Here is a 288,358-nt window from a genome sequence, read left to right as displayed (position 1 = left end):
GCCTTCTGAAAATCAAGAAAGACCACATCCACCGGCTCTCCTCTATCCACCGCCCTAGACACATCCTCATAGAACTCCAGTAAATTTGTCAGACATGACTTCCCCTCAATGAAACCGTGCTGCGTCTGCTCTATCAAGCAATTCCCCTCAAGATGCCTCGCTATTTCCTCCTTGATGACGGATTCTAACATTTTACCTATAACAGACGTTAAACTAACCGGCCTATAATTCCCCACATTTTGCCTGGCACCCTTCTTAAACAATGGCGTAACATTAGCCGCTTTCCAATCTTCCGGCACTTCCCCGGAATCCAGCAACGTCTGGAAAATAACCACCAAGGCATCCACTATCACCTCCGCCATTTCTTTCAGAACCCTCAGATGCATTCCATCCGGTCCTGGGGACTTGTCCACAATCAGCCCCCTCCAGTCTGTCGAGCACCACCTCTCTAGTAACAGTAATGTCATCGAGACCCTCCAGTCCTACTACCTTTCCATCTCTAACATCCGGCAAATTATTCACGTCCTCCTCCGTGAAGACCGAAACAAAAAAGTTATTCAAGACCTCAGCCATATCCCCATCCCCTACCACTAAGTCCCCCTTCTCATCCTCTAAGGGTCCAACGTTCACCCTAGCCAGCCTCTTCCTTTTTATATACTTATAAAAACTCTTGCTATCCTTTTCTATATTAAGCGCTAGCCCAGCTTCATAGTTTCTCCTACCCTTCTTTATCAACTTCTTTGTCAATCTTTGTTGACATTTAAACCTCTCCCAATCCTCTTCTCGCCCACTACTCTTAGCTACTCTAAACGCCTCCGCTTTTAATTTAACACTTTCCTTCACCTCCTTCGTTATCCACGGCTTATTACCTCTCCTCCTACGGTCCTTTTTGACCATCGGAATAAATTTCCGCTGAGCACCAAGAAAGATCTCCTTAAAAATCCTCCACTGCTCCTCAGCAGACCTACCTTCCAACGCACTCCCCCAGTCCACATTCGCCAATTCCTCTCTCATCCTACCGTACTCCCCTCTATTCAAACAAAGGACGCGTGTCCGGGAACCCACTTTCTCCTCCTCCATCTGCACCAGAAACTCCACCATACAATGATCACTCTCCCCAAGAGGATCCTAGAGGTCTATAAAATAATGGCAGGCGCAGATCAGCTAAATAGTCAATATCTTTTCCCAGAGGTAGGGGAGTCTAAAACTAGATGGCATAGATTTAAGGTGAGGGGGCAATATTTTCACACAAAGGGTGGTGAGTGTCTGGAACAAGCTGCCAGAGGTAGTAGTAGAGGCGGGCACAACATTGTCTTTTAAAAAGCATTTAGATAGTTACATGGGTAAGATGGGTATAGAGGGATATGGGCCAAATGCGGGCAATTGGGATTAGTTTATGGCTTTTAAAAAAAAGGGCGACATGGACAAGTTGGGCTGAAGGGCCTATTTCCATGTTGTAAACCTCTGTGGCTCTGTGACTCCATCTACAAAGTTTTTGCCCATTCACCTAGCCTGCTTATATCCCTCTGTAAACTCAGAGGGAGTGATTTTACCATTGCATGGGCCTGTTTCAAGGTGTGACACGGTGATAAAGTGGGGCTTAATGTGATTGGAGCGGGTTTTCACAACTGCACCATTTTATGAGCGCCAGGTTTCCACCGCAGCCTCTTGCCGGAAATGGATGCGAGGCAGGTTGATGTATTTAAATTTATTTTAATACAGTTTAACATCTGCTTGGTGAGCCCGGTGCACAATCATCCAGGCTCACCCTCCTTTACGACCTCGCCGGGAAAGGTTCTCGCTGGTGAGGAATAGACATGTTCCCCATGAATGGGGGGCATTTGACTTGGCCTCGCTGGTGGAACCGGCAGCCGTTGAAGTCTCTCGGGGAGGCTGAGGGCAAAAGGGGGCAGTGCCAGACTAGCAGTGCCACACTAGCACCTGAGCAATGCCCTCTGGGCAGTGCCAGGGGGCTAATAGGGGAGGGGCCAGTGGAATGGAGCTAATGGGGGGCTGGGCTAATGGGAGGAGGGGGCCTGCTGCCACTCTGCAGCAATCAGTGGGGGGAGGGCAGCGGGGTCTTGATCAGTGGGGGGAGGGTGAAGGGTCTGCAATTGGTGGGGGAGGGCGGTCCACGATCAATCTGGGCAGCAGCGGGTTTGGCGGGGGCTGTATCTCGGGCCATAGACCCCCGCGATTGAGTGGGGGGAGTGCTGCTTGAGGCTGCCTGCAATAGCAGGGGCCTGACAGCTCTCTCTTTGTCTGTCAGACCCCTGATGCTGCTAATGCGCATGTGCAGCATCAGAGGCCTACACATGTGAACTACTTCCCTCTACTGGCTCTCAGGCGTGCTAAGCCCTGCCCACAGGCTTCTGCAGAGAGCAATGGGCTTGCTGATATTTTTACAAGAGAGTGCGTATGAGAACATGCCCAATAGATGGCCTCCTGAATAAACATGCCCTCCTGAATTCAACTGATCCCTGCACTCCCCAGCCACAGACAACTCAACAATCATATTATGCATTTCTAAATGCTCTGTTGTTACATCCTTAATAATTAACTCTTTCATTTTCCCACTGACAGGAGTTAAGCCCTGTAAGTTACTTGTTTTCAGTCTCCCTCCTTTGAGAAAAGGTGTTACATTAACAGTTTTCTAATCCTCTGTAACTCTCTGAGTTTTAAGTCTGCCCAACACCTTGAAAAAAATGATAAAATCGCCCTCTTAGTGTCATCCTCAGCATTTCCCTTCCCGCCTGTTTATGTGTCACTCACAAACTTGGCAAAAGTCCCAAGTCATTAATATATATTGTAAATAATTCTGGCCCCAGCACTGATCCCTGTGGCACTCCACGAGCTACAGGCTGCCACCCTGAAAATGCTCCTCTTATTCCAACTATCTTCTCTCAGCTATCCAATCCTCTCTCTATGCTAATACACTACTCTCAACGCCATGATTTGTTATCTTATTAAGTAGATTTTTGTGCATTAACTTGTCTATCCTGCTCATTCTCACCTCAAAAAGTTCCAGTAAACTTGTCTGCCCTGATTTTCCCCTTCATGTTGACTCTGCTTGATTATCGTTGTGTATTTGGGGAATTCCCGTGTGTGACATGGCCCCTTTAAGAGGATGGTCATGTGATCAATTTGTGATGTCACTGGGGCTTCCACAGCCTGTTGGCCGTAGGGGATTGGGGTCTGTACAGTGTACGCCTAAATAAACCTGTCTGCTGTTTTTATTAAAACTGCTGTGCACCTCCTGAATTCAAGTGATCCCTGCACTCCCCAGCCACAGACAACTCAACAATTATATTACGCATTTCTAAATGCTCTGTTGTTACTTCCTTAATAATTAGCTCTTTCATTTTCCCACTGACAGGAGTTAAGCCCTGTAAGTCTCTTGTTTTCTGTCTCCCTCCTTTGAGAAAAGGTGTTACATTAACAGTTTTCTAATCCTCTGGGACTTTTCCAGAATAAAAGGATTCTTGGAAGATGCACCCATTGGCCGTGATTCTCCCAATAGTGCAGAATCCCGCAGTGGCTGATTCGCACGAGGGTTTGTACCCTACTTGCGTTCCCAGTGCCGGATTTCCAGCAGCATCTGCTCTGCACCAGAAATCAGCAAGGAGATGTACAGACCATTAAAATTGTCATTTCAGTATAATTTAAATCTCCAGCAGTGGGCTGTAGTCTCTGGGTCCGCTAGCGTCTCCCACCCTGCCAGAGTATTTCACTCCAGTAGGGTTCAGTATAGCTCCCCACTTGCGGGGAGCTAGTGACCCAACCCTGCTGGAGTGAAGCAGGGACAATCGGGACTCCCAAAGGCTCAGGCAAGGGGTGCCCCTGGGCGTTGGCACTCTGGCAGTACCAGCCTGTGCCCATGGCACTGCCAAAGGGGCAAATAGCCAATGCCCAGGGGGGCACTTTGGCATTGGCCATCGGGCATGGGACAGTGCCAAGGGGGTGGGGCTTACAGGATGGGGTCTGATTGGGGTGGGGCCTAGGGGATGATTGGGGGTGGGGGGTGGGGGGGGGGGGCATGAGAGTTCTCGCTGCCACTCTGCAGTTGGGAACGGGTGGGGGAAGGAGGAAGGCTGGTGATTCATGGCGGGCTGGGGGTCAGCGATGGGAGAGGGCGGTCAGCCGGCTGGGGTTGTCGACACTGTGGGTGGGGACTGCGGAGGAGGGGTTACTGTCAGAGGGGACTGGAGACTGTGGCGGGCCGGGAAGGGGAAGGGGAGGGCCAGCGATGAGGGGGTCGCCAGCAATCGAGCAGGCCAGCAATTAGGAGGCCGACAGTGCGGGGCCACTGTGCATGCGCCAATCTCGGCACTGACAGATTGGCACATTCGCGTTGGCCCACTCAGCGCACTGATCTAAGCCCCTTCTGCAAGAAGAGGCCCTACACCCTGAGATTTACTGATGTTCACTCTGGTGCCTCTGCAGTGCACAGAGTGGGTCAGCTCCAGGGGATTTATCAGCCTTTAGCCCTATTAGTTTCCCTCGCACTTTTTCTCCACATAGTTATCGCATTTATCTCCTCCCCCCTTCTGCCCCTTGATTATTTAATATTTTGGAATGTTATTAGTGTCATCTGCCATGTAAACTGACACCAATAATATGTGTCTAGCGCTATATTTAATTCACAACAGCATGTACATTAATACCAGAATGAAGTTGGCACACAGGATGCCAGCTGGATGAGTCAGTGCAGTGAGATCTGGTGGGATCTGATATATGATTTCCATCCCAAAGCCCAGTTCCAGGCCAATACTCATCAGCCACGTGAAAAAAATTGCCACTCCATTCTTGCACTTGGGCAAAACTGACCAAAAGACCCCTGAGGGGGTGGGGAGAATTAAAGGAAAATGGGAATTGTTGCTCCTGTGAAGATGTAGGGAAATCATAGAATCCCTACAGGGCAGAAAGAGGCCATTCGACCCATCGAGTCTGTACTGACTCTCTGACAGAGCATCTTACCCCACATAGTGGCACAGCCTTAGAAGGAGAGCGCTGATCTCTTCACCGGCACAAACTTGATGAATTCTGTGGCTCTTCAGAGGTTCCTTAGATTGTCACACATGTCATAAAGTGTTTGCTGAGTCCAGGTCTACAGTAACACAGGTTCTCAACTCAGTAAAATGAATGTGGTTACTGTAAATCCGGCCCTCTTGATAAAATGTCCACGTGCCTGTTCCACTAATCTCTCAAGGGTGAGCTGTGGGGAGGATGCAGTGATGCTTCAGCGTGATTTAGACAGGCTTATTTATTGGCAGATACAGCAAAACATGGATAAACGTGAGGTTATTCACTTTGGTAGCAATAATAGGAAGACAGATTGTTACTTGAATGGTAAATTGAGAGAGGTGGATACTCGACGAGACCTTGGCATCCTCATGCATCAATCACTGAAAGTAAGCGCGCAGATACAGCAGGGAGTAAAGAAGGTAAATGGTATGTTGGCCTTCATAGCAAGAGGATTTGACTGTAGGGATAGGGATGCTTTGCTACAAATGTACAGGGCATTGGTGAGGGCATGTCTGGAGTATTGTGTGCAGTTTTGGTGTCCTTATCTGAGGAAGGATGGGAATACTATTAGAGGGAATACTGCGAAGGTTTACCAGGCTGATTCCTGGGATGGCAGGTCTGTCATATGAGGAGATTAGGATTATATTCACTGGAGTTTAGAGTGAGAGGGAATGTCGTGGAAATTTGTAAAATTCTAACAGGGTTAGACAGGATAGACTCAGAAAGAATGTTCCCAATGGTGGGGGAGTCCAGAACCAGGGGTCATAGTTTAAAGGGTAAATCTTTTAGAACTGAGGTGAGGAGAATTGTCTTCACCTAGAGGTTGGTGAATGTGTGGAATTCACTACAACCAAATGTAGTTGAGGCCAAAATGTTATCTGATTTCAAGAAAAAAATAGATATAGCTCTGGGGGCTAAAGGGATATGGGGGGATGGGAATCAGGATATTGAATTTGATGATCAGCCATGATCATAATGAATGGCAGAGCAGGATCGAAGGGCCAAATGGCCTACTCCTGCTTCTAGTTTCTATGTATCTATATAACAAAGAAAACTGCAATCCCTGCATTGTGGCATCGTTAATGAAGCTGAAAATAACCCCGCTTTTCTCCTCGACATTTCTATTCTGTGATGCTGAATTAGTGAACCTGCAAAAGCAGGCTGTCACAAATGTGTCAGTACACAGAAGGAACCTAAAGAATATCAGCAGCGGTTCACAAATATATCAAACACTTAGAGCGGGACTTTCCTGTCCTGCCCACCACGGGAAGAGTAGTGGGTCAGACACGGACCATGGAAAGGTCCATTGACCTCGGGCAGGATTTTCCAGTCTTGGAGGTGAGCGCAGCTGGAAAATCCCACCCTTAGACCCAGATTTTCAATCCCGGGCTCGGTGACCAGAGACAGGAGAATTCCTGGCTCCATGGACCTGGCCTTTGAAAATGGCCAGGCACTGCTCTGTGAGGGTGGTGGCGAGCTGGATTAGAAGTTGATCTCACCACCCCCAGAACGAGTTTGGGGTCTCCCCACTGCAGAAGTAGTCTGGGCAGAAACCTGCCTCCGTGCTCAGAACTCTGTTAAATTAACTTTAAAGAAGATTGAAACAAAACACAGCCATCCATTTCTCACCACCTCCACACACTGCCCATGGCCTATCCATGCCAACCCATGATGCCTCATGCATGCACCAATCACCCATGGGCCCTCATACACCCTTTGCCTTCTTGGCTCTTTATAGTCCCTTTGCCAACTCATGCCAATCCATGGACCTCACCCACCACCCTTTGTCCTTATCCCTCTATGGCAACTCAGCTAGTATCATTTGACAGTTCTTTGACAGCTCTGACCATTCCAATGAGTTTAAGGACTTTGTCTGCACAGTCATGCTTACTTTCAACCGTCACAAAGGGTGCCTTACCTCACCTAAACAGTGCCTTCCCTCTCCCATAAATGTCCCAGAACCTATCTAAAGGGGTACCTTACCTCTCAAAGGGGTACCCTGATTATCCAAACAAATGCATAATTTCATACAAGCTCTTACCTGCTCCAATCTGCAGACTTCCAGTTTCTCATCCCCAGCCGAGCAAAACCCCACTCCTGTGCTGGTGATTTAAATTCCCAGCTGCCTCTTTAAAGCTCGGCACCATCCCAATCCAATCCCCACAAACATCGGCAGTGCCATGTTTGGGGGGGTGGCACTTAGGGTTTCTGGGCTCACCTGCCATGACAGAGTGGCTCTGCATCATGGTGAAAACCTGGACCTTCAGCAGGATTTTGTGTTGAGATTCAGGTCCAGGTGAGAGGCGGGCGGACATTTGGCATTGTTGATCTTTCTGCCAGCTCCCCGCACCATCCTAACACTAGGTTGGATTCAGATTGGTTGCCCACTGCCAAGCAGCAGGTAGCCAGTTAGTTGGAGTTCACTCAGTGCTGCAAGGATCTTTCCTCATCACTTTCATCCTGGAAGGGCTAGCTCACATCTAGCAGGTCTTCTTGGGGATGGTCAACATCTGATGGGGGTGCCTTCTGTATCTGCCACCTCTAGCCTTACTTCAGGAAGAACTGAGGGATTCATAGCTTCAATCTCTGCCCTGGGTCTAGTGGATGGTGTCCCTGTGAAAGGAAGGAACTTACTGCTGAGCGAATGAACTCCCTTAGCTTCTGAAGAACGAAGTCCTGTTGTTTCCAAACTGAAGGTTGAAGTTTGTTGCCACAAAGACAGTGAGTCATTCAAATGATGGGCACCACAAGGGCGACACAGTGGTTGGCACTGCTGCCTCACAGTGCCAGGGATCTGGGTTCGATTCCCGGCTTGGGTCACTGTCTGTGTGGAGTTTACACTTTCTCCCCGTGTCTGGGTGAGTTTCCTCCCGGTGCTCCGGTTTCTCCCCATAATCCAAAGATGCGCAGGTTAGGTTGACTTGCTATATTCTCTTGCCCATTAATGCCATTAGGTTAGCAGAATAAATATGTGGAATTAGGGGGATAGGGTTGGGTGGGATTGCTGTCAGTGCAGTTCAATGGAATGAATGGCCTCCGTAGGGATTCTATGATCTGTTTTTTCTAGGATTCTTAGAAGTATTCCAACATTGCCAGTCATTAGGGATTATAGAGAACACAAAGAGAATCGATTATTTGTTGTTCTTTGTAGGTAAGAGGAGCAGTAATCTTACCTTTAATTGGAAGGTCTATGCTGCCTGGACATTGTAATTTGATGTCTGATGGATGAAGGGTCATTCGTTGAAGTCAGTCCAGATTATCTGCTAATATAATAATATAATAACAGCTGCTCCAGTATCAATTTTAAAAATAATACTGAACCATTGAACTTGCACTGGAACTTCTTAATTTTGTCTTTTGCTTGACTTTTTATTTCTTGGATGGAATGTGTTTCATAAATACTTTCTTGTCTTCTGCTCCGATTAAAACTGTTGGATTTGCAGGAATGTATGAAGTATCTAGCTTTGTCAAACAGGAAGCTTCCCATGCCCTCTGCTGGGCAGTCTTGGCAGGTTTTTGCATCACAATGCAATCATCTCAAAATGGCTCTTGGCCTAGTTTGGCAGGCTTCCTTATGGGTGAGGCCACTACCAGTGGGGCTATTCAGTCACTAGAGTCACATGAAGCCTGGAGGTCATACCAAATTATTGCCCAGTTAAATTCTTTAAGCTTTGCCTAACTCGCAAACTGGAACATTCAAGTCGAAGTCAGGTCATCTTTGGTTTGCAGGAAGTCAGGGAGTTTTTCATCCTGGACTCCCATGACTGTGCGATCATGGATTGACTCGTCCTTCAGCCCCCTTTTCCAATGAGAACTATCTCGGTGATGTAGGTGGGTCTGAAATAATTCAATCAATTCCCGAGGTCATTGTAAGTGCTGGTTATACTGTAAACGTTCAATTACTAATCATTACTTCAGGCTAAAACTAGTGTTAAAGACCTCAAAAATGGACTCAAAGCCTATGGTGGATTCCTGTACATCTTGCCTCAGGAGAATGTTGTCTTGTATTGGACCTACAGCGTGAAGAAGGGATTGTCTTGAAGCTATTGCTTTTTTTTGTGAAGGCTTGATACTGTTCGATACTGGAGAAAATGACTTTCTATATCTCCCACTGCTGGCCTCTCTGTCAAAGTCAGTGAAATGGGCAGGGTCGGGGCAGGAACTCCTCATCAGGTACTGTCCTATTACCTCTCTCTAGTGTGCTTCCTCCTTGTGTCAATTTATTACAAACTGCTATCAAGATTTTTCTTCACTCTGTGGTTACTTTGATAACACTGCTGTGTTTTTTACATCAATGTCTCCAGTGCTGCCACTGTGTTCCGAGATGGTCATTCTGTCTTGGACTCTCGGCATGGTACTTGCCAGTAACCAAACTGCAGACATACTCTGGTATCAGCTTAACACTTGTTTCTCAGTACAATGGATGGATAGGATAGAGGTGGAGAGACTCTTCCCGCTCAAAAAAGACAGTAGGACTAGGGGGCACAGCCTCAAGATAAAGGGGGGGCGGTTTAGAACGGAGTTGAGGAGGAACTTCTTCACTCAAAGGGTGGTGAATATCTGGAATTCTCTGCCCGTTGAAGTGGTGGAGGCTGCCTCGCTAAATATTTTTAAGAAGCGGGTTGATGGGTTTTTGATAAGAGAGGGGATTAAGGGTTATGGGGAGAGGGCGGGAAAGTGGAACTGAGCCACGACAGATCAGCCATGATCTTATTGAATGGCGGGGCAGGCTCGAAGGGCCAGATGGCCTACTCCTGCTCCTATTTCTTATGTTCTTATGTTCTTATTTTCTTAACTTCTAAACAGGTTAAAGAGTAAGCATGATTCCAAACTCTCTCGTGAGTCCAACACATAACTGACTGATGTCAGTGGTGGAGCATTATCTATGACATATCCATCTCTTAATCCATTATACTACATTCTCTAATAGGATGCTATCAGTCCATAAAAATCCCTAGAATCCCCACAGCACAAAAGGAAGTCCTCTGGCCCGTTGAGTCTACATTGAGCACAGTCACACCCAGGCCATTTTTTTCATAACCCCACATATTTATTCTGCTAATCCGCTGACACTAGGGTCAATTTAGCACAGCCAGTCAATCTAACCCGCATATCTTTCTACTATAGGAGGAAACTGGGGCACCCAGAGGAAACCCACACAGACACTGGGAGAACATGCAAACTCCACACAGACAGTGACCCTAGGCCAGAATTGAACCTGGGTCCCTGGCGCAGTGAGGTGGCAGAGCTAATCATTGTGCCGCCGTACCACTCCAAAAATATGGAACGCTTCACAAATTTACATGTCATCCATGTGCAGGGGCCATGCTAATCTTCCCTGTATCATTCCAATTTTAGTATAAAAAGGTTTGACCTACCACAGTTGAGCAATGTTGTGTATAAACATCAGTGGTGGTGTGACGCCAGAGCTTAGCTGATTGAATCAAACAGAAGGCACCTTTGGGTGCTTATAACAGATAGATTACAGTCTATACTCAACCAGGTCATGTTTGCAAAATCCAAAATCAAATATCTACTGACAAATGTGATTCAGCCATTGGGCAGCACTCACTGAACAATCCTGAGTGCACTAATTGCTACAATAACAATCAATTTAAAATAAGTTGAGTTTGTAATGTGGCTTATTTACACTGCTAGAAGCAACATATAGTCATACACAGAGACCGTTTTCTGCAAACAGAAAGAACATCACAGAACTGTTACAGCACATAAGGAGGCCAATTGGCCCATCATGTCTGCACTCGCTGTCCAAACGAGTATCATGACTTAGTGCCACTCTCCTACCTTTTCCCTGTACTCCTGCACATTGTTTCTATTCAGATAATCATCTAATGCCCTCTTGATTGCTTCAATTGAACCTGCCTCCACCAGACTTCCAAACAGCATTCCAATACCGAGCCACTCGTTTTTTCTCACATCATGCCACTTTTGCAAATCATTTCAAATCTGTGTCCTCTTATTATTGATTCTTTTACCAGCAGGAACAGTTTCTCCCTAATTACTCTGTCCAACCTCCTCATCTCTATCAAATCTCTTCTTAGTCTTCTTCTCTCCAAGGAGAACTGTCCCAACCTCTCCAATCTATCCTCAAAAGTGAAATTTCTCATCCCTGGAACTATTCTTATAATCATCTTCTACGCTCTCTGCAATGCATTTATATCCTTCTGATTGTGTGACACCCAGAACTATTCCAACTGAGGTCTAAGTAGTGTCTCGTACAAGTTCAGCGTAAACTCCTTGCTCATATACTCTATGCTCCATTAAGCCCAGAATACTATTTGCTTTATTAACTGCTCTCTCCACCTGTCTAGCCACCTTCAATGATCCATGCACATACACACCCAGGACTCCCTGCTTCTGCATCCCTTTAAGAATTGTTGTTTTATATTGTTTTATATTGTCTCTCTGTATTCTTCACACCAAAATGCATCATCTCACACATCATCTGTCACATACTTGCCCCACGACCAACTTGACCACATCCTTTTGAATTGCTACACTGTCCTCTTCAAAGTTTACAACACTTCTAAGGTTTGTGTAATCTGCAAGCTTTGAACTTGTCCCCTACATGCCAAGATCCAAATCATTAATATATATCAGGAAAAGCAAGAGTCGCAATGTGTTCTAACCTTGCACATTTTTCTAATTATCTGGGTATTTGGAGGGCCTGTAGATAGATCCCTGTTGCATTCTCTATGGCAATGCCTCAGCCAATCAGAGTGAATTTGCCTAGCAACTGGCAGTTTTTTTTCTTCTGTAATATAAGTTGTTATGATTATTTGAAATTTGGCATTCTTGTTTTTTTGATGAGTGTGAGGCAAAAGGTTTCATGGGACAGTGAATTCATCATGGCAACACCTTGACCAATCACAGCCAACATGTCAACCAATCAGCACCCTTTTTCTCATGCAATATAAATTGTTCTTCCCTTTGAAATTTAGCATCCTTGTGTCCATCCTGATGCGTGCAAGATGAAAAACTTTGATAACATCTCTTTTTTCAGCAATATATATAAATTAGTGATGCCGTGCATCATTTGGTGTGATATGCATAATATAGCTCTGAATTGTCAGACTGAAGTTAGAGAGAGCAAAAGGGCTACTTTTATAGCTGGTAAATATGAGGAGGAAATTAAACACAACCAGGGAGAGAAACGTCAAAACTATAAATCATTTGTGATAAAACTGAAGCAACGACTGAAGAAACAAAGCAATTTGCTGTTCAGTATTCTGTGACTGAATAGTAAGCTATCCCCTCTCTGCTGTGGGCTTCTATAAAGCTGAATATATTTACACGTACTACCATTTTATTAATCCAGATTAACACTCAATGGCCTAAATGATACACTGCAGCTAAATTTTACCTGACAAGTCAATGACTATTCCTTCCTCTTCCAGCCCTGACAGTTGTTTCTTACTACCAGAGTATGTTAAAGTAGTTCTACAATCAAGTAACACTACATTCTGCACTCTCTCGTTTCCTTCTCTATGAATGGTACGCTCTGTCTGTATAGTGCGCAAGAAACAATACTTCTCACTGTATGTTAATACATGTGACAATAATAAATCAAATCAAATCCTCACATTCCCCCAATCCCACCACCCCAACCTCGATCAAAACTCCCTGTCATTGCTTTGGGCATCTCACCTTCTGAGCTGAAAGCAGGAGGACATGGAAAGGGTAAATAGTCTAAACCTCAGGGAGCCAAAGTGTGGGTGGGCAGACTGAAAGCACCTTAACAAATGTGGCTCACTTTGATGAAGTTACGCAGAGGATAGATTCTGCAGAAGGGAAGAGATATGATTTGTACCCATTGAGTGAACTGGATTGACAGACATTCAGTGAGGTGAGGACTGAATCATACAAATGAGATATATGTGGCTCTGTATATGACCTGTTCTAACGCTTTGTTATATTTGAAGTTAAAAAGTAGACATACCAGTTATGGACTTAGTGCTGCATTATGTACCTATTTATGTTTGTTCTGCTGCAGTTGGACTGTCGCAATGTAATGTGAATTTAACAGTACATTATTTTGCCAGATTAATAATCATGGTCTGGGCTTAATGGGCCACGTAAAACTGAGATACAGGGAGGGCCATCTGTTAATCATCACAGAGTCCCCAAAAGAAAGACACTCAGGAGACTGCCAGCAAGGAAAGTGAGGGGTAGCAGCAGCGTGGATACCACTCGCCCAGTCCTCCTTCATCCTGGAGGGGAATCATTGGCTGCACTGTGACTTCTCTATTGAGCCCAATAATGCACCCTTTCTTCAGTAATACTCAAATTCTGTACTGCCAAACGACTATTTATATTACAATATCCCAAACATTCAGTGATATATGGAGCACATTGTGATATAGGGAGCATTTTATTTACAATGCTGACCTCAATAGAATGAATACAAATTTTACAAGCTGGCAGAGAAATACTGGCTAGTTTGATAATTTACATTAAGGAGAAAATTACACGCATGTCTAAATATGTTTAAATCTCATTATACAAAGAATAAAGAAAAGTACAATACAGGAACAGGCCCTTCAGCCCTCCAAGCCTGTGCCAATCATGATGTCCTAACTAATCTAGAAGAAACCTTTAGCCCTTACTCTTTCTTTATCCCTCTATTTCCGCCCTGTTCAGGTACCTATCCAGATGCCTCTTAAATTTTGCTAAATGGTGCCTGCTTCCACCATGTCCTGGCACCTACCTGTCGTTCCAGGCACCCATGACTTTCTATGTGAAAATCTTTCCCCCACACATCTCCCTTAAAATTTCCCCCTCTCATCTTGAACCTATGCTCCTTTTAATTGACATGTCCATTCTGGGAAAAAGTCTCTGACTATCCACCCTGTCTATGCCTCTCATAATTTTGTAGGCTTCTACCAGGTCTCCCCTCAGCCTCCATCTTTCCAGTGAAAACAATCATAGTTCATTCAACCTCTCCTCATAGCCAACATTCTCAAGAACAGGCAACATCTGGCGAACCTTCTTTGCACTGTTTCCAAATCTTGCACATCCTTCTGGTAGTTTGGTGACCAGAACTACACACAGTACTTCAAATACAGCCTAACCAAGGTTTTATATAGCTGCAACATGATTTCCCAACACTTCTACTCAGTGTCCTGGCTGATGAAGGCAAGCATGCCATATGCCTTCTTAATCACCTTGGTCACCTGTTTTGCCACTGTTAGGGAACTGTGGAACTGCATGCCCAGATCTCTCTGTATGTTAATGTTCCTAAGGATTCTGCCATACACAGTGTAATTCACACCTAAATTTTATCCTCCAAAATGCATCACCTCAAATTTGTCCAAATTAAACTCCATCTGCTGTTTCTGTGCTCAAGTCTGCAATCTATCAGTACCCTGTTGTATCCTCTGACAATCCCCAGCATTATCGGCAATTCTACCATACTTCGCGTCATCTGCAAACTTACTAATCAGAGCACCCACATTTTCCTTCTTTTAAACAAACAACAGAGGTCCCTCTATTCATCCCTCTAGAATACCACTAGCTACAGATCTCCATTCTGAAAAACACCCTTCCACCGCTACTCTCTGTCTTCAATAACCAAACCAGTTCTGTATCCATCAAACCAGCCCACTCTGAATCCCATGTGATTTTAGTTTTTGTACCAGTCTGCCATGTGGAACCTTGTCAAATGCCTTACTAAAGTCCTTATTAAGTACATCCACAGCCTTCCCTCATCAGTTATCTTTGTCACCTCTTCAAAAAACTCAACCAAGTTGGTGAGACAAGACCTTCCCCGTACAAACAATGCTGCCTAGTCACTAACTAGTCCATTTTCCAAATGTGCATATATCATGTGCCTCAGTATCTTCTCCAAAAGCCTCCCCACCACTGACATCAGGCTCATCGGCCTATAATTTCTGGATTATCTCTGCTTCCTTTCTGTCTACCTTAATGCAATTTAGGATACCCAATACTTCCTCCTTCGATACATTGATGTTCTCTAGAGCATTCACACAGCTATCCCTGACCTCAAATCTGTCATGTCCTTCTCCTTGGTGAATACTGGTATAACATACTCATTGAGGATCTTATCCGCTTCATATGACTCCACAAATAACTTCCTCCACTGTCTTTGAGTGGGCCTACTCTTTCTCTTGCTAACCTCTTGCTCGTATTATATGCAAAAAAAGCCCTGGGATTCTCCTTGACCCTGTTTGCTAAAGATATTTCATGGCCTCTTTTAGCCCTAATTCCACATTGAAGTTTCTTCCTACTTTCACTGTACTCCTCAAGGACTTTTAAATGCCTAGACCAATCATATGCTTCCTTTTTCCTTTGACTAAGCTTACAATTTCCCTTATCAGCCATGGTTCCTGAATCCCGCCATCTCTATCCTTCATTTTTGCGAGGACATGCCATGTCCTGCACTTCAATCAACTAGCCTTTAAATGCCTCCCACATGCTAGACGTGGATTTGCCCCCAAATAGCCACTCCCACATTCCCCAGTTCCTGCCTAATTTGATGTAATTTGCCCTCACCCAAATAAGTACTGTCACCCAAGGGCTACTCTTGTCCTTATCCATGACTATCCAAAATCTTGTAGAATTATGGTCGCTAAGCCTAACATGCTTCCCCACTGAAACATGGATCACCTGGTATGGCTCATTCCCCAATACCAAGTCTAGTATGGTTACCTCACTGGTTGGGTTGTCAACATACTGTATCAAAAAACCCTCTTGGACACAAGTAATAAATTTCTCCCCATCCGAGCCTCTGGCTGTGGCTGTGAGGATGTCCCAGTCAATATGGGGGAATATATTATTGCTATGTTATTAATAGCAAAGTATATGAATGCCTCATAATGGCTAATTCTCAGCAAGTAACATCATATATAGAGAAGAATTTATTTAAATGCATAGACTTCCACCTTTTCCTCACCTCCTGACCTTGCTAAGCTTATCCACCATCTACAAAGCACAATTCAGGAATTTGATGGAATATTCCCCACTTGTCTGAATGGGTGTAGCTCCAACAACACTCAAGAGATTTGACACCCTCCGGACAAAGCAACATCCATCATTGGCAACCCTGCCACATTCACTCCCTCCTCCACCAAAGCACAGTGACATTTATATGTATAAATTCCAAGGCATCTTATATATATATTAGGAAGAAGAGGGTAGCTAGAGAAAGAGTCGGTCCACTCAAGGACAAAGGACAGAAACTGCGTAGAACCAAAGGAAGTGGGTGAGATCCTTAATGAATACTTTGCACTGGTATTCACAAAGGAGAGGGACATGTTGATTGATGGTGTTTTGGAGGGGTATGTAAACCCTCTGGAGTAAGTCGTCATTATGAGGGAGGAAGGGTTAAGTGTATTAAAAAGAATTAAGGTAGACAAATCCCCAGGGTCAGATGGCATCTATCCCAGATTATTGAGGGAGACAAGACAGGAAATTGCTGGACCTTTAACAGAAAACCTTGTTTTCTCGTTGACCACAGGTGAGATTCCAGAGGAATGGGGGATAGCCAATATTGTCCCATTATTTCAGAAGGGTAGCAAGGATAATTTGGTCAATATAGGCCAGTGAGCTTGACGTCAGCGATAATGAAATTGTTGGAGAAGATTCTTAGGAATCAGATCAAAACACATCTGGAACTGAATGGTCTTATTAGCGATAGACAGCATGGTTTTGTACGAGAGAGCTCATTGTCTCACTAATTTGCTTGAGTTTTTTGAGGAGTGAAAAAAACGATTGACGAGGGAAGGAATGTGGATGTTGTCTACATAGACTTTAGTAAGGCATTTGACTTGATCCCTCATGGCAGATTGGCGCAAAAGGTTAAATCACACAGGATCAAGGGTGGACTAGCTGGACAATTCAGAACTGGCTTGGCCATAGAACTGAGATGCCTTCTCCATAGAAGTGGAGTCCCAAGGCATGGTACATTGGGGAGACCATGCAGACGCTACGACAACGGATGAGTGAACACCGCTTGACAATCACCAGGCAAGAGTGTTCTCTTCCTGTTGGGAAACAGTTCAGTAGTCACAGGTATTCGGCCTCTGATCTTTGGGTAAGCGTTCTCCAAGGCGACTTTGACGACACACAACAATGCAAAATTGCTGAGCAGAGACTGATAGCCAAGTTCCACACACACGAGGACGGCCTTAACTGGGATTTTAGGTATATGTCACACTATCTGTAACCCTCCATGACTTCAGAAACCTGGCGAATGGGCCAGGAACTGGCAAATGGAATTTAATGTTGGCAAGTGTGAAGTCGTCCACTTTGGTAGGAATAATGGTAGGAAGGACTATTACTTACGTGGCGAAAAACTGCAGCAGGCGACGGTGCAGAGGGACCTCGGGGTCCTTGTGCATGAGTCGCAAAAACCCAGCTTGCAGGTGCAGCAGGTGGTCAGGGAGGCTAATGGGATGCTGGCCTTCATCGCGAGGGGGATTGAATATAAAAGTAGGGAGGTCTTGCTGCAGCTGTACAGGGCATTGGTGAGGCCGCAGCTGGAGTACTGTGTGCAGTTTTGGGCGCCGTACTTACACAAGGATATGTTGGCCTTGGAGGGAGTGCAGAGGAGGTTTACTAGGCTGATACCGGAGTTGAGGGGGTTGAGCTATGAGGAGAGGCTGAATAAACTAGGCTTGTACTCGTTAGAGTTTAGAAGAATGAGGGGAGATCTCATTGAGACGTATAAGATGACGAATGGGATGGACAGGATAGAGGTGGAGAGACTCTTCCTGCTCAGAAAGGACAGTAGGACTAGAGGGCACAGCCTCAGCATAAGAACATAAGAAATAGGAGCAGGAGTAGGCCATCCAGCCCTTCGAGCCTGCCCCGCCATTCAATAAGATCATGGCTGATCTGTCGTGGCTCAGTTCCACATTCCCGCCCTCTCCCCATAACCCTTAATCCCCTTGCCTATCAAAAACCTATCAACCCGCGTCTTAAAAATGTTTGGCGAGGCAGCCTCCACCACTTCAACAGGCAGAGAATTCCAGAGATTCACCACCCTTTGAATGAAGAAGTTCCTCCTCAACTCCGTTCTAAACCGCCCCCCCTTTATCTTGAGGCTGTGCCCCCTAGTCCTACTGTCCTTTCTGAGCGGGAAGAGCCTCTCCACCTCTATCCTATCCATCCCATTCAACATCTTTTATGTCTCAATGAGATCTCCCCTCATTCTGCCTGCTGCAGTTTTTTGCCACGTAAGTAATAGGCCTTCCTACCAAAGTGGACAACCTCACATTTGCCAACATTAAAAATAAAGGGGGGGCGGTTTAGAACGGAGTTGAGGAGGAACTTCTTCACTCAAAGGGTGGTGAATCGCTGGAATTCTGTGCCCGTTGAAGTGGTGGAGGCTGCCTCGCTAAATATATTTAAGACGCGGGTTGATAGGTTTTTGATAGGCAAGGGGATTAAGGGTTATGGGGAGAGGGCGGGAATGTGGAACTGAGCCACGACAGATCAGCTATGATCTTATTGAATGGCGGGGCAGGCTCGAAGGGCTGGATGGCCTACTCCTGCTCCTATTTCTTATGTTCTTATTCCACACATTGATTCAGTCTACAAAAATGGTCACCACACTCATTTTAAACTACCAATTGGATTGAGATTTTTTAATGTAACTTAGTTTGTGAAGATAATAAAGAAATCTGAAGTAATTACCCTCGAAAGTGCGGCCTGTGTTTAGTTAATAATGTCAGAGGTCAAAATAGGAAAACATTAAAAAATGGGTGGCCCCTTTCTTAGTTTCCTGTTGGAGACAAGAGATGTCTATAATTGTCTTCACAAGGGGTTTGAAATAGTCATATGAATTCCCAGAACAAAGGGAAGGCTTAGAATGGAAAGTCATTATTTGAACTCTATCTGGGGCATCTCAGGGATGCCACAGTGTTGCAGGGACAGATAGATGGCGTGGGAGGTTTTTTTTTGGATTGTTTTTTTCTGTGTTATTTCTCACAGAACCAGGTAGTTGGAGACTAGTTTTGAGAAGTAGGAAGAATGTCTGTCAGGAACTGTAGAAAAGGATTATCAGAAACTAAGGATGTTTTCTGATTTTGGAGTCAATGAGCAAGAAAGCAGTGGGGCCCGTGCTTGAGCTCAGGTATCTGCCAATCATGAATCGCTTAAGGAGAGTTCGGGCTGGAAGCTGGCAGAAGAACTCCAAGAAATTTCAAACCTTAAGAAATAGATGGAACATTGAGGAAAATCAAAGAGAATCCTGAGAGCTGTAACACACCTTGATAAGATCCCAAGATGAGTGAAGGAACCCTCAGGATCCTGTAAGTCAGAAGGGAAGTCTTCAGTGGAAAGAACAGTAGAATGGGGAGTGTTCTTTGGAGATTTTGGATTCAAAATATCTGTGGAATATATTGTGTTAAGTTGTAGTATTTGTTTTGTTTAACTCTTGCACAGTAAACGTTTTTGCCAAAAATGGGAAATTTTGTGGTGTGTTTCTATTTCAGATAATAATTGGGAGTTGAATGTATTTTTTAAAGTTACTGGACTCTCTCCAATTCATAACAACCTTAAAAAACAGTTTATTTAGAAAAAAAATCTATGTAGTTACAGCTGAGGGTGATAAAATTAATTTGTTCAATCTGTCATACTGAACAGTATGTCAACTGGATGGCACGGTGGCACAGTGGTTAGCACTGCTGCCTCACAGTGCCAGGAACCCGGGTTTGTTTCGAGGTTTGGATCACTGTCGGTGTGGAGTTTGCACGTTCTCCTCATGTCTGCGTGGGTTTCTTCTGGGTGTTATGGTTTCCTTGCACAGTACAAAGATGTGCAGGTTAGGTGGATTGGCCATGCTAAATTGCCCCTTTGTGTCAGGGGGACTAGCTAGGGTAAATGCATGGAGCTGTGGGATAGGGCTTGGGTGGGATTGTGGTCACTGCAGACTTGATGGGCTGAATGGCCTCCTTCTGCACTGTGATATTCTTTTATTCTATGAGCAATGCATATAACTAGGCCTATTTCAATAGACTTTGATCTGTACATAATTAAGATAAGTAATTTAATCAAACACTTTCAAATTTACATGGTGCATTCATTCGTAATGATTGAATATTATTATTATTGTTAAATTTTTAATGAATGCACGCTCTTAATCTGAAACCATTATATAATCTTGAATGTCCCTTTATATTTCACAAACCATTTAAATAGTCATTCTTAATGGGGTTCACTCCACAGGAGACACAGTAATTGTAATTGTGGAGACAATAGTGAACTTCATTTATGACACTGGCATGAAGAAAATCTATACAAGATTGTATTGTGAATATCTCAGGGCATTCACAGCCTGTTTGAGCAAGCAGGGTCCTCGATCAGTTAAAGGCAAATTACTGTGGATGCTGGAATCTGAAACAAAAACAGAAAGTGCTGAGAAATCCCAGCAGGTCTGGCAGCATCTGTGGAGAGAGAATAGAGTAAAAAGTCTGACAACACCAGGTTTTAGTCCAACCTATTTATTTGATAATATACTCACAAGCTTTCGGAGTTAGTCCCTTCGTCAGGTGAATGGAGAGTTCTGGCCTCAGACAGAGCATATAAAGCACAGACAGTTTAGAGATTAGAGAATAGAGCCAACGTTTTGTGTCTGGATGAGCCTTCATCGGAGCTGACGACCAGTTTGTGCTCAGTAACACAGCCGCATAAACCACTGCCTCAAGCTTACGTTTTCCATCACTCACTTTGGTACCACCAGAGAAAGAACCAAACACCATCTCCTGGATGAAATGGACCTGCTTTGCAGTGGAGTTATTTTTCACTTACATTACAACACTGACACTGAGACCAGACTTGTCACAAATAACAGCTCTGTTGTGTGGAAGTTTATTTATTAGTGTCACATCAACACTGTAATGAAGTTACTGTAAAAATCCTCTCGTCGCCACACTCCGGTGCCTGTTCGGGTACACTGAGGGAGAATTTAGCTTGGCCAACGCACCTAACCAGCATGTCTTTGGACTGTGGGAAGAAATCGGAGGACTTGAAGGCACCCGTGCAGATACGGGGAGAACATGCACACTCTGCACAGGCAGTGACCCAAGCTGGAAATTGAACCCAGGTCCCTGGCACTATGAGGCAGCAGTGCTAACCACTCTGCCACCATGCCACCCCACCACCTTGTTCAGTAAAAATCTGTCAGATGAATCCTTTGATGCTTTAGCGTTCTTCTATACACCTCCAAATTTCCATGCTTTGGGAATGGTAGGTAGAAGTGGTTACAAACACTGATACTGCCTCAGCCTTAAGGCTGTTAGTCCTAAAATCATGCGAATGAACACTGAAGGCGGAATTATTTATGAACCAATGGAATGCTGCATTGAGGCAACCTTAGTCTGTTCTGGATGGATAGGTTCAGATGGGCCAAATGGCCTTTGCTGTTTGCAATTATATTGTTCCTTTTTGAAGGCAAGGGGTACCCCCCTGGTTAGACACTGAACACATATAATAGGCTATTATATAAATAATTGCCTTTTCCACCTCTTTGCAAAATTTAGTATTTTCAAACATAACAATCTCGGCCATCACAGTTGCAGCCAAGCACTAACTCCCCATTGTACATGGCAAACCTGTGCATTGATTAGAGCTAGCATTTTAATATTCAAACTCTGATTTACACCTACTTCCACTGCATTCCTGTGCCACCTCAGAAAATGCGTCACTGCCACTGCTTAATGCCAAGGAGAAATCGCTGCTCAAGACAAGTTAAAAGCAAGAGGCATCTGTTCACATGATGGTCTGACAAATGTGAAAATGAAAAAATAACAGAATCCCTACAGTGCAGAAGGAGGCCATTCAGCCCACTGAGTCTGCACTGACCACAATCCCACCCAACACCATAACTCCATGCATTTACCCTAGCTGGTCCCCCTGACACTAAGGGGCAATGTAGTATGTTCAATCCAACTAACCCACACATCTTCAGAGTGTGGGAGGAAACTGGAGCACGCAAAGGAAACCCACGCAGATATGTGGGAGGATGTGCAAACTCCACACAGACAGTGACCCAAACTAGGAGTTGAACCCGGGTCCCTGGCGCTGTGAAGCATCAGTGCTAACCACTGTGTTGCCCTTAATGGCATGCGTCATTGTCAATTGGACTTTCACAAAAGCCCTATTCTGCCAGATTTTTTAGTTTTGGAAAGGATTTGATATTTAGTGCAACCACTGTTTAACAAAACCTGCAGAAGCAGAGTATGCTTCCAAGAAAATGTGTTTCCAGTTCAAAAGTTACATTGAGTTGCAATGATAGCCAAGTAACTAATCCACACTAAAAGTATATTCCATTAGCTACCTCATTTTACAGTATTTTAATGACAGATCAAGTACCACAAAAAACCCTCAGTTTTAGTTTTATACAATTGTCAAATGACAGATTAGACAGTTGCAAAGAATATGGATTTAGCCTCCTCTGTAGGAGGGAGGAGGTGGTACTGTGGTATTAGTAATCCAGAGATCCACAGTAATGTTGTGGGGTCCTGGTTTTGAGTCCTTCCAGGCACATGGTGGAATTTAAAAACTCAGTAAAACATCTGGAATTAAAAATTGGGCAGCACAGGGGCACAATGATTAGCACTGCTTTCTCACAACACCAGGGACCCAGATTCAATTCCAGCCCTGGGTGACTGTGTGGAGTTTGCATGTTCTCCCTGTGTCTGTTTGGGTTTCCTCCAGGTGCTCCCACACTCAAAAGATCTGCAGGTTAAGTGGATTAACCATGGTAAATTGCCCCTTAGTGTCAGGGGTATTAGCAGGGTAAATATGTGGGGTTATGGGGACAGGGCCTGGGTGGATTGCTGTCTGTGCAGGCTTGATGGTCTCCTTCTGCACTGTGGGGGTTCTATGTTTCAACCTGACAATATTTGAGGAGTTAAATCTAAATCACTAAGTTACCATCACACTTAACCACATTCCAAAACCTAATTTTCACTGCTGTCTTCCCAAGCTACACTTCGAGGGAACTGAAAGCCTCCTCCGATGCACTGTCAACTGGAAAACTGTCAGCAAATTGCAGAGAGCCATTTGCTTCAGACACAGATCCTCTACCAATATCTGGAGATTGATGTCCAAAATGTGCAGGCTTCAAGGGATGCATGGATATCACTCCCCACCAGTGCCTCTACTTCCTCAGCAGGCTAAGGAAATTGGCCATGTCCTCTATGACTCACCAATTTTTACAAGGCGGCACGGTAGCACAGTGTTTAGCACTGTTGCCTCACAGCATCAATGACTTGGGTTTGATTCCCCGCTTGGGTCTTCGACTCGGCGGACTCTGCATGTTCTCCACGTGTCTGTGTGGGTTTCCTCCCACAGTCTGAAAGACGTGCTGGTTAGGTGCATTGGCCATGCTAAATTCTCCCTCAGTGTACCCGAACAGGCGCCGGCACGTGGCGACGAGGGGATTTTCACAGTAACTTCATTGCAGTGATAATGTAAGCCTACTTGTGACATTAATAAATAAACATTCACTTTAAGAAAGCATTCTTTCCGGGTGTATCACAGCTTGGTACTAATTTCTTATGTGGAGAGGTTTCCTTCAATCATAACAAGACCGTTCCTTTGAATTTCCCATATTTGGTAAAAAGATCACGGGCAAGATTCTTCAATCTCGTTCATTCCCGCCCTGCTGTCAACGTGTTCGGAGAATTTGGTGCTCTGCCATAACTCCATTCACTGCAGCAGCACCAGAGAACCCAGCCGCAAATAAAGTCAGAGGTTTCTGGTGTACGTATTGAGGTATCTGTTCAATTGAAGGCTTGACCTGTTCATGGAAGGCCAGGCTTAGGTAACAATCATATTGATCAAGGTTTTCCCTTGGTCATAGGGTGGCTCCAAGCGAGATAGCAAAACTTGGAACTTCAGGTTCTTCTGTCTGATGGTGATTTTACTTACCAGGACCTAAATTGTATCTTCATGTGCTGATGTAAGGAAAATTTTTTGGTGTGTCTATTTTTTACCAGCAAACTTTGATTGTTGTGAAGGGAGTTAACCACATTCTGTTTTTGAACCTGGTTTTTGACTTTTGTTAAAAGCGTCTGGGAAATAACTCTCTTAACCTCGTATTCCTGCATGAACCTTATATTCTTGCATTATTATCATATCCTTCGTTCCTTATTCCCTCACATGCCAACAAACCTTTCGTGGGCTTTGGAGCAGCAAATCAACATCATTGGAAACCTGCTGTAGCACAGCATCCTCCACAGGTCCTGGTTGAACTGAGTTGATGGCCTCACTATCATTCTTAAAGCAAAATCCAGGCCATTACACTGTTAACTCTTCCCTTCAATTCAGGCTTCTCACTGACAGGGAAAGTTATGAAGTTAGGACAGGTGCTTATCCCCTTCAAAAAATAATCACAGGTCAGGACCATCTCCATATCTTGATCCCACACTCAGTGTGGCATCACGGCACCCTCGCAAAACTGGGATTAATGGGTAACAGGAGGCAAACTCTCTGCTGGTTGGAGTCATACCTGGTACATAGGAAAATGGTTATGGTTGTGGGGGGTCAGCCATGTTAACTCCAGAACATCTCTGCAGGAGTCCCTCAGGATACTGTCCGAGACCCAACAATCTTCAGCTGCTTCATCAATGATCTTGCCTCCATCATAAGGTCAGAAGTGGGGATGTTTGCTGATGATTGCAAAATGTTCAGCACCATTCACGACTCCTCAGATACTGAAGCAGTCCATGTTCAAATGCGACAAGATCTGGACAATATCCAGGCTTGGGCTGATAAGTGGCAAATAACATCCGCACCACACAAATGCCAGATAATAAGAAACACTCTAACCACCACCCCTTGATACTCAATGGTGTAACCATCGCTGAATTCCCTACTGTTAACATCCTTGGAGTCACCATTGACCGGAAACTCAACTGGACTCACCAAATAAACACAGTTGTTACAACAGCAGGCCAGAGGCTAGGAACACTGCAGTGTGTAACTCACTTCCTGACTCTGCAGAGCCTATCCACTATCTACATGGCACAAGTCAGGAGTCTGATGGAATACTCCCCACTTGTCTGGATGGGTGCAGCTCCAACAACACTCACGAAGCTTGGCACCATCCAAGACAAAGCAGCCCACTTGATTGGCACCACATCTACAAACATTCAATCCCTCCTCCACCGATGCTCAGCAGCAGCATTGTGTCCTATCTACAAGATGCACTGCAGCAATTCACCAAAGATCCTTAGGCAGCACCTTCCAAATCCACAATCACTTCCATCTAGAAGGACAAGGGGCAGCAGATACATGAGAACATCACCGCCTGCAAGTTCCCCTCCAAGCCACTCACCATCCTGACTTGGAAATGTGTCACCATTCCTTCCCAGTCGCTGAGTCAAAATCCTAGAATTCTCTCCCTAACGGCATTGTGGGTCAACCCATAGCGCATGGACTACAGCATTTCAAGTAAGCAGTTCACACCACCTTCTCAAGGGCAACTGGAGATGGCCAATAAATGCTGGCCAGCCAGCGATGCCCATGTCCCACGAATGAATAAAAAATAACTTCCTGGCAGCACCATCGCTGGCAAGATCTTAGAGAAGACAAACTCCTAATTGGCTGCCTTAATGTCCGGCTTCCAATTAAAGATGGTGGGCAGGTTCCTGGAGTGGGAAGGTGGTTGTTACCAGTTTCACCCCATCGCCAGGAAGGTTGGCTGCTGAGCCAACGCTTTTATGGCCTAACTTCCTCCTGGTCCTGCTTTCAAAGCTGCCTAGGTGAGGCTGGTAGAATTGTTCAATATCACAGTTTTTCTCCCCACGTGTCACATATAAACCAAACATCTATGTCTATCTCTTTAACAAAGGCAATGCACGGAGAGATTTAAGCTCTTAAATAACCAAAGAAAATGACAATTATTTGCTGAAAACTTTTCTTTTAATGATGTAAGGGGGAAACAGATTTGTTAATTTTCACAAGACACTTAAACTTTCCTTGTGTTCAAATTGAAGACCGACGTGAGAATTTATTCCAGAGGACTCCTTAAGATGTTAATAGAGAAGGGTGTAAGTATGATAAAGTCAGGTTAATAGACTAGGGGAAAGCTAATTTTGAGAGGTTGCGAATGGTCATTAGATAAACAAAATGAGCAAAAAAACAATGCGGGAGACATTTAAAATAGTGATTACAGCGCTCAGGAAAAATATATTTTGTTAAAAGGAAACAACACGAATGAGACTCCATAAATCAATAGAGAAATAAGGGAACAATTGTGGGGGATGGAAGAAGCACACATCAAATACATTGACAGCAGAAGAGTACATGACAAGCGAGAAAACAAGAAGATTAGGAGAGTGGTCAGAAAAAAACACTTGGAAGATTAAGAGGAATTATGAAATTAAATTATCATGGAACTCAGAACAAAATTGTAACATAATTTACAGGCACATCAATAAAAAGGAAGGCTGGAAGGAGAGTACAGCTATTAAGGAATAGATAAGAGAATGCCATAATAACGATAGTAGAAACACTAAAAAAATCACTTCAATATTTACCTGGGACGTGACACTGAATGATATGAGTCATGAGATAAGTCGATTTAAGATTAAAAAATAGGATGAATTAAATAAACTAATCAAACTTGGAGAGGATAAAACCTTTGGGATCGCATCTATGTATTTTGAAAGAACCAAGGAAGAAACAGCAGAGACATTACTACACATGTTAAATAATTTGTTAGAAAATGGTGTAGTGCCAGAGGAATGATGGATAGCTACACTTAAGGAAGGGGAAGAGAATATGTCCAGGGAATTTAAACTAGTTAGCTTAACATCAATAGTAGGAAAGATAATGAAGAGAAATAGAAATAAAAAATATAATAATGAAATCATGGATTTAAAAAAGATAAATTTCACCACCCCTATGGAATTTTTTGAGGAGCTGACAGAGAGAGTAGACAATGACACTGCAATATAGTTAATTTATCTGGACTTTCAAAAGTCCTTTGATAAGGTCCCAATAATAGACTAACAAATAAGGTCAGAAAATGCTGAGACAGTAGTTGAGTAGCAGAAGGGATGGTTAACTGGCTTCAAGACAGTGAGTAGGAGCAAAGGATTGTTTTTGAGGGTAGCAGAAGATGGGCAGTGGCCGGGTCCCTGCCGTTCCCAATTTACATTAAGTCTTTGGACCATAAGATCAAAATCAAACTTTCTAGATTTGCAGGTGACACCAAATTAAAGGGGGGGGGGGGGCATGGTGGTTATGGCCAGTATTGATGTGGACTGCAACAAATTACGGGAGGATGTTAATAAACTTGCAGAATGAGCAAATAATTGGCAAATTAAATTCAACATAAATAAATGCGAAGTGTTCAATTTTGGTGGGAAGAATAGGGATGTTACTTATTATTTGGAAGGTGGGGGAGAGGAACAAAGGGACATTGGGTACAAATGCATCAATCATTAGAAGTTGCACCATGGCTTTGCAAGATCATAAAAAAGCAAAGCAAATACTCAGGGATTTCTCTCTCTCTCTCTCAATAATGACTGGGGAATGGATCAGAATATTCAGAATCACCCAGGACACACGGAGAGCATGGGAAGTGTCAAGGCATTGTGATGGATTTCTCAGCACAGCCAAATTTCTCCATCGGACAGATCAAAAAAGATTTAAAGAGAGTGGAAATGTGTGCAGAGGAGGTCTACAGGGATGGTACCAGAAATGTTTAGATGTACAGATCAGGAGAAGATGAACATGTTGAGTTTATTTTGTCATGTAAAAACCAGACTCAGGGATCTTCTGGCCAAGGTCTTTGATTATTATCAAAGGTGTTGATAAAGTAAATAGAAACAATGGGTGGAATTTTTCCATCTGGGGCTAAATCCAGTGGCGGGGGTGGGGATGGGTGTGTTTCGTACTGAGGAGTCCAAATGGAAAACACACCACACCTTTCGTCCCCAGCATAATTAATTATACATCTGGGGGGTTTCATGCCATCTTCTATGGTGGCCAGGCTTGACGGTACACATCCCATTGTCATATCCAGGTGCCATGTTTAAAAGACACCCAATATCACTGACCTACTATTGAAGAAAGAAGATTGACCTCCTGAAGAAAACAAATGGGTCTGCAGGAACAGTCTGAGGGACCTCCTTGAAGACCCTGAAACTGGAAGATCTACCTGCTAGATCCTCTTTGAGGAAGTGACAAGATAAATTGACCAGGGCAGGGCAGTGGATGTTGTATACACAAAGGGAAATCAGAAACACAAAGGGACTTGGGAATCATTGTTCAAGATTCTCTTAAGGTTAACGTGTAGGTTCACTTGGCAGTTAGGAAGGCAAATGCAATGTTAGCATTCATGTCAAGAGAGCTAGAATACAAGAGCAGGGGTATACTTCTGAGGCTCTATGATGCTTTTTCAGACCCCATTTGGAATACTGTGAGCAGTTTTGGGCCCCAGTCTAAGGAAGGATATGCTAGCCTTGGAAAGAGTCCAGAAGAGGTTCACAAGAATGATCCCTGGAATGAAGAACTTGTCATATGAGGAACAGTTGAGGACTCTGGGTTTGTAGTCATTGGAATTTAGAAGAATGAAGGGAGATCTTATTGAAACTTACAGGATATTGTGGGGCTTGGATAGAGTGGACGTGAAGAGAATGTTTCCACTAGTAGGAAAAATTAGAACCAGAGGGCACAACCTCAGACTAAAGAGACGATCCTTTAAAACAGAGATGAGGAGGAACTTCTGCAGCCAGAGTGTAGTGAATCTATGGAACTCTTCGCCACAGAAGGCTGTGGAGGCCAAGTCATTGAGTGTCTTTAAGACAGAGATAGATAGGTTCTTGATTAATAAGGGGATCAGGGGGTTATGGGGAAAAGGCAGGAGAATGAGGATGAGAAAAATATCAGCCGAGATTGAATGGTGGAGCAGACTCGATGTGTCGAATAGCCTAATTCTGCTTCTGTGTCTTATGGTCTTATGGTATACATGGACTTTAGTAAAGCCTTCGATAAGGTTCCTCATGACAGGCTGGTACAGATGGCGAAGTCATATAGGATCCAAAGTGAACTGGTAAGATGGATATAAAACTGGCTTGGGCATAGAAAACAGAGAGTAGCACTGGAAGAGTACTTTTCTAACTGGAGGTCTGTGTCAGGTGGTGTTCCACAAGGATCAGTGCTGGGGCTTCTGTTGTTTGTAATATACATAAATGATTTGGAGGAAAAGAAGCATATGGCATGCTGGCCTGCATCGGTTGGGCCATTGAGTATAGGAATTGGAAAATCACGTTGTAGCTGTATAAGACTTTGATTAGGCTGCTTTTGGAGGATTGTGTACAATTCTGGTCTCCACACTACCAGAAGGATGTTGATGCATTGGGAATAGTGCAGAAAAGATTTACCAGGATGTTGCCTGGTTTAGAGAACATGGGCTACAAAGAAACTTGGATTGTTTTCACTGGAGCGTCGGAGGATGAGGGGGGAGCTGATAGAGTTTACAAGATTATGACAGGCTTGGATAGAGTGGATAGTCAGAGTCTTTTTCCCAGGGTGAAAGGTTTCAAAGACATTTGGATAGATACGTGAATAGGCAGGGAATAGAGAGATATGGACCACATAGAGGCAAGAACATATTAGATTGGAAGCGCATCTGTGTCAGCACAGACTTGGTGGGCCACAGGGCCTGTTCCTGTATTGTACTGTTATTTGTTCTTTGCTCCAAAGGTAGCTGTATGCATTCTTCAATTAAGTCCCAACTTATGCCTACACCGTGGGTCTAAAATTGTTCTGGACCATCAGGTTTTTCTGCTGGCGCCACAATAGAATCGGGTATGGGGTGAAGTTTCTGGTTGGGCCTTTATTAGCATTCCTTTAGTGGAATGCAACATGATTTCACGCCAGCCACCAGTGGGATTCCCAATCTGCCATGGTGGGCAGCATGGGAAGATCCCACTGTAAACTCACACTGGCGTGAAAGCTACTTTTGAGCCTTTCATCAAACATCCCCCCATCACCCACCATTGATCGCACTGGCAGAGGCACGGAAGAATTCCACCTAGTGTTTCCACTTGTGTGGAAGAGCGTATCCAGAGGCTGTCGATAAAAGATAAACACAGGGAAATCCAATCAAGAATTCAGAACAAACCTCTTTACCCAAAGAGCAGTGAGAATGTGGAAGTTACTGTTGATGCATTTAAGGGGAGAGCAGGCATGTGTATGAGGGAGATGTAAATAAAGGATTACACTGGTGGATTTAGATGAGGAAAGGCAGGAGAGGGCTTGAAGTGAACCACAGGCATGGACTGGCTCAGACAAATAGCCTGTTTCTGTGTCATCTATCCTCCTTAATCCTAGGTAGGATTTCACTGTTGAAAAAGCAAATGCGCCAAGGATAGTACGCAGTATGAAATAAAATTAACAGAGCATTCAGTGCATGGAAGTAGGTCAGATGCTGATCAGAGGCATCTTGCAGTATTTGGGTTAAATTAATTGAAAAAGAAAATTAAAATTAAATTCCTGATAGCTAAAAATAGTGGGCAGAATTTTCCCAGCCCATTAAGAGAGGTTTGAGGGTGCAATGACCTTAGAAACTGATGTCAGGTTGGGATCCCAAAGTGATCCCATCTTCTTCTGACTTTCCCCAAAAGGTAAATAGGGAAACCCCCTTGGATCTATTGGGTAAGTAATTAACCCGTTGTTGAGATGGTTAAGATTGTTACGCGGTGCTTTATCACTGGATCTTGGATTCCCAACCTATGGAACAAGTTTCCTGAGCTGTCAGCAACTTGCCAACAAGTTAAATGTTCAGCCAGAAAGAGCTCTTTCAGTGAAACTAACAAAGTGGAAAGGCTTTGTTCAGTTAAATCTTCAGCCGTGGCAAGGAGAGAGACTGCTCTTCACAGCACTTCCCATCTCAGAGAGTGCTTTCTCTGCTTGACAGCTGTAGGCCAACTTCTAGGAAGGCATTTCACCCGCAGCATGTCACTCACTTTCAGTTACAAGGCTACGGGCTGGTAAATGGGATTAGGTGGAAGGTCAGGTGTTGTCAGACTCAGTGGGCAAAGGTCCTGTGCTGCACTGTATGATTCTATACTTCTCTGGTGCCAGCCTTCACCATGAATTGGGGGCAGCTATTGCAGCTCTACCTTCCATCTCTACTGAGGGTCAAGTCGATCACCATCAACAGCAGCAGAGCAACAGCAGCAGCTGTAGCACCAGTTCTCCTCTGCTGCATGCCCATCCATAGGGCAGAGGGGATGGACACCAAAATCCAGCTAGCCTACAGGCAGATGGTCAGCTCCCTTGATATGTATGAGCACCAGTGCCCAGTAGGCTCCATTTTCATGACAGGTCGCTGCTGAAGAAGACCACGCTTCCAGCCGACCTGGTGGGCACACATTACCAGTTGCTGTCAATACCTGTCACTGGAGGACCACCCCTGCCCCCATCCATCCTCTCCCAACCCACTTCTCTGCCTCACCTGGAGGATTGTGCTCTCTCCTCCTTCAAGGAGAGATTGCAGAGGTGTGAGTGTTCGTCATGACAGAGGAGGGAAGGACATCATTTGTAGAGGATAACTGCGAGGTATGTGATGGAAATAGGCTGAGAGAGAAGTGAGTGTTGGCTGTTCAGGTGGAATGTGAGGTTTTGATTTGATTTGATTTGACTTATTATTGTCACATGCATTAATATACGGTGAAAAGTATTGTTTCTTGCGTGCTACACAGACAAAGCATACCGTACATAAAGAAGGAAATCTCATTGAGACGTATAAGATGTTGAATGGGATGGATAGGATAGAGGTGGAAAGACTCTTCCCGCTTAGAAAGGACAGTAGGACTAGGGGGCACAGCCTCAAGATAAAGGGGGGGCAGTTTAGATCGGAGTTGAGGAGGAACTTCTTCACTCAAAGGGTGGTGAATCTCTGGAATTCTCTGCCCGTTGAAGTGGTGGAGGCTGCCTCGCTAAATATTTTTAAGACGCGGGTTGATGGGTTTTTGATAGGCAAGGGGATTAAGGGTTATGGGGAGAGGGCGGGAATGTGGAACTGAGCCACGACAGATCAGCCATGATCTTATTGAATGGCGGGGCAGGCTCAAAGGGCTAGATGGCCTACTCCTGCTCCTATTTCTTATGTTCTTATGTTCTTATGCAGAATGTAATGTTACAGTCATAGCCAGGATGCAGAGGAAGATCAACTTAATATAAGTTAGGTCCATTCAAAAATCTGATGGCAGGAGGGAAGAAGCTGTTCTTGAGTCGGTTGGTGCATGACCTCAGACTTTTGTATCTTTCTCTTGACGGAAGAAGGTCCAGGATGTTTGGGGTCCTTAATTATGTGGCTGCTTTTCCAAGGAGGACATGTAGATGGAGTCAATGGATGGGAGGCCTGTTTGAGTGATGGATTGGGCTTCATTCACAACCCTTTGTAGTTTCTTGCAGTCTAGGGCAGAGCAGGAGATTCCCCATTGATGTAGACCCCAGATCCTCAGAGAACTGTCTCCAGGTCAGAGGAACACCCCCAGCCACTGATTTCCTTGGCCATTTCCACCCACACCTACATGTTTGGAGAGGCTGTTCTCTTTGCCCTGTGCTTAGGGAAGATCATTTTACTGCAGTCCCTTACATCCATCAGCGGGATTTGCAGGCAAAGTTGAGAGATGCAGGAGCAGCAATCCCAGTTCTCCTGTGGCCGCTGAAGTTTGGTGAAAACAGGCCTCCCGTGACCAGCAGCTAATCTGTGCTACCGGTATTGAAATTTCCATCCATGCCACGTCAGGGTGGATTGGGCTGGGTCACTGTCTTCCTCTTCTGGGAGTTCCTGGGTCTTCAGCCTCCCAACATGGGAGTCGGATTTATTATGAGTGCTCAGTGGAAATAGACACCATTATGGCACTCAAGGCCAGACAGGTTACCTGAGCTTCTAAAGCTCCTTTTAAAATTTATATTTGATGTTCAGAGCTTCTGGGTTCAGGGGACCTGATCCAGACCAGGCACAGTTTCTCAGGGGCGGATGTTGGGTGGCAGGTGGCATCAAGATGTACCCACAGAACTGCAAGTGGCACTTAGCACTGAGCTATGAAGTTGCCCTATCTCTGAGCCCATTAGCCTTGTCGGATTAGTCTCGAAGGGCAGGCATGATTAAGTGTAGGGACTGTCAAATTTCAGGGGCCACTATTTAAGCTCTTGCGTGAAAAATTCCACTTGGTCAGGGTATCTATAGAACACTATTCATCAAGACATCAAAGCCTTCAGGAGAGATAGAAACTTCTGATAAGTTGATATTGTTTAAAATAATTTTAGGTTACGCACGCAATTCAATTTACAGTGGAATGTAGCTTTGGATTCAGTCAAGGTGTTCAAATGTAGACTTGTTTATAAATGCGACTAGCATTTATTGCCCATTGCTAATTGCCCTTGAGAAGTTGGAGGTGAGCTGCCTTTTTGAAACGCCAATGTCCCTGTGGTGTATATACACCCACAATGCTGTTAGGGAGGGATCCATAGCCGGTGAACCGAGTGGCCATTGCAGAGTCAATGGGTCTGGAGTCACACATCGGGTGGTCAGGTAAGGAAGGATTTCCTTCCCTAAAGAACATTGGTGAACCAGGTAGGTTTTTACTGAGACGAGCTTTTAATTCCAGATTCATTCATTGAACTCAAAGTCTACCAGCTGCTGTGGTGGGATTTGAACCCATGTGGCCAGAACATTAGCCGAGGCCTCTAGATTACTAGTCCAGTCGCATTGCCATTACTATACCTGTTAGAAATAAGCTCGTTTCATTCTGAAATAAGTAAAATGTCACAGATTAAATATGTACAGTGATTGTAATGTAAACTTATTCAAAAAGACATGACCAAAGTAAAATTAACGGTTTAGATTTAACAGAAATTCTAGAAAAGCTAAACGGGCTCAACATGGTCACATCAGTATGGATAGATGGTATTTATTGCTAAGTGCTCAGCTTAAAGAGGACCATGTTGAGGCACTGGCAACTATTATAACAGAGTCATTTGTCACAGAAGGTCCATATATTCAGAAACACAATGGGAATATAAACCAATTAAATACACTACCATTCTCTGTAAGATAATGGAATTGGTATTCAGGAATTCCCTTATAATAATAGCCTAGGTAAACAAAAACCAACATAGGCTCAGAGGATTGCTTCAACCTTCTTGACCTTTCTGAGGAAATAACATCCTCAGGGCACTGTGGAAAGCTTTACTACACATGCCTACTCATTTTCCAAAAGACATGTCGCTGAGTCCCACAGGAAAGGCCACCAGTCAACCTCAATGCTGTGGAGATGCAAGGCAAACCTTGGAAACAGACAAGAAATTGGTTAAGGAGATGGAGAACAGTAATGGAAGAGTTATGTCAGGTCAGAGAAAAGACTATGATGGCCCAGGGCAATGAAGCTAGTCAAGGATCAGAGATGCGTCAAGATGAGCAACAAGGCTGACTCCAAAGTTAACCGTTTAAGTTATGAAGAAAAACTGGATAAATTCTAGTTTTGGAACTTGGAAAGAAGGCATCTGAGAGATGACCCAATGGAGGCATACAGTGTAAGATAGCTAAGTGTATGGAGTATATATCCACAAAATTACTTTTAAATAAATAAGTAAGATAGCACAAGAGGCCACAGTTTCAAACTATAATAATTTAGAGGAAGTGTCAAAAAAGGTCTTCCTCACAATACTTGGAACAGACTCACTCATGGAGAATTCTTGAAATAATTCAAGGAATATGAGAGTGCAGGGTGTTTCTGGATGGATGAACTAGGAGTTGAATGCCCCTCCTCATTTGTCAATATCTTGTGACCCTGTATATTAGAAGTCAATTCAGAAAGGTGATTCAAGTACCATCAAGATTCCAGTGACAACATTGTAATGCGGTATTTTGTTTCAGGCCAGGAGGGGGCAGTGTTATGGTAGTACAAGTAAGTTTATGATTTTTTAAAAACATGTTTGACTGCCAATCTTCAATTATTTTGAACAATATCAATCTTATCAGAAGTTTCTATCTCTCCTGAAGGCTTTGATGTCTTGATGAATAGCGTTCTATAGATATCTTGACCAAGTGGAATTTTTCACACATGAGCTTAAATGGTGGCCCCTGAAATTCGGCAGTCCCTGCACTTAAAAATCAAATCCACCCCAGCCCAGGAGTCATTGACGCTTAATCCAAAATCACTTCTTCAGCTGAATCCCAATATAATCATTGAATTTTACAGCAGCAAGGCAGGCTGTTCGACCCATCATTTTGTTCTGGCTCTTTGAAAGAGTTACCCAATTGGTCCACCTTTCCCCAAAGTCTTGCAAATGTTTCCTTTTCAAGGATATATCCTGCTCCCTTTTGATAGTTACTATTGAATCTATTTCCACCGCCCTTTAAGATGGTGTAGATCACAAGATAGTGAAGAACACAAGAAACAGGAGCAGGAGGAGATCATATGGCCCCTTGAGCCTGTTCCACCTTTTAATATGATCGTGGCTGGTCAACTTTGCTTTCCTGCTTGCTGCCCTCATCCTTTAATTCTCTGAGTGACCAAAGATTTGTCTGTCCCAGAGTTAAATGTATTCAGTGTTGGAACACCCACAGTTCTTGGAGATGGAGGATTCCAAAGGTTTAAAATGCTTTGAGTGAAGTAACTAAAGTTTTTTTAAGTATATTTATCAGTGTCACAAGTAGGCTTACATTAACACTGCAATGAAGTTACCATGAAAATCCCCTAGCGTCTGTCTGGGTACACTGAGGGAGAATTTAGCATGGCTAAAGCACATCTTTCAGACTGTGGGAGGAAACCAGAGCACCCGGAAGAAACTAACACAGACACAGGGCACACATGCAGATTCCACACTGATAGTGACCCAACTCAGAGATTGAACCCAGGTCCCTAGCACTGTGAGGCAGCAGTGCTAACCACTGTGCCACTCTGTGGCAGCATTGCTAACCACTGTGCCACTCTGCGGCAGCATTGCTAACCACTGTGCCACTCTGCGGCAGCATTGCTAACCATTGTGCCACTGTGCAGCAGCATTGCTAACCACTGCGCCACTGTGCTGCCTCTATATCTGAGTGCTAAATGATCATCCCCTTATCCTGAGACTGCTCCCCCATGTTTTAGATTCTCCAACCAATGCAAACAATCCCTCAGCTTCCAACCCATCAAACCCTTCAGAATCTTGTATATTTCAACAAGATTACCTTTAATTCTTCTAAACCCCAGAGAATAGAGGCCCCACTTATTCAGCGCCTCACTATAGTACAACATCTTCTATCCTGGGGATCAACTTAGTGAACTTTCGCTGTACTGTCTCCAATAAAGGAATATCTGTCATGTCTGCGTGGGTTTCTTTGGTTTTGTCCCACAGTCCAAAGATGTGAACATTAGTGGATTGGCCATGGTAAATACATGGTTATGGGGATAGGGTTGAGGCGAAGGCTAGGGTGGGTGGTCTTTTGGACACTTCTTTAGTCCTGTACTCAATCCCATTACAATAAAAGCCAAACTGCCATACACTTTCCTCATTGCTTGCTGTACCTGCATGATAAATTTCTCCATTCCTTGTGCAATCTCACCTCAGTCTCCTTGCACATCAACACTTTACAAGTTTCACAACTTTTAAAAAATATTCTGCTTTTCTATTCTTACGACCAAAGTGAGTAACTTCACACTTCCCGGCATTATCCTCCATCTACCATCTTGTTGCCCACTCACTTAACCAGCCTATCTCTCTTTGAAACCTCTCGGTGCCATCCCCAGAGCTTTTCCATCTAGTTAAACATCCTCAGCAAATTTAGATACATTACTCTCTTTCTCTTCATCTAAATAATTAATATAGACTCTAAATAACTGAGGCCTAGCATAGATCCTTGCTGCACTCCATTAGTCACTGTCTGCCAACTTGAAAATACTTCATTTGTGCCCTCTCTCTACTCCCTGTCTGTTAAACAATTCTCTATCCATGATCAAAGCAACTCGTTACCAACTGACCTGCCAGTGGAAAGCACTTCTCCATATTTCCTGAATGATAAACTCTCATAAAACTGAACATCTTTCTTTTATCTCCTTTTAGCCTTCACTGCATAAAGGAGAACCATCTCCTCCACAGGGGTGATGGCGCACTGGTATTCTCACTAGATTAGTAATCCAACATCCTAGTGTAATGCTCTGGCTTCAAATTCTACCACATCAGATGGTGAAATTTGAATTCAATACAAATCTAGGATTAAAAGTTTAATGTTGTAAGAACCAATCTGGTTCACTAATATCCTTTTGGCAAGGAAATCTGCCATCCTTTCCTAGTCAGGCCTACACGTGGTTGACTCTTAACTGCTCTCTGAATTGGCCCAGCGATCCATTCAGTTCAAGGACAATTAGGGATGGGCAATAACTACTGGCTGATGCCCACATGAAGTAGGAAAAAAAGGCAAGTTCCTTAATATTCTGCTAAACTTCTCTGCAAGGTGTAAAACAAAGTACGCATTTTCTATCCACTTATTTTAGGATCAAACATTCACTCCTGTGGTAGTACAGAATTTGAGTATTGCTGAAAACAGACATAGTGTTGAAATTTTTCACCTTGCACTCATCAGAACAGATGCAAGAATGCCAAATTTCGAAGGGAATAAGAATTTATACTGTGTAAGAAGAGGGTGTTGATTCGTCCACTCTGATCAGCCAAGGCATTTCCAAGAAGAACTATTGCTCACCCAGGCTGTTTAATTTTAAAACCGCACAAAGCTGTATTATATTCCTTTTGCCAGCAGAGGACAGATTCCTATGTATGAATATATGAGAACCCCCCGACAGGTCCATGAGGAACCATTGATTGATCTCCCTGCAGGGCACATTGAGCTCTTGGTAACAGGCAACAACCTGCCCAACTGCAACACATTACCTGAGCCTTTTATAAGGTAGGCCCAGGACTGGGCCTGCTGAATGGTAGTACCAGGCCGTGTGTGTGCACCATGGTAGGGGTTTTACTTTACATTCTGTATTAAACTATGTTTCTCTCCAGTTGAGCTTCCTGAGTCATTACAGAATATATGTGGTGCCTAACAATAATTGGTGAGCCACATTAATTCTTAATTGTAATTCTTAATTGAAATTCTTAGTACACTTGGTATTTTTCAGCAAGTGATGTTGAATTACTGAATCACATCGAACATTAGACTGGTTTTGTCAGTACAGGCTGGTTGAGTAGAGTTAGCACTTGGCTTACTACGAACAGTTAAAGGGACGTGCTGCTTGATATGATCTCCCAGTCATTGGGACGTATGGCCCATATGTCTAGCATTGCGGTGTCACTGAAATTCATATATCACATTACTCATTCATGTGCTGATCAGTTTGATTTGATGGCAGTGTCCTGTTGGCGGAAAATACCACTTGTGTTACTGCAGCTCTGTAGCAACATGAAATGGTTAGCTTCATTTGTTGCTCAAATGCTTGAGATACTTTATCGATCCAGGGTAATCTGAGGTAAACAGGGCACTTTTCGGATTCAGATGTGATAGCCTTAGGCCCGTTTGTGTGTTTGTACAAAGTGAGCAATGATCTGATCAGGGGATAGCCATTATACCACTGGATGGCCAGTATCAAGTATCGAGTTTACTCCATGAACAAAAGGCTCAGACCCTATTTATGAGATTGCCAATAAAGCCAATCTTACAGCACATGAAGCTGTAGAAATCCCAACACGTATGTTGATCAATCTGGTAGGATTGTGGCAGATAGTAGTAGGGATGGCACAGTGGTTAGCACTGCTGCAGCACAGCTCCAGGGACCCAGGTTCAATTCCCAGCTCGGACCATTGTCTGTGTGGAGTTTGCACGTTCTCCCCGTGTCTGCGTGAGCTTCCCCGGGTGCTCCGGTTTCCTCCCACTGTCCGAAGATATGTGGGTTTGGTTGATTGGCCATACCAAAATTGCCCCTTAGTGTCCCAGGATGCGTAGGTGAGAGGGATTAGCAGGGAAATATGTAGGGCTATGAGGGTAGGGCCTGGGTGGGATTGTTGTCAGTGCAGACCTGATGGAATTCTATGGAGTCTATGATTCTAACTCATTAGCTGGTTTCTCAACTGGCACACCTAGTAAAGGGAGCTGATTAGACTTCTCAATTTCAAAGTGAATTTGAGCATGGTTTGGAGTACATTACATCCAGCTGCGGATCCAATTATAGCAAATGCATCATCTACATTATCAGAAATATGCAATGACTAGGAGGTTGGGGTCATTCCATTCAAAATATGTTTCTCATGAAAACCAATAAAGATGTGAGCAAGAGCTGGGCCTAGAGGGCATCTCGTGGTAACACCATCTACTTGGGCAGATATGGTGTCATTAAAACTGAATCCAACTACGTGAGTTGCTAAGCTCATAAGTTCAATGAATATAGATTCAGAAAACGGCAGGGTGACATGGCAATCTAGATTTGCATTTATATAGCACCTTATTGCATTTTAAATTAGCTGAAATAAAATAAACAGCTTTGAAATGCAATAATTATTGATCTGGGATTGACAGGGTTTTTAATTGCAAACTGTGAGTGTTTGTTGTCATTGCACTTCTGAATCTGGGCGTAACATCAGGATTTAGCAGACGTACAGTCGGAAAAATTCTGAAGTTGCCATCTGTCACTCAGTGCTCTGCCACAGATTGCACTGTGGATCCCCTCCAACATCAGCAATATCAATTGATCCGGCAGGAATCTGCGCTTTTCAGCTTTAATATTGCTGTTAGAAACCACTTCAAAAAAAAACTTGTTCAATGTGATGTCGTTGTGTTTTTAACAGTGATATGTGTAATAAATACTGCAGAACAGCTAAAGAAATGATTCCATATTTGTGGAATGTTGTTAAATATCTCCTTTATGATTAATTACAAGCTTTTGCAATGTTTGGTTCCGATACTTCAAATTTTACCTCAATCACATGTAATTTTCAATCCATACTTAGCTCTCAGTAAATTTGATTGAGATTTCATTAATAATGCTTTTGATTTCCAGGTTTGATGACAGTGACAATCCTTGAATGTGATTCGCTGCTTGGACATCCCTGCAACTCAACTCTCCATTAAGTTAATTAACCATTAGTCCACAAGGGACCGTAACCATCTGCTTGTGTTGGAGGGAGAAAAGTGATTATATAGCTTAAAGGGCACCACACCTCATCAAGTATGGTCAAGGCAAGGAGGTAAGTTTCCATGAATGGGAAATTACCCCAGGCCGTTGATATCATTCGGCACCACATTCCAGCCATCTAAGCTCAGTGACTCCCAATTCCCATTAAACATGGGTAGCACAGTGATTAGCACTGCTGCCTCTCAGCGCCAGGGACCTGGGTCCGATTCCTGGCTTAGGTCACTGTCTGTGCAGAGTCTGCATGCTCTCCCTGTGTCTGCATGGGTTTCCTCTGGGTGATCCAGTTTCCTCCCACAGTCTGAAAGACGTGCTGGTTAGATGCATTGGCCATGCTAAATTCTCCCTCAGTGTACCCGAACAACTGCCAGAGTGTGGTGACTAGGAGGTTTTCACAGTTACTTCATTGCAGTGTTAATATAAGCCTGCTTGTGACATTAATAAATAAACTTTAAACTAAACATAGACAGAGTTAATTGAACAAACAAGTCTTTGCTGGTTTGGGCATGTGTAAAGGTTGGAAGATGGTTACGTCCCCCAGGATATGTTTTTTGGGCAGACAGTGCACCCAAGAGACCAGCAGTACACAAAACGTTCTAAATCAAGGATGCCGTCACAAGAAATATGAAAGTTCTCAACATCAATCATGACAAGTGGGAAACCCTGGGTGGCGAAGGGTGCAAAAGACAACATCAGCTATGGGCAGGAATTCGCCAGCACTTGGTTTCAGAAAATCCAAGAAGACGAGAGTCCTGCAGAAGGCAGCAGAGGTCATCGCACTCCACCAGCAAGGGACAACGTCGTGTTTGGCACTTTGGCTTATCTTTCCAGAATCAGCTTGTTCAGCCACCAAACTAGGTGCAGCAGACTATCTGACCTCACCTCACCAAAGCTCTGAGGCTGCATTTCCATTATCTCTCACGAGTGGAAGGATGTCAATCAGAGAGCGGTACATTCCTTGCCATGGAGATTTCTTTGAAGCTGCTGACTGCAAAATCCAGGCAATGTTACTTCGGCACACGTCACAGTTATCTTGCACATAACAAATGGCATTGAGGTGAGTGAGCTGATAACGTATTCTTGATGGTATTTAGACTTCCCAATTGCCAATTTTTTAAAATTTGTTGTGGGACATAGGCATCACTGGCTGGCCAGCATTTATTGCCCATCCCTAGTTGCCAGAGGGCAGTTGAGAGTCAATCATATGGCTCTGGAGTCACATATAGGCCAGACCAGGTCAGGAAGGCAGATTTCCTTCCCTAAAGGACATTAGTGAACATAGAACATAGAACACTACAGCAACACTATTTTGGAGGTAGCAACACATTCCCGGGCTCTGGAGAGGAAGGAGAGGTTGAAGATGGAGTGGTAGTTTGTAAACTGGGAGGGCGTTGAAGGTTGGCTTTTGAGGAGGGGTGATGAATGCAGATTTGAAGGAGAAAGGGACAGAATTCAAGCAGAAAGAGCCATTAACAATGTTAGCTCACATGGGAGCGAGGAAGCAGCTGGCTGGTCAGCATTTAAATGGGAATAAGGTTGAAAGAACAGGAAATTGGTCTAATGGAGAAGATAACCTCAACTAGGGCTTGAGGGGAAATAGATAAGAAATTAGAGGAAGATGTTACAGTGGCAAAGTGGTAAGCACTGCTGCCTTGCAGCGCCAGGGACCCAGGTTCAATTCTGACCTCAGGCGACTGTCTGTGCAGCGTTTGCACATTCTCCCAGCGTGTGCGTGGGTTTCCTCTGGGTGCTCTGGTTTCCTCCCACAGCCTAAAGATGCGCAGGTTAGGTTGATGCCAGCTTTGGACTAGGGTGGGCACAGTGAAGGAGCAGCACTTCAAAAGCTCGTGATACCAAATAAACCTGTTGGACTTAAACCTGGTATTGCGAGACTTCTTACCTTGCCCCTTTGTGTCAGGGATTAGTTGAATAAAAATCGAGGGTTACAGAGATAGAGTCTGGGTGGGATTGTTGTCGGTGCAGGCTTGATGGGCCAAATGGCCTCCTTCTGCACAGTAAGATTTTATGCTTCTATGATCCTATGACGTGAGGCTAGGGCAGGGAGGAGCCTTGGAAGAACTTCAGTCTGGTAGACTAGGAAGGGAGGGAAGTTGCAGAGGCTATTGATCTGATGGTCTTAATCTTATTGACAAAGAAATCTGTGTGCTCCTCACACTTATAGTTGAAGCTGTTCAATACTCATTCCTTTGATACTTAGTTACTAGTCATCAAACTAATTTGGACAAAGTCAAGGTTGACACAATTGTAACATAAAAAGAGATCCCAACATCATTTGAGCATTTAACCATGTTTGCATTTTAATATATTTGTATACTATCTATTAAGAGGGGAAAACTGACTAAACGTTCTGTATTGGTGTGGATGGTCACAGGTTTTTAACAAAATAAACATGTTGAGGTCTGATATGGTCTATAAAGTGGGATTGGCTGCCAAGGTCTCTCCAAAAGTGCAATGTTTACATAGGGATATTGACATGACCTATACACATCTGTTTAGCTGGCAAAACGGAGAAGATGAAAGCAACAAACATTAAAACATTAAAGTAGGGGCTTGGGGTGGTTAACAATTATGCTTAAAAAGGCGTAAAACAATAGTATACTGCAAGAGGGGAGGTGATTGCCTAATGGTATTATCACTAGACTATAATCCAGAAACTCAGCTAATGCTCTGGGGACCTAGGTTCGAATTCAGCCGCAGCAGATGGTGGAATTTCAATTCAATACAAAAAAAATCTGGAATTAAAAGTCTAATGACGGCTATGAAACTATTGCTGATTGTCGGAAAACCCATCTGGTTCACTAATGTCCTTTCGGGGAGGGAATCTACTGTTCTTACCCAGTCTGGCTACATGTGATTCCAGAGCCATGGCAATTTGGTTGACTCTCAACTGTCCTCCAAGAGCAAGTAGAGATGGGCGATAAATGCTGGTCAGCCAGTGACCCTCATGTCCCATGAATGAACAAAAAAAAATTTGTAAGCTATATCCTCTGCAGCAAAAATAATACGCTTCTGCCTGTGAATTTTTATCTGCTTGAGAAAATATGTGTCTGCGAAGGAACTGAAAAGCAAGCTAGATGACACACGCTCAAGGGGTCTGTGCCAAAATTATTTGAAATGAAATAATTGTGCAAGATGCACAGTGAGTGACCACGATGCCAATTAAAGCTGGTCAGCAAAAGTCCAATTTAAAGCACAAACCTAAACCATGAATAGATACACTATTTCATGCGGTGCAAATGCTTTGCTTTAAGTTGTCGTACAACAATCAGTCTATTCATTATGATGCCAAACCAAAGCAGGTCCTGAAACCAGTGGTACCCTGGGGATTGCTAAACCAAATGGGCAGTAGAAAATGAAACTGCTGCGGGATATTGTGTGCAACTTGTAGGTTTCCCAGTATGCACTTGAAGTGTATAAAATGTCTTCATCTTCTGATGATTTGATTTGATTTATTGTCACATGTATTGGGATACAATGAAAATATTGTTTCTTGTGCACTATACAGACGAAACGTACAGTTCGTGGAGTACACAGAGGAGAAGGAAAGGAGACGGTGCAAAACATAGTGTTACAGTCAGAGCTAGAGTGTAGAGGAAGATCAGTTTAATATATGGTAGGTCCATTCAATAGTCTGATGGCAGCAGGGAAGTTGTATTCTTGAGTCAATTGATTTTTGCTTTAACTAAATGACTGAAAGAATTTGATAACAGTGGTTTCAAAACATTATGTCACAATCGATGATATTTGTTAGTAAATGTTATTTTCTTTAATAAACTACTCAAACAACATTTGGGAGGGCAGTGTGATTAGCAGAAACTGTGATTTATTTGTTGGTGGTTAGAAAACACATGGAGAATGTTTCTTGATTAAATATATTTTTAGTTGCTCTCCCCCTTGTTTTGGTTATATATTTTAGTTCCAGGAATGATGACCTTCAGTCAAAAGATTGGAGAAGATGGAAATGTTCTCCATGGAGAAGTAAGGTTTAAAGGAGATTTACTAGAGGTATTCAAAATCATGAGTGGTCAGGCCAGAGCAGATAGGGGGACCATCCCTCCATCATAATGTTAGATGTGGAGATATTTGCTGATGACTCCACAACTGTCAGCACTATCCAGGACTCCTCAGCTACAAAAGTAGTCATGTCCATGCACAACAAGGCCTGGACAACCTTCAGACTGAGACTGATAAGTGGCAAGTTACATTCAGACCATACAATTGCCAAGCAATGACCACTCAAAGCAAGGGAGATTCCAACCATTTCTCCCTGACAATGAATGGCATTATCATTACTGAATCCCTGCTATCAACATCCTGGGAGTTACCTCTGACCAGAAACGGTACTGCATCAGCCATACAAATGAGGGAAGCAATGACCAGTAGTCTTATTGCTTGACTTGGCAACTTGGCCAATTGAGTCAAGTCCACACAAATTCAGATTTAACCATTAGGCTTTAGCACTGCGACTATTCCAGAACGTCACTTTAACAGCATGGTTACTGCAGAGATGACCCCTTGCTGCAACATGTGTTCAATCTCGCTTTTGATTTTGTCCAAGAGTGGGTGAGTGACCTTACTCATTATGAAGAGGAATAACCTTATGGTTACATGATATTCTGTCTGCAGGTTTCCTAAATCTGAAAGTAGAGATTGAAGTTCTTTTCTAAATACATTACTGGACGACTCATGAGCAGTTTCATCAACATTGTAAATCAGGCTCAATTGCAAACATTATTTTCTGCTCAGTTCCTTGTCCTGCATATAACACACAGGGATTCAATAATGCCTTTATCCTTGTACCTTAATCTTGCCATGTGTTGGCTCACTACTTTCAGTGTACTCCCGCCTGAATCTTGCACCAAATGGAGAATCAATGCAATGTCTAATAATATTTTTAAATATCTCTGCTTCATCAGATAATACTGAAACATGTGTGCCTGTACCTGGCTTGAATTCTGTGGGTTGACTATCTAATTTAATGTTCCAATAATAATTTTTTCTTTGTTAGCTTCTCCCAGGAAGGTAATTTGATTTTTCTATGGCTCTTCTACTCCTTGGATCTGACTTGACCTTGTTATTTTCTCTTTCTTCCTGCAAGCTACATGTTTTTCAGATCGGCAGACTATTTTAAAATGTCCTAACTTTCCACCATGGTGGGACTCTGCTCCCCCTGCTGGGCATTCTTCCCTCTTAGAACATAGAACAGTACAGCACAGGAATAGGCCCTTCGGCCCACGATGTGGCAAACATGACACTAAATTAAACTAACCCCTTCTGCCTCCCCTTGGTCCATTTCCCTCTATTCCTTGCATATTAATGAGTTTAACTAAAATCCCCTGAAATGCCCTGATCATGTCTGCCTGAACCACCACCCCTGGTGACGTGGTCCAGACACCTACCACTTTCTATGTAAAAAATTTCCCCTCACAGCTCCTTTGAACTTCCCCACTTTCACTTTAAGTGCATGTCCTCTAGTATTAGATATTTCAACTCTGGGTAAAAGATTCTGATTGTCAATCCTATCATGCCTCTCATGATTTTATAGACTTCTATCAGGGTTCCCCTCAGTCTCCATTGCTTCAGAGAAAACAACACCAGTTTGTCCAGCCTCTCCTTATAGCTCATATCCTCTAATCTAGGCAGCGTCCTTGTAAACCTCTTCTGCACCTTCTCCATCCTTCCTGTAATGTGCTGGCCAGAATTGAATGCAATTCTCGAAGTATGGCCTAACTAAAGTTTTATAAAGCTTCAGCATGACACCCTGACTCTTGTACTCAAATCCCCCACTAATGAAGGCAGGCATGCTATATGTCTTCTTTACCACCCTATCTACTTGTGTGGTCACTTTCAGAGAGCTATAGATTTGAACCGCAAGATCTCTCTTGTGCAGGTTATTCATAGAAGCATTAAATCCCTACTGTGCAGAAACAGGCCATTTGGTCCATCAAGCTTGTACCGACAACAATTCCACCCAGGCCCTATCCACATACCTCCACGTATTTACCTTGCTAATGCCCCTGACGCTAATGGGCAATTTAGCATCGCCAATCCATCTAACCCACATATCTTTGGAACGTGGTAGGAAACCAGAGCACCCGGAGGAAACCCACGCAGACACGGGGAGAATGTGCAAACTCCACACAGACAAGTTACCCAAGGCTGGAATTGAACAGGGGTACTTGGCACTGTGAGGCAGCTGTATTAACCACTGTGCCACCATGTCACCATGCCACCCATGGTGCCTGCTATATAGACAGCATTTCAAGATGGTTCTTTTCCCTGATTTCATTTCAAGGCTCTTACTTCAATGCCTTTCTCTTTTCTGTTAGACACCCATTCTGTTCGAGGGATATTACTTTCCCCACGAACAACAGTTCTGTATTGCTTCTCCAGCTTGGTCTGTCACACTATCTGTACTGCCTTTGTGAGAGATAAGTCTTCCCTCATTTGCAAGAGATCTGATAGGGTTTAATCTAAGACCTTAACTACGATACAATTACATATTAATTCCGCTCTGAGGATCTGTTACTGCAATTTTTTTGGGCAACTGACTCCCCCACAAGGGGAAACAATCTCTCCGCATCCACCCTGTCAAGCCCCCGAGAATTCCATATTTCTAAATAAAGTTGTCTTTTATTATTCTGAACTCCAATGAGTACAGTCCCAAACTACTTAAATTCTCCTCACAAGAAAATCCCTCCATACCTGGGGTCAACTAGTGAACCAATGGTTTTTACCACCTAGAAGAACAAGGGCAGTGTATGCGTGGAAACTCCACCTCCTGCAGGTTTCCCTCCAAGCCACTGACCACCCTGACTTGGAACTATATTGCCGTTCCTTCATTGTCACTGGGTCAAGAATCTGGAACTCCCTTCCTAACGGCATTGTGGGCGTATCTACATGGACTGCAGTGGTTCAAGAAGGTGACTCAATACCACCTGCTCAAAGGAAATTAGAGATTGGCAATAAATGCCAGCTGAGTCAGCGATGCCCACAACCTGGAAAAACATAAGAAAAGAAAAATTATTCCCATTGATGGAAGAATCAAGGCAAGGGGGCACAGATTATTGCCAAAAGAAGCAATAGAGACCTGAGGAAAAGCTTTTTTTTTAACACAGTGAGTGTTTAGGATGTGGAATTAGCTGCTGAGTGTGTGGTAGAAGTGGGGACAAATGAAGCTTTCAAAAGGGCACTACCTGAAAAGGAAGATTTGCAGGGCTATGGAGAAATGGTGAGGACTGGCACTGGATAAGTTGCTCTTCCAGAGGGCCAGAACAGACAGGATTGGCTGAATAACTTCCTTCTCTGGTGTTACCGTTGGATGATTCTATTCTATGATAGTGTACTGAATAAAAAATATACTCTTCCTTCTGAACTATTTCTGAAGCTGTATGGATTTTCACCTTGCAGACATCAGCTTGCAAATCACGAAAGCAATGAAAATTTGAGGGTTTTACAACTTAAGCTATTTTAAAAATTTTTAGTGAATCCTAATTGGATTCCTTGTAAGATTGCAAACACATTAACCAAATGATAAATTTTACTCCTCTACATTCCAAGCACATGCATATGAGGAACTGTGTACTATTTATCCAGAATTCTCTGGCCTTTAGTCAAGAAACAGAAAATTCATTCTTAAGTGCTATAATCCAAGGGACAGAGTCCGGTTGACAATGGGCTAAGTGTTGAAAGGTGGGGAGAGAATATAGGGATACTTTAAAGCACAGAGGAAGTAGGCTAGCTGGGGAAGAGGTTTGGAGCCTGGTATCTTAATGGAGATATACACTCTCTCCTACTAAAGTAATTTTTAAAAATTCATTTTATGGGACGTGGGCAATGCTGGCTGGACCAACACGTACTGCTCGTTCTTAGCTACCCCTGAGAAGGTGGCTTTCTTGAATCACTGCAGTCCCTGAGGTGTTGATATGCCCACAGTGCTGTTTGGGAGGGAATGGCAGGATTTTGACCCAGCGACTGACATTTGTGATGCTGGGGCCTCTGGACAGGCCAAGATCGACTTGGCACTTCTGGCTGAAGGTTGTTAAGACTGCATTAGTCTTATTTTTTGTACTTATTTGCTGGGCTCCTTCATCATTGAGGTTGGGGATATTTGTGGAGCCTTCTCCTCCAGTGAGTTGTTTTATTGTCCACCACCATTCACAACTGGGTGTGGCAGAATTGCAGAGCTTAGATCTGATTGGTTGTTCATGGGATCACTTAATTCCATTACTTGCAACTTATCTTGTATGGCATGTAAGTAGTCCTGTTTTGTACCTTCACCAGGTTGACACCTCATTTTTAGATATGCCTGGTCTTGCTCTGGTATGTCCTCTTGCACTCTCCATTGAACCAGGGTCATGAGATTATAGATTGTGTTTGAGTATAATTCTGCTACCGATGGCCCACAGGATCTCATGGATGCCCAGTTTTGAGCTGTTAGATCTGCTTGAAACCTATCCCATTTAGCACGGTGGTAGTGTCACACAACACAACAGTGGGTATCCTCATTTCCACAAAGACCGTGTGGTGGTCACTCCTGCCACTACTGTCAAGGACTTGTGGCAGGCAGCTTGGTGAGAATGAGGCCAAGTATGTTTTCCCTCTTGTTGATTCCCTCACCACTTGCCTTGATCCCAATCTAGCAGCTATGTCCTTTAGGACCCAGCCACCTCAGTCTGTGGTGGTACTCCGAGCCACTCTTATCATGGACATTGAACATGTACCCTGAAGCTTCTTCCCCAGTCTTTGATTTGATCTGAATTTGATTTGACTTATTATTGACACATTTATTGGAATACAGTGAAAAGTACTGTCTCTTGCATTCTGTACACTGAACATACCGCTCATAGAGTACATAGGGGCAAAGGAAAGGGGAGGGTGCAGAATATAGTGTTCTAGTTACAGATAAGGCATGGAGAATGATCAGCTTAATATATGATAAGTCCAATGTTAAGTCTAATGATGGCAGGAGAATAGCTGTTCTTGAATTAGTTGATATGTGCTCTTAGACTTTTGTATCTTTTTCCTGACAGAAGAAAGTGGAAGAGAGAATGTCTGGGGTGCGTGGAGTCCTTGCTTCTGCTGGCTGCTTTTCCAAGACAGTGGAAAATGTTGACAGAGTCAATGGATGGGAGGCTGGTTTGCATGATGGACTGGGCTACATTCACAACCCTTTGTAGTTTCTTGCAGTCTTGGTCAGACTAGGAGTCATACCAAGCTGTAATACATCCAGAAAGGATGCTTTCTATGATGCATCTGTAAAAATTGGTGATCAACTGTCCCATTGAACTCCAATTCTGCCACCCCCAGACTCTTCCCCATTTCCAGATCCTGTGACTTTCAGGTTTATGGACCTCGAGATCCCATTCTCATTCTCCTTGATCAAGGGTCATTATCAATGTATCCTGAGCTTGACGCCACCTTTCATAATGCTCCCAAATTGCAGTACCCCTCCTCTATGGATCCCAGAAACTGCCTCAGTCTTCCAAGGATCTCGCTTTCCAATATTATTGAAGGCATCAGACCTACCACCCCACCAGGGCTCCAATTCACAAAATACTGCTAGGGTCATGAGAACATTACCCAGTAAACTGGGCCCTCTTCCCAGTACTTCTGGGTTCCAGGGCTTCTCAATAAATCAGTACCCCTAGTATTGTCACTTATCATAATACGCTGATTCTGATAAAAACTCCGACTTTCATCGAGCAACGCTATGGAAGACCTGCTCATCTATAAAAATCATTTTGTGGAGGGTTAAAAAATGTTAAATTTTGTTTCTTGTTGATGGTTGTTGAGAAGCAATTTGTTCATTGTATGGTTTCCAGTATTTTACATTCAAACACTTAATTTGTTTTTGCATATTTTACAGGCATTTCTATATATTTAGTTGGGAAGGGGAGGCCAGAGTTGAAGCATGGCCCGTACAGCGGAAGACCCAGTCTTCATTCCGATACAACATTTATACGTTATTTTGTTTAACCATCTGGGTTCATTCTCATGATACAAAATGCATCAACCAAATGCCTGCAAGTACTTGAAGTATCACCTCCATAAACCTGGTTCTCAAGCTCTCTGCCTGATCTGATCAGCTGATCCACCTTATAACCAAATTAATTATTTTCAAAATATTAATTTTACTTACATTTTAGAACCCAGCAAAATACATAACTGGGGGAAAAAAAACTACAGTCCATGCTTCCCAGTCACCCACCATCCCAAATATCTACCTACTGTTCCCTTTTTTAAAAAAAATCCACTTTCTCTTCATGGCCTTATAACAACAGTTCATTCCACACAGTCACCACCCTCTTTATAACGTAGTTAAATCCAAACTGTTCACCCTCCCCTCAGCCTTTTCTGTTTTAAACATGCATTTAAAAAAAACGAAATTGGACGGGGGAGCTATATGCCTCACATGAGGGGGGCACAACTGAAGAAATGTTGTGATTTCTCTCAGAGAAAAAAAGAGAAATACTTTTTGGTGAATGTTATTGCATCATAAAAATCGACTGATGTAGGGGAGGGTGTGGCTAAAGAAAATGATTCAGGCCACAGGAATACCATTCACAAAGATTTGTTTTTTTTAGAGGGGAGAAATAGACACAGTGCGACGGGGAAGAGGAGAATCTGTGGGAGAAGTGGATTATTGGCAGATTTTTTTTTGTTCCTTAAAACCTCAACTTGTGCCACTGAGAGTGAGCTGAGCAGACATCAGCTCTCTACAGGTGATTGGTGACACTCGCCACCCAATCACAAGGCGCCTATTAGCCATTGCAAAGTTGTTAACCCCAAGTCTTCTGTGGTTGTGTTTAAATCTTAGTGATAACACAGGGCTGTTTCCAGCCTCCCCCGCCCCCCCCCCCGCTCTTCCTCCTCCCTCTGATCACAGAGCTGTGCTGTCAGGTGGGAAGGGCAACGAAACGTTTGCAAACAGCGATCGGCTGGGCTGTTTGATATGATAGAATAGGCTCCTTCTGCCTGCATCGCCTGCTGTTGTTCCTAAAGCACAAGTAACATCAGAGATCCTCCGATAATCGTTTCGGACAGGGCTTGTTAACATCTTCCCTTGGATACAGACTGGTGAGTTTTGAGGGGAGAAAATATCTATATCTATATATATATATAAAATTCTCATCCTTGTTAAATTCGCAGCTAATTAAAATCTTGTTTGGTGGAACTTAGGGTTTGATGTGTATATCTATATATTGTAAATTTAATAGAAGCATGGGGAGAAAAGATGACGAGTCTAATTCCCTTTTGCATTGGGCTCGATTCCGCCCATGCTGTCGCGTCAATCGTGGCTAAAAAGATACTGATAATTGCCAGCAGTGTATGTGTGTGTGTGTGTATGTTTTTTTTGAAGAGAATGCTGAGGAAAGGGAATACGTAACATTTAGTTTTTTTTAAGAGGCTTTTACACACCGTCCGGCGATACGAGAGAAATATCGATAGTTTCCAAAATAACTTTATTGGATCGAGTCGGGACTTTTTTTTCTCTTCTTTTCTCTTTTCTGTCTCTCTCTCTTTCTCTCCCCCTCCCCCTTGCGCCCAACCCCCCACAGGAGACAAAAATGAGATTATTTCCCTAGAAGCAAAATTCCCACGTTAGAGGGCACTTTATTTCAAAAAAATACCAAAAAAAAAACGTGTGGTGAATTTTCCATGTTGAATGGTAGGCTGATAAATGTAACTCTTTAATAATGGAGATTGGTGGGGGGAGGTTTGAACTGCTGAGACATTGTTGGCTACCCTTGGCTTTGAGAGGGAGAGGTGCTGGGTGACATCTTTAGCTGCCTTTATATTAAGTTATGGCTGGACTAATGGTCGCTGCTCCTCTTGTCTTTTGCAAATTCATGTTCCCTGTTCCGCGCCATTGGTGCCCAGGTCTGGAGAACTGTCTCTCCCCTTTCCCCTCCCCAATATTTCTATATATATTATTTTAAGTGTGTTATGGAATTTTAAAGCCGCTTAATCGGACGTTTAAAACATTGAAAAGTTGGGCGTATTTTCCGATGCATTGGAAGGGGGGGGGGGGGGGCTCTTATTTATTTATTTTAATTTTTGCACACGGTGGTGGATTTACCGACGCTCGGATTGTTTGCACTGACTGACTGTTGTTGGTGGCGCTGTTTTGTGCTTCTGAGGGACTTTGGGTTTAATGTCGATTTGACCAAATTGAAAGGGGGGGGGAAAGGCATAAAAAAAGGGGGGCGGGCATAAAATCAATATAATGTAATATATTCTTGTTTTTCTAAAAAAGTGTTTGAATGAGGGGAAAGGGTTTACAGGCTGATGGGAGAATAGAGAGAAGGGGAAAAGGCGCCCACTCTACCCTCCTAACCTTCCTTTTTTTTGCCTAGGGATTATTGAACCTTTTTTTCAAAAAAAAAGCATGATCTTCCGCTCATCTTGGTGGGGCCCCTGTTTAAAATGTGCTGCCTGCTCCTACTGCCTCTCACCACAGGGGCGGGGACTGGATAAATTGTATCAAACGGGAACACTTTCATTTTACTGAGAATCCGATGGATCTCTCTTAACTCCCTGTTCCTCTTTGCAAAATCTTCAAACGATTCTTTGTAACTTATCTCATCCTTTTCTATTGAGTTTTTAAAATCTGTGTGTGTGTATCTATCTATCACGTTATTGAATCGGGGAGATGTATTACTGCAGAAACCAGGTGCCATTTTTTTTCCTTCCCAAGTTTTGTAATGTAAAAAGTGACGGTGGTAATAATAGCCAATGCAGATAAAATAAAAGGTTGCATAGTTTTCATTATGACACAGGATTAATGTCTCTTCCCATTTCCCTCCCCCCCCCCCCCCACCGTCCAAGTAAACGCCCATGGAGTTGATTTTCTGCTTTTGTGTGAAATGAGGGTACATTTCTAAAACAATTACATAAGGGTATAGGGCATCTTGGGTTTAAACTCGAGGCCTTCAGTTGGAGTGAAAGCTGGGGTGATTTGATTTTTAACGAGGGTAGGTGACAGACTTGAAGATGTGTTCAAAACCTACATTGTTAAATCCCATATGTGAAAATATCACCCAGACCTTAGTGCTCTAGAAACACCCTACAGCAATACTCAGATAGGATCTTAAAGGATGAGTGCGTGTGGCCATTGTTGCTCTACATTTGCAAAAGAGCAGTTATTATTTATGGTCATGTTTGCATTGTTATTTTGCAACAATTCAATGCAACCCGACATTAGTTCTCAGGCGCTGGGTGCGCCACAGCACCTCAGCATGCCTGACCAGTATTTTTTTGAATCTGTGGAGAGTACCAGGTACTGATCTGTCTCTGCGGAAGTAATCCATGATATATTTCTAAAATTACTGAGAACAGTGGTCCACAATTTCATCGAAAAGACTAAATTAATAAGAAGTATCAGAAATATTTCATTGTGCCACTGAAGGCTCAAATCATGTTCACTTCTGGCGCCCAAGATTTATGTGACCATAATTCGTGTTGGTTGTCAACATATGTGTTCATTTATCTTCAAAGATAAATTTAGATTTGATTTAGAACCATCCAGAAGACAGCTGTTAATTCAAATTGCTGCAGCAAATAAGGTTTCCCACTCACTGATAACATGGTGCAATTGTTAGGAATATTTTTGCATGCCCTTATTAAATGAAGCATGTAGCGAACCAATGCGGAACATGGACCTCTCTGGCCATGGATTCTAACACACAGATGTACAGGAGTGACTGCAGTCACCACCTCAGTGTCCTTGGTTATGAAAAGACAAGGAGTGCTGATGAAATGGTGGACTCATTTTCATACTGTGAATCCATTTTGTATCCCTTGTACCAGTATGTAACTCAGAACTGTAAGGCTGTGCCTTTATTTCCTGTCTGTCTACTTTTTGAGGAGTTTACTTTATAACTTCCATTCTGTATTTGAAGTTAGCATGGATTCACTATTGCTCATGTTTTTTAAAGGAGGAAAGTGAATGTTTTCAATATAAAGTATACCAATGTGACATTAAAAATTGTAAGGGTTGCATGCATGTTGTACGCTCACCTCCCAGAGCCTGGATTCATAGCCACAGAAACATTCAATCCATTGAACCTACTCCACAACTCAATTAGATCATGGCTGCTCCCTGAGTCCTTGTACACACCTGTCTCTGCTCTATAGCTGGAAAAAAGTTCCCTAATACCCTTGTGTAGCACAAATGTATCCATCTCAGCCTGCAAAGCTTCAATTTTTGTAGCATTCGCAGCCTTTTGTGGAAATAGTTGCAATTTGTGTTATCCTTTGAAAAAGTGATTCATGATTTTGCTCTTGGATGGCCAGTTTTCATTTTACGAGTACATACATAATGGGTGCAGGAGTCGGCCATTTGGCCCTTTGAGCCTGCAGGACTGTTAAGAACATAAGAACATAAGAAATAGGAGCAGGAGTAGGCCATCTAGCCCTTCGAGCCTGCCCCACCATTCAATAAGATCATGGCTGATCTGAAGTGGATCAGTTCCGCTTTCTCCCCACAACCCTTAATTCCCCTTGTCTATCAGAAACCTATCTACCTGTGACTTAAATAATTCAGCGAGGTAGCCTCCACCACTTCAATGGGCAGAGAATTCCAGAGATTCACCACCCTTTGAGTGAAGAAGTTCCTCCTCAACTCCGATCTAAACTGCAACCCCCCCCCCCCCCCCCCCCCCCCTATTTTGAGGCTGTGCCCTCTAGTCCTGCTGTCCTTTCTAAGCAGGAAGAATCTCTCTACCTCTACCCTCTCTATCCCCTTCGTTATCTTATATGTCTCTATAAGATCCCCCCTCAGCCTTTTAAACTCCGAGTACAGACCCAGTCTATTCAATCTCTCTTCACAGGCTAACCCCCTCATCTCCGGTATCAGCTTAGTGAACCTTCTCTGCACTCCCTCCAAGGCTAATATATCCTTGCGCAAGTGCGGTGACCAAAACTGCACACAGTACTCCAGCTGCAGGCTCACCAGTACCCTGTACAGTTGCAGCAAGACCTCCCTGCTTTTATATTCTATCCCCCTCGCTATAAAGGCCAACAAGGGTAGATAGGTTTTTGGTAGGCAAGGGGATTAAGGGTTATGGGGAGAAAGCGGGAAAGTGGAACTGAGCCACTTCAGATCAGCCATGATCTTAGTGAATGGCGGGGCAGGCTTGAGGGGCTAGATGGCCTACTCCTGCTCCTATTTCTTATGTTCTTATTCCATTCGCCTTCTTGATCACCTGCAGACTGGGTTTTTGCGATTCGTGCACAAGGACCCCCAGGTCCCTCTGCACTGTAGCATGCTGCAGCTTTTCGCCTTTTAAATAATAATCCCTCCTACTATTATTTCTACCAAAGTGGATAATCTCACACTTGCTAACGTTATACTCCATCTGCCAAGTCCTCGCCCACTCGCTCAGCCTATCCAGATCTCTGTGCAGACTTTCCACACTCTCCATGCAGTTTGCTTTTCCACTCATCTTCGTGTCATCAGCAAATTTTGTTACCCTACACTCAGCCCTCTCCTCCAGATCATCTATGTAAATGGTAAACAGTTGAGGCCCCAGCATCGATCCCTGCGGCACTCCACTAGTCACAACTGCCAACCAGAATAGCACCCATTGATACCAACTCTCTGCTTCCTATTAGACAGCCAATCCTCTATCCACGCTAACACCTTACCCCCAGCTCCGTGCACCCTAACCTTTTGCAGCAACCTATCTGTTCAATATGATCAAGGTTGATCATGCATTTCGGTATCCTACTCCTGCTTTCTCTTCATATCCTTTCATCCCTTTAGCTACAGGGGTCATGTCCGGCTCCCTCTTGAACATATTTAATGAACTGGCCCCAACAGCTTTCTGTGGTAGCGAATGCCACAGGTTCACAACTGTGAATGAAGATGATCTTCCTCATCTCGGTCCTCAATGGCATACCACTTATTCTTAGACTCTGACTCCTAGTTCTGGAATTTCGCAACACTGAGAACATTCTTCCTCTGTTTAGCCTATCCAGTCCCATCAGGATGTTATGTTTCTAAGGGATCCCCTCTCATTCTTCTAAATTCCAGTGAGTACAAGCCCATTTTATCCAGTCTCTTCATGTGTCAGTCCTGCCATTCCAGGAATCAGTCTGATGAACCTTCGCTGGACTCCCTCAATAGCAAGAATGTTCTTCCTCAGACTAGGAGACCAAACTGCACACAATACTCAAAGTATGGCTTCATCAAGGACCTGAATAACTGCAGAAAAACATCTTTACTCCTATACTCAAATCCTTTTGCTATGAAGGCCAGCATGCCATTAGCTTTTCTCACTTCCTCCTGTACCTGCATGCCAACCTCCAAAGAGTATTCCACCATGACACCAAGTCATGTTGCACTTCCCCTTTTCCTAAACTGCCACTGTTCAGATAATCTTCCGCCTTATTTTTGCTACCAGAGTGGATAACCTCACATTTATCAACGTTATATTGTATTTGCCCACTCAGCCAGCCTGACCAAATCACCCTGCAGTCTCTTGGCATCCTCCTCACAGCATACACTGCCATCCAGCTTAGTATTGTACGTTCTCTTGTCTTGATTTCTCTCACCCAGAGGAAATCATTTCTCTCTATCAACGTTTTTAAAATAGTTTAGGCATCTTGATCAGCTCATACATGTAAGTATTTGTGTATGTTGAATAATCAACTCCATCACAGACTAGTACTTGAAGATTCTCACTAGTTATAAGGATTCTAAATAAAATATTAAGCATGGCACTCTTAACGTGATATTCAGTCCAGAAATACTTGCATCACACTGCCCTCATTACAAAGAAACATAGAAAAGTTACAGCACTAAGGAGGCCATTCAGCTCATCTTGTCCATGCCAGCTCAAAGTATCCTTTCTAATCTCTCCTTCCTGCATCTGGCCCATACAGCATACGTATCGGCACCTGTAATATACAGCATGTAAGGTGCAGATCCATGTACTTTTTAAGAGTTTAGGGTTTCTGCCTCCACCACCAACTCAGAAGCAAATTGCAGACATCCACCACCTTTGCATTTCTAAAAAAAGAAAGTTCTTCCTCCTATCCCCTCTTACTGCCACTTACATTGAATCTATGTCCTTTGGTTCTAGGATTCTCTACCAAGGGAAACTATTTTATCCTGTCCACTCTTTCTTCCCCTCATGGTTTTGTACACCTTTATCAAGTCACCACTCAGCCTTTTTTGTTCCAAGGAAAATAACCTCAACAATCCTATCTCTCCTTATAGCTACACTTCTCTAGCTTTGGCAACATTCTTGTAAATCTCCTCTGCGCTCTCACCAGAGCAATTATGTCCTTCCTGTAATATGATGACCAGAACTGTCTACACTACTTGAAGGCATTATATCCTTACTTTTATATTCTATACCTCAGCCAATGAAGTAGAGAATTCCCAAAGCCGCCTTTACAATGTTGTCTACTTAAACTGCTGCGTTTAGTGACCTGTGCACTTGTACGCCAAGATCTCTCACTTTATCTACACTTCCTAGTACATTCCCATTTACTGTGTATTCTCTAGAATTGTTTGATCTCCCTAAAATGCATTATCTTAAAATCCATCTGCCAATTTACCACCCACTCCACTAATCCATTGACATCATTTTGTAGATTATAGCTGTCCTCTACACTATCCACTATTTGGCCAATCTTTGTGTTGTGCCCCTCCCACCAAGGTTTCCAACACCAAACTCTGTGGAACACCACTTGAAACAACTTTCCATTCGCAAGGGCATCCATTGACCATTATCCTTTGTTTCCAGTCACTAAGCCAACTTTTGATCCACTTTGTCACAATGCCCTGTGTTCCATGGACTTTTACTTTGTTGACCAATCTGTCGTGTGGGACCTTGTCCAACGCCTCGCTAAAATCCATGTATGCAACATCTACTGCATTATCTTCATCAACTGTTCTTGTCACTTCCTCAAAAAATTCAATCATATTTGTGAAGCAAGAGCTTCCTTTAACAATTCCATGCTGACCATCCTTGACTAGTCCATAGGTTTAATGTAGAAACACATCTCTCAGGATTGATTCTACTAATTTGCCCTCCACTGATGTAAGACTACCCGGCCTATAATTGTTTGGCATTTCCTTTGATCTCTTTTTAAACAATGGAACTGCATTTGCATTTCTCTAGATCTCCAGTACCTCACCTCTATCTAGTTGAGGATTGGAACATCACCTTTTGAGCATCTGCTATATCCTCCCTGACCTCCTTTAGCACCTCGGAAACAGTCCATCTGGCCCTGGAGACTTTTCAAGAATTTCTTTGCATACTTCCTCTCTCTTTTATGATTATCCCATCCAATATCTGTGTTCCTCCTGGACTATTATGTCTGCATCATCCCTTGCCTTTATAAACATGGAGACGAAATATTCATTTAAAACCATTCCCACTGCCTCTGCATCAACACAAGTTCCTGTCTTCGTCTCTACTTTGCCCCACTTTTTCCCTTAACCAATAGTATACTGGTAAAACATCTTTAGCAAGTAAAGTTAAAGAAAAGCTAATCTTTTATTCATTCCCCCTTTTTGTTTCTTTTTCTACTTCATCCCTGCACTTTCTATATCCATCAAGGCTATCTTAGTTCTGTGTGTCATTTTTCAGCACAAACAATTTTTCATCTAATCTTGCACCACCATTTTGGTATTACTTTCCTGCTTCGTAGATGTTCTGATATGCCTCAGGGACTGGGTCCACAAGGAACACCAGAAATTGGTATTTAAGGCAAGAGAAAAAGTGTGTACTGAATTCCAGGATTTAAGAATGCATTTTTTTCCTTCAAGTCCAATTATGATCAAGTGCTCCACTGGACTTTAAATTTTACATTTCTTTCAAGTTTCAAATACACTAGTGAACATGTTATTTCTATGCCCTCGCAGTTTAAAGACCAGACTCCATGCGCTCTTACTCGCTTTTATTCTTATCCAGGACCTCAGAACAAAGGAGCTTTTCCTTTATCTTGCTGACACACTCCTACCCCTTTTTACAACTCAATTTTGGTGAGTGAGTCCTGAAATATGTTAAAATTAGGAGTCACCCTTTTAGGCCAGGAGAATTCTTTTCTCCTGAGGGTAATGCAACTTTGGGACTTGGCTTCAGAAGGTGGTGGAGGCAAGGTCATTGAATATATTTCTAAGGTGGGGGTAGATAGCCTTTGGTTTCTTTACCTAACAAGAATCTATCAGAGGTAGATGGGAATGTGGAATTGTAAACATAGATTAGCCATGATCTTATTTAATGGTGGAGCAAGCTCTAGGGTCTGAATGGCTGCCTTCTGCTCCTAATTTGTATGTTTATATGATTTATTCAACTCTGCTACTCTTTTACTCCTCCAGTTGTGAATTTTGGCCTTTACCTTTTTAATTTCTTCATTTTTGGGGCATGGGAGAAATGAAATAGTCAGTCAAATCTCATTTTAATTTGTGTGATTTTAAAACAAAATGTCGAAGAAGGTAGGCAAATCTTAAGTTTTAATCTTTGATCTTTGCTGAGTTAGTTGTGGTTCCAATGATTCCAGGCTAGTTTCATAAGGCGCAGAAGAAGATACAAAAGTCTGAGGTCACGTACCGACTCAAGAACAGCTTCTTCCATGCTGCTGTCAGACTTTTGAATGGACATACCTTGCATTAAGGTGATCTTTCTCTACACCCTAGCTATGACTGTAACACTACATTCTGCACACTCATTTTCTTCTCTATGAACAGTATGCTCTGTATAGCGCAGAAGAAACAATACTTTTCATTGTATGTTAATGCATGTGACAATAATAAATCGAATCCAGATCCATTTCCCGATCAGAGGAACAGTCAGCTCTTTTAAAAGAGCTATTTAAGTCCCAATCCTCTGCTGTTCTCCAAGACTCCGGTGTTTTCAATTGCAAGTGTGCATCCACTTCCTTTTAGAAAGTTGTCATTGAAATTTCTTCGATCAGTCCTTTATTGAGTTCATTGCAGAGCGTTATATGCTACATTTTAAAATGTCCTCTTTTATCAATTAAGTTTGGTTACTAAACCATCTACTGATAGAGACAGTTTCTCCTTACTTAATCTATCTAAACCATCATGATATTGAATACATTTGTTTAAATGTCATCTTGGCTCAATTGTCCCAAGGGCAACAAACCTAGTTTCTCCTGTTTCTTCACGTAACTATAAAGTCCCTTATCTGTGGTATCGTTCTGGTAAAGCTTTGTGCTCCAAGGCCTTGACATCCCAAGTAAAGTCTTGGTTCTTTGTGACTCCTGCTGAAATGTGGGATCCATCAGCGTGGATGTCCGATAAGGTCATGATCAAGCTCAACTACGTTGTCCTTCTGTGCCTTGCCAACATGCATTGTGCTGCTTCATCCATGAAGCATGGTCATCTGGGCAAGGTGCCAGCCTCCCAACGTAATTCAACATCTAAGAAGTCAGGAAATGTCTGCATTTATATGTAAGAGTTACACTGCTCCATATCTGACTAACTCTCAAAACTGTATTTTTGGAACCTGAATGTCCTCCTATAGCTGAGGTATCAACTAAGAAGAGATTTAACTATGGTTGACTGTGGGGAATGTTAAATCATTCTAGCCGCTTGTCTGCAATATTGTTTGGTGTTGGATCTTTTTTGTACTCTTTCAGATAGAACATCAAAGCTCATGTTGTATAAACCATCCCCTTTAGAATATGCAGTAGCTCCATTACTAATTGAGAAATGCTATAATGCACCCTTTCTATTATGTACATCAGAGAGTGAAGCTAATGTCACTGATCAACGTGAAAAATTCTCAATTCCAACACCTAAAGCATCATTAGTAAAATGTATTCAGTCATCCAAAATAGACATGTTTTTCACTGGAACCAGTGTGCGAGAAAAGGGAGGCCAATATTTATTGGATAGGGAAATCAACCCAGCCCAATATTCCTTTCTACCATCTTCAATTAAAATTGAAGTACTAACTGTACATTTTATAACTCAGCCAGTTAGTACTTCAATTTTAATTGAAGATGGTAAAAAGGAATATTGGGTTGGATTGATTTCCCTGTCCAATAAATATTGGCTTCCCTTTTCTCGTGCACTTGTTCCAGTGAAAAACATGTCTATTTTGGATGATTGTTACTTACAGTTTTTGATCAAATTACATTTTGATTAACAGGTCTTCAAGCCCATGTGCAACCTGCCCTGTAAGAGAATAATTGAACAAAAACAGCAAGTTCTGGAAATTCAGTGCCTGTAGTTCCATCAAGATCTGTTAAATACAGATTTTTTAAAAAAAGAACAAAGAACAATACAGCACAGGAACAGGCCCTTCGGCCCTCGCAGCCTGCGCCGCTCATGTGCCCAACTAGATCATTCGTTTGTATCCCTCTACTTCCAGTCTGTTCATGTGGCTATCTAGATGAGTCTTAAACGATCCCAGCATGTCTGCCTCAACCACCTTGCTTGGCAATGCATTCCAGACCCCCACCACCCTCTGTGTAAAATACTTCCCCCTGACATCTGTGTTGAACCTTGCCCCCCTTCACCTTGAACTTGTGACCCTTGTGTTCATCACCCCTGACCTGGGGAAAAGCTTCCCACTGTTTACCCTATCTATGCCTTTTATAATTTTATACACTTTTATTAGGTCGCCCCTTCATCCTCCGTCTTTCCCGGGAGAACCACCCCAGTTTACCCAATCTCTCCTCAAAGCTAAGACCCTCCATACCAGGCAACATCCTTGTAAACCTTTTCTGTACTCTCTCCAAAGCCTCCACGTCCTGGTAGTGTGGTGACCAGAACTGGGCACAGTATTCCAAATGTGGCCTAACCAATGTTCTATGTAGCTGCAACATCACATGCCAACTTTTATATTCTATGCCCCATCCAATAAAGACAAGCATGCCATATGCCTTCTTTACCACCCTCTCCACTTGTGCTGCCACTTTTAAAGATCTGTGGACTTGCACACCCAGGTCCCTCTGTGTGTCTATATTCCTGATGGTTCTGCCATTTATTATAGCTCCCCCCACATTAGATCTACCGAAATGCATCACTTCGCGTTTATCTGGATTAAATTCCATCTGCCATTTCTCCTGCCAATTTTCCAGCCTATCTATATCCTGCTGTAATCTCTGACGATGTTCATCACTGTCCGCAACTCCAGCAATCTTTGTGTCATCTGCAAACTTACTGATCACACCAGCTACATTTTCTTCCAAATCGTTTATATATATATATACAAACATTTTGGCTATTATCCTTCATCAGAACTGAAGTAATGAATAGGTGTTTTACTAAGATTGGAGAAAAGAGAGTGAGGAAACATAAAATACAATTGGTTATTGGAAATTCTGTGTTTTTACTAATGATGCTTTTGGTGTTGGAATTGAGAATTTTTCATGTTGTTCAGTGACATTAGCTTCACTCTTTGCTGTATTTGAGATGGCTGACTCTTTTTGAGAAAGAAGCTTGTCGTTGGTACTTTTTAAACTAAATCTCTGCTTAATTATTACATTCTATTACAGATTGTTCTGTGAATATCTGTTCTAGAATGAGCATAATTGTTCTGATGTGGAACAACATTCTTTTGTTAGAACAATTGTCAGAACAAAAAAAATCAATTAGATTTATTTTCTACCTTCGTTGCCCACCTCCTGTCCAAAGGTGAGTACTGTTGATCTTTTGCCAAGTAAGGAAAGGTAATTATATGCTCTTAGAAGAAAAGATACACTAGAGCTGTGTAATTGGCAACTACGTACATTTTTTCCATACCAGAAGGAAATTTTATGCTGATTAAATGACTATAGATATTTGTCATCTGGTATCAGGTCATAAGCTAGATCTAGGGAGGTTCCTTATTTTGCCTAAAGTCAGAATATTATCTTCTGTGCCAGTTTCATTTATCACACTGAGCAACTAGAGGGAGTGAGATTGTCAATTAATGACAAATCAGTGTTGGGGTTTGAATCTGATCATATTAATTTTATTGAAGATCAGTGCAGCTGGACCAGAACTCTAAGGTTAAAACACAAGTGTATCACCCGAGTTACCATCAGCCAAATTATTTCTAGCTTAAATTTGGATTGGGGAAATTGTACAAAATTTTGTCCACTGCCACGGCAGTTGTTAGCTGACTAATGAGAGTGGAACAGAGTATTCATCGGGGCTTTCCCTGCACCACTCCTTTTGACATGCACAAGATTCTTACCCAATCCTTTTGGCTAAGATGCCCCCTGTTCTTTCCCAGCTAATGCTCAGAACCTAGCATCGCAAGAACTCTGGCTACCCACCGTCCATTCTAATTCTTGAATATACATTGTCACCGTGCTGCCTAAATAGATATATATTTTTATTCACACCGCTGATTTTGTAGTTGAGCAGCTTTGTGAAGGTCATAAGGAAGCTGCTGTGACATCGTTAAAGCTATTGTCACAAAGATCTATTGGGGAGTAAAATATTAGCTGTTGCTGCATTTTTCCAGAGTTTTACCACTGACAAGTGCCTTACCTCTTGGTTTTATTGCTAAGAACAGATATTAACTGGAATAGAAGTAAATGGACTGCTGTTGGCTATAACCTTAGACTTTCATGTGTACAGTGCAGAAATGTGAGTTCTCCTTTCTTCTCTTGGTGCTCTGACTCAAATAAATTTCAAGTACAGCTATTGCCCAGTAAAAAGAATGAAGAAAATGATGTGATGAATGTGATAGTCAGTTCTTGGAAAACGTTTTATATTTTATAACTGTGGCTATTTTTTGTGAGAGAAAGACGAGAGCAATGTACGTAAGTTGAAGATAAGGTGGAGATGAAATTCAGTGTGATATGTTACATTCTAAATGGTGATCTGAGAGCTTTGAATAATCATTCCATCTCACAGTGAATGTACAAACTGTTTGCCTTCCAGACACACACACACGGTGGAGTGTTTCACAAATTGTTATCGAGACTTCATTTTATTTTACATTAATGAGTAATGAATGATATGGCTGCCTGTTCCCTTTGGTTCAATTTTCTTATCTCTAGTGTATAAAACAGAATTCAGTATTTTTTCCCCCCCTCATCTCCTGTGTGCTATAAATCATTCCCTGGCTAGGCGCAAACTTGTTTCCTCTTCTCAAGCTCTTAAAGCAGCTACGAGGAAGTATGCATCAGTGATTGGCAGCTCATTGTTTGAAGATTTGAGAGTGTAAATCCTTATTTAGTCACTTCTTATGTTTTAACATTAATTTATTTTCCTGAAATTCCATTCTGCTTTCAAAAAAGAAATTGATACTTTGTATAGATATTCTGTGGTATTTTGAAGCATTTGTTCTTTATACACAAAACATTCACTGATTCACTTCATAATGTGACTGTTCAATAAAATTATATCTGTGGAGGTCTTTCCTCGTGCTTCTGATCCATGAGAGGATGGAAGTGGTGAAAAAAACATAACTGTTCAATAAATTCCTATATTTTTATGTTAAATAGTTTAATAGATTTTTTTAAAGACCTCGTGATGCATTGAAATCTTTCTTTTGACTACCAATTAAATCCTTGGAGCAGTTTCCTGTGAACAAGCTGTCTGAGTTTCTGGAAGGCTTGTATCTTTGGTAAATGTAGAATGGCTTTGGTGGGGAAGGGATTGTTTCTTTTGAAGCTACATTGTGATGTCATCCATAACAACATAATTGTTAATCCAGCAGGTCGGTTGGTGAATGGCCAGTGAACTTGCTGGAAATGAGCACACAGTAAAGGTCAATGAACTAACTAGGGAGCCAGATTGACTAGAATGTAGGGTGCAGGTGAGAAGTCATGTTTCAGCTATATAAGATCCTGTTTGGACCACACCTGGAGTACTGCCAGCAGTTCTAGTCACCACATCTCAGGAAGGATATATTGGCTTTTGGAGGGAGTGTATCATTGATTTTACCAGAATGATCGCTAGACTCTAGAGGGTAAGTAACAAGGAGAGAATACACAAACTCAACTTGTTTGTCTGGAATTTAAAAGGTTGACTGAGTAGTTCTGAAGTTTTTGAAATATTGAGGAGAATAAATAGGTTAGATAGAGTGGAATTATTCCTACTGCTTGAGAAGTCGAGGAGTCTAGGACTAGGGCGAATATCATATAGACAAATAAAGAGAGTCAGACGCTTCGGGAGTGAAATAAGGACACACTACATCATGTGAAAGGTGGTATGCAGATCAGATAATTTTAAAATGAGATTGATAGATTTCTTAAAGGTATTAAGGAATATGAGAGTAGTTGGGTGGCACAGTGGTTAGCACCGCTGCTCACAGCACCGGGGAACCAGGTTCAGTTCCCGGCTTGGGCACTGTCTGTGTGGAGTTTGTACATTCTCCTCCTGTCTGTGTGTTTCCTCTGGGTGCTCTGGTTTCCTCCCACAGTACAAAGATGTGCAGATCAGGTGAATTGGCTATGATAAGCTGATTTAGTGTCAGTGGACTGGCTAAGGTAAATGCATGGGGTCATGGGGCCAGGGCCTGGGTGGAATTGTGGTTGGTACAGACTCAATGGACCGAGTGACCACCTTCAATACTGTAGGGATTCTATGTAGTTGGGTCACAGATCAACTGTGAGCTTATGGAATGGTGGAACAGACTCTAGAGACTAAATAACTTATTCCTGTTCCATTGTCCTATGTTCTTCTCAGCAAATTAATTGCTTACCTCAAAGATGACTGTGTTTTCAAAGATGACTGTGTTTTCAAAAATGACTAAAATAACTAACCAAACTGTCGGGTAGATTTTGACATTTGGGCAGCTGATTCGTGGAGTGCGCCAGCCACTACCCTTTGGGCCAGCAGCGCAGCACAAGTTATTTTTCTAGAGAAGAGCTCACAGTTCAAATGTTGAGCCTGCGGACAGGCAGGTAACTGTGGGGGAAGGAACTTGTTCATAAGGTGTGGGGAGTCACAAGTCCAACTGTTAGCAGCTCAAAACATTCTTCTGGAGCCTTGACCTAAGATGTGATCGTAAGACTTGCACTTAGCATCTAAGGAAGTAGCTAAGGACGAATCCCAGCAAAACTCAAATCAGTGGAGTCAGTTGAAAAATCTACAAGTTGTTTGATATGACTCAGCCATGATGTGGAAATGCCACTGTTGGACTGGGGTAAGCACAGTAAAAAGTCTCAACACCAGGTTAAAGTCCAACAGGTTTATTTGGTAACACAAGCCACTAGCTTTCGCAGTGCTGCTCCTTCATCAGGTGAGTGGGAGTTGTGTTCACAAACAGGGCATATAAAGACACAAACTCAATTTACCAGATAATAATTGGAATGTGTTCTTTACAGGTAATCAAGTCTTAAAGGTACAGACAGTGTGAATGGAGAGAGGGATAAGCACAGGTTAAAGAGATGTGTAGTCCCCAGCCAGGATTGTTAAGAGATTTTGCAAGCCCAGGGAAGTAATGGGGATTACAGATGGTGTGATATGAACCCAAAATCCTTGTTGAGGCTGCCCTCGTGTGCGGAACTTGGCTGTCAGTTTCTGCTCAGCGACTCTGTGTTGTCGTGTGTCACGAAGGCCGCCTTAGAGAACGTTTACCTGAAGATCAGAGGCTGAATGCCTGTGACAGCTGATGTGTTCCCCAACAGGAAGAAAATGCTCCTGCCTGGTGAATGTCGAACAGTGTTCATTCATCTGTTGTCGTAGCATCTGCATGGTCTCCCCAATGTACCATGCCTCAGGACATCCTTTTCTGCAGCATATCAGTTGGACAATGTTGGCCGAGTTGCAAGAGTATGTACCGTGCACCTGGTGGGTGTGTTTTCACATGAGATGATGACGCCTGTGTCGATGATCTGGCATGTCTCGCAGAGGTTGCTGTGGCAGGGTTGTGTGGTGTCGTGATCACTTCTTCTGAAGGCTGGGTAGTTTGCTGTGGACAGTGGTCTGTTTGAGGTTGTGTGGTTGTTTGAAGGCAAGAAGTGGGGGTGTGGGGATGGCCTTGGCGAGATGTTCATCTTCATCTATGACATGTTGAAGGCTCTGGAAAAGATGTTGTAGCTTCTCCACTTTGGGGAAGTACTGGATTACAAAGGGTACTCTGTCCGCTGTGCCCCGTGTTTGTCTTAGAACAAAACAAAGAACGACCCAGCACGGGAAACAGGTCCTTCGGCCCAACGAGCCCGCGCTGCCGCATCACCCTACACCTATTCTACCCTGCATGTCTACGAATGGAACCCCTAACTTAGCCAGATTCAGGGGAGAATAGTGTCAATTTGGTAAAACCAATCAGCCTAAGAGCACATCTTTGGGGTGTGGGAGGAAACCGGAGCGCCCGGAGGAAACCCACGCAACCACAGGGAGAATGCACAAACTCCCACAGACACAGGCCCAAATCCATGTATCTGCACAGCTAGCAGTGCTAGTCACCGAGCTGTTGCGGCGCCCGTCTACCGGTCCAGGATCAAGCACACACACCAACACGAAGTACTAGGCCACTCCCGGAACCTCCAAGAGCAGCCCACGCACGACCCACCGTGTGCATGCCCCTCGTTTGACAATGAGGTGGACCTCCACCTGCGGAATAAAAAGACAAAAACGTTAATTTACAAATCTGCATTTCCGGTCTCCCGAGGTTCTGACCTTATTTAATAGCCCCTACTATAACCCTCCATCCTCGTTTCACTCATGTGTCTGTCCAACTGAACCTTAAACGAGTCCAACGTTCCTGCCTCCACCACCCTACTCGGTAGCGCGTTCCATACCCCCACAACTCTCTCTGTAAAGAACCTTCCTCTCACGTCCAAATTATACCTCTCCCCCCTCACCCTTAAATCATGACCTCTCGTATTTGTACCCAGTCTAGGGAGCAGTCTCTCACTATTGACTCTATCTATTCTCTTCAGTATCTTATATACCTCTATCATGTCCCCCCTCAATCTCCGTCTTTCCAAGGAGAAAAGTCCCAGTTTCTCCAACCTTTCCTCGTAACCCAGCCCCTCCATGCCAGGCAACATCCTGGTAAACCTCCTCTGCACCCTTTCCAGAGACTCCATGTCCTTCCGGTAGTAAGGTGACCAGAACTGGACGCAGTACTCCAAATACGGTCTAACCAACGTTCTATACAACAGAAGCATTAGACGGCAGCTTTTATACTCTATACCCCTTCCTATAAAGGCTAGCATTCCATAAGCCTTCGTAACAACCTTCTCCACTTGTGTCGCAACCTTCATGGATTTGTGAACCTGCACTCCCAGGTCCCTCTGTATTTCTATACTCCTAATCTGTCCACCTTTTATCACATAGCTCCTCTCTGCATTATTCCTTCCAAAATTCCTTCTTACGAGGAGGTCGGTGCGGTGTTTCACTGTGGTGCATCGGAATTGTCGATGTATGAGTCAAGCGCCATATCCTGCTCTTATGAGCATCTTATGAGGGCATCTTTCAACATCTGGAGGTGTCTGTTGTGATCCTCTTCATCTGAGCAGATCCTGTGTATACGGAGGGGATGGCCTCTTTAATGTGTTTAGGGTGGAAGCTGGAGAAGTGGAGCATCAAGAGGTTATCTGTGGGCTTGCAGTACAGTGAAGTGCTGAGCTGACCATCCTTGATGGAGATGTGTGTGTCCAAGAATGTAACCAATTCTGGTGAGTCTGATGGTGGGATGGAATTTGTTGATGCCATCATATATAGTTGTTTCAGTGATTGTTCACCATGAGTCCAAAGGAAGAAAATGTCATCGATGTATCTAGTATATAGCATCAGTTGAAGATAGTGTATGGTGATGGAGTCTTGTTCGAACCTGTGCATGAAGATGTTGGCATATTGAGGTGTGAATTTGGTCCCCGTGGCTGGTCTGTGTGCCTGGATGAAGAACTGGTTGTTGAAGGTGAAAACGTTGTGGTCCAGGATGAAGATGATGAGTTGTAAAATTGCATCTGGAAGTTGGCAGTTGTTGGCGTTAAGTATTGAGGCAGTTGCAGCATTGCCGTCATCGTGGGAGATGCTGGTGTAGAGTCATCCATTTGTGACAAGGAGTACTCCTGGTTCAACTGCTCATATAAACTTATCATATCTAACACAGATTTCTGCCATTGTCAATATTAATCATTGCAACAACAAGCAGTCGCGCTAGGAGTTCCTCAGTTCAGCCGTTATCGGGATATATTTGAATATGTACTTGATCCCTGGCTCTGTGGTCATGATAAAGTGACATGAGTCACTTAAAGCCATGAGTTTACATTGTAGTTGTGTCTCATGGATGTCCAGGCTTGAGTTGTTGGATCTGTTCACACACAATCCATCCTACTTGGCATAGTGGTAGTGCCACACAACAATGTGAAGATGGGACTTTGCCTCCAAAAGGACTATGCGATGGTCACTCTTACCAATACTGTCATGAGTAAATGCACCTGCAACAGGCAAGCTTGTGAGGATGAGATCAACTATGGTTTTTCCCTCGCCTGCTCCAGCCGTGTCTAATAGCCATGTTCTTTAGGACTCCTCAGCGTGGACTGTATGGGAGCTACTGAGCCACGCTTGGTGATGGACATTGAAGTCCCCCACCCAGAGTACATTTTGTACCCTTGCCACCCTCTGTGCTTCATCCAATAGTTCTCCAATGTAGAGGAGTACTGCTCCTTCATCTGAGAGGGAGGGTGCAGTACATGGTAATCAGCAGAATGGACCAGATGTGCCCAGGGATGTTCTGTGGTGTCTGGAAAATTATCTGTATGACTATGGCAGGCTGTTGCTAGTCGGAGAGACCAAAAAATTGGAGTCAATGGAAATCATGGCAGGAAACTCTCTACTGTTGGAATTATAACAATCTTCCATTGTGGTTGTTGAAGATCATCTCTGTTCCAGGGCATCACTCTGGAAGTCCTTCAGGGTAATGTACTAAGCCCAACCATTTTCTCTTGCTTCATCAATGATCTTCCATCATAAGGTCAGAGTAGGAATGTTCACTGACTGCATCATTTGGTGTGGCAACTCCACTACTGAAAAGGATAGCAAGAGTTTTTATAAATATATAAAAAGGAAGAGGCTGGCTAGGGTGAACGTTGGTCCTTTAGAGGATGAGAAAGGGGACCTAGTGGTAGGGGATGGGGATATGGCTAAGGTATTGAATAACTTTTTTGTTTCTGTCTTCACGGAGGAGGACGTGAATAATTTGCCGGGTGTTAGCGATGGAAAGGTGGTAGGACTGGAGGGTCTTAATGACATTACTGTTACTAGAGAGGTGGTGCTCGACAGACTGGAGGGGCTGATTGTGGACAAGTCCCCAGGACCGGATGGAATGCATCCGAGGGTTCTGAAAGAAATGGCGGAGGTTATAGTGGATGCCTTGGTGGTTATTTTCCAGACGTCGCTGGATTCCGGGGAAGTGCCGGAAGATTGGAAAACGGCTAATGTTACGCCGTTGTTTAAGAAGGGTGCCAGGCAAAAGGCAGGGAATTATAGGCCGGTTAGTTTAACGTCTGTGGTAGGTAAAATGTTGGAATCCGTCATTAAGGAGGAAATTGCGAGGCATCTTGAAGGGAATTGCTTGATAGGGCAGACGCAACACGGTTTCATTAAAGGGAAGTCGTGTCTGACAAATTTACTGGAGTTCTATGAGGATGTGTCTAGGGCAGTGGATAGAGGAGAGCCGGTGGATGTGGTCTTTCTGGATTTTCAGAAGGCGTTTGACAAGGTACCTCACAAGAGGTTATTGCAGAAGGTCAGGGGACATGGAGTTGGGGGTAGGGTGTTAGCGTGGATAGAGGATTGGTTGTCAAATAGGAGGCAGAGAGTGGGGGTCAATGGGTGCTATTCGGATTGGCGGTTGGTGACTAGTGGGGTGCCCCAGGGGTCGGTGCTGGGGCCTCAGCTATTTACCATTTATATAGATGATCTGGAGGAGGGAACCGAGTGCAGGGTGTCAAAATTTGCTGATGACACCAAGATTGGGGGAAAGGCAAATTGTGCGGAGGGTGTGGAGAGTCTGCAGAAGGATCTAGATAGGCTGGGCGAATGGGCCAGGAAATGGCAAATGGAATTTAATGTTGGCAAGTGTGAGGTGGTCCACTTTGGTAGGAAGAATGGTAGGAAGGACTATTACTTACGTGGCGAAAAACTGCAGCAGGCGACGGTGCAGAGGGACCTCGGGGTCCTTGTGCATGAGTCGCAAAAACCCAGCTTGCAGGTGCAGCAGGTGGTCAGGAAGGCGAATGGGATGCTGGCCTTCATAGCGAGGGGGATTGAATATAAAAGTAGGGAGGTCTTGCTGCAGCTGTATAGGGCATTGGTGAGGCCGCAGCTGGAGTACTGTGTGCAGTTTTGGGCGCCGTACTTACGCAAGGATATTTTGGCCCTGGAGGGAGTGCAAAGGAGGTTTACTAGGCTGATACCGGAGTTGAGGGGATTGAGCTATGAGGAGAGGCTGAATAAACTAGGCTTGTACTCGTTAGAGTTTAGAAGAATGAGGGGAGATCTCATTGAGACGTATAAGATGATGAATGGGATGGATAGGATAGAGGTGGAGAGACTCTTCCCGCTCAAAAAAGACAGTAGGACTAGGGGGCACAGCCTCAAGATAAAGGGGAGGCGGTTTAGAACGGAGTTGAGGAGGAACTTCTTCACTCAAAGGGTGGTGAATCTCTGGAATTCTCTGCCCGTTGAAGTGGTGGAGGCTGCCTCGCTAAATATTTTTAAGAAGCAGGTTGATGGGTTCTTGATAAGAGAGGGGATTAAGGGTTATGGGGAGAGGGCGGGAAAGTGGAACTGAGCCACGACAGATCAGCCATGATCTTATTGAATGGCGGGGCAGGCTCGAAGGGCTAGATGGCCTACTCCTGCTCCTATTTCTTATGTTCTTATGTTCTTATGAAGCAGTCCATGTACAAATACAATAAGATCTGGATAATATTCAGGCCTGGGCTGATAAGTGGTAAGTAACATTTGTGCCACACAACTGCCAGGCAATGACCATCTCCAACATGAGAGAATCTGGCCATCGCTGAATGTCCCACTATCAACATGGTGGTCCATGATTGAATGGTGGAACAGACTCGATGGGCTGAGTGGCCTAATTCTGCTGCTATGTCTTGTGGTCTTATGGTTACCATTGACTAGAAACTGAATTGGATTAGCCATGTAAATACTGTGGCTACAAATGACAGGTCAGAGGCTAGGAATCCTGAGAGTAACTCACCTCCTGACGCAAAAGCCTGTCCGCTATCTACAAAACACAGGTCAGGAATTTGATGAAATACTCTTCACTTGGCTGGAATAGCATAATCCTAGCAACATTCAGGATGTTTGACACCATCTAGGATTAAGCATTCCACTTGACTGGTATATCATCAAGATGCACTGCAGGAACTCACCAAAGTTCTTTTTGGCACCTTCCAAATCCATAATCGCTACCATCTGGAAGGAGAAGGCAGCAGACACATGGGATCGCTACTTCCTGGAAGTTAATTCCCAAGCCACTCATCAACCTGATTTGGAAATATATCACAATTCTTTCTCGATCACTGGGACAGAATTCTGGAACTGCACTCTGGGTTTACCTACACCACATGGACTGCAGCAGTTCAAGGAGGTAGCTCCTTCACCAGCTTTTCAAGGATAATTAAGTATGGGTGATAAATGCTGGCCTAACCAACAATACCTGCATCCCATGAATGAATTTTTAAAAGCTCAAGGTAAAGTGGAGTAATAAAGAATTGTGCAATCTGCCCAAACGCAAGCCCGTATGACTTGGATACTATAGGGCCCAGGTCAAGTACTATTCAATGCATGTTCCAGATCTATCACCTGAAAATAAAGGCAGAATCCAATGTTCTTGTTACTGCAGACTTTGTGCCTCAGAACTTCAAACAGGAACAGAGTGAGAGGAAGAGTCTAGGAGAGAGAGACAAAAAGATAACAGCAGCCATTACAAGCAGCAGGGGAAAAGCTAATCTATGTTTACCAGAGGGGAATGCTGATAGTATTTGGTCTTCTAGTTGAGAGGGAACTGGCAGGAATTTAAAAACTCTGATTTTTGGGGGGGAGGGCCATGTGGAAGGAATCGACTGGGTGGGCTGTGCTGCTACAGGTTATTTTGGAGTGAAATAGTTTTTGATGGTCACTGATTTTTTTTTGCTTATAATTATTGCAATTTTTTTGAGTCAGTATTTGGGAATCACTTTTTAGTATGTTACTGTCTTTTCAGGGATCGTAGCAAAACATTAGTTTTACTACACCCAAAACGTACATTCTGATTTTGCTCTCAATTTGACATTTTATATATGTGCGTATTTTTTTTTTAAATCTTGGTTTTTGGGCAAGATACACATTTATTGCCCTGAGAAGATGGTGGTATTTCTTGACAAGTCTGCTATTCACCTGTTTGATACAACTGAGTTATTTGCAAGGCTTCAGAGAGCAGTTAAGATAACATATTGATGTGGGACAGATCAGGTCAGAAGCAGTGAACCATTTCTGCTTTGCAATACTCCCAACAGTTTTGTGACCCTTCTAACTGATGTCTGTATTTCTAGATTTTCTTTTTCAAGTTGAATTCAATTCTCTGAACTGAAGCTTCAAGCTATCATGATAAGGTTTGACTGAATTTTCTAGATTATTCATCCAGTCCTGTAGGATACTGGATCTGGTTTCATAATGCACTAATGTACTGATAGTCTAAGGGATGACAATTAAGTGTAATCTCTCTTGTGAAGCTACTGCACTGCTGAGCTTGTTCCTGTATCCAGAGTATCAGAAATCTAATGTAACTATTAAGTCAAAATGGAACAAAAATTAACCGTGTGGGGTATTACTTTTGACAAACTATATTTATTCAACAATAGAACTTTTAGAATCTGATTTTAAAAAAGTCTCCAGGCTTGGAAAATATGGTCCACGTAACAATTGGTTGACAGTTAAATTGGTTTTACGCTAAAAGCATTTATTCAGAACCTCAGGAGACCATTCTTTTTCACTGCATGCTCTCATATCTGAGTTGCAGAATTCAGCTCTGTAGAACTGCTGGTTTCAGCACTACAGTTTGAAATGATGATGCAGGATCTATCCAGTCAACTTCTGGCACAGTCTGCATCAATCATCCTGTTAGGAACGACAGTACAATAAGCCTCCCTTGCATGTGCTGGAAGCATGCAGAGTGAGCATCGTGACATCAGTCAACATCAGATGCTGATTTTGAGGCTTGGCCAGCCATTTTGGGTTTTTCACATCCTAGTGACACTCTGTTTTAAACAAGCGCAGCTGAACGATGGATCTTCTCTCAATAGTGGTCACATGGAACTTTTAGATGAGGTGCTTTTTTTTTAACTTATTTTGCTGCTAAAGAGTTGATTGAAGTATTTGTTGGAGGAGCTCGTGAAAGTTCTTTAGTCGAGGAATGGTGCTGGACCTTTTACAAAGATGGGAGTGGATTTCAAACGCCAGTTGGCAGGTCACCTGCTCAGTTATGAAGGCTGTGGTCAAGGTTGCTCTTGGGCTATGGCACAATGTGGAAATTGAGCAAGGAGCGGAAACTCTTGTGGAGAAGGAGGAGGAGGGGGACTGTCAACAGTAGGCTACACCACCTAGAGTCTTGTCTTACCTACACCTTTAGTCAGGAGCTGAGTCTGCGGTGGCTGTGTTTCACCCAAGGGGGTGATCACTGGATTGTGATACCTCCTCTAACAAGGCTGCAGAGCAAAGCGGCGAAGGTGCTGCCTGTGTCTGCCGAGTATTTAATTTCAGTGCTCTGAGATCTGGGATGGAGCTATACCATCATTGGCAATATTTCCTGAGGCCCTGTACACAGAGGAGATTTCATTGATTTTTCTTTAAACACAGAAGTCAAACATGGCTTTGCTAACCTAGTAGCTTGCTGCACCTCTAGGAAGCCTATCGACTGCATGCATGTGGCTCTTGGGGAGCCACGTATTTACTCAAAACTGCAAAGAGTTCACTGCCTGAACCTGAAGTTGACGTGTGATCTTTCTTTCCCTCCCTCCCACATACCCCTTCATGTTGGTGATTTGCCTGTTATCCTGGCAGCGGTCATGAGACTTTTATCCTGCGTTGGTCTGCCATTCCAGTCGTCTTTTGTGACATCAAGTTAAACAAGAGGCTTGGTGTCAAGGCGGTCGACACTACACCTGGCTCGTGACCCATCTGACCACATGTAGACAGCACTCCTGGAATGAGAGCTGCTATGCTGTGACCAGGAACAGCGTGGATCGTGCCATCAGCAACCTCCAATTAGCAATTCTAACCATAACAAAGGAAGGCACCCGAACGTCATCTGGATGGCCTATCCATTTGTGTTCCGTGAGGCTCCAGTTTCCCTGGAAAAATCCCAAGGTCAACATTGCTGCACGCATCCCTACCTGTCCATCCTTCAGTTATGGACCATCACATTGACTAAAATCTTTACATAAAGTAATTATTTCATGTATACAATTCTCAATGTTTCACCCTTATGTTTTCTTTACTGTGTGCCTTGTGGGTGCATTTGCCTGCCTTAGTGTTCCTAAGCAGCATTAGGTGGTGGAAGGCAACTGACTTGGAGGAGACTTCAGTGTCCTTGTAGAGTGGCATTTAATAGTTCCTGACAGAGAGCTGGCTTCAGACTGCACCACCTTGACATGGGTGACAATAATCAAAGGATGACTTTTTTTTAGAAAAGATAGAGGGCGAAATTGGAATGAGAAAACAAGCAAGAAATAATAAGAATGCAACAGCTTCCACAAGTATGTATATAGGAAGAGAGTAGCTAAAATAAACATTAGTCTTTTGGAGGGCGAGACATGGAAAGTAATCATAGGCAACAAGAAACTGTCATTGCAGTCCTCCCTGCAGAAGCTTTAAATGCACCCCAAGAATAGTAGAAAATCCAAATACTAGTACCAGGAAAAATATTGGGACTGAAGGCTGACAAATCTCCTGGACATGATGACTGCATTTTCGGGTAAGAAATGACTGCATAGGTAGTGGCTAGATGCATTAGAGCTGGTGACTGTGCCTTATCAGTTATCTGCTCTTGCCCTCATCAGGCTGCAGTGGTTAGCCAAATAACTGGTCTTGTGTATAAGATATCAAAAACGCTTAAGTAGAGAGGATTGAGATGAGGGGAGGGAGAAAAAAATGAGGTGTGTGGTCACATTGTCTGCAACCTGTACTCCGTCCTGACAAGGAAAAATGTAATTTAAGAAGGCAGGAACATACTTTCGTCCCCTCTGGTGATGCCTTTGGCTATGATCTCTGTTATGGATACTCCAGTTGTTCCTGGGACTGTTTCCTCCATAGGTTTAAGGACATGCAGGTGTGTCTGTTCCCTACCATTTATTTTTTTTTTGCTGTTCACTCCTGTTGTGTGTCAATGTGGTGTGGCAGTCGTAAATGAATTGCTGCTAGTATGTGGCAAATGCAGGATAAGGGTGTGAGGTTTGTGAGGGTGGACTGGAGCATTGAGGTTGTGAGTTCTGACTGGTCAGCATTGTTGGGTGATGGGCATGTGGTGCATTGAGCAGTGTCGGAGGTTGGTGATGTGTTGGGCAGTAGGTGGCATGTGAAGATGCATTCACTGACTTGACCACTCGTGGAGTTATTGAACAGTTTTCCAGCTGTGTAGCCAAACCCTTGGAGTGAGTCAAAATCCTCACATTAATCTCCATGGGTATTAGTTCTCATTCACCCCATGTCTGGAGGATTTCCTGGCCCCTGCAGAAAATGAGCTTTTCCCCTCTCTTTCAGTCCTACCATTCAAGTCTCCTGTGCTGTGTCAGAGAACCAGATCTTCTCTCTGGCCTGCTGCTCCACAGTTCCTCTCCTGAAAAACTCTCTTCCACAAACAGTTCCAGACCATGTAGCAATGTGAGTGCATGCCACGTTCATGAGGCTTCAGGAGGGGTAGGCTAGTCTTGCACAAACCAGGATAACCTGCTGTGTGTGGAACCAGGCAACAGTGCCTTTATTGCTGGGCTGAACTCAGTCATGGAGATGAGCAGGCAGTGTGACGTTTACCTGCTGCTTGCATCACCTTGATCAGCTGCAAGGTAGTAGTACATCATGCCCTCCATGCCCATAAATGACCCATATCTCAAACTGCGAACAAGCCCTTTCTTAAAATAAAACACCTTTTTTATTGTGGTCAGAGTAAATTGGATGATGTACAGTTTTCCCATTGAAGTTGTGCAGACTTAAGGTATAGGTTTGCATTTCCCTTGAGATTGTATTTACTTACTAAGTTATTCAGTTTAATTGTTTGGTCAGTGTACTTTGTGGATTAGAATGTTCCCATTAGTCTCAGGTTGCATTATCAAAGCCCTCGCACTTTGTGTTTGTAACATTGATGTCTGGGTGCTACATATGGCTTTCAATATATTATTTATCTAGATTTCTTTGACATCACCATGTGAAATTCGAACTGTTCATGGTATATCCTCTTCTGGCAGCACAGGAGCATGATGTATCATGTTAATCCCACCAGTAGCAGACTAAATTTGGAGAGCTTTAACAAAGAACTGCACAATATTACAGACCGAGTGGTGGTCATCTATCTTGTAAACAAATATGGTTTTATTCCTTTAAGACTGCAAAGTCTAACTGAATTCAAGACTTGGTGATGTTATATACTAGTTGATTAATGACTATTGATGATCCTCTTTCGAGGCTAAATGGTACAATTATAAGAACTTATTGGTGAAACGCATGAGAAAGAACCCAAGTTCTAGATATATGATGCTGAGACAGATAAAACCAAAAGAGACCTCAAAAACCAGTAAGAGGCAACCTGGTCTACTGAGTGCTCCTTCATCTCCTGTGGGTTTTAAGATCGAAATCAGGTTTGTTCACTAACCGTTACCCCATGAATAAGATTCAATACATTTAATACACACCAAATATTTCATAATGAGTAGTACAAAATGCTTAATCATTTCTATATTAATAGAACTGTCATTAAGTTCAAATGGTAAAAGCAAAAGAAATACTTACACGTTTGACGCTGAGGGAGCGGATGGTTCTTGCCATCAGTGCTGTGTGCAATCAGCACTGCCACTTGCATATGTATCAATTCAGTTATACCAGTAGGAAAAACCTACGTGGAAGAAATCGGCGGAATATGGCAACTCTGCATGTGGACAGCGATCAATGAAATGTTTCATGGGCTGCACTCAACCCACATGAGCTGCAGGTTGCCCACCACTGCCTCTAACTCTTAGTCTTAATGCTGAACCTCTTTGTCCAGTGCAGAGCATAAAGAACAAAGAAAATTACAGCACAGGAACAGGCCTTTTGATCCTCCAAGCCCGCATTGATCATGCTGCCTGACCTAACTAAAACCCCCTACCCTTCCGGGGACCATATCCCTCTTCCCATCACATTCATGTATTTGTCAAGCTGCTCCTTTAAAAGCCACTACTGTATCCACTTCCACTACCTCCCCTGTCAGCGAATTCCAGGCACCTGTCGCCCTCTATGTAAAAAAAAAAACTGCCTTGTACATTTCCTTTTAAACCTTGCCCCTCGCGCTTTAAATCTGTGCCCCCGAGTAATTGTCTGTTCCACCCTGGGAAAAAGCTTCTGGCTATCCGGGAAATAGAATGTTGGATTAGATACTAAAACGGTATAGAGTGCAAGTGAGAGAAAACAATGCATTTAATATCTGATATCTGTATTTATTGGCAATAGAGTCCCATCATTTTAATAATTTGATATGGATGACAGTGGTTTGCAATGCTACCTCACAGCACTAGCGATCTGTGTTCGATTCCCAGCTTGGGTCACCGTCTGTGCAGAGTCTGCACATTCTTCCTATGTCTATGTGGGTTTCCTCTGGGTGCTGCAGTTTCCTCCCACAGTCCAAAAGACGTGTTGGTTAGGTGCATTGGCCACGCTAAGTTCTCCCTCAGTGTACCGGAACAGGTGCCGGAGTGTAGCGACTAGGGAATTTTCACAGTAACTTCATATTTAAGTCTACTTGTGATACTAATAAATAAACTTAACATCTTTAGATTTGGTCTTGGGATTGCAGCTTCTGCTCATACAATCTTGAAACACTCATGAAATAATAAGAAAGAATAGGGACATGTATTGAATACAATTTGAGGAATCCGCCAACAAAGACTTGTTTATTATGGGACCTTTAACACAAAACATCCCAAGGTGCTTTAAGAATTATCAAACAAAATTTCACAATGAGTCGCAGAAGGAGATAATAACCTGGATGGCATAAAGCTTGGTCAGTGTTCGGAGGAACCAGAGGTGGAAAGGTGGATACACTGAGGGTGACAGTTTCCAAGCTTGGCCTTGGCAACTGAAGGCATGGCTGCCAATGATGAAGTAGTTAAAATTGAGGACACTCGTGAGGTAAAATTTGTGAGTTATCAAGATCTCTGGATGTAACATTGGATGAGACCACCTATGACGATGGATGAGGCTTGGAGAGATATGAGAATTTATCATTGAGGCATTGCTTAGTGAGGGGGGTGGGGAGTGGAAATGTAGGTCACTGAGCACAGGAAATAGGTGACCAGGATTTGGTGCAAGTAAGGACATGGGTAGCAGTGTTTTGGATAACCTCAGGTTTAGGGAAGGTAGAATGTCAGAGGCTTCATATAGAATTGTAGCACCAGAAAAGGGTGGAATTACAGAGGTGGTCATGGGAATGATGAGGATATGTGGTAAGAAGCTCTAATATGACTGCAAAGTGAGAGACAGTTTGGTTCAACCTCCTATAGTTACTAGGGAGAGGAGATGGATGAAGTTGGTGGCGAAGGAACAGTGTTTGCGATACGGATCAAAGCCAAAACTTCAGCCTTTCCCATAAGGTAGCAGCAGAAAGATTCTGCACATCAAGTAGTGAATGACACACAAGCAGAGTAACAGCTTAGAGACAGTGAAGGGTGAGGTAAAGCTAGATGGTGTTGGTGTACATGTAGAAAGTGATACTGTACTTCTGGATGTAGATGAGAAATAGGAAGGGGACAAGGTAAATCTTTATAGGAATACCAGAGGTAACGGTATGGAAGTAGAAAAGATAAACCATTGAAGATGGTTCTCTAGCTATGGTAGGATTGATGAGAATCAAACCAGGCAAGTGCACAGTCCCATCTGGCCAGTGGAGAAGTTTTAGAGCAGAATTTGCTGGTCAACCATGTCAGAAGGATGAGGGTGGTAATTTATCTCTGTCATGGTTAACTACCTCAGATATAATTTATGACTGTGCTAAGAGCTGTTTTGGTGATTATGGCAAAGGTGAAGACCTGATTTGAGAACAAAGTTCTGAGAACAATAGACAAAATTTAAGAGGCAAGGAGGGTTGGAGACTGGCATTGTAGGGTCGAGGTTTGTTTGCTTGAGGAGAAGGGTGGTGGTGGTAGATTTGAAGGAAAGGGAACAGTGCCTGAGGTGAAGAAACTGAAGATATTAACTAACGTAGCCAGGGCGAGAAGTTGGGTGGGCAGTAATTTAGCTGTAGAGTTTAAAGATCAAGAGGTGTGTGTTTCCTGGAATTTGGAAGGGGCATGAGGGGAGTTGGGAGAGGAAGTAGAGACTGAGTTGATTTTAAGGGGAATCTGAGAGGAGGTTTGTCTTGGTGAGCAAGGAGAAAATAAGCAAGCAGGACGGACATCTGAATGGTTCGTCTCCATCTTTATGGTCATTTTTTTGCATTGTTTGGAGGCAAGAATGGTTTAAGAAGACTGGTTGTGGTGGAGATGAGAAACTGAAACTTTGTCTACCTGGAAAATCCTTTGAATTGAATAGAACAGACGTCAAGAAATCTCTTGGCTACTTTTATTGCTAAAATGTTATGTAAAGGCAAAAGTTTTTTTTCAATTTTGTTGAAAGACCATATAGGAATGAAAAACATCACTATAGAGAGTACCATAGGGCAGATTGGAACTCATTCACGGGTTATGGCAGAGATGTTGAATGACAATTTCACAGCAGTCTATATTCTTGTTGGTGATATTTTAAGTCCAAGATGTGCATTGTTGTGCACTGAACAGCACTTTTTTTTTGAAACATTATAGTAAGGCAATTTAAGATAGAATAAAGGAAAGCTCAAAATTAATATGCCTCCAGTGCCAGATATTATCCATCCAAGGGTGATTTAAAAGAGAAGAGGGATACTTGCAGTGTAAGACTCTGTCCTGTATCTTCAAAGATTCAATAGAGTGGGGTTCCTTTGGCCTGGGCATTAGCTTAAAATTCCTGCTTTCAAAAATCAAGGGATATCAGAACCAGGAAACTGCAGTACTGAGAATGTAAAATGCTGGAAATACTCAGCTGGTCTGGCAGCATTTGTGGAGAATTAATGTGCACAGACCTGAAATGTTAACTCTGAGACTATCTCAACAGTTGCTGAAACGTCTAAACGTTTCCAGTGTTTTCTGTTTTTGTTTCAGATTTTCAGCATCTGTAGTATTTTTGTTATTGCACCAGGAAACTACAGGTCTGTCAGCCTGACATCCATTATGGGAAGGTGCTAGAAGAAATAGAATAGATGCTCTTTGTGATCATTGGGAAAGGAAAGTACTATTAGAAATATAAAAATAAATTGATGGAATCACCTAGGGATAAGGGAAATCCAGTAGATATCGTTTACCTGGACTTTCCAGAAACTTAATAAAGCACCTTGCGCTACATTGTTTCACAAGATAGAATTTTGTGATATATCAGTGTGAATTTGATATCCTGGATTAGTTATTGTCTCTGATCCCACAGCCACAAAAATATATTTAATCCAAGGCATTACTAGTGTTGCCCTCAAGGATGCCCCAAGGGAGTGGTCCTAGGCTTGCTATATTCTCTAACTTCAACAGTGAACAGTGTTCTGGACCATGGTGTTGAATTTAGTTGGAGATAATGATTAAATCTGTATAAGGTTTAAACTTTAAGGAAGTTTGTTTAGATTTGCTAAGATTTGGATGTGCTTGGGAAGTGGCCATGCACTTGAATAAATGTAGTATTGTACAACTTGGGTAAATGTAATGTCACACGTTGGTAGAGCCAACTTAATGCAAGTATCATATGGAGAGAACAATACTGGAAAACAAAATGATAGTACTAATATGCACAGATCACTAAAGGTTCATGACCAATGTACAAAAACTGTAGTTAAAGTTAACAGGGTGTTGGGATGTGTTAATAAACTTTTATTTAATATGAGTCAAAGGATACAATTCTATCTTTATAGAGTTCCAGGTCACTGTGCCCAATTCTGATCGCCCCCATGTGGTTGGTGATTCAGAGGTCTTGGAAATAGTCCACAAGAGAACTTTTGAGAATGGCTCCAGCTTGACCTTGATCTATTTATTTTACAGGATCACAGACTTGCAGGAAATCTGATAAAAGTCTATTCAATAATTAAAGGACCGTTAAAGCAGATGAACTGCTAATTATTCTATTTTAACATTGGGAGGATTGACAGCCTACATTTAGCATGAATAGGCATAGACTGTGTTCATTGGATCACTTCTCAGTCTGTGGTGTACCTCCTGGAATACATTCCAAGAGTTATAGTTGGTGCTTACTTGCTTTATGCCTTCCATTGGGACCTGCAATGGTTCTTAACTAGGGCAGCAATCGCACTGAGGAGAAGAATTTTTGTAAATACATGCTCTCATGGACAGGTTGTCATCACTTGAGTTTGGAGTATAATTTTCCAGAGTATTTTCTTTTCCTCATAGGCCGTAGGATTTTTTCTCCTCTGCCAAGAGATTTATACAGCTGCGAGAGCTGGGGTGTGTCTGTTCAGGATACTCCAGCCATTATGTATGGGCAGACTTGTTAAACCAACTAGTTTTATCTTGTCTGTTAATTCCAAATGGCATGAATCAGACAAAAATGTAATTTGCCTTGTATTTTTGTAAGAGGCCAGAAGAAGAGAGTTCGTGTTAGAAATCAGAAGGACATTGGATCTAGCAAAAATCTCTTTAGCTGAAATGCAGGATTTCATTGTTCTAGGAGTTTAATCTGAAGAAATTCTCCCTGCTGACTATTTACCCCGCTTTTTACAAACTTGAGTAATTTTGAGTATTATCATTAGCTGTGTTTTGGACATTTTTGGTCATTAATGTTACATACAGTTAGCATTTGCTTCAATTTACTCTCCTCACAATTACTTCCAGTCACCTTTATTGTATCTCTTCCACAAGGCTGCACATGCATTATATTGAAAACTTTCAGTGGCAGACTAGCAACTAAGTGTTTCATCCTTATGTTCTATACCTCAAAATGCTTTCATTCAATGCAAGTTTGGAGGCACAACATTTGTACTTGGACCAAATAATATACATTTTTTGGGTTTAACAGTAAAATATGAAAATTTTAATTGCTTATGATTATTAAAGTGCTAAGAACAACACTGGTCTGTGTCCCATACAAAATTTGCTTATTTTACAATTGTGGTCAAGAATCATTTTGGTATCCTTAATTTTACCATCATTGAATACCTTACTGTCCACATTCTGGTGGTTACCGTTGACTGGAAACTGAACTGGACCAGCCATATAAATAGAGTGGCTATAAGAGCAGGTCAGAAGCTAGAAATGCTCTGGTGAGTAGCTTACCACGTGACTCCCCAAAACCTGTCCACAATATACAAACTACAAGTCAGGAGTGCTATGGAATGCTTTTCCTTTGCTTGGGTGAGTGCAGTTTCAACAACACTCAAGCAATTTGACACCACCTGGAACAAAGCAGCCCACTTGGCATTCACTCCACCACTGGCGTACTGTCTATACCATCTACAAGATTGTATTGCTGAAACAGTCCAAGCCTCTTTAGACAGTACCTTCCAATCTCTCAGCCACAACCATCTAGAAGGACACTGACAGCAGACACATGGGAACACCAACACTTAGAAGTTCCCCTCCGAGCCATTCACCATTCTGACTTGGAAATGTATGGACGTTCCTTTACTGTCATTGAATCCTGGAACTAACAGCCCTCTGGGTCTACCTACACTACTTGGACTGAAGCAGTTCAGGAAGATAGTTCGTCATCACCTTCTTGAGAGCAATTGGGGATGGGTAATAAATGCTGACTTAGCCAGAGGTGACCATATCCAAAGAATGGATGAAAAAAGACAGGATTGTAATCTGTGGAAAATGTTGCAGTTTTCCTGATTACATGATTCCTGAATTCAGAAGGCTGAAGTCTCCAACATTGTCTCTGGAGTTTTTTCCAAAAAATTTCAAGCAGGCCTTTGTGTCAAAACGAGAGAAAGTTCCAGTGGTAATTCCTGTGGCACTCCACTAGTTAGTATTCCAACCTGAAAATGACCCATTTATCTGTTTTCTGTTAGCCAATCTTCTATTAATGCTAATTATTGGATATCCCTTGCTAACGAGGATGATTGTCTTCCGTGACTCCAAAAATGGCTGATTTTGGGATCTTCAGACTTGGGGGCGTCTGGTTGTGTTTTCAGGAATTCCTTCCCTGCCAATAGTTTCATTCCAGAGAATGGAATCTCTGAAGAACAAGCCTGCCCTCCTTTGGAACCTCTTGGAGAGCTTTGGTCAAGTTTGGCATTGAAATCTTTCATGGGTTTCATCAGTATCCAGAATTAGGGCATATGCATTGATTTGCAGTAGTGAACTGGTTCATTTGCCATTTTGAGATGGAGTTGGAGTTGGAGTTGCTCATTTCTTCCACGAGGGTACTCATGAAGCCAGCTCCCAAGTTAATTCTTCATGGCAAATCCATTCCGTGAATTCTGCATTGTTCTTCTGATTTCCCTTTCCAGAAAAAAGTAAATCTGCCTTTGGAGTTCCTTGGCCTCCAGATTCCTGGCCTCACTCAGCGGTGATGTTGATGTCTATTGCTGGAATTCTCAGATAACGAGCACAGTGCAATGATTATTTGTGGGTCTGTCCATGAAGGGCCTGATGTTCCAATTCCCAAACTTTACGTATTTGTCTTTTGTATGTTCCTACCATAGAAGGTGACACCTCTGAACGTAGAAGAGGTGAGGCAAACTTTGCTTGGTGCATCTTTTCTAGCCCGCTCCACAATACAGGGTGAGCAGAAAGAGGGCTTCTCAATTGCAATCACAACTGCTGAAATGCACCCCTGCCTCGTCTGCGTTCTCAACAACCATCTTGTAACTACACCCTCCTATGTAGAGTTATTTATAGAATTATAGAGTTATAGAGCTCTAAGGTGCAGAGAGAGGCCCTTCGGTCCATTGAGTCTACACCAAACACCATCCCACCCAGGCCCTACCTCCGTATCCCTACATATTATACCCACTAATCCCTCTAACCTACACATCCCTGGACACTAAGGGGCAATTTCTTAGCATGGCCAATCAACCTAACCTGCACATCTTTGGACTGTGGGAGGAAACCAGAGTACCTGGAGGAAACCCACGCAGACACAAGGAGAATGTGCAATCTCCACACAGACACATGGATGTAGTTCATGACTAGAGGCAACACAAGTGTGCATTCATCGCCATTTCCTGGTCACTGAAGGGATTGGGAAATGTGCTCGAAAAGAAAGGCACCAGTCTATGGCATCATTTAACATGGAAACCATTGCACACCAACTTCCACACATGTCTTAACAGAATGAAAACTTGATTCAAGGTCAAGGAAACCACAGGTTTATCGGAGGTTCCATTCTGCTGCACCCTTCATCCACCAGAGTCCCCTTTGAGACATTCCAAATGGTGGATCTTCATTCATCTGTTCCACCACTGAGCACTTGTTTGCCAGAACCTATTTGCCGACTAATTCTAGGGTTCTTCATGATGATCAAAGTCGTCCAGGACATGAGGAGTTCCACTGTATTTCATCCTGTTTGATCTTACTCATTGCCCAGGTTTCATAGCGAGAATGAAGGGGTGGACTTTGATACCCTTTCTTGCTAATATATTGCTCCCAATAGATACCATGAGTTCTTGAACACCTATTACATGGCACCTTTATGGGCTTTTTTTTTGAAAATCCAAATACAGTACACCTACTGGTTTCCCTTTATCCACCCTGCTGGCTATTTTCTCAAAGAACTCTAGATTTATCTAACACAATCAAACAGAGTTAACATCGTTTCACAATCTTCTAAATATCTGAATAATTAGAGGATTTTTTTTCAAAATTCAATAAGCTTCATACAAATATCATTGAAGTTTTATATTAATGCAAGTTGTTCTTTCTCTGTTTTATATTTAAAGTTTTGTTAGTTTGACATTATTCAATGTTTTTATTCATTAGTAATCAAGTATGCTTACATTAACACTGCAATGTGGTTACTGTGAAATTCCCCTAGTTACCACACTCCGGCACCTGTTTGGGTACACTGAGGGAGAATTTAACATGGCCAGTGCACCTAACCAGCACAGCTTTGGACTCAGAGGAAATCAGAGCACCTCATGGAAACCCACACAGATATGGAGAGAACGTGCAAACTCCACACACAGTGATCCAAGTCGGGAATCGAACCTGGGTCCCTGGCACTGAGAGGCAGCAGTGCTCACCACTGTGAGTGGAGCTCTCTTGGTATCCTGGCAAATAATTATCCCTCAACCAACACCACTAAAACAGATTAATTTTTTAATTCTTTTCTGTTTGTGGGAGATTGCTGTGTGCTTATTGGCTGCTGCTTTTGCCTTGCTACAACAATGTTTGTAATATATCTGAAGCATTGTAGTCCCTGGATGCAAATTTGAATGTTTTGAGCATATTAATTGCTATCTAAATGCAAGTTTAACCTTTGTTTCTCTTTTTTCCTGAAGTAATTTTGGAGGAATTTCACTGCCATGTTGTTATTTTTCAAACACTTCTAGTTATTTAGACGTAACTTCTGGTGAATAGACACTTGTTTTACAAGGTTCTCTTGGCCTGTCCATTGACTTCTGAGTCCTTTATCCCAAAAATGTTGCAAAATATGTTGTCACTCAATTTTGACCTTGTTTGAAAACGCCTCCTTGTTTTCAGTCACAAAAATAAGAGGCTAACTTCAGCCAAAAGGCTATTGTTGTCCCACTTTCACCCTTCAGAAAATCATAGAAACCCTACAGTACAGAAAGAGGCCATTCGGCCCATCAGATCTGCACCGACCACAATCCCACCCCAGGTCCTACTCCCATATCCCTACATATTTACCTGCTAATTCCTCTAACCTATGCAACTCAGGACACTAAGGGCAATTTTTAGCATGGCCAATCAATCTAACCCCCACATCTTTGGACTGTGGGAGGAAACTGGAGCACCTGGAGGAAACCCATGCAGACAGGAGGAGAATGTGCGAACTGCACACACAGTGACCCAAGCCAGGAATCGATCATACACCTCTTGTAACAGAGAACAGATTGTGGGTAACTTGATTCCGGACCATCCCCACCTCAGCGAGCTGCAACACAGTGCACAAAATGGGTGTAATGACTGGTGCTATCCCTTCCGTTTTACATCTCATCTATTTGGCATCTTCCATATCAAGAACAGAAGCTCAATGGAGTGGGAGCAATCAAACCTGTGTCCCACCATGTTATCCCTCAAACTTTTGTAATGGGGCAGAGCCCTCATCCAGTGACTCAAACCCATGACAACATTCTCCAGTGTCCCAAGCAAATTTATTGTTGATTACAACAAATCTTCGTAGGGTCCTACGTATGTTTGCAAATTTCTCCTGCTTCCCATTTGAAGGCCCTTGCCTTTGTCGTGTAAGCACCTTGCATTTGGATTGTCTTTAATTATATTAGTACACTTTTTGCTCCCCAGCTCACTCGATACTTTAGCTATAACTGTGTTGGGAGGGGTGGGGGTCAAAATGTCTTGAATGGGTCTGCTGTGCTGGTGAGCAATCATGGCAGAATGGCAGCTTGAAGTTGAGGCTGCTAACCTGTCTTCCAAATTGTGATGACGAGATCTTCAGCATGGTAATGGCAGGAGTACTGTGCCTGCCCTAACTGAGGCTTGTAATGCTACAGCTGCTCCTTGTTGTTCCATCACAGCCGACACACCCAGAAAGGCCCTCATAGGAGCCGACAGTCTTAACTTTGCAGCTTTTTGAAAAGAGACATCCAATTTGTCCTTGCAACGTGATTGATTCCTTTCGGCATTGATTCCATCCCTCCCTCCCTCCCCCCCCCCCGTTCCCTCTGGCATTCCTGGAGCTGTTAATAAACCCGTAATGAAACCTAGGGCGATCTGTGGATGTTTGAAAAAAGAAATCAGCCCAGTCTCATTATCAATGTCGATTTTTTTTTTTCTCTTCTTTCTTTCTTGCTTTCTTGCTTGCTTTCTTTCTTTCTTCTCTCTCTCTCTCTTCCCCCCCCCCCCCCCCCGTTTTATTCCCTTTTTTTTCTCAATCCAGCTTTCTTAAAAAAATGAAATCCTGAGACATTTTTGGTAAAGACTGAAGTAAAACTGAGCATGGATGTTTTATGTTTATGGCAAAGAAGCAATGAGAGTTGTAATTTAATTGTTCTGTCTTCAAAATCATGAAACATGAATTATTTTCATAGAATCACTACAGTGCAGAAGCAGGCCATTCGGCCCATCGAGCCTGCAGTGACAACAATTCCACCGAGGCCCTATCCCCGTAACCCCACGTTTACCCTGCTTATCCTCCTGACACTATGGATGGCCAATCAATGTAACCTGCCTGTCTATGTGGGAGGAAACTGCAGCACTTAGAGGAAACCCAACCAGACATGGGGAGAATGCCAATGACCTTGGTCTCTGGTGCTGTGAGGCAGTCGTGCTAACCATTGTGCCACCATGCTAGAAGAAAGCACTGTTGGCACCAAATTGTAAAGTTTTTAAAGGTATACTTATGGTGGTGAAGTGGAGTGTAACAAAGCAAGCTGTGTGAAGAATAACTTTGCTCCACTATGTCACCATATTTATCAGTTTTTTTTTAAATGTTACTTTAATGTGGTTTCAAAATTGAGGAGAAAATAAAAACTTCCCAAGCATTGAGGTTTATCTTGAGCTCTCTGGATTACTGTAACGCACTGCAGTACCGTAGATTGTGACCAAGCAGCCATGTTAGTTAAGATTCCAGATCAGATATTGTAGACAGGAAGCTCTTCTTAATATATTTTTTTAAAACCACATACAGATAATGGATGAAAAATGTAGTCTTTTGTTTTTCTTTTACACCAACCTTTTTTTTACTTCCTAGCCCATAGATGATGGAAAATTCCCAATGTTTAACACACCCCAGCAAGGAGAAGCTTTGAACTTAAAACACAGCATGCAAGAAAAAAATCTTTTGGGTTTGCAATTGGGAAATTTTGACTGGCAAATCATGCTACGTGTTGCTGCGTTTACTGGGGCAGCTAGGGCAAAATGTTTTGGTGAATAATGTAGAAAAATACTAATGTAAGAGGTATAGAAAGAAAGCAAGATTAAAAACGCTGAGTATGGGAACAGTTTTTTTTAAAAATTGTGACTGCAAGTATGAAGTCACCATCATGCATCCTAAAACACTGATGGGGATAGAGTAGAGAAGGCAGTAATTCTTCATGCATCTTTGGAATACTTTAAAACGGTTATGGAGAAATGATTAGGTGGCACTGATTTGAAGAGATAAAGCCAGTACAAGTGGCATTGGGCTGAAGTGCTGTTGTTTCTAAGATTCTGTAGTGGACTATATATATTTTTAAAGTCTTTATTCCTGCACATAGTATGGGATAATGCTTGGAGATGCACTGTAATATGTCTGAAAAAGGTTTGATTGCAGGAAAGCCATTTATGTTAATCTGTCATTTGTTTTTTTTAACATCTTTGATTCTCCTGCAACTTAGAAATAATACCTTACCTTAAATTGGGCCTCCATCTTGGGCTCTGTTTTAGAAGCAAATTGAGTGTGCCAATTATAACAATTGATTAAATGCTCATTATTTCAGAGCTTATTGATATATTACCCATGATTAATCGCATGGAAATGCTCATCGAGCTTAGTAATCAACAGATTAATTTGTGTGTGCTATTGCTGGAAGTTGCCCCAAAGCATGACAGGATCGTTAAAATTTGAGATGAAGCATTTCTGCTGTCTTCTATTCTCTGATTTTAAAATGGGAAATGAATCCTCAAGTCTAAGAATTTTATTGAGTCAGTATCTGAAATGTTTTTGTATGTGTTGGGAACAGTGAAAACATTGGTAAATCCAAGAACCCCCTTCCCCACCCCCATTGTAATTTTTAAAAATGTCTACTACCCAAAGACAGACAGCAGACTATGATGTTTTATGAGTTGTTAGCAACAGAATTAATATTAGTAAACCAGCAAATTTTACAGACATCTGTGAATAGAAGGGTCATCAAATTTGTCCGATCAGATCCTCAGGTTGAATACCAAGGCTTTGAGGATCCAAGCTTTCCATGATACCCAGTTACTTACTTCTAATAAATGTTTAGTGCTTTTAAATTCCACCAACCTTGACGTTTAATTTGTTTTTGCCTGATTTGTGTGGAATTTCCCTAATCTAATGATTTTGGTTTTTAAACAGTGGCCACTCTAGGGACTTTCAGACTCTTAACTAGTTTTATTATTCTTGTTGTTGTGGGTGGCACAGTGACAGTGGTTAACACTGCTGCCTGACAGATCCAGGGATCTGGATTTTGATTCCCGGCTTAGATTGCTATCTGTGCGGAGTTTGCATGTTCTCCCCATGTCTGCATGGATTTCTTCCGGATACTCCACTTTCCTCCCTTCTTCAGAAAGAAGTGCTGGTTAGGTGCATTGACCCAGACAGGGGCAACTAGGGGAATTTCACAGTAACTTCATTGCAGGGTTAATGTAAGCCATACTTGTGACTAATAAATAAACTTCAACTTGATTATTCTGTTAGTTTCAGTGTCTCTGTGCAATGATATTACAGTAATATATCTTCCACACCAAAGGCAGGTTAATATGAAGTCTTCCATGATAGACTACATGGTTTTTGGCTCAATTTCTTTTTCTCTCTTCCTTCCTTTTCCTTAAACCTCAAATTTTTGCATATTGTGGTTGTGGGGCCGAGCAGTGGAGAAGGAGAAGCAGCTCTCCAGTAATTTTGGTCAAATGGCTGTTCTTCTTTTGTGCTCCTGGTCTGTGGTGCAGTGGCAGACTGAGACTGAAAAGCAGCAGAGCTGAGCGCTGTCATTTCCTTAACTAACGTTTGAGCATGTGCCCCATGCAGCAGGGATCACTTAATTGTGATCAAGAGTGCAGTTGGTTTAAAGCAAAATGTATTTTGCCTCTGCTCAGTTACTGAGCAGAATGTGGAGGCCGCATGTTTCCTAATTTAACATCAGCTAACTCAGTGCAGGCTGGATATCTTACTCCATAAATTAATTATAACTTTCTTGAGCTTAACCTTTTTTTAAAAAAAATCTTCACCAGTTTTTCACAAGATTAACTCTCTTTCTGGAGGTCAGGCCATGTTACAAAACCAACCTCTGACTGAATGTCCTTTTTGACAACTGTTTTAGTGTCATTCAGCCAGTCAATAAGAACATAAGAAATAGGAGCAGGAGTAGGCCATCTAGCCCTTCGAGCCTGCCCCGCCATTCAATAAGATCATGGCTGATCTGAAGTGGATCAGTTCCACTTTCCCGCTTTCTCCCCATAACCCTTAGTTCCCTTGTCTGCCAAAAACCTAGCTACCCGTGTCTTAAATATATTTAGCAAGGTAGCCTCCACCACTTCAACGGGCAGAGAATTCCAGAGATTCACCACCCTTTGAGTGAAGAAGTTCCTCCTCAACTCTGTTCTAAACTACACCCCCCTTATCTTGAGGCTGTGCCCTCTAGTCCTGCTGTCCTTTCTGACCGGGAAGAATCTCTCTACCTCTACCCTATCCATCCCTTTCATTATCTTATACGTCTCTATAAGATCCCCCCTCATCCTTCTAAACTCCAACGAGTACAGACCCAGTCTATTTCGTCTCTCTTCATAGTCCAACCCCCTCATCTCCGGTATCAGCCTAGTGAACCCCCTCTGCACTCCCTCCAAGGCCAAAATATCCTTGTGCAAGTGCGGCGACCAAAACTGCACACAGTACTCCAGCTGCGGCCTCACCAATGCCCTGTACACTTGCAGCAAGACCTCCCTGCTTTTATATTCTATCCCCCTCGCTATGAAGGCCAGCATCCCATTCGTTTTCTTGATCACCTGCAGACTGGGTTTTTGCGACTCATGCACGAGGACCCCCAGGTCCCTCTGCACCGTAGCATGCTGCAGCTTTTTGCCCTTTAAATAGTAATCCCTCCTCCTATTATTCCTGCCAAAGTGGATAACCTCACACTTGCTAACATTGTACTCCATCCGCCAGGTCCTCGCCCACTCGCTCAGCCTATCTAGATCCTTCTGCAGACTTTCCACACCCTCGGCACAATTTGCTTTTCCACTTATCTTTTGTGTTATCAGCAAATTTCGTCACCCTACACTCAGCCCCCTCCTTCCAGATCAACTATATAAATGGTAAATAGCTGAGGCTCCAGCACCGATCCCTGTGGCACTCCACTAGTCACCAACCGCCAATCAGAATAGCACCCACTGATACCAACTCTCTGCCTCCTATTAGACAACCAATCCTCTATCCACGCTAACACCTTACCCCCAACTCCACGCCCCCTAACCTTCTGAAGCAACGTTTTGTGCGGCACCTTATCAAACGCCTTTTGAAAATCGAGAAACACTACATCCACCCGTTCCCCTCTGTCTACTGCACTAGTCACATCCTCATAGAATTCCAATAAATTCATCAAACACGACTTCCCCTTAATGAATCCATGCTGTGTCTGCTCTATCAAACAATTCTTTTCTAGGTGTCTCGCTATTTCTTCTTTGATGACGGATTCAAGCATTTTTCCAACAACAGACGTTAAACTAACCGGCCTATAATTCCCTGCCTTTTGCCTGCTGCCTTTTTTAAACAGCGGCGTAACATTAGCCAAGGTGTAGAAGTGCAAATACTGACGGCTGAGACCATAAGAGGCTTGGCTCAAGCAGAAGCAGTGACCTACTGATGTCCACCATTCACTGAGGGCAACTGTGGCCTCAGATTATTCCAACCTTGGCTCAGTGGTAGCAACCTCCCCTCTTCCATCAGAAGGTTCTGCATTTATGTCCCACGCCAGAGACTTGGGTAGATTTACCAGGCTGGTATTTGTATGCAGTACTGAGAGAGAGTTGCACTGTTGGAGGTGCTCCCTGTTGGATGAGACATGAACCAAGTTCCTGTCTGCCCCCTCGGATGGACATTAAGAAGAAAAAAAATCCCCATTTGAAGAAGAGCAAAGGTGCTCTCCCTGTGTTCTGCCCAACATTTGTCAGTTTGAACAATGCTATTGAACAGATTATTTGATCATTTATTTCATTGCTGGGAACAAGAGCTTGCTATGTGTAGAATTGTGCTGCACTTCTGATGTTATAACAGTAACTCTATTTTCAAAATACTTCTTGGCTCTGAAGCACTAGATGCCCTGAAGTTATAAAAGGACACAGTATAAATGCAGGTTATTTATCTCTTGCCACCACTCTACTGTACTACTGTAGTATCATCCTTCTCGGCTGTCCCTCAATTCAAGGAGGGTGACTTCTCGAGGTTGCAAATTTCTCTTGTGACTCCTTGTGATTGAACAAGCTGATTCTCAACCTACAGATCTTTGGGTACATGGAGCAGGACAGGGCGTCCCATGACGTAGTTGGATCTGCCATAAAGAATTGGCTTCCTTTTACTTCTCTGCTGCTACTCTGCGTCCTCAGTGAGATGTTTGGATTCCATGCACATTGCAACTTGATGGACAAGTTGTTGCCATTTAAAACAATTAGTAGCAAGCTCCTCCCAATCATTAACATCAATGCTGTCGTGCTTCAAAGGTGAGTTTGAGTGTCTGAAGTGTTTTCTTTGTCTGCCCAGAACACTGGCCATTTGTGAGTAGAACCTGTGGGGAGAGGCATTTTCCATCCATCAGGACACAATGTCCAGTCCACTGTAGCTGATTTTTGCAGCTGTTTTGCATGATGGCTTGTAGAGCCAGCTTTGTAAAGGACACTTAACATTTGTTCAGTCCTCGCACTGAGTCCGGAGGATGCAGCAGAGGCACTTCTGCTTAAATTTCTCTAATGCTTATGTGTCTCACGTACAGAGATCAGGGCGAAAATCGCCCATCCCGCCAGCTGCGGGAATCATAGCAAGTGAAAAATTGGCAGACCATACAAAGATCCATTGAGTTTGGATGGGAATTTTTGGCCTTGCGATGCACAATTCAGGAAAATCCCAGCCCAAGTTTCACTACAGTCCAGGACTGTGCTGGCGCCAACGGCTCTGTAGGCTTTGACTTTTGTCAAACACTCGTTTTTGTAGTTTGTAGATAGGTGGCTACCAAGTTATCGGAAGTGGTCATCATTTTCCAGAATCTCTCCTTCATGGGAGATGGATTGTTTGTCTGAGCAGGTGTGGGTTGAAAAGAGTTTTGTTTTGGCAACATTCAAATGCAGGATTGTATGCAGGATTGAACAGATTGAGGGTGGCTTGCAATCCGTTGCAGATTGGGCAATGACACTTCCAGTCTTCTGCAAACTGTTGATCATGTATGTGGCCAACTTAGTTTTTGGCACAGAGGCAACTTGGGTTAAATTTTTCCTCCAGGTAGTAATTATTACTTATACCAGAGGGCATTTGATCTTTTGAGGACTGTTGGATAGATTGTTAATAGAACGGGGGCTATCACACCGCCTCAGTTGACACCATTCTGGATTTTGTCATATCATGAAGCAGTTGTAGAATAGTGGTGAAGCTTCTTGAACATTTAAATCTTTGGAGCTCAATCCACAGAGCCTTGCAATGAGTCAGATGTTTTGATGAATGCAATGGAGTGTTCCTGGTGGTTTGTTATTGATGATGTTGATATTTTTCTTGGATTTGTCTTGCAACAAAGACTATACCAGATGTTCCTCTGGAAGGTCTAAAGCCACATTGCAGAATGTTAACACGTTGTACAAACCCCCATTGGTGAAACTGTTTTAGATCAGCGCTGGATTCACTGACATCACATGATCCAAGGCCCAGTTTTCATCATGCACTTGTCTACAAATGAAGATGCAAAAAAAAAACTGAAAAATAAAGTCAGAGGACATTTCTCCTATGATGTACTTACCTTGTTATAAGTGGATCAGTTTTTGTTCCAAGCTTAAAGGATTTATCCTTTGGGGAAAGAGCCAATATTGCTAATTTTGAAAGTCATTATTGAAATAAATTGAGTGGTGAACTCTTTATTCTTTCGTGGGACCTGGGTGTCATTTGCAGGGCTTGCATTTGTTGCCCTTGAATTAATGATTTGTTAGGCCCGTTCAGAGGGCAGCCAAGAATCAACCACATTGCCGTTTGGTCTGGAGTTACATGTAGGCTAGACCAGGCAAGGATGGTAAACTTCCTTCCCTAAAGAATATTAGTGAACCAGATGCTTTTTGCAGTCACCATTACTGAGATTAGTTTTATATTCCAGATTTTATTAATTGAATTCAAATTCTGTCAGCTGCCATGCTGGAATTTGAACCCATGTTCACAGAGCATTAGCCTAGATCTCTGGATTATGAGTTCAGTGACATTGCTACTACGCCACCATTCCCCTACAACTCTGTTCAGTAGTTTTGTTTTAAACGCATGTACTGTTTAAAACTTTATTTTATTGAAAAGAATGTACATATTTTAAATGAGCACCTTTTCCCTTGGTGTTTTAGATGAGCAGGCCTTCTATGTAATCCTACATGAATTATTATGGAGTATATAGTCCTGAATTTAATGATCTTGTGTAAAGTGAGGAGGCAGTTAAATTATCTGTATTGCAAAGTGTTTTGCACGTCACTAAGCACAGACTTGCTGCATTTCAAAGACATTGTTAACCTGTGCAGGAATTTATAGTTTTACTCATAGACTTGCTGACCTCTTGGTTGCTGTTGACAAGCTCACTTGCCACTGCCTTAGTAGTAGATTGACACTCTGCTCAATAACCTTTCTGAAATTTGAAAAATCAGACTGAAAGATTGAGCTTTTGAATGCCGGTCCTGCGGTTTGTGTGTATATTAATATAGGAGATAAACTTGGAAAACACCCTTTTTCGCAAAAGGAGAAAGACAGGAAACTATAGGCCAGTTAGTTTAACATCTATTTATTGGCAAGATACTGGAGTCAATAATCAAAGAGGAAATAGCTAATCATTTAGGAAAGCTGAATAATCAAATCTTGTTAACATGGTTTTAATGAAAGGTTTGACAAATTTGCCCAAATTCTTTTGCGAATGTGACAAGGAGAGTAAGTAGAGGGGAACCTGCGATAGAACAAAGAAAAGTACAGCACAGGAACCGGCCCTTTGTTGCTCTAAGCCTGTGATAATCGTGATGCCCTAACTAAAGTAAAGAACCTTACTTGGTCTGCATCCCTCTATTCCCTCCCTATTCATGTACCTATCCAGATGTCTCTTAAATGTTGCTAATGTGCCTGCTGCACATTCACCTCTGGCAGGAGTAGTGTTTTAGATTTCCAAAAGGTGTTTGACAAGGTTTTGTGTAAGAGGCTGATGCATAAAGCACAAGCCTGTAGAATTGGAGGAAACATGTTAGCATGAATACTGGCTGTCACATAGAAAACAAAGTGTTAGAATAAATAGGTTCCATTTCAGAGTGGAAAGATGTAACTAGTAAAGTACCTCAGGGATCAGTTCTTGTCCTGCAATTGTTCACGCTTTAAATTAATGATCTGCACAAAGGAACAAAATGTAAGGTTTCTAAATTTGCCGATAAAATGAAGATAGGTGGAAGGGAGGTTGTGACGAGGATACTGTGATTCTGCAATGGGATTTAGATGGATTGGGTGACTATGAAAACCTGACAAATGGAGTTTAATGGGAAAGTGTGAGATCATGCACTTTGGTAGGAGGAATCAAAGCAGATTAATATCTAAATGAAGAGAGACTGCAAGTGAGTGGTGAAGTGTGGAGGAATCGAAGTGTCCTTGTGCATGAATCACAAAAAGCTAGTAGTCAGGTCCACCAGGTAGTTAAGAAGGCAGACTGCATTTTGACCTTTTATTGCAAGAGGGATTGGAGTTTTGTTGCAATTCTACAAAGTGTTGGTGAGGCCTCACCTGGTAAACTGAGTACAGTTTTTGGTCCCCTTACCTAAAAAAAAAGGGTATATTAACATTGGAGGCAGTCCAAAGGAGATTCACTCGGCCAACTCCTAGAACGAGAGGATTGTCCTATCAAGGGACACTAAATAGCCTGAGTCTGTATTCCTTGGAGTTCAGAGGTAAGGGGTGACCTTTATTCAAACGTAAGAGGGGTTATAGGGTAGATGATAAAATGTTCTCCCTAATGGGACAGTCATGAACAAGGGGACATAATGGGTTGGTCATTTAAAACTAAAGTGTATAGGAATTTCTTCTCAGAGTGGTGAATCTCTGGATTCTCTGCCCCAAAAGGTAGTTGAGGCTGGTTCATTAGAAGTATTCAAAGTGGAGGTGGATAAATATTTGATAAATAGAGGGCTGTGGGGAAATGGCACAGAAAAGTGAGGTGAGGCTTGCATAGATCAGTTATGATCATATTGAACAGCGGGCCAGGCTTGAAGAGCCTGGTAGAATCATAGAATCACTCCAGTGCAGAAGGAGGCCATTTGGCCCAGTCAAGTCTGCACCAACTCTCTTGACAGAGCATCTTACCCAGGCCCACCTCCTTTCCCTGACCATGTGCATTTACCCCCACTATTCTCCCTAATCTACACATCTTGGGACATTAAAGGACAACTTAGTACGCCCATTCCATCTAACCTGCATATCTTTGGAGTGTGGGAGGGACAGCTAAAGAATGTGCAAACTCCACACAGTGACTCAAGGCTGGCATTGAACCCGGGTCCCTGGAATTGTGAGGCAGCAGATCTAACCACTGAGTTGCCTACAGTGGCCTACTCCTTCTACTTCTTGTGTAGGGCAAAAAAGGCCTATTGTTGCTTTACTTGCATGTTTTCTGGCATGTATCATCTTGTTATACGAGTTCATTAATGACCTGACAGCAGGGCAGCAGAAATGCAACACATTCAGAAATGTATCTCTGGCCTAGAGCAACTTCACCCAGCTTTAATGTATTTCTTATTGAGTGATCTTTTACTGCTTGCTTTTCATTGGCAACAAATCTCTCCAACAGTCAGAATGCAGTCAAGTTATTGGGAAGCCATCAACCACAAAGCTTCTCCTGTAGAATGGCTGCTTCACAGAGGGAGGCCATTCAGCCCATCCTACTCTCTGCAGCAGCAACTTAGCCCCAGATTCTTTCCTCATGGTCATGCATTTTTTTCTGTTCAGGTAATTGTCCCATTTTCTTTTGAAAACTACGATTAAACGTACCTCCTGTACACACTGGCAGTACATTCCAGATCCTAACCCCACATTGCATAGTGGAGGGTAGGGAAGAAAAGTTTTCTCTCATTTTGCCATTTGGCTTTAAACGTCCTTTGGTTGCCAACACTTCCGCAGATGGAAACAGCTTCTCCGAACCTATTCTGTCCAGAGCCCCTATGATTTTGAATATAAATACCTCGATCGTGTCTGGTCTTGGTCTTCTGTACTGGAGAAACAGGAACTGTTTTTGATCTGTAGGTTACTCATCCCTGGAATTGTTAGTGGAAATCTATTTTTCACCTTCTCAAATGTCTTCATATCCTTCTTAAAGTGAAGTGCCCAGAATTGAAGCCCGCCGCAACTCATTTGAGGTCAAGCCAGTGTTTTATGAAGTCTGCCATAACTTTCGTACTCTATATGTCTATTAATGAAGCCTGGGATCCTCTATGCTTTATTAATTCCTTTCTCAAACTGCCCTACCACCTTCCCTAGTTTGTGAAAATATGCCCCAGGTCCTCTTCTCCTGCAACCGCTTTAGAATTGTATCCTTTTGTTTTGTATTGCCCCTCTTTACTCTTCCTACTAAAATATACCGTTTCATACTGCATTAAATTCTTTTGGCCATTTGTTCACCCATCCCATCAACCTGTGTCCTATTTGAAGTTTAATACTATCCTCCTGATAGTTCACACTCCCAAATTTCATGTCACTTGCTAATTTTGAAATTGTTACCAAGTCTAAATCATTAATGTAGATCAAAAAAAAGTGACAGTTCTAATATCAATCTCTAAAGAACTCCCACTGTACATCTTCCAATCTGAAAACAACTGTCAGCCTCACTCCCTTTATTACTCAGTCAATTCTGTATCATTGCTGCCACTTTTATTCCATGACCTTTATCTTTGCTGGCAAGCTTGTTATGTGGCACTTTATCATAGCTCTTTTGGAAGTCCACGTACACTCCATCAACCACATTACTCATATCTCTCTCTTGCCTGATGGAAAAAAAACTCCAGCAAATTAAACACAACTTTCTCTTGACAGATGTGTGCTGATTACTTTAATTCATCAATATTAGTTCAATTAACTGTTCGAACTTTATTTGCACTGAAGGCTGAATTTGTACTTTTTTTTACTCTATATTTTCTGCTTGAGGCTTTTATTTTTATCTTTTTGTATGGATGTTCCACTTTGGGAGCAACCAAAATAAGTAAATATTTGACATCACATACTGAATTATATTATTGTAATCTTTTTGTCACAGCTTATAACTAATTTGTTGTAAAGTCAACCTGGCGTGAAAGGCTTTTCTTCTGACAATGCAGAGATCAAGATGAACACTGGGATTTTTAACCCAGCCGATCAATCACAAACAGCGCACATGTTAAAATTGTCTCTGCAACATTATTGAATCATTCCTGCCAGCCTCCATCTTAAAAAAAAATGTAACAGGTGCCTAGTCAGGGGCTCATTAACATTGAAACATCACCCCTCAATGATGTTATCGGGACCCCTAATTTTACTGCCTTTTGTGGAAGACCCCTCCTTTCTAACTGAAAAGAGCTCTTAGTTGCAGTTCACTGAATCACCATTTTATTTTCATGGGGAGCTTTCCAACTACATTCACTTTATTTGGGCATCTTACTCTTGCAAGCTCTTTGTGTGTCGGCATGTAATTGTTGTCGGTGCTTTTGTGGATTGAGGAAGAATTGGACAAGAAGGAACAGCAACCACCAGCAAGGGGAGGGGAGATCTCACATGATCGTGCACCAACCTTGACCACAAAAAATAATTAGGAGCAGCAATAAGCAATTTGGCCACTCGAGCTTGCTCCACCATTCGATACAATCATGGTGGATGTGATTGTGACCATGCATGCGTACGCACGCTGGTAATGCCTGACTCCCTTTTGAGCACAAATGTGTCTCGTACATCCTTGCATATATGCATTATCCCAGCCCACAATACTCTCTGGGGATGAGAAGTCCATCAATTAAAGTTCCCCTGAGGAGAGGGGTTCTCCTCATTTCAGTCTTAAATGGGAGCCCTTAATTTTTGAACTGTGCACCCTGGACTCCTCCACAGAGGGAAACATTCACTCAGCATCTAAACAATCAAATCCCCTCAGGATCTTTAAGATTATCTCTCGTTCTTTTAAATTCCAATGATATATTCCCTATCTGCTTAGCCTTTCCTCCCTTCGTTCCAGGAATCTGTTGACTAAACCTTCTCTGAACCACTTCTTATGCAATTACATCCTTAAGTAAGGAGACCAAAATTGTATGCAGTATTCCAGATGGCTGTCTCACTAAGGCCCTGTACAGCACTTATGTTCTATACCCCTTGCAATAAATACCAACGTTCCAGTTGTCTTCCTAATCACTTGCTGTACCTGTGTTCTAACTTTTTTTGTGATTCATGTACCAGAACACCCAGATCCCTCTGTACTGTAGAGTTATGCAACCTGCTTCAACCTATTTGAACAGTGTTGAATGCACTTCTCCAGACAGATTTTGAAGATTTCTGCAAACTGCCTTTAAAGTTTCTACAGCTGTGAATTTTTATCACTGTTGGATCCTTTTTAGGCTGCCGTAAGATGTATTTCCCAGTCTACATTAAGCAGTTGACTGATGCCCTTTTTGCCGGGGGAGAAACATTATCTTCTGTAGTGACCTCCATTTAAAAGGAGAAAGCACAGGACTTGCAACAGTGGCTAGCTTATCTTGCTAACATGGTGTCTTTGATTGCACACACATTGCCATCAAAGCACTGGAACACCAGCCACTGTGTTCATGAACTCCATGCTTCTCCATTAATTTTCACTTAGTGGCTGGGTCACAGGAACATCATGCAGGTCTATGCAAGGTTTCCAGGGAATTTCCTGCTACATTCAGTTTGAAAGTTCAGCAGTTCATAGAAACATAGAAAAACTACAGCACAAACAGGCCCTTCGGCCCACAAGTTGCGCCAAACATGTCCCAACCTACTAGACTTACCTATAACCCACCATCTTACTAAGCTCCATGTACTTATCCAAAAGTCTCTTAAAAGACCCTATCGAATCTGCCTCCACCACCACTGCCGGCAGCCAATTCCATGCACCCACCACTCTCCTGAGTGAAAAACTTACCCCTGACATCTCCTCCGTACCTACTCCCCAGCACCGTAAACCTGTGTCCTCTTGTGGCAACCATTTCAGCCCTGGGCCTCTGAGAATCCACTCAATCTATACCTCTCATCATCTTATGTACCTCTATCAGATCACCCCTCATCCTTTGTCTCTCCAGGGAGAAAAGACCGATCTCTCTCAGCCTATCCTTATAAGGCATGCCACCCAATCCAGGCAACATCCTTTGTAAATCTCCTCTGCACCCTTTCTATGGCTTCCACATCCTTTCTGTAATGAGGCGACCAGAACTGAGCACAGTATTCAGGGTGAAATGAACGGTAAGTATCTAATACGGGACTGCTCTGAAAGCCTCTGTAGAACTATGAGCAAGTCAGTGGAGCAATAAGCTGATGTCTCACATTTGTGGCTATAAACAATTTGAAGGCATTAGTCAGTGCAGAAAGTTTCATGAGAATAATTCCAGGGATGAGGAACTTCAATGAAAATAGATTGGAGAAGTTAGGACTGTTTTCTTTGGACAAAAGAAAACAGAGGAGATTTGATAGACGTATTCAAAATCACAAGTGGTCTGGGCAGAGTAGATGGGGAGAAACTATTCCTATTTGTGAAAGGATCGAAAACAAGGTGGCACAGATTTAAAATAATTGGCAAAAGTAAAATGGGGTGAAACTTTTACACAGCAGTGTTTAGGGTCTGGAGTGCACTGCCTGAGAGTGGTGGTGGAAGCAGGTTCAATTGATGCATTCAAAATGGAATTACTGTTATCTGAAAAAGGAGAATGTTCAAGATTATAGGAAGAAGATGGGGGGAACACTGAGGCAAGCTGGTTATACAGAAGCCAGTGCAGACATGATGGGCCTCCTGCACTATTACAGTTCTGGAAACTATTGCATCATGTGGGCAGTGGGATTGAGACAGACCAGCCATTAATCTCAGTAAAGTATTTCAGCAACCTGACATAGGAAATGTTATGGGGTTTGACATGTTTCCCACACTGGACTCTGGGTGAAACTTGGGATTTTGGAGTCTTACAGATATTATTACCCAATCGATTTCCAGTGGTATTATTTCATCTCTTTAAAATTCTACAATGGGCCAGAGTTTATATGCTATTATTGCTGTTGTCAGGTAATTTTTTTTACTGGGGAGTTGGGGAATATGATGTGTTGCCCATTCAATGTAGTAATAAAAATGCTTATTCAGGATAGTAGGAAAAATACATGCTTTGATGAATTTCTCCTCGAGTCAGTTGAATTGTAACCTTTTAAAGTGGACCCTTTTCCTGGGGTAATGGTTCATCTTTTGGTATTACTCATTCCCTTTCTCACTTCCAGTTTGTAACATGCACATTGGAATTTCAGCCAAAACATGGAGCCCACAACGAATTCGGGGGATTACTTCACAAAATGCAAGAGCACTTCAAAACCATGGAAATACAGGCTGATTTATGTGCATAATATGAATATTCAGTATTAAACCAGATGTGGTAATCTTGTAGTTACTGTGTATGCACCATCCTTACTCGGTCAACTGAACAATCTAATCTGCCTGTCACACTGTGGCAAGCCAAATTCTCACGATGATGCATTACAGGAAAAATAGAATATGGCAAATATTTTTCACCTTTTTTTTTCTTTTTGTGCAATGAGGCAAGTCTGATTCATAATCACATAGTATAATAGTCCATTGGGCAAGAGTGATCATAATATAATTGAATTTCATCTTAAATGCGACACATTCCAGTTCTGATCAAGAATCTTTAAACTTAAAGAAAAGCAGTAAAATGGGTTTGTGGGAAGAACTGGCTATGGTTGATTGGATAAACAGACTAACAGATGTGGTGATAAATAGTGGAAACAGTTAAAGAAACAGGTCAAAATATGAAATGAAAATTCCATTAAAAAGACAAAAGTCAGAATCTTATCACCGTTCTTGCCAACAGAACTTTTCCATCCTGCTGCAGCAAATGGAGATGTGGCTAGCCACTAAGTTCTCTGACCTCACTGCAGTGGAGGCATGGCGTGAACAGCAGGTAAGATGGCACCCAAACTGAGTAGAACAATCCATCTCTGACTTGCTGAGGACTTATCCAATTAAAAGAAGAGACTTGGAATATGGCAAAGACTATTAAAAAAATCTGAGAATTGGGAGTGCTATAATATGTGCTCACTGTCAGACCATTTGTCCCTGCCATCAATAGAAATTTCTAATAAAAATTGCCCACTAAAAGTGTGGCTAAGTGACGATTGCTTCAGCTACAGGTATTAACACTAATAGAAAATGCAGGCCAATGTACGTGATGTATAGAGGAGGTGATGGTCTGGTGGTATTATCGCTAGACTAGTGATTCAGAAACTCAGCTAATGTTCTGGGGACCTAGATTTGAATCGTGCCACATGAGATGGTGAAATTTGTATTCAATAAAAAAAATCTAGAATTAAGAATGTACTGATGAAACCATTATCGACTGTCGAAAAAGTCCAGCTGGTTCATTTAATATCCTTTAGAGAAGGAAATCTGCCGTCCTTTCCCAGCCTGGCCTACATGTGACTCGAGCCACAGCAATGTGGTTGATTCTCAACTGCCCTTCAAGAGCAACTAGGGATGAGCAATAAATACTGGCCAGCCAGCAACACATGTCTAATGAATAGTGTGCACATTGAGTATTGATGTGAGCAAAATTCCACCAGCTTTGAGGACCTCAATAGGAATGTAATCAGGGCTGCAAGCTTTTGTTTTTTTTTTAATCAGTCTGATTGCTTGTGCTTGTCCCGCTGATGGTGGCTCACTCGTGAGTTCTACCACAGGACACTATGGGAATAGTCACTGATTTCACTGTTTCTAAAATTGGTAGATGACATTGTAATTTTTCACAAGAGAAATGCCATCCTGTGAATGAAGGGGAATTTTTCCATTGATTTTGGTCTATCAGTGGCCCTGGTGACTTCAAAAAAGCTTTGCATGCAGTGATAATCTCTCGAGCCTTTTCTTCCCACTGCAGGTTCTCTTCTGGATTTCTTCAAATGTACCACAAATTTAAGTAAACATGCAACAGTATATTGAGATCATATGCTCAATGACCAGCTCTGTTCTTTGTTTGCTAATCAAAAATGTAATTGTTAGTCACATTTGACTCCTGGCTAATCTGGTGAGCAAAATAAATGTGACATCAAAGAGCCCTAGCAAAATTCAAGTCAGTGGGAGTCAAGAAGAAAGCTCTTCATTTTTAGTGCCATACCTACTTGTGGGAAGCTAATTTATCCTGGTTGTAGGAGTTTCTTAGCATAGTGTCTGAATCACAATCTTCAGCTGCTTCATCAGTGACCTTCCCTCAATCGTAAGGTCAGAAGTAGGGATGTTTTGCTGCACAATATTCAGCACCGTTTGTGTCTTCTCGGATACTGATGCAGTCTCTGTATATGCAGCAAGACCTGGACAATATTTAGGTTTGGGATGATAGTGGGAAGTAGCATTTGCACCATACAAGTCCCTGACGACAATGACCATCTTCAACAAGAGAGAATCCAACCATTTTCCCATGGGAATGAGCTGCCACAGAAAGTGGTTGAGTCACGTTCAATGGCAAGATTTAAAAAAACATTTGGATAAGTACATGGACGGGAAAGGCTTAGCTGGATGTGGCCCAAATATGGGCAATTGGGACTAGCTGGGAGGGCACCATGGTCAGCATGGACCGGTTGGACTGAAGGTTCTGTTTCTGTGCTTGTTGTTCTATGACTCTGACATCAACAGCAACGCAATTACTGAATCAACCAGTTTCAAAGTTGTGGAGGTTGCCATTGACAAGAAATTACAAAAGATAATCACATGAGTTGTAATAAAAACATTTAAATGTAAAATTTTCATCTGTTTTGATATTGTTGGGTGGAACCTCCCTGTGACACCCACCCTGTCCTCACTAACTGACAGCCTGGTTTATTAAATGAACCCTGTGTGTGGCTGGCAGCTGCAATGCTCCCCTAGTGACACGGATGCCAATGCAATGTTGTCTGCCTCTGACCAGCAGCTCTTTGAGTTGGGATTGCTGCCTGGGAAGGCCTCTTATTGGTACTTAATACAGTAGGCCTTCCTCAAAGGAATCAATGCGAGGCTCTTGCCAGGTCTCCAGCTGGTGGATAACACTCCCATCACCTGGATTACATTTTTTCTTCTATCTTCTGGATGGGAGCACCAGATAGATGAGTGCAGGGCACAAAAGACCCAAGGGCTGCAGAGCAAATGCCACTGCCCTAGAAAGATGAGAATAGCTGCCACGTAGGAACACCAAGTTCCCCTCCAAACCATCCTACACCTTCCTGAGTTGGAAATATTCCTTCACTGTTGCTGGATCAAAATCCTGGAACTCCCTTGCTAATAGCACTGTTGATGTGGATTGCAGTGGTTTGAGACAGAGCCTCACCACCACCTTCTGTAGGATAATGAGGGACGAGCAGTAAGTGCTAGCCTGGCCACAAGCGAATAAAACAAGTCCACAATTAACCTACATGTACTGCTCAGACATACATGTAGAGGAGATTTGATGGAGGTGTTTAGAATCATGAGGGGCCTGGACAGAGTAGATGTGGAGAAACTGTCCCTGTTGGTGGAAGGATTAAGAACCAGCAGACGTTGTTTGTAAAGTCATTGTCCAAAGACCCAGAGGAAAATAATTTTTACACAGCCAGTGGTTAAGATCTGAATGCATTACCTGAGGATTTGGAGGAAGATCGGGCTCAGAAGAGAATTATATTATCAGAATAGAAAAAAATTGCAGGGCTACATTGTAGGGAAAAGACAGGGGAGTGGGACTCCTGATTCACTGTCGCAGAGAGCCAAAATGGACACTGTGCTGAATGACTTCCTGGGTTGCAATCATTCCTGGATTCTACAATTAGAAACTGTTGAAATGATTATTTGAGGGGATTTGTCCTCTGAAAAAAACAAATATTGGGGTTTAGATGTACAGGACAGAAATATTCAAGCTAAAATACTGTGGTGTATAAATAGATTGTATAAGCTCACAACATTATGCCGCTGGACTCGTGATGTGGATTTATTTTTTTAATTAAATTGAAAGCCTGGGCCATCCAGATTTCAATTCCTTTTGTAGTCCTGACAGGAATATCTACTTTTTCAGTATTCTAATCCTAATTGTTTTGTTTAATTGCAAGTTTGTGTGCCGGGTAAGGTCAAATCTGCTCCCATTGGTCAGCTACCACATCAGCAGATCTGACAATCAAAAATGCATCATATTTTTGGGGGGTTAATAGCCATTGTCCAAGGAAGAGCTGTAACACCTTTATTGTGTGGCAAGTTCCTGACTTTTCTGAAGAAGTTGTAGCACTGAAATAGGGGCTGCTGACCCCATAGAGGAATTTCTAAATCACAGTAGTTTCTTTGGCTAGAAGCCTTGAATAAGAACATAAGAACATAAGAAATAGGAGCAGGAGTAGGCCATCTAGCCCTTCGAGCCTGCCCCGCCATTCAATAAGATCGTGGCTGATCTGTCGCTGCTCAGTTCCACTTTCCCGCCCTCTCCCCATAACCCTTAATCCCCTCTCTTATCAAAAACCCATCAACCCGCGTCTTAAAAATATTTAGCGAGGCAGCCTCCACCACTTCAACGGGCAGAGAATTCCAGAGATTCACCACCCTTTGAGTGAAGAAGTTCCTCCTCAACTCCATTCTAAACCGCCCCCCTTTTATCTTGAGGCTGTGCCCCCTAGTCCTACTGTCTTTTTTGAGCGGGAAGAGTCTTTCCACCTCTATCCTATCCATCCCATTCATCATCTTATACGTCTCAATGAGATCTCCCCTCATTCTTCTAAACTCTAACGAGTACAAGCCCAGTTTATTCAGCCTCTCCTCATAGCTCAACCCCCTCAACTCCGGTATCAGCCTAGTAAACCTCCTCTGCACTCCCTCCAAGGCCAAAATATTCTAGTTCTCAGTTTGGGCACTGAAAGGTGAAGTTTTGGTGCAATGAAAGAATCTGCAAAAGGGCAGTGATTATTTACAATGATTTGATGGTCCCCACATGTAACGTGTGCTGAACTGAAGAGCCCACTCTCATTCACCTCCCTCCTAACCGAAAACTCTGCTCTTGGAGCAGGGTACGTCCCCATGTTGATCCCCATCTGTCATTGTGTTAACACACACCTGCTTTGCCCATGTTCTTCTTGCTCCTATCTGCATAACTTACTGAACCTAATAAGGAACTTCTGGTTAAAGAATGTCTCAAAATCTCTTCAGTCATAACTTCACAGATGGGGTTTAAAGTTGTGAAACACCTTCATCTTATCACAAGATCGAATGAAGTAGATATGTCCCCTACAATGGATTTTATCCCTTCCATTTGCTAAGATCACCATTTTCTGGTGCATTGCAAAGGAGGGATGCAGGTTGACTGTAGAGCAGCAGATTTTGATTGGAATTCTAAATTTAAAGAGTGAATGTTTGTTTGTCATAGAATCATAGAATCCCTACAGTGCAGAAGGAGGCTATTTGGCCAATCAAGTCTGTACTGAGTACAATCCCACCCAGGCCCTGTTCCTGTAACCCTGTATATTTACCCTGCTGATCCCCCCCCCCCCCCAGCATGTCCTGTCATGACAGCTGCAGTGCAACATATATACAGAAACTAAGTGGTGGAGGCTACCTCACTGAATATATTTAAGTCACGGGTAGATAGGTTTCTGATAGACAGGGGAATTAAGGGTTATGGGGAGAAAGCAGGAAAGTGGAGCTGATCCACTTCAGATCAGCCATTATCTTATTGAATGGCAGGGCAGGCTCGAAGGGCTAGATGGCTTACTCCTGCTCCTATTTCTTATGTTCTTATAATGACAAGTGAATATTTAAAAATTTCATTTTTTTTAGAATCTGTACTATTCAGATACCCATTTCCTGTACATTCGGCTTTCATTGTGCGTCTACTTGCATTTGACATAGCTGAAACAGTTGATGAAATTTGACCCACTGTGTAGACAGAGTGATTTGTATTTTTCAATGCTACTATACTGCACCGAATACCAGAGGTTTACTGTATCCATATGTTGTGCTTCTTGTTTGTATTCCTAGATTTGTTACCCATCACTGACAAACTATCATCTTCCATTAACTGAATTTAGAACACCAGTCTCTGAACGGTACTGCAAATGTTATTTGTTGCACAAAACATCCTTCCAATATTTTGTTTTCATTATTAAATGTATGAAAGTAGCAAAAGATACTCTGAAAGCAGAATCTAATGGCTGGTAGTCAAAATCATGCAGGCTGGACTTGTCTCGGGTTTCTTCCTTTCTCCCTGTGTTGGCCCTGAGCAAGAATGCAAGGGCCGCAAGGGAAACAGAGGGAGCTGTGATTGCTGCACTGTCTCAATTATTTCCATGCTTTTACTCTACATGGTCCTTCAGATAGACAGGTGGCCTCATTTCTGGCACCTGAAATGGGATCCCACGTGACAATAGCAGTCAACTTTGGATTGACACAGTAAGAAGCCTCTCAACACTAGGTTAAAGTCCAACAGATTTATTTGGTAGCATGAGCTTTCAGAGCACTGCTCCTTCATCAGGTGACTCACCAAATAAACCTGTTGGACTTTAACCTGATGTTGCGAGGCTTCTTACTATGCCTACCCAATCCAACATTGGCATCTCCACATCATGCTAACTTGGATTGAAGCATACTGGCCTCCACAAGGGTGTATGTGAGTCTCATTGCTGGGGTCCAACATTGGCTTTAAAGAGGATTTACAATTTGAAAACAAAATTATTGCATATTATCCCCCTTGCTCTAGGGGAGAGGGAAGCGGAAAAGAATATGGGTTACCACATGAGTTGTTAGCAAGTTTCAAATGGATGAGCACTGGAGTTGTGCTTCAAGTGGCACTTGCATTTGCCTGATTCATGCTATTGAGGTATCTTCCCACTAAATGTACACTGGTAGACACCAATGAATGTGCTCCCAGTGAGGGGAATTTCAGGCTGTGAGGATTTCTTATAACTGCAGAATTGAATTGTTGAGGGTGGTGTTATACATGCCCACTACACTTGCTATGCAAAAATAAATATGATTGGAAACAATCTCCCCCTGCATAAATTGCCCTATTAACACTGAAGGCATGCTAATTGCTGAGGCCTTGTACTACAATAGGTAGCATCATTGCCTTTGAACCAAAAGCTCTGGGTTCACGTCCCTCCGTAAAAAGTCTGACAACACCAGGTTTTAGTCCAACCGGTTTATTTGATAATACTCACAAGCTTTCGAGGGGACTGCCTCTTTGTCAGACTTTTTACTGTGTTTACGCCAGTCCAACGCCGGCATTCCCACTTCACGTCCCTCAGCAGGGCTTGAGGTCCCAAGGAAGGTGTGTTCATAAAGCGGCCAACAGGTTGAGTGTCAAACTGCAAAATCTTTCCAACATGTCAATGGCTGGTGGTAAGAGCAGGAGAGACTGCTGATCAATCATGTTTGATATGTAGTGGTGCCCCTCAAGCTATAAGCCTCTGGCAACAAACTAACGATCTGTTCTAGGGAAAAAAAACTCATCTTGGAAACAGATGAAAGCCTGCAGGAGGAGAAGGAAACAACAGCAAGATGCTAATTGTGCCTATTTAATGTTAACTAGTTAACATTTCAACCCAGTGATCACTCATCATTATTTCATTGAAAGTGTATGAAACCATCATTCTATTAAAACAGCTTGTGCTCTGCTTATTATCCATCATAGCCAGCTTCTTTCCCTTGACTCCCATTCATTCAGTATGTCCACACGAACACTTCCGCCATCTAGTTTCAGACCACTGGGAATGGAAGGTACACACCCTGCTCCATCTCCAGTTCTCTTTACAGAAATACTAGAATTGCAGCAACAGATATTGGAGTGAGTGTTAGTTTAAAATCTAGTTCTTTGACCAAGCTTTTGATCATCAAATCTAATATACCCTTGTGGGCTTTTGCAGGTTGGGGTTGGGATTGCGGGGGGGGGGAAGGTGGAAGTGAAGTTGAGATCCAAGATCAGCCACGATATTGAATGGCGGGCAGATCAGACTTGGGCTGTAAGACGCAGGAGTAGACCAATCTCTTGGGTGTCCTTCTGTCATACTTTTGCTTTATAATACTCCCACGGAGTACTTTATGTTAAAGGTGCTATATGACTTCAAGTTGTTTTAATTTGAATCCTGCCCATCAGATGGTATAATGGGCAGAGAGGAGCATAACAGGGAGAAAACCAAGAGAAGGGAAGAGTAACCGAGAATAGCACTGGCTGGTGCTGCTACGTGTCATGGGCCTATATTTAGGTCTTGTTTCGCGTTGTCAGCTTTTTAAAATTATTGGTCAGCTCTTCCTTTTTTCCTGAGGTTGCCACGTATGGCTCTGTGCACACACACAGGACAGACAATGAGTGTTTCAAGGCTCTGCCTGCTAGTGTGAGAAACTGAAAGAAAATTTGGTGCAAGTAATCTACCAGCTGTAAAGTTACAACAACAATGCAGCAAATGCAGAGGAAGTGAAGGATTGTAGCCACAGGCAGCACGGAACAAAATGGTGCGAATGCGCGGGAGGGTTGGATATGATTCAGATGATGTTGATTTACATAAGATGAAGTGATGAGAATTTCACATCCTCTACTTTGCAAGTTGTATGATTTTTCTCAAATAAATTCTTAAAACAACAGCGTTTAATTGCTACCTGCATGGATGTGTTTGTGCTAAATTGATGTGTCAGTTAGTGCCCAAAGGAGCCTCTGGCAGTTTTTAAAAAAAACAGAAACAATCCTATAAACATCAGAATATTTCTGCTGCTAATATGTGACGTTGGAAAATAAATAAATGGCATGTAGTTTGTAGTCGATATGTTGTCCAGCTCCCCCTGGCTGTTGAAAATAGAGTCGTTTAAAATGTAACTGAGTGTGCATTGTTTCCAACTCACTGCTGCTAGAGAAAAAATTACTGCAGTTCCAGGAAACAAGTGCGGAAATTAATAAATGCAAAACCAAAATCAGTGCTGGACTGCTGTACAGGATTCCTTCCAAACACCGCATATAGACAGCAGCCGCTTTGTGTCACGTGATCCCGCTTGGAATTAAATAGACTGTTTTCAACTAACAACCTAAATTCTGAGCTGCATTGGTATTAGGGGTGTTGTGGGGGCTCGAGAATGGGGAAAAAGGCGAGAGTGACTTGCTACTCTTTGACTTTTTCTGTGAGCAACGCATTAGTAACTATTGTTTGTTCTCATCAAACTTCAGAGAATAACTTCTCTCTTTATAATGGCTACTGTAGGAATCGTGCATGTATCTATTTGTATGCCCATTAAGGGAATTTGGTTAGGTGCATTGACCCAAACAGGCGCCTAGGGAAATTTCATAGTAACTTCATTGCAGTGTTAATGTAAGCCTTGTGACTGATAAATAAACTTTCCTTTCTTTGGGCATCCACAAAGTGGAGCTTTGATTAAGAAAGTCTAACTTTATTTGCTTTTAACAAACAGGTCAAAGTTTATTAGTCACAAGTAGGCTTACATTAACACTGCAACGAGGTTACTGTGAAAATCCTCTAGTTGCCACACCCCAGCGCCTGTTCAGGTCAGTGTCCCTAACCAGCATGTCTTTCAGAATGTGGGAGAAAACCGGAGCAGACTTGTGCAAACACTGGGAGAACATGCAAACTCTACACCAGATAGTGGCTCAAGCCAGGAATTGAAACTGGGTCCCTGGCACTGAGGCAGCAGTGCTAACCACTGTGCCACCATGCCATCCTTTCTCGAACACTTAGTTTAATGTTTTGAAATAATGATTTTTATTAAACAACTACAACATTACAGTTAAAAGAATCAGACTGGACTTTTATCACTAAGGAGATTTCAAGTGGAGAATAGTCATGTGTTCATTACAAATTTTTTTTCTCTCCTGTTCAACCATAGCTGCATCTTTCAAGGTCCAATGTAAAGGGAGGTCTTGCTGCAGCTGTATAGGGCATTGGTGAGGCCGCAGCTGGAATACTGTGTGCAGTTTTGGGCGCCGCACCTGCGCAAAGATATTTTGGCCTTGGAGGGAGTGCAGAGGAGGTTTACTAGGCTGATACCGGAGTTGAGGGGGTTGAACTATGAGGAGAGGCTGAATAAACTAGGCTTGTACTCATTGGAGTTTAGAAGAATGAGGGGAGATCTCATTGAGACGTATAAGATGATGAATGGGATGGATAGGATAGAGGTGGAGAGACTCTTCCCACTGAAAAAAGACAGTAGGACTAGGGGGCACAGCCTCAAGATAAAGGGGGGGTGTTTTAAAACGGAGTTGAGGAGGAACTTCTTCACTCAAAGGGTGGTGAATCTCTGGAATTCTCTACCTATTGAAGTGGTGGAGGCTGCCTCGCTAAATATTTTCAAAAAGCGGGTTGATGGGTTTTTGATAAGAGAGGGGATTAAGGGTTATGGGGAGAGGGCCGGAAAGTGGAACTGAGCCACGACAGATCAGCCATGATCTTATTGAATGGCGGGGCAGGCTCGAAGGGCCAGATGGCCTACTCCTGCTCCTATTTCTTATGTTCTTATGTTCTAAAATTCTAAAACCTGAAATTAATGTCAAAAAAATTATATTTGGAATGGTGTGTGTATGTGTGATTGGAAAGGTTGTAATGAGCGTCAGTTTTTTGAAGCAAAACAATGCCATCATCATTTTATATCAGGTCAAAGCTTGGTCTTTGATAGCAAAGGAATAGCTTTTGCTGTTGAATTGGGGTACAACTACTTGGACTTTTTGCAGGGCCTTTTCAGCAGAAACTTTTACTAATGAAGCATCTGTTTCAGTGTGTCTCAATTTATAGGAGACTGTCTGTCTGCATCTGTTGGCAACTGTGGTGTTCTTTAACCTGTTCAGTTAATGTATCAAACTTTTTAAGAAGACCAACACCATTGTTTTTGGTTCCTGCTCCAAACTTCATTCACTAGCTGCTGACACCCCACCCCCACCCCCCCCACCCCTTTTTATTTCACATTTTCAATATCTGCAGTATTTTGCTTCTATTTACGACTACCATCCCCCTCCCTCACAACATTCTTAAATCTGTCAGTTTTGATCCCAGGAAAAGCTTCCAACCTCATTAGTGCCATAACTAAGGTGGCCTGTTTCCAACCATAACTTCACCCCTATTCTAATCTCCTGCTGAAGCTGTCATTCATGTCTCATTACTTCTAGATTTGACAATTCCAATGTACTACTGGCTGGTCGCCCACATTCACTCTGCAAACTTCAACACTCTGTAAATTTGAGTTCACCTAAAACTCTGCTGCCTACGCCTTAACTCGCAGAACAAGTTCCATTCCTCTAGCACCCTGTGCTTGCTAATTTACATTGGCTCCTGATGAAGCAACATCTTGATTTTTTTTTTATTTCTCATCCTTATTTTCAAATTCCTTCATGGCCGTTGCCCTCCCTTTCTCTGAAATCTCCACCAGCCTAACAAATCTGAGATATCTACACTCTAATTCTGCTGTGTGTGCCTTATTTTGAGGAAATAAGACTCCAGGCTAGTAAAATTAATTTTTCAGGACTAAAGATGTTGTTTGGCAGAAATTCTCATTTATTACTCAGCTTAAAAACTCTCGTTAATCCTAACTTTTTTTAGCCATTTCGAATGTGGAGCAAGTGGGTAAATACCCCAAGTTCACACTATTTACAGTGATTTCAGCGCTGAGTGTATGGGCAAGATTTGAAACAGCACACCATGTGGAAAAGCAGAGTGTCTGACAGAAACTTCTACCATTTTATGTAGTGAAATCCCAGGCTAGTATAATCAAACGATACTCAAAGATGAATATGAAGCACAAAAATGATAAGTTTGAATTATGTTGCTACAAAACAAGATAAATCCTATGTAATGATTTATTTTTTGCCTAAGTACCCAGGTTCAGAAAATATGTGCTTGAGTAATCTTTGAGGTATAAATGATTATATATATTCCAGTTGACACACAGTGCCTTTTTACATGAATGAATATGACTTGAAATTATTATTTATCTACCTGATGTAAACATTAGGCAAATTTGGCCATTATGAAATGCAGGTAAATCCTGCTTGAAACTGAATGTATAGTTGAAATGAACATTTCTGTAATTATATACTACAATATCAATAGAAATGTTGCTAAAATGGGTTTTTATACTTGCAGGCTTTTCTTTCCATTGGGACCCAAAAGAAACCATACCAATTTATTTTGTAAATATGGATTGGATATTGCGTACTAATTTTAACCAAAGCCTTGATGATCCCATTAAAGAATACTTGCTTGGTAAGTCCTTACAAGTCTTTACATGCAAAGTACATTATTTTGTTCCATGTGAGATTTTACACAAAACTAGAAATCACCACTTTAATGTGGTGAAATTGCTTCAGTATCTTGTAATTTTTTTGAAATTAAAAAATAATTCGCTGAATACTTTGTCTAATGTATATATTTTCATTTAGCAACTTTATTTTCACTAATAGTTCATAAGTTATAACTTGAATTGTTTTGCTTCTGTTTTATAAGCTTTCAAATAATTGCTTCTTGTGTTATCGGGTAAACTGTCTTTATAAATTGGGACATTTGAGGCATAAGATCCCATGTTAGCCTTATTGGAGGATATATATGCTTCACATGTGGTGTAATTTCATTACTTTGCCTGAAAAATTGGATTATCTTTGATTTTTGTCAGATTAATTGTCTTGTCCCTAAATGGGATTGGAGCAGTAGACTTAAATCATCAAATCCTGATCCAGAGCATTGATATTGCCATCTGTGGAACACAGTGTAGAATTTGATCTGAAATAGAAGTCCAAAAGATTTAGTCATGGCTGATGCATTGTGAAAGTACAGACAAGGTACATCAGGCTGCATACAGAAATATAAATGTACTTGTAAATTAAAGTGGTCCGTTTGGACAATAAACAGCAGAATTATGAAACCTTAGCATTTTTACAAAGGTTCAGCAAAGCTTTTTTTTTAAAAGAAAAAATTTATATTTTATAGAGCAGGATGGTAAGCAGAGATCTAAATGAATACAAAGTTGGCTTCTCAACAGAAGCTAGAGGGTGGTTGTAGAGAATTGTTTTTCAAACTGGAGGCCTGGGATCAGTGCGGGGTCCACTGTTATTTGTCATTTAAATTAAAGATTTGGATGAGAATATACGGGGCATGGTTAGTAAGTTTGCAGATGACACTAAAATTCGTGGCATAACGGACAGTGAAGAAGGTTATCTCTGATTGCAATGGGATCTTGATCAATTGCGCCAGTGGGCTGACAAATGGCAGATGGAGTTTAATTTAGACAAATGCAAGGTGATGCATTTGGTAGATTGAACCAGGGCAGGACTTACTCAGTTAATGGTAGGGCGATGGGAAGGAGTTACAGAATGAAGAGATCTAGGAGTACATGTTTATAGCTCCTTGAAAGTGGAGTCACAGAATGGTGAAGGAGGCATTCGGCATGCTTGGTTTCATCGGTCAGAACGTTGAATACGGGAGTTGGGATGGCTTCTTGAAGTTGTACAAGCTATTGGTGAGGCAACGCTTGGAATACTGTGTGCAGTTCTGGTCATCCTATTATAGAAAGAGTGCAGAAGAGATTTACTAGGATGCGGCTGGGACTTGATGGATTGAGTTATAAAGAGAGGCTGAATAGACTGGGACTTTTCTCTCTGGAGCTTAGGAGGCTGAGAGCTGAGAGAGGCCTATAAAAAAGGGCATAGACAAGGTAGATGGTCAATATCTTTTGCCAAAGGTAGGGGAGTCTAAAACTACAGGGCATAGGTTTAAGGTGACAGGGACAAGATACAGAAGTGTCCAGAGAGGCAATTTTTTCACAGAGGATGGTGGGTATCTGAAACAAGCTGTTGGAGGGAGTAGTAAAGGCAGGGTGTACAAAGTTATCTTTACATTTTACTTGTAAAGTTACACGATAGTTACTTGGATACGATGGATATAGAGGGATATGGGCCAAATGCGGGCAATTGGGATTAGCTTAGGGGTTTAAAAAGAAAGGGCAGCATGGACAAGTTCGGCCAAAGGGCCTGTTTCCATGATGTAAATCTCTTTGACTCTATGAGAATGGGAAAGAGATCAGGCCCCATTCTGCTCTCTTTAGGTCAAAGCTTGGCTTAATGTCAACTGGGTTTAGAAGATGTATGGTACAGAAACCATTCAGCCTAACATTGTTCCTGATTATATAAAATGCATCGCAGTGGGCCTTTCTACCCAACTATTCCATACTGGTGTTAATGCTGTATATGAGCTGCCTCCCACTGCTTCTCTTCTAGCTTTGCTAACAGTACTTTGTTCCTTTTGCCATTAGTTTATCTAGTTTCCAGTTAGAAGTATTTATGCTACTCATCTCAATTATTCCTTATGATAGCACATTTCGCGTACTAACCATCCACTTCCTAAAACATTTCATTTTGCATTTGATCTTTTTCTTATTGTTATTTTCACAGCATAACACTGTAACTTTCACTACTTCGTAAAGCAATATGGAGAATTGATGAATCTTTATCAATAAGAATCGTATTTCTCTCAATATCGCAAATGAAATAATTTTTGGTTCTCGAACATTCCCCGAACACCAATGCTGAAAAAAAAAATTTCCTGATCCAGATGGTCGTGAGATATGAGAGGATGCATCTTTAACACTCGTTCTTTTCTTCTTATCATAGATTCATACTGCACTGAAGGAGGCCATTTGTACAAAGAGTCGTTACAACTGTACAGGTCAGTGGCGAGACCACACCTGGACAGTTTTGGTCTCCTTTATTTGAGGAGTTGGTGGGTCAGTTAACTCAGTTGGCTAGATGCCTCCATATAGATCAGGTTAATGCCAGCGTCATGAGATTTGGTCCTCATTCCAGCTTGGGTAGCTTCTGGACTTGCTCTTTGCCTTACCCATATAGTAAAATGCCATGGCACATGGTTAGGCAGATAATCACAAGGATCTGCCTTTTGGGCAAAGGCCTCAAAAAAAAAATGATATTTGCATTGGAAGCAGATCAGAGAAAGTTTGCTAGGGTGATCCGCACATTCCATGCAATGAAGCGATAGTCTTGTGAGAAAAGTTTGAGCAGGTTGGGTCTGTACTCATTGAAGTTTATGTGGATTCTGCAGAGGCTTGGGAGGGTAGATGCTGATAGGAATAAGGAAGGGGAGCAGTAACAGACTATACAGTCAAGACCGCTCTGCCAATCATTATGATCGCACTGATCTTGAGCTTCAACGCCAAATTTCTGCCCACTCCCCATATCTGTGGATCCCTGGGAGACCAAAACTCTGTCTATCTCAGCCTTAAATATTGAATAATCAAGTATCGGGGACCCTATGGGCTAGCAAATTCCAAAGATTCATGACCCTTTGAGTGAAATTATTTATTTTCATCTCAGTCCTGAATGATCAGCCCTGATAAGAACGGTTGACTTTCTTGGGAAGCATAGAACTTGGGGCACAGTTTAAAAATAAGGTGGTAATGTGGAGGAATTTTTCACTGACAGTTATCAATCTTTGGAATTCACTACCCTGGAGAGAAGTGGAGCCTGGGTTGTTAAACGTCTTCAAAACTGAGTTAGACATGAGTTTTGATCTACAAGGAAACCAGAGGTTATGGTGGCAGGTAGGAAAGTAAAATTAAGGCTATCGTTAGGTCAGCCATGATATTGAATGGCAGGTCTGGCTCAGAGGGCCAAATGACCTACCCTGGCACCTATTTCTTTTCTTCTTTAATATTTGGTCTTTTGTGGTTCTGCCATGTTTTTGGTAGAACTACCTGTTAATTATATTCTCCTCTTCTTTCTCTATAGCCCTGTATTTTTTTCCCCAATTCCCTTACCATTGAACCTGCACCCACCATCTGTTGCTCTTAAACGTATGCTCGTGCACTGAATCAGTGTTGATTGCTCTTTGCCCCTGCTGACAATGAGAGTACTTGACTTCTAATTAGAACACTAATTGTACCATCTCCATTTTAAACAAATTACTTCTGTTTTACAATGAAATATATTCATTTATTACACAGACATCTAGCCATTGACATAAATGTGTCACATTAAGCTGAAAATGATCACCATCGTGTTTTAAAATGGAAATGTTTCACCTTTTTGGGTATTTGTAAGAATCTGAATATTTCAGTGGCTTAAAACAATCCAAAGTTTAGTCTTTATATAAAAAAAATTCCAACTCAGTTCATTTACATACAAGTAACGACGATTCATCTTTCCTTATCCCCTGTGTGCGCTTCTAAGTGTTTATTCAGTAAATATACAAATTGCCTTGGAGTGCTGCTGTCCCTTTATTAAAATGCAGCATTTAATAATTCTGAACAATTCTTAATAGTAAATGTGAAACTGACCTCCAGTTTATTCTGGATTTCACTAGCATTTTGGATACATGTTAATATTTTGTGTACACTTTGGGATTGGGCCTTGGTGAGGAAGTAATTTGTCAGTCTTAACTCACTTTTGAATAAAGTATTTATTACTTACTTATTAGGTTTACATGTAGGCTTCCATTAACTGTGGAAAAGTTACTGTGAAAATCCCCTAGTCACCACGCTACAGTACCTGTTCAGGTACACTGAGGGAGAATTTAGTCTGGCCAATGCACCTAACCAGCACATGTTTTAGACTGTGGAAGGAAACTGGAGCACCCAGAGGAAACCCATGCAACTCTGCACAGACAGTACCCAAGCTGGGAGTCTAACCAGGGTCCCTGGCGCTGAGAGGCAGCAATGCTAACAACTGTGCTACCGTGTGTACCTCTGAGGTGATGCTGTGGATGGGCTGCGTTTGTACTGATTTATTGATACGTCAGTGAGATACTATAACCACATCTAGCTCATAGTGAATATTAATTGATATTAAAAACAATTATTTACAATGGTGTCTTAAACAACATTTGTGCATTGTTAAGGAATTGGCAAGTCCCAGTTGGAGAAGAGCAATCTTTATTGATGTATTCCAATTTATAAGAACATAAGAAATAGGAGCAGGAGTAGGCCATCTAGCCCTTCGAGCCTGCCCTGCCATTCAATAAGATCATGGCTGATCTGTCCTGGCTCAGTTCCACATTCCCGCCCTCTCCCCATAACCCTTAATCCCCTCACTTATCAAAAACCCATCAACCCGCGTCTTAAAAACATTTAGCGAGGCAGCCTCCACCACTTCAACGGGCAGAGAATTCCAGAGATTCACCACCCTTTGAGTGAAGAAGTTCCTCCTCAACTCCGTTCTAAACCGCCCCCCCCTTTATCTTGAGGCTGTGCCCCCTAGTCCTACTGTCCTTTCTGAGCGGGAAGAGTCTCTCCATCTCTATCCTATCCATCCCATTCATCATCTTATGTGTCTCAATGAGATCTCCCCTCATTCTTCTAAACTCTAACGAGTACAAGCCTAGTTTATTCAGCCTCTCATAGCTCAACCCCCTCAACTCCGGTATGAGCCTAGTAAACCTCCTCTGCACTCCCTCCAAGGCCAAAATATCCTTGCTTAAGTGCGGTGACCAAAACTGCACACAGTACTCCAGCTGCGACCTCACCAATGCCCTATACAGCTGCAGCAAGACCTCTCTACTTTTACATTCAATCCCCCTCGCTATGAAGGCCAGCATCCCATTAGCCTTCCTGACCACCTGCTGCACCTGCAGGCTGTGTTTTTGCGACTCATGCACAATATTCCAGGTTATTTCTCTCTAATTGACTAGTTCATTGTGCAAAGGGAAATTATTTTCCATCTTGGAATAGAAGCAGTATCAGGAATATGTTGAGATTTGCCAAATTATTTATTAGCAGTTGTACACTAATTTTTAGTACTGGGTGCTTTTGCTCTAGTGTAGTGGAAGCTTTACTGATGCATAAACCAGGGGTTCTGTTGTATGTCCTATATAGAGGTGCTGTATCAGTTAGACACCAGGAATCATCATTTCTCCCTTTTCTCAACTGCAAATATGGAAAATCAAATATATACATTGCATGCTGCCTGAGCCATTGATGATCTGCCACTATTGTAATGTGCCTCTTTACAGAATGAACTAGAGACCTCTACATGTAGTGAAAGTGTACTGCATCTTCAATCATAGAAGATATTTATAACTTTTTTTCAGTTTACTTTATTGGATGTGCATTTTAAAAATAAATGTCAGCAATGCCTCATCTTTCATGATGAACTGACCACATCTGTGCTATCACGAAGACTACCTATTCTGACATTCATATCATGTGCCTGACTTGACTCATGCCTGAGCTCACCTGCTGGCCTCTGTTAGCTCTTGACTTGATTATTACTGGTGGGACAAGGTAAAAGCCTCTTTTAGATAGCGCAGACTTGACGAGCCACCTCCTGCACACTAAAGATTCTGTGATTCCTGACCAGATTCCTAAGTTGTACTCTATAAACTTAACAACATCCAAAACTCTGCTGCCTGTATTCTTACTCACTTCAAGTCCCTTCACCCATCATCTGTGTGCCAGCAGACTTGCATTGACATCCACTTAGTCTCAAATTTTAAAATCCTCAGTTTTGTTTTTCTAATCCATTCATGGCCTTATTTTGGCCATCTGACCTAATGTATCCTTAGGTAGTTTAGTGTCATACATTGTTTGATAATGCTCTTATGAAGCACCTTGGGATCTTTATTCATTTAATTTCAAGTTGTTACATTTAATAATCTGGTCCCATTCAATTTACTTTAATGGCTGTCAAAATGTCCCATTAAAAAGCTTTTATTAAACCATAAAACCATTTTAAATTTAGAATCCTATTTGGATTTATTTCTTCCTTTGAACAAAGAAAAGGGGATGACATACAAACTTATGAATTAGGTGTAGACCATGCAACTTGATCTGGCATTCAATAGGATCTTGGCTGATCTGATTTTGTGTGTGTGTGTGTGTGTGTGTGTGTGTGTGTGTGTGTGTGTGTGTGTGTGTGTGTGTGTATATACACACACACACACACCCCAAATCCTCTTCTCTGGCACGTAGGAGGCTTGATGTGGGTATGCCGGCATTGGACTGGCGTAAACACAGTAAAAAGTCTGACAACACCAGGTTTTAGTCCAACCTATTTATTTGATAATATACTCACTAGCTTTCGGGGTTACCCCCTTCGTCAGGTGAATGGAGAGTTCTGGCCTCAGACAGAGCATATAAAGCACAGACAGTTTAGAGATTACTGATTAAAATGCGAATCCTTACACCTAACCTGCTGTTCAAGACCTGAAGTGGCTGATAATGTGAGTGGAAGGAGCACTGATCACAGTTTAAAGAGATGTGTATTGTCTCCAGACAGTACAGTAAGTGAGGTTTTGCAAACCCAGGCAAGTCATGGGGGTTACAGATAGTGCGACATGAACCCAAGATCCCTGTTGAGACTGTGCAGGGCATGGATCATCTAGTTGTCAATATCTTTTCCTGAAGTTGGAAAGTCTAAAACTAGAGGGCATAGGTTTAAGGTGAGAGGGGAGAGATACAAGGGTGGTGAGTGTCTAGAACAAGCTGCCAGAGATGATGAAAGAGGCAGATACAACTTTGACTCTTAAAAAGCATTTAGACGGTTACATGGATAAGGTGGATATAGAGGGATATGGACCAAATGCAGGCAATTGGGACAAGCTTAGTGGCTTAAAAAAAGGGGTGGTATGGACAAGTTGAGCCAAAGGGCCTGTTTCCATGCTGTAAACCTCTGACTCTAATAACCTTTCATGTCCTTGTTATCAAGAATCTATCTCCCCTACCTTAACAATATTCAAAGACTCTACTTTCCCTGCATTTTGAGGGAGTTCAAATACTCACGACCCTCAAAAAAAAGTTCTCCCCATTCATGTCTTAAATGGTTGACTCCTTATTTTTAAGGAATGACCCCATGTTTTAGATTTTCACACAAGAGGAAACATCTTTTCCACCCTGTTAGTATTCCTCAGGATCTTTAAATATTTCAGTCAAATCACCTCTAACTCTTTAGAACCCCAGTGAATACAAGCCTAATCTGTCCAACTTTTACTTAAGACAACTTGTCCATTCCTGGTGTTAGTCTAGTAAATCATCTCTGAACTGCTTCCAGTGCGTTTAGGTCCATTCTTAATTAGACCAATGCTGTACATAGCACTCCAGTGATTTCACCAGTGCCCTGTGCAATTGTTGCATAACCTTCTTACTTTTATATTCATTTTGCCTCAATAAACAATAACATTCTATTAACTTTCATAATTAGTTGCTGTACCTGCAATTCATGCACTAAGATACCCAGATCCCTCTGCTTCTCAGAGCTCTGCAAACTCTCACTATTTAGTGAATGTGCTGCTTTTTTAATCCCTTCTGCCAAAAGGGACAATTTCACATTTACCCATATTGTGCTCTATATTTGCCAGATCTTCGTCCATTCACTCCACATATCTATGTCTCTTTGTTAACCTCATGTCCTCTTCAACATTTCTTACCTATCTTCTTACCATTAGCAAGTTTTGTAACCGTATCTTTGCTCCCTTCATCCAAGTCATTTCTATAAAGTGTAAATGCTGAGGCTCCAGTACTTATCCCTGTGGCACTCCACCTATTATATTCTGCCACCCAGAAAATGACTCATTTATGCCTACTGATTCCTGTTGGTTGGCCAATCATCAATCTGTGCCAATATGTTGCCCCCCTACACCATGAGCTTTTTTTCCCACAATAGCCTTTGATGTAGTGCGTTATTAAATGCCTTCTTGAAATTGGAAGTACAGTACATCCACTGGTTGCCCTTTATCCACAACGTGAGTAAAACGTGGAATCGTTATGGGTGGAGATAAGGAATAGTGAGGGGAGGAAGACACTGGTGGGTGTGGTCTATAGGCCCCCCAAATAATAACTTAAAGGTGGGGCGGGCTATAAACAAGCAAATAAATGATGCGTGCAGAAATGGAACGGCGATAATTATGGGGGATTTTAATCTGCATATTAATTGGTTGACCCAAGTCGGACGCGGTGGGCTTGAGGAAGAGTTCTTGGAATGCTGTCAGGATAGTTTCCTTGAACAATGTGTGACGGAACCTACGAGGGAGCGAGCTATCTTAGATCTGGTGTTGTGTAAAGAGGCAGGTAGAATTAGGGATCTTATTGTGAAGGATCCTGTTGGGACGAGCGATCATTGTATGGTTGAGTTTTTGATGCAGATGGAGGATGAGAAAGTAGGGTCCCGAACCTGTGTCCTCTGAACAGAAGGGAGTACGATAGGATGAGAGAGGAATTGGCAAGTGTAGATTGGGGGCGCAGATTGGTTGGTAGGAAGGCTGAGGAACAGTGGATGATTTTTAAGGAGATCTTTTTCGGTACTCAGCAGAAATATATTCCAATGGTAAAGAAGGAATGTAGGAGAAGGGATAACCAGCCATGGTTATCGAAGGAAATAAAGGAGTGTATTAAATTAAAAGCTGATGCGTTCAGAGTGGGCGATTAGAAAATTGGGAAAGGTTTAAAAATCAACAAAGAATGACTAAGAAGGTGATTTTAAAAAAAAGGGAGGGATAGACTATGAAGCTAAACTAGCACTAAATATATATAAAAAAAAGAGTTTTTACAAATATATAAAGAGGAGGAGGCTGGCTAGAGTGAACGTTGGACCCTTAGAGGATGAGAGGGGGGATTTAGTGGTGGGAGATGAGGAAATGGCTGAGGCCTTAAATAAGTTTTTTGCCTCTATCTTCACGAAGGAGGACACGAATAGTTTGCTGGATATTAAAGATAGAAGGATGGTAGGAGTTGAGGGCCTGAATACGATTACTGTTACTAGAGGGGTAGTGCTTGATAGACTAATGGGACTGAAGGTGGACAAGTCCCCAGGACCAGATAGAATGCATCCCAGGGTTCTGAAGGAAATGGCAGAGGTGATAGTGGATGCCTTAGTAATTATTTACCAAAATTCGCTGGATTCTGGGGAAGTGCCGGAAGATTGGAAAACGGCTAATGTTATGCCACTGTTTAAAAAAGGTAGCAGACAAAAGGCAGGGAATTATAGGCTGGATAGTTTAACGTTTGTAGTTGGAAAAATGCTTGAATCTGTCATCAAAGAAGAAATAGCAAGGCACATAGAAAGGAATGGTTTGATAGAGCAGACGCAGCACGGATTTGTTAAGGGGAAGTCGTGTTTGACGAATGTATTGGATTTCTACGAGGATGTGACTAGTGCGGTAGACAGAGGGGAACCGGTGGATGTGGTGTTTTTAGATTTTCAAAAAGGCATTTGATAAGGTGCCTCAAAAAGGTTGCTACAGAAGGTTAGGGTGCATGGAGTTGGGGGTAAGGTGTTAGCGTGGATAGAGGATTGGTTGTCTAATAGGAAGCAGAGAGTTGGTATCAATGGGTGCTATTCTGATTAGCGGTTGGTGACTAGTGGAGTGCCGCAGGGATCGGTGCTGGGGCCTCAGCTATTTACCATTTATATAGATGATCTGGAGGAGGGGGCTGAGTGTAGGGTGACGAAATTTGCTGATGACACAAGATGAGTGGAAAAGCAAATTGTGTGGAGGGTGTGGAAAGTCTGCAGAGGGATCTGGATAGGTTGAGCGAGTGGACGAGGACCTGGCAGATAGTATAATGTTAGCAAGTGAGAGGCTATCCACTTTGGCAGAAATAATGAGGAGGAGGGATTACTGTTTAAAGGGCAAAAAGCTGCAGCATGCTACGGTGCAGAGGGACCTGGGGTTCCTTGTGCATGAGTCGCAAAAACCCAGTCTGCAGGTGCAGCAGGTGATCAAGAAGGCGAATGGAATGCTGGCCTTTATAGCGCAGGGGATAGAATATAAAAGCAGGGAGGTCTTGCTGCAACTGTACAGGGCACAGGTGAGGCCGCAGTTGGAGTACTGCGTGCAGTTTTGGTCGCTGCACTTGCGCAAGGATATTTTGGCCTTGGAGGGAGTGCAGAGGAGATTCACTAGGCTGATACCGGAGATGAGGGGGTTGGACTATGAAGAGAGACGAAATAGACTGGGTCTGTACTAGTTGGAGTTTAGAAGGATGAGGGGGGATGTTAGAGAGACGTATAAGATAATGAAAGGGATGGATAGGGTAGAGGTAGAGAGATTCTTCCCGCTCAGAAAGGACAGCAGGACTAGTGGGCATAGCCTCAAGATAAACAGGGGGGCAGTTTAGAACGGAGTTGAGGAGGAACTTCTTCACTCAAAGGGTGGTGAATCTCTGGAATTCTCTGCCCGTTGAAGTGGTGGAGGCTACCTTGCTAAATATATTTAAGTCATGGGTAGATAGGTTTTTGACAGACAAGGGAATTAAGGGTTATGGGGAGAAAGCGGAAATGTGGAACTGATCCTCTTCAGATCAGCCATGATCTTATTGAATGGTGGAGCAGGCTCGAAGGGCTAGATGGCCTATTCCTGCTCCTGTTTCTTATGACTCCTGTAAAGAACTCCAATAAATTGTTTAAACACGATTTCTCTTTCACAAAACCAAGTTGTCTCTGCCTATGGCCTTGAATTTTCCTCCGTGTCCTGCCATAACATTTCAACAATAGCTTGTAACATTTCCCCAGGACAGATGTTAAACTAATTAGCCTGTAGTTTCCTGTTCCCCTTTTTGATTAAAAGATTTACATTTGCCTTAAAAGTAGAAAATTACAACTCAATTATTGCAGCAGCCACTACTTTTAAGATCCTAGTTTGAAATCCATCAGGATCTGGGGATTTGTCAGCCAGCTTGAACAACTTGCCAAGTACCACTTCCCTAAGTCCCTCCTCCCTTTCCAATTCCTCGTTTACAGCTCTTTGTGGGACATTACTTGTATTCTCTATCATGAGGATCAATGCAAATTACCTGTTCAATTCATCTGTCATCTTATTTTCCATTATTAATTCTCCAAACTCTCATTCTATCAGACCAATGCTCACTAAGTCTTTTCTTATTAAGAGTAGAAATTCTAATTGTCTGTTTAGAATATTGAGAGAAAGTTACCTAATGTTTCTCCTTCTTAATCTTTTAGGCTCTCTTGCTGTTCTTTATATTCTGTCCATTCTGCTAACCTACCATCCCTTCGTGGGCTGGAAATTGAAATTACATTTCACATTAGTCTATTGTGGTTTGGATATGAATCATAATAGAATCCCTATAGTTCAGAAGGAGACTATTTGGCCTATCAAGTTTGCACTGACTCTCAGATTATTTTACCCTCTCTCTGTAATCCCACACATTTTAGCATGGCTAATCCATCTAGTTTACATATCTTTGGAGCAATTTACCATGGCCAAGCCACCTAACCCGCACATCTTTGGACTGTGGGAGGAAACTGGAGCACCTAGAGGAACGCATGCAGATATGGGGGAAAAGTGCAAACTCCACATTGACAGTTATCCAAGGCCAGAATTGAACCCAGGTCCTTGGTGCTATGAGGCAGCATTGCTAACCACTGGGCCACCATGCCATCCATCAGCTTGATTCCAGACTTTTAATATAATTAATTTAAATAGCTGTGATGATTTAGTTATTTACAAGATTGTTTAAAATGTGAACTTAGTCGTAAATAATTGTTTATAATGTGTTTAACAGCATCCATTTTCCAAGTATTAATCATATCATTATCCAAAATATCATGGCCCAGGTAAATTCTTTGTGGCCTGTTGCAACAGTGAGGGTATTTCTCCCATTAACTAATGTTAGCAAAAAGAAGTTGACATAAATAAAATGTACGTTTATCAATGATTGACAGTTGCACAAGTAGATTAGAGTTTCAGTTACAGAGCCACACAATTCCAAAACTTGTAATTCCTGTCAGACGTATAGATCTTGCAGGCACAACTACTAGCAGTACTTGATCCTAAGCACACATTCCAACCAGAATAAAAAGTATCAGTAGTGCTCACATGTCAGCAATAAAGACTTGCGTAGGGAGAGGAAAATCTTTGTGCATTTTATGCACTCAAAAACAAATCTACAGAGTAAGGAGTTGTTTGTTTCCTTTGAACTGCAAGGACAACAGGCAAGAAAAATTGAGAAGTCCCAACAAAAATCAGGCCATTCGTTCTTTCCAACACTGTGGAAAGCCATGCAGGTCTGCAATCAGGCTCCATAGCAATGTTTAGGATGCAGAACAGATGCCTCAACGCCAGTGAAAAAAAGCCATCTTCAACAACACCAGGAAATTGATGTGACAGGGAAGGGGCAGAAGCAGGTCAAAGACTTATAGTTACCAGAGCAAAAATTGCAGATGCTACAAATCCAAAATTTAAAAAAAAAGTTAGAAATACTTCAGTGGATCTGGTTATCTGTGGAAAGAGAAACATGGTTAATGGCCCAGATTTTCATAGAGTTGGGAACCCTTTTAAAAATGGCAGGTGGGACCTGATTCTAGGATTCCCACCCCATTCTAATTTTCTGGCAATTTGTCAGGCGTAGAATAAAGGTGAGGGTAGCCAGCTAGCATGGAATACTTCAGGCCTTGCCAGCTGAATTGTGGAGGTGGGATTTTAAACATTCCAGCACACAATTTTACCAGAGCTGCGGTTCACAACCTCATGAGCTATAGGCTCACGACTCTTCCAAGAGGCTATAAACTCCAATCTTGAGTCATCAACTTTAAAAAGCCGTTCCATATTCCCTGTGAAATACTCTCATATTTTCTCAAAGCAGTCAGTCAATCACAACCATTCACAGTATCAACATCAAAAGCTTTTATCTGTTTCAGACTTCTTAATCTTGTGTGGGTAAACACATGCGAACTGAAAAAGTTCTTCAGTGAAACGTATTATTACATAGTAATAGATGAATGCACCTCCAACAACACTCAAGAGCTTAACATTCAGAACAAAGCAAACCGCTTGATTGGCACCCTATCCACAAACATTCATTTCCTCCACCACCGACACATAGTGGACTGTGTTGGAGGAATGGACTGCTTCCGTTGATACAGTTGCCAGATAGCTTCAAATACCTGACTGACTTCCAAAAATGCTCAATGCATTTCAGCAAGTAATGCTTATACAGTTGCTGAGAGGGTATTTGAGCTGTTTCACTGTGAGGTTTGAAGTGAATTAAAGCAAAAGGAAACATCTGTTCCATCTCCACTGTGTTAAGACTATTCAGGATCTTGTATACTTCAATCAAATCACCCCTCATTCTCTACACTCTGAATGGAAATGAATCCAATCTGTCCACCCTTTCTTTTTAACTATCAATCTAGTAAACCTCCTCTTAACTACCTCTAATGGGCTTTCAGAGCGCTGCTCCTTCATCAGGTCCTCCATCCTTTAGCTACTTCATCCACTTATCTGATTAAGCGGCACTCCAAAAGCTCGTGATTCCAAATAAACCTGTTGGACTTTAAGCTGGTGTTGAGACTTTTTACTGTGTCCACCCCAGTCCAGTGATGGCATCTCCATATCGTGGCTACCAATAATGGATTTACACCCTCCCTTGAATAAGGAGACCAAAACCATATACTGTATTAAAGCTGTGATCTCACTATTGTCATGTATAACTGAAGCATAACATCCTTACTTTTATATTCAGTTCCTGTAATAATAAAGGAAAGCATTCCATTAACCTTCTACGTGCTAGCTTTTTGTGACTTATGCATTAGAATACCTAGATTCCTCTGCATCTCTGATTTTTCAGCTGTTCTCCATTTAAGTAATACCCTGCCTTTTTATTCTTCCTGTTAAAGTGAACTTCATACTTTCCCACATTACACTCCATCTGCCAGATTTTTCCTACTAATTCAATCTATCTATATCCATCTGCAGCTTTCTTGTGTCCTGTTCACAATATACTTCACTATCTATCACTCTGTCATCTGCATATTTAGCTACCACACCTTCACTCCCTTTCCCAAAGTCATTGATTTAAATTGGAAAAGGTTGAGGCCTCTAAGGGACTCCACCCATCACATCCTCTCAATCTGTAAAAGACCCATTTATATACACTGTCTTCTACCAATCAGCCAACCTTCTATCCCTGCCAATGTGTTACCCCCTACACTAAGGGAATTTATTTTCTGCACTTTGAAAGAAAATGTTTTTCAGTTCCTTATTGCCTGTGAGGAAGTGTTCAAATGGAGCATGAGTAAACTAACACTATATGTTGTAGCTCTATTTCAAATAGATACTTCCTTCATGTAGTTTCTAACAGACACTTCCTTCACATAATGGATTAGTGGATTTGAAGTTGAAATTGATTTTCTTTGTGATCTGATGTGATCTTAACATTGAAAGTTGTTTTTGAACTCTTGGAACACTGTCAATAACCAGAAGTTTGCAATCCCGACTTAAACTAATGGTCATAGTTCAGAGACTTTGGGTGTGATACACCAATCTCGTGTGTTCCTACCCCACTGCCAGTGAGAATGAAGAATTCGCCCAACCAACATTCCATTCACTGCAGCAGCATCAGAGAATCCAAGCTGTGGATGAGGTTGGAGATTTTCAGCAATTGTGATCAATTTCCCTGACCTGAGTACATAATATCTGGTTGAAAAGTCTATACAAGTTTGATTAGGTCAGATATAGCAACATGGAAATCACCCAAGAACATTTGACCCTATTCTATAGGCAAATCGTACTTTCATTAATTCATCTAGCATTTTAAGAACATAAGAACATAAGAAATAGGAGCAGGAGTAGGCCATCTAGCCCTTCGAGCCTGCCCCGCCATTCAATAAGATCATGGCTGATCTGTCGTGGCTCAGTTCCACTTTCCCGCCCTCTCCCCATAACCCTTAATCCCCTCTCTTATCAAGAACCCATCAACCAGCTTCTTAAAAATATTTAGCGAGGCAGCCTCCACCACTTCAACGGGCAGAGAATCCCAGAGATTCACCACCCTTTGAGTGAAGAAGTTCCTCCTCAACTCCGTTCTAAACCGCCTCCCCTTTATCTTGAGGCTGTGCCCCCTAGTCCTACTGTCTTTTTTGAGCGGGAAGAGTCTCTCCACCTCTATCCTATCCATCCCATTCATCATCTTATATGTCTCAATGAGATCTCCCCTCATTCTTCTAAACTCTAACGAGTACAAGCCTAGTTTATTCAGCCTCTCCTCATAGCTCAACCCCCTCAACTCCGGTATCAGCCTAGTAAACCTCCTCTGCACTCCCTCCAAGGCCAAAATATCCTTGCGCAGGTGCGGCGCCCAAAACTGCACACAGTACTCCAGCTGCGGCCTCACCAATGCCCTATACAGCTGCAGCAAGACCTCCCTACTTTTATATTCAATCCCCCTCGCTATGAAGGCCAGCATCCCATTCGCCTTCCTGACCACCTGCTGCACCTGCAAGCTGGGTTTTTGCGACTCATGCACAAGGACCCCGAGGTCCCTCTGCACCGTCGCCTGCTGCAGTTTTTCGCCACATAAGTAATAGTCCTTCCTACCATTCTTCCTACCAAAGTGGACCACCTCACACTTGCCAACATTAAATTCCATTTGCCATTTCCTGGCCCATTCGCCCAGCCTATCTAGATCCTTCTGCAGACTCTCCACACCCTCCGCACAATTTGCCTTTCCCCCAATCTTGGTGTCATCAGCAAATTTCGACACCCTACACTCGGTTCCCTCCTCCAGATCATCTATATAAATGGTAAATAGCAAGTACATCATAGTTCCAGTTTGCAAATAGGATACATATGGCTATTAGCCTTCATTGCATTGCCATTTTATTTCTGATTTTAATTGATGAAATCAAACCTTTGGGAAAGACTTCTGCAAAATAATAATACAATGCTGGAGATCATAACTTCTGGAAAGCTGCATCACCTACCCAGAGGAATGTGTTGCCATCATTGTGATTTTTTAAAAAATTATTTACACCTATGTTTAAGAGATTGGTCACCTAACTGGAAATAAAGAAAGGGCTACGTCTTTGGTGGGGAGGTGATATAATGGAGGTCTTTAAAATTATGAAAGATTTTGATAAAGTATACAGTGTTTCTCCTTGTGGGAGGAGTAAAGCTAGAAGCTGTCAATGTAAGACAGATAACCAGCTAGTCAAATAGGGATTTCAGGAGAAATCCCTATTTGACTTGACCCAGAGAGTAGTGAGAATGTAGAGCTCTAGTTGAGATGAAAAATATTAGAAATTTAGGTTCGGGGAGATATGTATATGAGGGAGAAGAGAATAGAGCTGTCATAGAATTGAGAAAGGAGAAAGCTGGAGTGGGGCAAGAATGCTGGCATCAGTTGTTTAGACTGAATAGCCTGTTTAGAAAAGTTTGCAGTGCAGAAGGAGACCATTGCAACTGTGCTGGCTGGAAAAAAAACTATCCAGCCTGGTCGCATCTTTCAGCTTCTAGTCATGAATCCCTGTGGTGCAGAAGGAGGCCATTTGGCCCATCAAACTGCACTGACAACAATCCCATCCAGGCCCTATCTCAATAACCACACACATATACCTTGCTAGCCCCTCTGACACTAAGGGACAATTTAGCATAGCCAGTCAACCCAACCCACACACCTTTTGGACTGTGGGTGGAAACCCCCACAGACACAGAGAGAACGTGCAAACTCCACACAGACAATGACCCAAGGCCAAAATTGAACCTGAATCCCTGGTGCTGTGAGGTAGCATTACTAACCATAAATGTCTTGCAAGTTATTCAAGTATGCTTTTAAATGTGATGAGGGCTTCTTTCTTTGTGGCTCATTTCAGGCAGTCCATTTTAGACCCTTTCCACCGATTACTTTAAATCAGATTATTGACCTCTCTGCAAATTGAAATTTCCAGCCATTTTCTCTAGGGCCCTCATAATTTTACACATACCAATTAAATTTCCCCTTGGCCACCTTTGTTACAAAAAGAAAAACTCCAGCCTATCTGATCTTTCCTAATAGCTAAAGTTCTCTATTCCTGGCATCATCTTTGGAAATCTCCTCTGTACTGTCTCTAGTTAGATCACATCGTTCATGTGGTATGGTGACCATAACTGTGCACAGCACTCTAGTTCTGATGCAACAAGTGTTTTCACATGGTTCTTGCATAACCTCCCTACCCTATGTAACCTAGTCAGTGACTCAAGGTATCCTATTTGTCACATGAACCATCCAACCTACCTGTCTTCTTATCTTCAGGGATCCACTCAAGTCCCTCAGTTCCTTCACACTATCTGAATCCTCCCATTTTTGTCATCTCTCCCATTTTTGTCATCCCTTCCAAATGCATGTTCTTTCTGTTCTGTGGATTGAATTCAATTTAACTATTTTTGTTCCACCTGAGCAGACCACTAATATCTTCTTGCAACCTACAACATTTTTTCCCCTCATGACCAACCATATAGGCAATTCGTCTGTAATCTAAATCTTGACTCTATATATAAGTCTAAATAGTTAATCTTATACCACAAACATCAAGGGACCTTGAGCCCTGCAGAGCCACAGTGGAAACTTGCCTTCTAGTAACTAAAGCAGCTACTACTATAAACATTTGCTCCCTGCCACTGAGCCAATTTACCACTTTGTCTTGTTCTCATGAGCTTCTAATTTATACTTTAGTTTGCCACAAGGAAGCTTACTAAAATCCATGTAGACTACGTCAATTGTGCTACTCTCATTGACCCTACTTGTTACTTCCTAAAATAATTAATTTGTTAATCAGATGCAATATTCCCCTTAAATCCATGCTGACTGTCTCAATTAATCCATGCTTTTCTAAATGACACCTTTCAGAATTTTTCCAATAATTTACCTACCATTAGGGTTGGGCCGACTGGACTGTGATTACTTTCCTTCCTCCCTTTGACGATGATGGTACAATGTTAGCAGTGGGTTGGGACCATGCCTGTGAAAGATACTAAATATGACCCTATAACCTCCAAAGATGAACTTCAAATTCTGTAAACTCCCCATCACTTCCATTAAACTCCCTGTTTCCCTCTACTCCTGCCCTTTTCTATGCTTTTGTTACCTCCAGACGACTATTTCAGTGTTCTCCTGGGTATCGTCCTGTCTTTCATTCCATATGCAAGTTTATCTAGTGCTCTGCTGTTTATATCCAAACCTGCACTCTGTGCTACAGTTTTGCCCATCCCCATCCTAAACTTCAGTCCTATGCTTGCCCAAGAAGAACTGTGTCCTCCACCTCCGGATCATTGTAATTTTTTGTGGCTGTACCTTTTGTTTCTAGCCTAAACTCCAATAAATCTCGTAACATAGCTACTGTTGAGCCTTAGTCCCATTGCATAGAAAGGGTGTAAAGAGCAATCAAGTAGTATTGAAGTTGGATGATTTTGCAGCTAAGAAATGTTCTTGAGCAAAACTAAAGCAGTCATGCTGCAATTTTTTTCACTTTTGGAAAGGGAATAGCCTGCAGATAAGCTAGTGTTAAAGATTTGAAATAATGGCAAAACAAAATTAGATCAAAATTCAACTTATAGTTTGGTAAATGTCTCTATGCTATTGCCTATTAGTTAATTAATCAGCTCAATTTTTCAAAATGAAACATTACAGTGTATTGCAGGAGGGCGATTTGTTGCTGATGGTTCTGAGTGATGGGGACTTAGAGCATTTGGAGCCCTCTTAGCATCCAGTCATGAAATGACAGGATACCTTTGGTGTACCATTCGGCAATTTCTCAATTTAAGCTTCATGTTCTTAAAGTGTTAGTTAAACATGCCATAGCTTACTAAAATCTTCCAATGACACATTGTGATGCAATTTGTGATATTATTTCAGGGGAGGTGATAGCTTAGTGGTATTATCGCTAGACTATTAATCCAGAAACTCAGCTAATGTTCTGGGAGCCTGGGTTCGAGTCCTGCCATGGCAGACAGTGGAATTTGAATTCAGTAAAATCTGGAACTAAGAATCTACAGATGACCATAAAACCACGTCAGTTGTCATAAAGATCTATCTACTTCACTGATGTCCTTTAAGGAAGGAAATCTGCCATCTTGTCTAGCCTACATGTGACTCCAGACTCACAGCAATATGGTTGACTCTCAACTGCCCTCAGGCAACTAGGAATGGGCAATAAATGCTGACCAGCCAGCAATGTCCATGTCCAATGAATGAATTAAAAAAATTATCCAGAACTGCTCACACCTGGCTGCAGTGCTGAGTGAGTACTGCATTATTATTTGTGTATCTGCTCAAATGAGCTATTAAATAGATAAACAACTACTTATTCAGTTAATTGTAAAAGATCTCATGAAACTCTTTAAAGTAGAGATGGGGAGTTTGTTGCACAGTCCTGGCCAATATTGTTTCTTCGATGTAAAGCACTGACAGTCTTAATCTCATTTGCTATTAGTGGTGCTTTGTCTTTTGCAAATTGAGTGCTGAATTTGCTGACAAAGTCTGCACTTAAACTGGCAATTAATTGTTTGTGAAATACATTGGGATGTATCAGAACCTGATACAGCTCTTTGTAAGAGCAAGTTCTTTCTTATATGATATTTGCAGCAATTGTACGTTGTTTGAGAAAAAATTGTTGTAAATAGATAGGTCATATCTACCATAGAATGTTGTCTGCAGAGTAGTGAAGGATATAGTTATTCAGAAATATTAATTGCATTAGATAAAAGTTGACTGCAATATGAATAATATCACATTGCCATTGCATTTATTTAATGTTGTATTGATGGTAAGAAGTGTTTTAAAAGATTTATAAATAGAAAATCTGAAATGCTGGAATAAAAATTAATAGTTTGAACTTGTTTATTTTGCAGCAGATATAACAATGTAAATTCAAAGTCCTTATTGCAAAATGTTTTGGATGAGATTGAATCTTAATCAAAGCTATATAGTATTTCACAAAATTAAGCCACAGATCTATTTCACTCCCCTCATACAACTTGTGTTCTGAATGTGGTGTACTCTGTTAGGCTGCTTAGATTTAATTAGTGAAATTAACACAACAAATTTTAATGTAAAACCAAACCTTGTCGAAAAACACTTGGATGCACAACCTATAGTTGTCAATATATTGAGACACTAGTTAAAATGCCAAATTTGGTCACAGTAATTATAGTTGCACCTCAACTGTTCCAGGGTATTGGTGTTGCTGGCAAGGCTAGGATTTATTACCTATCTCTCAATTGCTCTTGAAGGTGGTGATAAACCATTTTCTTGAATTGCTGCAGCCAATGTAATGAAGATACTGGTAAGGTGCTGTTAGGTCAGATGTTTCCAACATTTGATCCAGTGACAATATTCAGAATGGTGTGTGACTTGGAGGTAGTGGTTTCCCTTGTTCTTCTCCATGGTTGAGATTTTAGGAGCTGCTGTTAAAGAAGCTCTGGTAAGCTACTACAGTGAATCTTGTAGGTGGTACACACTGTAGCATGACATACCTGTGGTGAAGTGAATGGGGTGCCAGATGAGTGGAGAAATGCAAATATTACACCCCTGTTCAAAATAAGGATGTAAAGACAAGGTTAGGAACTACAGCCAGTCAGTTTAACTTTGAAGGGGAAGCTTCTAGAAACAATAATCTAGGAGAGAATCAATAATCAGGACTCTTCCTCTTCCTGATGTATATTAATGAACTAGATGTAACTTATTGTAAAGGGTACAGTTTCAAATTTAGAGATGATACAAAACCGTGTCGTAGTGGCTCAGTTGGTAGCACTCCTGTCTCTGTTCTAGGTTCACTTTCCACTTCAGGACTGAAGAACAAACATCAACACTGACATCCAGTGCAGCAAGGAGGGAGTGCTGTACTACCACATAGGCTGCAGGAGCAAAGAGACCTGTGTGTATATATGTGCAAAGGTCGTTGAAGGTGGCAGGACAGGCAGAGAGAGCAGTTAATAAAACAGTGTGCCCTGGACTTTTTGCCCCTATTAATAAAGTACAAGAGCAAGGAAATTTTATGCTGAACTTGTATAAGACACTAGCTAGACCTCAGCAAGTTTGCATATAGACGAAAAGGATGTGCATGCATTGGAGACAGTGCGGAAGAGGTTTACAAGAGTGATTCCAGGGATGAGAAGCTTCAGTTATGAAGATAGATTAGAGCGATTGGGACCGTTCTTCTTGGAGAGATGAAGGCTGAGTTAAGATTTGATAGAGATGTTCAAAATCATGAAGGGGTTGTTCAGACTAAATAGTGAGAAATTATTCCTGCTCATAAAGAATTGAGAGCACAAGGGCATGGATTTAAAATGTTTTGCAGAAGAAACAAATGTGATACGAGAAAAGATGTTTTCATACAGCCAGTTGTTCAGGTCTGGAAGGCACTGGCTGAAGTGTGGTGAAGACAGATTCAGTCAAGGCATTCAAAAGGGCATTAGGTAACTATCTGACCAGAAACAATGTACAAGGGTACAGGGAAAAGCCAGGAGAATGGTACTATGTCATGATGCTCATTTGGAGTGCAGGTGTGGATATGATGGGCTGAATGGCCTCCTGCGTTGTAACAGTTCTGTCAAAGCATTGAGAACTGAGAAGGATGGTATAGAACTTCAAAGAGACATAGACAAGTTGTGGAATGTGTGGACAAATGGGAGATGAGGTTCAGTGCAGAGAAGGATGAGATGATTCATTTTCATAGATAAAATGAAGGATACAATTTCCAAATGTGCAGGAACAGAGGGACTGACATACATAAATACATTCACATTCCTCTCAACTGTATACAATACTCCAGCTGAGGTCTATATCTAAAGATGTGCAGGTTAGGTTGATTGGCCATGCTAAATTGACCCTCATGTCAGGGGGATTAGCAGGGTAAATGCTGAAATAGGGCCTGGATGGGATTATGGTTGGTACAGACTCAATGAACTGAATGGCCTCCTTCTCTACTATAGGGATTCTATGATAAATGCATAAGTCATTGAAGGTGGCAGGACAGGTTTAGAGTGATTAATGAAGCATGCAGTATCTTCATCTTTATTAATTGGAAGATCAATTACAAAAATGAGGTTATATTAAACTTGTGTATAATTCTGCTACGGACAGGCAGGGGTTTAATTTAAAACAACTCTGATTTCTCTCCTCATCACCTGTCTGTAAATAAGGTTTTAATTTTTGATTTTTTTTCTCCTTGAGAGTGCTGGTGTATTTTCAGTACCCCCCCACCCCACATGATCCAATCCTCTGTTACTAACTCCACAGTAAACTCAAGGTCGGGCAAAATCAGAGGGTCAGTTTATTCTGCACACAATCAAAATGTGGGGAGGGAGTATCGTGATGTAACCCTAGTATATTCATACAAAAAGATGAAGGAAATTTTAAACTGCCTTGGTTTCCTCTGTCTGTCCATAAACAGAGAGGTGTTTTTATTTATCCTTATTTTGCCTTTAGTGGTGTATTTTCCCCAACCCTTTAAATTTTGAAATGTTCTAATCCTTTATTAACACTTGCACAACAAGCTTGGGGTAAGATGAAAATAAAAGTGTCGGTTTATGTTTACACACACAAGCGAAAGAGCTTTTGCAATATCCATCCCTTTTTTACAAATAGGAGATAAGGAAAAAGAGTTTTCAAAGCAAGACCATGATGGAATACAAGTATGGGTGTTACATGTCTCCCGAATCAGAAGTCAACTAGAATGTTCTTCGAAGGGGTGGTTGGCTGATTGTAGAGGGCTCCATCTCTCCAGAGCGAGACTTCCACAGTAGGAGGAGGCAAGTTCCAATGTTTCTTTCAGCAGTTGGCAAATTTGAGGAAAGTAAAGAGTTCTTTCTGTTGCCACTAGCTTTATGGTCGACAGTACAAGCTTTTGCCAGGAATTCTACTCATATTGGAGGTTCAAACAGTGACTGCCAGAATTCCATTGGAAAGGTCATGTGACATACTCTGTTGATGTTGGACATGAGTGGTATATTCCCATGGCTAGAATCTTGAGGGGTTTAATTGGAGTCAGGATTACTTTGTTCTAAGAGGCTGTAGTTTCGGGTTGATAAATAGGCTCTCTTGTCGAAACCATAGTGTTAGGACTCCCAATGCTTCTGCCATTAGCACCTTTGTGGGAGTTTAAGACATGCGAAGGCTTGCCTTTGTTCAAATGTGACTGGAGCAGACTCACCATCCTTACATGGCTGTTGTTACTCTGAAACTATTACAAGGCATCCAGTGACTGAGTGGCTGAACCATTTTGTCCACCCAGCCATTATCTGTTTTGAAAAAGCACAAAAAACTTTATACAAAATAATTGAGTATATACAAATATTTATCTTTCATATCATAGAATCCCAGCAGAAGGAGTTCATTCAGCCCATCGAGTCTGCACCAACTCTCAAAGAGCATCTTACTCAGGCCCACATCCACACCCTATCTCCACTGCTTATCTGTGCATTTACCATTGTTAATCCTTCTAACTTGCACATCTCTCTTTAAAGGTTTTTAAGTTTATTTACTAGTGTTAGAAGTAGACTTACATTAACACTGCAATGAATTTACTGTGAAAATCCTCTAATTGTCACACTCCAGCACCTGGACATTAAGTGGCAATTTACCATGACCAATCTATCTAACTATGTTTCTTTAGTGTGGGAGGAAACCAGAGCACCCGGAGGAAACCCAGCAGTTAATAGGAGAATGTGCAAATTCCACACAGACACCCAAGGCTGGAATCAGTCCTGGTACTGTGAGGCAGCAGTGTTAACTGCGTGCTGCCCCATGTCCTGACCATGACAAATGTATTCAGTCATTGTTAAGCCTTTGACCGGTTATAAGAAGCTTTTAAATGACTATGCTTTGGCCTTAGCTGGAGTATTGTGTCCAGTTCGGGGCACTATGCTTAGGAAGGATGTGCAGCCACTCGAAAGAGACTGCAGAAAAGATTCATGAAATATGGCTCCGGGGATGAGAAACTTCAGGTGTGTAAATAGAGTGGGGAAGTTGGGACTGTTATCATTGGCGAAGAGAGGGATGAAAGGAGCTTTGATAGAGACATTCGAAATCATGAAGTCTGAATAGAGTAGATGGGGAAAACTTCTCATTGATGGAAGCATCAAGAACGAGATGGTACAGATTTAAGGTAATTGTCAAAAGAAGCAATGGAGATATAGAACATAGAACACTACAGCACAAACAGGCCCTTTGGCCCACAAGTTGCGCCGATCACATTTATACCTACCAAGCCATAGAACTATCTGTAACTCCCAATCCCATTAGATCCCATATATTCATCCAGAAGTCTTTTAAAAGACCCCAGCAAGTTTGCCTCTACCCCCACCGATGGCAGCTGATTCCACTCACTCTCCACCCTCTGAGTGAAAAACTTACCCCTCCCTAACATCTCCTCTGTATGAGAAGCCTTTTCATGCAGAGGGTAGTTAAGATCTGGAATCGCTGCCAAAGAGTGTAGTGAAAATATCTTCATTCAAGGTATTCAAGAAGAAATTGGACTATTTCTGAAAAAGAGGAATATGCAGGGCTTTGGGGAGAAGGTGGGGGAACAACACTCAGTGAATTGCTCATTTGGACAGCCAGCAGACATGACGGCCGAATGGCTGCCTTCTGTGCTGTGACTAAACAGTGACGCTCTGTGTCTGAGATGATGGACTTCAGCATCTATAACCACCGTCCTTTTAAGCTTTGTGTGATTCCAGTCACTGGATCATTTTCTCTGTTTCCTATTGACCTCAATTTTATCAGGGCTGTTTGATGCTGTATTTCATCCAGAGCTGCTTTGATGTCAACTCTTTTCTCACCTCGGTAATTCAGCTCTTGGTCCATGCTTGCATGAAGGCTATAATGAGACCTTAAGACAAGTGGTCCTGGCAGAACCCAAACTGCATCGATTAACATATTTATTGGAAAGTAAGTGCTGATAGATAGTGCTGTTGATCCCTTTTATCACTGCTTTGCTCCTGATTGAGTGTTAGCTGCTGGTGCAGTAAATGATGAATCACTTTGTGTGTCACAACCACTGGAATGCTAGTAAAATGCTGTTGTCTATAATTGCATGTTATGGACATTGGCAGCGTAAACTCATTGCAAAAAATAGCGTAACTGTTTACTAAGTATAACCTATTCTGAAAGTTCCTAGATGACAGATACAGCTGCAATAAGATGAGCTTGTATATGAAATATTGCAACAAATGGAAATTAAATATTTGATGTTTTGTGTATCAAGCTCATCTAACAATGCCTTCCTGATCATTTTTGAATTCTAGAAGACTTTTGTACTTTTTGATAGTTAGATGTAAAGTACATAATTAAGATTAAAACACAAGTAATTGAGATGTAAGAAGTATAATAAAGATATATAGGATGCAGTGTGTATGTGATGTATCAAACATAGTTTAAATAGTTTTTCAAATGTCACCAGCAAATCATGCTCCTGGCAACACTGTTGACAAGTCTTTATTTATAAGGTCTATTAGTAGTGTTCTACCAAAATGTAAATACTTTCCCAAATTCAGTACCTCACCGATTTCTTATTTTTTGGTTTTGTATTTTAATAGTTGCAGTTGGCTCTTTTTTAATAGTGACAGTGGTCTGCCCATATCATGTAGTCCGGTATGGCAATCCTAACAAATTATGACATTCAGAGAGTAGCATTTTTGCTTTAATTCAAATGTCAATCCATATCATGGGGTGGCACAGTGGTTATCACTGCTGCCTCACAGCACCAGGGACCTGGGTTCGATTCCCGGCTTGGGTCACTCTGTGTGGAGTTTGCATATTCTCCCCATGTCTGTGTGGGTTTCCTCCGGGTGCTCCAGTTTTCTCCCACAGTCCAAAGATGCGTGGGTTAGTTTGATTCGCCACGCGAAATTGACCCTAGCTTTGAGATTAGCAGGGTAAATATGTGGGATCAGGGGATAGGGTGGGATTATTATCGGTGCAATCTCGATGGGCTGAATGGCCACCTTCTATACTGTAGGGATTCTGAGAGTCTGGTGCGGCAATCCAAACAATTTATGGTATATTAGCTTTTTATGCATATTGCTTTCATTCCAATGTCAATCTGTAAAAATAGTGCTAGGTGTGACAAATATAACATTAAAAATGTTCTTTGGTTATCAGTAGGTTGGGGAAATATTGCAAGAAGTAACACTGAATTTCTATTAACGTGCAAGAAAGCCTGTCTCTTGTTTTGGCTGCAAGACGAATTCCAGTTTTATGATGGGCTTGGAATTGTGCTCATTTGTAGTTATTTACGCTGCCAGATTTCCCTTGCACATCTACTTGATTGGAGTAATGAAATAGATCTTTTGAAAAAAAGAAAATGACTGGCGCCCAGCAGCACAAATAACGAGCCTTGCAGGAAACTTGGCAATTGTTTACTCGTGGGTTGCGCAATGCCCTGTGACAGATTACAACCTGCCCATTGAGTTTTCAACTGTAGTTATTGTACGAGACATGTGACACTTCCCCTTTTCCCAACGGAGCGTTAGTGAAAAGGAGAGCCCAAGCGCTGACACTGCTGGGTGTTGTAGAGGGCGCCGTCTCCAACAGCTTCTTTGGAAAGTTGCTGTGACTGAGGGCATCCATGTTGTGGCGTAGTTGAATTAGGGAAGCGAACAGAAAGGGGCAAAGAAGGGAGGCTGGCTGGGTGGACAAAAAGAGTGTCCGATCGTTGTGACAATGGTTTACTTTATTGCAAAAAGATGAAAAAAAAACTCAAAAAATAATAAAACCAAAAAAAAATCTGTAGAGCCGATTTCTTTTTCGAGTGGCATGGAAATATTTGAAAAGGTTTGGGTGGGTTGGCGGGGGGGGGAGGAAAGGGGGTTTGTGAGACCAGATTAGATGGTGCACTCGAAGATTGCTGTCAGAGAGAAAATTGGCGGCCGAGGGGTGGGTTATTGGGTTTAGTCGGCCGTTGCTCGGTGGGGTGGGGAGGGATCTGTTGATCGGAACAGAGAGCGATTCCCCTCCCTTCCTTCCCAACCGACCGCCGGCCGGTTGTCTGGCTCGGTGAGGGAGGGGGGAGGTGGTGCGCGCGCAGCCGGGCCGAGCCTCGTCCCTGCTGCTGTGCATTGTGGGATGGCTGGACTTTAATGACCGCCATGTTGGCCATGGCGTATTGAAGCCGACAAAAGGAACCTAAACGGACCGGGGCAAAAACCGCCTTTCTTCCGCCTCCAACCCCCCGCTTTCTCTTCACGGAATGGAACTAGGACCTCCAGTCTCTCATCCATGATAGGTTCCGGGCGGCTCCGTGTAGGTTTTACCGGGTGTAGGCGTCGACATTTCATCGACGACTAAAAAAAAAGAGAGGAAAAAAAAAGCGCATCACATATATATTTATATATTTCCTTCCAAACCCTCTCCCTTTCCCCTCCTCCCCCACCCACCCCCCTTCCCTTCCCTTCCCCTCCCCTCCCCTCCCGGTTTCTCTCTCGCTCTTCTCCCGCGGTGGTGTTTGGGTTTGTAATCCGCCGCCAACACGCACAGACAAACCGAGGGGGGGGAGAGTCGAGAATAATGAGCAAACTGTCGTTTCGGGCAAGGGCGCTCGATGCATCGAAACCTCTGCCCGTGTATCGGTGCGAGGACTTGCCGGATCTGCACGAATATGCCTCCATCAACCGAGCGGTGCCCCAGATGCCCACGGGGATGGAGAAGGAGGAGGAATCGGTAGGTGTACGGGGTTCGGGGTTGTGTTGGGGGGGGGGGGGTGGGAAGGTGGATTGTCGTGTTTTGATATATATTTATTTTTATTGGTGTGTGTATGTGTGTTTTTGGGGTGGCTGCTGGAAGTGGGGAGGGGGGAGAAACAGGGTGGGGGCGATGTTCCTGTGTGCGCAGGTTGCGCGTCCGCCATTACACGGCTCTCGCTCGCTTCCTCCCAAACATGGGGCCGGGCCGCGGAAACGCAACCTTCCGAGAGACGGGAGGGGAGGGGGGGGCCCCCTCTCCACCCTCCTCCCGGAACCACCCACACTTTATCCCTCCGCTCAAGAGGCGGCCGGCAGCTGTTGTTGTTTTCTTTTTGTGTGTGTGTGGAGGGTAACTCGAGGACCCTCAAATTTCCCAGGTTTTGTTTGGGGGGGGGGAAGGGCGGGGTGGCCAAGGAGGAAATTGTGCCTTTTGGTTTCGAAAGAAAATATTTTTTCACCCCCCTCGGAGTACAAAAGGTCACGTGACTGGCCCGGCAGCCATTTTGTTGTGTTTCTCTCTGTCTCTGGGTTGGGCCCGAGCTCAGCAACAGCAGTCCCGGCAGCGGGGTGGCGCTGGCGAGCAGGGATGTGGGGGGAGGGGGAGGAACTGGACAGCAAACACTCAGCAGCAGACAAGTTTGTGTAACTCTCCACTTCTCTCCCACATGGGTGGGTGTGTGTGGATTCTTTTCGCTGTTGCGGTTTTTTTTAAAAAAATCGGTGCGTAAGGCGTTGAGTGCTTGTTATTTTGCAAAAGGGGTATATAATATTATCACGTTACAGAAAACATGCGATTGTGGAAACATCACAGCGTAGGCCTGAAGGGAGAATTCTGCATTGGCAAACCACATTGCACTGGAACGGCTGGTTGTTTTCCCTTTCCGTCTGGAGAAACGATTTCATGTTTTTTCTCCTTTTCTGTTTATTTCACATCTTTCTCATAGGACTTCAGTTGAATGGCAACTTTCTGTGTGGCATTCAGAGTTTTTATTTTCAAGTCATACTATTGAGTGTAATTTGAAGTCTAGAGGTTGAATGCCTGCAGTCTTGGTATGTTTGGGCGATTTCAGTACAGTGGTAGGTAATAAAATAGTTGGAGGTGAAGTTATCAAGGTGCAAAATGGATTGCAGTATTTAACCAAGATCTATTTGTTGTCGCTTACATTTTTAAAGAGCAGTGTAGCAAAGATGTGAGATGGAATTCTGTGCAATAGTTTGCATGAATATGTAATGCAAAATACTATTCATGTCTAAAATGTAACATTAATGTAAATTAGAGGAGCATTGTTCCTGTTGTTGCTTTCCCACAGTTCAGTTCAAATGGACCTGATGTAAACATTGACCCACACTAAACTGAAACATTGTGTTCTGAAACGTAATTTGAATATAATGTGCTGCATCTACATCAGTCTAATAAAACAAATAGGTTATATATTAAATCTTGAAGAATCACAGCATATATGAAAACATTACCACCCTTTGCTCAATGTCAGTATTGGCTCTCAATTGTGGCTGTCAAAATTCTGTTCACAGAATTAAGTACAGGAGGAGGCCGTTTGGCTCATTCTGCACAGGCTCTTAGTGATTTACCTGGTTCCATTCTCTCTCTCTTCGTCCAACTCTGCAACATTCTGCCTTTTCAGATAAGTCTGATTTTCTTTTGAAAGCCATCTGAAACTGCCATCATCTCACACTCGGGCAATTCCAGACCTGAACTACTGTCAAAGTTTTTCCTCTTGTTGCTTTTATCAATTACTTTAAATCTGTGCCCGCTCAATCTTGAGTCTGTCAATTCAATCTCCTCTTGGCCTTCTCCAAGGCAGTATGTCTGTATCAATAAAACCGCTAGGATGCTGCATGTTTAATTAACCATTCTGGATCTGTCCTGCAACCTTCAACTTATGCACGTATATACTCAGGTTCCTCTGCTTTTATGTCTCCTTTTAGAGTTTGTTTTTGTATTGTCTCCTTGTTCTTTCTATCAAATGATTCACTTTTCTGCATTGAACTTTGCCCAGTGCACCAACTTGTCTATGTACTTTTGAAGTTCTGCACTATTCTGGTCGCAGTTCACAATATTTCCAAATTTTGATTTCATTTGCACATTCTGAAATTGTGCCCCATACACCGCGATCTGGGTCATTGCTCTTTCAAACTTTTTGCAAATACTAATCAAGTCACCTAAATGGTATAGCCTCCCTTGGTGTTTGGTGCTAAAGAAATTGTTATAGGAAATTGAGTGGTTATATGTCTTGAGGTGTTAGTTTTTCAGTAAAATACTGTCATGCCTAATTGTGCTTAGCTTCTGAAATTAAGTATGTCCAAAATGAATAAATATGACAATGAATTTGCGTTGTGCTAGCTGCTTCTGGTTTCAAGGCACCCCAAAACCCTTTGCAGTGCAATAAATTACTTCTGTAAGGGTAGTGGAATACTGCAAACAAATTGCATACAAAATTGTACAAATGTCAGATTAAAGCATTTGTGATTTTGTTTGTGTAATCAATATTGTCCAGGAACCAGAGAAAACACTCCTTTAGTTTTGATCAGTGCCATAGGATCTTTTGCACGCAGTGTGTCACTCTTGCATTTAAGTCAGAAGGTTGTGGGTTGAATTTTCACATAACTTAGTGGCTTTTTGATGCCCTAATTAGACTGTGTGTCAGATCTTTCAGATTAAACCTTAAATAAACTCTATGGTGAAGAATTCCACGGCATTCGTGGAGGACAGCAGAGTTTCCCCAGCACTCCCAATGTTTATCTCTGTTAAGAGCACCAAAACAGCTAAATTGATGTTGGGGAATTCTGAGGCCCTGGAAATACTGTGCACGTTGAACGGACGATCCCCGAACTGAAAAGAAAAGAGAGCTTCTTTGGCAGTCCCACACTTTTCTGCATCAGATTGTCAGTTGAGGTTATAAGCTCAAGTTGCTGGGGACTTGGGTCTCAATGACAGCATATTACTTGTACCAATCTAACTGGGTATAGAATAATCTGGCTTATAATTTTAATGTTACTTCCTCCCCATGCCCCCCATTAAGCAGACTGCCTACAATCTTCAATACATTAACAACCTGAAATGGATCTCTTAATCAAAACTGCAACCAAGTTAGATGTTCATCAAACATTTCATGCAAGTTGGTCAAATAAATCCATGATTAAGCGACTTTATTTGAGATATAGACGTAAACAAAAGTAAGAGCATTGCTAGCAATCTAAGTTGTCATGGTCACCTGATGCTTGTTTTGGAGCTCTGACTACATCCAGCCTCACGATGGTCTATTCAATGATGAAATATTCATCTGTTATAATTGCTGTTTGAAATAAACAGTAGATGCAATGAGTATATATAACATTGTGCTGGGAAGTACTTCTGTAAATGCAGAGGTGTTTTTAAGCGTATAGAGTTTTGTGCCATTAAGAACATAAGAAATAGGAGCAGGAGTAGGCCATCTAGCCCTTCGAGCCTGCCCCGCCATTCAATAAGATCATGGCTGATCTGCCGTGGCTCAGTTCCACATTCCCGCCCTCTCCCCATAACCCTTAATCCCCTCGCTTATCAAAAACCCATCAACCCGCGTCTTAAAAATATTTAGCGAGGCAGCCTCCACCACCTCAACTGGCAGAGAATTCCAGAGATTCACCACCCTTTGAGTGAAGAAGTTCCTCCTCAACTCCGTTCTAAACTGCTCCCCCCCCCCCCCCCCCCCCTATCTTGAGGCTGTGCCCCCTAGTCCTACTGTCCTATCTGAGCAGGAAGAGTCTCTCAACTTCTATCTTATCCATCCCATTCATCATCTTGTACGTCTCAATGAGATCTCCCCTCATTCTTCTAAACTCTAACGAGTACAAGCCTAGTTTATTCAGCCTCTCCTCATAGCTCAACTCCGGTATCAGCCTAGTAAACCTCCTCTGCACTCCCTCCAAGGCCAAAATATCCTTGCGTAAGTGCGGCGACCAAAACTGCACACACTACTCCAGCTGCGGCCTCACCAAAGCCCTATACACATCATGCTTTTTAAAGCTTATTTTTGCAAGTACCCAAAGTTTAGAAATTTGAATGCAAGAGGACCTGTTATTTAGAAATTTTTTTAATCTAACCTGTGTAAGAGTGCAGCAGTTTGATACAGATCTGTTTTTACACCGCGCTAAATGATTCATAATATAACCATGCAATGGAGAAAAATCCAAATCTGGCTTCATACCTATGATCAGTGAAATGGCAATGCTTACAGACTTTGGTTCAAAATGTTACATGTGAACTATGCATATTTCACAATGACCTTAAGTTCATGCTTCTGTTGTGGAATTTACCGTAATGAACACTGGACAAACATCAAAGAGACTAATTTGTTCAAATTGTGTTGGTGCAATTTGCAAAATAAATTCCAAAATAAATTTTACATGGAATGTATTTAGATGACAGAGTCTAGCAGATTCATTTGGTAGCACAATCCAACGCTGGCATCTCCACATCATCGTATTTAGATGAATGAATGTAATACTCTGCTTGTTATTGGGTCGAGGATAATAGTTGGGCCAGCATATATTTTTACTAGGATGTAAGTGCCTAGAATAATTGTAGAAATACTAGATCGTAATATAGCTAATTTTTGCTTAAAATTTGGAATCATCTGAATTTGGGCAGGGGTGGGCAGGAATAGAGATTGATACGAGAGGAATAGTGGATTGGGGACACGTTGCACGCCATTATTCAGCTTTTCATTTGAAAGAGATTTTAGATTTTGACACATTTCCTTTGGGATTCAAAGTTGCATGGTTCATTTTGCACATTAGTGTCAATGTACTAATGAAACCAAAATATGCTTGTATTAGTGTGATGGCACTGAATTTATCATTACTTCACACAATTAATGCACCTCACCCACATGCTGTGTAGGTCAAATTTAGACCAAAATCTACAATTTTACTTTTGGATATTTTTCATATTGGCTGTTCATGAAATATTCGCTTGTTTTACCAATTTGTGACATTGAGCATGTGATATTTCTTTGATTTGAAACCATGGAAAATGTATTTGGCTTCCTTGATCATTTATTTCTTTTCAACTCAAACTTCTGTTCAAGTATTCACATTGCAGTGATGACTGTATGTTTATGAAGTGAGTTTACTTAGAAAGCCTTCTATGATTGAAGAGAAACTTTGTTCAATTTGTCTGTTGAGGAAAAAGTCCTTCACTGATTTTTGTTTGAGGAAAATTTACTGATTCACAAAGGCACTGTACAGTCACTTGAGTCTTTTGAAATTATTTCCTCTTAAATGCTTGTGCATTCAAGGAACCCATTTCTGTGGCACCTTATGGTATTCAGTAAAGTAGTAAGTTTTTTTGTATTGTTTGTGACCCAGTGAATTCTTGCCAAAATGACTGCATGTTTATGTTTAGCGAAGAAGTGGTATCAAAACACAGTAATATGACTCCAATTTGGCACTACCACTTCTTTTTGCTACTTCTGAAGAGAAGGAACATGTTCTTAATATGACGTATATAAGAATACAATATTTCTCAATTTTATTCAGTGTTTGTCATTTACAAAGAACATTGAACTTAAGTATGGATTAGTATTTGGGCTTGAGTTAGAATGTTATTTGGGAGTGGGGAGGGTGGAAGAGGAGAGATTATAAATAGTCAAAAATAAACGATTTGTATAGCACCTTGAATAGCTATGGATATGAAAAGTGCTTTTGAAGTGTTGTCCCTGTTTATGAAGTGAGGAGATTTGCTGTCAGTTTAGATGACCTTGTCCCAGAGGGTGGACTGCACTTCAGCAATAGTTCATTGACATTTAGGTGCTTCTGGAGGTTGAGAATCAGAATGATAGAATTCCTACAGCGCAGGAGGAGGCCATTCGGCCCAATTGAGCCTGCACAGATCACAATCCCACCCAGCCCCTATTCCTGTAACAGCATATTTACTCTGCAAATCCCCCTGATGATAAATGGCAATTTATCATGGCCAATCAATCTAATCTGCACCTCTTTGGTGAGTGGGAGAAAACCAGAAACCTACGCAGACATGGAGAACGTGCAAACTCTGCACAGACAGTAACCCAGGCTAGGAATAGAACCTGAGTCCCTGGTGTTGTGAAGCAGCAGTGCTAGTTACTGTGCTATGCAGTTTTTCTTTCTTCAAACAATAATGATATAATGAAAAGATTATATATTTCAATGTTGATTAAGAAAAAGTATTGCCCAGGGCAGCACAAGAACATCCCATTTCTTTTATGCCCACCTGGAAGGGAAAACAGGACCTTAATTTAATATCTCATTCAAAAAAACTTCCAGCACAGATTTTCCTCAGCATTGCACATGAGCCTAGTTTGTGTTTCCGGAGTGGGACTTAGTCAGAAGCGAGTGTTACCTACTGAGCCAAGGTTGGCACCTTGGGAAGTTGATAAGTTTTCTATTTTTAAAGTAAAATGTGTTTATTAGTCACGAGTAAGGCTTACATTAACACTACAACGAAGTTACTGTGAAATTCCCCTAGTCACTACACTCCAACACCTGTTTGGGTCAATGCACTGAACCAGCACATCTTTCAAACTGTGGGAACAAACCGGAACACCCAGAGGAAACTCATGCAGGCATGGGGTGAGTGTGCAAACTCTACACAGTGACCCAAGCCAGGAATCGAACCCATGTCCCTGGCAGTGTAATGCAGCAGTGCTGACTACTGTGCTGCCCACATCTTCGGAATTGAATTACTGCTGCTAGTTGAATTTTATGTACATGTAGCATTGAGTAATCTTGTAACATGCAAAGTAGTCAATGTCTTAGTGCTGCATGCAATTTGAGTTTAGTGAAGTGGGCCTTGTTTTCTATCCTGTTGATATTTCATATTATTTTAACTAACTACCTTTGTTGTAAGCAGTGAAATTTCACAACCATGGCGATGGATAATACAAATTAGTATAGATGACACAGTGGTCCTCATTGTGTCCTCCTAATATGCTGCTTTTTAAAGAAATAATTTAAAGTCAGAAAGCTAGGTCCCCCTGATTTGCAGAATTTAATGTCAAATTGGGCTGTGCTAGACTGAAGTTGATTCTTAGGTTCAAAATCTTGATTTCAGTAATGAGACATTATTGTAATTGCATTTTATGATGTAATGTAAGAATATTCAATATTGTACCTTGCATCTTAAAAGATGAATAAAGGGCAACGTGATAATTGAAAGGACTTGATTTACGGGCATCATCAAAAACTATGTTGCTTGTTCTAGCTTGTTAATATGTGCAGAAAGCCTGATAGCTGGTTGATTGCACACAGAGCTAGAGTAGAGAGAGTGCAGAAGAGGCAGGAGCATTGATAGGCAAAGGGATCTGGGTGTACAGGAATACAGTTAACGGAGAATGGCAATGCAGGTGGAGAAGGTAGTCAAGAAAGGCATATGGCATGCTTGCCTTCATCAGCTAGGGTATTGAGTTTAAAAATTTAAAAAGTCATGTTGCAACTTTATAGAACTTTAGTTAGGCTGCACTTAGTCTGGTAGACCAGAATTGAAAACTATATTCTATCACACTACCAGAAGAATGTGGAGGCTTTGGAGTGGGTAGAGAAAAAATTTACCAGAATGCTGGTATGAAGGGCATTAGCTATGACGAGAGTTTGGAGAAACTTGGTTTGTTCTCACTGGAGCGGTGGAGGCTGAGGGGAAATCTGGTAGAAGTCTACAAGATTATGAGAAGATTGGACTGAGCGGATAGTCAGAAGCTTTTTCCCAGGGTGAAAGAGTCAATTACTGGGGGGCATATGGTTTATAAGGCAAATTTTTTACAGAGTAGTGGGTGCCTGGAACTCACTGCTGGGGGAGTTAGTGGAAGTAGATACAGTAGTGATTTTTAAGGGCTGGCTTGACAAGTACATGAATAGGATGGGAATGGAGGGAAATGGCCCCCAGAACAGTAGGGGGTTCTAGTTAAGTAGGGCAGTCTGGTTGGTGCAAGCTTGGAGGGCTAAAGGGCCTGTTCCTGTGTTGTAATTTTCTCTGTTCTTTGTACAACTGGAGTGGGGATTGTACACTCGTGCATTATCTGATGCAAGCGAGACAGGGTAAAGGCTTTGGTCGGACTTGCTGATGAAGGTCAGTTTTTTGAACATGGCATGTTTGAAGCTTAGTGTTGGATAAGCTGCTGTTTATGTGGGGAACCATAGGTCAACTTGACTGTTGGTCTCTATTGCTTTTCATTTCAAGTGTTACCAAATTCAGAAATTGACCCCATGCATATTTTCTGTTTATATTTTGGTAATTATTAAGTGGAATGTTGGGGGGGCGTAGTTAGATTGGACAAGATTTTCATTACCGTGTTGGCTTTGAAGTTCTGAATTGGATCAAAGGAGTTTCTACACTGATGTTTTTATGACAGAGATAGATCCTTGATTAATAAGGGGATCAGAAGTTATGGGGAAAAGGCAGAAGAATGGGGATGAGAAAAATTTCAGCCATGATTAAATGGCAGAGCAGACTCGATGGGCCGTGTGGACTAATTCTACTCCTATGCCTTATGGGTGTATTTAGCCCGAGCAGAGTTTGTTAATCTTTTGAAGTCTTGCTCATCCATGAATAAACCGTTGGCTAGCAAAATAACAGTTGTAGGCATAGCTTCATGTGACTTGTATGTAGATAACTAAACAAAGGAAGGGGATGAAAATTGGCCTACAGCTTGAACTGAGAGACATAGCTGAAGTGGTCGTGTGAGAAGAGGAACCAGCTATGTTGGAATGGGTAAGGATAGAACAGTGAGATCAGTACCATGTAGTTGACCTCTGAAATGACAATTATTAAATGTGGTGGCAAATGGTTGTAATCAGATTTAGCGCAAATCAGTTTTTGTGCAAAGTGGACTTGAATTTGAACAGCATGAACTGAATGTGTAGATATGTGGCAATGTAGCAGAAATTAAGTAGCTGAATCTCTAAGATTTGGTTGTGATTATCTTCAAAAACAGTTGGAAAAAGCCTTTGTGCACGTTGATGCTGAGTTTACTGAGATTATATACAATCAAAGGTATGTTTATATTTTAGTACTGCATTTGAGATGCTAGTGTGCTGTTGACCTGTGCACGTGTTGTGATCAAGATTCACTCCAGTGACTTGAACACACAATTTAGACTTGACAGATCTGTGCATTACTGGATGACTGCTCCCTATCCTTTGAGACATTAACTCAAACTGAGACCCCTGTTATCCTGGGTTCATGTCGCACTATCTGTAACCCCCATGACTTGCCTGGGTTTGCAAAACCTCACTCATTGTACTGTCTGGAGACAATACACATCTCTTTAACTTATGCCGAATACTCTTTCCACTCACATTGTCTGCATCTTTAAGACTTGAATAGCAGGTTAGTTGTAAAGACTCGCATTCTAATCAGTAATCTGTAAACTGTGTGTGCTGTTATATGCTCTGTCTAAGGTCAGAACACTCCATTCACCTGACGAAGGGGCAAACCCCGAAAGCTTGTGAGTTTACTATCAAATAAATTGGTTGGACTTTAACCTGGTGTTGTGAGACTTCTTACTGTATTTTCCCTCCCAAGCAGACATGAGAGTTTTCAGCATTGTATAAAGAAGAATGGGATGGGAAGGCTTTATTTACTCCTCAATCCATTCCTGATATTGTGCTCTGAAGATTGGTTAACATGTTTCCCACTTCACAATTGGTTTGCAAATTTGTTCTGTATAATCGACCATTTGACTTATTTTAGTATTTCCCTGCTGCCTTCTGGAGTCTCATGCTGAAGTTGTAACTCTGAAATTCAAGTAGTTTTTACACTGCAGTACTTCTGCCTGATCTTTGGATATCAGCAGGTAGATTTGGTATTATTATACAAGGCCGTTAAACTTAACAAATCAGCGATATCAAGTATCTGATTTTTTTAAAAAATTAGGAGGCTATTTGACCTGCTGTACCTGCATTGGCTCTTCAAAAAAGCTGCCCAAAACTCCGGCCTTCCCCCATAACTGCAGGTTAGCCGTTTTCACATTGATAACATTTCAAGCTCATGTTGCACTGCCTTAACCTCTTCCCTGCAGATCCTCTACTGGACATGCAAGTTGCTTTCTCCACCTTTCTTAGAAACAAATCCCAACAGTGCCATTTAATGTTTCCTTTGTCACTATCCTTCCATCTGAACAGAATTCCTTTTAAAAATGTAATTTGAGTCCAAGTCAGCTAATTATTTGAAGAATGACGCATGAGATTTGTAATTTTGAACTCTTAATGCAGTGTTTATTGTTCAAGTTAAATGTCTTACTATCTAGATCATATTTTAAACATACTTGAGTTTCACAGTTTATTCTTGTAATAATATGAAGACTTTTAGTTTCTCGAACCTTGCTTTGTAATTTCATTTGCCAAGGCCATCTTTGGAAGCAAGTTAGCCTATTTAAAATATTAAAATGTTGACTAGTCGAGAAAATCATCCAAGCCAGTTGAGTGGTGTTCATGCTCATATTTTCTGTTTTGCTTTTACTATAATTCAGGAACAACTGAAAAAAATGAGATTTTGATGATTGAGACAAATGTGGTAAATGTTGCACATAGCTTAATTTATTGAAGTCATCACTTTATTGGATCTTGAGGTTTTTATTGTATCAAGAATTGGCAACTCCAATACTAAACCACCAACTTGGATAGAATTTTGGTGAATATGATGTAGGATTTGGATTGCTTTCTGCATTAGTTTCAAATCAGCTGATTATTCTTGACCAAAAGTCACCAGGGAATTCAGAAGAAACTTCTTTACCCAGAGAGTAGTACTCACATTCTGTGGAAGTAATTGAAGCAAATAGTATAGATGTGTTTAAGGAGAGCCAGACAAGCATATAAGGGAGAAGGAAATTGAGGTTATGATAGATTTAGATGAGGAAAGATAGGAAGAAGCTCAAGTGGAGCATAAACACAGGCATTGGCTTGTTGAGCCAAATGTGTTTGTGTGTATATATCCTGTGCAATTCTGTTTCCTTTAGAAAGGGAGTGTCCAGTACCCTGATGTTTGCATTAGAATTGTGAAGGCGGGAGAGAAAGGGAAGATGGTACCTGAAAACCATTATGAAGAGTATGATTCAAGATTGTGTCAGTAGTCGTACGTTCTCCCAAATTGTGCCAGAAAGAATGTTTAGTTGAGAGAATCACTTCGGACATTTGTTAATGATGAGAATAGAGGTCCATAATTTCTTTATTGGTTTATGGAGGTAAAAAGGGGAACAAATTATTTTAAATACATATTTCAGAAATCAGCAGAGGATGACAATTGACTGGGCATGCCTCTCGCAGTACTGAGCTTTGATTGCATACACAGTATATTGCAATTTTTTTAGGATTATAAACTTATGAAAATATAGCTGCAGATGAGGCTTGTAATAAGGGTGTAAGCCATGCTTGTGAAAAATGTTGCTGAAGCTTCTTAGCTTGCACTCACCAGGACAAATGCAAAAATGCCAAATTTCAAACTATCACAAGACTTCATGCTGCAGGAGGAAAGGACGCTGATTGGTTGGCAAATTACTCTAGCTAATGCTCAATGGGGAATTGTTCAGCAAATGCTACCCAATTTCAGAATCGAGCATTTTGTTTTGTATGTATTGACTCATTCTCTTTAAGCAAATAGAATATATGTCCAAGTCTTGCGCCTTTTATTGAATTACTGGGAAGCTCGGCAGCCTATTGTTCCCCATTGACCAAGATGTTGCCTTGAGAAAGGAATCACTGAACTTGCTGATCGGCATCCTTTTCTCTTGTAGTGTAAATTGTTATGATCATTTGAAATTTAGCATTTTAGTTTGCTCTGATGATGGCAAAATGAAGAGTTTTGGCAATATGTCTTCTCTTCAACAATATTCAAGTTCCAAACTACCAAGCAACTGCATAGAAAATTATATTCCCACAAAATTTAATGTTTTCCATCATCCCACTGCAAGTTCACATTCCACTGTGTTGGAAGCTTCATGTCTAAGCCTGTGGTATTTTAAATGACCAAATATTTGCATATTATTGAAATCTACTTTGCAACGTGTGCTGAATATGCTGTTTTGGTCATTTTCTTCAATCTCAATTCTGTGAAATGTTTAAATAGTATCAGCTCTAAACATGTATGGTTGATGTGATGCTTTGTGTTTTGGCAAATTGCGTGGTCCTTTAATGGCAAGTCTGCTTGTTGCCTCTTGCTTTCCACTGTCAACGTTGGCTTGCTGTGTAACCCTCTTCTGCCAGTATGTGGTTTCTTCAAGCCTTAAAAAAATGCCTCACTGTAGTCACATGGGTAATTGGGTACTTTGCAGAGTCAGGTTAAAAGAACCCCAGGGTTCCTCAACATCCTGGAAAAGAGGAAGTATGAGTGATTTGAATTTTATAGGACTCAAATGGAGCCAGTTTCTGCAACCAAGCAGAGAACCTTTGAACTACAAGTGAGTCCCAACAAACAACGTGGATGCTGTCAGAGCTGCAAGAATTAAGTTTAATCAAACGGCTCAGCACTGCACCAGTCAACACTGCTTGAAACTCTGCAGAACGGCTCAATTGAGGGATGTATGAAGGCAGCAATAATAGGAAGACAGATTATTACTTGAATGGATGCAAATTGAGAGAGGTGGATACTCAGCGAGACCTTGGTGACCTCATACATCAGTCCAAAGATGTGCTGGTTAGGTTGATTGGCCATGCTAAGAAATTACCCCTTAGTGTCCAGAGATGCGTAGATTAGAGGGATTAGTGGGTATAATATGTAGGGATATGGAGGTAGGGCCTGGGTGGGATTGTGTTTGGTGCAGACTCGGGCCTAAGGGCTTCTTTCTGTACTGTAGGGTTCTATGATTGAAAGTATGCACAAAGGTACGTCAGGCAGTAAATAAGGCAAAGGTATGTTGGCCTTCATAACAGAGGATTTGAGTATAGGCATGGGGATGTTTTACTGCATTTGTGCATGGCTCTGGTAAGGCCTATTGTTTGCAATTTTGGTGTCCTTATACGAGGAAAGATGTCATCGTTATAAAGAGTGCAGAGAAGGTTTACCACGTTGATTCCTGCAATGACAGGTCTAGCATATGAGGAGAACCTAAGTCTCAGGATTGTATTCATTGGAGATTAGAAAAAGTAAGAGGGAGTCTCAGAAACTGATAAAATATTAACAGGATTAGATGGGATAGATTCAGAAAGAATGTTCCCAATAGTGGGGCAGTCCAGAACTAGGGCTCATAGTTTGAGAAAAGGGGCGGGGGGGTGGGTAAACCTTTTAGAACTGAGGTGAGGAGAAATTTTTTCATCCAGAGGGTGGTGAATGTAAGGAATTCACTACCCCAACATAATTGGGGTCAAAATGTTGTATGATTTCAAGAAGAAATTAGACACAGCTCTTGGTGTTAAAGGGATCAAGGGATGTGGTGGGGGGTGGGTGGGATGATCAGGATATTGAATTTGGTGATAATGAATGGTGGAGCAAGCTTGAAGGACCAAATAGTGTTTTCTTGATTCTAGTTTCAACAGTGATTGCAGTAGCAACCAAATTCCCCCTTGAAGATAAAGTCAGGGATAATCATCAATTAACTTAGCAGATGGAAAGGTGAATGGAGCCACTAGTGCACTAAGCAACCGAGTCCATCATCACTGAAGAAGTTCAGCACCATTATAGACTTTCCTACTATGGAGTAGTTGGACTTAAAGCTAATCATCGAGCTTATACAGTGGCAATGCCCCAAACGTGGCATTCCATCTGAAATCATATGTAGAAAATCAACACTGCAGCAGCATCTCCATGATGCTGTGTTTCAGACACATTTGTGTCTCAAGACAAACATGGTTCAGCAATGGTCACCTGGTGTAAATGCAGTGAGAATCACTATGACTGTTGCAATTGCTGAGGCATCTGCTTGAGTCTTGTGGGGAAAGTATTTGCTTGCGTTTCTCTGGCCAGATTGCAGACCCTGACAAGATCTACTCATGGTTTGTGCAGCTTCAGAGCTGGCAGATTGGCAGTTGACGTGATTTTCTCACTGTAGCCATTATAGGTGAAATGTCAGGGAAATTGCAGACCACTAAATGCTGCCTTCAATCTCATCAGCAGGGACAGATTGTATAAAGAATTGTGGAAAATAGACTCAGCCTTCTAGGCATTATTTCTTTCCAAGTATACTGATTTGTCATTTGCAATGGAGCAATATCAGACACTTGTAATATTGGCAGTGGGGTAGAGCAGGGTTGCCTCTTGATACCATCTGGCAAATTTTTCCCCACGCAGCAATTGTATGCTTTCAGCGACTCAAATGAAGGTGTCTACCTGTATGCCAGAGCTGATTGCAAGCTGTTCAACTTGGCAGAGCTGTGCACCAAGACCGAAGTGCATAATGTTCTAGTACATGAATTACCAATAGCTGATGACTCCACACTGTTCAGTTACAGCAGCTTGAGGATTGGTTCACCTGGGCCTGCAAGAAGTTTGGACTTACAATCGGTGTCTTGATTGACAATATTACTATTAGGCAGTTTCACAAACAATTTTCACCAATCTGTTTGATACCAGAATTAGTATCAGGGTTGCAAAGGCCACAGCTGTTAATTCAACCCAAGTCGAGATTGGTCTAAAAGTAAGCAACAAAATACAAAGCTCCCACGTACCAAGTTTATCTCAACACCCTCTATAGTAGCAACCTATGCAAGCCAAGAGAGGCTACTCAACAGCTTCTACCTCTGCTGCCTCTCTCAAATCTTGGCAGGGCTGCATGCCAAGTGTGTAAGTACGCCAGCATGCAGGATCCCCAGCACGTTTGTCCTCGGCCTGTGGCGTCTCCAACCAATGAGTCATGTGAGCTGAATAGATGACTACCATGTTGTCAAAGTCATGCTCTTTAGTGAGCTTGCTGTCATTAGATTGCCTGTGTCAACAATACAAGAATGTCAGCAAGCGAGACATCAAGTTGACCAGCATCAGCCGTTGATGCTTGGATAGTCCCTGTTGTTGACCAAAGTACCTGGCGATGAGCTGTCAGGAAGGGTGTAGAAAAAGCAGAGAATGCAAGAAGTGACCACAGAGCGAAAAAGAGAGCCCATTGGTGGGGGAAACAAATCAGTGGACCCCTGACACAATCATTGTGCCAGTGGAACAAGGGAATGCCTATTGCAAATTAGGAGATCATGTCAAGTACAAGGCATATACCTTGGGTGCATACCATCATCTCTAGTCAGACAGATACTATAAGTGTATGTGTATAATATGTATAGGTGCTGAATAATGTATTAGTTAACCTCAGTCATGAGATTGCTGTCCTTCATCTGCGTTCTTTTTCAGTTCCTAATATAGCCAGGAAATAAAACGGTTCCTGCATGCAAACCATTATATCAACCTACAGTATAGACATTATATTGTAGGAATTTGTGAACTATTTATTGAATTATTTATTTGACTCTGGCATTAACAAATACATATGACAGTTGAATGATTTATTGTCTGCCATCGTTTTTAATTGAATAATCTGGTATTTTACAGTTTGGTATTATATTGGTATAGTTTAGAAATACTCTAGAAAGGCAAATTCAGCTTTGTAGGTGGAATTGCCATATTAAAAATTGGTCCAAAATTAATTATTCTTTTGAAAAATCAAGAAGTGACAATATAGTTTTGCTTGTTCCTCTGTTTAAAGTATAATGCTAGCTTAATGTCCAACTTTAGTACACTCAATGCCATAGTGGATTTTGAAGCGATTGGCAGATGGAGGCCCTTGAATTTGTGGGATAGCACCTATTATTTGCAGAGTTATGGGGGATACGAAATGCACTATAATATCTGATCCAGAGAGCTAAAAGACCTTTAGTCTAATGGCTGTAATACACAAAATGAATTCTGTGCCCAGAGTGGCAAGTGATTTAACAGAAAAATGGACATGAATTTAGAAGCCAAGATCCCGTATGTCAAAAGTTCTGTTTCTTTGAGGGTGTGAAGTAGGTGCTAGGATGGAAATGTTTAATTAAATAAAAAGTGAATGGAAGTAAGAATAGAATGTGGAACTAGATATGTTGGTTTAAAGTTTTGGGTAGAGTGCTTATAGAAAAGTTTAATGTCTAGAAGGCAAAGGGAAGTTCTGCAGGTTGTTTCTAAGTAAATGATCTGGATGTGGAACTTGTTGAATGATTTAAAAATTACTGATTTCAAAAATACAGTTATAGACAGGGCCAGAAATTGAAGTCAGTGACAATTACTCGGGCCCTACAAATGCGCCTCGATGAGTTCCAAAATTGTGTCCATTGTACACTCGTGTATGGTGCAGTTTGCTCCACTGCAAATTAGTTACTGCTGGATTTCTCCCAACAATTGCCATAATTTATAAATGTTTGCTTTTCTCTGGTTATTTTAAAAGTCAGTAGTTTTTATAGTTGTTGTAAATGCCTACAACGATGGTGTGGTGAGCGCTGAAGAGCTTTTTGCTGACCTGAAGGCCTCTGCGCAAACAGACTTTCTAGAAATAGCTGTGCTCACAGGCAGCAAATTGTATAGGTTAATGCCTTGTATCCTGACAGCAGTCATGATGATGCCTTCGTTCTACAGCAATCTATTTGAGTGGCACATGAACCATTTCTGCATGCTAAAGAGTGACCACTGTTGAAAGGACTGACACAGTTGATAACACTGGTGTACAACTCATGCAAACATGCGCAACATACATAGATTGAAATCCATTCTGCCACATGAAATGTGATAAGAATTGACCATTTTGATTGTAATACTGCACCTTTTTTTACCTGGACCGTGCTAGCAAAGCCCTGCTGCACTGAATATCAGGTTGCGTACTCTTCTCTCGATGAGAAGACTGCCCTTACTACCAGCCCGTGGCTGAGGAGCAGGAGCATGAGAGTAGGAGAAGACAACCTAGTTAGCCACTTGCTTAATGTCTGACTGCTTCATCAAAATTCTTGGGCAATACCGGTAGGCCCAATTCTGCAATAGTTTCACACCTTCCCTATGTCATTGACCATAACCCAGCCTCTTGCTCACAATACAAAGCTAGAAGCATCGAAAAAATAAATTGCTGAAACAAATTTCTAAATTTGTCGTGTTGCTTATAAATATCAGCTATTCATCTTTATGCATTTCCTTGGTGTCTGTCTTCCATATTCCTTTGCTTGCCCTAATGCTACCACAGTAGCTGCATAGTGGCTGATGGAAGACTGCTGATTTCAAGTTGGAGCAGATGAGCCACAGGATGTAGGTTGGCTGATGATTGGCTGGCAAGTATTAAAACAGTATAGTGAGACAATAAAGGCTGTCTTCCTGAGGGGGTGGGGGACAGGAGGTTCATGCTCTGACGTCACTGTCACTCTCCCAAAATGATGTCTGTGTCCTGTCTGCAGGCTGCTTGTGCCTGGTGGCTCATCTAGTGCAGAACTTGCCTCATTGTTATCCTGTAAATTATATGTCAATATCTGCTGTTTCTTTACTATCTTGCCGTCGTTCCACTGCCTGCCTTGGACATCTGAAAAGATGCACCAGGATCGCAATTGATGTAATGGGAGAGAATGAATATAAGGAAGTCCAAGCCAATGCAATCTGCAACTTGTAAGACAGAAGCTGAGGTGGATTCTAAAGAGGTTTAGGTATGAGGTAGGTATACTGTCAACTTCAATGTTTCAGCCTACTGCTGCCCATAACCATGGCAGTGAACATTCCATTAATGTGTATTCCTTGGCTGTGAGCCGCCTTCTGCCAATGTGGCTATCAGAGTTGAATAGCTGACTGTCCAAGCTGTAAGCTGTTGATATAAGACTTGCAGCAATGTTAATGTTTTGGGAGGGAGATGCAGTATGTGCATGTTAGTTACGCAGCTTGTTTGCAGTTGTTGGTAAATGAGTGACGGTGTTGCTGAAACTATTGAACGTGTTGCAACACTGAGATCAGGTCCTCAGGCTTGGAACCTGGCATTGATCTCTTGCCATTGCCTTTTGAGCATTTGTTTGGAATCCTCTGTCAACTACGGGCCATTCACACCGAGGCTTCCAATGCAGCGTTGGAATCTGTCCATGCCCACGTTTCATTTGTTATCATTTCCAGGCCAAACTCACTTGTCGCATGATTGTTAGCACCACATCCGTTCCCGTGGATCTTCTGTTAAGCGGTTCAGAATAGCTTTAACTAATGTTAGGAAGTTCGGATTTTGAGTTCCCTGTTGTCTTCCCTGAAGAGTGTAATTAGTACTGGATGCGCACAAAAATCATTCAAACGAGCAAGCAGCTGAATGTGCTACCTGAATTTCAATTGATTGATACTTTTAGGGTATGGTAAGGAGATATGAGATGCATTGAATTTAGTCCCAAGAGGATGAAGTCTAAAATTGTTTATTTGAATTGATTTTTTTTCACTTATAAAAATGGCTTCATGTGCTGTTTAATTTGCATTAAGTAATCTAAAGTTTTTTTAAAGAAAACGCTTCAGATTAATGTTAGATTTGTAGACAGGCTTGGTAGAAAAATTGGTGACTTAAATTTAGTGCTTGCATGAATTTTTGTACGTTGGATTGACTGTGTAATGCATACATTAGAAATTTGCTATTTTTGCATCAAATTTTTAAAAATCAGTTCTGTGAGGATATATAGCTAGAGCAATAAAGTGCAACTCTGCAAGAAGTTCTGATGTTTTACAACGCACCATCAAAACAATGATTATTTCTGGTAACTATACAATAAAAATTGTGTGAATGTCCTCTTCTATGAAAGATGCAAGAATAAGTCAAGATATAAGAAAATGAACTTTGAGCTTAATACAGAATTATTTTGCTACATACAAGTAACTTGAATAAAGTTAAAAAGAGCATTGTGCATCTCCAGCTATGTACGTGGGAAAAGCTTGTTATAAAAGGAAAGCCTGCCCCAGATTAAGTGACTGGGCAAAACTCTATAGGATGGAGACTAATATGGAAGTGTGAGGTCGTTGTCTTTGGATCTGAGCAAAAGATTAGGTTATTTTCTTAGTGCTAAGAGACCCTGCACTTTGAAGAAGCAGAAGAGTTTCTTTGTCTACCCAACAACCACTATCCCTTAAACTAGCACACAGTTTAAAGCAATCATAGGCTACTGGAATACTGACCCTTTTATCTCCAGGAAGTTGATTCAAAGAGAAGGAACAATACTTCAGTTATTCAGCCTTGATAGGTTTTGAGCATTGAATCTCAAGAAAAATATATTGCTTCTGGGAGATGTATCAAGCAGGTTCACCAGAATGATTAATGAATTTAATTTTGAGGGAAGAAGTGTGGCTACGCTATTGACAATGATTTTGCATATCTAATTGTTGTTAATACAACTCCTAAACATAAGGACTTATTTCTGTACAACTACTGTAATAGTGACCCACTTTTTTTGTTAAATCTGCTGAGCTGATTTCTACATTTGTCAGGCCGTAAACATTCAGATAAAACTGACCCTGTGTTTCAAATATTAAACGATAGCAGTGGTTATGTTCTTAATGCTGCAATAGCTTAAATGTAAGAAATCCATAATCAAGTAAATTCTGAAAGTAGGGCATAATGGACAGTGTCTCAAAATGTTGCTTGTACTGGGGAAACTTTACAAGGGCATTAGTAAAGTTTCCTGGTCATTTCTAATATGAAAAAGTTTTTTTATCAAAATTATGCTCTTATTTTCAAATAGCTTCATTTATATATTTGATTCCTTAAAGTGTCTTAAAAATACGGACTGTGGTCCAATAAGGTTGTAATAGCCTACCTACATTTCACAATCTACCTGACAATGGTTATTCACCTCAAAATCAGAAGCCTTCTGATGTCAGTATTTAATCTGCAAAACTCCTTAATCTCAGTGGCCACCTTGCCAAAACTAAACTGACCACCATTGACATACATGATCTGTAGATTGTGGGTGGCTGCATTGTCATTGCTCACAACAGATTTGCAAGTCACTCTCAATCTCCTCTGAATGTAAGAATCTTATCCTGCATGTGAAATGTTACCAAAACACAACTCGTATCAACCCATTCCTGGTCAATCAAATCTCCATTTTATGTTTGTTGAATGAGAGACTCTGGAATACATTGAGCACTTCCCATAACTTGGCAACCACCGCAAAGAATCACCAGTGATGAGATCCAACACTGGATCAGCTGCTCCAGCTCAGGCGTCTACAAACTACAGTATAACATATTTGACAGCAAAGCCCTTTGCAATTCACCAAACATCCTAGTGTACAGAGCAGTTGTCATCACCATATCCTATACTGCTTTGTGTTTGAGGAATTCCAGCATCAGTGCCTCTGCCACATCCTCTGGATTCAATGGGAGGACTGTTGAACAAATACTCGCGTGCTGGGCACCAGCTCCACGAGCATTCAGGCAAAACCCCTGCAAAGTCAACTTGACTGAACTGGGCACTGGTCAATTGAAAAGTTCTCCCCTGCTTGGCCCTGTTTTCTCAATGCCTCAAATGGTCAACATTCCAGGGGAGGGCAAAAACACTTGGCTTGAATTGAAGCCATGTTAATAATGACTGGGAGGAACCTGCTACCCATTGTTCAGAATGGCAGCACCTTGTCCACCAAGCTGCATCACAGAGTCGCAGCATCTTAACGATGAGGCAGAGTACTGGCAGAAACGGGGGTGGGGTGTGCCTAACTGGAGAAAGAGGAGAAAGAAAAGATCCTGCACTCCAGGTCACACTACATCCTGGGACAGATCTGTGGGTCAAGAGTCAGCCTGCTCAGAAACATGATGACACATAGGAGCATACATTTCTATTATGTCGACTTCATCCTTGAATAGAGCAGCTGATGACCTTTTGCATTGTGGTAGTAGCTTCAACATATAGACTGAAGTGGTTGAATAAGGCTCATCACCTTGAAGGGAATTTAGATGTGGGCATCATTGATTTTTTTTAATGTTATTAAAGGGTCCTTCCTAAATTCTCCTGAATACTTCAAATTGAATATTTGGGTTCTATAGCTTGGTGTAATGTCATTATGGGAAATAATTCGAATTGTTAGATCTTGATGTCACTATTTGGTGTCCTTTTCTCCAGCATGGAACAACTTTTCTCAGATTTTATCTTGAAATTTATTCAGTGGATGTGGGCTGCACTGACTAGGTCAGCATTCGTTGCGCACCTCTATTTGTTCCTAGTTGCATTGTGGGTCAACCCACAGCACATGGCCTGATTCAAGGAGGCAACTCACCATCACCTTCTCAAGGACAACTAGGGATGGGTAATAAATGTTGGCCAGCCAGTGATGCGCATGTTCCACAAATGAATGGAAAAAAAGTGGCAGTGAGCTGCTGTCTTAAAACCATTGCAGTCCATTTGGTGTCTTGTACACCCACAGTGCTGTTAGAAAGGGAGTCCCAGGATTTTGACCCTGTCGCAATGAAGGAAAGACTGTTGGTTTGGCCTAAAACTAAAACCTTGAGGACTCCTACAGTGCAATTTGGGAGCTGAGAGGGCTGTCCTGTCACCATTTTACTTTTGTTCTGGGTTGAACTCCAAACAGTGGAGAACGACTGCCCCCCCCCCCCCCCCCCCCCCCCGATCCTTGATTACACTTAGCCATTTGGCTATGGCCTGCTTTGATGCCAAGGGCAGTTGGCCTCACTTCACCTCTGGAATTCAGCTCAATTGTCCTTGTTTTTGAACCAAGGCTGTAATGAGGTCTGGAGCTGAGTGGCGCTGGTGGAACCCAAACTCAGCTATGTCATTTAGGACTCATCCAGCTCAGTCAGTAGCAGTGCTACCAAGCTTCCTTTGATGACACTGGTCCACTTTATGCCCTTGCCATCCTTTGTGCTTCCTCCAAGTGGTGTTCGACATAGAGTATTGATTAGCAGTAGGGGTGGGGGCTGACCGCAGCATATGGTAATTGGCAGGAGGTTTCCTTTACCTTGTTTGACCTGACATCCATGAGATTTCCTGGAGTTAAGTTGATGTTGAGGACTCCCAAGACAATTCCCTCCCAGTTGGATCCTTGGAGGACAAGAATGTTGGACCCTTGGACGAGAGGGGGATTTAGCGGTGGGTAACGAGGAAATTGCTGAGGCTTTAAATAATTTTTTTGTGTCAGTCTTCACGGAGGAGGACACAAATAGTTTGCCGGATATTAAAGATAGAAGGATGGTAGGAGATGAGGTCCTTAATGTGATTACTGTCACTAGAGAGGTCGTGCTTGATAGACTAACGGGACTGAAGGTGGACCAGTCCCCAGGACTGGATGGAATACATCCCAGGGTTCTGAAAGAAATGGCAGAGGTGGTAGCAGATGCCTTAGTAATTATTTATCAAAATTTGCTGGACTCCAGGGAAGTGCCAGAAGATTGGAAAACGGCTAATGTTACGTCGCTGTTTAAAAAGGCAGCAGACAAAAGGCAGCGAATTATAGGCTGGTTAATTTAACGTCCGTAGTTGGAAAAATGCTAGAATCCGTCATCAAAGAAGAAATAGCGAAACACCTAGAAAAGAACGGATTGATCAAGCAGACGCAGCACGGATTCGTTAAGGGGAAGTCGTGTTTAACGAATTTATTGGTTTTCTATGAGGATGTGACTATTGCAGTAGATAGAGGGAAACCGGTGGATGTGGTGTTTCTAGATTTCCAGAAGGCATTTGATGAGGTTCCTCAAAAGGTTGCTGCAAAAGGTTAGGGTGCACGGAGTTGGGGGTAAGGTGTTAGTGTGGATAGAGGATTGCTTCGTATTAGACAGCTAGAGAGTTGGAATCAATGGGTGCTATTCTGGTTGGCAGTCGGTGACTAGTGGAGTGCCGCAGGGATCAGTTCTGGGGCCTCAACTGTTTACCGTTTACATAGATGATCTGGAGGAGGGGGCTGAGTGTAGGGTAATGAAATTTGCTGATGTGGGAAAGCAAATTGCGTGAAAGGTGCGGAAAGTCTGCAGAGATCTGGATAGGCTGAGTGAGTGGGTGAGGACCTGGCAGGTGGAGTATAATGTTAGCAAATGTGAGGTTATCCCACTTTGGTAGAAATAATAGGAGGAATTATTATTTAAAAGGCGAAAAGCTGCAACATGCTACGGTACGCAGGGACCAGGGGGTCCTTGTGCGCGAATCGCAAAAACCGAGTCTGCAGGTGCAGCAGGTGATCAAGAAGGCGAATGGAATGTTGGCCTTTATAGTGAGTGGGATAGAATATAAAAGCAGGGAGGTCTTGCTGCAACTGTACAGGGCACTGGTGAGGCAGCATCTGGTGTACTGTGCAGTTTTGGTCGCCGCATTTGCGGAAGGATATATTGGCCTTGGAGGGAGTGCAGAGAAGGTTCACTAGGCTGATACCGGAGATGAGGGGGTTAGCCTATGAGGAGAGAGTAAATAGGCTGGGTTTGTACTCGGAGCTTAGAAGGCTGAGGGTGGATCTTATAGAGACTTATAATGAAGGAGATAGATAGGGTCGAGGTAGAGAGATTCTTCCTGCTTAGGATAGCAGGATATTTTGTAAATTGAGTTTGTGTCTTTATATGCATTGTTTGTGAATAGAACTTCCACTCACCTGATGAAGGGCAAAGCTCCGAAAGCTAGTGGCTTTTGCTACCAAATAAACCTGTTGGACTTTAACCTGGTGTTGTGAGACTTAATTCCTTCGAGACGGTTTTTAATGGTTTGATGTAACTGAGTGGCTTTCAAGTAGACCATTTCTGGAGCATTTAAGAGACAGCCGGATTGCTTTGGGTCTCCAGTCACATGTAAGCCAGACCAGGTAATTTTCTTTCTTTAAAGGGCATTAGTGATCCAGATGGAGTTGTCGTTGACTTTAATTCCAGATTTTTTTTATTGAATTCAAATTCCACCATTTGAGCATTAGCCTGGGACTCTGGAGTATTCGTCCAGCAAATGCCACCACTTCCCTCTTGCAATGTAGCAATTATTTAAAATATAATAGACATTTTTTTAAAGCAGGTGTGAAGTGTAGTTTAAAGATTGATACTTTTGCATTTTGTTCTGTTGACAGCCATTCGTGTGTGTACACATGTGCACACTGTTCTTCTTTGAACTTCTCATGCCATATTTTGGCTTTGCACATCTGTTCTTTGAACCTAAGCATGTCAGTCATGTGTAATGAGTCAGCTTCCAAAGGAGCCTTGGGGTGGATTGTAAATATAGAAATATTTGGATGAAGAGCAAAACATCCTTCTCCCTGGCACTCGCGCTTTGTCTCTGAACTCGGACTACAAGATTACGTATTGGAATCATGGGGTTGGGGTTGGGTTGATGACTTCAATAAGGTAACTCCCTTTTTTTTTAATTTCCGGTACTTCTGTAAGGCTGAAAATTGATCATGCTGGTTGACAGCATCATGTGATCTTCCCCCCCCCCCCCCCCCCCCCCCCCCCCGGGTAAAATGTTGGGAGTAATTGACTTCCTGGTGTAGTTAATCAAAGCCAAAAACAATCATGCACAACATCTCATTCAGTCTCCACTGCAGGAAATTCATTGAATGGGTAATGTCAGGTTCAGAGGCTGGAATTTTTGATTGCAGGTGAAAGCTACATGTTGTGATGTTTATCATGACTGTGTGTGGTTCACTGAGATTACTATGCAGCATTCACATTCAATCATTGTAAATGTTATATTCATTCTTCCACCAGGCTGCTGGCCAGCATTTCGAATGTAGAAAAACATCATATTGGAAAGAAGTTGAAATATGTTTTTGGATTTAAATGAGATTTTATAGAATCAAAGAACAGTGCAGCACAGGGGGGAAATGGCTGTCCAGCCCATTGTGCCTGCATTGGTGCTTTCAGACAACAATCCAGTTAGTCTTATTCATTTGTGCTTTTTTCCCATAGGCTTGCAATTTTTTATTGCAGCATTAATTCACTACCCTTTTGATAGCTATATTATATTTTGAATATGTTGTATTTTACACAATTTACATTCTTTGAAATATGAATTTAGTTGGACTTTTGTTATAGTATTGATATAGTAATGCAAATGTTCATGTTGCAATGTAAAGAAATGTTAATGTTATAGTTAAGCTTGGAAACTAATTTCTCCTTATGCCAGTAAAATATATGCATAGAACAAGACCATTCAGTAACCATATCTGTAGTAGCTTTTTAGAAGAATTATTCAGTTAGTCCTCCTGAGTGTTATTTCTTCATAACCCTGAAAATATTTCCCCATGAACTGTTTTTCCAATCCTACTTCGAAAGATATTGAATCTGCCACTAGCACCATTTAAGACGGTACATCCCAGATCATCCTCATTTCTCCCTAGTGTTATCTGTGGTGATTTACCAATTATATTAATTAAATCTCTGTCCTTTCTATTGATCCTTCTGCCATGAGAAACCATTGTTCCTTATGTATAGTATCAAATCTGTTCTTCGCCTTCTGTACTGAGGTAAACAGCCCTATCTTCCCTAGCATCTACATGTAATTTAAGTTTTTGTTCCTCGTACCATTCTTTAAAACTCCACTGCATTCCTTGCAAGTCCTCAACCTCTGCTGTCCTGTGTGCTACCTGGAATTGGCTGCCGTTTCTAGCTGTAGCCTAACCAGCATGTATGAAGGTACAGCATAACTTCCTTGCATTCTTTTGACACAGACTTCCTTTCTTGGTTCTGAAATATATTTCTTGCACTTGGTTTGGTTCTGTACTTAATCTGATGGTTGCAGTAAGCCTTTTTTCTGGTAAATTTGAATTTCTCTGTCTTTGCTGGTGCTCTTCTACTATATCAATGTCCTCCTTCGCTGCCATCCTTTTGCCCTCAAATGTGTCTGGACTTAATGAACTATCTTCAGTAGACAGAGACAGGAAGTGAATGTACAACCAAAATTTTATGTAATACGTTTCATATTTTAGACAATTGGATGCAAATGAGTATGTTTTGTATTTGTGACACCTTTCTCACAACCAATTTTAAAATCTGAAAATTATGTAATCTTGAACAGTTTATGATCCATCGTATTAAATTTAGCTGGACATTGTTGTTATTGCAGTATTTTTGGATGACCTGAGTCCCAGGTCCTTGAGCTGCAACCGGATTCAAGATGAAGCACTTGCATTAGCTCCAAGCAGAGTTGTCTTGGGCATTTTCCTACCTTGAGTGTGCAATTTAATGCCACTCCTCTTTGTGGTCCCTTCTAGAGAAAACCGAAACCTTTTTATCTAAGTGTACTTGTACAGGGTATGGGAAAATATTCTACTTTCACCTACATTCTCTGATGCAAGGAAGCTGATGAAGCTGAGCAAAGTGTGCAGAGGACGCAAAGTCTGCAAAGGGATATAGATAGTTTAAGTGAGTGGGCGAGCGTCTGGCAGATGGAATACAGTGTTGGTAAATGTGACGTCATTCATTTTGGTAGGAATAACAGCAAAATGGACCATTACTTAAATAGTAAGAAATTGCAGCATGTTGCTGTGCAGAGGGACCTGGGTGTCCTTGTGCAGGAATCCCAAGGAGTTGGTTTGCAGGTGCAACAGGTAATTAAGAAGGCAAATTGAATTCTGGCCTCCATTGCTAGAGGGATGGAGTTTAGAAACAGTGAGGTTATGTTGCAGCTGTATAGGGTGCTGGAGAGGCCACACCTGGAGTACTGAATGCAGTTTTGGCCTCCTTACTTGAGAAGGGATATACTGGCACCAGAGGGGGTGCAGAGGAGATTCACTAGGTTGATTTTGGAGTTAAGGGTTGGCTTATGAGAAGAAACTGAGTAGACTGAGGCTATACTCATTGGAATTTAGAAGAATGAGGGGAGATCTCATGGAAACATGTAAGATTATGAAGGGAATGGAAAAGCTAGAAGCGGGAAAGTTGTTTCCACTGGATGGTGAAATTAGAACGGGGGGGGGGGGCATAGCTTCAAAATAAGGGGAAGCAGATTTAGGACTGAAGATATTCCTCAGCTCACACAAAGGGAATTCCCTGCCCAGTGAAGCAGTTGAGGCTGCCTCTTTGAATGTTTTTAAGGCAAGATTAGATAGATTTTTTGAACAGCAAAGGAAATAATGGATTATGGTGAGCGGGCGGGTAAATGGAGCTGAGTCTGCAAAAAAGATCAGCCATGATCTTATTGAATGGCACAGCAGGTTCAAGGGGCCAGATGGCCTACTCCTAATCCTAGTTCTTATGTTCTTACATTCTAAACAATTGTAAATTGCCACCACTATGATAGTAAGAAAAAATCCCATTGAATTACACTGAGCAGCATAATTACCGACAGATAGCTAGACACAGCCAGCAAATGACAAAGCCAGCCAATTAAGTATCTGAACAGATTTTCAATCTCATTTCAGTAATTTATACTGTGTATTTTGAGGATCTGAAATAAAACCAGAAAATGCTGGAAGTACTCAATCCAGACAACGTCCACAGAACAAGAAAGAGTTAATTTTTGTGACTTATGTTTCTGCTTTGACTTTTTTCTATTTTGTGCGTGGCCAGCTGAGTATTTCTATCATTTTCTGTTGCAGCAGTTATCTTGATATCTTTGTATCATCTAAAATAACATTTTTTTAGCCAAATACATTGAAATTGTATACAACAAATTATTAAACACTCCGTGCAATTACTGTTGGAATTCCCTAAACTGCTGAGTTTTTAGTAATTTTTGAAATCACTAATGGTATATAGTAATGTTGTTTTGAGACCTCTGCTATCCTCAAATGTTGTCCTATCCTCAAATAATTTTGTAAATTGAGTTTGTCTTTATATGCCCTGTTTGTGAATAGAACTCCCACTTGCCTGATGAAGGGGCAGCACTCAAAAAGCTAGTGGCTTGTGCTACCAAATAAACCTGTTGGACTTTAACCTGGTGTGTGAGACTTCTTACTGTGTTTACCCCAGTCCAACGCCAGCATCTCCACATCCTCAAATAATACCATGAGATCTTTTATGTCCCTTTCAAAGGAAATACCGGCCACTGTTTATCAAAAAGACAGCACATCCAGCAATGTAGCATTCACCCAGTATTGTACTGGAGTGACAACTGAGATTTTGTAGTAGAGCCCCTAGAGTGGGGTTTGTATCCAAACTTCTGGCTCGAAGTCAAAATGCTACCAGTGAGCCACAGCTGACACCTAATGGAAGCAGTATGCAAACACATATGACTTCCCAGATCTGGCTTCTAATTGGGAATGATTTATTTTTGGAAATCGTTTTGTTTTGAACTCCTCTGTTTTTTTTCTCTTCCCTCTTCAAAGCCACACTGCCCAACTGAAAACTGCTTCCAGTAGTAACCTGAGATTGAGAATAAACCTTGATCAAGGTACAGCACTGACTGTGCCTTGCTGCTTTCCACTATAGTGAATGTGTCAGTAGTGACTCGGTTGTAGTGCTTTTGCCCCTGAGTCAAAGCTGTAGGTTTGAATCCTGTGCCAGAACTTGTGGTCCATAAAAATCTAGGTATCGAAGGAGTGGAAGTGCCATTTTTCAGAGGACCTGTCTCTATTCTGTTAGATTAAATTTGAAGAATTGTAGGGGTCCTGGTCAACATTTTACAAATCACATTATCTGGCAATTTAATTGCTGTTTAAGTTTCCTGTATGAAATTGGTTGCCATCTTTCCAACATTTTCAGTGATGTTGGTGACTCTGAAAGGTGCTGTATGAATGCAGGTCTTTTCTGATACTGCACAGTGGCATCAACTGTAGCTATTTTGATAATTAGCTGCATTTTGGGGTACTTGGCTTCTTCTATGCATGTAGTTGTAACTTTTTTTTAAGTGAGGTGGTGGTTGTTTTACTTGGCAAGTCCACTGGGCTTTCCAGTGTCTCACTTCGTCTTACCTGGTTAGAATTGCACCTTTTTTAAAAATGTGAGTTGCGTAAGCAGTGTGTTCACTGTGAAACTGATTTGAAAAATATCCTTTAGTGATGCCCATTCAAGATGAGTGCCTGACTTGATATTGTCTTGAAACAAATGGCTGAAAACATGAGTTTTTTATGTTGTCGGTTTGGCATCAAAAATGCTGCTATTCCCATGTTATGTCCAAATTAAGTTTCTGCATTAGATGGTCATAAAGCAGATTTAGTTTTTGGGTGATGGGGTGTGTGTGCAAGACATTGCTACCAGGATCCTGTGCCATTAGGACAATGTGCTAGACTACTTTGACCAACAGCAAACAATGCCTAACAGAATGTGACTCTTAACTGTTTAAATTGTAAAATCCCTGCAGTGCCGAAAGAGGCCATTTGACCTATCAAGTCTGCACCGACTGCAGTCCCATCCAGCCGCTATCGTTATTTGCTCTGCGAGCCCCCAGAACTAAGCTGCAATTTAGCATTGACAATGAACCTGATCTGCACATCTTTGGACTGTGGAAAGAAACCAAAGCACTCGGAGGAAACCCATGCAAAATCAAGGAGAAAGTGCAAACTCCACAAAGACAGTCACCCAAGGCCAGAAATGAATCTGGGTCCTTGACACTGAGGCAACTGTGCTAACAACCACTGTACCATCATGCCACCTCTGAGTTTACTGTGAGACCAATTACTTGAGAGCTAGCAGCAAAATAGATAATGTGGGATACCAAGTGGATTTTAATGTTCACCCCCAAGTGGGTCTACTTAATCAGGTAGGAGGGAGGAAATCTTACCACTTTTCTGCCTCCACCTTGATTAAGTTCATAGCAGGAAGGCCTGTGAACAGCCTTCCCTACCTGCCACCAATTAATGCCTATTTGAGGGCTTCATTCTGTCATTTAGAATTGTGACAGACAAATCCATCACTGTAGGTCTTGGCAGGTGGTATTTCTGCTCCCGGGGAAGGCTTGATGCTGGCCTTGAAGATGTTAAAGATTCTAATTCAAATTGTTGCAACTTTTCATCTTGGAAGCAGGGGTGTGGTAGTTGATATCGAAGCTTTATCGTTTTAATTTTAAATGCTATAACTTAATACTTTCACATGGAAAGGTTGTTTGGCTATTGTTCAAGTGAAAAACCTCAAGATCGAAAGTGAAACACTGACTCAGAAATCTGAAATAAAAAAAACAATGATGAAAGCATTTGGTTCAGGCAGCAGGGAATGAGAGCATTTGTGTTTTCAGGTCAGTGACCTTTCAAAACAGGCTACTGTGAAAATGCTAACTGTTCTCTCTACAAATGCTGCCTGACGTGCTGAATGTTGCCAGCACTTTTAGTTTTTATTTTGATGTCTGAGTGTCTTGTTGGAATGTAGTAGGCCAGCAAGTCTCAGGCAGAGAGGTAAGACCCGAGGACATAGATTTAAAACAAGTATGTGGTTTAGAGGGGATCTGAGGAATTTTTTTTCACCCAGAGGGTGGTGGAAATATGAAACACCTTGGCTAAGTGGGTGGTGGAGACAGGTACTCTCTCAACATTTAAGAAGCATCTGGACAAGCACATAAATTGCCAAATCATTGTAGACTATAATCCAAGTGCTGGTACATGGGATGAGTATAGATTGATATTTGATGGTCGGCATAGACATGGTGTGCCGAGGGGCCTATTTCTGTGCTGTATGACTCCATATATGTATTTGAGCAGGTCAGACGGATGGAAGTTAAGTTTTCAAGTCGACCATCTTTCAGGTGGGGGTGCTGTTTTAACCATAGATGTCTGATTTGAGTTTTCTGGTGCATTCTGTTTTATAAGAACATAAGAACATAAGAAATAGGAGCAGGAGTAGGCCATCTAGCCCTTCGAGCCTGCCCCGCCATTCAGTAAGATCATGGCTGATCTGTCGTGGCTCAGTTCCACTTTCCCGCCCTCTCCCCATAACCCTTAATCCCCTCTCTTATCAAGAACCCATCAACCCGCTTCTTAAAAATATTTAGCGAGGCAGCCTCCACCACTTCAACGGGCAGAGAATTCCAGAGATTCACCACCCTTTGAGTGAAGAAGTTCCTCCTCAACTCCGTTCTAAACCGCCTCCCCTTTATCTTGAGGCTGTGCCCCCTAGTCCTACTGTCTTTTTTGAGCGGGAAGAGTCTCTCCACCTCTATCCTATCCATCCCATTCATCATCTTATACGTCTCAATGAGATCTCCCCTCATTCTTCTAAACTCTAACGAGTACAAGCCTAGTTTATTCAGCCTCTCCTCATAGCTCAATCCCCTCAACTCCGGTATCAGCCTAGTAAACCTCCTCTGCACTCCCTCCAGGGCCAAAATATCCTTGCGCAGATGCGGCGCCCAAAACTGCACACAGTACTCCATTTCGTGGCATCATAGAATCCCACAATGCAAAAAGAGACCATTCAACCCTTTGAGTCTGCAGCTAGCATCCCACCTAGGTCCTCCATTGTATGTCGTAACCCTGGACATTTATTGAGGATAATCCACCTAACCTGGACACTAAGGGGGCAATTTAGCACGGACAATCCATCTAAGCTGCAAAACTTTGGACTGCTAGTTTGCTTTCGTGGAAGTCTGGTAGCTGTTCCCATTTATATGGACAAGCAGAAGAAACTGTACCATTGTGCTTGTATTTCCACTTGAGCAATTCTTTAAAAGTTACCAGGAGATCCCTGCAAAGGCATGGAGTTTGTGGTGATTGTGTTTCGGCTGCTTTTTGAGTGATGGAACGATGTACAAAAGCAAAGACACTTCATAAATTATTTTGTAGGAAACCACCAACAAAAATACAGCTTATTGCTGTACTTATACTGAAGCAAATCAGGAACTTGTAAGTGACAAATTGGTGTACTATGGTTCTGTTATGAATAGTTATGCAAATGCTCTTTTAGATTTCTGAAGATCTAATGTTTAAATTTATTTTTCCAGCCTTGTATTCTGATTTAAAACTTAAAGCTTGTCCTGTTTAAATTAGAAAATTATGTAACTTAATCAAAGTGCATTGTTCCATTTTGATAATTTTGTATAGTCCTTTTAGTGTATTATTTGCGACTTGTTTGACACATCAAAACTGGGTGTGCTGGATGTGAGGAATGTTGAACCAAATATGAGGAACTAATGAGTCCATTATCTTATGAGTAAAGCATGTTGGAAGTTAAATTTGCTTATTGCACATTTCATTGTTTTTATACCAATTCAATCAAATCAAGTCCAATTCAGAGCCTCAAGTTGAGACATTCCCAATCCAAGCTGACAAGACAGGGCTCTCACCTCCTGTCTTGGGCTTGACCTATGTGATCCAAGCTGACTGGAGTAGGCATAGCTCCTCCTCCAAGGCTTGATCTCATTTGCATCTTAGCCAAAAGGCTGAGGGACGAGGAGGAATAGGGTGGATGTACCTCAATTTAGCAACCTTTTGAAGGAAAAACAGTTCTAAAATATTGTTTTTGAGGTTTCCAGCAAGGTTAGGTAGGTGAATTCATCTACTTGTGTTTCTCTAGCACCTTAACAATATAGAATTTAAAAGCCACCTCTCAAAAACTGAACAGATGTTCGTTCTCTGTAGGATGCTTCACTAACAGCTAGAAAATTGATTGAAGGGTGGTTTTTTAAAGTTGAAGAGGAGTATTAAAAGAGTTTAGTGAAGTAGTTGTACTGTAATTCGTGACTGAAGTGAGTAAAAATTCCACCAATGAAAGCTGTGAGTTGGGGGGTTGGAAAGAAGCTGAGTTCAAGATTGAGTTACTGTCTGCCCCTCTACCATGGCTACATTTGTGGCCAGGTGTCCCTGGAGAGGGAGCATGTGGTGTCCGCAGGCACAGTTGATGCCTTCCGTGCCTGTTGGGCACTGCAGGGGCCGAGGTGTATTATAGACCCCGACAATCACATTTTGATTTGATGTGTCTTAAGTTTCCTTTGTACTTTTGTTTTTGTTCGGGCTATTCCCCTTCCTTTTGGAGAGCTGCCCCTTTTACTTTGTCCTAATGTAATTTGAGTTTGTTTACTTGGTTTGACCTTAAAAGAGGAACATTAATTAGCACTGTGCAGCAAGCTGTTGAAATATTTGAGTATTTCAAACAGACTTTAGCCATGGCTGTGAGCTGCTATTGTTCAGTGTGGAACAGAATTTGGTTAACCATTTTTGGATTGTTCTGGGAGTGTGTAGAGGCTTCTAAGAGTATTGAAGTTAAATCTGAAGGTGAAGATAGATGAGGGTTTTACCAGCACAGTCTGTGACAAAAAATAAATGATGGTAGGGGATAGGAATTTGGGGTGAGGGTCAGTTTATCTGGCCACTTAAGCAGAAGAAAATATTCCATGGTCCTACCCCACCTCCACTTTCTCTCACCACAGTACAAAAAGCTCATCAGACAAAAAGGAAGATAAGACACCAATGAGCGATATTTGGTGCCAAGAAGGAGAGCTTCAGTCTGAGCAGGTTCCATATGGGGCACCATCTGAACAAGTGTTGAAATCCCTATGTTGCAGTGGTATGGTGTAACAGTAATATATATTTGCTGATTTAAAAACATTGTTGTTGATGCTTGTACTTATGACTCACACAGGCTGGCAGCTGGTCTGGTTATGTGATGTCATGCAGTTGATGGGAATATGGATCCTGGCATGTTTTCCTGTTTGATCATAGGAATTAGGAGCAGAATTAGACAAATCCAGCCCCTTCAGCCTGTTCCGCCATTCTGTCAAATCATCGCTGATCTGCCCTGGATGTCAAATCCATTCCCCCCCCCCCATTCCCCTTATCCCTTTTCAGTTATCAGCTATATCTTGGTTATGACTTAGCTCATTAACTTAGCACATTATTAACTTGCAATCTGGACCAGCACATAAACCACCTGGAACCCCTCTGGGCTACCACTGACCCACAGACCACATTTGGAGAACCGTTGATGTGTGATTTAAGGCAAGGCAGGGGGTCTTGATTAGCTAGCGGAAAGTAGATGGAGATGTCACTTTCATTTGGAACGTGGTTGACTATCTATATTGGAATCTATATGTCTCACAACATATAGATGAAGAAGCAGTAAAATTCAAAGATGTATAGGAAGTAATTACTGAGGTAATGCTGGATGCGGTAGGATAGGTAATAATGGAGCTATGATGGCAGGTCAATGGAAGAGTCCACTTTACTTACTGTATTGCGAGCCAGGCAAGTTAAGGAAGGATGTTATGTAACTGCAGTCTGAGTATATCGTTGGTGATTTTGTCTCAGCCAGTCTAATTATTGTGACAAGGATAGAAACAGAAGAATTTTGAATGCTATTTTGGCAAATGTCATTGAAATTGACATTATGTTGGAAAAGGCAGGAAAGGTTAGAGATGGTGTCGTGGAATGTGTGGGCTTTTTGCCAAAAGGAATATCACTTGAAAAAGAAACTTGACTTTTAGTAAGCATTGAAGCTAGACAAGGTAGTTACCAGTAGTGGGAGGAGATCAAAGGCTAATGTGTATCATTTTTAGTGAAGATGATTATGAACGTTGAAGGAAAGATGACAAAACTAGGCAGGGGTGGAGCTTGGGTGCTGGTCAAAAGCAGAGGAGATGGGCCTATGGTAGTGAACTGGATGTCATTACTGTTTGAGCTGAAGGCATGTGATCTTCAATCAGTGTTAAATATTCAAAAGCAGGTTGTAGCACAAAAACTGAATTTCATTCCCCCTTTACTGCCAAATGTTGCCACTGCTCCAGGGATATTCCAGAATATCTGTGGGGGAAGCAAAGTGGTATATGATGTGGTTGACCAGATTTGTTGGTGGATGCAAGGCTAAATCATGTGCCACTTGTGCTCATATTTGCCAGCTAAACTTGAATAATTTTCTGTTGATCAAGGGAACAGTGATGTGCAGTAATGCCATGACTCATCATTCAGAGGCTCAGGCTAATGTGCTGAGAACATGCGTTCAAATATCATCATGACAGCTGGTGGAATTTAATTCAGTAAGTAAAATCTGGAGTGTCCCTTATGTCTCAAGATGTGTAGGTTAGGGATATTAGTGGGGTAGGTATGTAAGTTTGGAGGGAAATGGCCTTGTGTAACATGCTCTGTCAAAGTTGGTGCAGACTCTGGGCTGAATGGTCACCTCCTGCACTATAAGGATTCTATATAAGAATTTCTGTACCTGATGTCTATTCAAAGCTAATTGTTATGTCCTACAATTGCTCTCACTCTTAACAGGTAAAATTGGTGTCCTCCTTGGGCAGTAAAACGTAATTATTAATCAGGCCAATATTAATCTGGTCTTCGAACTTATTTGAATTTAATTTTGAAGGAAGAATTATAAATGCTTTTCTTAATTGTTGTAGAAGGTCATGAGCTGGTTTAGTTGTTTAAATCACTAGCTTGTTTGAGAATAATAAGCAGGAAGCAAGCATTGTACTACAGACCTTTCCTCCCTGCTCTCCAAGTTCTTATTCATTATGCCAGTAATGAAAGGACTACTTGATGTACATGTTGCAGTTATCTCCCTGAACCTTTTGGCTCATGGCATTGAATGAATGCACAGTGAGAAATTAAGTCTGTGTTATTGCTCGCGTATGTCAGCCATCTCTTGGGATTTTCACATCTTAACAAATTATCCCCTGTACCTTCTGTCCTGATTTAATGCAGATAATCTTGACAGCTTAACTGGGTGTGCAGGTTTCATTTTTACATTCCATGTGACTACCGAGTAGTATTTTTGCAAATATGTGTCCAAGTATATTTTTTACTTTCAAGCTACATTTCTTTCACCAGTAACAAATAAATACTGCTGGGAGCTGTGGAAGAGTTGAAGGCTGAGATTTAAATTTTTAAAAAATTGTAATGGTTTCAAAAAGGTCTGAAAGCACTTGATAATCCCCATATGAGTTATGGGAGTGTGGCCAAAGCATGTATACATAGATTGGGATTAAGCCATGAAATCTTTGGTTAACTTGTGATTCTTAACAATAGTACATATGTTCCAGTAAACTAAGAATTCTCATCTGGTAAATTTGCATGATCTTTTCAGTTTTTATTTGGTACAGCTAGCTGCAAGAAATCCATGCATCTAAGTTGGCTGTATGAGCATTAACGTGAAGTGTTTTGCTTTGAACACTTTTTTCCGAAGCATGCACAAACTAGGGCATCTGATTCAGTTGCAAAATCTGCAGAATCTTGCATCAAGATTCTAATATGGCAATGTACCAATGAAGTTTTGCCTTTGTGCACAGTTTGAAAGTAGGTATGAGAGTTTGGGAAGTTGAACTTTAGGAAAAGCTAGGCCAGTATAGGTTAACTGTTCTCTTCTAGTCATTAGCTGATGCATGTTGTTCACATTAAATATTGATGGCAGATAGCATTTTGGTACATGACCTGTAATGGAACCATTCTTGTCACTCTTAACTGAACCAGCTAGCTGAAGAAACCACCTCTTGACATGGACATGTTAATTTTCCTTCATTGGAGTTTATGAACTTGTATGTCATCGAAAATATTTCCATTAATATCCATTTCTCTACATGTGCAAAAATTTGTATAGTAGCATCTTGTGTAATAAAAATATAATTAATAATGGAAAGTTCCATTATCATTTCTCCCAGAGCATGAAAAAGTTTTTAGGCCCAAAATGAAAATCATTGAATACTACCAGCTTGCCTGCAAAAGCATTACATAGAGGATGTTTCCTTCATGGAGGAATCTCGAGCTGGGGGCTCAATTTCAAAATAAGGGTTATCTCATTTAAGACAGAACTCAGGAATTTCTTCTGAGAATCATTCATCTTTGGAATTCTGTTCCCCAGAAAGAATAAATTCAGTGAATTTATTCAAGGTAAATTTTTGAGAGACAAGGGAGTTGAGGATTGAGTGAGCAAAGTGGAGTCAAAACCATAGTCAGATAAGGCATGATCTTATTGAATGTGGAGCAGGTTCAAGGGGCTGAATGTATGACTCCTATTTTTTAATGTATCTTCATTTTTCAAAAAAAACTTTCCAAAATCCTGTTTTGATAAATCCTCATCTTATTTCAGCGTTTGGATCTCTGTTTATTTTGTCTCCAACCAATATAACCCTCATCCCTTTGTTTGCTGTGCAGCATTTGTAAAAGGTACTAATTGCATGGTGTGTCATGATACTTGCTTTGGCCAGTAGTCATGAAACCTGAAAAGTGAAGATTTTTTCCGTTATTGATCATAATGCTTGTATCATATCCGAGATTTGAACTCTGACCAGAGAGAAAGTTGTGGTTTCATCTTTCAACTACTTGACAGTGGTGCTGAAAGTGTGGTATAGCATAAAGTTGTTAGTGAGGTTTTGGAATGGTAGATGAGCCTCTGGTTCTTTTAGAACAGCAAATTTTGCTGGATTGTTGTTTTGCATTCCTCATTGTATAAATGGCATTGGTGCACTTCAGTTGCCTTAGCCCTTTTCTGTTTTAAAGTTGGCATTCTGCTTGTAGCTGGTAGAGAGCAATTTGATCATTTTAAAATCTAAAGTACTATCATTCAGCAGATGCTACTTTCTGTGGGTTGTTGCTTGATGCTCACAGACTGAACATGATTGCTCAGCCGTCTTAAGTGACTGATTCACAACACACAAATGGGGTTAATAAGATTTGTGAATTCATTTATCATCACTCGGTATTTGAAGATCAGGTAAAACAACTGCATGAATGTGGTTGATTTTCAAATAAGCAGCTGTTTTGAACCATTTGCGTTGGGTTTTGATTGGATTTGAATTGAACAGAATGGTTTTGGGGAAATATTTTGTATAATTTCAGTTTGAATGGAAACTTGAGCAATTTGAAGCTTTCATATAGATTTGTTTGAGGAGCAAACAATCTAGTTTTTATCCAGCATGTCAGAAATATTGTTTAGCTCCAACTTCCTTCTCAGCTGAAGTAACAAATTCTAGGTTTTCAGTGTAGTGAAACAGTTACTGGTTACCCCTACCATGTACACGTGTGCATATTGATTCTCCAGGGGAACTGGATAGTAAGCTAGTTGTTCATGAGACCACAAGACATGCTAGAAGTAGGCCTTCTGGCCCATCAAGTCCGCTCCACTCTATTTGGTGAGATCATGACTGATCTAATATAATCCTCAATACTCTACTCTCCTGCTTTATCTACATAACCCTTGATTCCCTTGCTGATAAGATCATAAGATGAAGGAGCAAATAGCCTAGACATGCTGTTCCTAATCTGTATAATTCAGTCTTTGAATCAGTTGGGCCAGAAATCCACGGCGGGTAGTAGTTTTCTAAATATGCAAAGAGCTTCTCCACTAATGGGTAAATTGCTTATTATTGTCACTCTTAATGTTGCAGTATGTGATGATTATGGAATTTGACCACAAATAGGCCATCTCCAAGTAGATTGTTGAAAGAATGTGCATTATATTTTCTGGAAGTTGGATGTCCAATGGTTTGTAATGTAACCTAACTAAACAAACATGCAGTGATATGTTTGTTCTCATTCCATGGCAGTGAATTACAAGGCACAATTCAGCCATGTGGTTTAAGTTGTTAGAGCCTATAAAATCGTGCAGACAGAGGTCCTCCAATCCATTGAATCTGCACGAGCTCTCCAAAAGAAGTCCCACGCAGACCCTCTCCTGTTTGCTATGCCCGTAACCCTATGCATTTACTATGGCTAGTTCATCTAACCTACACACCATTTGGACACAAGAGGCAACTTAGCATGACCAATCCACCTAACCTGCACATCTTTGTTCCAGTATATTGCTAAGCTCTGTGACTCAGCTGTTGAATGAAGGATCTCTTTCTCTGTACAAAGTGAGACGGTAAAAAGTCTGACAACACCAGGTTTTAGTCCAACCGATTTATTTGATAGTAAACGCACAAGCTTTTGGGTTAGTCCCTTCGTCAGGTGAATGGGGAGTTCTGGCCTCAGACAGAGCATATAAAGTAATCAGTAATCTGTAAACAGTCTGTGCTTTATATGCTCTGTCTGAGGCCAGAACTCTCCATTCACCTGACGAAGGGACTAACCCGAAAGCTTGTGCGTTTACTATCAAATCAGTTGGACTAAAACCTGGTGTTGTCAGACTTTTTGCTGTGTTTACCCCAGTCCAACGCCGGCACATCCACAAAGTGAGACGGCCAGTTTACTATGATGCTGTATGCACAGTAATTTTGGAATTTCCACCAGCTGCTTGTTGGGTGTGAGGGGGCCGGGATGGGAAATTGTAATTTTTTTTTGTGTTGTTGCTGCTACAGCTTTCCTCTGTGGTTATTGAAATTTGTTTCACATTGCCATGTCCTTTGATAATGGCTGCAGCATAGTGTCATCTGCCTTTTTGAAAACTTGCCCAAGTGTTGAATAACTGAACTGAGTTCTAATTGATGTCTTGCAGCTGAGCCCCTCAAATTTTATCTGATCACTTGAAGTGCCTTTGAATGCTTTGTTATAGTAAAGCAATTTTAATTGCTCGTGAGAAGGTGGTGGTGAGCTGCTGCCTTGAAATGCTTCAGTCCGAGTGTCTTAGCTACACCTGTTTGGAAGGGCATTTCAAGATTTTGTCCCCACAACAGTGAAGGATTGATGGAGCTCCAAATCAGGATGATGTCTCGCTTGGAGGGATACTTGCAGGTCGTGACATACATCTGTTGTCCATGTCTTCTAGGTGGTAGTGATCACGGATTGGAAAGTGTTTTTGCAATGTGTTGGTAATACACTGCAGTAAGCTCTGCAAATCATCCTCCTTCAATAATGTAAATTTCCTGGGTTATTCACATTGCTTAATGTGTAATATTGAATGACTTCGGAGCAGTGGACCATTTGGCCCTTTGAGCCTGCTCCATTTTATAACTTAAGTTATTCTGAGTTACTGTAATTTTATTCTAATCAGAAATAGTCTATCAGTGTTGGAAAAAGTTTCATTTAAATTGCTTCCATTAGGAAAACATTATAAGACTGAAGGTGGGTGTATATAGTCTTGGCATGTATGTTGGATTTAAGTGTAGTCATACCAAAACTATTAATCCAAAATAGAACCTACTCAGCTGAAAGCATTGTAAGCCAACTATTAAAATTGGTACGCTCAGAATTATTAAATTGGGCTTAAAGGGTCACATTGTATGCAGCAGACTTGTATTCTCTCAAACACAGTAGATTAAGGGGTGATCCAATTGAGGTGTTGATGAAAAGAGTTGTTAGGATAGAGAGAAACTGTTTGTTGGGGGTTTGGAGCAGGTGAACAAGGAGGTTTAATCTTACAATTAGAGCTAGGCTGTTATGGAGTAATATCAGGAAACGTCTCACATAGTGAAAATCTGGAGAATTCTTAGAAACTTAAGGCAAAGTCAGTTGACAATTCTGAATCTGACTGATTTTTCTTTAGATGAGGGTAGTCCAGAGTTGTCCTGTCAACACAGGTGGACGAAGAAGATGCAGATCAGCTATGATCTAACTGATAGTGAAACAGCAGATGGATGAATAGCGTACTTGTGTTCCATCCTCGTCTAAGGACTGTCTACTTTTGCATCCATAATATCGCTTTGTTAGCCATCTCATTCATGCTTCAGTATTTCCATGCTTCCGTTGCTTTCCTTCCTCCACATCTGTGGCTTCATCTCAATTTTGTCATACCTATCCTACCACATTTATTCATGACCATGGCATTTATTGACTTAAATTGGCTCTCAGTCTCTGTTCAAATTTCCCTTCTTGTGTGCAAATCTCTTTGTGGCTTTTCCTGTCTCTATTATGACCTTTTCCAGGTCCACAGACTTGCTTTTAAGCTCCAGTCCCTTGCATCTTTTCCTTTCTTTACCCTACCATTTGACTGGCTTGTTTTCAGCCAAGTCTGCACCTTGATCTGGAATTTTCTCCACTTCACTTCCCTCTTCTTATTTTGCACCCTCTTTTTAAAAAAAGAACTCCTGGAAATACTCTGGGAAAAGAGTTAAAACCAGTTGATGACCTTTCGTCAGAGTTCTGACCAGTCTTTTGTTCGTCCTTCATAATAATTATCTTTTGTTTAGCATTTTTAATTATGCCTTTATGAAGAGCAACATGACAGCTTCTCTGCCAAAGGTCTTAATTAATGAAAGTTATTGTGTTAAGAGTACTCAAAAGCTACAATATAATTTTGAACTTAAATACACCAGCCAGAGAACCAATGGATAAAGTAACTTGAGCTCAGGAACTGTTTTTAACTCAACTGAGTATCCAGAGAAAGTTATTTATAATGCAGTTCAATTGTGGTGGGAGCCAAAGAGCAACCTCTACTGTAAAAGCCTAATCTAAATGAGCAGATTCCTTTTAAAATTATATTCGAAAGATTAAAACATATTATTGTGAGCTTCCACCAGTGCAGCTGAGTGAATGCATATGGTCTGGGAGTCCTTCTACTGCTTGGATGTGTTGTGCTAATATTGCTGGCATTGCAAAGTTGGTATTGTTTTGATATTACAAATAAGTTTGTAAAATTATATTGTGGGAGTGTCTGTTTCAGTAAATTGGAGGAATAAAGGGGGTCATGTGACCTGTTCTAATTTTATCTGATAACAAGATTGGTTTGGTCACTATAGGTGTTTTGGTTGTTAAGAGGGCCCAGGTTGTTTTACTGAGAAGGTACAAAATGTTCACACTGTGGATGATGGCAAGGGCCATCTGTGATAACTGTGGGTTAACTGTTGGTCAACAAATCAAACAAGGTGTCAGGAATGTTTATTTAGTTCCAAGCTATAATGAAGTTGGGTGTTTGATGATCAGCATTCATACCTGGATAACATTTGATTCGCTTAGCGGGGGGAGCAGGCAACAGAAGGACTTTCTAAAGATACCCCTGAACTTGAGACAAGTCAGTCTGTAAGAATCTGCGTACAAGCAGAGAGAGGGAGGCAGGCAGCCAGCCAGTTTCTATTGTTCACTAACTGTCATTGTGCTTGGGTTGAAGAAACCAGGTTTACCCAGCTTTGACTAGAAGTAATTTTGAGGGTAACCTTCACTGTGAAACTCTGGGGTTGAAAAGGTATCTGGCTTGGAAAAGGAAAAGGAATTGAGCCATCAGAAGCTGAAAATAACTTTGGTCTGGTTCCTGGAGAAGAAATGTTCAATTATGGAATAGCCAACTATAACTGTGGGGATTTTTAGTAATTTTTAAAGCTCATCAGAGGGATTCTTTTTAGAGTATAAGTTGCCTACGGAGAAGTGTTCAGACAGTGTTGCTTTTATTGCAGTAAAAGTCTTAACCTTTAGAAAGATACTAGAATTTTGACAGGATCACAAAGTTATTGGTCTCTACAGGGATGGTAACTGTATCTAGAACTGGGGAGGAGGCAGATTCCTTGGTCACCACAAGAGCAACCTGAATAAGGAGCCTATTGCACAAGACTGTGGAATAGTAGGGGAGGTGGTGGTGGAAATACACCAACACTCAAGGTGGGGAGGGGGGTGGTGCCTGGCCTTGAATAGTGGTCCTGACCCTGACCTCAGACGGGAGACGTGGGAGGGGAAGACAGCAGAGTAAACGTTTACACTCACTGACGGGTGGAGGGAGCAAGGAATGGGCCAGGGTAGAAACCAGATGCGGGCCAGTGGTTTTGGCAGAAGGGACACTGGAACCAGAAAGGACTGCTTGTGTGTGTGAGATGCTTGTAGTTTGGGGAGAGGAGTTGGTAGTCCTGTTGTTGAGTGCTCAGAACTGAGAGTAGCCTGGACATTGAGTAGTTTCAATTTTTTTTGAAATTCAACTGTATCAAATGTATGTTTTTGAAAGAAAACTATGAAAATATTGCTTTCTGAACACAGGTTGGATAAGCCTGTGCTGGATGCATTACAGCCAGTGGAAATATTTTTTCTATCTTATTAAACACATCATAATTTGAACCTTTTTTCTAACTCTTAACCTTTCCATCCTAGTGAAAGTGATCCCGTTCCTTTACTTTGCTCAACTAAAGGCACTCATCCCTCTTATAGTTGTTTGCTACTATGTTCTCTCTATCGCTTTTCTAAATTGGGGTGTCTAAAACAAGCATAGTATTCTAATGCAAAACCACTTTGTAGTACTGTTTTTTAAAAAAAGCCTCCAACTCAACATTTTTTCTTTTTGCAGCTTTATTTATAATTTTTTTTCGAGATTTGTATATATAACACCCTTAGTCTCTGCTCCATTTATTGTATATTTCCTCTCATTCTTTTCATAATGCATCACCTCAATTCATCTTGACATCTCCAGTCTACTAACCTGTGCGTCCCTCTATGTTAATTGTGCCTCTACTGGTAGAACAAGTATGTCTGGAAGTACAAATTCTGGGCCACGGCCCAAAATGCACAAATCAAGGCTGACATTCCAACTTGGTGCTGCAGTGTTGAAGTTGGTGTCTTTCAGATGAGGCACCATCAACCTGATTGAATGTAGAATATGCTATGGCACTAGTTAGAGCCGAAGAGTTGTTACTAATAGTTATCCCTCACACATCACAAAAAATAATAAAACAGAAGCTAAGCACTGCTGATACTGGAGATCTGAAATTTTAAAAAAGTGCTGGGAAAAACCCAACAGACATGGCAGCATCTGTGACAAAAGTTTAAATTTCATGTTTATTAAAACTCTTATTTGCCCTCTTCCTCATGACATCTTTTGTCACATTATTGCACCCACTTTGTGCCCCATCCCTGACCCTCCCTTTTGCTTCATCTGACCTTCCCTGCTCTATCAAAAGCATAAAGCCAGTCACATTTCTACCTGTCTTCAGTTCTGAAGAAATCTTTTGGACTTGACATTAATTCTGCCTTTCCAGTGTTACATCAGTAACTACATGTTGTTTAAAGCTCTTCAACCACATCTGGTGGTTATAAAAGTGCTACATAAATCCAAGTCTTTCTTCCCCTAAACTTGTTCACAGTTCCCTTCACTGTTAACAACTGTCTTGGTCAGTTGCAAATTTTCATTCGCTTTCACCACGCCACAGTCCAGATTAATTGTGTCTTTTTTGTGTATATATAGCAATGACCCCAACATTTTGGATGCGCATAGTTTAATTAATTTTGTTTAATTAAACTTTCCTCACCTGCTATTCTGAGAAGAGGTTGTCCGTGGAAATTTTTAAATGTAGTGTTTTTGTAAAAGTTCAAAATATACTTTTGCTTGGCTCAGTTGGAATTTAACATGAGAAGCTGTTGTTTGGGAGAAGCAGTCTGTTATGTGGAGCTGTCACTATTGCGTATGTGGTTATAAAGTACTTTAGAATGTCTTGATATAGTTATATTAAATGCTATTATTTTTCTTTAAACTGGAATCTTTTAACCTATTACGTAATAATTTCACATCTCATGCCTGTCTCTGGACGTTATAACTTAAATCTCAAAATATTTACCAAATGGAATTTGCAGTCGTAATCATGATGATAACTCACCTCTGTTATTATACCTCTGAAACAAACAGCAGCCTCTGGAGTCTGCACCTGCGTAGTGAAATGCTGAAGTGTCAATGATTGTACATTTCGTACTGTGATTGTTGATAGTGCCTGCAGATTGCAATCAAGTAAAAATCACTAAGATGAGAATCACTTCCCCAATATTTTGCGTAAGTTAAAATCCTTGGGAAACGTTATTGATTCTTGTGGCGTAAGTAAGTTCTTTAAAACTGTACCAATTTCATAATTACTACTGAAGAGCCCCTGACCGTGAAGCAAAAAAAAAGCTTGTATTAATGTAGTGCTTTTAATGTAATAAAATATCCCAAGGTGCTTCACAGGAGCATTCTGAAACAAGTGGCGCTAAGCTGCGTGGGATATTGGAGCAGATGACCAAAACCTTGACCAAAGAGGTAGATTTTAAGCAGCGTCTTGAGAGGTGGAGAGGTTTATGAAGGGAATTCTAGAACTCAAGACCAAGGCAGTTGTGAAGGTGTGATCACCAATAGTGGAGTGATCAGGGATGCCAGAGACCAGATTTTTAAATTAATTCATGGGACTTTGGGGTCACTGGCCAGTATTTATTGCTCACCTCGAATTGCCATTGAAAAGATGATGGTGAAACAGCTTAAACATAACTAAGTGGATTACTGGGCCATTTCACAGGGATTCGTCAACCATATTACTGTGGTCTGGAATGACGTAGGCTAGACTGGGCAATAATGGTATATTTCCTTCCCTAGAGAGCATTAATGAAATAAGTGGGTTTTTGATAGAATCTGGTAGTTTTGTGGTCAGCAGTAATGATGCGTTTTTATTCCAGATTTATTGAATATAAACACGCTAGCTGCTGTGACAGAATTTGAATTCTTCCCTGGGACATTAGTTCAAGCCTTTTTATTATCAAAGCAGTGAGATAACCACTATGCTATCGTGCTGGAAGAGCCAACGGACCAGAAGGGGCTGGGCCATGGAAGAATTTGAAGGATGAAATATTTCAAAACGATGCATTGCTTTCTTGTAGGTCAGCAAGCACAGTTGTGAGAGATGAAGTTAGGACAAAAGGCAACAATGTGATGTCAAGTTTACAGAAAGTAGAGCATGGGAGGTAATCCAGGAATACATTAAATTAGTTAAGCCTAGCGGTAATAAAAGGCATGGATGAAGGTACCAGCAGCATATGAGCTTTATACTGTGTACAACCTAAGCTGTACCTGTTTGGGAGTGCCAAATGTAACCATTCATGACAAGCTAATTCTATATTTTTGGAATGTCAAACTTCTCCATTATTACCTGCATTTGAATGACCCAATCACTTCTTGTTTTCTTTGCTTTTAATATAATTTTAAAGGATAATGTATATTTTACTTGCTTGTCTGAGAGAATATGTCAATATAATTAATTGATTGCCTACTCCAGTTGACAACCTCACTATTGCTGGATGTATGGAGATCTCCTTGAATTGGCGCCAGCTTTAAACTAATATCAGGAACAGGGAACTCAATGCCACAGAGGTCATTAGAGTACCATTGTTTCACTGCTGACTGAAATCTCTAAGTGGAATATGAGATCATGTACCAATTCTAAAGTAGGCATGTAAGTGTAGTTTGGGACAGTATGGTATAATTACTTTTAAGGACAGCAATTGCAGGGGAATTAGTGGCATTCTATAGTAAGTATTTTCATTGCTTTCCTGATTGGCAGATAATTGGGGTTAAAATACAAGTTTAGAAATAAATAACTGAATTGTCTAATATGCTGCAGTTTCAAACTCATCACGTTCAGTATTTTCTACAGAAGTCTTTCTGAGGGGTCTTAATATCTCTAGCTGCTGATGCAATGGTCTATTGATTTTCAGTTTACAGTATCACTGATTCTGCACCTTTAGAGCATTTTTATAGCTCCTCCCAACAGCTTATATTTCAGGCTTTTTGTAGTTCAATTGAATAACTGTCTGCTTTAAAGCTGCATTTTATCAGACTAACTGCATGTAAGTAGTAATGGTGACAGCCAGCGTTGAATGCCCTTAATCAAATAAAACATAAGCATCGTGGATGGTTAGTTTACTATTTGTCCAGCTGTTTTAAAATTGAACAGCTACATATGCATGCATATGATTTGGAAGCAGAATCCCCACAATACAGGAGGCCATTTGGCCCATTGAGCCTGCACTGACGACAATCCCGTCCTGGCCCTGTGCCAGTAACCCCATGTATTTACCCTGCTAATTTCCCTGACACTTGGGGAATGTTTAGTATGGCCAATCAGCCTAACCTGCATTTCAGAGTGTGGGAGAGAACCGGAGGAAACCCATGCAGACGCGAGGAGAATGTGCACTCTACAGTCATCCGTGGCCAGAATTGAACCCGGTCTCTGGCACTGTGAGGCAGCAGTGCCACCCTTATGAAGCCAATTTAAAAATGGCTAATAATATAATTCAGCATTTTTTGAAAACAAAGTTATATACTTGTTATCTGTTCTACTAAAAAATGCTGTAAGGATTATTTCTTTCCAATATACAGAATTTTATCCATGAACAGTTTATATAACTGCTTCTGACAGGGTTTCTGCATAACACTGAATGTGTTCAATGTAAGCAAACCAGAAGTTCAGCAGAAAGATTGCACCACAACAAGGCAAGTAATTAGATGAAGTAAATACATTGTGATGGTGCACATATTCAGTAGTTAAAGCTGCAGTTAGACCACCTGCAATCTTGCTATTGCTGGTGTAAATTCACAACACTGAAATGAACATCTGGCAGCATTTGTCGTCTTACTTCAAGGTCTGATGCCCAAAAGTGTATTGTCACTGCTGTATCATATACACAAAACAGTTTTCCACCAAAAGAATGTGGCACTATAACTGAAACCTTGGGTAGTTGTTCGCCTCATTTTAGCCAAAAAATCAGATCCTAACATTTCTTTTAAAAAAAATGACCATAGCATTATTTCATAGTACAGTACGATCTTTGGCAGATAAAATTTTTGATTCATTATTGTCACATGTACTTGTATGTAGTGAAGAATTTTGTTTCTTGCATGCTGTACAGGCAAAACATACCATTCATAGAGCAGGAAATGAGAGTGCACAATGTAGTATTACAGTCATAGCTAGGGTGTAGAGAAAGATCAGCTTAATGAGGGGTATGTCCATTCAGAAGTCTGATGGCAACAAGGAAGAAACTGTGAAGCTGTTCTTAAGTCGGTTGGTACGTGACCTCAGACTTTTGTATCTTTTTTTCCAACAGAAGAAGGTGGAAGAGAATATGTCCGAGGTGCATGTGGTCCTTAATTAAGCTGGCTGCTTTGCCAAGGCAACGGGAAGTGTAGGCAGAATGGATGGGAGGCCGGTTTGTGTGATGGATTGGGTTACATTCGTGACCTTTTCTAGTTCCTTGTGGTCTTGGGCAGTGCAGGAGCCATACCAAGCTGTGAAACTACCAAAAAGAATGCTTTCTATGGTGCATCTGTAAAAGTTGGTGAGAATTGTAGCTGACATGCCAGATTTCCTTAGTCTTCTGAGAAAGTGGAGGTGTTGATGGGCTTTCTTAACTATAGTGTCAACATGGGAAGACCAGGCAGGTCAGGTTGTTGGTGATCTGGACCCCTACAAACTTGAAGCTTTTGACCATTTTTACTTCATCATTGATGTAGACAGTTGCCTGTTCTTTACGCTTCCTGAAGTTGACGACGATCTCCTTTGTTTTGTTGACATTGAGGGAGAGATTGTCGTCGCACCAGTTCACCAGATTCTCTATCTCATTCCTGCACTCACTATTGTTTGAGATCTGACCAGCTAGGTGGTGCCATCAGCAAACTTGAAAATCGAGTTGGAGAGGAATTTGGCCACATTAGAAAAATAGGCAAGTCTGCCGTTGCTGCAAGTTAAACATTACAATTTTGCAAAAAGAAAGCATTAGGTATACTCAGATGCCAGCCTGATAAAGCTGCAACAGAGGACTCGACTCGACAGCAGAAGCAGCATGCTGTAGACAGGCTTAAGCAGTTCCACAACTAATGGATCAAGGTGAAAGTTCTGTAGGCCTGCCACATTCAGTCATGAACTGTAGTGGCAATTCAACAACAGGAGGAGGCTGACGAGCGTTTCCATCTTCAGTGATGGCGGAACCCAGCACATCTGTGCAAAAGACCAGACTGAGTTAGGATATGTAGGATTGGATGATGTTGCAGGCGTAGGAAAGGGTTAAGACTACAAACAAACTTAAACAGGGGACTTGTGGCTTTAGGTGTTTTGGAATAAATGTAGACCAGCGTGGACAGAAGTAATGAGTTGTTTATGGTGCTGGATTTGATGAATGCAACAGTTCTGAATTTTGATAATTTTACAATGATTGGAGGATGGGAGTGCAGCAAGGAATAGTTAAGTATGGAGGTAACCAAGACATACAGATGAGAGTTTCAGTAGCAGATAGAATCATGGGGATTACTAGACAAATAAAACACCAGATCGTCTAGTTTGCTTTCTGCCATCCTAAAAGTTGCGTAATGTAACAGTAGTGGAGTTATTGGCCTATCATGGCAATCAACATCTTATCAAATGAATTTACACCTTTTCCGGACATAAGATGAGAGCACAGCCACCCCCATCCAATCAGAGACAATGAGCTTTGGAATCTATCAATTACCTCTTCTGTCAAAGTGTTATTGTATTTCATGTGTCTGTTATTTATTGACTGTATTCCAAAATATTTTCTGATATGAGTTAACCAATTTCATTTGAATTAATCAGCACACTGCTTCTATCGTCTCCATAGAGCTTCACTGCTTCTATCGTCTCCATATCGTCAGTTTGGATCAGGAATTGGCTAGCTGATAGAAGACAGAGGGTGGTAGTTGATGGGAAATATTCAACCTGGAGTGCAGTTACAAGTGGTGTACCTCAAGGATCTGTTTTGGGGCCACTGCTGTTTGTCATTTTTATAAATGACCTGGATGAGGGTTTAGAAGGATGGATTAGTAAATTTGCTGACGACACCAAAGTCGGAGGAGTTGTAGACAGTGAGGATGGATATTAGTTTGCAGAGGGACGTAGATAAGCTGCAGAGCTGGGCCGAGAGGTGGCAGGTGGAGTTTAATACAGAAAAGTGTGAGGTGATTCACTTTGGTAAGAATAACAGGGGTACAGAATATAGGGCTAATGGAAGGACTCTTAGTAGTGTGGACGAGCAGAGGGATCTCGGGGTACATGTGCATAGCTCCCTGAAAGTTGGCACCCAGGTTGATAAGGTTGTTAAGAAGGCGTACGGTGTGTTAGCTTTTATTGGTAGAGGGATTGAATTTCGGAGCCGTGAGGTCATGTTACAACTGTACAAAACTCTGGTGCGGCCACACTTGGAGTATTGTGTACAGTTCTGGTCGCTGCATTATAAGAAGGATGTGGAGGCATTGGAAAGGGTGCAGAGGAGGTTTACCAGGATGTTGCCTGGTATGGTGGGAAGGTTTTATGAGGAAAGGCTGAGGGACTTGAGGTTATTTTCATTGGAGAGAAGGAGGTTACGAGGTGACCTGAATGAGGCATACAGGTTGATCAAAGGATTGGATAGGGTGGACAGTGAGAGCCCTTTACCTCGGATGGTGGTGGCTAACACAAGGGGACATAGCTTTAAATTAAGGGGTGGTAATTATAGGACGGATGTCAGAGGTAGGTTCTTTACTCAGAGGGTAGTAAGGTCGTGGAATGCCCTGCCTGCAGCAGTTGTGGACTCGCCAACTTTAAGGGCGTTCAAATGGTCAGTGGATAGGCATATGGATAACATTGGAATAGTTTAGATTAGAGGGTCATTGGATTGGTTCCACTGGTTGGCGCAACATCGAGGGCCAAAGGGCCTGTACTGCGCTGTAATGTTCTATAGGGCAGTGACATTTGCTAGAAAATTAGTATGCATCGGTTGTGATATATCAAAAAAAATTGAGCCATAAGAGATTGAGGGAGATGGGGAAGCTTCCAGAATTGTTTTCTAAGCATAGGCGGAAGCGCTACTGGGGTCTTGGGACTCATTCTCTTAGACCATGCCCTCTGAACCACACCAAAAAAAACTGTGCTCACCTTTCCTGGGAGCTTGGAACCAAAACCTGAGCTGTTCTGCCAGTGTGTCTCTTTCAGTTAGCACTGCTACCTTGGAGAGATGGGAGCTCTTGAACCCATTTGCTTGTTGGCCACAACCCAAAGTTTGAGAACCACTAACGTAAGCAGTCAGTTCATGATCATAATACAGTAGAGAGCTTGGGGAGAGCACAGGAAAGATGCATGTGTCATATAATGATTACTGGGGAGGCTGTGTTTCTGCAGATTAGCTGAATTCATCCCTCCACTTTCAGGTCAAGTCCTGTAGTTCCACTGATCTGGATAAAGTGTAACTGCTCATCATGCTCAATATTAGATAACTTTTTAGAATCCTAAGAACAGCAATTCAGTATTGTCTTCTAGTGAGAACATGCCCAATTCAAGAAATAGTTCTGTATAATCCAGTCCCTCTGTTATCCTTGTTGTACTCTTATGTATTGTTTCTGTACCTGCAATATCCTATTTTATACTGCAATGACCCAACATTTGTGCAATATCCAAAATATGGTTGTGCCAGTTTATGAAATGATAGGAATGCCCTGCTATTTTGGTTCAGTATTAGCATTTTAATACATCCTAAATTCTACTCGGTTTACTCACTGACGTTGAGACTTACGATTGCCTCAGGTCTTTGATTTTTCCATGAATCTTGTTCCATTCAAATAGTCCTTTTTTTGTGGTGTCTCCTTTATGAAGCACTTTATATTTTCTATATTAAATGTCATGTGTTGCTTGTCTGTCTAAATATGAAGCATATTAATATATCCTCTGAGCTTATCCTGTTAAGTGTTGGTGATGATCACTTAATGTGCTGGTCACTGCTGTATCCAGATCAGATATTGAACAAGAGGTCTCAAAACAGACCTTTAGAACCCCACTGGCAACATTCTTCTGGGCTGATAACAATTCCTTGACAAGTTCTGTGATAAGAGATGTTTCTCACCAGTGTACATATGCAAGCTGATCCCATATCTGTAGATAATGCCAGCATGCACAACTAAAACCTGTTGAATCATGCTTTACTGTTAAAGGCTCAGTCTTCACACGTGTATAATGCTGCACTTTGTCATCTGCTTAACATTCTATTTAGCATAAGTTTAGCATTACATTGAAATGATTTCATAATCAATTTATTGTATTAATATCACTTGTTGTATTGATATTCTGATATTTAGACTTCCTGACACAACCGTTGGATCTGCTTGATCTATTATCATAAAATCATAGAAACCCTACAATGCAGAAAGAGGCCATACGGCCCATCGAATCTGCATTGACCACAATCCTACCCAGGCCCTACTAATCCCTCTAATCTACGCATCTCAGGACACTAAAGGGCAATTTTTAGCAAGGTCAATCGACCTAACCCGCACGTCTTTGGAGTGCATTATCTGCATTAATTGGAGGACACTTTCAGGAGGATTTCTTTTCTTGGGTGTTCATGTAGATTTTTATCATCTTTGAAAGTTTTTTTCCATTTATCATCCGGATTTGCTTGATTCAACTTCCCAGGCATCTCTTAGTATTCTTATCCGCAATTAATGTATTGTAAGTTATCCATGAATCTATCTTCCAATAGTCAGGTCATCAGGACACTCTATTAGAATAGTTGAACATTGAAATAACATTCACTTGCCTCATTCACTGAATCTTTGTCTACTGTACCAATATTGAGCTTCTGGTAAAGATTTATAGCCGTAATCCTGACTCATTTTTGTCTCTTTATAGAATGTCTGTTAATCTTTGTGCTTTGCTAGCACTACTAAATAGTAATGGTGGCAGTGAAAGATTGATTGTACTTTGAGATATCCGGTGATCAGAAAAGTGCCATATAAATAAATCTTTAAAGTGCTGAACAATCAGGGAAGTACTTTTGAAGTGTAGTCACTATTATAAAAGCCAGTTTACGCACAGTAAATGCCTTCAAACAAATGTACAAATGCTCTGTTGACAGGAATAAATATTAGCCAGAACTCCTTTACCTTTCTTCTCAACAGCACCAAGGGATCGTTTAGGTCTACCCAACAGGTAGATGGAACCTTGGTTTAATATCCCATCCAAAAAATACCTCCAACAGTGCAGCACTCCCTCGGTGCTACACTGAAGTGTTAGCCATGATTTACATGCTCAAGCCCTGGAGTGGGACATGAAACCAGAATATTATAACTGCAAGGCAACCAACTGAGCAATGGCTGACATGAGCATAAATTTCTATGATTAAGGTTGCTTATCCAGTAAGGAAATTACTGGAATTCCAGCTAATTAAAGCAAATTTTACTGTCGTCAGTGGAGGCCGGTTATGTGAATCCATGAATCAAGAAATTCAATTGATGGGATTAAACTGAGCAGCTGTGAATCCCCCACTGACTTAGTAAGAATAAATTGAAGGTATTTAACCAAAATTGACTTGCAAGCTCCAGGTCACTAAATAATTTGGACACTGCAAATATAAGAGAAACATAGTTTTGACCCAAAGAAAGATTTATATTGACATTGAATTTAATGTAGATTAATCTAATGCACGTTGGAATTGGAAATAAGTGTGCCTTTGATGAACTGGCCCTATGCAGCAGTGGTATGAAAAAATTTGTAGGTGAATATTTATTTATTTAAAGTTCTGTGCACTGCACTGATGCAAGTTATTATATAATTTTGTACGATTGGTATACCCACATTTTGAGGAACATTATTTCGTAAGAACATGACCAGAAGCAAGGAGACAATTCAGCCCTTGAGCCTCCACCACCATTTAATATGTTCGTGGCTGATCTTGTCTCAATCTCAACTCCGCTTTCCTGCCCATTCTCCATAACCCTTCAGCAAATTACTAATTAAAAATCCAACTAGCTTAAATATACTCAGAGCACCACACTCTGGAATGGCGATTACCACAAATTCACAACCCTTTCGAAGAAGTAGTTTAAATTTGCTATCCCTGGTCGTAAAACTATGGCCTCCTGTTTTGGATTACCCCACAGGAGTAAGCATCCACCCCACATCTATTTTGTCAATACCTTTTATCACATTTACCTCAATTAGATCTCCTCTCATCCTTAAACTCTGGAGAGTATAGGCCCAAACTGCTTAATCTCTCTTCATAAGACAAACCCCTCATCTCTGGAATCAATCTAGTGAATCTCCTCTGAACTGTCTCAAATGCCACCAGATCCTTCCTCAAATAAGGAGCCCAAAACTATGCTCAGTACTCCAGGTACGGTCTCACCAATAACGTGTATTTTTGCAGCAACACTTCCTCCCTTTTATACTTTCTTCCTTCAGCTATAAATGCCAAAATTCCATTTGCTTTCCTTATTACCTGCATCCCACTTTTCTGCGACCTCATGCATGGAGATGCCCAGATCCCTCTGCACCAAAACATCTGAAGTCTCTCTCCATCTAGATAATTTCATTTTCCATTTTTCCAACCAAAATTGATGACCGCATTTGAGACGACTGTTTTGGAATTTACTTTGTAAAGCTCTGCTTTTCAGAGAACTTCTGCTTCTGTGAATATTAAAATCAGGTCTTCTAGGGCGCAGCCAAGTTCATTTTTAAAGTCACCCTCGGGGTGTTAATTACAGCAGGATATACAATTCGTGCTCTCTCCAATAACCTGAGTTGATGTATGATGGAGAAAGGATTCTGCCCAGGGCTGTAAACCACACTTGCTGTTGGAGCACTGGATATGCCAAGAGCTGCAGGGTTCTGAGTGGCGAGAACACTGTGCAGTACTATCCATTCTACTCTTACTTTTCCCAGTCTTGACAGAAACAAACTCCCTCCAGGCCACTAATACTTGTCGGATCTGCTTAGGAATCCCTTGTTGCTAAGAAACTGCAGTGAGCAAGAACAGTTTTTTGAGCATTTCAAATTTGAATTGTTCATCCTCTCCTTCCATCTTTATATTCACTGTCTCACTGTTGCTTCTTTCCTCCATTCCATTCCTCAAACAGTTTCTATTTGTATAGGTTTCCCAGCTCTGTGGATTTCTCATCGTGTGATGGAGAATGGTAGGAGTCACTGTGCAGGCAGGGGTGCACAATGTGGTCTAAAGAAATTGAGAATGATGGAGCAAATCCAGTACTGGCTGTAATTCTGTTTAATAATTGGTGCTTTTTCAATTATAATCTAAACATTAAAACATTCCTTTGAATGTCCAGGTGTCCTGAAACTAATTGCACGTTACCATTATTTGCAAAGTGGGCATGCAATACCTTGCAGGAATAGAAACATAGAAAAATAGGAGGAGGAGCCTGCTCTGCCATTCATTATGATCGTGGCTGATCATCCAGTTCAATAGCCTAATCCTGCTTTTTCCCCATATCTTTGATCCCATTTGCCCCAAGTGCTACATCCAGCCACCTCTTGAATACATTCAATGTTTTGACGTCAACCACTTCCTGTGGTAATGAATTCCACAGGCTCACCACTGTTTGGGTGAAGAAATGTCTCCTCACCTCTGTCCTAAACGGTCTACCTTGAATCCTCAGATTGTGACCCCTGGTTCTGGATTCCCCACTATTGGGAATATCCTCCTTGCATCTACCCTGTCTAGTCCTGTTGGAATTTTATGTCTGTGAAATTGCGCCTCATTCAGATGCAATCCTAAGCTAGTCAATCTGTCCCACCATCCCCAGAATCAACCTGGTAAGCCTTTGCTGCACTCCCTCAAGCAAGGACATCCTTCCTCCGAAAAGGAGACCAAAACTGCACACACTACCCTAGGTGTGGCTTCACCAATTGCAACAACACATCCCTGCTCCTTTACTCAAAACCTCTTGCAAAAAAAGGCCAACAAGTCAAACAAAAAAAATTAACAGCACAGGAACAAGCCCTTCGGCTCTCAAGCCTGCACCAACCACGCTGCCTGACTGAGCTAAAACCTCCTACCTTTCCAGGGACTGTATCCCTCTATTCCCATTCTATTCATGTACTTGTCAAGCCCGCCCTTATGTCACTATCATATCTGCTTCCACTACCTCCCCCAGCTGCAAGTTCCAGGACCCATTGCCGCCTTGATTTAAAAAAAAAACTTGCCTTTTACATTTCCTTTAAACCTTGACCCTCACACCTTAAACCTTTGCCCCCTAGTAATTGACTCTCCCAACCTGGGAAAAAGCTTCTGGGTATGCACTTTGTCCATGCCCCTCACAACCTTGTAGATTTCTATCTGGTTGCCCCTCGACCTCCGTCGTTCCAGTGAGAATAAACCAAGATTCTTTAACCTCTCCTCATAGCTAATGCCCTCCATACCAGGCAACATCCCAATAAATCTTTTCTGTACCCTCTCCAAAGCCTCCACATCCTTCTGGCAGTGTGGCAACCAGAATTGAACACTCTATTCCAAGTGCAGCCTAACTAAGGTTCTATAAAATTGCAACATGACTTGCCGATTTTTAAATTCAGTGCCTCGGCTGATGAAGGCACGCATGCCGTATGCCTTCTTGACTACCTTCTCCGCCTGTGGTGCCACTTTCAGTGACCTGTGTACCTGTACACCCAGATCCCTCTGCTTATCAATACTCAAGGGTTCTGCCATTTATTGTATATTTCCTACCTGTATTAGACATCCCAAAATGCATTATTGGTAGGGGGATTGAATTTAGGAGTCGCAGCATCATGTTGCAACTGTACACAACTCTGGTGCGGCCGCACTTGGAGTATTGTGTGCAGTTCTGGTCCCCACATTATAGGAAGGATGTGGAGGCTTTGGAGAGGGTGCAGAGGAGGTTTACCAGGATGTTTCCTGGTATGGAGGGGAGGTCCTATGAGGAGAGACTGAGGGATTTGGGGTTGTTTTCGCTAGAAAGAAGGTGGCTAAGAGGGGATCTTATTGAAACATATAAGATGATTAGAGGTTTAGATAGGGTGGATAGTGATAGCCTTTTTCCTCGGATGGAGAAAGCTAGCACGAGGGGGCATGGCTTTAAATTAAGGGGGGGTAGTTATAGGACGGATGTCAGGGGTAGGTTCTTTACCCAGAGGGTGGTGAGGGATTGGAATGCCCTGCCTGCTGCAGTTGTAAATGCGCCTAGTTTGGGGGCGTTTAAGAGATCCGTGGATAGGTTTATGGATGAAAAGGGATTGGTTTAGGTTAGTGGGTCATTGTTTTTTAACTGGTCGGTGCAACATCGTGGGCCGAAGGGCCTGTTCTGCGCTGTTATGTTCTATGTTCTATTACTTCACATTTTTCCAGATTAAACTATCTGCCAGGTCTCCCAACAGACCTATATTCTGCTGTATCTTTTGATGGTCCTAATCGCTATCTGCAAATCCACCAACCTTTGTGTCATCCGCAACCGTACTAATCAATCCAGTTGCAATTTCCTCCAAATCATTTATGTATGTCATTTGCCTCCTTTACTGCCTGCTGCACCTGCATGCTTACTTTCAGTGACTGGTGCACAAGGACACCTAGGCCCCTCTACAAACTCCAAATTACCATTCAGGTAGTAATCAGCCACTCTTTTTTTGCTTCCAAAGTGAATAATGTCGCATTTATCCGAATTATACTGCATTTGCCATTGATTTGCCCACTCACCCAACCCCTCCAGATCGTTCTGAAGGATCTGCACCCTTGTTATTCTCCCACCCAACTTAGTATCATCTGCAACTTTGAGATGTTATATTTTGTTCCTTCATCCAAATCATCAGCTATTCACAACATGAATAGTTAGAATCCCAGCACCAATCCCTGTTGCACCCCACTAGTTGCTGCCCGCCAATTTGAAAAGCACCCATTATTTCCTACACTTTTTTCTTTTCTCTGCCAACCAATTTTCTCTCCAACTGAATACATTTCCCCCTAATCCCATGCACTTCAATCTTGCACAATAATTTTTCATGCGGGACTTTGTGAAAAGCTTTCTGAAAGTTCAAATATACCACCATCTTCTGTTCCCTCTCGTCAGCTCTACTATTTATTTCTTCTAAGAATTCCAACAGATTTGTCAAGCGTGATTTCCCTTCATAAATCCATGCTGATCTGTCTGATCCTGCACCTGCCTTCAAAATGCTATGATATAAAGCCCTTGTAAATGGATTTGAGCATTTTCCCCTGTACCAATGTTAAGCTTAGAGGTCTATAATTCCCTGTTTTCCTTCTATCTCCCTTTTTGAATCTTGCAGTGACATTAGCTACCCTCCAATCTGCAGGGACTGTTCCAGAGTGTATAGAATCCTGGAAGGTGACCACCAATGCATTCACTATTTCTAGAGCCACTTCCTTAAGTACTCTGGGATGTAGATTATTAGTCCCTGGGGATTTATCTCCCATCAATTTTTCCAGCACCATTTCTCTACTATTATTGATCTCCCTCAGTTATTCCCCCTCACTAAATCTTGCATTCTCCAACATTTCTGGCATTTGATTTGTGTCCTCTTCTGTGAAGACGGAACAAAAGTGTGTATTCAATTGCTCGGCCATTTCGTTGTCCCCATTATACATTCTCCCGTTTCTGTCTGTAGGGGAACTACATTTGTCTTCACCAACCTCTTTCTCTTCACATATCTATAGAACTCTTGGTGTCCATCTTTTACGTTTCCTGCAAGCTTCCTTTTGTATGTATTTTTCACTTAATCAATTCCTTGGTCCTCCTTTGCTGAATTCTAAACTACACCCAAACCTCAGACCTATCATTTTTCATGGCCAATCTATATTCTTCTTCCTTAGATTGGATACTCTAATTTCCTTCGTAAGCCATGAATTGGCTCTCTTACCCATTTTGTTTTTGTGCCAGACAAGAATAAATAGTTGCTGCAGTTCTTCCATGTGTTCCTTGAATATTTGCCATTGCCTATCCATTGTCATCCCTTTAGATAACTCTCCCCAGTCTGTCAAGGTCAACTCATTGTCTCATATCCTCATGGTTTCCTTGCACTCCTCCAATCCACCAACTCTCCCTCCAAGTTTTCTCCCTTGTGACCATTGGCTGCTTCCTTTATCTCTATTCCTGAATGTACTTGGGGAGCAAATCTGCAATATTGAATTAAGTTGACTGAATGGCCTACCTATCTATAATTTATGATTTTGTGTAAAGTACCTACGTACGCTTTGTGTCTGTTAGATCAGTTTAGTATGACTAAATGATAGTCTGTGGCATTCGATGGACAATTTGCAGAATGCTTCTGGCACACTGTGCCTGGGAAAAACTGAGCTTGCAGCTTGGCAAAAAATTGTCCTGAGGAATTTGTCCCAATTTTCATCATTAAATGATAAATAGTGTATTCTACAAAGAGTTGCTGTTTCTAAAAATAACAGAAAAAAGGTTTTAAACAAGTGAAAGAAGAAAGGGTGGGAAGAGCAAAAGAGAAGTACTGAAAGTGTGGAAGTCAGGAGAGACTAAATGACTATAATTGAGGATCAAAGGGAATGATAATGATACAAGAAAGAATGTGTCTAGAGCTGAGAGTGGCAGATCAGCTTGTATCTGAAAGAGAAAAAAATTAATTCTATGGGGCAGTTTGCACTTTATTTTTTGTTTTTATTCCAATTCAATTCAATCCAATCAAATCCAGTTCAGAGTCCCAACAAGTTGAGACATTCCCAATCCAAGCTGACAGGACATGGCTCTCACCACCTGTCTTGGGCTTGATCTACATGATCCAAGCTAATTGGCGTAGGCATAGCTCCTCCTCCAAGGCTTGATCTCATTTGCATGTTAGCCAAAAGGCCGAGATGCCTCTTCAAAAAATTGCTTCAAATGAAGCTGAAATGTAACCTAATGACTTAAACCAAGCACAGCATGTCAATACTACACTTGATCTTAGCCAAAAGGCCAAGAAGCGATTTAACTGCTGGAAAATTTCTGACCAACAGTTGAGTAGGATCACGCAGGAAACACAAAAGTAGTTTGAGCAGATGGGAGCCACCTTTTGGAGCAGCAAAATAATGCAGCTTCCATTGCCATCATATTGCTGTATTTATTCACTTGGCTTTTTCAACAATCGCATTGTCCGATTTGAACAAAACAGAAACTATACAACGTGTAGGTCAATGCTAAGGTCAGCCTGACTGTGATCCCCCCCACCTGATCAATATTACTTTCCAGCAGTTGAATTGATTCCTTTTTATGCAGTTAGGCACTTTATACGCTGATTAATTCATCTTTTTTTATGCCTCTTGTTGCACATTCCAGGCTTTAACAATTCCTGTTAGTTCAAGACTCAGCTGCAATCAGAACATGGGCCAGGGTCAGCACTTCGTCCAGCACATCTTTGTCCATGTTATAATATTTAACACCTGGGGACTTTGCCAGCTTTTGGATAGCAGCTATTATTCTACATTCACATCATCTTTCGACACCTCTTGTTTTCATTATTTGTCATGTTACCCCACTCTCACTCTTGTCCTGCAAAACCTTTTGTTAATTAACCTGACTTACCTTGCACCTTAACTCAGGCATCTCTTTGTTCTTTCACTTGCTTAAATCCTATTACTTTTCCTATTAAGATAATGGACCTGAAACAAGAACTGTTTTGCCACATGCTACCTTACCAGTTGAATATTGACAGCATTTTCTGTCTCAATTCTGCCTTTGTAGTGTTTGGTGTAGGTTTAAAACATGCAGCTCTTCATGAAATACATGATCAAATTTGGGACAAATTCTTTGGTCAGACCAGTAACTTGTAGACTTGCACAAGTATGTTTCATGTGCACTGAAGCCCACCTGGGCTCCATAAGTTGGCCAATTTGTTACATTGTGAAATTCCTAACATCTGTTTCGACCCTTCAGTTGCATGAACTGATTTTTCACAGCTCTGCCCTCCTGCTATATATGGGGGTGCAAAGGTGTTGCTGCCATTCACTGACAGGTGGCTTAGGGAAATGAATGCCCAGTGTTAGAATGTTATTCTTTGGTGGACCCTTTTTCCTCCTGGAACCAATCTCAAAATCAGAATCTGTGGCCAAGATAACCCATCGACTTGATGTACTTGTAATACAACGTTTAGTACCTATGGTTTTGTAAATTGAAAGCAGTTTAATGTAGATTTGGTGACACGGTTCCATTTTTTAATTTCATTAGCCCACTTTGTTTCAATTTGTGATGTCACTGGAATGGAATATTGCATCACACAAATATAATTTACAAATGGGCTAGAGGGACACCTGTAATGATGCATTTACCTCTCCTGAATTAAGACAATAAACTTAATTTATTTTGAACAGCTCATCAATGTTAGTGTTAGGAAACTAGCATTCGTTGCTTGTGTGACAGAAGCATAGCTTAAAATGTTAGGAGCTTTTGCATGGAGTGATGAAGCATATAGTAATGCATGGGTTCAGGAATATGTTTGACTAAAGTAATCCACCCACATGTATTCAATGAATCTCTGTTCCCACTTGATACAAAAAATGCATCTTCCAAAAATACTGGCAGTACACAAAACACTGAGTAGGATGACTGAGAACTAATGCTTTAGCAAAACTTGTACATAAAACTACAGGCATACGATCTAAATGCGTAATAAACTGAAATATTTCTGTAATATTTTTGCAACTTTCTGATCAACATTCTTGAAGTTCAAGAAAGCTCAGCTTGCTTATCATTCATTGTTTTGCTTTACACGTAATGATGGCTCAGCAGGGTCGTGTAGTGAGTAGCTGAGAAATGCAATTTGCGTGCATCTCTGATCTCCAAGTTACATGGGGTAGTTGTATGGATTCCACAATTGGATTTGGCAGTCTCTGTTATGGCGTGAAAACATTGACCGTTTCTGTTCTATATTACCCTTCAGTGACCTCAGCTGAAAGTGTACATACAGGAATCTTGGTTGTATGTAAGATCAGTGGTTTCCTGGTTATTCCCGTGTGTGTATTGTCCCACTTGGACAAGAGTGCAAGATTTTCTACAAAGATATTTAAGCAAACATCAGTTCCTACAGCATTGGATAATTCCACTGAGAAAACATTTTCTGATTGGAAAAAAGTGATGTGGATGTGCCGGCGTTGGACTGGGGTAAACACAGTAAAAAGTCTGACAACACCAGGTTTTAGTCCAACTGATTTATTTGATAGTAAACTCACAGGCTTTCGAGGGGACTCCCTCTTCGTCAGGTGAATGGAGAGAGTTCTCCATTCACCTGACGAAGAGGGAGTCCCCTCGAAAGCTTGTGAGTTTACTATCAAATAAATCTGGACTAAAACCTGGTGTTGTCAGACTTTTTACTGTGGGGGGGAAAAAAGTGAACAGTTCTAGATGTCATTGTACAAATTACAGCTGCTTCAATTTTTAAAGATTAAAGGGTTGTTGTTTGACAGCTTTCTTTCTTTAATTGCTCCTCCCCAAATGATGATTGGAGTTTCTTCCTGACTTTATGGATTTGGCAGGAATGTTGGATATTGGATATAATTATAGCTAAAACTGGTTTTGCAGAAACCTAAGATATTATAGCAGGGTGTAAGGACTATTCTGTGTCTTAATTTTTTAACATGCCTGTGCAGATTTTAAGTTCATGAAGATGCTGTATTATCACAGAAGAGCTACAAAACTTTTAGAAATATTGCTGTGCATTAATACTGGGTTGTTTCTTCAAACTTTCAGGAGCACCATCTGCAGCGGGCTATTTCAGCACAACAAGTTTATGGAGAGAAACGGGATAATATGGTTATTCCTGTCCCAGAGGCGGAAAGCAACATTGCCTACTATGAATCGGTCTACAGTGGAGAGTTCAAGATGCCAAAGCAGCTTATTCACATACAGCGTAAGTGTGCTAAAACTGAAATTTAAAATACATGTGCAGGACTTCTAAAGGTAAATTGTAATGATTAAATGGAAGCAACAATTGAAACTTGACTTCTCCGACTGCTTCCACTCCCTGACGAAAGTAACTCGGGCTGGTGTATAAAGCTGAGCTAACTCATTTCAGTTGGCCTTTTCCTGTATTAATTTGTGTGGCCATTGAAGTTATTAGATCATTCGAGCCATTGCAGTAGAGTTTGGTTTTGCTCTTGCCTAAAGTCCATGTGTTTTGCAGCAGCAGGTAAACAGCATAGGCATTGGGAGAAGTCATGGCTAGTAAATCTAATTAAGAATACTGACTTCCTACAGTCCATATCCCCTGTTTAGTTTTGATGCATTTGTGTTGTTTACCGTCAAATAAGGTTTGTCGGATAACTTGTTGCTGTTCTGCAGCCATGAATGCAAACAGCTTCATGGCAACATTGATGTGTCCCATAGCTGCACCAGTTGGAAGAATTTTTTAGATACAGTACTTAATATTCATGCATAGTCTTCCAATTATCTTCACAAAATTTGCTTTAACAAAATCATTGGCCATTTGTTTTCTTAATATTCCTTGGTAAACTTATACTTCACGTTTTGGCTAAACTGCATACTATGCTGGTTTAAACCTTGTGTATGCTACGATCATAAAATTGACTACATAGGAAGAAGCAATTTGACCCATCCTGCCTTTACTGGCTCCTCAGCTAGAACTAACCATTTCATTATCCTCCTCCTGTATTTTAATGTTGAACAGAAACAACCACTTGCATTTAAATTTTTTTCTAATATTTATCCAGATTTTTTAAATGGTGTTTTGAATCAATGAGCACTTACGGTAAAACATGCAATGGTCTGAGAAAAGGAGTGGGTGAAACTGTTTTTCTTTTCTTCTTGTGTTAACTAAGTTTGTAACCTCTGTTGCTACTTCATAACCAGTCTTTCATGAGATACCCTTTTGAAACCTTTCAAAATTTTGGAAACCTTATTACAGCTTTCTCAGGAATATTTCATTGTCACTATAATTTCCATGAATTGATATCACCTTCCTGTAATAGAGTGCCCAGAAATTTGAAAAGCACTTCCAAAACACTCCATGCTGTTTTCTTTTCCACTTCTCTGCCTCTTTCCATTTCCCCTTCTCTGGCCTTTTTTTTTCAACCTTTTCCTTTTCCTTTTTGATAGTAGAGGTGGTGATGGGGAAGTTGGAAACAGAACAATTAGTATTGTCCCATCGGGTCATATTATGGGCTGCATCTGCTCACTGGGTCTATCAAGTATTTGGATATTGAAGGAGTGGTGGGGTAGTACATTGGTATTGATAGAGGATTTGGAATAAAGGAGATATTTCAGGATGCCAACATGTAAGTAGCGGAATACCACAGGAATCCTTGCTGGTGCACAACTATTTACAATATTTACGAATGATTTGGACAAGGGAAGTGAATATACTATTGCCATGTTTGTAGATGACACACAATAGTTCGGAAGACAAGTGGTGAGGATGCCGTAGAATATATAGAGGAATATAGGCTGGTCAAGTGAAAACTTGGACGATGGAATCTAATGTAGGAAAATGTGAAGTTATGCACTTTGGGAAGAATAAAGGAGCTGAATGTTATTTAACTAAAGGACTGCAAAAACCAAAAGGGATTTGGGGGTGTTCGTGCATAAAAAAACACACATTTAAGTATACAGATAGGCAGGGCAAATGGAATGTTGACCTTTATTTCAACAGAATGGAATATAAATACAGGGAAGTCTTGCTAACTAGGCACTAGTTAAGACACGCATGGAATACTGTGAACAGCTTTAGTCCCCTTATCTAAGGAAAGATATGCTGGTATTGGAGGCAATCCAGAGAAGGGTCACTAGGTTGATTCTGGATATGGAGGTATTTTCTTCATGGGGAGAAGCTGGGTCTGCATTCATTGGAGCTCAAAAGGATGAGAAGCAACCTTATTGAAACATATAGGATTCTCAGGAGATGTAACAAGGTAGATGCTGACAGGTTGTTTTCCCTTACGGGAGAGTCTAGGACCACAGGGCATAATTTCAAGGTCACCCATTTAAGACAGATGAGGAATTTCTTCTGAGGATAGTGAACTTGAGGAACTCTTTTACTGCAGAGAGGTGAAGAGGCTGGGTCAGTAAACATGTTCAAGCTTGAGAGTTATTTTCTTCAGTAAGAGATTTTAGGGTTATGGGGAAAAGTTGGGAAGTGAAGTTGAAGATTATCAGATCAGTCATGATCCCATTGAATGCTGAGCAGACTTGATGGGCCGAACAGCCTATTTCTGCTCCTTTATCTTGCAGTGGCAAAATAGGTTTGTTGATTCTTTGAGACTCTGAATAAGAGCCTTTTGGAGCTTTTAGCTCACTTCAGATTATGCTAGTTTTGGTAGCCAGTATCACTGTTCCTTTTTGTAAGGAGAATGATATATTCATTTATTGAGATTCATTTAATGACTTGCAATATTTTTGGAATTTGCAGAGTATTTTGGAAATGCTGCTCTGATTAGTTCAACGTGTGTTTTATTTTTGGGGAAGTTGGCGAGAAGTAGCATATGCATGTAATACAAGTTTTTAAGACGAGCAATTTATCTAAGGCTGTCCATGTATTGTTGCATGCAACTTGTGCAACAAGATTTGTACCCACCAACTCCTTTGCCTCGAGTTTTTGTTTTCCCTTGGCAGTGATCTGTTCACCTTGAATTGAACTTCTAACCTCCTGTATACTCCATTGCAAAGTCAGCCTACTTACCTATTTCCACCCATTTACTGTGAACCCTATGTTCAAATCCCCTCATGGTCTTGCCACTCTGAGAATCATAGAATCTCTATAGTCTAGAGGAGACGATTCAGTCCATGGAGCCTGCACCAACAACAATCCCACCCAGGCCTTAAGCCTACAATTACCCTGCTAACCCCCCTGACACTAAAGGACAATTTAGCGTGGCCTCTTTACCTGACCCCCACATCTTTGGGGTGTGGGAGGAATCCCAGGCAGGCACAGGGAGAATATGCAAGCTCCACACACTGATCCAAGGCTGGATTTGAACTTTGGTCCATGACACTGAGAGGCAACAGTGCTTCGCACTTACACCCCTCCTTATCTCTAATATTCTGCAACAGTGTCCCTTTACTCCTTTGAGTTTGGCCTTTGGGGCTATCTTTGGGCATCCCCACTGCCCAGCAGAAGTAAAGGTGGTGATGGGCTATCTTTCTGGACTGTTGCAATCTGTGTGGCAAAGATATTTACATAGTGCTGATGGATAAGGAATTCCAAAATATTGAACAAATGACAGTGAAGGAACAACTTTACATGTCCAGTCAGGATGAAGTGGAAATGAGTGTTCTCATCCACCTGCTACCTTACATGGTGAAAATGACTGGTTTGGGAGATGCTTCTCAAATAACCCTGGTGAATTGCAGCATTGCATCATGTAGATGCTATACGGAAAGCCCTGTATGCAGTTGGAGTGGCAACTCTTTACTGTTTTATTCTGGGCCTTTGTCCTGGAATTCCTTCTATAAACCACTCTATTTCTGTAATGTTACCCCTTCCTTTTAAGGCCATCCTTGAACATAACTTCTTAGCCTAAATTATGGTCTGTGCACCCAACCCTGCATCTCCTTTAGCCCAACAGACACCTTTTGTAGCATATGTAGGTTGTAGAAGTTTTTGTATCTCTAAGCATTGAGAGCCATTTTCTTGCATTAAACCATTGTGCCACCGTGCTGCCCATAATCATCTCTGCTGCAGGTCATCAGTGCAGGAGTTCCTCAGAGTAGTGTCTAGGCACAACCACCATCAGCTGCTTTATCAATGACTTTCCTCCCCATCATAGGATCTGAAGTGGGTATGCTCTCTGATGTTCAGTACCATTCATAATTCCTCAGAGTGAAGCAGTCCATGTCCAAATGCAGCAAAACCTGGACAGTTTCCAGACTTGGGTTGATGAGTGGCAAGTAACGATCATACCATAAGTGCCAGGCAAAGACCACCTCCAATAAAAAAAGTATCTAGCCATCACCTCTTGACACTCAATGGCATTGCCATCGTTGAATATCAACATCCTGAGAGTTACCATTGGCCAGAAATTGAACTTGACTAGCCATGTAAATACTGTGGTTACAAGAGCAAGTCAAAGGCTAGGAATCATCTGGTGAGTAACTCCCCTCCGGACACCCTGAAGCTTATCCATCATCTACAAGATGCATGTAAGGAGTATGATGGAATACATCCCACTTGGCTGATTGGGTGCAGCTCCAACAACACTTAAGAAGCTTGACACCATCCAGGGCAAAACAGATCATTTGATAGCACCGCATCTACTCCCACTACGAACATTCAGTAGTTACTATCTACAAGATGGTCTGCAGAAATTCACCAAAGATCCTGAGACAGTATCTTCCAAACCCATGACCACTTCCATCTTGAAGGACAAAGGCAGCAGATACTGGAATACCACATTCCCCTCCAAGTCATTCACCATCCTAACTTGGAAATATATCACCATTCCTTCACTGAGGCAAAATCTTGCAGTTTCCGCCCAAACAACATTTGTGAGTATACCCACATGTCAGGGACTGTAGCTGTTCAAGAAGGCAGTTCACTACCACATTCTCAATGGCAGCTAGAGATGAGTAATAAAAATGCTGGCCTGGTCAGTGATGCCCACAATCCATAAAATTAATTTTAAAAATGGGTGGAAAGGGACAAGTAGATGTAAAAGATTTTTACTTTAAAAATATTATTGATATAATTTTAAATTGTGTATTAGGCCAGACATTGTAATGTCTGACTAGTTAACTGTGTTTCTGTATGTAAACTGATAGGGATTTCCCTGAGCTTCCAGCATCTGAGTCTGTTAAATGGTGTCTTGCAGTTTTGCCAATCACTTTGAAACAAAATACTGCGCAAACTGTTAAGTTTGCCATTTGTACAATTAATACATCAGTTGGTTTTTACCACAGTAAGTGTCTCTTTTTCCTTCTCTCTTTCCCATTTACTAAAAGGAATTAATAATACTTCTGTTGATTTCTACCATTTTATTGGTGACTAGAGTAACGCCAAGAAACTGAAAACCAGAGATTGACCCGGTGTATTTAGCAATGTCTCACCAAACTTTAGGAACACTTAATAGGCTCAAAACTGCCTGTTTACCATAATACAAAACTGCTTCAAGCAGTACTTGTACTGCCTCAGGCTCTGAGAACTCTGAAATCTGTGACATGTACTTGGGGTGGATTACACAGGCTTTAAAGGAAGAAGCAGAGTCCATTATGAATGCACTCTACTTAATCTTCCAAAGTTCTCGCTTTGGATCAGTTCTTTTGGATTTCGCAACTTGTTATTTCATGCCACCACTAAAGGTGGAAGAGGCAAATTTTTAGAGACTATAGAATCATAGAAAATAAGTGCAGGACTAGGCCATTTGAGCCTGCACCATCATTCAATATGACCACGGTTGATCAAGCACTTTCAGTATCCCAGTCCCGCTTTCTCTCCGTTCTCCTTGATCCCTTTACCTGCAAGGGCTATGTCCAGCTCCCTCTTGGACATATCTAACCACCTGGCTCCAACAGCTGTCAGTGATAGAGCGCCCCACAGGTTCACAACTCTTCTAAGAAAGAAGTTCCCCCTCATCTCAGTTCTGAATGATTTACCCCTTATTCTAAGACTGTGGCCCCCAGTTCTGCACTTCTCCAACATCAGGAACATATTCTAGCCTGTCCACTCCCATCAGGATTTTATAAGTTTCTATGAGACCCCCTCTCATAATTCCAGTGAGTACAAGCCCAGTCAATCCAGTCTCTCTCATGTCAATTCTGCCATTCCAGGAATCAGTCTGGTGAACCTTCACTGGACTCCCTCAATAGCAAGAATGTCCTTCCTCAGACTAGAAGACCAAAACTGTGCACACTATTCAAGGTGTGGCCTCACTGAGACCCTGTACAACTGCAGCAAGACATCCTTACCCCTATAATCAAATCCTCTGGCTATGAAGGCCAGCATGCCATTAACTTTCCTCACCGGCTACTGTACCTGAATGGCAATCTTCAGAACTGTTCCACGATTACACCCAGGGATAGTGACTGAACGCCTTGAAAACTTTCGGTGATCAGAGATGGCCAGCGTAGAGTAGGTCACACCTGAAGAACCTAATTGAATCTATTTTTTGAGATGACTAAAGTAGAACAGAGGAAAGTTTCAGAAGCATTTGATCACGTTCCTCGTAAGAGACTGTTGGCTAAAGTTGAGACCTGGTTAGGAAATTGGCTGAGTGGTAGGCAGCAAAGCAGGGACAATAGGCAGGATGTTGATTAGTATCCCACAAGAATCTGTTTGTGATCAAATGTTCACCATATTCTTAATAATTTTGATTGAAATAGATTGAAATTTAAACATAAAACTGGGTGATATTGTCTGAGGATGCAAGGTGAATTCAGACAAGTTGTGGTCGATGCAGTACAGCATGGTTAAATGTAAAGTTCTACACTTCGGTGTGTGGGGAGAAAAAGGAAGTATTATTTAAGTGGTGATATAATGGGAAGTGTGGACGTACAAAGGGATCTGAGTGTCCTTGTACATTCGTCAAAGTGGAGAGACAGGGGAAGCAAGCAGTTAGGAAGGCAAATGGTATTGGCCTTCATTGCAAGAGGATTTGAGTTTAGAAGGAAGGATATCTTAGTGCAGTTGTAAGGGCCTAGTGAGACCATACCTGGAGTATTGCTTGCAGTTTGGGTCTCCCTACCATAGAAAATATATACTTGCAGTTGAGGGAGTGCAGAAGAGTTTCACTGATACTGGGGTTGACAGGACTGTCCTGTTGACCTCGGAGTAGGCAGAGATTGGTTTGAAGGGGGTTTGGATTCGCTAGAGCTTAGAAGGATGAGAGGAGATTTGATTAAGACGTGTAAATTTCTAACAGGGCTGGATGAACTAGGTGCAGGGAGGATGTTTTATCTGATTGGAGAATCTAGAAGCAGGGGACACAATTGCAAGATATGGGATAGACCATTTTCAACAAAGATTAGGAAAATTTTCTTCATTCAAAGAGGTAGTGAACCTGTGTAATTTTCCACCGCAGAAAGCTTTGGAAGCCAAATTACTGGATGTATTCAAGAAATGGATCAATTTTTTAAGATTTCAATGACATCAAGGAGTACAGGGAGAAAGCAGGAATGTGGCACTAAGATACAGGATCAGCCATATTCATATTGAATGGCAGAACAGACTCAAAGGGCTGAATGACCCACTCCTTCCAGTTTCTGTTTCTATGTCTGCCCTATCGGATCTAATCTATCATCTGATGAAGGAGTTGCGCTCCGAAGGCTCATGCTATGAAATAAACCTGTTGGACTTTTTAACCTGGAGTTGTGAGACTTCTTACTGTGCCCATCCCAATCCAATGCCAGCATCTCCATACATTTCTATGATGGAATGGAAAGTCAAGCTGGTCACTGGCACAAAACTGTGCGGCAATGTAGGCAGTGCAAATAGAAACATAAAATTGCAAAGACAAGTTGAGAGTAAAGTGAATGAACAGAGCTGTGACCAAAATGTTACACTGTAGATAAGTAAGAGGTTATCTGCTTTAGATCTAAAAATGACAGATGAAAGTATTTTCTAATTGGTAAAAAGCTAGGAGACTGGAGGTCCTAAAGGACTTGGGGTAGGTATACACAGTTATAATTGTGAGTTGGTATCAAAAAATCTTTTTATCCAGAGGACTAGAAACTAGGGGCTTGGAGTTGAGCTATGATTATACAAAGTTCTGACTTGGACCACATCTGGAATACCAGTAGCAATTCTAACAAAGCACCATACCTTGGGAAGTACATATTGGAATTGGAGACCGTGTGGCATAGATTTACCATGATGGTTGATGCCTAGACTCCAGGTTAAACTGCAAATGCAGTAGAAATTACACAAACTAGGGTTCTGTTCTGTAGAATATAAAATGTTATAGGATAATAGAATCAAAATTTTAAGGTATTATGGGGGGGGGGAGAAAAGTTAGGAACTCAAGGCTAGGGACAGAATGAAACAAAAAAAGAGGGCTAGGCTTTTCAGTACTGAGGTTAGCAAACCCACATTGCAAAGGATAATAGAAATTTGGAACCTCCTTCGCAGATGTTAATTGATACTAAGCTAGTTATTAAATGAGATTTTTTTGACCAATGGAGAGAAGGCAGGTACTACACAGCATTTAGTTCATATTTGTATTGACTTTTGGCAATAACCATGGATTAGAACACATGGCTTGCATTCTTTTAGTAAAATTAAACCTTTTTAGTACATTTTCTTATTATCCTGTCTTCTTCCCCCTCTTTTAGTGCAATCTTCACACTCAACCATTTCCATTGTGGACGTAGATGCAAAGTATTAATTTAATATCTTGGCCATGCCTTCCACGTGAATAAAGATTTCCTTTTGGGTCCTTAATTTGGCTCAACTTCTTCCCTAGGTAAACAATTATGCTTGATATGGTTTAGGGTTCAGTTTAAACATTTCATAATGTTACCCTGCCAATGTTTTCTCGTAACCTTTCTGATTGTATTAACTTTTCAATGTTCTCCTGGACTGTCCATATTATCAACTAAATCCCATTCCTAATATTTATTGGAGGAGGTGGTGGAAGCAGATTCCATGCCACTGTTCAAGTGGCATCTGAATAGATACATGAATAGGCATGAAATAGAGGGATATGGACCATGTAGAGGTGAGAAAATATTAGATTAGAGAGGCTTTGGTGTCGGCACAGCTTGTTCCTGCACTGTACTGTTCTTTGTTACCAGCAGTGCACAACTAAGCTCACACGATAACAGCTGCAGAAGTTGTGGGAAGTAATTCTTTAAAGTATCTACTCCTGTTGCTTAATCGACCATAAAAAATACAGGATATTAGCCCAGGTAAAATGACAGTTAAACAACCATGGATTTTTGCAGCACGCTTGGGTGTGCACTAAAAGATTCTTGCTGTCTCCAACTGCCTTGGAAGTGCGAATGATACAGTGCACCATTCTTTCCCAGGATATAGAATGTCTGTATCATAACAAGAGTTCATCACAACAAAACAACTGAAATACAAAAAATATGCGAGCCCATAAGTTCAGAAGAGGATTTCCTTGCCCACTGTGAGGACTTGTTGGGTCCTTCCCACTATCTCTTAAACCATTTGCCCACTTCCCTGCAATGGTGCTACCCATATTTTAACTATGATTGTAATAGAGGAAATTGCATGAAAAGGTCCACCACTATATATGTCAGGATTAGGAGATGAGAAGCTGGATTAAAAATCGCACCACTCTAGTACCATACAAAGTACACAATACACTCCCCAGAAATGAGAAGAAAATGAATGTCCCTGGAGTAAAAGAGAAAGTTCACTACATGCTCGTTCACAGGATAGCCCCTATCAATGTGATAAGTCACATAACAGGATTGATTGAGATGTGAATACAGGGATAATTCATGGATTAATGAAGAACTGCACAACATGATTCTAAACAGTCTAATCGGTGAAATTCATCTCAGTCAGTGATAGGATTGCCCCCATCAATATGAAAAAAAAACAGTACTGGACCAACACAAGGATATAATTACAGGGGGTGGTATAGTCCAAGGTTAGCAAATCCTGATTTTTTTTTTTAGTTTAACAGGTGGCAAATACCTCTGTCTTTTATCCTGGTAAGGGTATATAAAGGAGCACATCATAAAATCAGGAGTATAATCACAAAGTAACAAGACTCAGGATCAATGAAGAACTGCAGGATAATATAAGCATCCAGAGTTTGAAAAGACTGAAGCCATATAGAGTCGTCGCCAAACAGCCAAGATCCAGCTCAGAGTTTCCCTGAAGCTTTTGCATCTCTGCCATGTTGTTTGTTATCCCAGAGCTCTGATAGAGAAGCCAAGACTCCAGCAGATGGTGAAGACTCATTGCGTCTGGCTGTCTCCATCCCTTCTCAATGAACAGAGGACAAAACAATGCAAAACTTCTGAAAGAAATGGCGGAGGTGATAGTGGATGCCTTGGTGATTATTTTCCAAACTCTGAGCTGGATCTTGGCTGTTTGGCGACGACTCTATATGGCTTCAGTCTTTTCAAACTCTGGATTCCGGGGAAGTGCCGGAAGATTGAAAAACGGCTAATGTTACGCCATTGTTTAAGAAGGGTGGCAGGCAAAAGGCAGGGAATTATAGGCCGGTTAGTTTAACGTCTGTTGTAGGTAAAATGTTAGAATCCGTGATCAAGGAGAAAATAGTGAGGCATCTTGAGAATTGTTTGATAGAGCAGATGCAGCACGGCTTCGTTAAGGGGAAGTCGTGTCTGACGAATTTATTGGAGTTCTATGAGGATGTGTCTAGGGCAGTGGATAGAGGAGAGCTGATGGATGTGGTTGGTCTTGATTTTCAGAAGGCGTTTGACAAGGTGCCTCACAAGAGGTTATTACAGAAGGTCAGGGGGCATGGAGGTGGGGGTAGGGTGTTAGCGTGGATAGAGGATTGGCTGTCAAATAGGAGGCAGAGAGTGGGGGTCAATGGGTGCTATTCGGATTGACGGTTGGTGACTAGTGGAGTGCCCCAGGGGTCGGTGCTGGGGCCTCAGCTATTTACCATTTATATAGATGATCTGGAGGAGGGAACCGAGTGTATGGTGTCGAAATTTGCTGATGACACCAAGATTGGTGGAACGGCAAATTGTGCTGAGGGTGGGGAAAGTCTGCAGAAGGATCTAGATAGGCTGGGCGAATGGGCCAGGAACTGGCAAATGGAATTTAATGTTGGCAAGTGCAAGGTTGTCCACTTTGGTAGGAATAATGGTAGGAAGGACTATTACTTACATGGCGAAAAACTGCAGCAGGCGACGGTGCAGAGGGACCTCGGGGTCCTTGTGCATGAGTCGCAAAAACCCAGCCTACAGGTGCAGCAGATGGTCAGGAAGGCTAATGGGATGCTGGCCTTCATAGCGAGGGGGATTGAATATAAAAGTAGGGAGGTCTTGCTGCAGCTGTATAGGGCATTGGTGAGGCCGCAGCTGGAGTACTTGAAAATCTGATTTAATAGTATGAGTGTTAGGAGCTGTGTCAGAGAAACTGAACTTCTAGATCTGAATTAAAATAAAGACACTTGTTTTCTAAAACCATAGCCCTAATGTTCCATGTCAACTGTGCAAAATCACACTATTCATGCATGGATTTCTATAAAACAATATGAATCAAAATTTTAATGGACTGTGCAATGAAATTAAGAAATCAGAATTTTTCCAAGTGTCAGCACCATACAAAGTTAAATCAATGTATTATAGCTGACAGCTATTATTGATTGTGAAGACTAGATTCATTTTTCATGTCTCCTTGTGGATACTTCTCACCAAGCTGGAGAACACAACACAATTCAGATAACTAATGGTGTCCAGCATTTCCAGGCCCGGTGTTGCAGAGGCAACTAGCTGCATGGTAAAGCTCCCACTGCAGCACCAGTGTAACATTTCTATTACAACATTTGCCATTCTTGTAACCTTTAAGAGATTTAGACAAGATGAGTGCAGTGTTTCATTGTGGTCTCATATCTCCTGGCAAATAGATTGAAATCGTTTGACTTGGCATTTATTTTGTTAATTGACCAAAGCGTGACTTGTATTTTTCTGGTCAGATGCTTCATCTTGATTCATCTTTTCAGAATTGAGGCCCTCATCGTTTTACCTTTTCATAGCAAAGGAAAATGTCAAGGATAGAACGTTGGCATCTGGCTGATGAATGAGATGCTGACTTAGCTTTTCTGTAATGGTTTTTCTCTTGTTTTTGGTTATAATTGTGAATTTTTTAAACTGTAGAATTGTTCACGTTGCATATGGGGAAATTAAAATATTTTGGCGGGCCTGGTCTGAGGAGAATGAGACACTGATGTGGAAGCATGTGATATGGGTGAGCTTGGAGAGGATGTTAGGAGCTATAAAAGAAAACCTAAGTGTGAGAGTTTTACTGTTGTTAAACTAACAGGAGATTGTAAAATAAAGTTCTAAACTATTAGTAGAGATTATGCTGATTGGTTGTTACTGCTCAACTAGGTTAATTTCAAACTGCATCTCGATCAGCCGAGCGGGACGGGCATTTTACCACATCAGTCTAGGGGGAAAAATACAGAGCTGTGTAAAGTAAATGACTCAGGTGTTAAAGCATCAGGAATTTAAGGAGAACCAGGACTAAACCTTTCAAATAATTAAAATTGTAGAGAAAGACAGCCATTTTGAACACTAATATAAACTGAGTTTAATTTTGATGTGCATTTAATTTTATTTATAATGGGCCTCCCATGGTGCTGCTCACACTTAAAGCATGGTGTTGTGGTATTCATGCTGATGCCTGTCTTTCTTTTCCGTTCATTTTCTGTTTTTCTTTTGTTGTGGCTACTCTTTGCTTTCTAACTTTTTGGTTCAGGAGGAACTAATGGCATAGTGGTTAGCACCTCTCAAATTCAGGGAATTAGGTTCATTTCTGGCCTTGGATGACTACCTACGGAGTTTCTTCCCCCCTGTGTCTGTGTGGGTTTCCACTGGATGCTCTAGCTTCCTCCCACAATCCAAAGATGTGAAAGTCAGGTGGATTGGCCATCATAAATTGCCCTTTGGTGTTTCTAATGCCTAGGTTAGGTGGATTAATCATGGTAAATGTGCAAGCTAATAGAGGTGGGATGGGCCTGAGTGGGATGCTCTTTGAGAGTTGGTGCAGACTCAATGGGCTGAATGGCCTCCTGCAATCTAGGGCTTCTGTGGTTAACCAACAAGGGAGGGGGTTCTGATGTGGTATGTATTTTGTGTTTTTCTCATCCTCACTTTCAAATCCTTGGTTTCACCCCTCTCTCTACCTCTATAATCCTATCAAACCCCTAACCTATTAGATATCTGCTTTGTTTTGAATCTGGCCTCATGAGCAACCTTGATTCAAATTGTTGTAACATTAGTGGATTAGTGGGATGCTTTCAACTGCCAAGGCCCTACACTTTGAAATATTCTCGTTTAGCTGCTACACCTACCACTGTGCTCACCCCTCCCCCCTCCTGTTTGTCTTCCCTCAGTTAAGACTCCTTAAAACCTATCTGTTGAGCGAAATGTTTGACTGCTTGCTGTGATATCTCTCTGTGGCTCATTGGATTTTGTTTTATAACAGTCCTGAGATGCTTTACTGTTTCAAAGGTGCTCTATAAATATAAACTGTTTCTCATCCCTGTCAGTTTCACCATATTCTCTACCCGCTTTACATCGTTAACATCACCTGAAAGGTTGCCAAACCCATGATAAAGTTAAGCATCAACTAGCCAGCACCGCTTGTAAGAGCTTTTGAAGGTGTTAAATGTTGGTCAGTTGAAGGCAGCAGCAAAATAAGTTTATCGTGAGAAATCGGGAAGTGGCAGACATATTGAAGAAATGCATTTTGTGTCTTGAAGCGAATGGGATCAAAGGTCATTGGAAGAAAGCAGCATTAGGCTATTGAATTGGATGATCAGCCCTGATTGTGATGAATGCAGATGACACCAAGCATAGTGGACAGCGAAAAAAGTTATCTCTAATTGCAACGAGATCTTGATCAATTGGGCTGACAAATGCGAGGTGATGCATTTTGGTAGATTGAATCAGGGTAGTTCTTTCATGTATCCAACGAGTAAACAAACTCAAATTAACTTAGGGACAAACTAAGAGGGACAGCTCCCCAAAAAGGAAGGGGGGACGGCCCGAACAGAAACCAAAGTTCAAAGGAAACTTAAAACATTAAATCAAAATGTGATTATCAGAGTCTATAACACACTCCAGCCCCTGCGGTGCCCAGCGGGATTCAGGGTAGGACTTACTCAGTTAATGGTAGGGCACTGGGGACAGTTAGAGAACAAAGAGACCTAGGGGTACATGTTCATAGCTCCTGGAAAGTAGAATCACAGTTGGACAGAGTGGTGAAGGCATTCGGCATGCTTGGTTTCGTCGGTCAGAACATTGAATACAGGAGTTGGGACATCTTGTTGAAGTTGTACAAGACATTGGTAAGGCCACATTTGGAATACTGTGTATTTCTGGTCACCCTATTATAGAAAGGATTTCGTTGAACTAGAAAGAACGCAAAAAAGACTTAGTAGGATGCTACCGGGACTTGATGGATTGAGTTATAAGGAGAGGCTAAATAGACTGGGCCTTCTTTGTCTGGAGCGTAGAAGGCTGAGGGGTGACCTTATGAAGGTCTATAAAATAATGAGGGGCACAGATTAGCTAGATAATAAATATCTTTTCCCAAAGATAGGAGAGCCTAAAACTAAAGGGCATAGGTTTAAGATGGGAAGGGAGAGATACAAAAGTGTCCAGAGGGCCAATTTTTTCACAGAGGGTGGTGAGTGTCTGGAACAAGCTGCCAGAGGTGGGTACAATTTTATCTTTTAACAAGCATTTAGATAGTTACATGAATATGATGGGTATAGAGGGATATGGGCCAAATGCTGGCAGTTGAGATTAGCTTAGGAGCGTTTTAAAAAAGGGCAGCATGGACAAGTTGGGCCAAAGGGCCTGTTTCCATGCTGTAAACCTATATGACTATGAATGGAGGAGAGCAGTGACCATGACACCACACAACCCTGCCACAGCAACTGCTGCAAGATGTGCCAGATCATCGACACGGATGCCACCATCTCACGTGAGGACACCATCTGCCAGGTACACGCTACATACACTTGCAACTTGGCCAACATTGTCTACCTGATAGGCTGCAGGAAAGGATGTCCCGAGGCATGGTACATTGGGGAAACCATGCCGACACTAAGACAACGGATGAATGAACACCACTCAATAATCACTAGGCAAGACTGTTCTTTCCTGTTGGGGACCATTTCAGTGGTCATGAGCATGCGGCCTCTGATCTTCGGGTAAACGTTTTCCAAGGCGGCCTTTACGACATACGACAGCGCAGAGTCTCTGAGCGGAGACTGATAGCCAAGTTCCACGTACGTGAGGATGGCCTCAACCAGGATTTTGGGTTCATGTCACACTATCTGTAACCCCCATGCCTTACCTGTGTTTGGAGACAATACACATCTCTTTTAACCTGTGCTCAACGCTCTTTCCACTCACATTGTCTGCACCTTTTAAGACTTGATTGGAATGCAAGTCTTTGCAACTAATCATTATTTTGTAAATTGACAGGTTGCACTTGAATCCCAGGGAGACCAATATCCTGGCGGGGAGGTTTGCTAAGGCTATTGGGGAGAGTTTAAACTAGAATGGTTGGGGGGTGGGAATCAAAATGAAGTGACTGGGAGAGAGGAGGTTAGCTCACAAATAGAGAGAGCTTGTCGATGGTGTGACAGGGAAGATGGGCAGGTGATGGACAAGGGGAGTGCTCAGACCAAAGGTTTGAGATGTGTCTATTTTAATGCAAGGAATATTGTGAACAAAGTGGATGAGCTTAGAGCGTGGATCACTACTTGGAAATGTGATGTAGTGGCCACTACAGAGACTTGGATGACTCAAGGAACATAAGAAATAGGAGCAGGAGTAGGCCAACTAGCCCTTCGAGCCCCGCCATTCAATAAGATCATGGCTGATCTGTCGTGGCTCAGTTCCACATTCCCGCCCTCTCCCCATAACCCTTAATCCCCTCTCTCGTCAAAAACCCATCAACCCGCGTCTTAAAAATATTTAACGAGGCAGCCTCCACCACCTCAATGGGCAGAGAATTCCAGAGATTCACCACCCTTTGAGTGAAGAAGTTCCTCCTCAACTCTGTTCTAAACCGCACCCCCCCTTTATCTTGAGGCTATGCCCCCTAGTCCTACTATCCTTTGAGTGGGAAGAGCTTCTCCACCTCTATCCTATCCATCCCATTCATCGTCTTATACGTCTCAATGAGATCTCCCCTCATTCATCTAAACTCTAACGAGTACAAGCCTAATCTATTCAGCCTCTCCTCATAGCTCAACCCCCTCGACTCCAGCATCAGCCCAGTAAACCTCCTCTGCACTCCCTCCAAGGCTAAAATATCCTTGCGTAAGTACAGCACCCAAAACTGCACACAGTACTCCAGCTGCGGCCTCACCAACACCCTATACAGCCACAGCAAGACCTCCCTACTTTTATATTCAATCCCCCTCGCAGTGAAGGCCAGCATCCCATTCGCCTTCCTGACCACCTGCTGCACCTGCAAGCTGGGTTTTTGCAACTCATGCACAAGGACCCCGAGGTCCCTCTGCACCGTCGCCTGCTGCAGTTTTTCTCCACGTAAGTAATAATCCTTCCTACCATTATTCCTACCAAAGTGGACCACCTCGCACTTGCCAACATTAAATTCCATTTGCCATTTCCTGGCCCATTCGCCCAGCCTATCTAGATCCTTCTGTAGACTCTCCCCACCCTCCGCACAATTTGCCTTTCCACCAATTTTGGTGTCATCAGCAAATTTCGACACCCTGCACTCGGTTCCCTCCTCCAGATCATCTATATAAATGGTAAATAGCTGAGGCCCCAGCACCGACCCCTGGGCACTCCACTAGTCACCATCCGCCAATCCGAGTAGCACCCATTGACCCCCCACTCTCTGCCTCCTATTTGACAACCAGTCCTCTATCCACGCTAACACCCTACCCCCAACTCCATGTCCCCTGGCCTTCTGTAATAACCTCTTGTGAGGTACCTTGTCAAACGCCTTCTGAAAATCAAGAAAGACCATATCCACCGCCCTAGACACATCCTCATAGAACTCCAGTAAATTTGTCAGACACGACTTCCCTTTAAGGAAACCGTGCTGCGTCTGCTCTATCAAGCAGATCCCCTCAAGATGCCTCGCTATTTCCTCCTTGATGACGGATTCTAACATTTTACCTACAACAGACGTTAAACTAACAGGCCTATAATTCCCCGCCTTTTGCCTGGCACCCTTCTTAAACAACGGCGTAACATTAGCCGTTTTCCAATCTTCCAGCACTTCCCCGGAATCCAGTGACATCTGGAAAATAACCACCAAGGCATCCACTATCACCTCCGCCATTTCTTTCAGGACCCTCGGATGCATTCCATCCGGTCCTGGGGACTTGTCCACAATCAGCCCCTCCTGTCTGTCGAGCACCACCTCTCTAGTAACAGTAATGTCATCGAGACCCTCCAGTCCTACCACCTTTCCATCTCTAACATCCGGCAAATTATTCACGTTCTCCTCCGTGAAGACCGAAACAAAAAAGTTATTCAAGACCTCCGCCATATCCCCATCCCCTACCACTAAGTCCCCCTTCTCATCCTCTAAGGGACCAACGTTCACCCTAGCCAGCCTCTTCCTTTTTTATATATTTATAAAAACTCTTGCTTTTTTTTATATTAAGCGCTAGCCCAGCTTCATAGTTTCTCCTACCCTCCTTTATCAACTTCTTTGTCAATCTTTGTTGACATTTAAACCTCTCCCAATCCTCTTCTCGCCCACTACTCTTAGCTACTCTAAACGCCTCCGCTTTTAATTTAACACTTTCCTTCACCTCCTTTGTTATCCACGGCTTATTACCTCTCCTCCTACGGTCCTTTTTGACCCTCGGAATAAATTTCCACTGAGCACCAAGAAAGATCTCCTTAAAAATCCTCCACTGCTCCTCAGCAGACCTACCTTCCAACGCGCTCCCCCAGTCCACAGTCGCCAATTCTTCTCTCATCCTACCGTACTCCCCTCTGTTCAAACAAAGGACGCGTGTCTGGGAACCCACTTCCTCCTCCTCCATCTGCACCAGAAACTCCACCATACAATGATCACTCTCCCCAAGAGGGTCCTTCACCGCAAGCTCCCTAATTCTACCCGCCTCATTACATAGGACCAGATCCAAGATAGCTCGCTCCCTTGTCGGCTCCAACACACACTGTTCGAGGAAACTATCCCGGCAGCATTCCAAGAACTCCTCCTCGAGCCCACCGCGTCCAACGTGGGTTGAGCAATCAATATGCAGATTGAAATCCCCCATAACTACGGCCGTCCCGTTCCTGCACGCCGCACTTATTTGTGCGTTAACAGCCCACCCCACCTCCAGATCATTATTGGGGGGCCTATAGACGACACCCACCAGCGTCTTCCTCCCTTTTGCTGTTCCTAATCTCTACCCACAACGATTCCACCTTCTGCTCCTTGGCTCCAATATCATCCCTCGCTACCACCCTGATGCTATCCTTAATCAGCGGAGCTACGCCCCCCCCTTTTCCCTCCTGCCTATCCTTCCTAAACACTTGATACCCCTGGACATTCAGCTCCCAATCCCTGTCACCTTGCAGCCACGTCTCTGTAATGGCCACCAGATCATATCCATTTGTGTCGATCTGCGCCACCAACTCATCCACTTTATTCCTAATGCTTCGCGCATTCAGATAAAGCACCTTCATCCCAGCCTTCACCTGGACCTTATTTGCTGGAACGCCACCAACCATACTCATGCCCCTTACTCCCTCTATTATTGGGACATCCTTGGCCTCTATCCTTACCTGTACCGTCTCCTTAACTTTAGACCCCGCAATGTCACCTACCCTCACACACACCGCCCCCCCCCCCCCCCCCCCCCCAATTAGTTTAAAGCCCTGTCTACAGTCCTCTTTACACGATTAGCCAGCACTCTGATCCCAGCACGGTTCAGACCAACCCCATCCCACCTGAACAGGTCCCACCTACCCCAATACTGGTGCCAATGCCCCATAAATTCAAACCCATTCCTCCCACACCAATCCCTGAGCCACCCATTCACTTCCTTAATCCTATCAACCCTACGCCCGTCTGCACTTGGTTCAGGCAGTAGCCCAGAGATGACCGCCTTGTCGGTTCTACTTTTTAATTCCATTCCCAGCTTTTCATACTCCCTCCCCAGATCCTCAGTTTGCATTTTGCCTACGTCGTCGGCACCCACATGAACAACTATGACCGGATTCTCACCCTCCCACTCCAGGTTCCTCTGCAGCCCAGATGTGACATCCTGGACCCGAGCACCAGGCAGACAACACACTCTTCTGTGCACTTTGTCATTGTGACAAAGGACAGTGTCAATACCCTTCACCCCACTATCCCCAATTACAACTACGTTCCTTTTCCCCTTCTCTTTGCCTGTGGCCTGCTGCATCACTGTACCGTGTGCAGTCTGCTCACCAACTTCACCTCCCTCGTTCTCGTCCAGACTGGAAGCAAGAACCTCAAACCTCAGGATTGGATACTTCAAATGTTTCAGAAGGGATAGGGAGGGAGGCAAAAGAGGTGGGGGAGTGGCACTGTTGATCAGTGTGTCATGGCTGTAGAAATGATGGACGCCATGAAGGGATTGTCTACAGAATCTCTGTGGGTGGGGGTTCAGAACAGGAAGGGGTCATTAACTTTGCTGGGTGTTTTCTATAGGCCGTCCAATAGTAACATGGAAGTTGAGCAGATAGGGAAACAAATCCTGGAAAGATGTAATAATAACAGAGTTGTCGTGTTGGGAGACTTTAATTTCCCAAATATCGATTGGAATCTCCCTAGGGTAAGAGGTTTAGATGGGGAGGAGTTTGTTAGGTGTGTTCAGGAGGGTTTCTTGACACAGTATGTAGATAAGCCTACAAGAGGAGAGGCTGTACTTGATTTGGTATTGGGAAATGAACCTGGACAGGTATCAGATCTCTGTGGGAAAGCATTTTGGAGATAGTGATCATAACTCTATCTCCTTTACATTAGCATTGGAGAGAGAGAGCCTCATAATTCCCCTCACTCCAAATAAACACTTTCCTAGCTTGTCTGATCCTATCAGGCAGGAAATTGGAGGCATAAATTGGAAAGAGGTTTTCTCAGGGAAATGTAGAGAAGAAATGTGGCAAATTTTCAAGGAGTATTTTTCTGGAGTTCTGCACAGCAACGTTCCAATGAGACAGAAGTTGTGGTAGGTTACAGGAACCGTGATGCACAAAAGCTGTAATGAATTTAGGCAAGAAGAAAAGAAAAGCTTACAAAAGGTTCAGGAAGCTAGGTAATGTCAGAGATCTAGAAGAGTATAAGGCGAGTAGGAAGGAATTAAGGAAATTAAAGCCAGAAGGGGTCATGAGAAGGCCTTGGCAGGCAAGATTAAGGAAGTCCCAAGGCATTCTACAAGTATGTGAAGAGTAAGAGGATGAACATAAAATGTTGAGAGGAATAGATAGGGTGGATTCTCGGAGGCTATTTCTCAGGCTGAAATGGTCGCTACGAGAGGACATAGGTTTAAGGTGCTGGGGAGCAAGTACAGAGGAGATGTTGGGCAAAGTTTTTCACTCGGTGGTGAGTGAGTGGAATCGGCTGCCATCAGTGGTGGTAGAGGAGAACTTGCTGGGGTCTTTTAAAAGACTTCTGGATGAGTACATGGGATTGGGAGTTACAGATAGTTCTATGGCCCGGTAGGCATGGATGTGATTGGTGCAACTTGTGGGCCGAAGGGCCTGTTTGTGCTGTAGTGTTCTAAGTGTACGGTGATTCATTTTGGCAGGTCAAATAGGATGATAGAATATAATGTTAAGGGTAAGACTCTTGGTGGTGTGGAAGATCAGAAGGATCTTGGTGTCTTCACTCAAAGGGTGGTGAATCTCTGGAATTCTCTGCCCGTTGAAGTGGTGGAGGCTGCTTCGCTAAATATATTTAAGACGCGGGTTGATAGGTTTTTGATAAGCGAGGGGATTAAGGGTTATGGGGAGAGGGCGGGAATGTGGAACTGAGACACGACAGATCAGCCACGATCTTATTGAATGGTGGGGCAGGCTCGAGGGGCTAGATGGCCTACTCCTGCTCCTATTTCTTATGTTCTTATGTCTGGGTTCATAGAATGCTTAAAGCAGCCTCATAGGTAGAGTCTGTAGTTAAGGCATGTGGTGTACTGGCATTCATCAATCGAGGAATTGCGTTTAGGAGTCAGGAGATAATACTGCAGCTGTAAAAGACCCTGGTCAGACCCCACTTGGAGTACTGTGCTCAGTTCTGGTTGCCTCATTACAGAAAGGATGTGGAAGCCATAGAAAGAGTGCAGAGGAGATTTACAAGGATGTTGCCTAGATTGGATGGCATGCCTTCTGAGGATAGGTTGAGAGAGCTCGGTTTTTTTCTCAGAGACTAAGGATGAGGGATGACCTGATAGAGGTATATAAGATGTTAAGAGGTATTGATCGAGTGGATTCTCAGAGGCTTTTTCCCAGAGCCGAAATGGTTGCCACACGAGGACACAGGTTTAGGGTGCTGGGGAGTAGGTACAGAGGAGATGTCAGGGGTAAGTTTTTCACTTGAGGATGGTGGGTGCGTGGAATCAGCTGCCAGCAGTGGTGGTGGAGGCGGATTCGATAGGGTCTTTTAAGAGACTTTTGGATAAGTACGTGGGACTTAAAGGGCTATAGATAAGCCTAGTAGGTAGGGACATGTTTGGCGCACCTTGAGGACCGAAGGGCCTGTTTGTGCTGTAGTTTTTCTATGTTTCTGTATTTTTGAGTTTGTGTCTTTTATATTTCCTGTTTGTGAATAGAACTCCCGCTCACCTAACGAAGGGGCAGCAAGCACTCTGAAAGCTAGTGGCATTTGCTTCCAAATATACCTGTTGGACTTTAACCTGGTGTTGAGACTTCTTACTGTGTTTATCCCAGTCCAACGCCGGCATCTCCACACTATGAATGGCGGAGCAGGGCCGAAGAGCCAAATGGCCACTTCCTTCTATGTTGCTTTGTTCACGGTAATTAGGTATGGAAAATCAAGGGTAACCTAATAAGAGTCAGGAACTTGAGGTAATTAACATCAGCAGAGAAAAACTTTCATCACAACTTCAATGTTAAAACCCCAGGATCTGATGGCTTGGATCCTAGAATCCTAAGAGGTAGAGATGGCGGGTGCATTGCTTATGATATTTCAAAATTTCCTGGATTATAGAATGGATCAAACAGACTGCAAGTTAGCAAATATAACATGGCTATTCAAGAAAGGAGGGAGCAGGCAACCAGGAACTACAGAGCAGCTAACCTTTCATCAGTTGTGCAGAAAATGCTGGAAGTCCTTACTGAGTTTTAACAATGCACTTGGAAAGTCATTGTATCGTCAAAGTCAGCATGGTTTTACATAAAAGAACTTGTGTTTGACAAATTCAGTAGCGTTTTTAAAGATGTGACTAGGTAGACAAAGAAGAACCAGTAAATGGTCAGATTTTCAGAGGCATCCAGTAAACTTAATTTCCATCTTAACACACAAGATAAGGACTAATAGTTAATAGACAGAAAGAAATCAGTGAGAGAAATGGGGCATGCTCAGGTTGATCTTAAGACTCACCTGTCTCTTATGTTGGAGCTATTGGGGATCTTCCATTAATGTCTCTATAGTCTGTTGAATGTTTATTGATGTCTCATTTTTACATCCACAGGCAAGTCGGTCCGCCTTGTTGGCCAATAAGGGGCATACACGCGGTGGGTTGTGAGAGGACTGCACTTGGATGTTGCTTCGAGAGTTGCCTAGTGCTTCATGTCTGTTAGTGCGCACTTAAACTGGACCATCTGATGGGCAACACGACAGCTCAGTGACTATCACTGTTTGCTGTGCAGTTACAGGGACCCAGATTGGATCTCCGGCTTGGGTCGGTGTCTGTGGGAGTTTGCACATTCTACCCGTGCTTGCATGGGTTTTCTCCGGGTGCTCCAGTTTCCTCCCACACCTCAAAAATGTGCTTTTAGGCTGATTGGTGTCAATAAATTGTCCCTAAATTGGATCTCCCTTAATCTGGCACACATGTAATTCCCTGAATTTGCACCCCTTTATTGTGGAGTCCACTAGAGGTAGACAAAAGTCATAGGTAGAAGAAAGACTTGAATGAGGCACTCAGAGTGTTAAAATGGGCGGCACGGGCTTGTAGGGCCGAAGGGCCTGTTTCCTGTGCTGTGCTGTTCTTTGCTCTCTTTGCTCTTTGACACTCTATAACTAGTGGAGTGTCACAAGGATCCCTGCTAGGACTGCAGCTGTTTACAATCTGAATGATTTGGGCAAGAAAAACTGAGGGATGTTTCTGGGGGTTTGCTGACAATACAGAGCTAGGTGAGAATTGAAGCTGTGAGCAGGGCTGAGGCTTCTAATATATAGATGGGTTAAATTAATTGACAACATCCAAGATCAAATGTAATGTGAGAATGTACTTGGTTTTCCACTTTGGCGAAAATAGAAAAGCAAAATATTTTTCAAAAGGTGTGAAACTTATAAGTGTTAATGTTCCATGGCACTTGAGTTTACTTGTACAGGAAATAAAAAATTAGCACGCAGATGGAACAAGCTGTTAGAAAAGGAAAATGGCATGTTGCAAGGGGATTTGGAGTGCAAAAATAAGAAACCTTATTGCAATTACACAGGGCTTTAGTGAGATCGCAACTGGATACTGTGCACCATTTTGCTTTTAATTCTTGAGGAACAACATAATTGCATTCAAGATGGTAAAGTGAAAATTCACAGTTCAACCCTTTCAACGTAGGACAGGCTGAGGAAATTAGGTCTGTACTTGAGTTCAGAAGAATAAGAAGTGATATGATTAAAACAAACAAGATTCTGAAGGGACTTGACAGAATAGATACCGAGAAGCTGTAAGTTCTTTTGGTGGGGTGGGTGCATGGGTTCAAAATAAAGGGCAGATCATTCAGGACAGAGATGAAGTTTTTTCACTTGAAGGGTGGTGAATATTTGGAATTCTCTGCCCTAGAGGAATGTTGATGCCCCTTTGTTAAATATATTAAAGGGCATGATAGATTTTTGCTCATGGAACAGAATAGTGGGTGGGTAGTGGGTGGGCAAATTGAGTTGGAACAGTATGAGATTTACCACAGAGGAGCTGTGGCAGCATTTAGAAAACTAGGTTAAATATAAAAGGTAAATCTACAGTGCAAAATCCAAAAGATGGTTAGGATGAGTGTCCATTCAGTCTATTTTATGATTTAGCTGGATGGGGTATGCAATGGTCTTCTCATTTCATCTTTCAGTATCTTCTGTCTGAACTCTAATCCATTAACATCTTGTGTGTCCTTCCAATAATCATTTCAGACTAAGAGAAGGGGCAGGTTCTCCTGAGTTATAACTTGGGCCTTTGACACTAAGGACTAACTTAATGCTCTGTCTCCAGTGCATGAATGCCTCACTTGTGTCTCAGTGCACTGCAATGCAATTTAACCATAACGATCTGTTATTTTACAGTTACCTGCGTTCTCAATGGGATATCAGTATTTGTTTTCTACAGCAGTCCAGACAATTATTGCTACCTAATCAATCAATTATTGATATTTTGTGCTATCTTCCCATATTTTGGAAAACCACAGTGGACATGGGTACCACATTGCTTTTTAAACCAAAGGGGATGGCAGTTTTATTTGAATGACTGACAGCTACTCTATAATTTTTATTTTGGGAAACAACTGCTCTTAAAAATCTTTCTCCCTGTCATACTGATCAAATCATTCCATCAAGGCTGAAGCCAACAAATTTAGAATTGTCCTTCCAAAAAGTGTTGTATTGCTAGGGAATTAATTATATTTATATACACAAGTGTGCATTTCATAATTACGAACAGGAGGAAACAATATCCAGCCCATTGAACCTGTTCCATCACTCCTTTAGATGTGGCTGGCGTATACTTCGGCTCTATTTATCACTTTTGTTCCATATCCCTCGACATCTTTGCCTATAACTCTATCGATCTTAGACTTGAAATTTTCATTTAGCATAGATTTTGCTGAAGGGGGAAATGTGTTGCTACGTACAAAAGTATGCCTTTTCACTTCTGGCTCAAATTTTAAGGTTGTGCCTTTAGTTTGGGATTTTGTACTATATCCTTTATAAACACCCCTTGGATCTCCCTCAGCTTTCTAAAAGCAGGGGAATATGTGCTTAATTTATGCTGCCTCTCATGGTTTATCGTTTTAAGTCCTGATATTCTGGTGAATGTGCACTAGTTTGCCGTATCTTTCCTGTGGTTGTGATTTGTTTCATTTTTAAACTTGGGAGCGAGACAGGAGTTGTGTTTATATTTGAACAATCTGAATGTTTTCCATTTTTCTTCCCTTCCTTCCCACCCACCCACCCACCCCTGCAAGCGTTGTTTTTGTCTTGATTCTTTATTTTCTCTGCTGCTTGCATGCATTTTTGCACACATTATTGTTTGCACCCCACAAAAATTTTCATGCTGTCTTTTTCCATTTTTACATTCCGCAGACAGCCCGCTATGTCCCTGCTACCCACTGGCACTTCCACTGTAATACACTGTGCATAGCGCCCAGGGACTCTTCATGATGTAAATTGTTTTGCTAAAAGCAATAAGAACATAAGAAATAAGAGCAGGAGTAGGCCATCTAGCCCTTCGAGCCTGCCCCACCATTCAGTAAGATCATGGCTGATCTGTCGCTGCTCAGTTCCACTTTCCCGCCCTCTCCCCATAACCCTTAATCCCCTCTCTTATCAAAAACCCATCAACCCGCGTCTTAAAAACATTTAGCAAGGCAGCCTCCACCACTTCAACGGGCAGAGAATTCCAGAGATTCACCACCCTTTGAGTGAAGAAGTTCCTCCTCAACTCCGTTCTAAACCGCCCCCCTTTTATCTTGAGGCTGTGCCCCCTAATCCTACTGTCTTTTTTGAGCGGGAAGAGTCTCTCCACCTCTATCCTATCCGTCCCATTCATCATCTTATATGTCTCAATGAGATCTCCCCTCATTCTTCTAAACTCTAACGAGTACAAGCCTAGTTTATTCAGCCTCTCCTCATAGCTCAACCCCCTCAACTCCGGTATCAGCCTAGTAAACCTCCTCTGCACTCCCTCCAAGGCCAAAATATCTTTGCGCAGGTGCGGCGCCCAAAACTGCACACAGTACTCCAGCTGCGGCCTCACCAATGCCCTATACAGCTGCAGCAAGACCTCCCTACTTTTATATTCAACCCCCCTCGCTATGAAGGAATTATAGTAGAAGCACAGCTTATAATGCATACATATAGGATGCTGATTTAACCCAATTTGAAAATAACTTGGAAATATAGTTATTTGGTAAGTGGTTCCAGAATATTGGATTTGGGAATGCCAGAGCATAGTGAGGTTTGTTTTTAGGAGGGGAGGTGGCATGGAGAGATTCCTTGCTTGTATTTGGCAGTAGTATTTCCTATTCCTCTAGTCTAGCAACAGTTGAATACTTGAAGTCAGCAGCAGTTAACTACACTGACCATTTAAGTGAATCGTTCGGGTATCACGTTTTTGCTGACAGATTTGCATGCGAGTAAATGTACATTCTGTATTTTGATCGACTTGCGGTAGAGTGTTATGGAGAAACAAGTTTGGCATTTGGAATTCTCATATGAGTGAGTAGGCTGTTCCACAATTTGTCACCTTGAGTGATGTGCAGCTTTGCCCCATTTCCTTTCCTAAAGCACCTTCACATCTCACTGGATCAGTGAATATTTTTTAAAAATAATTATTTTTCTTACAAATTTTCAAATTAGCCAGGTTGTGTTTCCTGGACATCAGGGTGTTATCGGTATTTACTGCTACCTCTGAGTGAATATATTTTTGTGTTTCACTTAGTACTACTGTTATTTTTTTATAGGCTTGACTGAAAGCAAGGGTCTTGGGCATATTGTTAGCTCAGGTGGTTTTTTTTATAAAAAGGGAGAACTGACAGATGGGATTGAGGCATAAAATGAAAATTTAATATTCAACCGTGTTGCTTTGCAGTTCGTTCATTGTGTGCATGACAGTACTGACTTGCACAAAATGCAGGCTGCACTGGGGGGGAAAAAAATGCCTCCGTTCTTGCAAATTATTTTACTTTGTTACTGTAGTAACGAAGACTCCAGGCGATCAACAGCAGGTGGAGTGACAGCTATTTATTCACAAGAAAGAAAATCTACTTACAAGGAATCGTTTGCAAGCAAATTAACAGCAAACCATAGAAAATCACAACCTGCTGGCCCAGGCCGCAGATGCATGTTTTAAAGCCTGCCCTCAGTTCAAGTTTACACACGTTTCCATCCTGTTGGTTGGGGAGTTGCATGGATCTAAAATTTACTGAACCTTTGGCTCCCCAAAGCCTGTCCTCTATCTACAAGGCACAAGCCAGGAGTGTGTTGGAATATTCTCTATATGCCTAGATGAATGTAATTCCACAACAATCAAGAGGCTTGACACCATCTAGGACAAGGTAGCTCCCTGATTGACATCCCATCCACTACCTTAAATTTGACTCCCTTCACCACAGTGTCTGCCAGATATGCGATGCACTGCAGCTACTTACCATGGCATCTTCGATTGCACTTTCCAAACCCATGATGTTTACTAGAAAATCAAGGGCAGCAGATGCATGGGAGTGTCACCACCTGTAAGTTTCCCTTCAAGCCATATGCTGCTGACTTCAACTGTATCCGCTGTCCCTCCAGTGTCACTGGATCAAAATCCTGGAACTACACCATCTAGACTGCAGCAGTTGAAGAACCACTTCCTTAAAGGCAATTATGGGTGGGCCATGAACCCTGGCCCAGCCAGTGACACCAACACCTGTTTTCTCTTCCTCAAAAGAAAACCTTTTTTTTAAAAAAAGGGGTATCTTTAGTAATTGAAGAGTGATGTGGCAATTAATACAGAATAAATGGAGAAATTGGAACATGAAAGATTAAGGGATTATGTACTGACAATGACAGTAAATGATAAAGGTAAAATAATTATTCCAAAATTGAAACATACTGTGGCAACTTGCAAGCTGTCCCCAGCATACTCTCTAATTCTATCTTCTACCCTCGTTCTCCATTAGAATTTTGAATGGACCTGACTTGTATTAAATTGATCTTTCGCTACACCCTAACTATAACTAACATTACACTCTACACCCTCTCCTTTCCTTGTCCCCTATGTATTCTATGAATGATATGCTTAGTGCTCAAGAAACAATGCTTTTTACTGTATACCAATTCATGTGGCAAATCAAAATATCATGGAAACTGTTAATTACAAGAGTTGTAAAACATAGTGCTTTGCTGAAAATGTGATCTTTACTAATATGACAAGAGGTTTACTGTGTCATCTGTGATGCCTGTTGCAAAAGTAGTTCCAGACTGGTAGTTTGAGACAAGAATGCATAGTAATGAAAGAAAAGGGTTAGTTGTGTTTTAAGACTGTATGTCTCACTACTTTGCATATGAATTTTGAACTTTTCAAAACTGAGTTATTGTGGGATCTCTTTGCAAACATTAAGCTAACTTTTAACTAGTACACTTCATTGCACTCTTGTGGCTTAAAATAATCCTGGTTTCCCTTAGCAGACCAGAATTGATTTTGAAAACCATGTTCTAAACTTTTGTAAAATGTGTCAAAAACTTGTCCTTTAAGTAAAGCAATATCACTTTTAAATACCTGTTGTGCGCTAGGAAAGAAGAGAAACAATAGTTGGCTTCTTGTATGGAATTGTTCATTGATTTTCATTATTTGGTAGGGTCCAACAAAAATGATTGCCATATCTTCCTATCCAAACAAAGGAAAAAGGCACTAATAACTACCAACATAAATAATTGTTGTTTTTGCCTTCCATAATTGCAAATTATCAAATTAAGCAGAAGTTTTCCATGAAGGCTTAAATTAAAGATGCAGAGTCATATTGAAAGTTATTTGCTTGATTAAATTCTGAATGTAATTTTCTTTAATCCAGCTTTTAGCTTGGACGCTGAGCAACCAGATTATGATATGGACTCGGATGATGAAGCATTTGTGAATAAACTAAGAAAGAAGATGGACATCACTCCTCTGCAATTTGAAGAGATGATTGATCGGCTAGAAAAAGGCAGTGGCCAGCAGGTATGAAAAATATTTACTTGCTATGGTTGCATTTAATGTGTCTTTACCTTAGCATTATATCAAATTTTATATCAAATCTGATGCTTCTTTTTAGGAGCAAGAAAGGGGTAGATGATCTTGACAAATGTCTTAATTTTACTCAGCAGGACATGGGATCTTAGCAATTAGTGTTTGCTGTGTAAAACGGATATATGAACAAAGGTGTGTTTTAGAATGAAATACTGAAGCAAAGTCGCTCGGACTTGAAGCAGACTTTTATCTCTCGACAAATGTTGCCAGACCTGCTGAAATTTTCCAGCATTTTCTGTTTTGGTTTTAGAATAAAGTTAAATAAGGTATGTTATTTAAATTTAGTCAGTAGTTTAACAGGCATTTTGATTTGTTTTTGTTAGCTGGTAACTCTCCAGGAGGCAAAGCTGCTGCTGAAGGAGGATGATGACCTCATATGGGAAGTGTATGAATATTGGATTCGGAAAAGGAAAAACTGTAGAGGTTGTTCGCTTATCCCAACTGTAAAACAGGAAAAACGGGATGGTTCCAGCACTAATGATCCTTATGTTGCCTTCAGGAGAAGAACAGAAAAGATGCAGACCAGAAAGGTTTGTTTGATATCATGCATGATTGCCAGTTAGAAAAACATGCCATCTATCGGGCAGCTAGTAATCACTTCAGAAAACTCTTTAGAAATTTTTAGATTTCAAAATTCTGGATGCATAAATTAAAATTAGCTGATTGCCATTTTATTTTTAAAACCGTTGATTTGTTAATATTTTTTAAGTGTCAATTTATTGTACCACCATTATATTTATAATTTGGAGCTTTAAACATCAATTGTTTGAATAATATTTAAAGAATGACACATCATAGAAAAGATCAAAACTCATGATGGAGAATTGCAGAATCGTTAAATGCACAGAAGCAGGTTATTCCGTCTGGCTGTCTGTGCAATTTACTTGGTGCCTTTCTCTTGCTTTCTCCCCATTACCCTGCACATTCATTGTTTCATTGCCTTCCATTGTTTGCTGGAGCAAACAAGTGAAGGAACAGAGAGAGAGCTAAGATTTTACCTGTTAAAAACCTGTTTAAATTAAGTTTAAAGCACTTTGTTCTTTGTAGAACTGTTTAAAGCATTTATTTATTGTATTTACTGCTTTAAGAATTCTGAGGGAGTGGTTAGCAGGCAGTTGTGGGCCATCAGCTTTAAATCAGCGCCAGGTTTAAAAGGAGGCCTGGTGTAGACAGCGGGCAGCGTCTAAGTGGGCAGCGGAGTGAGTGGGAAGCAGAGTGAGCTACTAGGGCTTAATATCAAAAAGGGCTGGAAGGAAAAAAGGCCAGGTGAGTTCGTTTGAAAAACAAAAAAAACAAAAAAATTTTTTCAAAACTACTACAGTGAATAATGGAGGGGCATGTGATGTGTGGTTTCTGTATGATGTGGGAACTGATGGACCCTAGGGTTCATCCCAGTGACCATGTCTGCAGTAAGTGCAGGTTGCTAGAGGAGCTCCAGCTCAGGGTAAATGAGCTGGCCTCTGAGCTACAGACACTGAGGCTCATCAGGGGGAGAGAGTGTGCCATTGTCAATGGGGTTCAAGTGACATCCACCCCCCCCAGACTGGCTAACTCTAAGGGTCAGGGACAAGAGGGGGCTGCTGGGAGGAGGAAGGGGGGTGAGGAGCGGAGGCCTCAGCCTCTTAATCTGCATAACAGGTTTGAGGTTCTTGCTTCCAAGTTGGACGAGAACGAGGCAGGTGAGGTTGGTGAGCAAGCTGCACACGGTACAGTGCTGCAGCAGGACATAGGCAAAGAGAAAGGGAAAAGGAACGTAGTAGTGATTGGGAATAGTGGGGTGAAGGATATTGACACTGTCCTTTGTCACAATGACAAAGTGCACAGAAGAGTGTGTTGTCTGCCTGGTGCTCGGGTCCGGGATGTCGCATCTGGGCTGCAGAGGAACCTGGAGTGGGAGGGTGAGAATCCGGTCGTTGTGGTACATGTGGGTGCCAACGACGTAGGCAAAATGTGAACTGAGGATCTGGGGAGGGAGTATGAAAAGCTGGGAATGGAATTAAAAAGTAGAACCGACAAGGTGGTTATCTCTGGGCTACTGCCTGAACCGTGTGCAGATGGGCGTAGGGTTGACAGGATTAAGGAAGTGAATGGGTGGCTCAGGGATTGGTGTGGGAGGAATGGGTTTGAATTTATGGGGCATTGGCACCAGTATTGGGGTAGGTGGGACCTGTTCGGGCAGGATGGGGTTGGTCTGAACCGTGCTGGGACCAGAGTGCTGGCGAATCGAGTAAACAGGACTGTAGACAGGGCTTTTAAACTAATTGGGGGGGGTGCGAGGGTAGGTGACCTTATGAGGTCTAAAGTTAAGGAGAAGGTACAGGTAAGGGAAGAGGCCGAGGATGTCCCAATAATAAAGGGAGTAGGGGCCATGAGTATAGTTGGTGGCGTTGCGGCAAATAGGGTCCAGGTGAAGGCTGGGATGAAAGCACTTTATCTGAATGCACGAAGCATTCGGAATAAAGTGGATGAGCTGATGGCGCAGATCGACACAAATGGATACGATCTGGTTGCCATTACAGAGACATGGCTGCAGGGTGACAGGGACTGGGAGCTGAATGTACAGGGCTATCAGGTGTTTAGGAAGGATAGGCAGGAGGTAAAAGGGGGGAGCGTAGCTCTGCTGATTAAGGATAGCATCACGGTGGTAGCAAGGGATGATATTGGAGCAAAGGAGGAAAGGGTAGAATCGTTGTGGGTGGAGATTAGGAACAGCAAAGGGAGGAAGACGCTGGTGGGTGTCGTCTATAGGCCCCCGAATAATGATCTGGAGATGGGGCGGGCTGTTAACGCGCAAATAAGTGCGGCGTGCAGGAATGGGACGGCCGTAGTTATGGGGGATTTCAATCTGCATATTGATTGGTCGACCCATGTTGGACGTGGGGGGCTCGAGGAAGAGTTCTTGGAATGCTGCCGGGATAGTTTCCTCGAACAGTGTGTGTTGGAGCCGACGAGGGAGCGAGCTATCTTAGATCTGGTGCTATGTAATGAAGCGGATAGAATTAGGGACCTTGTGGTGAAGGATCCTCTTGGGGAGAGTGATCATTGTATGGTGGAGTTTCTGGTGCAGATGGAGGAGGAGAAAGTGGGTTCCCGGACACGCGTCCTTTGTTTGAATAGAGGGGAATACGGTAGGATGAGAGAAGAATTGGCGAATGTGGACTGGGAGAGCGCGTTGGAGGGAGGGTCTGTTGAGGAGCAGTGGAGGATCTTTAAGGAGATCTTTCTTGGTGCTCAACGGAAATTTATTCCAATGGTCAAAAAGGATAGTAGGAAAAGAGGTAATAAGCCGTGGATAACGAAGGAGGTGAAGGAAAGTGTTAAACTAAAAGCGGAGGAATTTAGAGTAGCTAAGAGTAGTGGGCGAGAAGAGGATTGGGAGAGGTTTAAATGTCAACAAAGATTAACAAAGAAGTTGATAAGGAAGGGTAGGAGAAACTATGAAGTTGGGCTAGCGCTTAATATAAAAAAGGATAGCAAGAGTTTTTATAAATATATAAAAAGGAAGAGGCTGGCTAGGGTGAATGTTGGTCCTTTAGAGGATGAGAAAGGGGACCTAGTGGTAGGGGATGGGGATATGGCTAAGGTATTGAATAACTTTTTTGTTTCTGTCTTCGTGGAGGAGGACGTGAATAATTTGCCGGGTGTTAGCGATGGAAAGGTGGTAGGACTGGAGGGTCTTAATGACATTACTGTTACTAGAAAGGCGGTGCTCGACAGACTGGAGGGGCTGGTTGTGGACAAGTCCCCAGGACCGGATGGAATGCATCCGAGGGTTCTGAAAGAAATGGCGGAGGTGATAGTGGATGCCTTGGTGGTTATTTTCCAGACGTCGCTGGATTCCGGGGAAGTGCCGGATGATTGGAGAACGGCTAATGTTACGCCGTTGTTTAAGAAGGGTGCCAGGCAAAAGGCGGGGAATTATAGGCCGGTTAGTTTAACGTCTGTGGTAGGTAAAATGTTAGAATCTGTCATTAAGGAGGAAATTGCGAGGCATCTTGAAGGGAATTGCTTGATAGAGCAGACGCAGCACGGTTTCATTAAAGGGAAGTCGTGTCTGACAAATTTACTGGAGTTCTATGAGGATGTGTCTAGGGCGGTGGATAGAGGAGAGCCGGTGGATGTGGTCTTTCTAGATTTTCAGAAGGCGTTTGACAAAGTGCCTCACAAGAGGTTATTGCAGAAGGTCGAGGGACATGGAGTTGGGGGTAGGGTGTTAGTGTGGATAGAGGATTGGTTGTCAAATAGGAGGCAGAGAGTGGGGGTCAACGGGTGCTATTCGGATTGGCGGATGGTGACTAGTGGAGTGCCCCAGGGGTCGGTGCTGGGGCCTCAGCTTTTTACCATTTATATAGATGATCTGGAGGAGGGAACCGAGTGTACAGTGTCGAAATTTGCTGATGACACCAAGATTGGGGGAACGGCAAATTGTGCGGAGGGTGTGGAGAGTCTGCAGAAGGATCTAGATAGGCTGGGCGAATGGGCCAGGAAATGGCAAATGGAATTTAATGTTGGCAAGTGTGAGGTGGTCCACTTTGGTAGGAAGAATGGTAGGAAGGACTATTACTTACGGGGCGAAAAACTGCAGCAGGCGACGGTGCAGAGGGACCTCGGGGTCCTTGTGCATGAGTCGCAAAAACCCAGCTTGCAGGTGCAGCAGATGGTCAGGAAGGCGAATGGGATGCTGGCCTTCATAGCGAAGGGGATTGAATATAGAAGTGGGGAGGTCTTGCTGCAGCTGTATAGGGCATTGGTGAGGCCGCAACTGGAGTACTGTGTGCATTTTTGGGCGCCGCACCTGCGCAAAGATATGTTGGCCTTGGAGGGAGTGCAGAGGAGGTTTACTAGGCTGATACCGGAGTTGAGGGGGTTGAGCTGTGAGGAGAGGCTGAATAAACTGGGCTTGTACTCGTTAGAGTTTAGAAGAATGAGAGGAGATCTCATTGAGACGTATAAGATGATGAATGGGATGGATAGGATAGAGGTGGAAAGACTCTTCCCGCTCAAAAAAGACAATAGGACTAGGGGGCACAGCCTCAAGATAAAAGGGGGGCGGTTTAGAGCGGAGTTGAGGAGGAACTTCTTCACTCAAAGGGTGGTGAATCTCTGGAATTCTCTGCCCGTTGAAGTGGTGGAGGCTGCCTCGCTAAATATTTTTAAGACGCGGGTTGATGGGTTTTTGATAAGAGAGGGGATTAAGGGTTATGGGGAGAGGGCGGGAAAGTGGAACTGAGCAGCGACAGATCAGCCATGATGTTATTGAATGGCGGGGCAGGCTCGAAGGGCTGGATGGCCTACTCCTGCTCCTATTTCTTATGTTCTTATTCTGTTCAGATAACCAACTCGCTCCCTTTTGAATACTTTGGTTGAACCTGCTCCCAACACTAGTTTTTGAACTCTTTTTTTACTAATTTTGCCTGTTGCTTTATATCTGTGCTCCCTTATTCGTGATCCTTTTATGAGTGAAGTTTTTCCCCCTACTCTGTCCAGACCCCTTATGACTTTGAATACTTCTATCAAATCACCTCTCTGAGGAAAGTAATCCTAATTCCTCCAATCTAGTTGTATCTTTTATTAATTTTCTTTTAAACTAACAAATTCCTCTATTTCTAATGAAATACAAACAAGATGAATTCCAAAACTTCATTTGCCTGAGGTTATATCAACATATTGGTATCAATTGCTTCATAATTTTTATAAACTGCAGTGTCCTGACCGTTTAAAGCATGCTGTTTTGCTCAGGGAAATTTTAAAATAGTCTGTGATCCTACTGGTAACGTTCTAAGGCTTTCTAAAACAGAGGCACATGTAATATGCGTTTGAAGTTGAATAGAAGAGTAGGCTCAAGAACCCTTATTTCTTGTACTTAAAACGTTAACTATTTAATAAATATAATCAACATTTGAGTCGAGCTCTCCATTTACACATACGTTTGTAGAGAATGATGCAAAATTTGGGTGAATAACTGCAAGACCCGTATGTTTTGAGGGCTCTTTAGTGTTTCCCTTGTTTTTAAAGCCTTAGAATGTGCGAGGATATGGTGACTGTTGAACTCTGGAGCCAAAGGAATAATTGATCTGGAAACTAGAGCAAAATTATTTATTTGTATTGAAGTAGCAATTAGTCATCTTCAATGGCTTTAAAGCCTAGGGAGCTGTAGCTGACTTTTCCTTTTAAATTTTCATGAGTATTCTAATATCTTCACACATTCTACATTGTCTTTCTGTTAGTTATCACTTGGCATGAAAAGATTCCCTGACATTAAATGTGAAGGATGCATGTGGAGCTGAGGTCTGATAATAGGATGCAGTTGAGGATTGTATTTTGAAGTGGCTGTAAACTTCCTGATGTTCTGGGTCTTTGTGAGATTGTTGTCCTGGGACTGTAATTCTGGATATCATACAATCATTATGATGCAGAAGCAGGCCATTCAGCGCATTGAATCTGCTCTGACAGAGTATCTTATCCAGGCACCCTCCCATAACATCACACCTTTCCCATGGCTAATCCATCTAGCCTAAGGGGCAGTTTATCGTGGCCAATCCACCTAACTTGCACATCTTTGGACTGTGGGAAGAAACCAACGCAGACATGGGGGCAACCTGCACACAATCACCCAAGGTCAAATTGAACCCATGTCTCTGGTGCTATGTCATCATGCTGCCCTCATGGGGAGGGAGCCTTTAAAATGTGTCCTCGTGGCCCACCTTCCCATTTTGAGAATTGTTAAAGTATTGTAGCTTGAACCTTTTTTTCTTTAGCTACATGATAGTTTTACTCAAAACTTTGGTAAGATGTAACTGCTTCATACAGACAAATTAGTCAAAGTTTGCAAAACCACTGCCAATGACTGTAGAAGTGGATTGTTATTATATTAGTCAATATTTATGTTTCTCCCCAGAAATGCCCCCGATACATTGGGATTCTGTTTCTGTTTGGCAAGTTGACGTACACGACCATAGCTGGTTAGATTCTTGACTGACCAGGGAGTCAAATGGGAGGTAGACAGGAAAACAAAGGTCACAATCAGATGAGCCATGATATTATCAAATGGCAGAACAGGCTTGAGGAGCCAAATGGCCACCAACTTTTCATTCATATGTTCATATAATTAATGCTATTTGTTCTAGAGTCTAATGAAGCAATGAACTAAATGGCTTTCATTTCCTGCAGAATCGTAAAAACGATGAGGCTTCATATGAAAAGATGCTGAAGTTGCGAAGGGATCTAAGTCGAGCTGTAACTATCTTAGAGATGATAAAACGCAGAGAGAAAAGCAAAAGAGAGCTGCTGCATTTAACTTTGGAAATTGTAGAGAAAAGGTAAATATAAATTGTTCTGTAATGTATTTATTTATACGTTAATTTCTTAAAAATGGAATAATGTGAAGATTTTTCAAAGTGGTTTTGAAGCTTGCATTTTGTTAAAATGACGGTGATTGATTAGTTTATCTTGAACTTACATAAACAATATTTTTTTGAAATAGTTTTAATCCATAAGGTGCACGAGGTCTTGTATAGAGGGAGAATTCTATACTATTTTTGTGTTGGTAATATGCTGAACATATTGGAATGTTTCTGTTGTATCACTCGTCTTCAGTTACATTCCTATTTTTGCTATTAAAAGTTTTCTAACTAATTTCTTCTGGTATTGCTCATAGACAAAATTTAATTTTGGTTTGATTTCCTGTAAAAACTTTATGCTAGCTATCTATGTCTCTCTGTTTCTGTATCTCTCCTCCTTTTTCTCCTTCCCTCCATCTTCCTGTGCCTCTTTCTTATGCCTCTAATTTTTTTCCCCTACTTCAGTGTAAAATTGTGTTTTCATATCCTAAATAAAAGAAGTGTGGATCTCTGGGAATAAGTAGGTTTTCTGGTTTTAGAGCAGCATAATGGGAAATATAACCATATGGGCTGTTGCTATGTTCTAATTGCCATGACAATAAACCAATGACAAATTGCTTATCAGAGATGTAAATTAGGCTAGCTCTTGATTTCAACTGTTGATAGTTTTGCTGACTGAATTACTTTGTTCTATCTGACTAGAGCTCCATTGCAATTATCTGTCATATAAAATTTAAACGATCTCAATAGATCCATAAGGTCAGCAAGTGACCAGGGTAACCTATTAAGAATAATATGTGGAGCAATCTAAGAGTTAATTACTGGGTAAATAGTAAAGGAAGCACTTTCCACCTTGCTGTTTTTTTATCTTTTTCCATGTTTTCACTCCCAGATAAGACTAGTAAGTTTACTTGCCTCTTGCTGACAAAATTGCCTTTTGCAAATTCATTTATTTAGGTAGACATGATACAAATTCATTATAAGATTGACGTTATGCTTTACAATACCTTTTTGTGTCCTAGACCACAATAACCGCTTGACTGCTATGATCTGTAAGAGTAATTTGACTGAAAATGTGTCCTTTGCAATCCTAGGCACAGTCTGGGTGACTTCAGTGGCGAGATTCTATCTGAAGTCATGGCGCAGCGGCAACATGTGAAACCTACCTACACTGTGCCCATCATTCCAATATCTAATAGCAATCAGTTTAAACATCAAGAATTTATGGAGTTTAAAGAATTTAAAGTCAATAAGGTGAGATTTGATCACTTAACAAAATGGATATAATGTTCAATAGTACAGGTCAGGGTAACATATTTCAAAAAACGAAGCAAGTAATGTGCTAAAGATAATCTCCTTTGAGTTTTGATGTCATCTGTTAGTGTAGACTAGTTCTGACTGTGGTAAGAATTTTATGTCATGGCTTTGCTAAATCTTGTTCTGCAAACTAATAGATTTAAGAACAAAGCAGTTTGCAATTCAGTCAATTTTCAGGATGTTTAAGCGGAAGTTCAAGGTTTCTTCGAAGCATATTTGAATTACTGTAGATACAAAGGGCAGAATGGTCTACTGCAGCACTATTCCTTGCATTTGCAAATTATTTGATTTCTTTGCAAAGTTACATATGTGTGTAATAATAATCAACTCTCACTGGCAATTGCAATTTAGTATATCAATGTTTCCTCTGTTAATTGTGTTGTAGCAAGAGAATGTGGAGATTATACGACCTAAGAGAAAGTACGAGAAGAAAAAACACAAAGTCTTACAACCAAGTGCTGCTGCACCTCAGCAAACAAGCCCTGCTGCACTGCCAGTCTTTAATGCAAAGGACATAAACCAGTATGACTTTCCCAGCTCTGATGAAGAGCCCTTCTCACAGGTCTGTATCATGCTTAGTTATTGAAATTAATCAGAGTATCTAGTTCACTAACAAGCTAAACTTCTCAATGCAACTCATGCAGATGTAACTCCGTGCCAGTTGTGTGTGTGTGTGTGTGTGTGCGGGGGGGGGGGGGGGGGTGGTTGGTTGGACGAGAAAGTGGAAAGAAGGAAAGTAAAACAATTACGGTTTGGGCCAACGGGCAGTGCAGAAATTCAGGTTGAAGTTGAATGTTGGGAGAGTGTAGAACAGTGTTCACCTGGGGATGTGACAGAGCTAGAGGTTGAGAAGAAAGGTAAAACTAAGTTAGTGATTGTCAGGATGGGAACAATACGGGCAGGTTGAAGATAGAGTATGCAGCATAGTACAGCATTGCGGAGTAGACAACCTGGAGATGTGGGGCAGAGAAAAGTGATGTCAGAATTCTGTCTGAAGCTTAGAAGAAACTGGCTGTTATGGTAAACCCGTAATACTAAAATTGGGCAGAGAGGCAATTGTGATGTAGATGGTGGGGGAGAAGTTGGGTAGGACAAAAGAGAAGCGGCTAAGGAAAGAGGAAGAGTAACAGGTAAAACATGAGGGAAGGCAGATAATAGGACTATACATAATGCTTCTTCAACATGATAAAATATTGAATGAAGATGGGGAGGTCAATAAGAACGATGGTTAGTGGCAGTCCACAGAACTGGATTGGCAGATGGGAACAGGGAGATATATTCACAGGCATGTCAAGGCTACAAGTGAAACTGTGGTCAACATTATGATTTTGTAGCCCTGGTTTTATCAGCCCAAAGCATATCTGTGGGACACAATAGGAAGCTCCAGAATCTCTATATTCAGAGGCAGACTAAAAAGGGGCTTCTGTAAGCCATCACAAATTTACAGGGGAATAGACAATCAGACTCTGCTGAGCCTTTGAAAATAGAATGTAAGGTTGAAATTTATCTTTCCTGTGTTGAAGGTCCATTCTGCATCCTCGGAAGCAGAGGAAGAGAATGATCCGGATGGTCCTTTCGCTTTCCGAAGGAAAGCAGGATGTCAGTACTATTCTGTAAGTACCAAAACTTAGATGCTGTCAAGGATAGATCTTTATTTAAAGATAATTCCATGTTGTCTTTGTTTTAATCATAATTGTTATATATTTGTAGTTTATTTGCAATTAGTGTGTAACTTAAATTTTCATGGACTCTCTGGCATTTGCTGACCTGTTAAATCTTTAAATTGTTTCAGTACCATAGTATATGATTTTTCATTTATTTCAGAGAACAGATTGTTAGTACCAATCTAGGCTGGAAGTTTTTGTACATTCTTTGCCAAAAATTAATGTCCCTATCAAGTCTTGACACAAAATTAATTGACTGATATACTTGGGCTCAACTAATATTAAATGATAATTCTGGTGCTTATTCTAACTTGCCACAATCAATTCTTAGATACTTGGGTAATTGTAGCGTAGACTTGACCAGGTGTGGGTATTGCGAAGTTCCTTGGTATTGCGTATTCTTTGTAACTGGACACAACCCAGAAGTGAATTCCTGCCGATGCTTAACTTTTGTATTACTTGTTTTGTTATTAATTTTTTTCTACCATTTTGGTACTTTCCATTATTTGTGCTTTGATTACTGTATTAAGTGTAAAAACCTGATCAAAAGTGCTCTCATGTCTGTTGGTAACAGGTGAACCAGGCAAATTGGATGACACAGATCAGTTAGATATGTGATCCCATTACTCTTTCAAATGACAGCAAAACTTTTTCAGATTACTCCACTAAAAATTTATTTGATCTTAAAAATATAATTCTTCTGCTCCTTGTAGTCCATTTCCTGAACTATCTAGCTGTGTGTTTAATTTTCCAATATTCCAACAAATTCGAGGAAGGTTCACTTAGATTGAAAAATAGCAAATTTAACACTAGTCAAACAGGAAACCTCAGGCTATTTAACTTAACATTTTCCTTATGGCTGATGTTAGGAGCTATTATTAAATGCATTTTCGCAGGGCACTTGGATAAATTCATGGTAATAAGGCAACTCAACATGATTTATGTGAGGGGGGAATCATGTTTAATTTATTAGAGTTCTTAGTAGAATTAACCGTTTGCTTTGTGAATAAAGGGTAACCTGTGGATATTATTTTAATTTCCAGAAGGCATTTGATGAAGTGCCACATCAAAGATTATTGCAGAAAATAAAAACTTGGTGCAGGGTCATATATTGGCATGGATAAAAGATTTGCTGGATAACAAGAAACAGGGATAAATTGGTCATTTTCTGCTTGGCAGGAAGTAATGATTGATGTGCCACATGAATGAGTTTGAGGGCCTCATCTTATTTATCACTTGTATAAATGACTTTGGTGAAGGAACCAAAGGTATGGTTGCTAAATTTGCCAATATTAATAAGTTAGGTAGGAAAATAAGTTACGAAGGGGACATAAGGAGGGTGCACACACATGTATGTTACGTGAGTGGGCAAAGATCTGGCAAATGGAGTATGATGTTGAAAAATGTGAATGGTCCACTTTGGCAAGAAGCATAAAACGCTTCAGATTACAATCTCCATGCCTCAAATGGGGGCACGGTTGAGAAGGCAGAGCCTTCATGAATAACCTCAACTGGTATGGGAATTGAACCCGTGCTGTTGATGTTGCTCTGTATCACAAACCAGCCATCGAGCCAACTGAGTTTATACAGGACATTGGTGGGCTTACATCTGGAGCATAGTGCATAGTATTAGTCTCCTTATTCAAGGAACGTGTTGAAAGTAGTTCAGGCTTACTACAGTAATACCTGGAATGGATGGGTTGTCTTATGAGGAAAGATGGGATAGGCTGGGCTTGTATCTGCTGGAGTTTAGTTGAGCATGAAGAGACGTGTATGTTTCAATCAAGCCGCCTCATGCTCAACTAAACACAAGACTGAGGGGCCTTGACAGGATGGATGTCGAAAGGATGAGGTCACTGTTTAAAAATTAAGGGTTGCCCATTTGAGAGAGCGATTAGGAGAATTTCTTTCCCTCAAGGTAGTGAATCTTTAGAACTCTTTCCTCCAAAAGGCAGAGGAAGTAGCCTTTGAATTTTTATGTTTGAATGGTAGGCTCATGAAGAAAATAAGGAGGTGTGGGATAGAAGGAAATTTGGCCGATTTGGATAAGTAACTGGCTGTCTCATAGAAGACAGAGGGTGGTGTTGGAGGGAAAATTTTCAGACTGGAGGCCAGTTACCAGTGGTATGCCACAGGGATCAGTGCTGGGTCCTCTGCTATTTGTGTTTTTTTTAATCAATGACTTGAAGAGGGGGTTGAAGGGTGGGTTAGTAAATTTGCTGCTGACACCAAGATTGGTGGAATAGTGGATGAGATAGAGAGCTTTTGTAGGCTGCAAAGAGACATTGATAGGATGTAGAGCTGGGCAGAGAAGTGGCAAATGGAGTTTAACCCTGATAAGTGTGAGGTGATTCATTTTGGTAGGACAAACTCGAATGCAGATTACAGGGTCAAACGACAGGGTTCTGAAGAGTGTGGAGGAACAGAGCGATCTTGGGGTTCATATCCACAGATCTCTGAAGATTGCCACTCAAGTGGATAGAGCCCTGAAGAAGGTTTATAGTGTGTTAGTGTTTATTAACAGGGGGTTTGAGTTTAAAAGCTGTGGAGTTATGCTGCAACTATACAGGACCTTGGTGAGACCACATTTGGAATATTATGTTCAGTTCTGGTCACCTCTATAAGAAGGATGTGGAAGCATTGAAGAGAGTGCAGAGGAGGGTAGATCTTTTGAGGAAAGGTTGAGGGAGCTGAGGCTTTTCTCTTCAGAGTGGAGGAGGATGAGGTGACTTAACAGAAGTTTATAAGATGATGAGGGGGATAGAGTGGACGTGCAGAGACTATTTCCTCAGGTGGGTGTAGCTGTTACTAGGGGGCATAACTTTTTAAGGTTCATGATGGGAGATATAGGACGGCCGACCAAGGTAGATTCTTTACTCGGTGGTTGGAGTGTGGAATGCGCTGCCTGCTGTAATAGTGGAGTTGAACACTTCAGGAACTTTCAAGCAGTTATTGGATAAGCACAGGGAGCACACCAGAATGATAGAGTGTGGGATAGCTTGATCTTGGGTTCGGACATAGCTCAGCACAACATCAAGGGCCAAAGGGCCTGTACTGTTCTATGTTTTATGTCAGAGCTAGACACATTCTTGATGAGCAAGGGGTGTAAGGTTAGCAAAGGCAGGAGGAATGTGCAGTTGAGGTTACATAAGAACATAAGAAATAGGAGCAGGAGAAGGCCATCTAGCCCTTTGAGCCTGCCCTGCCATTCAATAAGATCATGGCTGATCTGTCGTGGCTCAGTTCCACATTCCCGCCCTCTCCCCATAACCCTTAGTCCCCTCGCTTATCAAAAACCCATCAACCCGCGTCTTAAAAATATTTAGCGAGGCAGCCTCCACCACCTCAACGGGCAGAGAATTCCAGAGATTCACCACCCTTTGAATGAAGAAGTTCCTCCTCAACTCCGTTCTAAACCGCCCCCCCTTTATCTTGAGGCTGTGCCTCCTAGTCCTACTGTCCTTTCTGAGCGGGAAGAGTCTCTCCACCTCTATCCTATCCATCCCATTCATCATCTTATACGTCTCAATGAGATCTCCCCTCATTCTGCTAAACTCTAACGAGTACAAGCCTAGTTTATTCAGCTTCTCCTCATAGCTCAACCCCCTCAACTCTGGTATCAGCCTAGTAAACCTCCTCTGCACTCCCTCCAAGGCCAAAATATCCTTGCGTAAGTACGGTGACCAAAACCGCACACAGTACTCCAGCTGCGGCCTCACCAATGCCCTATACAGCCGCAGCAAGACCTCCCTACTTTTATATTTCAATCCCCCTCGCGATGAAGGCCAGCATCCCATTCGCCTTCCTGACCACCTGCTGCACCTGCAGGCTGGGTTTTTGCGACTCATGCACAAGGACCCCCAGGTCCCTCTGCACCGTCGCCTGCTGCAGTTTTTTGCCACGTAAGTAATAGTCCTTCCTACCATTACAGTAGTTCAACCATGATCTTATTGAATAGCAGAATAGGCTGATTCTTTTGTTTGTATATTCAGTCTTCAGTAGATTGTACCTATATAAGGAAGCTTCAAGTTAAGTGTGCCATGTTTCTTTGATTTGTGTGTGTTGGAAGTTGCTTTGAAATCTAATCTGAATATCTTCAGATGAGTTTAAACAAGTACTTGCAAAGCACTGTATAAATAAATGCAAGTCTTTAGATTGTCCCAAAATGCTTCACAGCCAATAAGTCTAGTGGTATAAGAAAACAAAATGCTGGGAAATCTCAAGTCTGGCAGCATCTGTGGAGAGAGAATAGAGACACCGTTTTGAGGCTGGGTGACCCTTCATCATCCAGACTTGAAATATTGGTTTTAATCTTTCTGCACAGATGCTGCCAGACCTGCTGAGATTATGCAGCATTTTCTGTTTCAGATTCCCAGCAATGTTTTGCTTTTAGCCTAGTGGTGTAGTCAAGTCGCAAAGGCAGATGTGGCACCCAGTTAGTATACAGCAAAAAAATTGATAAATGACCAGTTTGTATGTCATACTGGTTAAGGAATAAATATTGGTCAGGACACTGGATGCATTCCTCTTGTTCTTTACCATCAGGTATTTTCCATCCACATGAACAGACAAAGCCTCAGTTAATTTACAGACCAATGGACTATTGGGTTTATATTGTTGTTGTCCTAGATTTTGTTTGAGTTCTTGAATAATAAATTCAACCTGCAACCTGTCACTGAACAATGCAGGCAGGTGACCTCAAATGTGTTTTTCTGCTAAGCTTCTTCCTCGTTTTTCATACCGCCACCAACTTTTTTCAAGATATTGAATTGTCATTTCCATAGCTGAAGATTCCTGACATTAGGATAATAATTATGAGCTGCTCATTTTCTGTAGAAAGCTATGTTCCATGTAAACTTTTAAAAAGGAGAGAATCTATGTCCAAATGTTGCATCTAATACAGATTTTGACCAATAACCCTGCATATGACTGAAACGTAATGGTCTTATTCAAATTTTCTATGCGCTCAACTAAATTGTAATTGAAAAATAGGGAGCATACCAATCATTGAGCAGGATAAAAATAACCAATTATGAATTTCAAAATCAAATCAGAAATAGCAACAACCAACAAACCAAGCTTGTCATATTGTGATTGTTTTAGTTGACCAGTCTCGGTTGCCCATTAACCTCAACTCAATGGACATTTGTATTTCTGTACTTTAAATGCTTGTAGCAGTGTTTACCATGGAATACTTGCGTATTTGATAAAGCTGCAAGATACTTGCCGAAACCGTTGTTGTTTGTCATCTGGTTCACTTATGTTCTGTGGGAAGGAAATCGCCCACCTTTACCTGGTTTGGCCTACGTGTGACTCCAGATCCTTGTGGTTGACTTTCAGATGCCCTCAAACGGAGGGCAGTTAAGGATGGGCAATAAGATCTGCTCCAGACAAATCCTGAATTTTTTTTTGGAAAGGAAACGTATTCACACAGCAAAATTATTGAAATAGAAAACACTGCACTTGAGCATTGAGCACTGTACAGACATTGCTTGTGTAATGTAATTGGTTAAAGCATTCTCTTTAAATGCAGTACTGACTTGAATAATCAGTTGAAAGGAGAGAATTATAGTAATTATTGGGAAAGGGAGTTTTGCTAAACTGCAAATTTCCTTCACTGAGATGAATTTCTGTTCGTTCTTTCAGCCTCGCTTGGACCAAACAGGGAACTGGCCATGGTGTAGTCCAGAAGAGGGAGGGTTGGGAGATATTCGCTACAGATACTGCCTCACCACACTGACTGTCCCCAGGAGGTGTATTGGTTTAGCACGAAGACGTGTTGGACGAGGCGGAAGGTCAGTAAATCTAGTTGATTTTTGTAAAGTGCTGAGGAACTTGCACTTACAGAAATGTTTAACTATAATCTGCAGCTTTGTAAAGGTTATATGCTGAAATTTGTAGCTGTCAATTTTCAAAATGCTATAGATAAATGATGAGTCAAAAATGATCTGATTTCCTGTAACTGCAAACCCATGTTCGTTTGTTTCTCAATGAAGTTTTTATTGCTACCACATTGAGATAACAAAACAGATGAATTAACTATTGGTGGGGAATAATGCAAGTGTGAGGGTCTGGGTTTTGTTGCATATGCAGTATCATGGTATGTAACTTGTAGGAAGGTGGATTGTCATGTGCAGCATTTAGTGATTTGATTTGACCATTTTGTCAGTATTGGGGAACATTGTAAAGTCAATAGTATTTTTTAATGGGGATATAAGATCTGATAATGAGTCCATGGTAATATTAGCCTTGCATAGAAACATAGAAAATAGTAGGCCATTCAGCCCTTCAAGCTTGCTCCGCCACTCATTATGATCATGACTGATCATCTAACTCAAAAGCCTGATCTCACCTTTCCCCCATTCCCTTTGGTCCCTTTCACCCCAAGAGACATTCCTGTTCCTGTACTAAAAAACTTTTTTTTATGAGGACCAACATACCATTGGCCTTATTTAGCATTCGCTAAACCTGCATGCTACCTTCAACGAGTGGTGTCTGAGGGCACCCAGGACTTGTTGCACACACCCCTCTCTCAATTTATAGCCATTCAAATAATCTACCTTCCTGTTTTTGCTATCAAAGTGGATCATGTTTGTCCACCACATTATACTGCATCTCTCATGCATTCACCCACTCACTGAACTTATCCAAATCATACTGAAGCATCTTTGCATCCTCCTCACTGCTCACCACCTCACCCAGTTTTGTGCCATCTGCAAATTTGGCAATATTGCATTTGTTTTCTTTTTTAAATCATACATATTGTGAATAGCTGGGGTCCTAGCACTGATCCCTGAGGTACCTCATTAGACACTGCCTGTCCTTTGGAGAAAGAACTGTTTATTTTTTCTCTGTTCCCTTCTGCTGACCAGTTTTCTTTCCATCTACACGTAATACCTCAATCTCGTGCGCTTTAATTTTAGATGTTAATCTCTTACATGAGACTTTGTCAAAAGTCTTCTGAAAGTCCAAATAAATCACATCCATTGCTCCCCTTCATCAACTCTACGAGTTACACCCTTGAAGAATGCAAGTAGATTTGTCAGACATGATTTCCCATTCATAAATCTATATTGACTCTGTCCAATTTTGCCACTGTTTCCAAGTGCTCTGCTGTAAAATCCTTGATAATGGACTGCAGAATTTTCTCCGTTGCTGATGTCAGGCAGACTGGTCTACATTTCCCTGTTTTCTCTCTACTTTAAGTAGTAGGGTTACATGAGCTATTCTCCAATCTGTAGGAACCATTCTAGCATCTATAGAATCTTGGAAGATGACCATCAATGTACCCAGTATTTCTTGGGCCACTTTCTTAAGTGTTTCAGGATGTAGATTATCAGGTCCTGGGGATTTATTGGCCTTCAATCCAGTCAATTTCTGCAACACCATTTCTCTAACAGTAGTTTTCTTCGGTACCTCCTTCTCACTAAACCCTCAACACTTCTGGTATATTACATGTGTCCTCCTTTTGTGAGGACAGAACCAAAGTATGAATGTGGTTGGTCAGCCATTTCTTCTCCATTACATAATTTGTTTAGGAATTTCACTTGAACAATGGTAGTAATAGAGAGAGGTTAATTGAACATTATTAAAGTGGAACTGAGCGGTGAGTCATTTTGAAATAAAAACAAAATGCTGGATAAACCAGCAGCTCTGGCAGCATCTGTGGAGAGAAACAGAGTTAATGTTTCAGATCTAAATAACACTTCTCCAGAACTGATGCTGTCAAACCTGCTGAGTTTATCCAGCATTTTGTTTTTATTTTAGATTTTCAGCATCAAAGCATTTTACTTTTAAATTTAGTAATTCTGCATTGATTCCTAAATTTCAAGGTAATGATTTTATGTCTGTGGTGTATTGTGTTGCTTTAATGACTTCCGGCATTTTGGGAAATATTTGCTAACTTCTGGTAGAATCATTGTAATGAATCATATACTCAAAGACACTGTTAATATCAGAGGTTCATGGATGTTTTCATTTCCTTTTCCTATAGGACTTTGTTGGACCGAGCGCACACAGAAAATGATGTTGTTCTTCATCAGTTGGATCCTGAGATACTCTCTTCCCCACCCCACTCTCCAATTAATGAATTTGCCAATACCTCACAAATAAATACCTCGGATCGCCCCTCTAGAGACCTCAGTCAGATTCTAGCAAACATTAAGGCATGTCGGTGGCGGCATTTCAGACCCCGATCACCAACCCTTCAGGACAATGATGGTGATGAACTCTTCTCCCGAAAGCTGTATCGGGGTGTAAATCGAATCGTAACAGCACAACCTGGGACCCAGCCATGTAGTACCTCTGTCTCCAGCAAAAGCAGTGGCACTGGTTCAACACAGAATAGTGGTATGTGCCATGATTACTCAAACAGTAATTTATCCAATAAAAATGTGATTGCATTGCAATTCAGGAACTTAATATTTCATTGTTTTGAGAAATCAATGACTGTCTTAAATACAGCTGTCTGCAAAGTCTTTCTTATAGTATACTTCAGAAGATGCTAATAAAGTTATATATAAATTGACTGCCACTGTGTGGAAGTTTGAACGTAATGTTTGTGACAGCACATTGAAAAGGCCTATGTATGTGAAAATATGGGATAAACATGAAGCAGAAATTCTTCCTGTTATTTTACAGTGGGCTACTTGATTCCTTTGCAAAACTATAAATGGAAATTAAATTCTTAATTTTCTGAAAGGAACTATTTTTCTCAACCTGTAGGAAATGGGAAAAACTGTAGCATTCTTTGGTAGGTTTAATGTTTGCAATGAAACTGGGCGGATAAGGACTTTCTACTATAAAATCCAGCATTGTGGTTTCAGCACTTCTTGATGATTGCAAGCTTAATTCATTGGAATACTGCTTGTTTTTTTTTCTCCCTGTGTACTGTTTATTGTTAGCTAAAATGTGAGTCCTTTTAAGAACAACTAGCTTGCTGGTAAAGATAATTGTAAGGTGATTTATATCACCAAAGACAGTAAATTTTACTCATGAACGTAACCTTGCTGAACGTGCACAAGTTTTGTTTGAATAATCGTTGAAAACCTTTCTGCAGTAAAGGGAGAAAGTGACTTTCATATATCAAAACAAGGCATAATTGAAACACAAGATTCTGAAGAAGCTTGACTGAGCCAGTGCTGAATGGATGTTTCCCCTTGTGTGGGATCCAAACTAGTGGTTATAGTTTAAAAATAAGGGGCCTTCTATGTAAGATCATTAAGAAGTAAGGGGTCTTCCATTTAAGATAGAAACTGGAAGCAGAAGTAAGCATTTCAGCCCTTTCAGCCTGCACTGCCATTCATTTTTATCATGGCTTATCATCAAATTCAATATCCTGATTTTTTTTTCCCTAGTCCCCTCCCCAATATCTCTTTAGCCCCAAGAGCTATATCTAATTTCTTCTTGAAATCAGACAACATTTGGCCTTGAGATAGAGATGAGGAGCACTTTCTTTTGAGAGTTGGTAGTCTTTGGAATTCTCTTCACATGGAAGCAGTAGAGGCTGAATCATTGAATCTGTTCAATTCTGAGTTAAACGGATTTTTACTCTACAAGGAAATCTGGAGTGGGGGCAACAGGGATGTAGAGTTGAGGCCATAGTCAGGTCAGCCTTGATCTTGCTGAATGACAGTGCAGGCTCAAGGAACTGAATAGTCTCCTTTTCCTAATGTTAAAAGCTGTGGCTAAATGCTCTTTCTTGTCTGTTGTTTATTTTTAAGTGTTCCTACATTTTGGGAAATGAGAAAAAGGACTATTACTGACAAGGCTTTACAGTTTAATATGTTGAACATCAATTAGGGGTTGTCTTGTTAACTTTCAATGATCAGAGTTTTGCTTGGGGTAATAACCATATTTTACATTTGGCAGTCTATAACACTTGTTGGTGGCCTATTTCCTGCAAACACGATTTGCCGTATGTATCTATGCCAGTAATGAAGCCAAAACAGTCTCCAATATTAAAATTAAATTTAACAATATCAACAAAAAATGAACAAAAATGTCAGACTAACAATCAAAACATGCTCTTCTGTCCAGACCATTCTTCACACACGTTCTCAGCAATCCTGCAAGAAGCATTTGCAGCATGGCAGGATTAAGCTGTTTAGAGTCATTCCCTTTTTTAAACTTCAAACAATGTTTTTTCACTGAGGGATAATTAATTGAAATGCACAAAACTGAAGTCCTGCTTGCAAAACGGAGTAATTTAGTGACAGGTTATCATGAGATGTGAGACCAAAGTGTCTTTATTATTGCCACCTTTGATAACAGGAAGTAATTAACAGCAAACATAGTTATGTCAATTAAGCTTTTGCAGGTGAGGTACAGTAAATCAAACCCATCTGGCATGTCTAGAGGATTATGTTGATTTGGGTAATTCATTGTCGGTTTTATTATGGAAATGAAATGATCGAATGGTTTTTGAATATGGTTCCTACTTTGTAACAAATCACATCATCCTCAACATGAGATTTATTTGAGATTTTAAAGTACCAGAAGATGGGAATGTTTCTTTGTGATGGCCAGTGATGCAGCAGCTGGGACTCTTAACTTTTTCAGATGCCTCATGAATTCAACTTGGATAGCTGCAATAACATGGACATTTGCAGCTGTTATTTTAGAGTACTGGTAATTGGTGAATGTTTCAGATTGTCATGAATGTTCCAACCATGGTTGATCAATTAATAGATTGGTTACTGACAGTGATATGCTTCCATAAACCTAATTTTCCCTTTCTTACAAAAGGATACACATTTTAAGTATTGTGGTAGCCCGTTACTAAATATATTTAACATGTGAAAGGGCCATGGTACACAATGTGAAGAGAATCTTTACACCCATTTTCGAGTTGTATTTCCTTGTTTAATTCAACACATTTTGCTTTTTCTTTGGTTACCATGCAGTCTAGTTTTTCTTTAAAAATTGACATTCAAGTACAAAAATTGTTTTAACTTTCCAACAGTGAATATTAAGGTACCAAAACATCATTTTGAGTATCCTTTTAAATCTTAAAATTTCTAATATTGGGAATTGGGATGACTTTGTTTTTGCAAGGACAGTCATTTTGATTACAGAGTAACCTCTATCCCTGGGCTCTCCTGAGGTTTTAATCTGTTTCAACAGATGTTGCACCTCCCTGCATATATTGCCTGACCTAAATTTTCCCAGCATTTCTTATTCAAGTTTTTCTGTTTTTATTTAAGATTTCAGAGTTCTAACATACTAAGGAATATTTAAAAATGAGAATTGCAGTCAGGTTTGCTCAACCAGCTGAAATCGTACAGTAAAAATTGCAGTGTTGGAAGCTGTAAGCATGCATTGATAATGTCACTGAACCAGTAATCCAGAGGGCCAGACCAATGTCCTGGAGATATAAGTTCAAATCCCACCATGGCAGCTGGTGGAAATTACAGTCTGGCTTTGTAAGCTCGTTTCAGTAATGGTGACCCTGAAACGATCATCAGTTGTAAACTTTCACTGGTGTCCTAACGGGAAGGAAATCTAACATCTTTTTCTGCTGTGGCATGTGTCTAGACCCGTAGCAATGTGGTTGATTCTTAACTACCCTCTGAAATAATGTGATAAGCCACTCAAGGGCATTTGGGATGGGCAGCAAATGTTGGTCTTGCCACCATTGCCTAAATCCATGAAAGAATAAATATGAATGGAATAGTTTCTGTGTTGTCTTGAAGAAGGTATTGAAGGTCCATAGCCTTGGATGGATGAGAAAATGGTCTTGATAGAAATGTTGCAGACCATCATATGAGGTGCATGTATGGCTGTCTGCTACTAATAAGTTTGGTAGTGAGGCCTCAAAAGAGAGAAGAATTGGCGAATGTGGACTGGGGGAGCGCGTTGGAAGGTAGGTCTGCTGAGGAGCAGTGGAGGATCTTTAAGGAGACCTTTCTTGGTGCTCAGCGGAAATTTATTCCGATGGTCAAAAAGGACCGTAGGAGGAGAGGTAATAAGCCGTGGATAACGAGGGAGGTGAAGGAAAGTGTTAAATTAAAAGCGGAGGCATTTAGAGTAGCTAATAGTAGTGGGCGAGAAGAGGATTGGGAGAGGTTTAAATGTCAACAAAGATTGACAAAGAAGTTGATAAAGGAGGGTAGGAGAAACTATGAAGCTGGGCTAGCGCTTAATATAAAAAAGGATAGCAAGAGTTTTTATAAATATATAAAAAGGAAGAGGCTGGCTAGGGTGAATGTTGGTCCCTTAGAGGATGAGAAGGGGGACTTAGTGGTAGGGGATGGGGATATGGCGGAGGTCTTGAATAACTTTTTTGTTTCAGTCTTCACGGAGGAGGACGTGAATAATTTGCCGGATGTTAGAGATGGAAAGGTGGTAGGACTGAAGGGTCTCGATGACATTACTGTTACTAGAGAGGTGGTGCTCGACAGACAGGAGGGGCTGATTGTGGACAAGTCCCCAGGACCGGATGGAATGCATCCAAGGGTCCTGAAAGAAATGGCGGAGGTGATAGTGGATGCCTTGGTGGTTATTTTCCAGACGTCGCTGGATTCCGGGGAAGTGCTGGAAGATTGGAAAACTGCTAATGTTACGCCGTTGTTTAAGAAGGGTGCCAGGCAAAAGGCGGGGAATTATAGGCCGGTTAGTTTAACGTCTGTTGTAGGTAAAATGTTAGAATCCGTCATCAAGGAGGAAATAGCGAGGCATCTTGAGGGGAACTGTTTGATAGAGCAGACGCAGCACGGTTTCCTTAAAGGGAAGTCGTGTCTGACAAATTTACTGGAGTTCTATGAGGATGTGTCTAGGGCGGTGGATAGAGGAGAGCCGGTGGATGTGGTCTTTCTTGATTTTCAGAAGGCGTTTGACAAGGTACCTCACAAGAGGTTATTACAGAAGGCCAGGGGACATGGAGTTGGGGGTAGGGTGTTAGCGTGGATAGAGGACTGGTTGTCAAATAGGAGGCAGAGAGTGGGGGTCTATGGGTGCTATTCGGATTGGCGGATGGTGACTAGTGGAGTGCCCAGGGGTCGGTGCTGGGGCCTCAGCTATTTACCATTTATATAGATGATCTGGAGGAGGGAACCGAGTGCAGGGTGTCGAAATTTGCTGATGACACCAAAATTGGTGGAAAGGCAAATTGTGCGGAGGGTGGGGAGAGTCTACAGAAGGATCTAGATAGGCTGGGCGAATGGGCCAGGAAATGGCAAATGGAATTTAATGTTGGCAAGTGCGAGGTGGTCCACTTTGGTAGGAATAATGGTAGGAAGGATTATTACTTACGTGGAGAAAAACTGCAGCAGGCGACGGTGCAGAGGGACCTCGGGGTCCTTGTGCATGAGTCGCAAAAACCCAGCTTGCAGGTGCAGCAGGTGGTCAGGAAGGCGAATGGGATGCTGGCCTTCATCGCGAGGGGGATTGAATATAAAAGTAGGGAGGTCTTGCTGCGACTGTATAGGGCATTGGTGAGGCCGCAGCTGGAGTACTGTGTGCAGTTTTGGGCGCTGTACTTACGCAAGGATATTTTAGCCTTGGAGGGAGTGCAGAGGAGGTTTACTAGGCTGATGCCGGAGTAGAGGGGGTTGAGCTATGAGGAGAGGCTGAATAGATTAGGCTTGTACTCGTTAGAGTTTAGAAGAATGAGGGGAGATCTCATTGAGACGTATAAGATGATGAATGGGATGGATAGGATAGAGGTGGAGAGACTCTTCCCGCTCAAAGGATAGTAGGACTAGGGGGAATAGCCTCAAGATAGAGGGGGGGGGGGGTGCGGTTTAGAACGGAGTTGAGGAGGAACTTCTTCACTCAAAGGTTGGTGAATCTCTGGAATTCTGTGCCCGTTGAAGTGGTGGAGGCTGCCTCGCTAAATATTTTTAAGACGCGGGTTGATGGGTTTTTGATGAGAGAGGGGATTAAGGGTTATGGGGAGAGGGCGGGAAAGTGGAACTGAGCCACGACAGATCAGCCATGATCTTATTGAATGGCGGGGCAGGCTCGAAGGGCTAGTTGGCCTACTCCTGCTCCTATTTCTTATGTTCTAAAAACCCCCATGACCATAACTAATAGACTTGATAGTGCAATAAAATTCTTTCCTTAAACATGAGTTGTAGGAATTCACAAGCAGGGAATTCTAAAGAGGCAGTAAGTCAAGTTGAATGTTTTGGGACCTTGTCATGGATACCTTTTATGATTGATCTCAAGAAAACAAACTTTGGAGTGGGATATGCTGTACGAAAGGGATAAATGGGAAAAACAATTTTGAAGAAGGACGGAAAGTGGGCAATGCTTCAAGGAGATTTTTTTATCACCAGCGGTTTATTCCAGAAAGCAATTGAGAGAAAAGAAGTAACGTTTAAAAAATTTTTAAGTTTATTAAGTTAAAGTTTCTTCATTAGTCACAAGTACGCTTCAGTGAAGTTACTGTGAAAATCTCCTAGTTGCCATATTCCAGCGCCTGTTCAGGTACACTGAGGGAGAATTTAGCATGGCCAATAGACCTAAGCAGTGTGTCCTTCAGACTATGAGAGAAACTAGAGCACTCGGAGGAAATCCATGCAGACATGGAGAGTGTACAGACTCTGCGCAGACAGTGACTGAAGCTAGGAATCAAACCCAAGTCCATGTCCCAGCCCTATCGCTGTCACTGTGAAGCAGCAATGTTAACCACTGTGCCACCATACCGCTTCTCCTTAAATGTTTTAAGGATGTATTATGTTCTGGAAAAAAAATGTAAGAGGCAGCAAAAGAGAAACTTAATGGAAAATATTTTTTAAAAATTCAATAATTTAGGGGGATGCAGCAGGAAGCTAGGCTGGGTAAGCGATGCCTGAGGACCAGGAAATGACAGTAATTTAGTGACATTTTAGCTTGAAAGGTTGGAGGAGTATCAAAAGGATCACGAGGAAAACTCTTGTAGAAAAGTTTAGAAGGCAAGATGATCAATGATGTCAGAGGGCACTGTGAAGTTTGTAGATTTCCTCATGAATATTTCATGTAAGATCTGCAAGTTATATGACCAGTAATTGCCCAAAATGTTACTGCTGTCTAAAACACTAGTTGTTTATACAAAGTAAATGAAACCACATACATGTGGATTGGAAGCCAAGTTAGTTTAAAACATAATGAATTCTCAACAAACCATCTGTTTTCATTATGCATAATGTTATGCTACACTTAACTGAGTTTGTGATTATTTTACTTTTGTGATTCTTTTCTTTTGGCCTTTATAGCAAGGGGGATAGAATATAAAAGCAGGGAGGTCTTGCCGCAACTGGAGTACTGTGTGCAGTTTTGGTCCCCTTATTTGCGAAAGGATATATTGGCCTTGAAGGGAGTACAGGGAAGGTTCACCAGGCTGATAGCAGAGGTGAAGGGGTTGGTTAGCTTATGAAGAGAGATTGAATAGACTGGGCCTGTACTCATTAGAGTTTAGAAGGCTGAGGGGGGATCTTATAGAGACATACAAGATAATGAAGGGGCTAGATAGGGTAGAGGTAGAGAGATTCTTCCCGCTTAGAAAGGAAAACAGAACTAAAGGGCACAGCCTCAAAATTGGGGGGGGGGGGGGGGTGCAGTTTAGAACAGAGTTGAGGAGGAACTTCTTCGCTCAAAGGGTGGTGAATCTCTGGAATTCTCTACCCATTGAAGTGGTGGAGGCTACCTCGTTGAATATATTTAAGTCACGGGTAGATAAATTTCTGATAGACAAGGGAATTAAGGGTCATGGGGAGAAAGTGGGAAAGTGGAACTGATGCACTTCAGATCAGCCATGATCTTGTTGAATGGCGGGGCAGGCTCGAAGGGCTGGGTGGCCTGCTCCTGCTCCTATTTCTCATTTTCTTACTGTAAATGTTAGTGATGAAGTTTGATCATCATCAGAGAGTTTGGGGTAAGAGTAGGTTGTCAACCTGTAATTAGTAGAGTGGTGCTGGGGCCAAGTTGTTTACAATATGTATTAATGACTTGGACAAGAGAACTGTTCCCAAGTTTGCAAATGACAAAGGTGGGAAGGCAAGCGGTGAGGATGACAGTCTAGAGAGGAATATAGACTGGTTGAATAATGGAGCAAAAACTTGGCAATGGAATAGAATATAGGAAAATGTGAAGCTATGCACTTGGTAAGAAGAATAAAGGAGCTGAATGTTTAATGAAGAAAACATTTATTTCAAAGGAAATGAAGTATAAAAATAGGAAAGTCTGGCTAAAACTAAAAGATCTTAGATCACACATGGAATACTGTCAAAGATATAGTGCATTGGCAGTTAGCTTGGTTGATGTGTATGGAGGGATTTTCTTGTGAGGAAAGATTGAGTAGGTTGGATTTATACTTACACTTAGACGAATGAGAGATTACCTTTATTGAGGCAGCTTGACAAGGCAGATGCTAAGAGGATCAGTAGGGGAATCGAGGGTTATGGGGATAGGATGAATATTATATCAACACTCATGATCCCACTGGTGGAACACTCAATGAGCTGAATGGTTTACTTCTGTTCGTACATATTATGGCCTCGTCTTATTTGCAAAAATAGTAGTACTGGTCAGTTTACCAGTTCAGTTGTAAAAATACAAATATTCAATGTTCAAACTCAGTGAAAAGATTTTCATATTTAATGTTCAGCTGGTATAGAATATTTTTTTCAGGAATTACTTTGATTTAAAATGATGTAATGCTTATTGCATTTCACTGTTTTTATTTGTGATTAACCAGGTGGCACAGTGCTTAGCACTGCTGCTGAAAGTGCCAGGGACCCAGGTTCAGTTCCAACCTTGGGCCACTAACTGTGGAATTTCCAGTTTCCTCCCCGTGTCTGCTCCGGTTTCCTCCCCCAGTCCAAAGATGCGCCATGCTAAATTGATCCTAGTGTCAGGATTAGCAGGATAAATGTGAGGTTACAGGAATAGGGCCTGGGTGGGATTGTGGTTGGTGCAGACTCGATGGGCAGAGTTTGCCGCCTCCTGCACTGTAGGGATTCTATTCCATTCAGGCCAGGAATTGCAAATGGTGATTTTAACTCTGTGCAGCTTAAAACTGTTGCTATCTTTTGAGATATATCAGTAGATAGACTGGTTCGTTGTATCAGCTATCATTTTCATTTTTTGTTTGATTTTTATCTTGGTCTTGTGAGCTGTGTATTATAGTATAATTCCCAGGTTTTTTATGAAGTTTAAAAATAGACAGTATGTTTGTATGGTATTTGGTAAGTCATGTGCAAGCTGTTGTCCTTCCTATCTGACGCATACTATTCATGTTTGTTTGTATCTTGAAATCATTTTGAGATTATTTCAGTGATATTCTATAACTTGTAATGTGTCCCGCAATTATAGAATTTATATTTGGGAATTAGGATAGTGTGATTGTGTTATTTCATATAGTTAATCTAATATTTTCAGCAATGTTAAATTATACCCATTTTTACATCAGTACCAAATATAATTAGTTTAAAGTTTCTATACATTTGAGATTTGGATGAATGGAAGGTGAAGTGGGTACAAAGAATGAAGCCGAAGTTGACTAAGTAGCTGAAAGGGAAAGATAAAAATTTCTGTTCCTGACAAATATAAAGAAAACTAGTGCAAAGGTTGAACCTCTGAGTTCAATGTTTCGATTCTTATTCAGTGGGTGTTTCTGTATATATCCTGTGACTCATGAATTTTCTGTGATTTATTTGATGACTGGATGAGTTAATGTGATGAATCAAAAAAGGTTCCAACATTAGCCCATATATACCAGACATCTGTCCTTCAGAGTAATTTGCTGTATGAAGTGCTTGGATATACCTTGAGTGTAAAAGTGAGAGGGATTGATCTTACCAATACCAAATTAAACTTTTAAGTTGTCCCCCACTGTTGTATTCGGTCTACACATTTTCAGGCAATCTGGAAGTATTGAAATCTCACTTTGTTACACCTGAGATCAATTTGCTCAGTGTGGATCCTTTAAGGCTTGAGGTGTTTTTTTTTATTTATGAAGTGTAATCTTTAATTTTGTAACATTTGTGTCCCACGTTTGTCCTTGAAATTAACTCTGAATGGGAATTGTTGCCAACTGAATGGCAAGTAGAATGAAAGTACAACCATTTTAGTGTGAGGATCCCAGTACCCGCTTGTGGTCGTATTATATTAATTACGAAAAAGAAAACTTTTTTACTTAACGATGTGGAAGATTGATTTTCTTGTGTCAGTGTAACATGCCATCTGTTCTGTCCTTTCAAAGGAAAGGACCAGAAATATAAATTTTCCCATGTAGATATGCTTTGAATGCAAGTTCCTTGTTGGTATGGTATGTGCGCTCTACCTGAAGGCAGATCCTTGGCTCATTGTCTGCTGATGCTTCATCCTTAGTTGTTTTCCTGGCAGTTTTGTCAGTGGTGGTTTGCTTGCATTCGAGTTCCTCCTTGCAAAAGCCAAAATAAATAATTTTTAAAAATCCAACCTTTACAAATGAGGAATGAGATTAAATATTACTGATAAACTCTACCCACTCAATTCACTCCAGACCCAATACACACAAGTTCTAGTCACCATTATTCAAAGTTTCTTGCTTTGAGAAACTACTGCAGGTAGAAGACCTGACAGATTGCTAGGACAATGATGCTAAAGTACAAGACCCAAGCAGGCGACCCTTACCTCATCTGTTGCTTTATGTAGCCAAAGATGTTAATAATGGATTCCTTACAGACCCCCTACTTAACTCACTTCACTTCTGGGACTTTATCTTCTGTTTGTGTTCTCTGAACAATCAGCTAGCCAGAAAGACATGGAACTGCTTCTCAGTGTGCAATTAATGTGACTTATAATTTAGTCCCAACAGGAAGTCTGAACAAGTGAATGCACGTTACCAATGTGAGAATCACTTTTGAGCTACCCAGTTCTCCAGGATAAATTCAAATGATGTAAGAGGTTTTACTTGTAAAACTTGAAGCAGTCATGTAGATTTCTCTTAGTCTAACTGATCTATCCTTTCATCACTGAAGTGTAGTTTGACCCAAACCAGCTTTTAGCTATACAGTGCTATTGGTTACTCCATTTCTCTCTACCCTTGCTGCTGACTCATTGTCTTTCTTGTTTGAGAAGCTATCTTGGCATAATAGTATACTGTTATATTAGAGATTTATAATATTGCTATATTTTGGGACTGCCTTTAATTTAAAGTTAAATAGCATGTTCTGAAATCTGCCTGACAGCCTGGGTTGTTTGTTAGATTAAAGGACCCAGATTGTTTTATAGGGAAGAAGGTGCAAAGTGTTTACATGTGAAGACAGTGGCAGTAGCCACTGTTGCCTCACCAGAAACAGGAACTGGGTTCTATTCTGGCCTTGGTGGATTGGGCATGTTAAATTGCCCCTTAGCGTCGGTGTTGGCAAGGTAACTATATGGGGTTTCTGTGAAAGGGCTGGGGTTGTCGGTGCAGGCTCAGTGCACCAATTGACCTCCTTCTGCACTGTGGGAATTCTGTGATTCTGCTAAACACTCAAATACAGACCCAGTCTCCTCAATTTCTCCTCGTAGGATAATCCTGCCATCCCAGGGATCAGTCTGGTGCATCTTCATTGCATTCCTTCTGTGGCAAGTATATTCTTCCTTGGGTAAGGAGACCAAAATTACATGATACTTCAGGTACAGTCTCACAGGACTCCAAATAATTGCAGGAAGACTTCTTTATTCTTGTACACAAATTTTCTTGCAGTAAAAGCCAACATTCAATTTGCCTCCTTAAATGCTTGTTGCACCTGCATGTTAATTTTGGTAATTCATGAAAAAGCATGCCGAGGTCCTTTTGGACATCACAGTTCTCAATCTCACTGTTTATTTCTGGTTTTCCTATGAAAGTGGATAACTTCACACTATACAACATGATATTCCATCTGCCATTTTCTTGCTCATTTAGCCTAAGTGATCTTGAAACATCTTTGCATCCTCCTGACAACTCATTCCCAACTAGTTTTCTCTTGACTAACCAATTTTCAATGTTTTCCAATATATTACTCCCAATCCTATTTACTTGCTGACTTGTGTGGGACCTTGTGCAAGCATTCTAAAAATCCAAATACACCACATCACAGCTTTTCCCCTTATCTATTCTGCTAGTTCCCTTTCATAAATCAGTGTGACTTTGCCTATTATTTTCTAAATGTCCAGTTATTGATAGGCTAACAAGTCTGTAGTTCCCCATTTTCTCTCTCCTGTCTTTATTAAATAATGGGTTACATTTCCTACCTTCCAATCTGCAGGTACTGTTCCAAAATCTATAGAATTTTCAAACCAACTAATCCACTTATCTCTGAAGCCATTTCTTTGAATATCCTGAGATGTAGATTATCAAGCTCGGGATTTAGCAACCATCGGTTCCATTTAATTTCTTCACTTTTTACTGATTTCTTTCAGTTCCTCATTCTTGGTTCTGTAGTATTCCTGGGAGATTTTTAATCTTTCTCTGTAAAGACAGGCACACAACATTTTAGTTTCTCTACCTTTTTTTACTCCCCGTTATACAATTTTCTCTCTCTGCCTGTGGTGGGCCCTCATTTGTGTGTGCCATGGTTTCCCAAACTTCACAAGTTGCTCCTCCCTCTCCTTCCCCCAACCAGCAGGGATCTCCAAAAATTCCCATGATGTCAATAACCCTGTTTTGCTGTAAAATAGGTGCAAACACAAATCGAACAATTTTTCTTCCTCCTAACACGTGGCCAAACCACCCTCCCATGTCCCCTTAATATTAACTTCTCAATGTAGTACCCACTTCAGGAATGGGTAATTTGTTAATTAAAGTTCCCTTGTTTTCAAAAAACTTGCGTCTTGCCTCATTTTAAATGGGATGATGCTTGTAAAGCATCTCTCGGATGTCATACTTGCCCCTCTATCTCTGGTGAGCTCCCCCTCCCTCTAATTTTCTGATTTTCTAGTGTGCTATACATGACCACTAGCGTATACTCCCCCCTCACTGTTTTTAGCTCAACCAAAAGGATTCCACATCTGGAACATTATGATCCTCTCTTGGTAGTGTGCTGACACCATTTATTAAGTGTTACCCCACCTCCCTTTCCCTTTGGCCTATCCTTCCTAAATTTTGACTATCTGAACATTCAGTTCCAAACCTTGGTTACCCTGCATCTATGTCTGCGTTATGGCAATCAGATCATGCCTATTGCTTCTATTTATGCTACTTTTTTGCAATTACTGTGTGCATTCGGATGGAGTGCCTTCCATCTTTTTATTAATTAACAATCTCTCGCCATATCTGCTGGTGCACTTCCATCACTTTCTCACACATTCAGGTTATCAATTCCCTTATTGCTCTCTTGTATTGTTCTCTGTCTTTAATTTATCATGTCTTCCTCATTTTAAACCCTGTTTACCACCCTAGATATATGACTTGCCAAAAGACTAGTCCCAGCATGATTCAAATAAAAACTGGCCCAATTGTACAGCTTCCATTTTCCCCAGCACTGGTGATAAAGCTCCATTGCTCCTGTGCTAAACTTAAATGACAACTAAAATTTCAGAGCCAAATCTTGGATGATTTGGGACTTCGTTCATCAGTGAAAGCATTTCAGATTTCCTCAGAGTAGCGCATCTAGGGATATATTTCCAAAACATCTTGCAGAAACGCTATTGAACCACTGAAACGTGTATCATAAAATCCCAACTTTTTTCTTGAATAAGATGAAGTTAACCTAACTTGTCTTGAACTTATATGAACTGTAACTCATGATGCAGTTTCAGGATGGCCTTGTAGTTTTGCAGAGTAGTTATGCAAAATAAAAAGATGTTTACACTACAGTGGCTGCCCCCTCATTTGGAGGTATCATTTGCTGCCAAAATGGTTGAACATTGAGCCTGCATGTTCAATGCAGTTCTGCATTTAAAGAACTGGGTGATGTCGGGCATTAAGGCTACAATTCATGGTCTTATTTTCTTTGTTTACACCACAGCAAGTAGAATAATGCAATTAAGAATTGTGTGATACAGAAAATACTCTACAGGGAAAAAGTAACTTTAACAGTAGCGTTAGTCAAGAGTTTAATTATCCTTTGCTGCAGACTCGAACATTGTTAGCTTTTTTGTAGTATGGGGAGTCAGGTCCTGCTTTCTACCAACTTGATAGTGTGATTGAGATGCAAGACAGAAATTGTGCTTTAAATTAATTCTTGCATTCTCATGATGTAACTTGATGCAAATTAGGTGATGTGCTGCTTTAACATTACAAGTGTTATTGTATCAAGTGATGTATAGTGTATTCTTGGCTAAAATGGAGGAACACTTTAACTACCCTGTCCTTTAAGGTTAGAAACCTGGAGTAAATAAAATGATCATTCAAATATAGAAGGGATAGTGCTATAGGCAAAAGAAACTTAACAGCTCCAATAATGTGGCTGCTTGCCCTTTTTAATAATTTGATATGTAACTAATGAGTTGACAGTAATTATTTTGAAAATTCTCTGAAGTTTTTATAAAATAAAGGTTTTTATCAAGATCTCAATTTGCAGATGTATCAAGCGCCTTGTGGCTTTTGTGGGTGGTTGAAAAGATCCATCCTGGTGGTCCTCAGTGTAGTAATCCATGCTAATGCAATTTGTTACTTAGTGCAGGGATTTCAGTTGTAAAATCTAAGCCTTTTTATTTGAGGAATATTCAGATCAAATTCTGATGAAGAAATTCAGTTTTTTTTTTGAACCACCTGCCATTTATCCTCTTCCTTTCACTGTGGCCTGGCATTACTGGATAGTAATTTGAAATAGCAGGTTTTTTTCTTTCTTTCTGACCCCCTGCCCTGTTTCTGAAGATGCTAACTGATCCAAACTTTGTGACATTAAGTGTAGCATCCCAAGTATTTTCTTAATATGGTCTTAATATGATTGCGCTCAAGTTGAGGACCTTGTGTATATGCCAATGTAAATGTTTACAGATTCTTAGTGGGCACAGGTGAGGGTTTGCTCTGATTGTTGTCCTTGTCAGCAAGTTTTTAATGCGATATCTTTTCATCGCTATGCTTTGTTTACTATCTCTCAAAAATATTCCGCGTCGTTTTTAGCTGCCCGTAGTTGATTAAGCGTGTGAACTGAATCCTATTGAATGTGTTGAGATGACTAATTTTGATTTGGGAGGACAGTTGATCTGATAAATTTTTTTATTGTCTTGCTTGAAAGAAATATTGCCAGTGCATATTGGAAAATTTGTATCTGAACTTACAGGATCACATTGTATGTAGAATCTGCTATTTTCAGAATTTTAAGGCTATAATTGCACGTCTATTGTCACTCTTATTTATTTTTGCATCAAATTTGCCTTAATAAATTAATTTGTGTTCAGCATTTACAGCAGAACAATACCAGCAACATCAACAGCAGCTAGTACTGATGCAGAAACAACAGCTTGCACAGATTCAGCAGCAGCTAGCACATAGTAATTCAGGCTCCAGTGCATCACAGGTAAGAATAAGCCAAGCTCAAATAATATAGTAAACCACGTAAAATTTGACAGTCAACAAATATCTTCAAATCATTAACCTTTTAAACAAAAATTGTGACACAACCTCTTTGTCAAAAAGCTTCAAATTCTGCACATAATTAACATTTTTGGTTTCTCCATTAGTTGTGGCTTTTAATATTGCTAAGTGGCATAATTGAAAGAAATTAAAGCTGGCTGATGCAAATTAACAGCAGTAGAGTAATATGGGCAGCATTGTTCAGTTTTGCTTGTTCAGCAAGACAGATTTATAGTTGGAAGTATCATATTACAGTAATTAATGCAAAATTCATTTTTAGCTTAATTTTGAAAGTTTAAGCAAGTTATGTTTTATCAACTGGAAGTTACTGCAGTTGTATTTTAGGATTGTGTCACAGTTGAATTAGAGGTTTGTGATTAAAATTAAGAAAATATTTTGTTAAAGACTTGCCTGTTAAGTAGAGGGCATTGACAATGATTCTGTACAAATTATTGATGTTTTTGTCAATAATCTTCTGAGTGTATCTAAAGCTGCTGAAGTGAACATTGCTATTCCTGTTACTTGCTAGAAATCCAGCAAGGTCAGTTCAATGAAGGAAAATGGCACCTGTTGCTCTCATGGTCTTTCTACTTGTTTGAAACAGTAATGTGAGCCTTAATATCTCAAATTATTTGTAGGCTTTTTCAACGAATACAGTTACACAATTAATTGTTCACAGGCTTATCCCTCTTGCTGTTAATTTTTTTGCGAGGGGTGTGTTTCAAATATTAAATGCTGTATTCCTAGTATTGCAAATTGTTTTCTATTAAAATAAATATTGATCTTGGGTTGTTTGTAAAAACATTTCAAGGTTGTGATTGATTTGCCTAAATTTTGTGACAGGGTTCTGTTTCAAAAACTTTGGATTCAGTTAGTGCACAATTTGCTGCTTCAGCTTTGATGACATCCGAACAGTTGATGGCTTTCAAGGCAAAGGAGGAAGTAGTGCTTGGAATCAATGGTGTCCTACAAGCCTCAGGTGAGTGCAGTTTCACAAGATGAGAAGTTACGTAAGCATGATCTGGGAGTGATGAATTTATAAAATTGAATACTTATGATACTGTTGCCGAAATGAAAATCAAAGCAAAATGTTGACATTTAAATGTAAAGAATTTATCACCCTCGCTCTTTCTGCTATTGTGTACTGCAGTTCCTTTGAAGAATTTTTGTAATGTGGTTACTATGTGATTTTCTTCCACCATATTTGCAGTACTACAAAATGTGCAGAAACATGCAGCAAAATAATGGTGAATATAATGGCACTGTCCATTATTTATTCACAGATGGTACTGTGACATCAAGCAAGGGACAGAGGACAGGGTTATACTCAAATATCTAAAGGTTCCTACCCAAATTGTGCCACTCTAACGTTGGATTCATGAAAATGACGTCTTGTTATCTGCCGCATCATTGAAATGCATTGAACAGTATGAAAGTACGCACGGTAGATACAAACTAAACTTGCCACAAAGATGTATGGAGTTCATAAGTGTCTTTTAATGACAAAAATGTTTCATCATTGTTAGTCAGCTCTCTGGCACCAAAAATTAACTTTTATAAATGTGAAATCTCATTCCTTTAGGTTTTAATTACTGGAAAATTTCAAAACATTTTTAGCTCGCTTGCTGTCTCTTGCACGCGTGCACACGTTCTCCCTCTTTTTTAATTCTCTTCTTTTTCTGTATCTGATTTGAGGATAAATTTACCCACTCCAGTTTGCACCATCTCTTTATTGTTGGCGCTGTTTGTTTCCTAATCCTTCAATCTGATTAGATAAGGAGATAGACCACCGTTTGGCCTATTTACTCAGATCCCTGATGTGCTGTTTACCACACTGTATCGTTGTCAACTGCCGTGTCCAGCAATTTGCCACGCAAAAACTTGAAACCTAAATTTGTATGGGCAAATTCAAAAAAACAGCAAGTACTGTTGAAGATACCCTACTAGAGATGATGTCTCATTCTACAGTAGTAGAGTACGCCTCTGATTTACACTAAACCATTTCATTTTTAAATTATTATCTTTATTTTGAGAAATTTTAGAGGGAAAAGGTGAGTGTCGTATCCCTTCTGTTTTCCCTCTTAAGTTAGCCGAGTAAAACCACTTCCAAAGTCTGGAATTTGTTCAACAGTTCTTCCTATCAGTCCATTCCTGCAGTACTGAGATATTTAAATTAATTTTCTGCTGACCTTAATCCAGGCTTTCACTGATTTTAAAATCAGAGTTTGGCAAGGCAGTTACAGGATGAGGAAATTTAAAAGGAAAGGAAACCAAGCTATGACCAATTTTCAAATAATCTGGTTTTGGAAGTTAGAACAATAAGTTCACTTTATATGTGGCAGGTAATTACTGGTAGATGTTCTGTGTAAACAAATTGATATATATCTACCAATATATTTCCTTGAGAGCTTGCTTCAACCTTTGAATTTTGTAATGTGTGCTAAAGTTTGGAGGCTATTGCAGCCCTTCCTTTAATTTGATTTATTATTGTCACATGTATTGGTATACTGTGAAAATTGTTTCTTGCACAAAGTGCACCATTCATAGAGAAGGAAATGAGAGTGCAGAATGTAGTGTTAGTCATAGCAAGAATGTAGAGAAAGATTAGCTTAATGAAAGGTCCATTCAAAAGTCTGATGGCAGGAGGGAAGAAGCTGTTCTTGAGTCGGTTGATACACTTCCTCAGACTTTTGTAATTTTTTCCTAATTACTCTTTCTACTCACCAAAAATATAGGGCCAGCAAAAATGCAAGAAAGATATTGGTCAGTTGCATCCACTCTTCGTGCTAGTTTTCCATGGTACTTGCTCAGGTAGTCTAAGAGAAAGTTTAAACTGGACTGCCAATAGGCCTTGATTCTTCATAGTGTCCCAATCCAGTTTGTGAGAATTGTATATAATATCGACTTTAATGGTTTCACAGTTTCTCTTTTATTGACTGTTCCCTTGCCCTAGTCCCAAAACCATGCCAGTGTTTCAATTATGTTCTAATTCTATGTCTCTGCTTCCCTTCAGGATCGTACAAGGGCTTACACCTCACTAGTACCACGCCTACGGCTCTTGTACAAACCAGTCAACCATCATCAGCAGCAGGTTCAACCTTACTGCCACCCTGCAGCAACACACAGACAGCAACTTCCCACAGTGCACTGAGTCACCATGGAAATGCTACAAACTCAAATCCTCAGGTTCTGATTGGCAACAGCCTTCGTCTAGGTGTACCTAGCTCAGTAGCTACTGTTAATTCTGTCACCAGTCTGAATGCACGGCATATACCTAGAACTTTAAATACTGTTCCAACATCTGCCTTAAAGCTGGCTACAGCAGCAAATTGTCAGGTGCCCAAGGTTCCAGGCTCCACCTCCATGGATGGAGTACCAAGGTAAGCGCCATTCTCTCAAATTTGTATTTAAGAGAATCTCTTTTTATTGTGCGGTATAGCTTTATGCAGTTGAGCCTGATGTTGATCAATAACACATGATTTGGTTGAAAGTGGGCTTTGTTATGGAAGAAGAGTATTGCCTTTAACAGCTAGTTTCCTTGTGTGCTGCAGTAAAGATACAATTTATCATGCATATAATCTGGACAGTGACATTCTTCATTCTCCATCGAACAATGAATGGATTACAATGAATTGTGAAATACCACAAGTCTTCAGTTATATGCAGTGTTTACTCTTCTGGTCTCTTGCTCATTTAGGTTTTTCTGTCACAGCCATTTATACCTGTCACCCATTTGTGGCAAAAAAAATTAATTTCAGAGCACCTTGTGATATTCAAATTCATGGAAAATGAAGTCCTTTTATGGTCAGCAGCACATTGTTTTCAGTTTTAATCTTTCTATGTAATTGTGACTAGTTATTTTGAATATTGTCCTTGTGGTTTTGTTGTTGTTCATTTTTATAGTGCTTGTGTGTGCTGGTTTCAACCAGAGCAAGAAAAGTGGTATTATGATTAATCTTGGATTTGAAATGGACAATGAGGGAAGTGGTCAGGATTTCTTCTGATTTTGATTGCCTCACCCTCCCCAAATGAGAAGTATGTGTGTAAGAATGTGCAGTTAAAGTGAGGGTTAGCTGTGATTGCCCTTTCACTCTTGGTGGTCAAAGAGCTACATGTGCATAATGAAGATTGGAAGGTGTTAAGTAGTGTCAAACACTTGTTTACACCACACCCAAGCAATTTTGGGAATGTGTGGAGAAAGTTAATAACAAAAAATACAACAATATAGTGCATTTTGATTTGTCTGTAGCAAAGCAACTCGACAGGCCCACGAGTGAGCTGTATTTGACAAAGGTAGGCAGTGTAATGTTGTGTTATAAAACTGGGTTTGAAGCCACCAACAAAAGGGAGACACATTCACATCCTTGTATAACAATGAGTTTTGTTCAGACTATCTGAAAGGCAACTAAAGAGCAATTTGCCTGCTTTTACAAAGCATTGTCGTCTTGATTTCATAACTAGAGGTAAATGATTTGGCACCTTGTGCTTCAAATTGGCTTTGTAATCCACTAAACTCTGTCTTTATTTTCCACTACTTGAGATGGTTCATTTGAATCTAATGAAGGAAAGAACATTTAGCTCCCTCTTTGACATGGATTTGTTTTTCTTTTGCATTTAGTTCATATATTTATAATGTATACGTAGAGCTGTGGGGTGGTTATTTTTGCATTTTACCTTGTTACATTAATGCTTTGTAGCGTTCAAAACATTACAAGCAGCAGACATTATAAAAGGACTATGTATTTTCATGGTTTTTTTATGGTAACTGAAGCATATGAGCTATATCGCCTATGATTCTTTCTCCCCTCTACCTTTCCCAAGACGGGTTTGATTATTTTTGTGTGGAGATTGAACCACATTTAAAGAAAAAGGAAGACTTCAAAGCATAGATGAAACTCTCAATCAGTACCCTTTTTCACAAAGGTGAGTGAATATTTGAGGAACTGGCATGAAGGAGTTAATTAGCCCAATGGTGTGATGTCACAAAACTTTACCGTTCTAAGTGGGAAATAAATTCTCGCCCCATCACATATTCTGAAAATTTGAAGTTGATAATTCTTTAATGGTTTGAATTTTTTATATAAAAGGGTACTGATGATGACTCACTCTTTAAACATCACACCTGCAGGAAGTGTCTCTCCATAAACACGTCACTGGCCCTGCAATTCATAGCGCCATAGAGACGTGATGTTGCCACCCAGATGGTGAAATAGGAGTGATAAAAGGAGACTTTACTGCAGCACATCGGGAAACTTTAAGGGTAGGAGCAGGAGGTTGGGAGGCAAGTAAAGTGCTTTTGTTTTTTTATATTTTTTTAAGTGAGCAATCGGATCGTTTCCCTTTTTGGAAAAAAAGCCCTTATTTTCATTTTTAAATCAATGGCTGTCATAGCCTCAAATATAATTTGCTATTAAAACCTGCTTAAATTTATATGGCTGATTTGGAATTTTGAAGACCATCTTTCAGTCAGTTCAGTAAGTTAACTTTTTGATATCTTTAAATAATACATGGTTTTTAATCCATGGTTAATCTTCCTTGTGGTATAACTTAATTAAATTGCTCTTCATTGCTCTTGTGTAACTGATATTAAAATGCTGTTTTAGTCTTTATATATTGCTTCAGGCACAGAATCTAGTAGTTCTTGAATATAATGTAAGTATTAACTAAAAATCCCTATATATTATATATCGATCATCCTACTCGCAAGAAATGTGTTCGTGGACCAATCCATTTGTTTTAACTCAGAATCTACATTGCTTTGTTAAAACAACAAAATAATGGAACTTTCTCTAGGGAATGCTAAGCATGTGTAACTACTGTGTGCCTACCTGGATCTATTTTGGCATTCTCTCTTATTAACAAAAAATGGAACATATATGTAGTAACACAATGCAAGAAAATTACACAAGCTAATGGAAATAAATCATAAACGAATGTTGGCAGAAAGTACCAGAAGCTTGAATTGTTTTCTCCACTTGCAAATGCTGATAATCACCTAATCGTTATAGGTGATGTGTTATATAAATTCTGTAGACATCTAGAACTTGCTGAGCTGCTTTGAGGTAGAGAGGAATTACCTAGAGTGTTTCCTAAAATTGGCCTTAAATTTTTTTCTCCTTTTTGTTCCTGTCTTGAGGCGATGCATGGCTGTATAGTGTAACTGTCATGTAGAACAGGCTCAACAAACTAGCTGGCCTTTACCTTTCTTCTTTCAATTTGAATGTAATATTGTACCCTTGCAGTTGTCATACAAGTTTTGTGATCTTTATTTATATACTGCATTTAAGGTTTCACTCTTAAATTACAACACACTTTTTCTCCATTTTTGACATTTAGAGAAATAATTGTAAACCTTTATTGGTCAATTCTTAGCTTACTCTATTTCATTTTAATCAAATGATTTTATATTAAGTAGATTTGAAAGATTTATGAAAAATATTATCGCATTAATGCATGTAATACTTGGTGCTGGGCTTTGCCAATGTTTATCTCTCCATATTTGCATAATTTGTGTAATGCCTAACCTGTTCCAGACTCCAATCTGTTATCTTGTCTTCAAGCCGCTAGGAAGTGATTATTGAAGAAAAGGTGACATGCTGTTTCCTTGCCAGTTTACATTTAAAAATCCGTGACCATGCTTTCATGTTGGCAATTAATCAAATGTTGGTTATGATAATTGGTCTTCTGACTATGCTGTAACACAAAGCATGCTTCCTGTCAACTATTAGGAAACGTTATCTGTGGCACAGAATAATTATCACTTTGGAGGTGTGCCCTTTTGTGAAAATCCTCTTGAAAATTGGAAATGGATTTTGGAAAATCCATGGAGGACTTTCCAAAACGCATTGCCATAATGGTTACAAATGTTGGCATTTAGTTCAACTCTTAAAGAAGTGGAGATAACTCCATACAATTGTCTCCAAATATTGCTGCCTTTTCCACTTCAACACCATTCACAGTTGAAGCAAGTGGAATGAAGAAGCAAAGCATGATCATCTAGTCAGGGTAAAAACCCTGCGTTATACGACAAGATTTTTTGCCATATGTGCCTTTTATATGGGAATTGTTGAAATCATTGGGTCTAATTATTTAAAATAGTGCAAACATTTTGTAGATTGCAGTACTTCTAAATAAATTCACAATCAGTGAGCCCAATTTATTAGTTGTTGCTATGTTGAGAACAGGTTGAAAACCTCAACTGAAGTTACTGCTTCAAAATAGTGCTAATTTCACAGATCGCCAAGTCTGTTTTACTCAACTAATTTTCAGTCCAACTAGTTTTCTTTTGACAAAGAATTTTGATTTGATTATGTTTGTATGGTACATCTGTTTACTGATGTTGATGTTTGACTTACTAGGTAGCAATACATTGGAAAATTAAGACATGTTGCATAAATTAATACAAAGAAAATGTTATGACACAGGAATAAATTGTCACTGACAATTCAGCTGCATTGAGCAAGCAAAACATCTGGCCAAGTTAGAGTCAGAAGGGCTTGAATGGAAATTGAGCACACATGTCAGACTCTTATACTAGTTGGCCATACATGTACAAGACATAATGGCATGGTGGCACAGTTAGTATTGCTGCCTCAGTGCCAGATACCCGGGATAAATTCCGGCCGTGGGTGACTGAAGTTTGCATGTTCTTCCGGTGTCTGCATAGGTTTTCTCTGGATGCTCCCGTTTCTTTCCACAGTCCAAAGATGTGCGGGTTAGATGGATTGGACGTGCTAAATTTCCCCTTGGTATGTAGGTTAGGGGGATTAGTGGGGTATGTGCTTGAGGGTTACAGGTATAGTGCCTGGGTACTCTGTTGGAGACTCAGTGCAGGCTAGATGGGCTAATGGTCTCCTGCGGTGTAGGGATTCTATGAAACTGCTTTTTATTAAATGGATGCTATAATTTCACCTGACGTTTTATAAAATCTAACTAAATTTGGGTTATTGCTAAGATCAGTGTAATCCATCACCAGCATTATGTATTCTTGTATGAAAAATGATCAGAACAGTAACTAACAGTTTCTTTTTTTCTCTCTAGGGAAAACCACGACACAGAAAAGCCAGCACTAAACAGTATAGCAGACAATACAGTGGCAATGGAAGTAACGTAGTGTCCGCAAAGACAGCTGCAGCCTTGGGAACTCATTTAGGTGCTATGCATCAATAGCGTTTGTGAATGCAAGGGATGGTGGAATGCAGCACATTGCGTTTCCATGGCAGCTCTAGGGACTTGATGGCAATGCACATCTCATGCTTTTTTGTTACTGTTAATAGGAATTGACATCTGTAAATTATGATACAGCAATTATCTGTACAGTATGCATATTTGTAATACACTTGTATATATGTTACTTGAATACTGAACTGTTCATTTGTGATGCTTTGCACTTGAAAAAAAACAAAATTGCAACCAGTAAGAGTGTGAGATGTGAGAGATCTATAGAGATGAAGTGTCATCACATCATGTGCATGGTGCGGAACCTGCTGTTTTATCTATTTATTGTGCTGTGTTTACAGTTTTGTACACTGTACCTTCATTGGTTCCTGTGCTGTAGTAAATGTGTTAGGTAGCTGTGGACTCCTCGGTATTTTGTATATGGTGAACATACATGGTTCCCCTCTGGGTCCCTGAGTTTCTGTGTATCATGTAAAAATGGTGACATACATACAGATTTGAAAATTAAGGCATCGGTTTGTAAATGGGGATGGAACTACTTCATGGAGACATAGGGATCTTCCACTTATATTTGTTCTAACGCAAGTAACAAGCTGGAAATGAAGTCACACTTTTTTCAGAAGCAGAGACGCTTCTGCAAAATTATTTTAGCACTAATTATTTTCTATGCTGCTTAGTTTTTTTTTGCTCATTCGAGTTTAAACAAATTGGACCTCCTTCAAAACAAATCTGAGCTGTATCAGAGTTTCCCGAGCTTTTTTTTCATTGTTCATTCATCATTCAGTTATTTTTGTATCTGTTAAGGTTGTAATTTTCTTGTTGATTTTGTGCTCCTGTACACACAGACTTCATTCTTCACTTGTTCATGTGAAAAAGAGAAGAAACAACAAGGAGATAAGGGAGATGAATGCAGTAGTTGCTGTACGTGTATCATCATTCCAGTTTCTGAAACAGCCAGCTTTTACTTTCAGATTCTTGTGAAGGCTATAAGGCCAGAACCACGATATCGGGTGCCTTCCTTTGGAAATAATAGACCTCTCTTCTGTGAAGAGATTGGTACTTAACAGACTACTACTAGTGCTTTGTCAGTACCTGAGTCTGAATGCCCAGTCCAATGGCATATTTATCCTCAAGGTTTTTAATCCCACCTGGAATTGTGACAGAACTCTCACAAAATAAACCCAGGGCATTATATGTTGACCAACAGCTGTGTTTTTTTTAAATTTTGTATCGTGTGTTGGAGTTATTTTTCTTGCTACATTAGAAAGAAAAGTAATTTGTGTATTTACAGTATTTTGTAATTGAAGCATTATGAAATGTGAGCTCTCACCATTTTACCATGCTGGTAAGTTAGATTAAAAAAAATCTGGGGGGAATTATGTGGCTGGTAATGCTTTGAGGAGGTAACTTATTGGACCACTTCATAAATAACTTAAGTTTATAGCATACATCTTTTTCAAGACCTAATGCTTATATTGAAAAAAGTAAATTGATCCTTGTTTGAATTTCAGTAATTACTTTGTTCTGATTATTTTCTTTTTACTACTTTATTGAATTGCACAATTAGATCATTGGAAAATAATTGCCTCTTAGTCATTACTTACGTTTGACCATTGTGATAATGGGAACATTCTTCCTCATTTGTGAAGTGCCCATATAAATAAGATATTGCTTTGTTTGAGGAGATTAATCACCTTGAAACATTGGCCCTTTTTAGAAGTCTTGTACCATGTTGCCTCTATCTTGTCCGGGTAACCTGCATATATAAATATTTCCCCTCACTACCTGTTGTTCTGATAGTCCAGTAAAGGTCAGTTCTTCAGCATTGTTGTTTTGCATTTGATAGTTGTGGAGGTAATTTTCAAAATTGCCTTTTTCAGTTTGCTCCACTCTTAATATCATGGTTATTTATTGTATCTCAGTTGTATCATCAAATTGATTTTGCACCAATTGACTTTACCCTACTCAAATACTCATTAGCAGCTAAAATTTGTTTTGAACCTCATTAAATCCTTGCCTGTGATAATTTTCCCACATCTTCCAACATTGTTTGACTGATTGTCGAAATATCAGATCTGCTAACATGCTTCACTTTGCCATCAAATGTAGAGGATGATTGTAGTAGCCACAGGTATTCCTATCTCCTCTGGACACACAGTCCTCTTTTTCTAATTTAGCAAATTTTCAAGTTAATGCAAAATAAGAAATCTACTGAAACGGTAAAATCTGCATGAGGTTCTGGTGAGTACAGCAAGACATTAAACTAATTCACAAGTAACTTGCTAAATTACCAAAGAATGATGCTACACAGAAGAAGGCTGTCTGATTCATTGGCCAGAATTCTCCACCTGTTCAAGCCCTGCCACTGCTGCCAGAGAGGATGGAGAATACACTCTACCAAATCTCCATTCACTGCTATGGAATGGGAGAATCCTGCTAGCATGAATAGCCAGAGAATCCTGACCACTGTCTCTATTGGATTGTTGAAAGAGCAACACAATCAATCAACCTCATCTTCCATTCTTTCCCAGCAATTTGTTCTCTTTTTCAAGTATTCACCCAGTTTCCTTTTGACAGTTATCATGTCTGCTCACAGAACAAAATATGTTCTCCTGTTTCTCCTTGTTCTTTGTCAAATCTGTCTGCTCTGACTACCAACCCTTATGCCAATGGAAATAGTTTCTACTTGGTCTGTCAAAACCCATCAAGATTTTGAACACCTCTGCCAAATATCCCCATAATCTTCCCTGTTCTAAGGCAAATAACCCCAGTTTCTCTAGTCTTGCAAGCTGACTGAAATCGTTCATCCCCAGTAACATTCCAGTCACTTTCTTCTGCACCTTCTCCAAGGCCTTGTTATCCAATTGTGCCAGAATTAGCCACAGTCATCCTAATAAGTATTGTAAAGGCTTTGCATGACATCCTTTGTTATTGTACTTTATGTTCCGTATTTGTACAGGCAAGAACGCTGTATGCCTTTTTAATAGCCTTCCTGCCCTGCCACCTTGAAAGGCTTGTGTACACATTCAGGTTTCTCTGTTCCTGCATTCTTCAAAATGGCACTGTTATTCTTGCCCAAGTGAATCCGTTCTTTCTCCCCTATTATTATTTATGGGATGAAAGCATGAGTCAGCATTTATTGCCCAGCACATGGCTATGTAGTGTAGTGGTTCTCATGTTCTTCTCACACCCAGAAGGTCCCCAGTTCGAGACTGGGCACAAACATTTCCTTAATTGTCCTTCAGCAGGTGGTGTGCTGATTTTTTTTTCCAACTTGTGCTGTCTTTTATAGGAACACCCATAGTCCTGTTCAGAAAAGCATTCCAGGATTTTGACTCTGCAAATGAAGGAGTGGCAATATTTTCAAGACAGGCTGAGAAACTTGAGGTGGTGGTATTCCTGTTAGTTTCTGAACTTCTGTGTTAAAGTTCGTGTGCCATGTGTGTTGCTCATTTCATCCATTTATACCTGAAGTGTTGTTATTTTCCTGTTTGCTACATGTGTTTTGTGTCATCTGCAAGGTTTTAAATTATGCCCTGTATTCCCTAGTCCAGTCATTTACATAAATGGAAAGAAAGCATTCCCACACCAACTGCACATTCCGGCCTGAAAAATACGGTTTCACAATTACCTTCTGTTCCACAACTGATAACATATCTATGCAGCCAATGCCCCATTTATTGCAAACATTTCAAGCTTGTTAACAAGTGTGTTACATAGTACTTTATCAAATGCCTCTTGAAAGAGTGAGACTTTGTAACTTCACCAAAGAAATCAAGTTAATCAAAAATAATTTGCCATTAAATCTGCAGTGTTTTCCATCTATTAAGCATATATTAAGTGATAATTTTGTCTTCCATTGTCTCCCACCATTGAGTTGATCTTGGCAGCCTTGTACCCCTTTTTCAAAAAGGGGTGTAACAATTGCAATCCTCCAGTTGACTGGGTGATTTTTGTACTTTTAAGCACTGTTGACCTAAATGTCCTTTTGTTTAATGCTATTCAATTTCTCTACCACTACCTTATTTTATTGAGATTGCTGGTAGCATCCTCTTTTACTGAAGTCAAATTCACTAAATTTGGTGAAGATTTTAGCGCCTCTACCCCACAAGAGATTTTCTTGGTCTCTACTAGGCCACACTCCTTTGATTCTCCTCTTCCAATTTGCGTTTATAACATTTTTAGGTTCCCTTTTACGTTACCTCCTTGGCTATTTTCAAACTCCCTTTGTCTCTCTTCCTTTTTCAGTTCCCACTGTACTTTTTGTATTCAGCACTAGTATTGACATTTTGTAAGATTCCGCACTCTTTCATTATAACCCATCTTTAGTCATTAAAGGAGCTCCAGCTTCGGATGCCCTTCCTTTGTTCTCTTGGGAGTGTATCTATTGTGTCAGTGAAGGCTTTCCATTGCTTATTTACTGTTTACCTGCCTCATAGATTTCAATCCATCTAGATGAGATCCTCTTTTCAAAAGAAATTAGCCACCCTCCAGTTGAATATTTTCACTTTTTTTCTTTTGATCTCTTCCATAGTGACTCGAACCTAGCTTGTTCCAAAATACTTCCTCACTGAAAATTGCTCCATTTGCCCCACTTACTTCCCCGGCACTTGATCCAGCACTGTTTGTTGGCTTGGAAACATAACGATGAACAAAGTCCTCTTGCACAAATTTAGGAATTTCGCTCTTTCCTGTTATACTGTTTTGCCAAAGTTTCTCTACTGTCGCTATACTTGTCTGCAATTTGCATTTTTTCTTCCCATTATTTGGTGACCCATTGTATAAGCCCAGTAGTATATTGGCTTCTCTATTCCTTAATTTTAAACATAGAAATTGCCTTTGGATGCTGAAGGAATCATCTCTCGTACTAAAACAGTATATTTGATCAATATTCGTCTCCCCCTTTTTTCTTTACCGATCCTGACAATATTCATGACTGTGGTAAAACAGGTCCATTCCTCCTTGTGTTTGAGGTAGGTGTCCATTAATGCAATGATATAATCCTTGTGGCTATTTGTGTTTGCAGCTCACCAAAATTAATTATTACGCACTGAGCATTTATGTATGTGCACTGTAAACCCATCCTTGTGTGTTTTGCATTTCTCATGTATAAATTCTCCTATTTTGAAACTAATCATCATTCTAATATTTTGTCTCTCCTAGACCTCTGTCTTGTTCTTCCTCTTGTGCTTCATCCTGGTGCCTCACCACCTACCAAATTCACACACACCCTTGCCTTTAACGCTAGTTTAGCTCCCAATGCGAACGTAGGAATTAGGAGCAGGAGAGGCAATTCAGTCCTTTTTGCCTGCGCTGCCATTTAAAATGATGTTGGCTGAACTGATCCTGGTTTCAACTCCACTTTTCTGCCTGCTACCCATTGCCCTTTATCGTGTTTTTCATCAGAAACATATCTACCTCCTGAATTTGATTGATTCTGCCTCCTTTGCATTCTGGGGCAGTGTGTTCCACAGATGCACAACCCTCTGAGAATAGTAGTTTCTCCTCATCAGTTTTGAACCCACCTATCTCTAATTATATCTATGACCTCTTGTCCTAGACTGTCCCACAAGGGCAAATCATCTGTTCAACATTCACTTTATCATCCCCTTTAGCATTTTATATACCTCAATCAGATCCTCCTCCATTCTTCTGAACTCCAGCGAATATCAACCCAAGCTATTCAACCGCTCCTCGTACAACAGCCCTTTTATCCTTTGGATCAATCTGGTGAACCTCCCCTGAACTGCCTGCAGTGCTACCATATCCATCAAGTAAGAAGACTAAAACTGGGGACACTACTCCAGGTGTGGCCCCACCAACGCTTTATACAATTGTAACAACACTACTATTAAAATCCAGTCCTTTTAATAAATGCCAAGATTCCATTTGCCTTTCTTAATATATGCTGCACCTTACTGCAATTCAAGCACAAGGACAGCCAAGTCCCTCTGCTTTGAATCTACTTCCCATTTGAATATTTTGATGTTTTATTTTTGTGACCAAAATGGATAATCTCGCACTTTGCACATTAAACTCTATTTGCCAGATTCTGGCCTCTTCTGCTAGCCCATCAATGTCCATCTGTAATGTCTTTATCTTCTCATCACAGCCTGCTTTCTTTCCAATTTTAGTATCATCCACAAATTTTGTTATGTTACACTCTGCATCTATTTGCAGATCATTTATATAGATTGTAAATAACTGAGCCCTGTGACATTCTGCTAGTTACAGTTTGCCATCCAGAGAATCTCCACTTTGTCCTGATCCTCTGCTTTCTATCTGGAAATTGGTTCCAGTCTTGTTTGGATCCTGCCCCAGAAACCTGAATCCTCCTCCTGTCACCCACCCACCGCCTCCCCCCCCCCAACCCTTTTTTCCAACCATGCTTTAACTTGGCTTGTCTTGCTATTATACTTATTCGCATATGTCATTGGGAGTAATCCAGAGAGACCAACTTTGAGAAATCCTGCTCTTTAAACTTCTTTCTAGCTTTCAAAGCTCCATCAGAAGTCATTGGCTGCTACAGTGGAACGTGACTTGTCTGTTCATCTTGCTTCCTTTCCACCTCCGCGCCCCCCCCCCCAAAAAAAAACTCTAGCTATTAGGATGGCACGGTAGCACAGTGTTAACACTGCTGTTTAACAGTGCCACGCAACCAGGTTCAATTCCCAGCTTAGGTCAATGGCTGAATGAAGTTTGCACGTTCTCCTTGTGTCTGTGTGGGTTTCTTCTGGATGCTCTGGTTTCCTCTCGCAGTCTGAAAGACATGCTAATTAGGTGCATTGACCCGAACAAGCACTGGACTGAGGCGACTTCATAAAGGGGTGTCACAGTGATTTGCACTGCTGCCTCACAGTGGCAGGGACCTGGGTTCAATTCCTAGCTTGGGTCAATGTGTGGAGTTTGCACATTCTCCCTGTGTGTGGGTTTCCTCTAGGTGCTCTGGTTTTTTCCCATAGTCCAAAAATGTGCAGATTTGGTGTACTGGCCATGCCAACTTTTCCCTAAGTATCAGGAGGATGAGCTAGGGTAAATGTATGGGGTTGTGGGGATAGGGTCTGGCTGTGGCTGTGGTTGGTGTAGACTTGATGGCCTCCTTCAGCACTGTAGAATTCTATGATCTGCAGTTTGCCCTGACACCAGAAAAACAGTGCACTATTGCAAGACTTTGTGCTAGTGGTTGCAGAAATGGATGTGTAGCCTATGATTTGTTGAATTCCCCATGACTGTTATGTTACAGTTGCCACATCTTTAACATCCCCACTTCCCCCCAACCACACCATGCATGCAGTCATTTGCCCCAGTGTCCTTTAATCTCACTCCCAGTGTTACCCGTGGTACTTAAAATGGTTTGTGTACAGTACACTGATGAAACTTGCTTTACCTGCCTCTTCCCTGCAAGATGGCCACCCAGTCGCCTGAAATAAGGAACTGAGGGGTGGCTGCCTCCTGGAATGTCTCTTCAAGGAATTCTCTGGTCTCCCATAAGCCCTGATATAACTCTAACTGCTCTTTAAACTCAAGGAATCCTGAGTTTGAGCAACTGGAGGCAATTTCTGCATGTCTGCATTCCCTCATGGTGCAACAATCTCAGCTCTTCTATCATTTTTCTTGATGGTTTTATCAACTTGCACTTGTTGATCATTTTGTTTCCAAACGTACCAAGTTTTTATTTAACGTAATACAGATCTCTTAATATCCTCTACTCGGGTTCAATGCATTATTCTGATTATTTGCTGTTATGCTTTGATTTACATTTTGCATCTCCTTCCCCCTATCAAGTTTGCACTCTTAGCAAATTTTTGTCACCGTTCAGTTTAGCAGATACACCTAATTGTGTGATTGTAACTCCATGGCCTGAATTTTTAGGATGGCACATTGGCACCACTCCAGTAGCCCTGATGCCATATTATGCTCTTAACAAGTAATCATTGGTATAAGCCAAGACTTTCATCCTCACTTGGGATTGGTTGGCAGCTCTCCAGTCCCAGGTGCAGCGCTGTAGTGTCTGGAAGAGACACTGCAGGGAGCTGCCCGGAACCAAGTTCTGGGACCTGGAGATAAGTGACAGCGTCCCAGGATGGCAAACGTAGGGAATGTCTAAGGGGTTGGGGGGGGGGGGAAGAATATTGCAAGGGAAGAATTCAGGGTCTTTGGGGAAGGAGGTCTGGTCAAGGATAGTGTCCCAGTCAGAAGGGGCCATCTGACAGAGGACCCCTGCCACCTTAAAAATTGAGGCTTGATGGGGCAAGAGTGGGCTTCCCATATTCAGCTCAGTATAAAATTGCAGTCTGGTTGAGGCAGCTGGGAATCCAGAGAGAATCCCATCCATGCAATTTCACCCTCCACCTCAACCCACCAGCATAAACTTCTGGCCTACACTTTCTGGTGAGAATTGCAATCTGTTGTCAATGGGGTTTAGGTGAAGAAAACTTTTGTTTTCAATACTCCTGTGATCTTTAATGTTTCCATTACTGTCTACCTGAGATTGCAGCTTTGGGACTAGTCAAAACCCTTACATTTGGGTAAAATAATTTTTTTCTCCTATGTGGAATTTTTCTCTGTGTGTAAAGAATATTAAAAAGCTTTCAGCAAAGCTAAATTTCCATTACCCCAATAAAATGAGAGTTTGGATTTTTAGAGACACGCTTGATTTATACAAGATAGTTTACAAAGCCAACTAATATCATACATGGGTGAACTTTGCATTGACTACTGCCGTCTGGACACCACCTGATTAGTCAAAGTATAATGCAAAATAGTGACTGATTCAATGACACTTGTGTACTACTGAAATTTAAAACTGGAAGAATAGTGTATGATATGGAATTCTACAAAGCAAAAGATTCAAGTGCTTGGATGATTACTGAACTCTGTGAAGTTACTCCTTTATGGACAGGGACCGCTGAACATGTTTGCTACATGGGGGCAATTATAATAAAAGTTCAACCCAATGTGCAAATTACGCTTAGCAATACAGGATTCTGGCTGTGAATTCAGTGGCAAACGCTAGGAAAAGCCTTTTAAAAAAAAATTGGTATTGAACTTGTTTGCAGATTCTTTAGAACTTAACAGTTCTGTTAAGCATTGAAAGGTATAAATAAATACTTGAGTGATGGAAATGATCAATTAGTTGCACTGAAAGGTGTCCCCTTAAGTCCTAGAAAAGTACCAAATATCTTGCGTTCTGATTTGGACCCTGTTAATTTTCCCACAAGATATGCAGGCATTTGATCCAAGGAACTAATTTGTAGATGTGTATACAGGTGGAAGCTCAACAGAAAATAGCTGTGGCTTAATGTAAAGGGGACCGGTTAATGCACAAATTTGTCAGCATTTGTGCTGTTTAATTAGATGCATGAATGATCTCAGTGGCCAGAGACTCTGCAACTGCATAGCTGTCAATGTGACCTTCAAGACAAAGGCAATACAAGCTCTGAACTCCAGCAAAGTCAGCTTCATCCCAGATGAAAAATTTTTTTGAAATCAAAAATGTCCATTTATATATGGCTTTTAACATTGAAAAATGTCCCACAATAAAGACAAAATATTGACTTTGAGATACAGGAATAGATGTTAGGGTCAAATGTGGGTTTTAATGACCTACTTAAGAGGCAAAGTTGGGGAAGTTTGGACTATGAATTCCAGGTTGGCTTAAGGTGTAACCACAAATGATGCAGTAAAGGGAGTGGAAAGAATAAGAGGCTCGCTGATGTTGTAGGGCTGGAAAGGTTATGGAAAAAGGAAGGGGTGAGGTGGAGGGGATTAAATGGGAAAACAAGGATTTTCTATTTGGTGTGTTGGGTGACTTCAAGTCAGTGTAAATAAGGAGCACAGGAGTAATGGATGGGTTATACGCAGGTCTGATAGTACTGGAGTTTTAGATTACCTGAGATTTATGGGAGGCTGCCAGAGAGCTTTGGAAGAGTATACGTAAGGATTTTGGCAGCAGGCAGTCACCGGCAAAGATAGCATTAGGAATTGAGATGATGACGGAATTTTGAGCTCTGCTGAACTTGTAATTGGCTGTGTTAATGATGAAAGGAGGGTGTTGGATTTGGTGGCAAGGAAATAGAGTTGGTAGTGGATCCTGAAGGCAAGGTAACCTGTGCAGAATTTCAATAACAGAAATGTGTTTTTGGAGTACCAGAACATTTTATGCTTTCCTTCATACTCCCAGGATGATTCTACGATGACACAATGGTTAGTATTATCACCTTACAGCACCAGGGTTCCAGGTTCATGCGGAGTCTGCATGTTCTCTCCTTGTCTAAATGGATTTCCTCTGGGTGCTCCGGTTTCCTCCCACAGTCTGAAAGACATGCTGGTTAGGTGCATTGGCCATGCTAGATTGACTCTCAGTATACCCAAACAGGTGCTAGTGTGTGGTGACTGGGGGATTTCGCAGTAACTTCATTGCAGTGTTAATGTTTGGCTTTGCTAAATTCTCTGTGTACCCAATGCACCTAACCAGCACATCTTTCAGACTGTGGGGGAAACCAGAGCACCTGGAGTAAATCCACACAGACGTGGGGAGAATATGCAAACTCCATACAGACTGACCCAAAACAGAGAACCTGGTTCCCTGTTTCTGTGAGGCAGCAGTTCTAATCATTGTGCCTATCTTAATTGTATTTTCCAAAAGTCACTTGTAATTAAATGTTATAGCTAAACCTGCAGGTTTTGAAATGTTTGAAAAGCAGATAGTAGTAGAGTTTTTCCCTTTTATCTCTCACCAGTTTGCCTTGTTCTTGCATCAAAAGTAAAACTGATGAAAGATCAGACATGGGTACTAAATGCTGAGTATTACCAGCATTTTTGGGGCTTTATTTTTAAATCTATGAGAAAGGCGTTTAGATTGTGCGCGCAGTGATTCCAGCACTTGTTTTTTGCTTTGATTTTATTTCTTGTACAGTGTTATGAGACTTGCATCTATTGAGGTGAGGCTACAAAAATGCAAATTGGTGCAGTTGATTCTTCTCTTATGGAGATGTGATCACAAGAGGGATCTAGACCCATAAACTGTGATGATAACCATATATCAGCCTGGTGGTCTTTGTCATCCTTCAGGAAACTTCTTCAACACCATGCTACTAATGGTGGTTTGGTAAACACGTATCCGCAGTGTTGTGCTCCAGTAGCTTTGTCTTCAGTCAGCAACATTGTTGAAATCCCAGTTGCTATGCATCGCAGCACGGTAATAGGATAACCAGCAATCTCTGCAGAAGACTAGATCTCTCCACATGTACATACTGTCCAGTGATCCAAAATGAGGTGAATCTTGGAACAATTTATAAAATGAAAAGTTTGATACTCTATAACTGGAGCAAAATTTGCAAATTTCTGAATATTTTTAGAATTATCGCTCAATATTTTATAATGGACAAAATTGATACTGAAAGCACATTACTGCCTAAAGTGATGGTACTTGCCGCCAATAAAGGAGGATGCCCACAAAGCTGTCTCGATCCACGGGTGCATTTCATCTTTCCCACGATTAATCCTGGCATTGCTATTAGAGATGTCTGGTGTCCAGCAACAATGATACCAATCAGACTAAGCAGCCAATCATCATGAAGAATTCCCACAGACAGCAAGTCAGGAATTAGGAAGCAAGTTATATTTTTAATATAGTTTTGCGAAGACATAGATGTGGAATTAAAGTAAAAGCTGAAATAGCTTATTTTAAAAACTAACAGCATTTTTAGCATGCATAGAAACATCTGACATTTTACAAATACAAAATTAGTTTTATCTTGGGATACAAAGTTCTGTAATAATCATGACTTACAACAAAAAAACAATACAGCACAGGAACAGGCCCTTAGACCCACCAAACCAGCACTGATATGTGGTTACTATCCCTCCGTGCATCTCCCATTCATGTGTCTGTATCAAGATAAACTTGAACATTGCTAACATGCCTGTTGCCATCACTTCCACTGGCAGTGTGTTCCTGGCACCCGCCACCCTATGAAAAACTTTCCCCGCACATCTCCTAAACTTACCGCTCACCTTAAACGTGTGACCTCTTGTAGTCAAACTTAATCTGATGTTTTAAAAATTCAGTTACATCTGATTTAACAAGATAATAGTTTTCAAATATTTTTACAGTGGGACTAATTGTTAAATAGGAAGTCCAAATAAAGTCCACTTCTAATTCATTTTCAATTGATTGGGTAGATGTAAGTACTCTTAAGAGAGGATAAGGATTGGTTATGTTCTCCAGCTATATAAATCCATCTAAAATGTGAAAAAAACAGGATGAAATCATCTGCTGAATTGTTTTGATTGAGGCCATTTGACATAGGTTTGAAAAATTGTCACTATCTACATGTGCAGATTCAATAGAAATCTTCAACTTTTCATCCAGGGCCATTATATCTTTGTGAATGCTTGACTGTGTACGTTCAGTAGAGGGTTCAAAGTTCAATTTGATAGTTAAAAGAGGCTATGAAAGGATTAGCTGCCTTTAGTGTGAGGTCTGATAGAAACTTGGTTAAGATTCTAGCTTAAACACTTGAGATTTAGAATCATTAATTTTCTTTCCTTGG

General features: G+C 41.5%; 1 protein-coding gene and 2 non-coding genes across 5 annotated transcripts; 1 reads left to right on the top strand and 2 right to left on the bottom strand.

Annotated features, from left to right (window-relative positions):
* Positions 1-10,300: 10,300 nt before the first annotated feature.
* On the bottom strand, positions 10,301-10,403 carry LOC145362086 (U6 spliceosomal RNA). The gene has a single exon (XR_013889936.1). It is a non-coding gene; the product is annotated as a U6 spliceosomal RNA (small nuclear RNA).
* A 40,666-nt stretch (positions 10,404-51,069) lies between these two features.
* Positions 51,070-279,619, top strand: LOC145358230 (enhancer of polycomb homolog 1-like). Of its 3 annotated transcripts, none has more exons than XM_080212085.1 (15): positions 51,070-51,254; positions 114,715-114,834; positions 204,776-204,935; positions 233,633-233,778; positions 234,171-234,377; positions 241,018-241,166; positions 242,282-242,441; positions 242,890-243,066; positions 244,028-244,117; positions 249,815-249,963; positions 252,162-252,517; positions 267,449-267,567; positions 268,467-268,602; positions 270,637-271,003; positions 275,664-279,619. In XM_080212085.1, exons 2-15 carry the CDS (start codon positions 114,808-114,810, stop codon positions 275,734-275,736), a joined length of 2,316 nt encoding a protein of 771 aa, XP_080068211.1. In that variant the 5' UTR covers positions 51,070-51,254; positions 114,715-114,807; the 3' UTR covers positions 275,737-279,619. The 3 variants fall into 3 exon arrangements, 2 of the variants coding, with proteins under 2 accessions (XP_080068211.1, XP_080068198.1); XR_013889457.1 differs by lacking the exons at positions 51,070-51,254; positions 114,715-114,834 and adding exons at positions 142,727-142,996; positions 272,752-272,904; XM_080212072.1 differs by lacking the exons at positions 51,070-51,254; positions 114,715-114,834 and adding an exon at positions 142,727-142,996.
* LOC145362278 (U2 spliceosomal RNA) lies at positions 201,823-202,021 on the bottom strand. Its single transcript, XR_013889969.1, has one exon. It is a non-coding gene; the product is annotated as a U2 spliceosomal RNA (small nuclear RNA).
* Positions 279,620-288,358: the final 8,739 nt, after the last annotated feature.

The sequence above is a fragment of the Carcharhinus amblyrhynchos genome, chromosome 2 (assembly GCF_965287045.1).
Source record: "Carcharhinus amblyrhynchos chromosome 2, sCarAmb.v2.hapA, whole genome shotgun sequence".
NCBI classification, from domain to species: Eukaryota; Metazoa; Chordata; class Chondrichthyes; order Carcharhiniformes; family Carcharhinidae; genus Carcharhinus; species Carcharhinus amblyrhynchos.
This window is presented reverse-complemented; position numbering and strand designations above follow the sequence as displayed.

Bases quoted from the DNA above. Each gene is read 5' to 3' on its own strand.
- LOC145358230 (XM_080212072.1), top strand. From the start codon at position 142,844: ATGAGCAAACTGTCGTTTCGGGCAAGGGCGCTCGATGCATCGAAACCT. The intron at 142,997-204,775 runs GTAGGTGTACGG...TCAAACTTTCAG, and splicing joins TGGAGAAGGAGGAGGAATCG to GAGCACCATCTGCAGCGGGC. The intron at 249,964-252,161 runs GTCAGTAAATCT...CTTTTCCTATAG, and splicing joins CGTGTTGGACGAGGCGGAAG to GACTTTGTTGGACCGAGCGC.